A 215377-nucleotide genomic window follows, 5' to 3' on the forward strand; every position below is an offset into this window, starting at 1 on the left:
CCTCCCAGAGTGAGTCCCAGCCAAGAGCCTCAGGGTCAAACCGCATGCAGGTCTAGCTTCCAGGAACTGATGGCCTTGAGCAGGGCTTGGCGACACTGGGTCAACTCTCCACCCCCCTGGAGCGCTCTCCAGCTTCTGCTGCCCAGTAATTTTGGGATGTGTGAGTCATGGGAAGAATACAGGATAAACACACCCTGGAAGGAGGCAGAGGCCACTCCTGTGTTCCCCTGGTTATGAAGATTTGCTGGGACCTGTGAGGTGGGCAGTGCTCAGCTGTGTCCCCTGGGAGCCCTGGCAAGGGGGGCAGATTTCCAGGAATTCACCTGCTGCCAGGCACGGAGAGGGGAGAGCCCGGGTCTCCTGGGTCCTGGTTCTGAGCCCGGATCGTGTTCCCACGTGGCATTTGGGCAAGATGAGGATCCTCTTACAAGAGACGGTAAGGATGGAGGGACAGAGGGAGGGAAGGATGGACAAGAGGGGGTCATTTGACCAGCTTGACTAATTATTTTCAGAATCTGGGAATCAGAACTAGAATGTGAGAGGTGGAATCTTATCCTCATGACACTGGAATTTCAGACTCTTGGAATTTACTTGGGTGGCCAAAGGGAAGAGCTTTTTGTCAAAGGATCTGCATATTTGGTGTGCTCAGGTGTAGAGCAAATGACCTCTCTCTCTCTCTCTCTCTCTCTATATATATATATATATATATATATTTTAAACATTTTATGTATTTATTCACGAGAGACATACAGAGAGAGGCAGAGACTTAGGCAGAGGGAGAAGCAGGCTCTCTGTAGGGAGCCCCATGCGGGATTTGATCCCTGGACCCTGGGATCACGACCTGAGCCAAAGGCAGATGCCCAACTGCTGAGCCACCCAGGTGCTCCACGAACTCTACTTCTTCTTCTTCTTTTTCTTTTAAAGGTTTTATTTATTTATTCATGAGAGACACAGAGAGAGAGAGAGAGAGAGAGAGAGAGAGGCAGAAACACAGGCAGAGGGAGAAGCAGGCTCCATGCAGGGAGCCCGACGTGGGACTCGATCCTGGGTCTCCAGGATCAGGCCCTGGGCTGAAGGCGGCGCTAAACCCTGAGCCACCCGGGCTGCCCACCAACTCTACTTCCGAAGAGAGAATCTTTATTTCCATGTATAACACGCACACGTGTCAGAACTGTGTGCACAGGTAATGAGCGCCCGGGTCAAGCAACAGCATGAGCCGGGATGCCTGGGTGGTTCAGTTGGTTAAGCATCAGCCTCCGGCTCAGGTTGTGATCCTGATCCCAGGGTCCTGGGATCGCATCCTGAGTCGGGCTCTCTGCTCACTCAGTGGGGAGCCTGCTTCTCCCTCTCCTCCTGCTTATGCTCTCTCTCTGTCAAAAAAAAAAAAAAAAAAAAAAAAAAGAAAAAGAATCTTAAAAAAAAGAAACAGCACAAGCCGATGCACCCTCCTGTTCCCCCGCTCACTACCCACCCCCCATAGACTGCTTCTGCTTGGTTTTGAACTTGAGTGAATGATATCACTCAGTCACCTCCCCTGTGTGTCTGCCTCTCTCCCCCCAGCTCTGTGTGTATGAAATCCACCCCCATTCATGTGTGTGGTTTGTTCATCTGCTATAGAATATTCCATTGCATGAACATACCACGGTGTGTTTATTCATTCCCCCCCACCGGGGGCAACTATCAGGGTGGTTTCCCATCAGGGGCTGCTATAAGCATGTCTTTCCTGGCGCATGTTTTTTGATGAGCATGTGTGTGCTTCTCTGCAAGGAGGGGCGAGGTATCCTATGTCAGGGTTAAGTCGAGTCTGCCCTGTGGTTCCCCAGAGCAGAAGTTCCAAGGAGACTGGCTGATTTGCAAGCACACATGTACCAAGAGCCCACACACTGGCGCTTGCGAGCTTAAGGAACCGAAAGAAACCTAAGTGACCCCTTTGCTTCCCTGTGCCTCACTTTCACTTTTTATTCTTTGACTCACCGAATACCAACGAAGCACCTGCTGCGCGCCAGGTGCCGTTCTAGATGCCGGGGACACGGTGATGCCCAAGTAGCCGGCGGTTTGGGAAATGGAGCATAACAATAACACGTCATACGGTTGTCGTAAGGGTTGTGCTTGGTACATAAGAGGTGTTTGATCAATGTCACCTGCTGTCTTAGTTGTTATATATAAAATAATAAGAGACACCTGGGTGGCTCAGCGGTTGAGCGCCTGCCTTTGACTCAGGTCATGATCCCGCAGTCCTCGGATCGAGTCCCACGTCGGGGTCCCTGCAGGGCGCCTGCTTCTCCCTCTGCGTGTGTCTCTGCCTCTCTCATGCATAAATAAATAAAATCTTTTATAAAATAATATAATAATAATAATCATGGCAATTACGTTTTATGTGTAGATGTAACTATATGAATGTCATTTGTTGTTTTTTAAGAATATAATCTATTGTACAAAATGATGATAAAATAATAAGGCTATTCGTGATTATCATTAAATGTCTTTTATTTATAGCCCGAGGCTGGTTCCTAAGCACGGCCCATCCAGCCAGCGGGCTGATTCTGAAGCTGTTGTAGGGGAGGGCTGATGTGCGTGCAGATAGGGAAACAGATCGAAAACACATTGGTTTACATGGAAGAGATAAGGGGATGACACAGCGGGTGTTGGATGTTGCATTTCTGTTTGAGATATTAAAAGGGAAATACCACAGGCTGGCTGAGCTGCCAACATGCAGAAAATTTCCCGGATTTCGACCAGCAAAAACTGGGCAGTGTGGGGTCTGAGGGTGGGGAGAGAGGGCGTGCACACCAGCAGCTAGCAGGTGGCTGAGGCTCGCTGCAGACCAGGCACCGTGTTGGGCTCTTCACGTCGAGTCACTTACTGAATGTTCATCACACCCCAAGGTGGGAATATCATCATTCTCATTTTACAGACGAGGAAGCTGAAGAGGTTAAGTGACCTGCCCAAGGCCACACAGCTGATGAAGCTTTGAATTTTTATTTATTTATTTATTTTAAAAATTTTTATTTATTTATTCATGAGAGACACACTCAGAGAGAGAGAGAGGCAGAGGCAGAGGCAGAGGGAGAAGCAGGCTCCATGCAGGGAGCCCGATGTGGGACTCGATCCCGAGACTCCAGGATCACACCCTGGGCCGAAGGCGGCACCAAACCACTGAGCCACCCAGGCTGCCCAGTCTTTGAATTTTTAAAGCCTGCACCCTTTTGATTCTAATGATGAAATAATACAAAAGCAGGATGCCAAACTTCAAACACATGCGCACAGATACACAGACACACACATGCACAAAGTGGCTGGACACACACACATGCATGCATGCACGCACCACAGAGTGGCCGGGCCTCTTAGCAGCTCCTTGGCAGGGCGGAAGGGGCAGAGAGCAGCACGCCGACTTCCCCTCTGCTTTTCCTGTTGCATCAATGCCAGCTAGAGCTCTGGGTAGTGCCAGCCAGCCCAGGAGAGCCAGCAGAGAGCTGCAGGTCTGCTGGCTCTGATGTGATGGGGGTGGCCTGCCATGACCTGAGCACTTAATCTCTGTCACGTGCTTTACACCTGTCAACTCCGTGAGGCCTCCCACAAACCGGTGAGGTAGGTTCCTCTTGGCGACTCATTCTTCAGGCGAGGAAACCAAGAGAGCCACTGAAACTGTGTTACGGAGCCCGGGTCTGCTGAGGGCCACGGGCCGCATGGCCTTCTGTCTCTCGAATCTAAGGTTTTGGGGTGAGTATACTCAAGGGCCCGGAGTTCCAGAGTGGGGCTAGCATGGTTCAAAACTCAGCTTGGGTACTTGTTTAGCTGAATGATCGTAGGTAAGTACTTCTCATCTGCGGAATGGGTATGATAATGGTATTAGAACCAGAGGATTCAAAAAAAAAAAAAAAAAAAAAAAGAACCAGAGGATTGTTGTAAGGATCAAATAATATAAGATTTAAAGGTGTTTGGAGCAATGCCAGACACATGACACAAAGTGCTCAATGCATGGTGGCTTCTAATAATAATAATACTGTTAATAATATATAATAATAGTAATGTCATTATTATCACTATTGCTATGATAGATCATGTCGCTTCGTTGCTCACCACCCTCCTGTGGCCCCGATCTCACATGGAATAAAAGAAAATGTCCTCAAAATGCTCCCTGCGGTCCATGATGTCTTTCTGTTCTTACCTTCCCCTTCTCTGCCTCGCCTGCTCCACTCCAGCCACACTGGTGTCCTCGCTGTTCCTTGAACATGATCATCATGTCCCCACCTCAGGGCCTTTGCACTGGCTGTCTCCTCTGCCTGGAACTCTCTTCTCTCGGGTCCCCACATGGCTCGTCCCTCACCTCCTTTATGACTTTGCTTCAGTGTCACATCCGCAGAGAGGCCTTCCTTGACCACTCATTTAAAATCCCCTGTGTGATCCTCTTTTTTTTTCTGTAGCATTTTTCACCTTCTAAGACACTGTATTTTGCTTATTTATTTCTAATTTGTCTTTGTCCTTATCTGACTCCTCCCGCTAGAGTGTCAGCTCTGAGACAAAAGAGGTTTTGGTTTGTCACGTCCCCCGCTAGGCATGCAGTGCCTGGAAGAGAAAAGGGACTCAGGACCTTTCTTGAATGAATGAATGGATCTCCTGACCGGGGAATTCAACATTTTATTTTTCCTGTTTTCCAAACACCATCAAGACTTTAAAAAATTGCTCAGTAGGATTCTAGGTATGTTCTGTTTCTCGATCTGGGTGCCTCTTAAACAGCTGCGTTCAGGTTGTGAAACCCAGTGAGCTGGACCTACGTGATGTGTGGTACCTTGCTGTCTGTGTGTGTGCTCTAGTTTATGCAAAAAACAAAATAACACAATTTCTCCAGAGGTACATTTTCATTGTACTGATACAAAAATACCAGTGAAGAAGAACCAAGACAAGTACTTTTGCTGTGAATGCGTATTAACCTTTCTCCCTCTTAATGGATATTTGGATTCCAATGTTTTAAATTCTAGAATTCCAGGTTGCTAACAGGCTAGGTATGTTACATTTCAGTGCTCTAGAATCTCCCTGTCCAATGAAGTAGCCATTAGCCATGTTTAGCTATTTATATTTCAGTAAAATCAGAAGATTTTTAGTCTCAAAAATTAGTCTAAAAATTTAGTCCCACTTCAAATGCTCAGTAGCACCTTTTGGCCTGCAGGTAGTTACAGATTGGATGGCTCAGATCTAGAACATTCCCACCAGGGGCACCTGGGTGGCTCAGTTGGTTGGGTATCTGCCTTTGGCTCAGGTCATGATCTCAGGGTCCTGGAATCGAGCCTTGCCTCGGGCTCCCTGCTTAGTGGGGAGCCTGCTTCTCCCTCTCCTTCTGCAGCTTTCCTCTGCTTGTGCGCACTCTCTCTCTCTCTCTCTCTCTCATAAATAAATAAATAAATAGTCTTTTTTTTTTTTTAAAGAATGTTTCCATCAACACTGAATATTGGATCCCACAGTGCTGCTCTAGAATTCCAAATAATAATTGGCTGCAGTTTGGGGATCCCTGGGTGGCTCAGAGGTTTAGCGCCTGCCTTTGGCCCAGGGCGTGATCCTGGAGTCCCAGGATTGAGTCCCACTTCGGGCTCCCTAAATGGAGCCTGCTTCTCCCTCTGCCTGTGTCTCTGCCTCTCTCTCTCTCTGTGTCTCTCATGAATAAATAAATAAAATCTTTAAAAATAAATAAATAATTGGCTGCAGTTCTAATGGTATGCTATTTGGAGATTCCAAAAAAAAAAACCCAAAAAACAAAAAACAAAACAAACAAAACGATCACATTCTAACATTGTAATGTTCCAGAATCCCAAGATGCTAGTAAGCTTGAGTTCTAACACTGTCATATTCTAGAATTCCTGGATGCTCACCTAGGGCTAGTGTTCTAACCCCCTGGAATCCTAAAATTCCATTATAGTAGTCTGCTTGGGTTCCAACATTGCGCTATTGGCTAATCCCAAGATGCTACCGAGCTAGTTCTAAGGTTCTAGAATTCCAGTATTAGAATGCACCGGAGCTCTGACACCATCACAGTCATTTCCAAGCTGCCAGTGGGGTCCCCACCCCCTGAGGATTGCAGGGGCCTGAGGGCTTCCTCAACCAGCTTCCATGCTTTCTTTCCTGTTCAGGAGCCTGGGGCCTGGATGGAGAACACATCTGTCAGCTATGACTATGGGCACTACGACGAGATCCCGGATCTCCCCGTGGACTGCGTGGACGGCTCCTGCGTCTCCACGGACCCGCTGAGCGCTGCCCCGTTCCTGCTGTATGCTGTGGTCTTCCTGGTGGGCGTGCCCGGCAATGCCACGGTGGCCTGGGTGACCTGGAAAGAGGCCCGCCGGAGGGTGGGTGCCACCTGGTTCCTCCACCTGGCCGTGGCGGATCTGCTGTGCTGTTTGTCTCTGCCGGTGCTGGCGGTGCCTATGGCGCGCGGGGGCCACTGGCCGTACGGGGCACTGGGCTGTCGCACCCTGTCCTCGCTCATCCTGCTGTCCATGTACGCCAGCGTGCTCCTCCTGGCCGCTCTCAGCGCCGACCTCTGCCTGCTGGCGCTCAGGCCGGGCTGGGGGGCTGCGGGGGGCCGGGCACGCAGGGTGCAGGTCGCCTGCGCGGTGGCCTGGGCCGTGGCCTTGCTGCTCACTGTACCCTCGGTCATGTACCACCGGCTGCACCAGGAGCACTTCCCCCACCGGCTGGAGTGCGTGGTGGACTACGGGGGCTCGGCCGTGGTTGAGAGCACCGTGGCGGCCGCCCGCTTTGTGTGCGGCTTCCTGGGGCCGCTGGTGGTCGTGGCCAGCTGCCACGGTGCCCTGCTGTGCCGGGCCGCCCCGCACCGCTGGCCCCTGGGTGTGGCCGTCGTGCTGGGCTTTTTTGTCTGCTGGGCCCCCTACCACCTGCTGGGGCTGGTGATCACCGTGGCCGCCCCGCACTCCAGGCTCCTGGCCCGGGCCCTGCGGGCTGAACCCCTGATCATCGGCCTCGCTCTGGCTCACAGCTGTCTCAATCCCGTGCTCTTCCTGTATTTCGGGAGGACCCACCTGTGCAGGTCGCTGCCAGCCGCCTGCCGCCGGGCCCTGAAAGAGTCACAGAGCAAGGATGAAAGTGTGGTTGGCAAGAAATCCACCAGCCATGACCTAGTCTCAGAGGTGGAGGTATAGGCCCGAAGGAAACTGGTTTGGGTGCTTCCGCCCTATTTCGCCAATCTGGCTTCAGGAAAAGCTGGATCCAGGGGGCTGGATGATCTTTCTTTCTTTGTCCATTCAACAGACATTCATTATGCACTTGCTACGTGTGAGGCCTTATAATAGGCACTGGGGGAGTAGCAGTGACCAAAAGGGACACAAATCCTTGTCTCCCGGGGCAGCTGGCATTCTAGTGGAGGCAGACAGAAAAAGAGCAAAGGAAAAGGGAATATGGAGTATGTCAAGTGGTGGTAACCTAAAGGGGACAGAGAGGACTGATTAGGGCAGGGGTATGTATGTGTAAGCTAGGCAAGGCCCATTGGGTAAGGTGATAATTGATCCAAGACCTAAAGAAAGGAGGGAGTCATCATTCATAAATCTGTCAGAAAAGCATATACAGGGAGCCGCAAGTACAAAGGTCCTGAGGCACAATATGCTGGGCATATTTCAGGAAGAGTGGAGAGGCCAGCGCGGGAGAAGCTGCGGGAGCAAGAGGGAAAGTGGGTGAGACAAAAGGAGAGAGGTAGTGAGGGCCGGATTTGAAAGCCCACCAGGCCAGAGCAAGGGTTTGGAGATCCACAGCAGGGTTCTGAGCTAGTGTGAGCAGATAAAATATACAATATCCAATTAAATTTAGTTTCAGATAAACAATGGGAAAAAGGTATTTTTGTTTTGTTTTGTTTTTTAGTGGGAGTATGTCCCATGCAATATTTGAAACTGTAAAAAATTATTTGTTTGGGGCACCTGACTGGCTCAGTCTGTAGAGCTTGTGATTCTTGATCTCAGGGTTGTGAGTTCGAGCCCCATGCTGGGTGTGGAAATTACTTAAAAATAAAACCTTTGGGTGGCTCAGTTGGTTAAGTGTCTGACTTTGGCTCAGGTTGTGATCTCAGGGTCATGGGATCAGCCCTGCATCAGGCTCTGTGCTCAGCATGGAGTTTGCTTAAGACTCTCTCTGCGCCTCCCCACCGCTCACTCTCTCTCTCAAAGTAATAATAAAAATCTTTTAAAAAGTAAAATCCTTAAAAAGTTTTTAAAAATAAAAGTCATTCGTCGTTTATCAAAAATTCAAATTTAAGGGAACATTCTGTACATTTTTTTTTTCTAAATTGGGCAATCCTATTTATGAGTACAGAAGTGTCTTGATCTGACTTAGATTTTAATAGGATCCCTCTAGTCACTGGGAGACTAGACCAGGGGGGAGAGAGGAGGGACATGAGGAGCAACTGCTTTAGCAAAGAGACTACTACCATGATCCCAGCAAGAAGTGACGGTGACTTGGGTCAGGGTAATAGCAGAGGTGGTGAGAAGGTGACAGGTTATGGATCTATTTCAACAGAAAGGCTATATCCTAGCTCCTTGGTTTGGTATTCGAGGCTTCTCTCTGCCACTGGACACATTTATGCTCTAGCTGCTAAGACTGATGTAGCAGAGTAATGGCCCCTAATGAGGCCCACATCCTAATCCCCTGAACCTGGGAACATGTGACTTAAGTGGCAAAGGGAACTTTGCCATTGTGATTGAGGATCTTGAGGTGGGAAGAGGATCCTAGATTATCCAGGTGAGCCCAAGGCAATTGCGAGGGTCCTTATAAGAGGGAGGCGGGAGGATCAGGGTCAGTAGCGGAGATGTGACAGCAGAAGCAGATGTCAGAGTGATGGAAGAAAGGGGTCACTGACTAAGGAATGCAGCCCCAGCAGGGGCTTGCCGACACTTTGATTTTAGGCTTCTGACCTCCAAAACTTGTACAGAATAAATCTGTACTATTTTAAGTCACTGAGTGTGTGATAACTTGTTACAGCAGTCACAGGAGACTAATACAGGAGACTACAGGGGACTACTACTCTCATACAGGAGACTAATCCTCTGGGTTGTATTATTTTCATGCCCCTGAGCCTTTGCTCAAGCTGGTCCCACTGCCTGGAATGCCCTCCGGATCTATGCTGCCCATTCTGGTAATCACTAGGTGTCTGTGCCTATTCAGATTCAAATGAATTCAAAGAAAAAATCGAGTACCTGGAACACCTGGGTGGCTCAATGGTTGAACATCTGCCTTTAGCTCAGGGCATGATCCCAGGATCCTGGGATCAAGTTCTGCATCAGGGTCCCCGCAGGGAGCCTGCTTCTCCCTCTGCCTGTGTCTCTGTCTCTGTCTCTCTCATGAAAAATAAATAAAATCTAAAACTGAGTTCCCCAGTTGTACCAGTTGCTAGTTGGAAGCTCATTAGCCCCGTGTTAGCCCCTGCTGGGCAGTGCAGATATGGGGCCTTTCCATCACCGCAGAGAGTTTTACTAGACAGGACTGCTCGAGAATCCCACCCGCTCACATCTCTGAAGTCACAGAGTAGTGGCATTTGAATGTAGAATCATTACTCCAGCACAGCATCCTACACATAGCTTCTCCTTTAAGTAATTCCTATAGCAACACAGGGAAGGAAGGGGAGATGTCTTATTTTATAAGACGAGGCCCAGGGAAGGGAGGTCCTTTTTCCAAGATCATACAGCAAGGAAGTTGTAGAACTGGGATTTGATCTCATGTTCCCTTGACTCTAGTGTCTATCCTCTCATCTCTGAAATTTTCCTCCAATGCCTTGCTCAAATGACACTTTCTCCAGGGAGTCTTCTCTGATTCATCCCCCTCCGAGGGAGGGAGTAGTCTTCTCTTCTCTGGGTAGAGTTTCTGGAATACAAGTTCCCAGATAAGCTGTAAATTCCTCAAGGGCAACAGCTGAGTTATTTTATTTTTATTTCTTCTCCCATCATCCCAGGCCTTAGAAACACCAAAACTGTCTTTATTTGTCTACACCCTGTTTTCCAGCTAGACTGTGAGCTCCCCAGTGATGAGGATCTCTTTCTTGCTATCTTTTTTTCCCCTCTTTTCTAGTATAGGGACACATAGTAGTTCCTCAACAATATGTATTTCAGTCCTGTTATTTTATTCAGCATTGACATGCATGAGTTATTAAGACCAATACTCCCTTGTAGAATGAATTATGTCCTGGGACAATTTACAGGGCTTCATGAGCAGTTGGAGAAAATCCTGTTGTTAATCCATTGGGGCCAGATGCCATTTAGGAGAGCTCTTTTTAAAATATGTTTGTAAAAGTCTTTTGTTTTTTAAAATTTATTTTCACTTATTACTGCAACAGCTGTACTTATTTAAAAAAAGAAGAATCACTTTCACATAAGCTTTCAAATGTATTTCTTTTTTTTAAAGATTTATTTATTTGGGGGTTCCTGGGTGGCTCAGTTGGTTAAACATCTGCCTTTGGCTCCAGTCATGATCTCAGGGTCCTGGGATCAAGCCCCATGTTGGGATCCCAGCTCACAGGGAAACTGCTTCTTCCACTCCTCCCTGCTTGTGCTTTTGCTCACTCTCTCAAAATAAATAAATAAATAAATAAATAAATAAATAAATAAAATCTTAAAATTATTTAAGAGAGAGAGTGATGTGAGTGGGGGGCAGGGGCAGAGGGAGAAACCTCAAGCAGACTCCCCCCTGAGCCTGGAGCCTGATGCGGGGCTGGATCCCAGGAACCTCAGATCATGACCTGAGCCAAAATCAAGAGTCAGTTGCTCAACCATTTGAGCGACCCAGGTACCCCTTGATGTATTTCTGTGCAACTTGGTCACGAAAAATAATCTTGCCTTTTTTTTGTTGTTGTTGCCACTTCCCCTTTTCTGTTCTTAATTTTGTTTGTTTTTTGAATGCATTGATTCCCTTGTTTCCAAAGCACCAGGTCTTAATCTTTTTCCAAGAACTAATTTCAAGTTTGCGATTCAATCCTAGTGTTGGCAGTTTGCGACTTACATCCTGACATGGTATTTGTCGTTTACGTCCTTCCATTTTTCGTTAAAAAATAAATTACAGTTCTCTTCTGGAAATTTCAAGCATTGCTTAATCAATTTCTTCCCCTTCTTCTTCTTTTTTTTTTTTTTTTAGATTTTATTTACTTATTCATTAGAGACAGAGAGAGAGAGAGAGAGAGAGGCAGAGACGTAGGCAGAGGGAGAAGCAGGCTCCATGCAGGGAGCTCGATGTGGGACTGGATCCCAGGACTCCATGCTCTGGGCCGAAGGCAGACACTCAACTGCTGAGCCACCCAGGCGTCCCTCCCCTTCTTCTTTTGATGACAAAATGCCAATTGGCTTCTCTGTGTTCAAATTGTTTTATAAAGGCTTGGTAATTGCCTCCAACTTCCCTCTTGACATCCCAACTCAGTGTGCAACACCTCACTCAAACTCGAATATGGTCAAAATGGAACTCTGGATTTTCTCTCAGCCCTTCTACCCTACTTTTCGATCTCAGTTGATGACAACTCCACATTTCCAGGCACGCAGGTCACAAACTCTGAGGTCATCCTTGACGCTTCTCTTTCTCCCACATTCAATGGCCAATCTGTCAGCTGATCCCTCCGGGCTCTACCTTAAAGTATCCACAGAATCCGACCACTTCTCACCATTTTCTCTGCCATCGTCCTGGTCCACAATCTCTCACTTAGGCATCAGCTATCTCCTTGGTCTGCTTTCCTCATCTTGGTTCCCTACAATCTTGGTTTCCCTGCCCACGAGCCAAAATCTAATCTGTTAAAATCTAAGCCAGATCAAGTCTCAGGTCCCTCCTCTGCTCAAACTCCTCCCATGGCTCCCATCTCACTCAGATGAGAAGCCAAGCCAAAAATCCTCCCCTAAGTGTGCTTGATCTACACTCCTTTCCCCACCTCATTTCCAGCTATTTCCCCCTCCCTCCTTCCCTCCACACACACACACCCTCTTGCTGACCTCACTTGTGAACCTACCGACTTTGTTGCCATGGCACTGTGCACTTGCTAGTTCCTCCACCTCCCAGGATTTCCATGGCTTGTTGCTTCACTTATTTCTGCTCAAATACTACTTCCTTGGAGCTATGCTCTCTGACCACGCTACTTAAAATAACATCACTCCTTGCCCCTTTGCTGCTTTTTCTCCATAGAGCATGACACTACTGCTTGACATTCTTTTTATTTTTTATTTCAGTGGAAAAAATATATTTATAAATAAATATATTTAATAATAATAAATCCTTAAAATATGTTTTAAGGATTTACTTATTTATTCATGGGAGGCCCAGATAGAGAGAGAGAGAGAGAGAGGCAGAGACACACACCGAGGGAGAAGCAGGCTCCCGTCGAGGATCCCGATTCGGGATTCAATTCCAGATCCTAGGATCCTGCCCTGAGCCCAAGGCAGATGCTCAACTGCTGGGCCACCCAGGCGTCCCTCAGTAAAAATATTTAAATGTCTGTTTCTCCTGTTAAAACCCAAGCTCCATGGGAGCAGGGACTTTATCTGTTTTGTTTACCGCTGTATTCTCAGTTCCTAGAACTGGCTCTGGAATCAAAAGCTGTAACCTTCTCAAAAACAACATTATCTTAAGGATAATGGAGATATTTTAAGGAAAAAGGAGAATGATGGCAGAATATACTAAAAATGAAAGCTCTAGGGATCCCTGGGTAGCTCAGCGGTTTGGCGCCTGCCTTTGGCCCAGGGTGCTATCCTGGAGACCTCGGATGGAGTCCCACATTGGGCTCCTGGAATGGAGCCAGCTTCTCCCTCTGCCTGTGTCTCTGCCTCTCTCTCTCTCTCTCTCTCTGTCTATCGTAAATAAATACATTAAAAAAAAAAAGGATTAAAAAAAATAAAAATGAAAGCTCTCACATTTATTGAGGGTCTACTATGTACACTCGTGAAAAAGCAATTTATGTATGTACCTTGTGTAATATATTTTTGCTTACTTTCCCCAATGATCTTGAAACGGGGATATTATCCTGGTGTTATCCTCAGACACACAATGACTGGGGCACCTGGGACCAGAGGGGACTCTATTTTCTCATTTATTTAGTCATTCATTCAACAAACCTTTATGGACTCTCTGACCCTTGTGGGGACAACACAGGGCCTCCAAGACAAGAATGGCCCCTGCCTTCAAGGGGCTGGGGAGTTGAGTTGAATTATTAGTGAATTGCTAGGGTGAATTATACAATAGAATTATGCATTAGTAATTATGAATTAGGGGCACCTGAGTGTCTCGGTGGTTGAGCGTCTGCCTTCGGCTCAGGTCATGATCCCAGGGTCCTGCGATCGAGTACTGTATGGGGCTCCCAGTAGGGAGCCTGCTTCTCCCTTACCTGTGTCTCTGCCTCTCTCTCTCTCTGTGTCTCTCATGAATAAATCAAATCTTTAAGAAAAAGAATTATGAATTATAGTGAACAAACCATGGGAGCAGTTTAATAGTGTCTGGGCTCCGGTCAGCTTTGTCCTTGGCGTGGGGTGATCTGGGTGCAAGAGAAGATTCATGGGGAGCGCAGAGCTTGCGCACACCTGGGCGGAGGCGCCTGGAAGTCTCCACTGCAGCGCTACCACCGACCTCTAGAGGGCGCAGCGTCACTCGCGGCTCGGCTCAGAGAGGCGGAGCCGGAGCGTGCTGTGCGCAGGCGCAGAGTGGGTTGTGGCCGCTCCCCGGCGGCGGGGTGGAGCCTGGCCGTGAGGGTGGCGTGCGCACGCGCAGAACCGGCTTCGGGCGCGTGAGGGACGCTGGGGACCGGAAATTGGAGCGATCCGGGCGATTTGTGAGGTGAGGGGGGCGGGGCGGCTGCGCGGGGCCGGGGTGGCGGCAGCGGCGGGTGTCTGGTGTCCGACCGGGCTGGGTGGCTGGGGAGCGAGCCGAGGGGTGAGGAGGGAAGTCCCAAGAGGAGGACATGTGTTGGAGGAGACAGGGGGTCCGGGAGAAGCGGACGGAGGTGGAGCCTGAGCGCCCCGAGAGTCCCTGGGCGACACGGAGGCCCCGAGACTGGAAGAAACGCGAGGCACGAAAAGAAGCCTGGGGAGGCTGAGGCAGGACGGAAGCCGCAGACCGGGGAGATGCGGGCGGAGAGCCGATGGGGACCTCCAGGGCGCCTCCCGGGGGCTGCCGGGAAATGTGGTGGCCCCGGGCACCTGGAGGGTTGGGAAGCTGGCGAACGGAAATAGACTGGGGAGGCGGGCGGTTCAGACGCACCGAGACCCTCGAGGACCTTCACAGTTACCAGCCCGAGGGGATGACAGGGTTGCAACCTGGGACACGCCGGCTACTGCAAAAGCCATAGGCTAGCCCAACAGAGAAGATACATTTATGGAGAAGAGCAAGAATCCAGGGGGGTGACGGTTTCTCATTGGCTGAGTTGCTGGGATGGTCACTTTCCTGTAGGAGATGCAGCTGCACCTCCTTTCCTGTTGGCATCTGTGATCCATGATTCTCTCCTGTCGGCAGTTCTGTGGGAGCCTGTAATTGACAATTCTTGCAGGGGATTGAGCTCAGGTGGTACCGCAGGAGAGCTCCGCCCCCCCATCCTTCCGGCCTCCCAACTCCGGCTTTCTGAGATTTCTCTTCGTTAATAGAGCCTGATAGATCCAGAGAGACAGAGGCAGTGGAGGAAAGGAGAACCTGGCGAAAGCTGACGGAGGGACTGAGAGAAGGGAAGAGCCCACTGAGGGAAAGAGACTTGGAGAGAAAGCCGGAGGTGGGAAGTGAGTGAGGCGCATGGGAGCCAGGGGATTAGGGCAGACCAATGAAGAGAGCCATCCAGAGTGTGGGGAAATGGGGTGCAATGAAGAGATGGTGCAGCTGGAAAACAGCAAAGAGAACCGAAAAGATCGTGTCGAGTTGAAAAACGGAGAGATAAAGCCAGACCACGCAGAAAAACACAGGAATAAATGGGAGCCTGACTCCCTAGATTTGAATTCATAGTCTCACTATGTACTTAACATGTCGTTGGTCCAGTACAATAGAGAGTATAATAGCACCTTTTAAAAAAGGTTTTATTTATTTATTCATGATAGAGAGAGAGAGAGAGGCAGAGACACAGGCAGAGGGAGAAGCAGGCTCCATGCCCGGGAGCCCGATGTGGGATTCGATCCCGGGTCTCCAGGATCGCGCCCTGGGCCAAAGGCAGGCGCTAAACCGCTGCGCCACCCAGGGATCCCAAAGAGAGCATTTCAAGCGGTGCAGAGCTTGACCCTAAGATCATGACCTGAGCTGAAACCTAGAGTCTGATGCTCAACTGGCTGGGCCACTCAGGCTCCCTGGATAGTAGCACCTTCTTAACATGAGGAAAGTGTAGATGTGTGTATGTATGTAGTTGTGCATATAAATAGACCTGTAATTTAGAATAGTACCTGACATGTGAGGAGCGCTGTTAGCTATTAAAGCATCAGACAACTGGGAGACAAGATATTAGGTGGAGAAATGGAGATGAATAGTCATGATGGAGGGAGAGGCAGTGATGGAGACTGGGAACTGGGGAGACAAAAATGGAGCGTCAGAAAAAAAAAAAAACGACTCAACAAGCAAATGAGAGGGCCGACAAGGAATAGAGACGGAGGGTTGAAGAGAATCTCAGACCTGAAGATAAGAGAAACAGGAGAGACGGGACCAGACTATGAAAGGGAAGAGGGCTGAGCATGGTTAGCTGAAAGACACAGGCTGAGGCATAAGGATGACGGCCAGAGAGGGGAGAGCTCAGGGAGCAGAGACAACCTCTGCAAGCTGCCACCAAGAGACCCAGAAATGGTCAGAGATGCTGTTATAGAGAAATGAGGGGACCCAGGAAGTCTACAAGGTAGCCCAAGAGAAGAGGCCGCCTTGAGAGCCATGATATGTGGTCATTTGGGCCCACATGGGTACCTAAGCGGCTGGGAGGAATGCTCTTCATTTCATTCCCAATCCTTTTCTCAGGATCCTGGGCTCAGTATCAACAGCCTTCTAGGGCCTCTTCCTCTTAACTGTCTCCCCTGCAACAGAAGTTCCCTGGGAAGCCACTCTAGCATCACCCAGCCTGTGTTTACCAGAAAGTGACGTGCATAGGCCACTGCTCCCATGAGAAACCGCTCCGCCAGCTCACAGGTGCTTCATCAGTGGAAACCCCTTCCTGGCTCTAATAATTCCCAGGGATGGCCTGAGTTCCTCCGAGAGTGCAGAGATCGAATCTCTGAACTCTGTTCCATGATGGCCCCAAGGGACTGAAGGCAGAGTAGGTGAAAGCATTGCTAATTGTAGATGAAGGTGAATTGTGGCCTCTTTTCTTTCTTTTTTTTTTTTTTTAAGATTTATTTATGGGGTACGTGGGTGGCTCAGTCGGTTAAACCGGATTCTTGATTTTGGCTCAGGTTAGATCTCAGGGTCGTAGTATCGAGTGCTGAACCAGCTTCGTGCTCAGCAGGAAGTCTGCTTGAGATTCCCTCTCTGCCCTCCTCCACCTCTAGAATGAAAGTCGGGGGGAGGGCAGAGGGAGAGAGAATCCTCAAGCAGACACCCACTGAGTGCAGATCCCAACGTGGGGTGCGGCCCTGAGGTCATGACCTGAATTGAAACCAAGAGCTGATCACTTAACTAACTGAGCCACCCAGCCGCCCCAAATTGTGGCCTTTTGAGTGTAATTTTCTCCTGGTTCCTTTCACTGATTTCCCCATTTAGCCATCACTAGAAGAAAGGGTGGACTTGACTTCTAGTTACTCTTTAGCTCCTCTGTGTCAGGCTAGGCGATAAGCATTGCAATGTTTGAAAGTAGGTATTGTCCCCATTTTATAGACAAAACAACCTCGATGTAGTTAATTTGCAAGTGGCCATGCACCTAATAAATGATGAAGCTGAGGTTTAAACCCAAATCTGCCTGACTCTAAAGCCTATTTACCAAGGAGGGCTCTAAATCCTCTTAAGGTCATAAACTTTAAAAATCTGAATGATGGGCTTCACTCCAAAAAATTGTACATAGGTGGATAATATTATTAGTTAAGACTTATGCAGCGGAGAGAAAACCAACTTTGACCAAAAAGACATGATGTGTACCTGAGAAGTGAGGGGTGGAGGGGGACAAGCCAAACTTCTTCTCTCTTCCACTTTCGTCCTTTGCAGTTGGTCAGTGACTTCATTGTCCCCGTGCAGGCTCTTCTCTAGGATGGATTTCTAAGAAAGACCATCATGTTCAAGAGCTACAACAGGCAGCCCCGGGCTTACGTCATCCTTGTGTGACCACCATAGATTAAGAGGGCTTGTGGGGATCCCTGGGTGGCACAGCGGTTTGGCGCCTGCCTTTGGCCCAGGGCGCGATCCTGGAGACCCGGGATCGAATCCCATGTCGGGCTCCCGGTGCATGGAGCCTGCTTCTCCCTCTGCCTGTGTCTCTGCCTCTCTCTCTCTCTCTCTCTCTCTCTGTGACTATCATAAATAAAAATTAAAAAAAAAAAAAAAAAAAAAAGAGGGCTTGTGTCTCCTGGCAACCTAGTGTAAATTCCAGGCGAAGGCCGTGATTGGATCTCCACAGGTCACGTGTCCACTTCTCGCACCAAAGGTTGTAGGAGGAGTCGGATACCATGATTGGCCAGGCCTTTGTCACCTGTCCAGTCAGTAGGGGTTCTCTGACTTAGAAGCCCGTTGGAACCCTGAAGGCCTGCCCTTCAAAGGGGTGGGTGCTGTTATCAGGAAAGGAAGGAAGGGATGTGCCAGGCAGGAAAAGACCGTGTGTAACCTAACACTTGCAAAATTGTGCAGTTGATTTCTAAGAATTCCTAGGTGTTTAGTAGGTCAGTGGACCCTGATTAAGAACCCTTGGGATCCCTGGGTGGCGCAGCGGTTTGGCGCCTGCCTTTGGCCCAGGGCGCGATCCTGGAGATCCGGGATCGAATCCCACGTCGGGCTCCGGTGCATGGAGCCTGCTTCTCCCTTTGCCTGTGTCTCTCTGCCTCTCTCTCTCTCTCTGTGACTATCATAAATAAATAAAAATTAAAAAAAAAAAAAAAAAAAAAAAAAAAAGAACCCTTGCCTTGGGATCCCTGGGTGGCGCAGCGGTTTGGCGCCTGCCTTTGGCCTAGGGCGCGATCCTGGAGACCCGGGATCGAATCCCACGTCGGGCTCCCGGTGCGTGGAGCCTGCTTCTCCCTCTGCCTGTGTCTCTGCCTCTCTCTCTCTCTCTCTCTGTGTGACTATCATAAATAAATTAAAAAACTTAAAAAAAAAAAAAAAAGAACCCTTGCCTTGGGGATCCCTGGGTGGCACAGCGGTTTGGCACCTGCCTTTGGCCCAGGGCGCAATCCTGGAGACCCGGGATCGAGTCCCCCGTCGGGCTCCCGGTGCGTGGAGCCTGCTTCTCCCTCTGCCTGTGTCTCTGCCTCTCTCTCTCTCTCTCTCTCTCTCTCTGTGTGTGTGACTATCATAAAAAAAAAAAAAAGAAAAAAAAAAAAGATTAAAAAAAAAAAAACCCTTGCCTTGCTCATTTCTTTATACCACACCCCTCTTGTGTTCTTGCCTCTCGTGACAAGGTTCTGCTGTTGATTGGCCCTGGTCACAGGGCCCTGCACTCTTCAGGTTTTTTGGTCAGACATCCCGGGGGATCCTTCCCTGATTCCCCAGCGTGGTTAGGCTGCTCCTACAGGTGGTCACTCACTGGATTGTCTGTGTCTCACCTGTGACCATGACCACACGTGAGGGCTCAGGGTGGTCTTATCATTACTGCTGGCCCTCCTAGTCCAGTACTTATGAAACTGCAGGCTTTTGGGAAACATTACTTAAAATGAATGTGTGTCTTCTCTCCTCCAGGCATTCAGGGCCTGAAAGGCCAGGATGGACTGATGTCAGCCCCAGAGATCATTCCAGGAGTCATGAGGTGCCTTGTGTGTTGCCAGCTTTGAGCTGGGCCCCTGAGCACTTGCTCTGTCGTTGCCTATGGTTGTCCTGTACCATTGATGAAGAGGAAGATTGTATCTTTGCCGAGAAGAGTGGTTCCTTATTGCAGTCACAGTGACTGTGACTCTGAGACAGCACCGTGACCACCCCCAGCATGCCTCCTCCCAGAACGAAGGAGGGCAGGGATCACCGAGGCCGACACTGGGACCCCAGTGAGGAGGAGGCCCCTGAGAAATGGGACTGGAATTGTCCAGAGACACGTCACATTTTCGAGGATGCCTTTTTCCGTGAAGAGGATTATATCCGCCAGGGTTCTGAGGAGTGCCAGAAGTTCTGGAGCTTCTTTGAACGTTTGCAGAGATTCCAGAATCTCAAGACCGCCAGGAAGGGGGAGAAAGACCCTGTGCCACCCAAGCACAGTGTCCCAGCACTGGCTGACCTACCTCGCACTTACGATGCCCGCTACCGCATCAACCTCTCTGTCCTGGGCCCCGACACTCGGGGCTCTCGGGGGCTGGGCAGGCAGCCCCCAGAGAGAGTGACTGAGTTCCGCCGAGCACTGCTGCACTACCTGGACTTTAGCCAGAAGCAGGCATTTGGGAGGTTGGCCAAACTGCAGCATGAGCGCGCAGCGCTTCCCATCGCCCAGTACGGGAACCGCATCTTGCAGACGCTGAAGGAGCACCAGGTGGTGGTGGTGGCCGGTGACACGGGCTGTGGCAAGTCCACCCAGGTGCCCCAGTACCTACTGGCTGCTGGCTTCAGTCACGTGGCGTGCACCCAGCCCCGGCGGATTGCCTGCATCTCCCTGGCCAAACGTGTCAGCTTCGAGAGCCTCAGTCAGTATGGCTCACAGGTGAGTGGGCCAGGCCGGATTTTCAGTTTTTCCGGTGTGACCTTGGGGTGTAGGTTGTTGCCCATACGATAGTATAGTATTGATGAGAGTTGCCAGAGCACTTACCCTTTCACTTCTCAACGATTCTTCTAGCAGTTGATCTACAGATTAACCTGAATATAGTTCAGATGAGAATGTCACTAGCATTACTTACCCAGTGTAATGCTTTTTAAAATTTTATTCTATTTTATTTTTGAGAGAGAGAGCACGTATGTGTGGAGAGAGAAAGAGAATCTGAAGCAGGCTTCACGCCCAGCACAGAGCCCAATGTGGGGCTCGATCTCAGGACCTCGAGATCATGACCTGAACCAGCACCCTAGAAACCCCCTTGTCTTCCACCTCCAGGTGGCCCCAAGAGTCGTCACTATCCCGAGTGATAGATTATCATCTTAGATTATGACTGTTGAGTTAAAGAGGAAATACCACAGATTAATTTTGCGTCTTTTGTTCACTTTTTATAAATGGAATCAAAAAGTGTGTCCTCTCTGGTGCCTGTGCTGTCGCTTGGTGTTAGTTTTGTGAGATTTGTCTGTGGTAGAGCGTGTGGGTGCACACTGTTCTTTCTCACTGCTATTTGGTATCCCCTGGCAAAGACACCACAGAGTATTCGTCCCTTCTCCTGTTGACGGGAATCTGGGACATTTCCAGTTTCAGGCTCTTGTGTGAAGGCGCCGCTATCAACATTCTAGAATATGCCTTTTGGTGTCTGTCGGTGCATATTTTCTGTTGGGGGTATCACTAGGAGGGTGACTGCTGGCTCATCAGATCTGCACGCATGTCTAGCTTTAGTAGATTAAAGCTTTGCAAAGTGATCCTACCCATCCACACTCCCAACTGGTGCTGTGTTCCACGCCATCACCTACGCTTGTTACAGTGAATCTTTTTCGCTTTAGCTTTTCTGGGTGGGTGGTTAGTAGTAGCACATTGTAATATGCATTTCTCTGACAACTAAGGGCTGCACGTATTTATTGGCCATTTGGAGATCCTCTTCTCTCAAGTGTCTGGGTCTTTTTCCCTGTTTGTCTTCTGTGTTGTCTTTTCTCAATTTTTAGGGTTTTATAGATGTGGGAAACGAGTCCTTTGTAGGATCTATGTATTGCAGATTTTGTCTCCTATTCTGAAGTTGTCTTTCATTTTCTGGATGCTGTCTTTTGATGACAGTGTCTTTTCATGTAAATATGGGCCAGTCTGTCATTTTCTTTTTATGGTTGTCACTTTTTATGGTTCTGTTTAAGGAATACCCCTCTACCTTAAGGATACAAACACATTCCTAGGCTTTTTCCTAAAAATTTTTACCTTTCAAACTGTATCAGAAATTGACGTGTGTGTGTTCACACTGTGTGTGGTGGGAGGTAGGGATTAAGATCATTTCCTCACAGGGTCCCTGGGTGGCATAGTTGGATGAGCAGCTGAGCCTTGGTTCAGGTCATGATCTCAGGGTCTTGGGATCGAGCCCCACGTATGGCTCCATGCTCAGCATTGAGTCTGCCTGGGATTCTCTCCCTTTCCCTCTGCCCCTCCCCACTGTGCTTTCTCTCTCTCAAATAAATTAATAAAAAATTTTAAAAAGGTCATTTTCTCTCAATACCGCTTTTTAACTGTGTTTGTCTCGGATGAGTGACCTCAGTTTCCCCATTCGTGAAGTGAGAATAGTGGTTCTTGCTTCTCATGGTGGCTGTGAGGATGAAATGAGCTGGTGGTGCACATTCAGTGTTTAGTTCCCAGCAGGGTAGGGACTCAAACAAATTAATTAATTAGCATTTACACCAGGCCCTGTACCAAATACTTTCTGTGCATGATCACGTACCCATTCTTCCAGTGTCTAGGGGGGAATGTGTCTTTGAGGGATGGAGCTGCTTGCCCAGAGTCAGTGGCACAAAGTGGCAGAGGGGTATCCAAACCCAAGTGTGCTGGCCTCCAGAGTCCGATTGGAGTGGTGTTGGGTGGAAATAGGGGCATTTGCTCAGATTTTCGGTTTAGGCAACTGAGGGCTGATGCTCAGGTCCGGGCTCCTTTCCTGACCATTGCCCCTGCCCTCAGGTTGGTTACCAGATCCGCTTTGAGAGCACGCGTACGGCAGCCACCAAGATCGTGTTCCTGACGGTGGGGCTGCTCCTGAGGCAGATCCAGCGGGAGCCCAGCCTGCCCCAGTACCAGGTCCTGATAGTGGACGAGGTCCACGAGCGGCACCTCCACAACGACTTCCTTCTGGGAGTCCTTCGGCGCCTGCTGCCCAAGCGGCCTGACCTCAAGGTCATCCTCATGTCGGCCACCATCAACATCTCACTCTTCTCCAGCTACTTTGGCACGGCGCCCGTGGTGCAGGTGCCCGGGAGGCTGTTCCCCATCACGGTCAGTGTCACTTCCGTGCCCCCCCATCCTCCCACCTGGACTCTGGCTGACCTGGACACGTCCCTTCCCTCCTTCTCAGATTCCCATCTTTCGTTGAAGGATGTGCTTGCTCATGCACGCTCTCGCTTTTAAAGCTGCCGTTTTCTGAGCATTGACAGTGTGCTGGGCAGGTGCCAAGTGCTTGTTGGAGGAAACCCAGAAATGTAAAGATAAGAGTTGATTCCTCTTATGTAACAGTCCTGCTGGTCAGGGCTGCTGGGCAACTCTTTGCATGTGGTCATTCAGGGACCCGGGCTCCTCTTTTCTCCTGCTCTGCCATCTCATGGGGTCGGGCTTCTCAGTCTCTGCACTGTTGACATTTTGGGCTGGAGAATTCTGGGCCATGGGGGCCGCTGTGCACATTGTAGGATATTGAGCAGCTTCCCTGGCCTCTTCCCACTAGCTGCCAGCACCATCATCCTCCCTCAGTGGTGAAGACTAAAAATGCCTCCAGATGTTACCAGATGTCCCCTGGGGGTGGACTCCCCCCTTCTCCGCCACCCCCATGCCATGCACCACTGTCCTAGGGAACTGTCCAGCTCTGTATAGTTGAAGATTTCAGGAAAAGGGAGAGAGCCCCATGCCAGGGAAGGGCCAGTTTGTCTTCAAGGCGGAAGGGACCCTGCAGTTGTCTCCTCCCTGTGTCCCACCTGGCTGCAAGGTGGGGAGGTGGCTGGAAAGTGTTCTGTCTCTTGCTAAGTGACATTGTGCCTGGGAAGAAAAGAGCAGAGTCTCTGGGCCACTGTGGGTCTCTTACACCACTCGACACACCCAGCCTCACCCTGTCCCCATGGTGGTCCTGGGCAGTTATGGTCCTGGGCAGTAATGACACACGTCATTAACTTCCCACCCCAGGTCTTTGATTTCTCTGGCAGCTTCTGCCCTGAATTTTGCCCCCTTTGCTCGGCCTATTTGCTGTGGCTGGCACATTGGTCCTGTTGGTAATCCTAGCGAAGATGATGACAGCTGACATCCACGGGGTGTGTGCTGCATGCTCTGCAGCGAACACGGACGAGCTCACGTGGGCCAGGCCCTCAGACAGCCTGGGGTCCAGTGCCGGGGATTTCTGCCCATGGGGGTAAAACGGAAGCTCAGAGACATGGAGCCACAGAGCTGGGACTGGAATCCTGCTCACAGATGTGGCCCCGGGCCAGGCAGCTTCCCTTTGCTCTTCCACATCCCCATTCCCTCCCCACCTTTCTGTCTTTCCTGGAGGGGACCCGTGTGAGTGGCACTCATGGGGTCCCCCCCTACTTGGCTTCCTGTTGGCCCTCCCAGGCAGTCTGTGCCCTGAATCTGCTCTCTTTCGTGTTTTGAAAATCCTTCCTCTTGCACTGAGAATTGGTAAGAGCCTTGGAGGGTGAGCTCCAGGAAACTGCACTGTTCCTTGTGGTTTTGGGTTCTAAATGCCCCCCCCACTGTCTTCTGGGCAGGGCAGCTGTAAAAGAGTGAGGATGCTTTCTGAGAAGGGTTATTTCTAGGGTTTTGATCCTGGCTCCATCCTGTAAAATTCTGTTGTTGTTGAAGTTACCCTCCGAACACAACAGAATGCGTATATCTTGTGTAGAGTTCAGTTAATCCCCACATATCAAACACGGTATGCAGCCAGCACCCCCCACTAAAAAGCATCAGATGCTACCAGCACCCCAGGAGCCTTCCAGTTCCCTGATACTTTGTCTTTTTATGACATCTTCCTCTAACTAATCTGTTTGAGGGCGCAGTCTGCTCCCTGATGGGTGGGTGACAGCCTGTGGTCTTCCTGCCCTGTTGCCCTGCGCTAGAGTGATAGGCTTGCCCCTGCCTGGGGCCATCTCCCCACAGGTTGTGTACCAGCCACAGGAGGCAGAGCCAGTGGCATCCAAGTCGGAGAAGCTGGACCCTGGGCCTTTCCTGAGGGTGCTGGAGGCCATCGACAATAAGTACCCACCCGAGGAGCGGGGCGACCTCCTCGTCTTCCTCAGTGGCATGGCAGAGATCAGCTCAGTACTCGAGGCTGCCCAGACCTATGCCAGCCGCACCCAGCGCTGGGTGGTGCTGCCGCTGCACAGTGCCCTCTCTGTGGCCGACCAGGACAAGGTACCACGTGTGGCCAGGCCAGGTGGGGCACTGGGGTCTGGCCGTGTAGGCCAGGGGAGGAGGGGGTAGGGGTTGGGGACATGATCCCACAATTGCAGGGCCCTGGGCCGTGGACAGGCCTCCTCACATCTTTTGGGTGGGGGCAGTATGTGCCAGGGTTAGCTTCCTGATGAGATGGGAGCGGAGCTTTGGAGGGCAAGGAGGATTTTGAGTAGTCCAGTGTGGGAGGTAGTCCAGGGTGGTGGAGGAGGACCAACTCCCCGGGTGTGGAGGTGGGATTCTGCGAGTTGGGTGTGGGGAACAGTTGAGAGACTGCCCTGCTGGCACAGAAGGGGGTGCGCAGAGAGGCCTTCAGGTCATGTGGTAGTTGTTTGTTGCTGTGTAACAGATTCCCCCCAAGCTTAGCAGTTCAGAACAGTAAGTGTTCACTATCTCCCATCACTTCCACAGGTCAGGAATTTGGGAGAGGTTTAAGTGGGTGCCTGTGGCCCAGGGTCTCTCTAGAAGGTGCAGTTGAGGTGTCAGCTGGGGCTGCTGCCATCTGAAGGCTTCCCCAGGGTGGGAGGGCCCTCCTGTAAGATGGCTTACTCACATGGCAGGTTGTTGGCTGGGGGCCTCAGTTTCCCTCCATGTGGGCTGTTTGAGTGTCCTCCCAACATAGTGGCTGGCTCTCCCCAAGAGACCCAAGCAGAAGCCACAATGTCTTTTATGGCCTAACCTTGGTCATCACAGCCCCTCATGTCTGCAGTGTCCCATTAGTTGACCTGGGCTGCTCTGTTCAGGGGGAAAGTACTGGATGATGGTGTGGATCCTGGGAGGTGAGACACACCAGGCCTTTGTGGAGGCTGTCACAGTCCCCTAGGGAGGAGGCCCTTCAGGTCACACCCAGCTGTCTATTTATGGAAGAAACAACCTTTGAGCACCTCCTTAGTGCTTCCCCTTGTGCTGAGGAGACTCTTTGGGACACCCTGGGAGCCAAGAGAGGGCCCTTCCCCTAATGCAGCTGCCAGTCTGTTGAAGGAGATGGCAAGCAGCCAATACTTTACAAATGGTAGAGGAAAGCTCTGGAAATGTGAGTGCACATTCCTGGCAGATTCAGGGAAGGCTTATTGGAGAAAGAAACTTTTAAAACTGAGACCCTAGAAAGCCCCAGCCTAGGAAGGGGTCCGGGAGAAGAGTGTCCCAGCTAACTTGTGGAGCACTGCTGCGGGCCGGCTGGAGTTGGGAAGCCTGTGTGTGCCTTGCCTCATTTAGACCTCCCAGCAGCCCTGTCTCCCGGGTGCCACTGTTACCCAGAACAGATGCAGACACTATGGCCAAGGCACTTGTGCCAAGTCACATAAGTGGCAGGGCCAGGCTTTGGAACTTGATAGTTTGGCACCAGAGCCCATGCTCTTAACCAGAGGTTGCCAACTTCCTGTAAAAGGTCAGGAAGTACAGTTACAGTTTATTTGTTTATTCATTCATCCATTCAAAGACAGAGACAGAACATGAACAGGGGCCGAGAGAGAGGGACAAGCAGGCTCCTCACTGAGTGGGGAGCCTGATGTGGGGCTCAATCTTAGGACCCTGAGATCATGACTAGAGCTGAAGTCAGATGCTTAACTGACAAAGCCCTCCAGGGACACCCCAAAGTTTAAGGGTTTTTTTGTTTTTATTTATCTATTCATGAACAGAGACAGACAGACAGACAAACAGAGGGAGAAGCAGGCTCCTTGTGGGGAGCCCAATGTGGGACTCAATCCCAGGACCCCAGGATTGTGACCTGAGCCACCCAGGTGTCCCCAAAGTTGTAGGTTTTATGAGCCATTGCATCTCTGGCACAATTACTCAACATTACCATTACATAGGAAAGAGCCGCAGACACAGGTGAGGCTGTGCTATGTTAAAATATGATTTACAGAAACAGCCAAAAGGCTAAATCTGACACCCAGCCTAGTCGTTGACCCCCACTCTTGACCACTGTACTTGACTGTCTCTTGGGTCCAGGAGAAAGGCTCATGCAAAGGGCCTGTGGTGAGAGAAAGGTGGGGCCCCTGGGAGACCACCTCAGGGTGTCTGGGGTCTTCTCGGGCTTGTTCTAGCCTTTTCCATCTTCTGGCTCACCTCAGGGTGTCTGGGGTCTGGTCTGGACCACCTCAGGGTGTCTGGGGAAGACAGGCCAGGTGGGATGAGAGGTGGGCAGGTCTAGGCCGCAGGGCCTTGAAGACCCAGTGTGGTGCTTGGGCTTTGTCCTGAGTGCTTCTGAGCCATGGGAGGGCTCTGAGCAGGGTTGGGAGCAGTGCTGGTTTGTGCTTTAGCAGATCCCTCTGCTGTGTGCGATCATGGACGGGAGGCCAGAGACCGGGGAGGAGGCAGGAGCAGGATGTGGATGGGAAGGGAGGGCCTGGACCAGGGCAGGGCTGGGGGCTTGTGGGGAGGGGAATGAATTTCAGAAATGTTTACGATGTGCAGGTGTGGCTGGGGGGTGGGGAGGGGAGCCAGGCCAGCCCAGGTTTCTGGCCCCTTTGGTGTGGTTGGTGATGAGCTGTCTCTGAGATGGGGACTCAGGGAGGAGGCAAGTGTTCAGTGGGAGACACTAAGGCTATCTGAGATACTGTAGGTGGGTGGGAAGTGCCCGTGGGCCACCAGGCATGGGTCAGCAAGGGCTGAGTTCATCTTGGATGTCACCTCCTCACCTACCCACCCCCCCCGCCCCAGGTATTCGATGTGGCCCCCCCTGGAGTTCGGAAATGCATCCTCTCCACCAACATTGCTGAGACCTCTGTCACCATTGATGGCATCCGCTTTGTAGTTGATTCTGGTAAGGGCTGCTCCCCGCCACCCCCAGGCCCTAGGGAGAAATGTGGGGTCAGGAGATGTGCACGTGTAGTGAGGAACTCCAGACCAAAGCAGGCAGTAGGTGGCCTTTAGGGCCATGGAGCAGAGGCAACATCTTAATCTTCGCAGACATTCCAGGCTTGCTCCTGCCTCAGGGCCTTTGCACTGACTCTTGTCCCTGCCAAGAACTGTCTTTCTCTAGAGATCCAGAAGGCTCACTCCCTCATCTCATTTCAGGACCTGTATACATGTGTCCCTATCAGAGAGGCTTACCTTGTCCACTTTTGTGATCTCCTTGTTCTTCCCCCCACTCTTTATGAGGCCTATTGTTCCTCAGAGTATGGGCCTTATATTTTATATCTGTTGATGTATTTCTTTTCTGTCTTCCCGAGACCGTTCTCTGGGAAGTCAGCATTGCATAGCGGTTGGGAGACACTGGAGCCAGCCTGGCTGTGTGACCAAGGTCCTGTCATGGACACTCTGTGTGTCAGTTTGCTCATTTGTGAAATGGCAATAATAGAGCCTCCCCCGAGGTATAAGGGTGACATGAGCGACTTCCCCTGGGTACTTGGTATCATTGTGGGCACAGAGTGAGCACCCCATAAATGTCAGCAGTGACCTTGCCGGATTGAATCTGATTGCCATCCATGATAAAGCATTCTGTAATTTATGTACCATCAAAATTTAAAACTGCTGGCCATTGAACGTTGACGTGTCATTGCTTTCAAGGGGTGTCCCATTTTCAGAGACAATGAAAGTGGATAAAGTTGATCTTAGGGTCGAGGAACTCTGTTTTTTTTTTTTTTTTTTGAGGAACTCTGTTCTGTTCAGCCCCTCTGTTCTGGGGCCGGGGTCATTGTTCACAGCTGCACCTAGTACAGTGCCTGGCACGCAGCAGGTGCCTACTAATAACAGCTGGATGACTGGGCTTCTGAATACACAAATAAGAGATGTGTGAATGAGGAAATAAGGATGGATCAATGAAATGTGAAGGTTAAGGGCGGAATAAGCTCTCAGTTAACATCAGTGGAATAAAGGAGGAAGTGAGGGCGTTGGGGCTGAGCAGCAAGGTGGGGGGCTCCCTGCGGCTGTGGCACCCAGTCTCCCGTGTTCCCACGCAGGGAAGGTGAAGGAGATGGGTTATGACCCGCAGGCCAAGCTGCATCGGCTCCAGGAGTTCTGGATCAGCCAGGCTAGTGCCGAGCAGCGCAAGGGCCGGGCAGGCCGCACGGGCCCTGGCGTCTGCTTTCGCCTCTATGCTGAATCGGACTATGATGCCTTCGCCCCTTACCCTGTTCCGGAGATTCGGAGGGTAGCCCTGGACGCACTGGTGCTGCAGGTGAGGCGCGGCTGGGGATGGGCCTGATCCCGGGGTTTCAGGGCCCAGCCATAGAGGGGAGCTCATTGCTTCCAACCGTCAGATCCCATTTTGAGCAGCGGATGGTTCCCCAGATCCACAGGCTCATGGGAAAAACCTCATGACTCCAGGATGCTTTCAGCTGTAACAGAAAGTCCACCAGGGTGTGGCTTTTAAAACTGGGGTTTCTCCATCCATATGTCTTATGTCCCGGCTCTTACCTCATTAGTTATCTTTGCTTAGCTTAGGCTGCTGTGCCAAATAGGTCCACTCACAGAGTGGCCAACACACAGAAACAGTCCTCAGGGGGGTGGAAAGCTTCTTGTATTTGGGGACCCAGGCCCCTTCCTTGTGTGGCTCTGTGCTCACCTTGCTGGCAGGGAACAGGGGAGGGTTTGGGGGCCAGGTCCATCCTCTCAGCTTGCCCTGGTTAGCACTCATTCCCGGGGTGCACCTCACCGAGGGGGAGCCTGGCCAGTGCGAGTGAGGCAGAACAGGCAGCTTCCACAGCAGGTTTCCCCAGGGCGGGAGCGGCCGGTGGCACAAACCAGCCCCCCTCCTATGGGTGATACACTCTGATTGTTTGTTTGTTTGATTTCATTTTTCAAAACTGCTGCTTGTGATCCACTCTGCGAGTTCCTGACCCCTATAAGCTGCTTTGACAAACGCTGGTCTGACCGGTAGGGACAATGTACCGTTTCAGATGAGCGATTCCTAGATGGAGAAGCGGCAGGCTCAGTTATTTAAATGGGTCAGTGATGTCCTGTAGGGCTCCGGCTTGTTCTAGCCTTTTCCATCTTCTGTCAGTTGGCAGCTCTTTTAAGAACAGTGATGGAGATGGTGACAGCGGATAGAGAACAGGTGCCTCGTGCCCATTGTGGGCCTGGCACCATTCTGTATTGTGTGTTGTAAGTGCTTGGAACCCTGCAAAAAACTAGGGGGTAAGTAGTCTCATCATTCCAATTTCTGGATGAGGAACCCATCACACAGAGAGATGAGTTAACCTGACCCAGGTGGCACAGCTGGCCAGTGGCAGAGCCAGGATTCCATCTGAGGCTGTCAGGCCCATGCATGGGAGCCGTGGGTGGCACCGCTGCCTCCTTTATCATCCAGAAGTGACACCTGCCCCTCCTTGTGGGTCTCATTTTTAAGGCTGTGGGAACTTCACCTATCCGGTCTCATGGGTAGCACCTGGTCAGTCCTGTTTGACCTGGAACTGTCCAGGGCCATGGCCTTGGCTGAGTATATCAGAGTGGGGCTTGCCAGCTCTAGCTACATGTTCACCTAGAGAGCTTAAATTAAAAATCTAGCCTTAATGCTCACCCAGGGCTTCTGATGTAAAGGGTTTTTTGTTGTTTTTTTTTTTTTAATGAGCACTGGGTGTTCTTCCGGGCAGCAGGGGGGAAGGTGGACCAGCTGCTTGCTGGGTGGACACCCCGAGCTTGTGGTGCCCTCTGGATGAGGCCTAGGCCAGCAGGTCAGATTGCGGTGAGGCTGGTTAGAGCTCTGGGCCCCCCGAGCTTTCTTCCTGCTACCTCATGGCCCTGTGAACCACCATGCCTGCCTTTCCTTCATCCGTTCCATAGAGGGGCTGCTGGCTTCCATCTCACCAGGTCTGGTGATGGGTGCGTGTTTTGCTCCATTTCCTCCCAAAACCTGCAGCCACTCGGGGCCTCTGAATTAGTCAGGATTCACTTCAGCCCAAAGTGAGAGAAACCTGACTCAAACTACCGTAAGCAGAAAGGAGGATTTCATGAGGTTGTGCATCCATTGTGAGGGTGTGGTCTGGCTTAGGGATGATTAAGGACAATATCTGCTATGCTTGGGCTTGGGCTAATCTCCAGGCAAGGGAAAAATAATCCCAGCAGCTCTGGGCTTCCATGCCAGCCCCTCACAACCAGGGAGGATGCTGGGACTTCTCTCTCCTGGCGTCAGTTTGCAAAAGTCTCAGGGAGGATCCTGATTGGCCCAGCTCAGGTCATGTACTCATTCCTTGGTAATTTGCTGTTTGGAGGGGCTGAGAAACCAAGATTGGTCCAGCTTAAGTCCTGTGGCTTGCTCCATGGGCCTTCTCCCAGGGCCTGGGAGAAGAGAGGCTGGACAGATAGGCAGACAGTGGCCCTCCTCCCCTGCCTCTCTAAGATGGGCCTTGACATCGAGAGTTTTAAGGTATCATGAATTTGTGTGTTGTGAGCCCCCTGCCACTGCTCCACAGTAGCTCCTGTGTTCTCCAATCCTGGACGGGGTTCAATTGTCTTTCCAGATGAAGAGCATGAGTGTGGGGGACCCTCGAACCTTTCCTTTCATCGAGCCCCCACCACCAGCCAGCCTGGAAACGGCCATCCTCTACCTCCAGGACCAGGGGGCTCTGGACAGCTCCGAGGCCCTCACCCCTATCGGGTCCCTGCTGGCCCAGCTGCCAGTGGACGTCGTGATTGGTGAGGACTTCCAGTTGGGTGATCATACCGGAAGGGGCCGCAGGGACCGTTCACCCTCTGAGTGACTCGTAGGCAAGCCTGTTCTTTCTCTGGGCCCCGTCCGCTCGGTCACAAGTTCCCTGTGGCAGGGACTGTTCTGGGCACTGGGGTACAGCAGTAAACAAACAGGCACCTCGCTTCCTCTGCACACCCTGTTCCCAGCTCCACCCGGTGCCCACCCTCTCGGTGTTGTAAGGATGTCAACACTGCCTGCCTCTTCCTCTTGCTCATCCCTGAGTCATCCCTGCCCCTTCTGAGAAGCTGGTTGACCGAGGTGTGTTCTGGTCTGATTTGCCTGACTCAGGACATTCTAGATGATCTGATCTGTGGCCCACAGAATATTCCCAGCTGAGCAGGACTCCTTGTGGCAGTATTTTCTGGGCGTGATGCTCAGCAGAACCTTTTGCCCGTGTTAATATCATTAAAGTCCCCATCAGTGCAACACCCTGGAGTTTCCATGGGAACAGGAGGCTGGGTACCGTGACCCAGGACCCTGAGGGCCTCTCATGGTTATGAAGATGGTTCTATTTATTTTAGAAGGACACCGAGCTAGAACAAGGGAAATCTGATCTGAGAAGAAAAAGAATGTTCTGTTCACAGCATTGGCTGTGTGTCTGTGAAAGGCTTAATGGGTCTTATATCCTCTCACCGGCACCTGGTGAAGGTTGGGCCTCTGGTCACCCTTTCTGTGCCAATGAGGAAGTTGAAGCTTGGCCAGGGGCAGAGGTCCACACCCAAGGGCCCAGAGCAAGCAGGTGAGCCTGGGTTTGATCAGGTGTCATGTGGGAGTGACACGCTTTCCAGTGAAGCTCAGAGAAAGGCCGTCACTCAGTCACCGAGGGTCATGCAGTGGGCAGAGCCGGGAGGCGCTCCGCAGCCAGGCTGATGCTGTGGGTACCCAGGCCCAGATAGCTCTGTCGGCGTGCTTACTCTGTGCCACCGGGTGGAGCTCCAGGGGCTTCCCGGGTGAGGCCTGGTCATCTTCACAGCAGGTGAAGCTTCTAGCCTGGTTCACAGACAGGGAAACGGAGGACAGAGAAATGGAGGGACTTGCCCATGGGTCAGAGCTACAGGGTTCTGGGACAGCCTCATTTTATCGCCGAACTTTATTTTCTGAGGCTGGATGTGTAACAGGAACTTTCCAACAAGGCGGCTAAGGGGACTGGTGAGGATGAGTCAGACACGTGTGACAGGCCACCAAGCACAGGGCAGGCAGGCGATGGCCTGGTGGTGCAGACCAGGGGTCGGCCCGATTCCTGCTGGGGAGCACAGGCAGAGAAAGGGCTTTTCGCTGTGTTGGGATGCCATTCCTACTGCTTCCCTGCCACACCCCCGTCCCCGGCTTCTCCCATCCTCTCCATCGCCCCCTGCTCCCCCGGCCTCCACCTGGAATCAAGCAAAGACAGGAGAAGAGGATTCCTCCCGAAGCAGGCACATAAGTCAGTACCTGCTGTGTGCCGGGCAGGCTATTAGGGCTCCCGTGGAGTCATGTTCTAGAGGCAGGAGGCAGAGACCACCGCAGGTCAGGACGGTGCCTGGCAGGAGAATAAAGTGGCGGGGGGAGGGGGGCGTGGGAGCATGGGTTGTAGAGAGGAGGCCCAGCTGAGCGGTGGCACTGCTGACCATGGCAGCCGGCCCTCAGACGGTGTCCACCTGGTACCCGCGGAGGCAAGATCAAGGTCACCTCTGGCCTGCAGATGGGGAAACTGAGGCCCTGCCCGAGCTCACATGACCAGGAAGCAGAGTGTGGGCTTGATTCTGTCCACGTGGCTCCCAAGGCCCTTTGTGGGGAAGCTGGAGGGAGGTGGGGGCAGGCTGGGGGTGCCGTCCTAGAGTCCAGGAGGCTCAGCTTGGCCCCTATCCTCTCCCCGCCACCCGCCAGGGAAGATGCTGATCCTGGGCTCCATGTTCCACCTGGCGGAGCCTGTGCTCACCATTGCGGCTGCCCTCAGTGTCCAGTCACCCTTCACCCGCAGCGCCCAGAGCAACCCCGAGTGTGCGGCAGCGCGGCGGCCCCTGGAGAGCGACCAGGGGGACCCCTTCACGCTCTTCAACGTCTTCAACGCCTGGGTGCAGGTGAGCCCAGCAGAGGGACCACCCCTGTCAGTGACATCCTGCGTGGGACATGAGGAGGCCCACTACCCCTGCCAGGACCCCTGAGCCCTCTGCAGACCGGAAGGGCCCTGTCTCCACCGTTCATCCCTGTGACCATAGGGCTAGCATGCACTTGAGGGGCCCAGCCTTGAGGGGAGGCTGGGGTTTTTAGAGCACTGAATAAAACCACTGCCACCCAGAGAAAGTTCACACACTCCTAGGGTGGCATCTGTCTATCCAGCACATGCTCTGGCCCTGGTTCTGCGCTGGGCAGTGCTGGGGACCCAGTGGTGACTAAAAGCCCTTGGCTATGCCCTCTTGGATCTCATGGTCCCATGCTGGGAGGCAGGCCTGTCCCTAGACAGTGACCACTGAGAATGGGCTGTGATAGACAGTCCCAGGGGCTGAGGGAGCCCAGAGGGGATGTCTGACCCAGGGAGGGCTTCCTGTAGAAGGGCACAGTGGGGCTGAGACCTGGAAGGAGGAGGAGAACTTGTCCCTGCCTCTTACTCTTCCGGGGGTTGGTGTCTGGGCCCGTGTTGGGGGTGTCTGGGCACTGGGTTAGCCCCCAGCACTCTTCCCCAGCTGGCTAGGCCCTGACACCCTGGAGTCTGGTTTTTCCACCCAGGTAAAATCCGAACGGAGCAGAAACTCACGCAAGTGGTGCCGCCACCGGGGCATAGAGGAGCATCGGCTGTACGAGATGGCCAACCTGCGGCGCCAGTTCAAGGTGAGACTCAGGACGAGGAGAGGGGGCCGGGAACAAACCTGGGGAAGTGGGGGATGGTGATGGGGTATGAGGAGATGGAGTGAGTGCAGATGCACCACCTCTTTCCTTCCCTGATGGAGCAATCAGAGTGCCACCATACATCCTCCTCCCCAACCATCAGACACTCAGATGTGGGGTGGCCTGGGTGAGTCAGAGGAGTGGAAATCCAGGAGGGCTTCCTAGAGAAGTGGACAGGGTCGACGCTATATCCTCATGAAGAACCTGGCCATCTGGAGCAGGGGTGCTGAGCTGGCCATGCAGACAGAGCTCTGGGAGGCAGCAGGGGGTGGTGATGGTAGGTACACCCAATCTGGAGAGAGTGGACATCCCAATTTGCAACCAGTGTGATGCTGGGCAAGTAACTGCACGGCTGGCCTCAGCCTGCCAGCTGTCCTGGCAGGATTACAGGAGTTAATATGCGTAGAGCCTTTAGAACAGGGCGAGTCCCTGTGTAGTCCACTGCCTGTGGTTGCGGATGGCCACACTGAGGCCCAGGGGAGTGGCCACCTGACCGTGGCCTACTGTGCACCTTTAGGAGCCATCTCCACTCCCTTGGGGCCTGCTGATGTTCTGACCGTTGTCAGCATCTCTCAGCATCTCTGGCTTTTCAGAGCAGCGGTTCAGCTTTTGTTGGCCTGCTGATGCTGAGAAAGGTGGTGGAAGGCGGGGACCCTTTCCTCTGTGTCACACTCACACACGACATCCCATGTCTGCTAAATCAGAGGAGCCCAGGTGGCTCAGCGGTTTAGTGCTGCCTTCAGCCCGGGGCCTGATCCTGAAGACCTGGGATCAAGTCCCACGTCAGGCTCCCTGCATGGATCCTGCTTCTCTCTCTGCGTGTGTCTCTGCCTCTGTCTCCCTCTGTGTGTCTCTCATGAATAAATCTTAAAAAAAAAAAAAAAAGAAAGAAACAGAGGGGCCAGTGAGTGGCAGGCCCCAGACTGGAGCCCCAGACTCAGCCTGTCTGTGTCCTTCACCTGAGCCCCACCCACCTTCCCACCCGCCCCCAGGAGCTGCTGGAGGACCATGGCCTGCTGGCCCGGATGCAGGCCCCGACACCAGGGGACAGCTACCATAGGTTGCAGCAGCGCCGCGAGCGCCGGGCGCTATACCGCCTAAAGCGTCAGCACGAGGAGGGCGGGGGGCGCCGGCGCAAGGTCCTGCGACTGCAGGAGGACTTGGATGGCTGCTCCAGCGATGAGGACCGGGGGGCCGGCGACAGCGTGGACATCCAGGTGGGCGCTTGGGGCCGGGCAGGGTGGACTCCAGCAGAGTGGGGACGAGCCCTGCCCTTAGCTCTGGAGACCAGGCTCTGTGGACAGGACCCGGCCCCCACAGTCTGCGGCACCCTCGGTCTATATGTCCCAGTGGACACGGCCCTTGGGCACCGGCTTGGCTCTTGGGCACAGCGCTGGGCCCCCCAGGAACCCGCCTTCTCCCGCGTTCCCCCCAGGACGTGAAGTTCCAGCTGCGGCACAGCCTGGACCAGCTGCAGGCAGCCACCAGCTCCGCCCAGGACCTGACACGGGACCAAATGGCTCTGCTCAAGCTGGTGCTGGGTCGGGGCCTCTACCCGCAGCTCGCTGTCCCGGACCCGTTCAACAGCAGCCGCAAGGACTCGGACCAGGTGGGCCTCCTCCTTGGGCCCTGGCCTCACGTGTCTTGTCACTCAGTGCTCCTTCCTTGCCCTGTTTGGTGCTGAGGACACGGTGCTTATCAGAGGTTATCAGAACAGTCCTGGTCCTGCCCTCCAGGGCTCCTGGAGGAAGGGACTTCTTTTTTTTTTTTTTTTTTTGAGGAGGGGACTTCTGAGTGGAGATGTAGTTGGGGGAATCTGGCCGAGAAAGGGGAGGATAAGGATTCTGGGCAGCGGAAGGGTAGGTCCCAGGGCCTGTGTCACCTGGTGTCTGCCTTTGCCCCTCCAGATTTTCCACACGCAGTCCAAGCAGGGCACTGTGCTGCACCCCACCTGCATCTTTGCCAACAGCCCTGAGGTGCTGCACACACAGGAGCAAGAGGCCAGGGGCAGCGAAGGGAGTCGAGGTACTGTGAGTGGAGGCAGGGAGAGAAAAACCCTTTGGGATGTGAGGGGGTGACTTCAGGGTGCCCCTCGCTGCCTGGGATTACCCCTGGCTCTCCCCACACTTGGCCTTTGCTGGGGCTGCTGACGTGGGATCTGCAGGCTTGGTGGTCCCAAGAGCCAGACCTCTTTGCGTGGCCTTGTGAGTCACCCCCACGCTGATCCCCACCCTCCCTGCTCTGGTGGTGTGGTGGCTGTGGGGCACCGCGGCCACAACCCAGGCCTGAGCTTTTAGCGAGTAGAGTGGACCAGTTCCATGGGCTCCGTGAGCTCTTTGGCCTGGTTCTCCCCAGGGGCGCCCCTAGCCGAGGCGCCCTCCCTGAGGTGCAGGCCACCATGCTCTGTGTGAGCTCTGGTTCGCAACTCCACGCTCTCCTTGTCTATTAAGGAACTAACGCGGGATCCCTGGGTGGCGCAGCGGTTTGGCGCCTGCCTTTGGCCCAGGGCGCGATCCTGGAGACCCGGGATCGAATCCCACATCAGGCTCCCGGCGCATGGAGCCTGCTTCTCCCTCTGCCTGTGTCTCTGCCTCTCTCTTTCTCTCTGTATGACTATCATAAATAAATAAAATTAAAAAAAAAATTAAAAAAAAAATAATAAGGAACTAACGCACTGTGGGAAAATGTCAACGTTAACCCCAAAAAACATTTATAATCTTAAATACCTAAGGTAGAATTTTAAACTTTTCTCTCAAATCTTCAATTGCTGTAATTTCCTAGTCAGTTTGCTCTCTTCCTGTTAACATTGTTTTTCTCTTTTTTAATTTTGAAAAATTCCCGACACCATCCAAGTAGAGAATGGGATGAGCCCTTGGTCCCCGACCCGGCTTCTGTCATCACCTCACGTTTTTCTCCTTTCTGCGGGGACATGATCCCAGCCATTATATCGTTTAGAGGCGCAAAAATCAGGACTGGTTTTTTGCACTACAACAGCATGGCTATCCTGCCTAACAAAATTAGCAGTATTTCCTAATAGTGAATAGCGAAAGTCATATTCATTATGACAAAGTATTTAAAAATAAGTCACAGCCACTTTACCATTATTCCCACAGACATATTTTTTATACAGCTGCGTAAATGGCCCTGGTGGGACTGGCAGCCCCTGGGGGACAGACCAGTGCAGGGGGCACTGTGGGTAGGAGATCAGGCCGCAGGGGTGCCCTGAGCTGCCCTCCGGACTATTTCAGATGACAAAGACAAGATGAGCAGCAAGCACCAGCTCCTCACCTTCGTCTCCCTGCTGGAGACCAACAAACCATACCTGGTGAACTGCATCCGCATCCCCGCTCTCCAGGTGAGTCCCAGCCCCATACACCCCAACTCCCAGGTCTGGTGACCCATGTCCTGGGGCAGGAGGCCAGGGTGGGCTCCAAGAGTCTCCTTCCTTCCAGCTGGCTGCTGTTTTTGCATTCCTGATTCACTCAGTAAGTACTTGCTGAGCGCCTGCCGTGTGCCAGGAACTGTTGTAGATGCTGACAACCGAGCAGTGAACAAGACAACACCCAGGCCCTGCTCTCCCAGAGCTCACATGTGGGGGAGGATGGCCATAAGGACAGAAAAGCAGTACTATGTGATATGTTAATAGTGCAAAGTATTTAGGAAAAATGAAAATAATAGGATAAGGGGGTTGGGGAGGGATTGGGGTGAGGGTAAGGGACAGGCTGTAGTAGGAAAGGTGATCAGTATGGGCCTCATTGAGAAGGTGTAGAACAAAGACCTGGAGGAAGGGAGGGAAGGAGCCATAGGATACCTAGGGAGAAGAGTATTTAGAGGGAATAGCAAGTCCAAAGGCCCTGAGGCACATGCATGCCCCCTATACCCAGGGAATAGCTGGAAGGTAGTGAAGTGGAACAGTGGAAGGTAGTGAAGGAGAGTAGCTGAAGATGGGGTCAGAGAGGTAGGAGAGGCTGGAACGCCCTATCCCCAGGAGCGTTTGAGCAGAGCTGGAACAGGGTCTGATGTGGGGCAGTTGTGGGGAGCCCAGCAAGGAGGTGACTGGGGTCATTGGGGCAGGAGAGGGTGGTGGCTGAATCCAGGTGGAGGCCGAGGACACACCTAGGTTGTAGATAGATTCATGTATGTGTCTGCAGCCAGGAAGTGAGCTGCTCATGAGTTCTGCACACCACCCTGCCCTCCTGGGCCTGGCCTTCATTCTCGCTTTATGGAGGAGGAGGTGAGGCTTGGGGGGCCAGGTTGCTTTCAAGTGGCCGAGCTGGAGCTCCAGGGCCACACACCATACATCATGGCTCCCCTGTGCATCAGATGGATGTCCCCATTACCAGGGCCCCTCGCTTCAACCCCGGGGAATGTAAAGGGAAGAGAGAAACCCTGTGGGCTCCCTGGGCCTCTGCAGATTGTGCTGGTGCTGTGACTTCCACCCACACCATGAAAGCTAGCTCCAACCTGCTCGGTTACGTTGTCTCTGCAGTACGTATGGAGCAGCTGCCTGGCACCGGGTGCCGGTTCCTGTTCTAGGCGCTGGGGATGCAGTCGTGATGAGAATCACAATACTCCCCACACCTGTGGGGCTCCTGGAGCGGGGGAGGCAAGCAGTAAACAGAGACGGAAATAGGAACGCTAATGCCAGATTCTCCCAGCAGCGCTAGAAGGAACAGAGCAAGGTCAGGGGCCAGTGTGGTGGCCCTGGGCAGGACTCCAGGGACAAAGCACAGAATCCCTGGCTGAGATGCCCCCGGCCCTTCTTCCTCCTCCTGGTCGCCTGGTCTCTGATGGAGACTGAAACACAAAAGGAGAAGAGCATGTGGAGCTTTCCCGCTCCGGCACCCAGCCCCCGAACTGGCGACCCTCAGCCAGGCCTGCCTCGGCCACCCAGCCACCCCATCCCACACGCAGTCCCACGTTACTGTGATAACCTGCAAACAGATAGTTGAAAGAAATGCATGGTGTTTGTCCCCACTCCCAGGAGCTACAATCAGCATCCGGCCTTTCTGCTTTATCCCAGATCCTTCCCTCTGTCGTCTGTGTCCCACTTCCGTCCACCCACTACCTCCAGGCTTTCTTTTCCATTTCCGATGCATTTTATATAAGTTTCTGGCAGAAGTGCCCTCGGCCTGAAACGCTTTGGCATCCACCCAACTGACCGGTGCTCAGTACTTGTTGACGTATTTTGAGGGTAAAGCATATGTAAGGGTGACGTACAAACAGGAGGGACACCGTCTGATGAGATCTCAAGAGGTGTCCGAGTGCGTGTGTGTCAGCTCAGCCCTGTGGAGACACAGGCTCCTCCCTCAGGCACCTGCCTCCCATCAGGAGGGCGACCTAGTATGGTTTGCCTTTAATCTCAGTCCGTCTGTCCCAGTCGAATGTCCGTTGTGTGGCGGCAGGGCACCTCCTGCGCAGCAAACACAGCCGGGCACCTGGTACACAGCGGGCGTGCAGCGTGTTTGCTGCGGGGCTGGACACGTTGGGTCGGCAGGTGGGAGAACCACACATGGAACGATGGGTGGGGGCCGGGAGGGCTGGCGGGGCTGCTGAGATGGCACCCTGCCCCGCACACCCACTGCCTGTCCCCTGTCCCCTCTCCTCCAGTCCCTCCTGCTCTTCAGCCGGTCCCTGGACACCAATGGTGACTGCTCCCGCCTGGTGGCTGATGGCTGGTTGGAGCTCCAGCTTGCGGATAGTGAGAGCGCCGTCCGGCTTCTGGCAGCTTCCGTGCGGCTCCGGGCCCACTGGGAAAGCACCCTGGACCAGCAGCTGGCCCGGCAGGCCCGGCGGCGGGAGCCGGGGGTGGACCAAGAGGAGGAGGAGGCTCCAGTGGACCCCAAGGAGGTGGCACACCTGAGCAGGGACCTGCTGCAGTTCGTGGCATCCAAGGTACGAGCAGCCTCGGTGGCTATTCCCATCTCAGCTGGAGGGGCCGCCTGCCCCAGGGATTAGGGGTTCACAAGGCCTGGCTTCCAGCTCATTAGGTAGGTTTGCAACCCAGCTAGGCTGAGGACAAGCCCAAGGTCACACAGAGGGTAAGGGATGGAGTCAGGATCTGATCCCCAGGGGCACAGCTCCAGAGGCCATGCAGGTAAGCGCTGCGGGCCCCTCCCCCAGGTCAGCACACGTTTATGGGTTTATGCGGCACCCACACACCACGTGTACCCTTGTTAACAGTTAAAGGCGTGCGGGCCAAAGAGGGAAGCTGTAAGTAGCAGCTTGTTCTTAGAAGATGGAGGGGAGGGCAGCCCCGGTGGCGCAGCAGTTTGGCACCCCCTGCAGCCTGGGGTGTGATCCTGGAGACCTGGGATCGAGTCCCACGTCGGGTTCCCTGCATGGAGCCTGCTTCTCCCTCTGCCTGTGTCTTTGACTCTCTCTCTCTCCCTTGTGTTTCTCATGAATAAATAAATAAAATCTTTAAAAAAAGAAGATGGAGGGGAAGAATTGGGCGGAGCAGAGTTGAGATCCATTCCCCACCTCTTATGTGGGGCATTGGAATCTCCCTGATTCTGCTGTGTGTGGATGGGGTGCAGAGAAGGGCGTGCGCCAGGGTAACTTCCTGGAGCGGTGCCCTGGGGAGCTGGGGCACGGGGACCAGACCGACATGCCAGGTGAGGCTGGGCAGGGTGGCCAGATGGGAGGTGTGGTGTGGGCCCACGGGTGACAGGGAGCAGAGAAGGGGCTGGGGCATCAGGGTGTATTCCAGACAAGCCTCTGGTAGCCACAGTCTGAGACCCTGTGATTGGTTTAAGCAGTTGGCTCTGTAACCAAACTGTCCGGGTTTGATTTCAGGTACAGCTGGATCCAGGTGCTCTACTGAGTCTCCCTGAGTCTCTCCCCTTTTTTCCTGCCCTTCCTTCCCCAGGTTCCCTACAGTCTCCGGCGGCTCACGGGGCTGGAAGTCCAGAACCTCTATGTGGGACCCCAGACCATCACAGCTGCACCCAGTCTCCCTGGCCTCTTCGGCAGCTCTGCCCTATCCCCCCACCCCACCAAAGGGGGCTATGCGGTCACGGACTTTCTCACCTACAACTGCCTCACGGTAAGTGTGGACCCCACCTGGGCCCTTCATTCCCCACTGCCTGCCCCCCACTCCCCCGGGCCCCTGCCCCTGAAGATGGGATCTGAGGGAGCCCCACCTCCCCACCAACCATGTCCCAACTTAGTGCAGGGATGTGGTTTCACAATGGGGCCTGTCAACCCCGAGGGCTTCTGGGACGGGTCCCAGGCGGGTAGTGGTAAGCTGGGCAGGGGGCCAAGTCTGGTGCAGCCTTTCTGCCTCAGAGCGACACAGACCTGTACAGCGACTGTCTCCGCACCTTCTGGACCTGCCCCCACTGTGGCCTGCACATGCCCCTGACGCCCTTGGAGCGCATCGCCCACGAGAACACGTGCCCAGAAGCCCCGCAGGACGCCCCCCCAGGTAAGGATGTTGGGGGGGCACTGTGACCGCCCACCCCGCAGTTGTGTCCTGGGAGTCTGGGCATTCACTTTCTGGACATCTGGGGATTGAGGACCTCGGCCCTCTGGCTCTGGTTGGTGCCGGCCACATAAGCTTTGTCACAGAGCCCGGGACGGGAGGGTTGGAGTGTCGTGTGTGTGTCTCTCTCTGGTCTCCATGTGGTGCTGACTCTGGTCTGCCTGTTTCTGTTTCTCTGTCTTGGCCACACCCCCCTTGTCACCCAGGGGATGCCACCCCAGACAGCATTCGGGGTGTGCACCCCACACCCACACCAGGGCTGGTCAGGAAGGCGACAGAGGGGCCACACTCTCCCACCCCAGGATACTCTCTTTCCCAGTCCCTGTGTCCCAGGGAGTGACAGAGACAGACACAGCGAGAGACACACAGTAAAGACTTGCCTCTGTGTGTGTAATAACCAAGGAGGCAGTACCAGAGGCTGGGAGAAGGCCTGAGCCCCCCGGGTGCCTGGGATTTGGGTGGGGGTGGGAGCACGCAGCAGAGGGACCTCCCCCCACAGCCTCCCTTCCCCTCTCTCACAGAGGCTGAGGATACTGCCCCCGAGCCCCTCCCCAAGGCGTCTGCCTTGCAGAGGCCCTACCACTGCGAGGCCTGCCAGAAGGACTTTCTGTTCACGCCCACGGAGGTGCTGCGGCACCGTAGACAGCACATGTGAGCCCGGAGCCCCACCTGCCCCCCTGAACCCCGCGCCCTGGGCTCAGAGCTCTGGTCTGGCCCACCTGGCAAGGAGGGAGTGTGGAAATGTGAATAAAGTCTCATCGGCTGACCCTGACCTTTGAGCCTACTCCAGCCCCTCCAGGAAGCGCCAGCGGCCCCTCGTTGGTCCTCCCCACAGTCCGGCTCTCATCCTGCTCGCTGCCACGTGCTATCCCAGGCTCCCAGGGCCCGATCTGGGCAGGTGAGGCCAAGCAGGGACTTAAGAGGACGTGGGCCCCGCTGGCCACTGCTCTCTCCCAACTCTGTCCTCATGGGTCCTGCTCATCCCCAGACTAGGAAGACCTGCACTGTCTGTCCATGAGAGTCACTTAGAGAACTGGGCGGGGAGTGGTGGGGGTGGGGGTGTCCATGTCAAAGTGGGCCCACATCCAGCACAGTCACTGGGGCCATTCCTGCTGTGGGGTCCTTGGCAATCCACAGTTGTCCCCTCTGACCCCCAGCCTGGCCCCGCCACACTCGTGAGGACGATAGGGAAGTGCCTTGATCCCTGCATGCTGGTAAATTCCATGGCTCCGGTGAAAGACACAGATGACCAATGCTCCCTCCAAAAGAAAGAAATAACTTTCTGATCAGCATCACACTCAGGCCCAAACCAGACTGAGAGCATCGGAAAAGCAAACTAGAGGCTCCTGTATGAACACACACGCAAAGCCCTTAGTGAAAGTTTAGCCGCTCCTATTCAGTGGCGTAGACAAAGGCCAGTAAGTACAGATGGCCAAGCGGGGTTCTAGGACAGTTGGTTTAACATTTGGAGACTAGTCAATGGGATTCACTGTATTAAAAACAAAGCACATCAGACAAATTTCAACACCTTGTGGCCTTGGGTAAACCCCCCGACCTCTCTGCTCTACTGTTTTTCTCCCAAAAAAGCATAGCCCAACTGTCCACTTATCCCAGAGGCTTCATTTTCATACAGAAATCTTGCCCTCGTATTTTCTTCTCCCTGAGTGCGGGAGCAGAGCATGGCTGTGGGGCTGTGGGGCAGGGGTCAGAGCCCGGATAGAAGCCACGCCAGGTGTTTGAAACAGGAAGGGGTTTTGTAGGGGAATGGGGGGACGGTGCTGACAACACCCGGGGAGGTGGAGCGGTGGGCTTGGGGCGGGTCTTTGGGAGTGACCCCAGGACCGCAGCATGGAAGATCCACAGCACGGAGGCCGCCCTTGGACGGTGCAGACACGGGACGGGAGGAGGACGACAGGAATCCACCAGATTCACCTTTGGGGGCGCAGCTCTGCACACCTTCCTCTGCGCATGCGCTTCCAGATATTTACAAACTGGTCAAGGTCCTGCGGTGCCCTTGGCTGTGTAACAGCTCCCTGGGAGCGGCCTGAGGGTTTCCCAGGATCACTGAGCGCTCCGCCGAAGGCTGACTCTACAAACGGCGGTGAACCGCCCCAAGTGTAGACATCTCACCTGTGAAAACCCGGGTCCTTCTGTTGGCTATGTGGACGGGTTCTCTGTTTTTAATTTTCCAAATAGTGTGACTGCAGACGTCTTCGATGCACCAAGGAATCTGTGTCCACTTCTGAAATCCCATTTTTAAAAAGATTTCCCCTGTTCTAGAAGTTTCAGAGAAGCTGGAAATAGTAAGAAAAGAATCCCTTGGAATCCCCCACATGCACCCAAGGCTCGGGCACCAGCTGGTTGATGAGCGCCGCTTGGACGGCGGCGGATCCTGTTTGCTTCTTTCCACAAAGCATCTGAGTATAAACACGTCCCGGTTATTACCGCGCGTCTGTCCCCTCGGTGAGTGGCCGGGCCTGCTTGGGGCCATGACCGGTTTCCTTCCATTCTGCTCGGCGCTCTTGGGGACTGGCCTTTGCATTATGCCTCTCCCCAAACTTCCAGCCCTTTCCTCAGGGCACGTTCCCAAGAGGGCAATTAGTGGGTCAAAAGGTAAGAGCGTCTGTGAGGAGTCCTTGGCACAGACCGTGAGCTTCCACTCCTTTCTAACCACCTGCATTTCTGGCCAACTGACAAGAGGAACTGCATGCATCCTGGTATAGTGGCCAACACTCTGTGCTGACGGTGTGCCAGGCACTGTTCTGGGAGACCTTTTTGTATTGCTACAGACCTGGCTCCTTGTTTTCCCGGGCTGTGTAGCGGCCCGGTACATGGAAGGGCCAAACTTATTTAGCCAGGCCCACCTGGAGAGACATCTAAGCTGTTTCCAATCTTTTGCTCCTACAAAGAAAGCTGGCATGAATATCCTGCCACGTGGGTCATTTCCAGATATGTGTGTATCTGCAGGATAAATCCCTGGAGGTAGAATCACTGGCCCAAAGAAAGGTACATTTTAATAAGTCATTTGATAGACTCTCCTGTCTTCCATCCAGGCTGTAGGGGCTTATATTTTTATTTCCCCTGATTGCCAGTAAACCTAAGCATCTTTAAAAAAAAAACAAAAAAACCTAAGCATCTTTGCATATTCTGGGCTATTTATATTTCCTTTTCTGGTGGCTCAAGTCCTAGACTCTTTGTCATTTTGTTATTAGTTTGTAGTAGCTCTTTATATGTTCTGGATCTTCAGAGTCATAGACGTGGCGAACATCTGTCTCTGCTGCTTATCTTTTGGCTTTATGTATTGTGAACTTTACTCAATATTTTAAAATTTTTTAGTGGTCAAGTCTCTCTTTTATTATGACCCCAGAAAATGCCTTCCCTGATGCATGGTATTAAAAATAGAGAAATAAATGGTTTATGAGAGAAACTAACCTCAGAGCTTCTCCCACCCAGTGTCCAGCCAAATCTCCTAAGAACATTACAGCTTGTTGGAACTGTTCCTTCTTTTCCTTTTTCATGTTAACACATAAATTAATGTCCCACTGGCAAGAAACAGTTCTTTTGATTTATGTGTGTGCATGTGCTTGCATACACACACACTGGTAGGGATGTGCTGAAGATGGAAGCTCGCCAGTATCTGCCAAAAAAACTTAAGCATCTCCTGGGCTCTGACCCAATAAAACCATTCTAGGGGGTCTGAAGGGACCTTCTGGAAGAAGGGAGAAAACTCTTAATACCCACATATTGCCACCAGGGCATTTGCCTGAGCAGAGGAGCCAGGGGTCACAGCCCCACCCACCTACCCAGGGGGAATTTTATGGCCCTGAACAGCACCAGAAGTTCTTATTACCCATCAGTCACCCCCGGGGGAAAGAGGTCTGTTCCGAAACCCGCCCCCAAACTCTGGGTAGGTCTGGGGCCTGGACATTCTCGCAGCTGCATGAGGTAAAGCTCCTGGAGACCTCACTTCTCACCCATCAGATTGGCTCAAATTCAAGAGCTCCCTGCGGCGAGGATGTGGGGAAAGGGGTACTTCGAGCTACCCCGAGGGGACTTTGGTACAACTTCAATTTCGCAGCATCTCTCAAAATGCAAAGTGTGCGTGCACTCACTCAACAACCCTTTAAAAACTTTCGAAGCGTAACACAGAGGAAAGTGCACAAATCATCAGTGAACAGCCTGGTGAATTTTCCCAGAACACGAAACATGCCTGTGCCACCAGCATCCACACAAACCATGACCAGCGCCCCCCTGCAGCCTGGCTCCTGCTCCCCAGCACCGCCCAGTGTGGGGGGCTCCCAGGGCCACCAGCGCTCTGACCTCTAATGCCATCACCTAGCATTGCCCGTTCTAGAACCTCATAAAAATGGTCTCTCTCGTGTCTGGCATATCCTGCTAACATGTTGTGTGGAGCTGTGGTTTATTCATTCTGTTGCATGAATTCATCACACTTTATTTAATTTGCTCCTTTGCTGATGGGCATTTGGCCGGGAGCCAACTACAGTGATGATGCCCCTAGGAACACACGGTCCATGTGGCCTTTGGTGAACACATCCGCGTTTCCGTGGAGTCATTGGGTCACTGGACACATACGGGTTCAGTTTTAGTAGCTTCTTGGCAGTCATCTTCCAAAGTCATTTTAGCCATGTGTGCTCCTACCAGCCACGCATGAGAGCTTCGATTAGCCATGCTAATGTTATTTATTGTGATTGTGCTTGCATTTCCATGATGGCTGATGAGGCCGAGTATCTTTTCATGGGCTTATTAGCCATTTGTTTATCTACTTTTCATAATTTATGTTCAGTATTTTGACTCATAAAGGAGTTGTATTGATTTGAAAGAGTTCTTTTTATTCTGTATAGGGAGCCTGCTGGCTTAGTTGGTAGAGCGTGAAGCTCTTGATCTTGGGGTCTAGGGTTCGAGCCCCAGGTTGGGTGTAGAGTTTACCTAATAAAGTTTTTATATATAGCTTATGTATTTATATAATATATATAGTCCTTTATATATAAAATATATGTCATGTGTGTAGTGAAATTTCCCCCCAAAATTGAAAAATCAAGTATTTTTCGATACTTGATTTCAAAAATATTTGATTTTTCAATTTCTTCCACCCAATGATCCCATCTTAACTGGGTCATTTGCCAAGATCCAATCTCCAGATAAGGTCACAGTCGCAGGTCCTAGAGTTAGGACTTGAGTATATCTTTCTGGCAGACACAACCCAACTCACATCACCCCTGGTAACCCGCCCCTTGCGTGGCTGCTCAGCGCAAAGCACAAACCAGACTCTCTTTTTTCTCTGCTCGAAATCCAAGACAATGGGATCATATTCAACCACAAAAAGGAACAAAGCACTAGACAGGCTACAACATGGATGCACCTTGAACACTATGCTGAGTGAAAGAAGCCAGACACTAGAGCGGGGGCACCTGGGTGGCATAGTTGGTGAAGGGAGGACTCGTGGTTTGGGCTCAGGCTCTGACTCCAGGGTTGAGATGGGATCTGCATGGGGTCTGCGCTCAGCGTGGGGTCTGCTAGAGGCTCTCTCCCCACCCCTCTCCCGTCTCTAACATAAATAAGTGTTAAAAAAAAAAAAAAAAACATGTAGTGTATGATTTCATTCCTGTGAAACGCCCACAGCAGGCAAATCCACAGAGCCAGGAGGTGGATCGGTAGCCGCCCGGGTTGGGAGTCGGGGTGGCGGGGGCGTGGCTGCCAGGGGGGGTAGAAGGTTTCCTTTTGGGGTGTGGAAACGTTCTACAGCTGATGTGGTGACGGCCGCGCAGCTCTGAACCCCCAAGCCACCGAACTGCACGCTTTAAAGGCGAGGGTGTAGGGAGTGAATTACATCTCAATAAAGCGGTTCCGAACAAACCGCCTGCGCGGCTCCCCAGCGCCCCCTGGAGGGAGCCCGGGCTCACTGCCGGCCCCCAGTTCACCGGCCTCCGAGCCGCGAGGCCCCCGGGTCGTGCTGCCCTGGAAAGGAGCTCACAGGAGCCTCGGACTCACGCCGGGCGGCCCCGGGTACAGAGACCCGCTTTGCCAGGGCCCCAGCCCGACGGCGACCCGTACGGAGGCGGGGGGGGGGCGGGGGACAGCCGGGACCCGGCCGGCCGCCCGCGACACGCGCGCGCGGTGCAGACTCAGGCCCCGCCGCCGGCCCCGCCCGCTTCCCGGGCCGAACCCCGGCGGGCGGCTGCTTCCTCACCCCAGGAAACGGGGGAGGTATTTTTAGTTACAATTAACCCCCGCCCAAGCTCCCTCCTCCCCGGTGGCACATCCAATTGGTTTAATTAGGGAGGATGCAGCGAGAGGCATTTCCAGTCGCCGAGCAGGTGGAGGAGGGGGAGGGGAGCTGGCCCTCCCCCATTCGCGGGCGTCCAGGGTCCCCCCTCCCCCAACAGGCAGCGCCCGCTGGCCTCCCCCCCGCCCCCGCCCCGGGCCCTACCCCCACCTGCCCTCAAGGAGGTGTCTGAACCGAGATCCGCTGCCTCCAGCTGTGACCCTGGCGGGGGGCGGGGGAAGGGGCGGGGCATTTCACCTCTAGGCCTCAGTTTCCTCATCTGGGAAATGGGGACAGTGATCATACTTTCTCAGTGGTGAGGGCTACCAGGTTGGCAGGTGCGCAGCTCCTAGCACAGAGCCTGGCAGGCAGCCCGCAGCAGGTGACTGCCCCCCCACCTCCACCCTGCTCTACTATCCTGTCACCTCGCAGTCTAAACCGCACACTCTGGGGCCCCTGGTGGCTCCGTGGGCTAAGCGTCTGCCTTTGGCTCAGGGCATGATTCTGGAGTCCTGGGATGGAGTCCCACATCAGGCTTCGCACAAGGAGCCTGCTTCTCCCTCTGCCTGGGTCTCTGCCTCTCTCTGTGTGTCTCTCATGAATAAATAAATACAATCTTTAAAATAAGTAAAGCATGCGCTCATTTGCTGGGCCACTTGCGGGGTGGACCTGGAGATACCTGTGGCCGGAGTGAATGAGACTCAACTGCACTCTTTGCCCTCCACCTGTGGTTCCCTGGGCACCTGCTGCACACCGGGTGCTGGCGGGGCTGAGGTTCAACCCGATAATGAAACAGGCAAATGATTGGCCAAGAGAATTGGGGGAGTGGGGGGAGATGTTAAAATGGGGCGACCCCAGGCAGCAGCTGGAAGGGGGGTGCTTTGGTTTGGCTGCTCCTGCATCCTTGCACAGCTGGGACGGAGACCAGAGAGGGGGACTGTGCTATTTTACACAAGCAAGGGTCCAAATCCAACTCAGTTTGCACCAAGCTCCACGGCGTCTTGGGAACAAAACAGCAAAATTGTCAGTTCTTGAAGTTGGCAGCAGCTGAGGTTCCTGTGAGGGCGGTTTGATCTCTGTGCACCTTTTTGGCGAGGGTGAAGGCCTCTGTGGTTCACAGGCCTAACTGGGCCTCAGTTTCCCTGTTTGCATTATGAGGGTCCAGAGGCTGCTGTATCTTAGGAGGTGAGCGTGTGAGGGGTGCCTGCGTGGCCCAGTGGGTGGAGCCTAGACTCTTTTTTTTTTTTTTTTTGGAGCCTAGACTCTTAATTTGGCTCAGGTCAGGGTCTCAGTGTCCTCAGGTGGAGCCCCACACAGGCTCACTGCAGGTGTCTGTCCCTTCTTCCCCCTCTCCCTCTGACCTGCTGGTTCCCCCACCACTCAGACACATGCTCTAATAAAATCTTAACAGAAAAAAAAAAAAAAAAGATGAGTATGTGAGTGAGTGGTGTTTGGAGGTGGGCTCTGCGGGTCTCACGTTTCTAGGCTCAGATTTGCTCAGTCCAAGGGAGTATCACAGAGCTGGATGGGGGCAAAGCAAGAATTTGAACCCAGGCAGCTTGGGCTGGAGTCTAGGTTCATGACTTCCCTGCAGTCCAGCCTGTTGGCCACGCATGAGTGTTTCCAAGGACAGCCCTGGGTAACTGTGTTTATGCCCCATGGGACGGATGAAGAAAGTCATCTGTGAGCCACAGTGTGGGAGATTGATGCAGAAGTGACCCCGGCTCTTGTGCTTTGAGTTTGCAGGCCCCTCCCCGCCCTGTAAGGGGTGGAGTCTATGTCTCCTCCCTTGAATCTGGGCTGGCCTTGAAATCTGTGGCCAAGAGAACGCAGCAGAAATAACTGGTGTCAGACCTGAGCTGCCTTCTGTGCTTTCTTGGGGTCCAACCGAGCCTCTGTGTGAATAAACTGGACAGTCCGCTTGTCAAGGTCACTCCTGCTGCCCCTGGGGCCGGCCAGCAGAGCCCCCATGCTGACCCATCTCTGGCCACAGATACACAAACAGAGCCCTGTTGAAATCACAAGAACCGCCCAGCAGAGCCTCGTATACCAACCCATAAAATAATGAGCTAGGTGGCGTAGGTGGCGTTTTGAACCACAAAGCTTTGCGGTGGTTTGTTACACAGCCGTGGCCGATTGATACTGTGTGTCGGAAGAGCGTGGGGGTAAAGAGTATCTAATTAATATTATAATTGGTAATTCATGAGCTTCAAATTGATGAGAATTGGAATCTCGAAAGAGAAAGAACTCAGGTCGGTGGCTTTTTTGTTTTTAAGACTTTATCATTAAAAAAAAAAAGTAGAAGACGTCAGTGAAGGGAGGTAGGGGGAGAGAAGGGCAGGGAGTGGGCTAGGAGGACCAGGGGACCTCTCCCAAATGTCGGATCCGGCTGACCCTCCTTCCCTGACCTCCCCAGCCCACCGCCAGTCTCTTCTGCAGCCTGGAGGTGGGGGACCCCCAGCCACCATCTTCTGAAGACCCAGGCCCAGGAGCTCAGGTTGGGTTCCAGGCAGAGGTGAGGGCAGAAGCAGGGTGCAGGGCCTGGAGGCCTTGTCTTTGTCCTTGAGAGACCCTCAAATGGGTGCTCAGGCCCCCATGTCCCGGCAGGGCCCCAGGGAGGTAGGCATTGCATTCGGGGGGCCTTAGGAGGTGGGGTCCTGAAGTCGGGAACCAGGTGGGGACCGGAACGAGGTGTGAGCCTGGTGGTCACAGTCCGGATGCTGGGGTCTGTGGAGAGGGGACGAGAGGCCAAGTCAGGAAGTGTGGAGGGACCTGGCCCCACGGCACAGTTAAGACCAAGGAAGAGAAAAGAAGACAAGGAGAGAGACTGAGAACCCCCTCCACCTCTTCTGATCCCTGAGGTCCCCTGGCACTCAGACCAGGCCACACCTGTCCTGGATTGGCCAGGGCAGAGCTGAGACCCCCACTGACCTGCCGGGCCCTGAACAAACATGTCCATCTCTCCTTCCCAGGCTCCTGCCCTCGTGCCCCTGGGTGCCCAAGCCCTCCTAGGTCTCTGCTCCCATCTCCCAGACTTTCTGTTGGCCCTGAGTTCATTATTCACCCACCCAGCCTGCTGGCGCCAGCTCAGCTTGGTCCTCCTTCCCCCTCATGCAGTGGTGACAGGGGCAGGGGGGCGGTCTCATAGCTGTGAGGTTGCTAAGCGCACTGGCCTTTGCATATACTATTCCCTCCTCTCCCGCCTCACTCCTTCCATTCTCCTGGTCTCGGCTCCAAAGTCCCCTCTTCCAAGACATTTTCCCTAAACCTTCCATCCTGGGTCTGATGCCCACTCTGGGCTCCTCCAGTCCCTGAGTTCCTTCATCCCAGCTCTGCCTACATTGGGTCATCACTGTCCAAAGACAGGTCTGTCTCCCCCACTGGACAGTGAGCCCCGTGAGGGCAGGGCTGGGTTGTCATGGTCACTGCTATGTTCCCAGCACAGGGCAGGCACAGAAGTGCTCAGGGAATGTGCATTAAATGAATGAAAGAATGAAGAGGTGCCAAACTAAAGACTCTGGACTTCATCTAGAGGGCATAAGGGAGCCACAGAAGAGCTTTAATCCAAAGGGACTCAAGATCTGATTTGCGTTTTAGAAATTCCAGGCAGGGATCCCCGGGTGGCACAGCGGTTTGGCGCCTGCCTTTGGCCCAGGGCGCGATCCTGGAGACCTGGGATCGAATCCCACGTCGGGCTCCCGGTGCATGGAGCCTGCTTCTCCCTCTGCCTGTGTCTCTGCCTCTCTCTCACTCTCTGTGACTATCATAAATAAATAAAAATTAAAAAAAAAAATTAAAAAAAAAAAAAAAAAAAAAAGAAATTCCAGGCAGCCTCTCAACCCTGGGCCTTTGCACAGGCTATTCCCTCGGCTTTTCTGAACTGAGTGAACCTGTACAAGTGACCTCTTCTTTCTATGCATCAGTTTTCTCATCTGTAACATGAAAATAATAATTTCTCCCTCTTGGGGTTTTTATGAAGACTGAGAAGATGCTCTAAAGTTTTAAGACCTGGGGGAGTAAATGAATGTACCCTACTACCTTGCCCCTCACTTCTACCCAATGGACTCATATTTATCCTTCAAGGCCCAAAACAGAAGTCACTTCCTCTATGAAGTCTTTCCTGATATCTCAGAGATAGATGATGTCTCCCTCCTCTGAACAAGCTGTGTTTTATTGTTTCAGCTGTTGCTCTGGACTGTCATTCCTTTCTGATGTCCATTTCCTCAAAAGCCCAAATCTTCTCAAGACCAGGACCCTCCCTGACTATGGTCAGGATATCGAATGAGGGTTTAATATAAGTTGGAGATGTATGAATGGATAGATGTGGGGATGATTGGGTGGGTAGGTAGATGGGTGACAGTATGGTAGGTGGACATATTAGTGGGTGGAGGTAAGTGGATGAGTGGGTTGATGCATTTTCTGATGGATGACAAGTGGTAGATGGATGCATGGATGGCTCATGGGTAGGTGGGTAGTAAGTGAATGTGTAGTTAAGTGGGTGGATGTGTGGGTGGGCAGATCAGTATAGAGGTGGATGGATGAATGGGTAGGTGGGTAGATAGATTAATGGATAGTGAGTAGATATATGTTTGGATGGATAGTGGGTAGATGGATGATTGATGGGTGGATAAATATATAGACAAATGGATGAGCTGATTGATGGATGGATGGATCATCTTCCCATGAAGCCTTGGAGAACCCTCAGTTCAGGGACCCATGCTGATCCTGCTCTGGAGGGGCCCAATGTTGGAATCTGGAGGTCTTACCAAAGTTTGGTTGAGAGCTGCACAACCCCTAACCCAGAATCTCTAGACATTGGACACTCACACTTGTCCTGAATCTATAGATAATGCCACTCTCCTTCTAGGTTCAAACTCATCCCCATCGACCCTGGAAGACAAGAGAGGAGGGTTGTGGTTCTTCACCAGACATCCCCATATGCCCTTCCCACCTGCTCCTTCCCCAGGGAATCCCTCTATCAGGACACACTGAGTCATCATTTAAGAAAGTACTAGTCCTGGGATGCCTGGGTGCTCAGTCGATTGAGCGATTGAGCTACGGATTCTTGATTTCAGTTCAGGTCATGATCTCAGGGTCGTGAGATCAAGCTCTCCATCTGGCTCTGCACTCAATGCAGGGTCTGTTTTTTTCCTACCCCCTGCTGCTCCCTTCCCCTACTCCTCCCACTCATGTGCACAGGGGTGCCCTTGCTCACCCTCGCATGCCTGCACTCTCTAAAATAAAGTATTTTTTAAAAAGGTACTAGTCCTTTAAGGAAAAGTAGAGCCTTCTAATGGATGGGCAGACCTGGAAGGAGCAAACTCAGCTCGGAAAAAGTGGGCATCAGGAAATCTACGATCACCTCTCCAGCTCCACAGTTATGCAAGTGAATTACTGTATTACTCATGCACTTAATCCCAGAAGGTGGAACCTTCATTTGGAGGCGGGGCCTGGCGTGTTGGGGCGTGGCTTAGCTAAGGGGCGGGGCCTTACCTGGAGGCCTGACAGTCATGTGTGGCTGAGCTTCCGTGTAGCCCCCCATGGGTTGGCCCTCTGGGCTGAAGGCTGCACTCTGCCCTGGCAGGGAGGTGGAGGGGTGCAGGCTGAGACCCTGGATAGGCGGGTCCCAGCGTTGATACGTCCCCGGAGAGCATTAGGCCCTCTCTCCCCAGCTTCTCCCTGTACCTGTGCGGTTGGATTGATCGATCATTGGTTGCACGATGCGTCTCCGGGCGTTAATGAACCTGGGAGAGGGTTATGGAAATAAAAGGAAGGTGTAAGAGGAAGTAGGGGAGAGGCAGAAATGAACACACGTAGACACCTGGAAGGAGAGGACCGGGATGGGGCGGGGGCCGGAGAGGCTCCCAGGGCCTCGGGAGCCTCCTTCAGCACCGCGGACAGCGCCCGGCCTCCCGCCCGGGGCTGGGGGCTCGGCGACCTGCGCAAGCCTCCCGTGCTGCTCACCAGTTGTTGACCTGCAGGATGGTGAGCCCCGTGTCCTGCGCCAGCTGTTTCTTCTGCTCCTCCGAGGGGTACGGGTGCTGTGGCCACCAGCAAGAATCACCCTGCCTGCCCAGCCTGCCACCTGAGCCCCAAGGCCTGGCCCCGTGGGGATGGTGAGCCTAGGCTGGAGCAGGGCCTGGAGAGCCAGCTCGTCTGAGCCGCTCCAGGCTCCCCCAGGGCCCAGTGGAGGGAAGTGGAGCCAAGCTTCGGGCAATTATGCCTGTGGGCGCCCCCGCCTCTTCCAGCAATTAGATGCTAATTGACCAGCTTCATTAGGGAGACCGAAGCTCAGGGTGGGGGCTCGGAGACTTGGAAAAGAGGCAAAACCCAGCATGGGCCCTCTCTGAGTCTCCGTCAGGGTCCTGGTCTGTGCGTGTCTCTCGTTGTCCCTGTCCCTGTCCCTTTGTGACTCCACGACTCCCTGACTCTCTTCCTGTCTGTATCTTCCCCGCTCTCCCCCCGAGGCAGCGCGGTGCACTGGTTAGGGCTAAACTGCCTGCATCTGCACCCACTTCTGACTAGGAGACCACTAGGCTCCTCACCTACTCCTCACAGCCCCATCCATCAGGCTCTGTTTGGTGATGACTGATGGGGGGCAGGATTGGGTGAGTTTCGAGCCTTTAGAAGCACCACAGGTTGCACTCACAGATGCTCTCCCCCTTGAGATTCACCCTCAATACCCCGCCCCCGTGCCTCAGTCTCCCATCTCTGGGTCTCGGCCTCTGTGCAGCCATCCTTTTCCTTCGCACCCTATGCCCACCCTGCATCTGGGCCCCAGGGCTCTCACCGAGAGGTGCTGAAACAACCAGGCTCTCATGATATTGGTAGCCACCTTGGGGAAGATCCCCCTCTTCTTATTCCGCCGCCGCTCCTGGTCCAGCTCTTCATCCTCTCCCCCAGAACTCGGAGAGGCCACACTTGTGTCTAGTCCGTCTCCTGAGGGGGGAAAGGCATGCTGTGCTTGTGGGCAGTGAGGGAAGAGGCCAGGGGGACACAGAACCCTCCCCCAAGAGAGCGCTCCACACTCCAGTCATCCTCGTGCCTCTGGAAATACTACTTGCTGTCTAACTTCAATCCTCAGACCGACCTCCACATTTCCCCTTCACCTCCCAGGCTTCTTACCTTGGTCGCTGGAGTTGTCCCCACTCTGGGAGGCGAGGCCCCCACTGGATGGACCCGGGGTCCCCAAATGTACAGATCCGCTGTCCTCATGGTCTCTAATCCATGCATTATTCTGGAAAACAAGAGCTGGAGGTCAGTGCCAAGGCTTGGGGGCACTAGATAGCACAGTGGCTGAGGCCGTGGGCTCTGGAGATGGGACCCCTGAGGGTAACGCCTGTCCCTGCCTCTTTCCTAGCTGTGTGACCTTGGGCAATGTGCTTCGCTTCTCTGTGCCTGTTTTCTCAACTGGAAAACAGAGGACAACACAACAGAGCGTGGTAAGGGCTCAGTGAGCTGGTTTACATCAAAGGCACAAAGCTTTGGGGGACCTGGGTGGCTCAGTAGTGTAGCGTCTGCCTTTGGCTCAGGTGGCAATCCCGGGGTCCTGGGATCGAGTCCCGCATTGGGCTCTCTCCAGGAAACCTGCTTCTCCCTCTGCCTGTGTCTGTGTCTCTCATGAATAAATAAAGTAAAATCTTTAAAAAAAAAAAAAAAACAACAACAACCAAAAAGCGCAAACTTTCGATCCTGGGTTTCGGCACAAAAAAGAAAAGAAAAGAAAAGAAAGGCGCATTGTAATTGTCCAGTAAAGATGTGCTTATACGGGTCCACGGCAACTTATCTGAAATCCTTGGGGGCCAGCAGTGTTGCAGAATTCAGAACTTTACACATATTTATTTATTTTTATTATTTATTTATGATAGTCACACACAGAGAGAGAGAGAGAGAGAGGCAGAGACACAGGCAGAGGGAGAAGCAGGCTCCATGCACCGGGAGCCCGACGTGGGATTCGATCCCGGGTCTCCAGGATCGCGCCCTGGGCCAAAGGCAGGCGCTAAACCGCTGCGCCACCCAGGGATCCCTATTTATTTTTAGAAGTAATCTCAAGCTCACGACCCTGAAGATCAAGAGTCACCTGGTCTATGGATGGAGCCAGCTATAGACAGTAAATCCCTGCTCCCGCGCGCCTCGAAGTTCATAACACCCCCAGCGGGGGCCGGGGCTTAACCTCGTCATCGAACTCATTAACATTTCTGCAGCAAAATGGATGAATATTTAACTGAGTGGAATAAATAAAGGCTATAAATAGCCTCTCATTAGTTCGGGTCAGACTTTGCTGCCAAATGAGTTTGCACTAAACTTCTAGGGGATAAAACACAACTTTCACTTTTCAGAGATGGGGGGTGGGTCTCTGAATTGCAGATGGACGAAGGGGGGGCAGTTCGGGTTGAGCTTTCTTTAGTCCAAACTCTGATACATTTTGAGGAACTTGACAATGCATCGGATCTGCTGGCCCAGGGCCCAGCTCTGTGTCCTAGGGAGGCTGCCCCCCCCCCCCCCGCCCCAGAGACTGCATCAACATCTCTTTGTCATTTGGTTAAAGGATCAGTTCAATTATTGAGAGGCAGACCCAGTACCCCACCGGCCCTGCTGACTGCCCTCCACCCTGCCAGCCCTGCCCAAAATGGCCCACGGCCGGGTGCTGCATCATCTGTGTCCTGCAGGGGCAGAGCTAGAGATGCCAAAGCTCAGAGAAGGCTTCTCCAGATGTGGTATGTCTGTGTGGAATTGTGTGTGTGAGTGCATGGTGGACGGATGTGCAAACTGAAGGCTCCTGAGCTTGGCTGCCACCGTCACCTCCGGCTGCTCCCCATCAGTGTGCCTGATGCTGTCTTGAGACTGCTGTGTGGTGCATGTCAGGGGGCTTGTGCCTGTGTCCGAGATGGCATGGTTGTCCCCAGAGAAGAGGTGGCTGTGGCATGATTGAGAGTTACATGCGTGGAGCTGAGACACACGATGGGACTGATACGTAGTTGTGTCCCCTTTGAGATGGCCAAGTGGCTGTGTGGGCCACGTTTTTCTAAGTTCGTGGCTGTTGTTTGAGGGGTTGGCTGTCCTCTTTTTTTTTTTTTTTTTTTTTTTATGGCTGTCCTCTTTGTGAGACAGTGTGTGTGGTTATCGCACAGGAGGCTTTGTGACTCCATCGGGCTGGACCATTGCCATGGGTGTGTATGGGAGGCCGGGTGATGATACGGAGCACGGCTATGTCTCTGAGTGGGGGCTCTAGTGGAGCATGTGCAGACTACGGGGCACATGTGGGCCAGAGGGTCCCTGTGGCTGCTGTGTGCAGCATGCCTGAGTCTATGTGCAGTACAACCGCGTGCCTGTGTCTGGGTGCAGGTGTCATGTTGTATCATTGCTGTGTGTGCTGGTAGCATGACCACCATGTGAGGGTGGCCCTGTTTAGGATCTGTGCTGCTGGGATGCCTGGATGGTCAGTGATTGAGCATCTGCCTTTGGCTTAGGTCATGATCCTGGGGTCCCGGGATTGAGTCCTGCATCGAGCTCCCTGCAGGGAGCCTGCTTCTCCCTCTGCCTGTGTCTCTGCCTCTCTGTGTGTCTCTCATGAATAAATATATACAATCTTAAAAAAAAAATACAGGATCTGCGCTGCTGTTTATGGGATTGTCAACAAAACTCATCCATCTGCCTCTGGGGCTTGGGCTGCTGGGTGGCATGGTGCATGTGCCCGGGGCTGCAGTCCAGCTGTGATGTGGGGAGGGTGCCGCTTGTATGCGTGCGTGGAGGCCTGGGTCTGAGTGTGGCCGTGTCTGAGTTTGTGTGGCAGGATCTGGGGCCGCTTGGCTCCATTTCCCTCCATGTGGTTGTTGTGCGGCTGGATGTGCTCTACAAGCATGGGTCTCAGTCAGGTGATGTGCTGTGTGACGCTGTTACGCGGCTGGGATGTGTGTGTTTGAGTGTGTGGTACGTGCTGTTGTCTAGCTGTGAGTGAGAATGGCCGTCAGTGAGTTGTGTAGCTGTGTCTGACGCTGTGTGGGTGTAGCTGAGTCTATGGGAGTGTGTATGTGTGTGTGTGTGCGTGCGCACGCGCACTGCCATCCAGCTGTGTTCCGGTCTGTGTAGCTGTGGCATCGCTGGCGTGTGCCCTGTGCTCACCCATGTCTGGCTGTGGGTGCCTGAGGCTGGGGGCGCGTGTGCTCCTTCAGGCGGTAGCCCGGCTATGTCTGCTCAGGGCTTTGGTCATGGGGTGATGCCTGGCGCCCCATCCCTGACCCACCTGATCTGGGAGGCTGGGGCAGGAGGGCGGGTAGTCCTCGAGGTCCTCCCTGCAGCCGCCATCCCGATCCTCGATGACCAGGTCGATGGGCATCTTTCCCTTGAGGCAGGTGATGTAGCGGTGACAGAAGTTGTCGCACAGGTCGTGGACCTGAGGGGGCACCGGGGTACTGGGGGGGCCACCCGGGGGCCAGGGCTGGGGTGTACAGGGGTGGGGGCAGCATTCTGCTCCAGCTCCAGTGGGCAGAGAGCCTGAAGGAGGGGTGGAAGGGGTGAGAAGGGGAGGGATGGGGGGGCAGGCGAGGGTGGGAGGGGAAGTGAGAAGCACTCACCTTCTCCAGCTCCAGCAGGTGGAAGCGGAGCACCTGAATGGCCTGTATCATCTGAAAACAGAGATGGAGATGGGAAGAGACAGAGGAGGGGAGGAGGGAGGGGCAGAGGGAAGGAGAGAGAGGGAGAAGGACAAGAGGAGGAGGAGGGAGGGGAGGAGGGAGGTTGGGGAGGAGGGAAGGAAAGAAAGAGAAAGAGGGTGAAGGACAAGGGGAAGAGAAGGTGAGAGGAGAGGGAGGAAGGGAAAGAGTGAGTTAGAATGACAAAGACAGAGGACAGAGAGGCAGAGAGGGACAGAAGGGGGGGCGCAGAGAGCAACAGAGAACAGAGACCCAGAATTAAGGGAAGATGGAACGTGAGAGGGTCAGAGACAAAGAAAGAGAAGCAAGAGGTGGAAGAGACAGGAAATCCTTTTGATCCGTTGCATGAAGTCCCGCTATAATACCCCATCTTAGCCCCCTGCCCCCTGCTCCATGTTCCACTTTGACTGTAAACTACATTTCCCAGAGCCCTTTGCCAAATGGCTCAGCCAATAGGAAGCCCCGGCGGGAGCCAGAAAGCAAAAGAAAGGGAGAAGTGGGGGTATTTCTCCTTCCCTGTCCCTCTCCTCTGTCCTCTCCCCTCTGCAGCCCTATTCCTGCACTCGTCCCCGCACCCATCCCGGCGTGGGCTCGGTTGTCCTGGCTGAAGCACAGCTAAATGCCTACTGAGTCCCTGGTCTGTGCCAGGCGCTGTTCTAAGTGCCAGACTCCTGTTAGCTCATTTTATCCTCACACCAGCCCTACGAGACAGGAATCTCTCCTAGCTACAGAGGAGGAAACTGAGGCACGGGGAGATGCAGCTCCGTGTCCTGGGTCACAGAACTAGTGAGTGGCAGAGCTCGGATTGGAAGCCAGGCCATCCATCCCCGTTCTCAAGCTCTTGGCTAGACTCACTGCAAATGGGCAACAATGATGGCTGTTTGAAAAAGAGTGTTAGGTGACCTCTCTACAGGTGACCACAACCAACCCCAGGGCCTTGGAGGAGGGGACAGGAGGAAGGGGCATTGGGGAGGGTGCAGGTCTCACCAGATTGTCCAGCTCTGGGTTGGAAGAGAAGAGAGGCCTCTCAGAGCGGACCTGGGAGAAAGAGAGAATCCAGGGAGGGCGCGTCCCGTCTCCTGCCCACCCCTGCTCACTGCCCGCCCCCCCCAGCACACACAGCAGAGGGGGGTGCCCACCTGCTTGGCAAAGGCAGCGATGTCCTCATTGAAGGAATCAGAGGAGCACACGTCACCGCCTGGAGGTGCGCCCACCCCAGCCCCGGCCCCGTCGCGGGGCGAGCACGTGGCCAGTTCGCATTTCTCAAAGACCAGGGCCAGCAGTGGGAAGAGCGGGTGTCTGGGGGAAGCAGGAGAGAAGGTTCATGAGGGGAGGGAGGGGATGTGCGGAGTGTGGGGCACCTGGGGGGGAGGGACAGAAGACCCAGAGGAAGACATGGAGAGACCAAGACAGAGCAAGAAAAGTCAGAGAAAGGAGCCCGCATCCCAAGACCCCACGGAGCCTTCAGTCCTGCCCCGACTCACCCATAGATCTCATCCTTCTCTCTCCTCAGGCCATCACTGTCCAAGCCCGGGGGCTGGGGTTGGGGAGGCCGGTGGGGGCCATAGGGCCCCGGGGCTCTCGGTGCCGAGGCCACTGCCTCTGAGAAGCCAGCCAGGGCTGCGGTGCTGTCCACGATGCCTGGGTAGTGGGGCAGCTCATCATACTGGGGGGAGGCGAGAGGGGGAGAGCCCCAAGGAGGCATCAGGAGAGCTCCCTACCCTGGCACCCAGGAGAGGCCCCTCCCTGCCCCCAGAACCAGCCCTTCCATTCTCCGTGTCTGAGCCTTGCCAGCTTTGGACCTCAGACGTCCCATGGGGCTGGGGTGGAGCTGAAGGCCCTGTCCCAGGGTCTTCTCTTATACGCCTGGCCTGTGAAGAATGTCCCCTCCCAGATTCTCGATGTGTGGGCAGAAGGGTCCAGAGGAGAGAGATGACCCAGATCTCAGGTCTAAGGGTCGGGGTGGGTGGGAGTCAGGGATCAGCTGATGTAACTCCCAGCTCCTTCCGGAGCCAGGAGGGGAGGGAGGAGGTGAGCATGGGGAGAGAGACTAGGAGCAAGATGCAAGAGAGAGACACAGGGGAGGACAGAGAGGATGGAGGAGAGAAGATACAGGAGAGAGAGAGAGAGAGAGAGAGGCTCACTCATGGACACTTACCACAACAGCAGCACATCATTTATGCATAAATGTATGTCTACACTGTCCACCCCAACTTCAATTTCATCTCATAGTTATCACATATGCACATCTGAGTGTGCCTTAACAACCTGTCACACGCCCCTTGCCATGTGAATGCACCCCCCCACACACACAGAGCCAAACACCAGACGCAGCAATGAAGGAATGAGTGGGTGAATGAATGAATGAATGAATGACGTCTTTAGTGCAAGCGTGAATGAATGACGGAGGGAGGCATTTAGCGCATGCGTGAATGGATGAATGAATGAATGAATGAATGAATGAATGAAGGAGGCATTCCGCACAGCGCCTGGCACACATTCCACAAACACTTGTTGAACCAAAGCATAAACCTGCACGACCGCAGAAACCCACTTGTGCAATCGGCCCAGAGCGAAGCGCTGTCATCACACAAGCACGCAGGCTGGGGAGGCCGGGGGACCTTAAGGCACCCAGGCCAAACCCTGTCCCTGCGCTTCGAAACGGCTCAGAGAAGCAGAGACTCCAACAGAAGGACGCAGGCATCTGTTGGATGCCTGGCCCCGGGACCCAGGGCTCCGTGTGTGTGTGTGGTGTGTGTGTGTGTGTGTGTGTGTCCCTCTCTCCGTGTCTTTCTCTTCCTCCTCTCCTAACTTCTCCTGAGCCCCAAAGTTGAATCCAACATTTCCGCGCCATGCCTCGCACCTCCTAAGACGGGCAATGGGGTCCTGACATCCTGCCACGTCCCCACCCCCGGCACCCCCAAAGGTGCATACTCACCTCCTCGCCTCGTCTCCTGCTCTCCCCATCCTCAGAACCAAAGAAGACAGAACCTCTGGCCCCGCCTGGTGAGACACCCCCTCCCCCAGCACTGTCCCCACCCCTAACCCTCAGGAGGACTTGGAACAAAAGTAGACCGGAGGGGAGGACTGGGGAGGGCAGAAGGGGAAAGTGGGTGGCAGAAAGGACCCGGCATGGAGCAGGAGACCCAGGGGCAGGGGAGACCCAGGGTGGGGGGGCCCAGAGAGAGGAGACCCAGGGGTGGAGAGAGGAGGAGACCCTGGCAGGAGAGAGGGGGGACCGGAGCAGAGCCAGGGGAGAGCCAGAGCAGAGAGAGGAGGAGACACCAGGGTGGAGAGTGGGGGAGACCCGGAGCAAAAACAGGGGAGACCCGGGGACAGAGAGAGGAGACTCCGGCAGGAGAGAGGGGGAGACCCCAGCCCGAAGGAGGGGGAGACCCGGAGCAGAGACACGGGAGACCCAGGGTGGAGAGAAGGGGAGACCCGGAGCAGAGACACGGGAGACCCGGGGGCAGAGAGAGGGAGGGAGGCAGAGAGAGACGGAGGAGGGGGCGGGACGGGTGCGCGGCCCCAGACCTACCCTCCGGGCCATGGGCTGATGCCGGCGGCAGCTCCCGGGTCCCTCCAGGGCCTGGCCGGCGGGGCGGGCGCAGCCCGGGGCAGCGGCCCCCGACGGGCCGCGGTGCGGACGCCAGGGGGTGGGGCGGGAGACCGGGGGCCCGGCCCCCCCACCCCCGCCGCCGTCAGTGGCCGGCGCCCGGCAGCGCGGAGGCTGCGCGCATGGACCCCCGGCGCCCTCCCCCCGCGGGGGTCACGGCGAGGGGCTCATGCCGGCGGGGGCAGGGGTGAGCGGGGGCGCGGGCCCCCGGTCCCTCCCCGCCCCCACCCCCGCCCCGGGTCCCGGGAGGATCGGAGCGGCCCGAGGCCGAGGACCGGGAGACGGGGAGGGGGGCGGCGGGGCGCGGGCGGGGGCGCGGGCGGGGGCGCGGGCGGCGGGCCGGAGGGCTGCGGGCGGCTGGGCGGCTCGGTGTCTCCCCGCCTCCCGGTCTCTCCCGGTCTCTCCCGGTCTCTCCCTCTCTCTGTGGTCACATCCGGAAGTTCCACATCGAGATGCTTAACCCGCTGTCCGCCGGTGGCTGGGCCGCGGGCGGGGCGGGCGGGGCGCGCGGCCCTCCCCTCCCCTCCCCTCCCTCCTCCCTCCCCTCCCCTCCCCTCCCCTCCCCTCCCCTCCCTCCTCCCTCCCCTCCGCCTCTCCCTCCCCCCACCCCCAGCGCCGCCGCCCTCGGGGCGGCCTTTGTGTCGGGGTCTCCCCGGGTCCCCACCCCGGCCCCCCGCCCCCCGCCCCCCGCCCCCCGCGCGGGCCTCCCCGCCGCCGCCACAGGTCTCCGCCCGCCCGCCCGGCCCCGCTGCCCGGCTCCGCGTCCCCGCTCCCTTCCTCTCCATGCCCTTCCCTCTTTGTCTCTCTCTCTTGGTCTCTGTCCGTCTGTCTCTAGGAGACGAGCACACAGAGGAGAGAACTGGAGGCTGGGAGTAACCAGACCCCTATTTTAGTTTCTCTTCTTGCTCTGGGCCCCCTAACTTCTCTCCCCCAGGAGCCGAGGATGCTCTGTGCCTGGTCTGAAGCCATCTGCGTGTGCGCGCGCGTGTCTGGCTTGTCTGGTTGTGGGGCGATGCCGGGGATGTGCTATGCTCTGGGGCCCGGCGTGTGTTTGCAGGGTTGTTGGTGTCTCTGAAGATGGGGAGTATCGGGGGTGAGTGTCCGCCTGACTGTACACACACAGTCTGGGCCTCGCGTGTCAGAATGTCAGCCCGTGCCTGGCGTGTGTATGTGCACGTGCACGTGCACGTGCGTGGTTGGCCTGGAGGCATCCCTGTGTCCCCCTGCCCGGTTTCCACCCCCCGCCCCGCCTCTTACAAGGGTCTCCGGGGCTCTCTGTGCAGTTTGTGGAACCTCCAGAGCTGAGGGTAAATCATGTGCCTGCTCCCGCATCTGTCGGAGGGCAGGTCGGCGGTTGTTATCTGGGTCCTGGAGGATCTGGGACCCACACGGCCTTTGCAGCTAGTGTTCTAGTGAGATAGAAGAGGGTTCTGCGACAAAAATTACTATGGAGCGCCGACTGTGTGCTGGGTGCCGTCCTGCAGACCGAGGGGGGAAGCAAGACAAACTTCCTGGCCTCCTGGCACTTGCATTCAGTTGGGGATGGTCGGGGAGGGAGTAGACCAGTAAGTAAATGTGTAAGTGTAAAACAATGCCTGGAGGTGACAAGTGCTCCGAAGCAGAGCACAACGGGAACAGAGATGATGATATAAGCTGGACAGTGAAGGCCCTCACAGGAGGTGACATCTGAGCAGAGACCTGAAGAAGGTGAGGGAGGGAGCCAGGTGGATGGTCGAAGGAAGACCCTTGTGGGAAGCAGAGGAATAGCAGGTGCAAAGGCCCTGGGGCAGGAATGTACCTGGAGTGTTGGAGGAACTGAGAGGAGGTCAGCCAGAGCAGAGGGCAGGTGGGAGAAGAGAGACACTGGGATTCATTGTCTCACTAGCTTTTTCCAGATTAGGGGTCTTTATCCTCTGGTGTCCTCAAATTCCTGAGGGGATGTGCAAATGTGTGTCAGAAGGCCCAGCAACTTCCTGAAATCGCAATGATGGGCTCTTGCAGGGAAATGACCCCTTGTTTTCATCCTCTGGACCCCCAGGAGTTTACCTTCACTCCTGAGAGACCTGGCCAGAGAGAAACGAGACAGAGATCGAGAAGGAAGGGGGCTGGGACGAGATCCAGGAAGAGGGGGACAGAGTTGGGGGCCAGAGATCCAGGGGGGGACAGAGACCCAGAGAGAGGGAGTCAGTGAGACAGGGGCGGAGGCAGCGTGCCCACCCCTGCTGGGCTCGCTAAGGATATTTTTATGACCCTCATAAACAGCTCTGCTCTGCGGCAACCTGCCTCTCCGTCCTCTGCTCCCGCGGAAACTTGCCCACCGCCAGGGTGAGCCAGGGGAGCTGCAGCAGGAGGGATTGCGTGAGGACGGCAGCAGCACTTCCCGCTGGGAGAGGGCCAGCGAGCGGGAGCAGAGGCTGTGAGGAGGCCCGCAGCCCTGCTCCGCCCCACCCCAGGAAGGTCTCCACCTCCCCAACCCGGGGCTCAGCCTCACCCCAAAACACCCCCCACCCCACCTCTCTGGCTCTCTGTCCCTGACTATCCTTGGAACCTCCCAGGCCCACCGACCCCCAGCGCCCCCAGCCTGACTGTCCCTCGGTGTCCCCCACCCAGGCACCAAGGTTCCAGACCCCTCTCAGCACCTCTTCTCTCTCAGCCTGTCTCCCCATCTACTGGACAATGGGCTTGGGGGCGGCAGGACCCTGGGGACCTTGGCCGACTCTGGGGGCCTCTGTGTCAGGGACACTGCCCCTAAAGCCCTCCGGAGCAACTGTCCCTTGGGCGACGCTGGCCCTTTAAGGAAGGCGGAAGGGAAGGGGGCCCAGAGAGCCTTTAATCACTGCCACACACCCCGCCCCCCAGATAGGGGTTTTGGAGCAGAAAATTAATTTAAATCACTTTTTAATTAAAGATGCAAAGCTCTTCTGTCTGCTACCCCCTCCCCGGCCCCCCGCCCACTGCCTTCAGTTGAGGTTCAGGGTGGGAGGGCTGGGGGTCCGGGCCCAGGCTCCCTTTCCATCTTGGGGGTTATGCTGAGGCTCCCCCCTCCCCCCTTTCAATTCTGAAAACAAGAAGTGTGGCCTGATGTGACAGTCCCAGTGGGGAGCATGTAGACAGAAGGCAAGAGGCCACCGTCTTCACTGGGGTGGGGCGTCCCAGTGAGGCCAGGGGGGCGGGGAGCCAGGCAAAAACAGTGCTGGGAAGAGTCGGGAAGCAGCGGGGGACAGAGACAGCAGTCATCTTTGCCATTGCTCTGAGCTCCGAGGACGCTGCACCCCCGAACCGGGAGGAGGGCCTTGAGTCCTGGGCATAAATCTTTTTAATTAAAGAGAGGAGTGAAATGTTGGCAAGGGGAACATAGGAGTGTCTGGAAAACTGGTGGAAGGAGGGGCGAGGGGGCCTGCAGTTTTCTCACTACCACGCCCCCAGCCTGCCTGTAGGTCTACACACACACACACACACACACACACACACACACACACACACACCCCAGTCCCATCTGTCTCAGACCTCAGCCCTCCTCCGCGGAGCTGCCTCCCTTAAGTGGTCCTTGGACCCTCGGAGGCTGTGTCCCAGGGGAGGGAGACAGTGGGGTCCAGGCCTGGAGCCTTGGGGGTGTGGCCCACACTTGCTGACCCCATATGGCCGCATCTCCTGCTGATCCCGTGTGGCCCCAGCTCCCAGGGTGCTGTTTGGATGCCTGGGTCCAAGCATTCGGGAGTGTGCATGTCTCTTTCTCACTGGGGGTGTGTGGCTCTGATGGACCCAGACCCCCAGGTGAGCCTGGGAGGGTGTCACCTTCCAGCCCTACCCCATCAAACCCTCCAAGAGTAGACCTGGGGGACCTCCAGCTTCCCCCCCAACACTGGTCCATCCCCACCCTTGTCTGCCTACCACTCGGCAGCCTGGGAGGACCCTCAGCTCAGCTGTCTCTGGGGCTTCACCCACCAGACGGCTGTGATCCCCAGGACCCCCAGCCATCCCAGAGATCAGCCCTCAATGGACAGAGTGACCAAGGAGCTGCTCAGGGGTCCCCCCCCCCCCCCCGGTCTTCAGTCATGGTGCCACAAGCTCTCTGCCTCAGTTTCCCCTATGTCCCCAGTTCGGCGTTGGTGTCTCCATCTCTCACTCCATCTTCACTCCTAGACTCTCTGTCAGGATCTGTATCTTTGCTCAGGGGTGGGGATGAAGGGGCCCCAAAAGAAGGCTCTGTCTTGGGTGTGTGTCCGTCTGTCTGTCTCACACGTCTCTCTTCTTGTCTGTCTCTGTGGGTCCTTTTCTCTGGCGGGTCTCTGGGTCCCTCCCTCCCCCTAGCTCATCTCTCTCTCTGTCTCTGGGGACTGCTGTCTCTCAGTCTCTGTGTCTCTCCCCCCTTCTTTTCCCATCCTCCTGCCTCCCTGTCTCCCCCTCGCCCCCCAGCGCCCTGCCCAGGGCCTTCAAAGACACATCGCCCCAATGTTCAGTGCCTCCCCTGCCTGGCTCCGGGAGAGGGAAACATTTATCTTGGCGGGGACCCCCCCTCCCCGCGCCCACCCCTCCGCCCGCCTCCCGGGCCCATCCATCACCCGGGCTGGCGACTCCAGCGGCTCATTTGTCACTGCCGCCCGCCGCCCCGCCAAGCAATCATACCATTAGCCATGGCTCGGCAGAGGCCACCGGGAGGACCGGCCTGACCCGGGCGGGGGAGGGGCGCTGACCGGGGCTCCCACCCCCCACCCCCCACCCCACTCCCGGCTTCCTGAACCTTCCCTCCTTTTCCTTCCAATGGGCTTTCCTCTGCCAGCGTCTCCCCAGCCTCCGCCTTCTGGGTCTCATCTCTGCTCTTCCCTCCCCCTCCTCGCCCTCCTCCCCTCCTCCCTCCCCCTCCTCCCCCTCCTCCTCCTCTCCCTCCCTGGTTCCTCTCTCCGCACAGCCCCCTATCTTGAGTGTGTCCGTCTGTCCACTTGTCTGTCTCTTGTGTGTCTCTCTCTCCATCTTTTCCTGTCTCTGTCTCTCTTTGTCTGGATGGAAGCCGGCTTTGACCCCGGGCACCGTCCCCGCCCCATCTCTCCCTGTCTCTCTCTCCATCTCCCTGGGCGCCGCATCTTAGTCTCTGGGTTCCCCTCTCTCAGTCTAATTTTCTGTCTCCTTGGGTCTTTGTCTCTGCTTTGTTCTGTGCGCCCCCCACCCCTCCGTTCTGTTCCTCTTCCCCTCCAGCCCTGTGGTCCCTCCTCTGCTGACCCCACCTGCCCCTTCCGATCCATCATCCCTGACATTTCCTTCCCTCCACCTCCTGGGGAGAAGATTGCAGACAGAGGGCAGGGGAGTCAGGAGGCCAACTGCAGTGAGGCGGGGCGGGGGTGGCCAGAGAGCCAGTGCCTTGGGAGACACTGAGGCCCCAGAAGCCCTCCCCTTCTGGCTCCTGCCCTGAGTGCTGGGAAGGTGGCCCAGATTTGTCCTTCAGGGGGACAGCAGGATGCCCAGGGGGTGCCTGGAGCCAGCCCTTCCTTGCTCCCTGGAGGGACGCCGCGCCTCCCTTTGTGGTGCTCATGCATTCTCCCACTGGCCCAGGGAGGGGGGAGGGCCCTATGGGCTGCGGGTGCCCCACTCCTGTCCCAGGGGCCCAGCAGCATCTCCCCCACTTGGCACCTGCCACCCTCCAGGGATGCGCTCTCCGGCCAAAGCAGGAAGTGCTGGGAGCCGAGCCCTAGGAGGAGGCCTCCTCATCAGCTGCCCCAAGTTAGTGGATAAACACCCCAATTTCCTCACCCTGAGGTTGGGCATCTCAGCGAGGATCCTGCACCACCCTTGAGTGGTCCCAGCGGGGTTGAGACACTGTTGCCCGTAGAGGTGACCTGCCAGGGTGTCAACACACCCTTAATGCTTTCCTGCCCCCTCAGTGCGTCCTGGTATCACCTCCCAAATAAGCCACAAATAATCACCCATCCTTGCCTTGGGCCGGCCTCTGTGGAGCCCAGCCAGACCAGTGGCCAGGCAGGGACACGGGGGACAGGCAAAGAGAGTGGGCAAGCGGAGGAGAGGTCCCCTGTGAATCACATCTGTCCACTAGGCTATGGCGCCCAGCCTAGATGTCGCTGTGAAGGTGTTTCTCAGATGACATGAATATTTAGGGGATCCCTGGGTGGCTCAGCAGTTTGACACCTGCCTTCGGCCCAGGGCATGGTCCTGGAGTCCCGTGGTCGGGTCCCGCGTCGGGCTCCCTGCGTAGGGTCTGATTCTCCTTGTGCCTGTGTCTGTCTCTGCCTCTCTCTGTGTGTTTCTCATGAATAAATAGATAAAATCTTTTAAAAAAAAGATTAATATTTAAATCAGTTGACTTTAAACAGATAATTCTCCGTGGGGTGGGCCTCGCCCAATCAGTTGAAAGGCCTTTAGAGAAAAAGACCAAAGTCACCCCCCTCCCACTCCTACACCCCTACCCCCCACCCCCCACCCCCAGAAGGAGGGAAATCTACCTCCAGACTGCCTTCCACCTGCAGCTTCAACAGCACCGCTTCGCCCTGGGGCTCCAGCCTGCTGGCCTGCCCTGCAGACTTTGGACTCGCCAGCCCTCACAATCCCATGAGCCTATTCTTTAAAATAAATCTACCTATCGATCCATCTATCCATCCTATTGGTTCTATTTCTCTGGAGAAGCCTCACTAACGTACCTCCCATGTCAACGATGCTGTGAGCCTGTGAGACGTGGCAAAGAAACAAGAAAGAACATAAGAGTTCAAGACGTGGCACCCACCCGCTGATGAACGGACAGACAAAATGTGGTATATTTGTGCAATGGAATATTATTTATCCATAAAGAGGAATGAAGTATGGATGCCAGGTACCACATGGATGGACGTTGAAAACACTGTGCGAAGTGTAAGAAGCCAAGAAGCCACATATTGTAGGATTCCAAGCGTAGGAAATGTCCAAAATAGGCAAATCCATAGAGACAGGAAGTGGATTAGTGGTCACCAGGGCTGGGGGAGGGAAAGCGGGGAGTGACTGCTCACAGGTATGGGGTCTCCTGTTGGGGCCATGGGAAAATTCTGGAAGCAGACAGTGCTGATTGTTACACAGCATCATGGATGCACTAAATGCCAGTGAATCGTGCACTTGAAAATAGTTAAAATGGTGAATGTTATATTATGTGTATTTTATCACAATTAAAAAAAGAAACGAGGGGCTCCTGGGTGGCACCTGTGTGGCTCAGTGGTTGAGTGGCTGCCTTTGGCTCAGGTCATGATCCCAGGGTCCTGGGATCAAGTTCCGTATCGGGCTCCCTGCATGGAGCCTGCTTCTCCCTCTGCCTGTGTCTCTGCCTCTCTCTCTCTCTATGTCTCTCATTAATAAATAAATAAAATTAAAAAAAAAAAGAAGAAAGGAGTTCAAGGGGCGCTTGGGTGGCTCGGTTGGTTGGGCATCCAACTCCTGATCCCAAAGGTTGTGATCTCGGGGTTATGGGATCAAGCCCTGTATGGGGCTCCACTCTGGGTGTGGGGCCTCTTGGGATTCTCTCTCTCCTTTTCCCTTTGCTCCTCCCCACTCTCAATTAAAAAAAAAAAAAAGAAAGAGGGACACCTGGGTGGCTCAGGGGTTGGGCGCCTGCTTTCGGCTCGGATCGTGATCTTGGGGTTCCAGGATCGACTCCCACATTGGGCTCCTTTCGAGGAACCTGCTTCTCCCTCTGCCTGTGTCTCTGCCTCTTTCTCAGTCTGTGCCTCTCATGAGTAAATAAATAAATATGAAAGAAAGAAAGAGAAGAAAGAAAGAAAGAAAGAAAGAAAGAAAGAAAGAAAGAAAGGTAGGTAGGTAGGTTCAGGATGTAGTGATACCCAGAAAATAAGAGACAAGAGGCCGTGGTGAGTCAGCTCTAAAGGAAGCGTATCAGTTACCTTTAACTTCTTGCAGTTGCTGTAACAAATTAGCACCAGCTCAGAGGCTTAAAACACAGATTTATCCTGTCACAGTTCTGGAAGCCAACCCTCCAAAATCAGTCTCTGAGACAAAATCAAGGTGTCGGCAGGGCGGCGTTCCCTCTGGAGGCTGGAGGGGAGAACCCGTTCGTTGCCTCTTCCAGCTTCCGGAGGTTCTGGCGTTGTCCGAGGGACTCCAGTCTTGAAGGCCAGTGTCCTCAGATCTCTCGGCCCGGTGCTCACACGCCGCCATCAACCCCATAAGCATGTTACTTGTGACACCTGCCCAGCTGAGCCTTCAGATCGCTGCCTGCGGACACGGGACAGACCCCAAGCAGAGACGGCCCAAGTCAACCCATAGCCCACGCCAAGCCAGCGACAGAACCACAGGAGAGGATAGGAACCCGTCACTTTCAGTCACTAAGTCTTGGGGTGCTTTGTTCCACAGCAGCAGATATCCCGGACAGGGAACTCGGAGGGTCAGGGAAAGGTGGTTGAGGAGTGGGACACCGGACACGGGGGAGTTAGGGGGCGGGGTCTTAGGCGGAAGATTGATTTGGGGGAAACAGGATAAGGACTTGGGGAATGGCTTGGGGAGATGAGGCTGAGGAAATGTAGGTTTTGGGTTCGGGGAGAGGAAGAGAGTCGGGATCTGGTCCTGCTGGGGACCTTGATCTTGGAACAGGTGACAACGCAAAGGGTCTGGGACCCTCTGGCATTGATGTCGGTGTCAACTTCATCCGGCACCCTTATTCTGATGGCACAGTTTGTCAGCAACGACTGCGCATGCTTCCTCAAACGTTTCTGCAGAAGAGATTGTTCATCGTCCCTCAACGTCCATGCTCCCACTTTTCCTGAAACATCCTCAGAGGTTTTAAGCATGATGACTCAGGATAAAAACCACATTTTATTATTTTTTTTCACCTCCTCTCACAGCAAAACGTGGCCACGGGGTGCAGGCCTGGCCACCGAGATGCGGAAGGAAATGATATGTGGCATCTTGGGTCACAGCCTTACAGGGAGCGGTGGATCCCAGACCTCTCCTTCCTTCTCCATCCTTCTAGTTGGAATGATGCCACGGAGGTGAGCCATCCTGAGCTAAACTGATACTCTGGCTGTGCCAGAGCAGCAGGACGGAAGAAACCTGGGTTTTTATCACCCTCATGGAGTAGATTTGCCATATCAGATGTGGACTGTCACACAAGAGAGAGATAAACTCTTGCCCTATGTTGGATCTCTGTTATTCACAGTAAACCCACGTCTAACTACTGTCACTAAAAATATTACCGGTTAGGCCTTCGAGTGTCAGGCACTGTTCAAATCACTTTACCCTACTTCCCTCTTCAACCAATTATCAGCTCTATTTTGCGGATGAAGGAACAAGCCCAGAGAGGTTAAGTAACTTGCTCAAGGTGGCCCAGCTAGTGAGAGGTAGAGTGGGAATTGAAGGACCAACGTCTTGGCTTCTTTTATCTTTAACTGATCTGAAAGTCCTCACCTGGGTGGCTCAGCGGTTGGGCGTCTGCCTTCGGCTCAGGTCATGACCCCGAAATCTGGGATTGAGCTCTCTGTGGGGAGCCTGCTTCTCCCTCTGCCTATGTCTCTGCCTCTCTCAGTCTGTGTGTCTCATGAATAAATAAATAAATCTTAGAAAAAAATGAAAGTCCAGTGAATGTTACAGGCCCTCTCCTGGGAAAATGCTCCTGCACATGCAGTTTGCACAGTTTTCCACTGATTTGTCTCAGTACATGTGGGCTCCAGCTTGAGAATCCTCATGCACTGTATTCCTGTCTGTGGTCTTGGGACACACAGCGGAAGGGGACTGATGGATTCCACAGCAGAGTGTGTGTGTGTCAGCTTAGGCTGGGTGATGCTGCAGTGACAAACATCCCCCAAATCTCAGTTGAATGAAACAACTTGCCTTCATTTCTCTTTCTTTCGTTTTCTTTCTTTCTTTCTTTCTTTCTTTTTCTTTCTTTCTTTCTTTCTTTCTTTCTTTCTTTCTTTCTTTCTTTCTTTCTTTCTTTCTTCTTTCTCTTTCTTTCTTTTTCTTTTCCTTCCTTCCTCTCTCTTTTTCTTCCTTCCTTCTTTCCTTTTCTTTCTTTTCCTTCCTTTATCTCTTTTTCTTCCTTCCTTCTTTCCTTTTCTTTCTTTTCCTTCCTTTATCTCTTTTTCTTCCTTCCTTCTTTCCTTTCCCTTCCTTCCTTCCTTCTTTCCTTTTCTTTCCTCCCTTCCTTTCTTTTTCTTTCTTCCTTTCATTCCCTCTCTCTCTCTTTCTTTCAGTAATCTCTATGTCCAACACGGAGCTCAAATGCACAACCCTGAGATCAAGAGTCATGTGCTCTACTGACTGAGCCAGCCAGGCACCCCAGGTTTGTTTCTTGATCAATCTAAAAACCCGCTGTAAGTTGGCTGCATAACACCTTCACTTTAGGACCCCAGGCAGTTAGAGTGCTCACTATGTACATTATAGCTCATCATGGCCAAGGAAAAAGAGATGTGGCAAAGCACACACTGGCTTTGAAAGCTTCTGCCCAGGGCAGCCCTGGTGGCTCAGCAGTTTAGCACCTGTCTTCAGCCCAGGGTGTGATCCTGGAGACCCCGGATCGAATCCCACGTCGGGCTCCCTGCATGCAGCCTGCTTCTCCCTCTGCCCGTGTCTCTGCCTCTCTTTCTCTCTCTCTCTGTCTCTCAAGAATAAATTAATAAAATTTTAAAAAATGAAAGCTTCTGCCCAGAAGAGCCACACTATCACTTCTGCCCTCTTTTTTTAGCTGAGGCAAGTCACTTGGTCACTACTGAATTCAAAGGAGGAGTGAATGTACGATATTTGCAAAGGGAAGGCAAACAGAATTTAGTGAATGCTAACACCATTTACTATATGGAACTTAAAAGACAGGAGTGACTCACAGAAGCATTGAGTGCCCTGGATAACCAGGCATGAGGCTAAGGTTCTAGAAAGAGAGCCCGCAAACCACGCCCAGAACTGACCTGACAAGGAAACCACCTCCACAGCCACCGGTGGGTCTGAGTCTTGGGTGTCCCAGTTTGCACTGCTGCCAGAACCGTGACATGACTACACCTGCTCGCAGCATCAATGCCAATGCCACTTCTGTGTCTGTGCTCCTTCTTGCAACCACCGAGCCCTCCCAACGTCAGAGGGTGCCTGTGTCACATCATTCCCACCAGCTGCATGGGTCCCCTAGGGAGCCTCCTTGGGCAAGGCGCTCCTTTGGAATTCAGGGCTCCTGCTGGGGAGTCTGTTTGATGGGATCTAAGTCCTGTGTCCATGTCTCAGCTGTAAAGGAGGCTGGGAAGGTGAGATCCAGAGCTTCTATCTGGAGGACATGAACTCTCAAGGCTGGAAACATCCCCACATGTAGTGAGTGCATTTAGTAGCCAGAGACACGAGAAGTTTCCACTACATGCTAATGTTACTGAGGTCCAGAGAGATCGGAGTTGGCATTAGGTGGCTTCGGTAAGTCTCTGTATTCCTTTCCTGTTGCTGCTGTAACACATCACCCTAAGTTTAGGGGCTTCAAACAACATACGTGTATTAGAGTTCCAGAGGCCAGAAGTCCAGAATCGAGGTGATGGCCGCCCATTCCGGAGGCTCTAGGGGAGAAGTCTTCCCTTGCCTTCTCCATTTTCCAGAGGTGCCTGTGCTCCTTGGCTTGTGGCCCTTCCCTGGCAATGCCTACCTCTGCTTCCCCTGTCCCATGTCCTCCTGCGGTCACCACCACCCCACTCTTCTGGAGACCCTCCTGGTTGTACTTAGGAACCACGCAGGTAATCAAATGTAGTGTCCGCCTCGCAATATGTTGAGCTTACCCACATTTGCGAAGTCCCTCTGGCTGTGTCAAGGAACATATCACAAGGTCTGAGGATTAGCAAGTGGACCTACTGGGGGGGGGTGCATTATTCAGCCTACCACAGTGTGGCCTAATGGAATGCATCCACGGGCTCTCTGTCCTATGGATTCCTGTAGAGCCCTGCCCCAGGAGCGTGAGGTCAGGCATTCGCCCCTGCACCTCCCACTGCCCCCCACCCTCACCCCCTACGTGTGGGATAGTTGGATGCCACAGCTCTTGTGGGGTAGCCTTTCCATGTGGCCATCCTTTCCAGCTTCTGGAAGTCACTGTCCACTCCTCGTCCCACCCCCACCTTGCCAGGCTCCCAGCAATACTAGCTGTCCCCTCTGCTAGCCCCAGACTCCTGCACCATCCTTCTCCTTGTCCATTCCCCTGCACCCTGCTTGTTTATACCAGCTCCCGTCCCCTAGTTCACCACCACCTGTGTCCTGCTACAGAGTCTTTCCATTCACAGATCCCAGCCTGACCACCCCCTCTTGCACCATGTTTGGCATGTGTCCCCCACCGCTCGGTTCACTGCTCGGTGAGAGCGGGGCCCAGGGATACTTTGGTCACCGCAGTGGCCCCAACATAATGCCAGGCACAGAGCAGGCACAGGCTGGATAAAGTGAATGAAAGAGTCTGGTGGCCACAGAGAGAGGAGGGATATTCCCCATTTCTTCTCCCCTGGGTTTGGGATTTAGCAACCGAGACTCAGATGGCAAAGCAGGTTTATAGGGAGTCTGCATTTCTCGTTCCTTCTGAGGCTTTTCTAGGATGGCCATTGTGGGGCGTGCGTGGCCATGTGTAAGTGGGCAGGGGAGGGAGAGAGAGAATATGAACTATAAAAGTGAGCAAGCTGGAAATATCTCAAAGGGACAACTTTCCCACCTACTGAGCTCTTACTATGTGCTAGGGGTTATTCTAAAAATATATATAACTTATTACAGCCCTGCACCATTCATCCTCATTATTATTGTCCTTGACCCCATTTTCCAGATGAGGGAACTGAGGTCCTAAGAGAGGAAATAGTTATGCTATTGCCTCCTGCCATGACAAGTAATTTCAACCACTCCCAAGCTGACTGCCTTGGAACTCCTAGCACCCAGGGAAGGATAGTGGCTTTGGGATAGTGTGGTCTTCATCTCATCCATGTCCCAAGCTCTGGACATGTTTCTCTTTGAAGCTGAGATCTTACTCATTTTCCTGCAGCCAGGTTCACTCATTTCCTTGCCTCTGCACCACTGTCCTTGTTCAGCCTGGTAAGACAGAGGTGTCCTGGGGCACCTGGGTGGCTCAGTGGGTTAAGCATCTGCCTTCAGCTCATGTCCTGATCTCAGGGTCCCGGGATGGAGCCCTACATTAGGCTTCCTGCTCAGCAGGGAGCCTGCTTCTCCCTCTGCTCCCTGCTTGTGCTCTCTGTTGCTATCTCTGTCTCTCAAATAAGTAAAATCTTTTTTTTTTTTTTTTTTTTTAAAGCATAAGGTAGGGATCCCTGGGTGGCGCAGCGGTTTGGCGCCTGCCTTTGGCCCAGGGCGCGATCCTGGAGACCCGGGATCGAATCCCATATCAGGCTCCCGGTGCATGGAGCTTGCTTCTCCCTCCGCCTGTGTCTCTGCCTCTCTCTCTCTCTGTGACTATCATAAATAAATAAAAATTAAAAAAAAAAATAAAATAAAGCATAAGGTAGGGCAGCCCCGGTGGCTCAGCGGTTTAGCGCCGCCTTCAGCCCAGGGCATAATCCTGGAGTCCCGGGATCGAGTCCCGCTTTGAGCTCCCTGCATCGAGCCTGCTTCTCCCTCTGCCTGTGTCTCTGCCTCAATCTCTCTCTCTCTCTCTCTCTCTCTCTCTCTATGTCTCTCATGAATAAATAAATAAAATCTAATTAAAAAAAAGCACAAGGTTTTATATATATATAAAAAGACAGGGGTGTCCTTATCCCATTGGCGCTCTGGGCCTCATCCTCTCTCATCCCCGCCCTTCCTAGCCACGAGACTTTGGGTAAGTTGCATCCCCTCCCTGAGCCTGTTTTCCCTCCTGTAAAAGGGGGGTGATCCCTAGGAAGGCCCAGCACAGTGGCCTCTCCCTAAGTGCCAGGAGCTGTTGGCATTGTTCTCAGGAATGGCTGTCCGGCAGATGTTCTTATGCCCTTGCATTCAATGCCCTGCTGCTCCACACCTCTTCCCACCTTGGGGGGGGGGGGGGCTGCTCATATCTTCCTCCAGCAACACTCTCTTTCTCTACAAGATTCTCCAAAACGTGACCTACATGCTCTACCTCAGTGTCCCCAACTTCCACTCCCTCCACAGTCTAGATCAGCCTGACCGCCCTCCCCCACACACTCCACCAAGCCACCTTGTCAAGTCCTAAATCCCAAGGTCGCTTCCTGCTGCTCATCTTCCTCCACCTTTCATGACCTTTGACCCTGTCAACCATGCCCTCATTTCCCCGAAACATCTCTGGTCTTCAGGTTCCCCAGTCACCTCATTTCCCACCTACCTTTCTGGTGTGTCCTTCATCGGCAGGTGTCCCAGGCTCCTCATGTGCATCCCCCCACCTCCCCCTGTGGTTTGGTGATACCTCACTGCCAACAGATCCCAAACCTCAAGCACCTCCCCCTCTCCTGAGCTCCAGGTGTCCCCTGGATGTCTCCCCTCCCTGACATCTCTGGATGTCCCATCGGCATCCCCCTCAGCATGTACTCACCTGAAGCCAGCCTGTTCTCCAAAGCCATTCCCCATACTTGTCTCCACGTTCACTCCCAAACCGGGGAGAGACCTCACTGCTCAGTTTCCCAGATCCACTTTCCACTCTTCTCTGTCATGCTGTGTCCCAAGAGGCTGACCTATGCCTTGAACCGTTAACCTCCAGCTTCCGGTTGAGTTCAGCCAATGGGAGACACCCACAGGAGACTGATGGGCGGAAGGAGAGTCAGTTGGGGTGTTCACTCTCCAGCCCCCTTCTCTCTTGAGTGTGGGTCCTGGGCGCCCATGCCCCTGGCCTTCCCTGTAGCTGCAGCTCCAAGTCTCAGCAGCTTCAGGTAACTCTTCTCATACCTTCAAGTGCGGGTAGGGGAGGTGGTAACTGCTCCCTCTACTGCCGGCCCCGCCGTACTGCGCCTTTCCTGGGCTTGTTTTTCTTGACCTTGTCCACCCCCTAATCCCTTAAAAGCCCTTTCATTAAGGTGCTACTTTAGGTACTACTCCACTAGAGTGCACCACTTCTTCCTGTCAGGGCCCCGCCTGCACGCTCTTTCCAAAACCCCTCATCTGGCCTGATCCATTATCTTCCAAACCATCCCCTTCTTGCTACGACCCCTCCAACCTCCACCTCCCTATCCCAGGACACCTCCTCTGCTGCCCCAGCCACCTCCCTGATCTCGGAGCCTCCAATCTCACAGGCAGCCAGAAGGAAAGTTTGAAAATGTGAATCAGACATCAACTGCCTGCCCTTCGCCTCCCTCCCCTCTTTAAAACCCTTCCATAGCTCCTCTTTGCTTTTGAGATAAATTCTCAACTCCTTAGAGTGGGCTGTGAAAGTCTCTTGAGTTCTCTCCACTCCCCACCCCCATGCAACCCATGCTCCATTCATGCTAACCGCTGGCAGGAGTGTGAAAAAGCCAGTAACTCGCAAGTCTGCACACCTTTACGTAGGCTGTGCCCTTTTCCTGGAGAAGAGCGCGCACCCACTGGCACGCGCACACACACACCCCTCCTTCTATTTCAGGATTCTGAGAAAATCACTTGCTTTATTCAGGAAACTCCCATCAGCCCCAGCTCCTCTGATCAGGCAAATCTGGGTCTTCCCCTTTTGTGTTCCCAGGAAGCCCAGTGAAAAGGAATAGTTTGTGGCTGGTGGAATGGAGGCGTGGCTAGGAAAGCTCCCGGGTGACGCGTGGGGGGCGTGGCTAGGGAAAATGGGGTGGCGAATGGGGGAGTGGCTACGGGAAGCAAGTGTGGACTTCCAGTGTGGCTGGTGCGTGTGGGTGTCCTGCAGAGGACCGGGGGCATGGAAAAACCCAGAGTACCTGGTTTATTCCACAGTTGCCCAAGTCTCAGTCAGAGACTTCGTTAACTCCCTCCTCTAGAATCCCAACTTCTCACGGGAAGGCTGTTTTTCAGGCAGAATTTCAAATTTTTATGGCAACTTTTACAGAAATCACAGAGAAGAGACAGCGACTGGTGCTGATGAGCTAGGAGTAGAGAAAGGGGAATGGGTAACAGGTCTGGGAAATTGGGGTGATGCACAACAGGACGATAGAACGCTAAAAACCTGTGGGAAGCAGGGCGTTATGGGGGTTGCAAGGTGATCCTCAGGGTCCCAAGCAGTGGGCGGCACTCTGCACACCCCAAGTGTGTCCTTTGGGCAGGAAACAACAGTAAGAAAATGCAGATGGCCAACCAACAGATGGGTGGCCTCCGAAGTTAAAAATGCCCACCCAGACCCCCTGGTCCCAGCCCCACCCTCCCACCCACCCCTGCTCCCCATCAGGCAGAGATGTGGCAGCATTTGCTGGCTTGTAGCATTGGTCCTCTGGGACCCTCGGTCTCCTCTTCGAGGGTCCTGCCTGGATTGGCTGGCACTGAGGGCAAAATGAGCCTTCTAGATTGTCAGGGGAGATGGCTGGACTCCCTTTGATTCCTGGCCTCCTCCCCAAAGCCAATTCTCATGGCTGGGGGAGTCTGCTGCCCTCACAAAAGGAAAGTCTGTCACCCCTTTTCCCCAAGACATGCACCCTCCCACGTCCCCCCTTCCCCAAACACACTATATATACACACAGGCCCCCCCTCCCCTTCCAAGGCGTAGCTGGGCTCTCAGAGGTAGTGGAGGCGAGTGGTGGCGCTGGAATGTGAGAAGTTGCAGGTTCATATGTGCCTCCTCCAGCTCTGAAACCCCAAACTTCTCCCAGCCTCGAGGATTAGTGTCCTCCCAAGGGCCTGAGTGGAGAAATCAGGGAAGTTGTGGCCCCCTATGCACGCACCTACCTGTTCCTCCGCCCCACCCCCGGGGGCTGAACAGAGCTCCCTGAGGGTTGGGGAGAAAGGTGAGATCGGGGACATCCTGGGATGGATCAGCCTCCTTCCAAGGTCCCCCAGGGAGGGCTGGGTTCCGAGGTCCTGGGGCACAGGTGGTGGTGGTGGTGATGGTGAGGGTCCTCTAGAGGAAGGGGGTCCTAAGGGATAGGGGAAGGCTAGGTGTCTAGGGTGGACAGAGGGTAGATTCTCTTGGAGGTTACTGGGGAGGGGCCTCGAGGTGGAGATGTCCCTGGGGGTGTGGACATCTCAGGGATGAGCTAACAGGGATGTGCTGCAGTCGTGGGTATCTCTGGGAGACTCCTGAGGGGATGGGAGGGAGGAGGATGTTCGTGGGGACGGAGGACGGGGGTACAGTTCCCAGGAGGAAGGGAGGCTGCGGCCCAGGAGAGGAGGCTGCATCTCTGGAGGACCAAGAGGACGCGGGTCCGGAGCGGGGGCAGCCGAGTCTCTCGGGTGGGGTGGGGGCCCTAGAAGCCCCGGATGTGGCAGTAGGCCTCGAGGCTGGCGAAGAGGATGTAGAGGAACCAGAGGCCCAGGAAGAGCGCGGTGGTGGCGAGCTTGGGGCCGCGCGGGCCGCCCAGCTCGCCCCCGATGTGCGGCCGGCGCCGGTACAGCAGCACGGCGATGCCCACGAAGGCGAAGACGGTGAAGAGCGTGACGGAGAAGGCCAGCGTGCCGGTGCGCACCTCGAACGGGCGGCCCTGCACCGCCCAGTACACGGCGGCCACCGACCAGGCCACGCCGAGGCCCAGGAACACGTTCACGGCGTTGGAGCCCGTCACGTTGCCGATGGACGCGTCCGCGCACTGGTCCTGCAGCGCCGCCACCTTGCTGGCGAACGTGTCTGCGCGGGCACAGACGGGCGGTCAGAGCGGCCCGGCCGGTCCCTGCCCTCCCCGAGCCCCGAGCCCCGAGCGCCGAGCCCCGACGGCATCCCCGTGCCGCCTGCCCAGTCCGCGCCTGCGGCCCTGGACCCCACCCAAAAGGCAAAGGGGGTCACCGTCCCTCTGCAGGACCCGCTGCCTGCTTTCTGGGGGGCTCGTGTGCATTCCGAGGTATCCACTTCCTCCTTTCTACGGCATCTACTGCCTGCTCCCCTGTGGACTCGCTGTCTGATTTGGGGGGAGGCGGGCCCCAGACTCGCTGCATTCCATGGGGCCTGCTGCCTACTCTCTATTGGGCCGATCATCCCATTGCCACCTGGCTGGACAAAATAAGTGTTAGGTTCCATCCGCATGGAACCCCCACCTGGTTTCTGTCAAGCAAACAGCCCGGTTTCTATGGCCTCGGCCCACTTTTGAACATCTCGCTAGTGACTCAGATCTCTGGCAGGAAGCAGGGGCATCCGAGAACCATTCACAGTGCCTGCTCTCTAGGCCTACAGCGCCACCACCTGACAGGTGAACACATCCTATGGGGGTCGGTGGAGGAGGGAGGTGTCAGGCTCCCCACATCTGGTCTCCCCAGTCCTGTAAGGATTTCTGTCTGAGGTGCCTGGTTTCTAAGGGACCCTCCCTCAGATTCATTTGGAAAGAGGGGGATCATGGCCATTGTGCTTCAATGGGACATACACTACAGTCTTTGAGGCTCCACTCTTATTTCTATGGCATCGCTCCCCAACATTTGGTTTTGACTCTGCCCTCTCATCTTAGTTAAAGCTTTGAGACTCATTGGCTTTGTTGCTGTCGTGTCCACCAACCTAGTTCGATGGAATCTTCCATGTGGTTTCTCGAGGGAAAGATAATTATGATCTTGTTTCTGTGGCACCCACTGGATGGAACTATTAAGTCCCCACCTTATTTCTATGGGACCCCTCTCCTACCTTCCTCTTCAATGCCTGACCTCCCTCTCTATGGAATCTTCATTGTCTGGTTTCTACATTTCTCTCCACCTTAGTTCTATGGGACATTCTACCCATTTGCTTTTGGGGAGGATTCAGTTTGCATATTGAATCTACAGGACCTTCGTCACCTAGTTTCTATTATGCTCCATCATCCGATCTCTATGGGACCCACCATATGGGCTCTGTATGACTCTACCACCTAATATCTGCAGAACTTTTCTTTTCAGTTCTACTGTCTGACTTCTCTGAGACTCAACCCCAACAAGCAATTTCCCAGGGGGTTACCAGGGATGGAGGTGCCCAGGGCCACGAAGACTACAGCGTTGACAGAGTCCTTGAGGCCAACGGTGCAGCCAAAGTGGGAGGCCAGGTCCCCGATGAGTGCGGTGAGGAGGCCGATGACCAGGATGCAGACCCCGAAGCAGGCCCAGCCGTGGCAGTACTCGGTGGGGGGCACGCAGGCAAAAAGCACCTTCCAGAACACCGTCAGGAAGTGCATGACGTAGTCAAAGCAGGAAGGCAGCCGTTCCTCCCGGGACCCGTCCTCCTCCTCCTCCTCGTCCCCTGTGGGCACACGACCCAGCTGGGGCACACACCCATGCCTCCTTCTTCCTCGCCTACAGACAACCCCCCCCCCATCCCACGTTTTGTGCAATTTCCAGACAGTGAGTTCCATAAAACTAAATGCTTTCCCAGAATCCCTTGCAGCTAGGAGAATGTATGGGCCCAGATAAAAATATTCTCTTTTCCAGAATTCCTTGAAGCTAGAGGCTATGTGCCCATCTAAAAATATCTGGCATGCCAAGATCCCTTGCTGCGAGGGAGGGAGGGCACATGCCTAGCTAAAAAAAGAGTCCCCTTCCCAGAAGCCTTTACAACTACCATCTATGGACAGCCATTTCTGCAGCTAGAAATATTGACTTCCTCTGTTTCACTGCAGCCAACAGTAGCCACATACTCAGCTAACAGTGTTTGCTTTCTCAGATCTTTTGCAGTTAGAGCACGCCAGACACCCAGCTAACATTATTCACTTTCCCAGAATCCCTTTGGGCCAGCAAAGGCCAGGTCCTCAGACAAAATATTCATTTTCTTGGAATTCCTTGAAGCTAGTGGCAGTCCTGTCCTCAGCTAAATACTTGCCTTCCCAGAATCCCTTGCAACAGTGGCCATGTGACCCAGCCTGGCAGTGAGACACACCCACAGGTGTGTGTGGACACGGGCACTGTGTTACGGATCTGTTTTTCTGACCTTTGCAAAAGGATGCCTCACTCACCCTGAGAGTTGTTTGTGTCATGTCCTGTGACTGAATTTGACTTGCTTTTGACCTGCAGTAGCTTGTAACAGGAAAGCACAAATGAAATGTTTTGTCTACCCTGCCCATGACTGAGAATCTCGAAGCAATGAATGAGAAGTAGTGAACAACTCGAGTGGCCATGCACAATGACATCCGGAAGGACGCAGACAAGGAACAGGGTAACCCTGGACCGGTCACACTGAGCACGTCAGGGAGGAAAAGCCAGGCCAGCCACCAAGCCATGGGCTGCTTCTCATTGGTCAACCCCAGCTCCCCCCCACCGAATGTCAGCAAGCAGAGGATACCTGGTGGCAGTGGAGACAGAGGCAGATGGATGGATTCGGGAATTCAGGTCATATAGCCCTCTCCCACTTTTCCAGCCACTTAGCCTCTTGGCTAAATACATATATATAGTACATATAAAAACATATAAATACATACATGTTTGAACTTGTAAATGCTTGACTAAGTGGTTCGTGTGCTTTCTTGGTTCTTCATGCTACATATCCAATAAGGAGATATTTGCTGTGACCCCAGGTAAATGGAATTGTCAGCTGCAATGTAAAAGGCCCCCTGCCCCTCCTTGCTTCCCTGCTTCCTCTTTCTGCCTGCCTGGAATGTGAACTTGATACCAGGAGGTGCAGCAACCATCTTGCAACCATGATGGCAACCACTGAGAGTGGGGAAGAAAAATAAAGAAGTCTGGGCATTTAAGGATGTTACTGAGCTGCCAATTCCTTATGGCCTCCTGCAGATTTCTTTGTTCTGTGAGAAAAAGAAACTCTAGTGTGCTTAAGCCACTGTGGTTGAGTTTTCTGGTGTTTGCTGCTGAGCGCATTCCGAATTGGCCACAGTGAGACGTGGCCAAAGTCAGAGTGGGGAGAACAGAATACACTCCTGGGAGGGAAGGGGCTCCTATCAATGCATCTTCGGGGGCTTTCCCTGCCCTGTTTCAAATCCTGCCTTGCTTTCCCACTGCCCTTACACCCAGGCTCATATTCCTGTGCTTGGCATTTGAGAACCTGCAGGCTCTGGCCTCTGTTCATTTCTCTGGCCTTTTCCATCAGGGGAGGCTCTTCCTCCACCTTTCCCATAGAGGGAGCCTCATGGTTATGTCTGTGGCTCTGGAGCTACTTCTCTGCTGTCAAACCTTGGATCTGAAGTGTGATCTTGAACCAGTGTCCTAACCTCTCTGAGCCTCCGGATGCCTATCTGAGAAATAGGAGTAGGAACTGGACCAGCCTCAAGAGAGGGCTGCGATAACTACATGAGTCAAGCCGCGGAAAGTACTCTCCACGCAGCCTGGCGCCTCTCAGTGTGATGGTTATTGTTTGAAGGCTCTTCCAGTGCCTGGGGAAATTCACAGATGCTCCAAACCAAGGCCACCCTGCAAACAGCTTACAGATAAGGCAGGGAGGTAAAGGATATAATACGAAAGCACCTCTAAGTGCAAGACAGGCCATGATTCATCCTCCAAGGGGGTGAGAACCACCCTTCTCTGGCAGTGCCTCAAGCAGCTTTGTGTTCACATCAAGAATCGAAAGGCATTTGTTGAACAAAGTGCAAAATGATCAAGCACTGAGCCAGATACTTGGGAAACATCAGTTAAATGAGGTCATACAGGAAATGGACTTCCAAGCTGCCTGGCACTCCACAGTCCCCATCATCGTTGTCACCATCAGGATGATTAGTTATCTCTGCCATGGTTTCCTTCTCCCCCGCTCCACTACTCCCTCTGATCCAATCAGCTGTTTTCTACAGACCCATCGGCTGACTCACATTGGCCCTCATGACCACCGTCTCACACCCTCTCCTTCCCACTAAGCCCGGAGGGAGGGCCGTGGCTCCCCAGCATTCTTGGACTGAAGCCCCATCTCCTCATCACATTCTCAGGGCCCATCTCCTGACAGGTTGGCAGCCTCAACTCATGCCCCATCCCAGCCTCTTCTTCCTTCCACGGGCTCCCTCCAGCGCCTGGAGCTTCCCCTATTAAGAATGCTCCATGGGGACCTCATGCACCGAAATGACACCCAAGCTCCCTACCGTGGCCTGTGAGGATTTGCACGGTCTGGACTCTGCCCACCTCCAGCCTCATCCCGTGCTGTTTCTTCACTCCCGAAACTAGTCACCCTCCCCAGATGTGCCATGACCCGGCATACTTCCAGTCTCTGTACTTGGTTTTCCTTCTGCCTGAAATACCTCACTGTCTTTTCCCTTCTCCTGGCTAACTCCTATTCCAATTTGAAGTCTCATCTCAGAAGCCTCCTCCTCCAGGAAGCCTTCCTTGACCTCCAGGCTGGGTCAATAGCCCCTCTGGGCTCCTGCAGCAACTTCGGGTCCCCTGTCCCAGCCCTGCCCACTCTGGTCATTTTGTGACAGGTCTGTCTCCCCCACCGGACTGTGAGCTCTGTGAAACCAAGGCCAATGCTGTCATCTGTCATGGTTATCCCTTTGTCCCCAGCAATGTTCTACACAGGGCTGAGTCCAGAGGATCCCTCAGAAATAGATATGGAAAGAATGTGGCTTCAGAGAGAGACACCACTTTGTTTCTATTGGACCTACGAGCTGCTGTCTGTAGGTCTACTACCTGGTATTTCTCCATCTTCAAAGCCACGTTGCTTTTGATCCCACCCATCAACCACAATCCCTGATGTGATTTCAGTTCCCACCAGTTAGGCCTCCCTGAAGGAAACCTGAGGTTTGTGTAAGGGACAGAAGGCTTGAGCTCCACGTGAAGTCCCTGTGGGGGATTTCAGGCCAGTCCCTCCTCTGCCTCCGGGCCTCAGTTTCTCCTATCGGCATCACAAAGGGCCACTGTTGGTCTCCAAGATTGAGCCTGTGAATGCAAGTGTCATGGTGTCTCTGGCCACAGGGAGGCAGTATGGACCCGCCTGAGACCTAAGGCGGGTTCCCGGCACAGGTGGGAGTGAGCTGGGTGTCCTGGTGACTGTCTCCATGGCAACAGAGGAGCCCAGGCTGTCTGGGGAGGCCAAGACTTTTAACCTGGTCCCACCCTCAGGCTGTCTGATGAGAAAGCCCGGCGGTCTGCTCCTCCCTCAGCTCCTCCTGCTATCTTTCTCTCTGTGTCTCTCTCTCTGGCCTTTTGCAATTTACTGACTTCTCTCTCTCTCTCTCTCTCTCTCTCTCTCTCTCTCTCTCTCTCGTGCTGTCTCCATGTCTCTTTGTGTATGTGTCTCCTGTCTGTACCCATTCCTTAGCTCTTCCTCTGTCTTTCTGTGTCTTTCTTGTTCTTTTTCCTCTAACGTGTTGTCCTCTCTTTGTCGCTCTTTCTCTCTTTCTATTCATATTTCTCTCTTCCTCCCCATTCCTCTGTCTCTCCCTCCCTCCCTCTCTCTTCTTCCTCCTCCCTCCCCACTTACCTGCGCTCACCGTAACTGCCTCTAAAAACTGTTCCCTCCAGGAATGGGTCCCAATCACCAAAGCCAAGTTGGTTTTCTTGATGAGTTTATCCACTGTGTTCTGAGGATGAAAGCAGGGGGAAAGCAGGATCATTGCCCATGATCACCTCAGGGCACCCCTGAGGCTCCCTGCAGAACACTGGGGTTGGGACTCACAGCCCATGCTCAGGGGTCCCCATGCCCCCATACCCTGGTTCACAGCAAGAAAGGAAAAGGGAGTGTTACTGTCCATGGTGCTGGCAGAGGGATGGGAGGATGGTCTCGGACCCTTGGCCATCCCTCCCTTATGACCCTCATAGTTGACTCCTCCTGGACCCCCCTCCCCCAGGAAATGACTCAGGCAAGACTCCAGGAAGCTGGGGACCCAGAAAGTCACCTTAAAATCATATGACTCCTCGATGATGACTTCCAGCCGGCAGTTTTCCCCAAGAACTGGCTTGCCCATCTCTGCTATCCTCCGAGCCTCCTCCTCCTCGGCTGTCAACTTCCTGTCCCCATCCCCTGCAGCATGAAGGATGGGAGTTAAACTCCAGGGAGGCCTACCTCACCGGGCCAATGGTGTCCTCACTATCTGTTCCTCTTGAGAAAGACAACCTGTCTGCTGTCCTTTGGGAAGGCTTCCTGATGGCATGCCCCCAGCCTGCCCCAGTGTCCCATCTGATCACTATCTTCCCCAACCTAAGACCCAGCTAGTCCATGAGGTTCAGCTGGTGGGCTCTGGGCTTCATATGGAAGGAGCTACGTGACCTTTGGCAATGTTCTGGACTCTCTGTATCTCAGTGTTCATATCTGTAAAACAGGCACAATAGTAGCTACCTTATCAGTGGTTGTGAGGGTAAAAGAAGGTAAAATAAGTTAATTCATGTGCACCTTAGCACAGTGCCTGGCACACAATAAACAGTCCAAAACGTACTGTTTAAATACTTGTTAAGGGGATCCCTGGGTGGCTCAGCGGTTTAGTGCCTGCCTTTGGCCCAGGGCGTGATCCTGGAGTCCCAGGATCGAGTCCCGCGTCGGGCTCCTGGCATGGAACCTGCTTCTCCCTCCTCCTGTGTCTCTGCCCCCCTCTGTCTCTCTCTCTCTCTCTCTGTCTATCATAAATAAATGAATAAATAAATCTTTTTAAAAAAATAAATACTTGTTAAAAATCACAACCATCATCATCATTACCATCCCTGTGGGAGGAGGTTTTGTCTCTACATCTAAGCTCTGAAAAACATCCTTGAGTGTAGCTGGGGTGGTGAGGAAAGACGGGATACCCAATTTTGGTACAGAACTTGGACCCAGACCCAGCCATAGGTAGCTCTTACCTCACTTATCTCCCCAAAGCATGTTGGTCTTTTGCTTCAAACCTAGCACCTACTTAACCCTAATTCTCAGTGGAAAGCTACTCCTACCAGGAACACCCTCAGAAAACTCTGCCACCAATGGCTTTATCGTGTTAAGCTGCTGGGATTGGGGGGCCAATTTTTATGGCAGCTCCTATTATTTACCTTGACTAATATGATCTTTAGTCTGACCCTAATCCTAAACCCAAACTCCAATCCTGATCTTAGTTCCAAAAGTACTCTGTCCTTTATCTTTGAGCCACTGCCCCCACCCTTACCCCAATCTCTGACCCTGGCCCCAACTTGAACCATAATTCCCCCAAACTCATTTGGTCAAACCCACACCTAGACTTTGACATAAATCTGACCCCAATTCTAATCTGATCTCACCATAAACCTGGATGAGGTACTGACTTATCATCCCCCCAACATTAACTACAAACAAAACATGATCTTGGGACACCTGGGTGGCTCAGTTGGTTGAGCTTCTGACTTTTGATTTCAGCTCAGCTCAGGTCATGATCTCAGGGTTGTGAGATCAAGCCCCACACTGAGCTCTGTGCTGGGTGTGGAGTCTGCTTGAAATTCTCTCTCACCCTCTCCCTCTGCCCTCCCAATCATGTTCTCTCTCTCTCTCTCTCTCTGAACAAAACAAAATAAAAACATGATCTTGGCCTCCAAAACCCCAAATATAACTCCAAACTCAATGGACCCCGGCAACTCTGAGGTCAGTTCCAACCTTCCAAAGCCCCAAATCTGCCTTTGTCTCACCTCTAACTTGCCTCAAACATGACATGGAAGGGTAGCTTGAGGCTATGACCCTCTCCCAAGACTTCCCTCCAGTGTGCCCCCTCTAGTCAAAGCCCAGAGGTAACTCCACTCACCTTGATTGAGTAGCAGAGCTGGGGGGAGAGAGAGAGAGAAACAGAGAGCAGGTGAGATTGCTTCCCTGAGAAGCTCAGATCCATGAGCCTGAAGGAGCACCCTCTAACGGAGCCTCCCCGGGTCTTCCCATCCTGGACCCCTTACCTCTCCCGCAGCCCAACCATCACCCCTCACCTGAAATCCCTCGCTTCAGCCACTGCGGCTGGCCCAGCTCGATGAAGAAATTATCCTTTTTCTCATATTCCTCGTCGTCAACTATCTTTACCTGAAGAGTTTTCCTGAGGGTGGGAGGAGGAAGAGCACCCAGCATAAGGCCCCTCCCCAGATCGCCAGATGACTCACCCACTAGCCCATTATGTTGAGCACCCCTCTAACCCAAGCTCCATAATTTCAGTTAATCCTTATAACTGCCCATCCCAGGAAGGCTCTCTATTATCCCTGCTTGAAAGAAACAAGAGTAGGTCTTTCTTGTACTCAAAATGTTCACATGGTTCCCATCTTGGCCAGAATAAAAACCAAAGTCCTCACAATGGCCAACAAGGCCCCATGCAATGTGGCCTTTTGTCCCTTTCTGGCCTCCCCATCCTGCTCCCCCTTGCTCACTCACTCCAGCTACACCGGCTTCCTCACTGTTCCTTGAACATGCCAGGCCTGTTTGTGCCACAGGACCCTTACGCTGACTGTTCTGTCCACTTAGAACAGTCTTCCCCCAGGCTCATTTCCTCAGTTCCCCTGGGTCCCTGCTCAAACATGAAGCCCATGTGCTCAATGAAGCCCATTCCCACCACCTTCTTTAATTTTGTTTTTTTGTTTTTTGTTTTTTTTTTTCCTTCTTTAATTTTGAAATTCACCCTTGCCCCAACCCCAGCACGCCTGGCCCCCTTATTCTGTTCTATGTCTTCTTTGATGCATGTCACCTTCTAACATACCACTTAGTGTGTTTATTTTGCTTGTACTTTGCCACTTGCTTCTTCTCATTAAAATGTAAATTCTGCCATGGCAATGACCTTTGTTCATTTATGTTCTTTGCTGTATCCCCAATGCCTAAAACAGTGCCTGGCACATAGTATGCCTTCCAGAAACATTTGTTAACTCTAATCCTTCCACTCAGGGGACACTCTGCTTCCTGCCCTCTGCCCTGACCGCATTCTGAGGGTTAAGTGAGTGTTAATTGATTTCCCAGCATCCCCACTGCTATGGTAACTGGAGAGCAGTAGGGACTGGGGAGGAAGACCCAGAAGCTATCCGTGCCCTCCAGGCACACAACTCACCCCCCCCCTCACTCACAAAGACCCACAACTCCCAGAAAGCCCACAGCCCTGCCACTAGCAGCTCTTTCAGCTGTAGGAACCTTGAGGCCCGGCCTCAGAACCCAGAAACACAAACACCCAGCCCACACAGTCACCCAGCAGAGGAAGCTCAGCCAATCACACCGCCCACACCCACACACCATCGCACCCCGCAGCCATTCTCTATGCAGTGGCAAAATCGCACAGACCAGATGCCTGTTAGCACAACACCCCCACCACAGCCTCGCGACTTCGCCAACCTGCAGAGCCCCACTGTGGTACCATGTAGACTCTTCTTCCTTATATCTCACTCATTATGCCTCTTCGTGTCTGTTTATTTTTATTCCCTTCAGTCTCTCTGTCTCTCTCCCCATCTCTGACCCTCTCTGTCTCAGGCTCCTCCCCAGCTCTCTGCCTTTCTTTATCTGTGTTCTTCTCTCCCCATCTTGGTCTCTCGGTGTCCATAGAATGGAAGAGCCAAAGTTAACACAACTAGAGCAAGAGGCTCTCAATCATACAGTCTCTCAATGGACCCATCTCCACACACAGACGCACAAGACACAGCGACACCCATGCAAAGACAGATGCACACAAAACAGTCATGTGGGGACATGTGCCCACTTCCACCCTCACCCCCTCCTGGTCTCAGGATATTTTAAATTTTCTGTGGGTGAAGAGGAATGGCCGCCCCCAACCTCAGGAGTGGGCTGGGAGCTGTCCAAGGTGCTGGAACGCCGTGGCAAGACGCAGGGTCTCTGGAGACATTCTCTGCACACACCCTGACATGCAGACAGCTGCCGACCTGGGTGACATGCTGACAGAGTGATACACACACACCTCCGACGCTCCGTCTCTCACAGACACGCCGTGATCCACTGACATGTGGTGACTGACACGCAGTGACACGCGCGCCAGCTGGCACCCTGAGGCGCGTGCCCTCGGGGGACCCAGGGAGGGGAAACCCAACTGGCAGGGGACAGCATGAGGGACTCGAGCTAGACAAAAGCAGGACTTCCTGAGATCAGAGGAAGCAGCCTTTCTCCCCAGCCTGACACTGCCGCCCTCATGCCTGCCCTCTCTGTTTCCTGGAAACCCCACTCTCCCAGCCTCTGCAGCCTCTGATCTCGGACCAGTCTCCATCATGTCCTGTCTCTTGTGCCCCTCTCTGACCCACTCTTTTCTCTCTGTAGCATCAAGAGGACCTCTCCTTCCCTGAGTCCCACTGAGTTTCTCTCAGTAAGAAGGTCTCTTTCTTCCTTGCATCTCACCTCCTTTCAGGCTTCCTGGATCGTATCCTCTCAATCTCTCTCTCTCTCTCTCCACATATTTCTGTTTCCTTCTCCCTCTGAATGAAAGTTTCTTTCTGTCCCTTTCTCTCTGTGACTCTTTCCCTCCATCTCTATCTCTAGGTCTTCCCTTTGTCTCTGTCGCATTCTCTCCCCGCCACTGCATCTCTGGGCGTCTCTCCTCCACCTCAGTGTTGCCCAGTCCTGCCTGGGGCCCCCCCTCCAGCGGGGCTGCTTCCAAGCACCTCTAATTAGCGCCAGCCCGTGAGAGGAAGGATGTGTTTCCCTAAACGCTAATTAGCCTCCTGTACTCTGTCTTCAGAAGCCACAGCTGGAAGCTTGGGTGGGGGCGAGGGTGGGGGTGGGGGCAGAGGGCGCCCAGCCTGGGGAAGCCGCCTGGGGGAGGGAGGGCCTGTGGGGTTGCAGCAGCAGGAGGGAAGCGAGTTAGACTACAGGAAGGACCAGAATGGGCAGAAAGACAACTCTCCCCATTCCTCCTGCTTCTTGAATGTGACAGACGGGATCTGGGCTGGTGCTCTCAGCCCTCAATCCAAGTTCTTAGCTCAAGCCAGAGAGAGAGAGAGAGAGAGAGAGAGGAAGGTACGGAGAGTCCGTAACTGAAACATAACCCGAGTCAGAGAGCCAGACATCGGGGATCGAGACCTAGAGACTAACAGAGACCCAGAGAGAGACTGCCGGGAGCGAGACGCGGAGACGCGGAGGGAGGGTGGGGGCGGGGAGAGCAGCGGGAGGCTGAGCGGAGGCCACGGCGCGGGGCCGGGAGGAGGAGCCGAGGGAGCGCGGTGGGGGCCCTGCTGGGTGGGAGGAGCGTGGGCGGCCGGGGAGGGAGACAGACGGGCGTGCGGGGGCGGAAGGCAGCGGGCGAAGGGGGAGGTGCCGCCTGCATCCAGGCGGGCGGCGGGGGGTGGACTCGGCATCTGTGTAAGGGGGTGGCCGCGTGTCTGGGCCTGAGACCAGCCCCGACGCTGTTAGCGAGCGTGTCTGTGGCTTGCGGATTCTGTGCGCGCGTGGCTTGCGCCGGCGTGTGTGAAGCCAGCCCGCTGCCCCAGACCCACCCCAGTCCCGCAAACCCAGTGTCCTCCGGCTTCTTCAGTGTCTCTCCGGGCCCTGCCCCCACATTCCCACTCGGTGTCCGCATTCCCCTCAAGGGTCCCGCGGCTCCGCCAGGTTCTCCCGCGGACCCACAAACCCCGCCCCTCCCCCGCCCCGCCCCCGCCCCGCCCCGTTCCCGTGGGCCCCGCCCCCGCTGTCCCCGTCCACCTCCTTGGGTCCCTCCCCAGACCCCGTCCACCGCCTCAGGCCTTGCTGCCTCTCCGTTTCCACGGGCACCGTCCCACGTCGATCGGACCCCCCTCTTGCCCACGAGGCCCCTCTGCTCAGGCCACATTCCATCTCCACCGGGTACCGATTCAGTCCTCTACACTCCTGTCCCCAGGCCTCTCTCCTACTCTTCTCCCTCGCCTCACCTGGCCCTTCCTCCTCGGGTCCACCCTCCTCTCCTCAAACCAGCCTCTTTCCCCCAAGCCCTTCCCGCATCCGGTCCCTGAATCTTGGTCCCACCCGGTCTCTCCTGTCTTGCCGGTCCTCACCCCTGTCCCGCCCCCTCTCTGGGCCTTGCCCCGCCTCCCCACAAGGCCCCGCCCCACAAGGCCCCGCCCCCAAAGGCCCGCCCCGCCTCCCGCGGAGCCCCGCCCCTCCCGCCGCGGCGCGCTCACATGGTCTCGTCGTCGCCGAACTCGAGCTCGCCGCACGCGTCCTCGTAGTGCACGCCGCCGCCGCGCGCCGTGCCGTCCACCGTGCGGTACGGGAGGCGCACGGTGCCCCGGGCGCCCGAGCTGCGCACCACGCGCACGTCCACGGTGCCCATGCACTCGCTCACGTGCAGCAGGCGGTCCTGGAAGGAGAAGATGCCCGCGTGGTCGTCGTCCAGGATGGTGACAGTGGCCAGCAGCGGCGCCACCAGCCGTCCCTTGGGTCGCCCGCCGCCGTCCGGCTCGAACATGCCCTGCGCGTCGCCGACGCGCAGGTTCAGTAGCCGCACGAAGAAGTGTTCGTCCTCCTCAAAGATGTCGTCGTCGATGATGCCAATGCGCAGCTCCTTCTGCGTCTCGCCCGGCTTGAACACCAGCGTGCCCTCGCTGCGGCGGGAGGGTTGGGGGAGAAAGGGGTGTAGGTGGGTCAGCGGCTCTGTGGGAAGGAGAGGAGTCAGGGCAGGCGTCCGAGAGGAGGGAAAGGCGCTCGGAAAACTCCCAAGTACGAGGGTGCACCGGCATTAAATAATATCGAGGATCAATCCGGGTGGGCTTCTGGGGCTGGGTGGGGGTAGGGGATGCAGCAGGGAAACAGGACAGTGAGCTCCTCCCACCATGGAACCCCTGAGGTTTAGGAGCACCAGCGATGAATAAATAATGATGACAAAGAGATCAGCGCCAGCTTCCTGGGGGAGTTTCTAGTGGACGGGAATGCTCCAAGCAGAGGGAACAGCACATGCAAAATCCCAGAACGGAGAGAGCCTGCAATGTTCCACAGCCACACTTCTCAAACCTTATTGTGCACACGAATCCCCTGGGAGATCTTGATAAAATGCAGATTCCGGTTCAGTGGCCCCGGGTTTCAACACTGCATTTCTAAGTCTCTCCTCCCACAGGATGCGGATGATCCCATGGGATGTGGATGCTCCCATAGGATACAGGGACCACATTTAGGAGTAGGAGGCATGTAGGGCCCAGAGCTGACCTTTTCACACTTCTGATGAAAACCCTTGTGTACTCCTGGGTACCCGCAAGAGAAAGTCTACACTTCTTAACTTGGTGCCATTCATTCATTCAGTCAACAAATACTCCCTGAGCATCTTCTCTGTGCCCTGTGCTGGGCGGTGCTGGGAACAGAGTGGTGACGAGGCCCTGTCTGCACAGGGCTCACCAGACTCACAGCCTCGTGAGAGAGTCACATCGCAGTGACAATTACACATTTAATAATTTAATTACAGGCCATTCATTCAACAAATATTTACTGAGCAGCTGCCGTGTGCCAGGCACTGTTCTTAGTGTTTTCTCAGATCAGAGAAAATCCCTACTCCAGTGGAGCTTCTGTTATAGTGCAGGAGACGGATAAACAAACATAATAAAGTGTCAGGTGCTGATGGTACTATGAAGAAAAATAGAGGAAACCAGAGGAAGGAGGGTAGGGAGTGAGAAGCTGTTGTGCTAGGATATCAGGGCAAGCTTTTCTGAGAGGTGACGTTTGAGCAGAGACTTGAGGAAGAGGAGGGAGAGAGCCATGTGGAGGGTATCTGGGGAAAAATATCTCTGGCAAAGGGGACAGCCAGTGCAAATGTCTTGAGGCAGGAGAAGCTTGGAGTGTTTGAGGGGGCCAGCCTGGCTCTAGTGAAGGGAGAAAGAGGGAGTGGGAGATGAGGGAGACGACATCCCAGAGGAGGGAAACAGGGCAGATGTCATGGGGCTGTGGTGGGCCACAGTGAGGATTTTGGTGCTTACTTGGAGTGGGATGGGAAGCATGGGAGGCCTCTGAGGTGGGGAAGGATATGAGCTGCCTCGGAGCATCAGCTGTGTAAGTCTCTGAAGCACATGCGAGATGCTCTATAATGGGGCAGGGGAAGAAATGAGACAGTGACATCAGGGTAGTCAGGGTGAAACTTTGAGGGGACAGGGAATGAGTGGGCTTTTGGCAGGGCTGCAGGCATCAAGATGTCTCTGGGATGTAAATGCATCTATAATTTCCCCACCCAGATGCTCGCTCCATGCACCTCTGGCACCATTTCTGAAAGGTGCTATATGATCTATGAGTGTTCTCTATCATTACTGTGATCACTCTCATAAGAGGTCCTGAGCTCCAGTTCTCCCAGAGCAGTCCAGCTCTGTGGGAGGGGCAGAGGGACCCCAAGTTTCTGGCGAAGAGGTAGAACCCAGGTGACAAGCCTGGAGTAGACTCCAGGTAAGGGGCTCCCTGTGGCGGCAGCCTTCTGCTCAGGAGACGCTGTCCATGGTGGCCCAGGCACCCAGCCCAGTGAGCCCACCTGCTCCAAGCCGGGTTGGGCTGCTGTGCTGGCAGTGTGATCTAGGGCAGTTAGGATTTGCAGCCCTCTGAATTTCAGCTTCCTTATCTGTAAAGTGGAGCTGATAACAGTGTCTACCTTGTGACTGTGTTATGAGGATTGAGTTATAATGCAAGGGAAGCACTCTACAGAAGTTAGCTAGTGATATTTGTGTATTAACATTAGAGTCTTAGTGGTGCCCGGTGGTGGCTCAGTCAGTTAAGCATCCAACTCTTGGTTTAGGCTCAGGTCATGATCTCAGGGCCATGAGATTGAGCCCCATATTGGGCTCCATACTCAGCACAGAGTCTGCTTGTCCCTATCCCTCTGCTCCTTCTGTTTGCACGCTCTCTCTTTCAAATAAACAAATAAAATCTCAAAGAAAAAAAAGATTAGAATCTTAGAATGCTAAAGTTATGGGATGTTAGAAATGTAAACTTAAGGGTTAGTAGATGGGGGGATTTTAGCACCCTCTTTACCAAATGGTTACAGTGGACATCACTAATAGTGGGACAGGCAGGTGTCACAGCCTCCTGGTATAATGCACTAAAGAGGACACCGCATCACTTGCATGAACTCTGGCCATCACCTGACTCTAATCATGAGGAAACATCTGACAAACCCAAATTGAGGACTGCTCTACTAACTGGCCTATCTTCAAAAGTGTTAGGGTCACGAAAGTCATAGAGAAGCTGAGGTATTGATCCAGAAGAACTCTAAATTTAGAGAATGACAACCAAATGCAACATTTGGTGCTGGATTGGACCGGAAAAGAGGGAGGGAGCAAAAACACAGCCACAAGGATGTTATGGCCACAACCAGGGAAAATGCAAACAGGGACTGCAGATTGGGTAATAATATTGATTCAGTATTACATTTCTTGAGTGCAGTGATCGGATTGTGTCTGTGGTGGGGTGGGGGGGAATGTCATAAATCTTAGCAGATGCACACTCAAGTATTCATGAGCGAGTGGTCATGCTGTCTGCAACTCGCTCCCATCTCGTGCCACAATTATTAATACTATTATATATTCGAGAGAGTGAGTGAATGCAAGCAGGACAGAACATGAACAATTGGTGAATCTGGGGAAAGGGTTCACTAAGCCATCTCTGCAGTTCTGCAGGTGTGAATTTTTTTTTTTACAATAAAAGGTTGGGCAGAAAAAGAACATGGGGATTTTAGAAACCAGGTATGATGAAATATAGAAGATGGACTCGTGTTTCAACAGTGGTTGCACAAAATCTGAGAAGATGAAAATCGTAGCACCATCAAATCAGAGACTGGTTGGGATATGGGTTAGAATACCCAGATATGGGAATGCTGGAAACTTAAAACTTTAGATTCTTAGCATATTAAAATTATAGGGCTTAAATCTCAGAATCTGGGAACAGCCATGATCCTTTGGTGCCTCAGAGATCATATTTAATTTGGAGAAACTAAGGCCCACGGACCACCTTAATCCGTATAGTGGCTGTGGGCAAATCTGAAAATGGGTTCTCTTCTTCAAGATATTTTTATTTCCATGAATCAGGACATTGTCATAATAGACATACAAATCCACAATATCCATTATGTGAATAGAGCTTTCTTAGATGTGGTGCTCTTACGCAGTGCACAACCTCAATAACTGTATGTGACAGCCCGGATTGCCCACGCTGAGGCAGAAACTTGCTCAAGAAACAGGGTCCAGGGCTAATTTGGACTGGAACCCAGGTGTCCTCCCTCCTAGTCCTGGACTTATGCTGCACTGATAAGTGATGCCAGGCCTGTGACTGTCACCTGGGATGGGAGAGCAGGGATAGGAGGAAGGCGTTAACTTTTCCTAGCTCTTTGGTGCCACCACTGAGCAGCATTTACTCCTGCACTTCAGACATCTCACTACTGAGGTCATTTGCAGGTGAGAAAGGCGCCGCTGATGCCTGCAGTGACACCCATACTCGCTTCCTTCTGCAAAAGATGGGGGCAGGGCAGACTCGGGGTGTGGGTTGCAGTGGAATGCTGAGCTCCAGTGACAGCAGGCGCCAGTATGGTGAATGCCTTTTCTTTAGTCCAAGGAGGCTGGGAGATGGGGAATGGTAGGGAGAGGATGGAGGGAGGAGGTCACAGATGGCCAAAGGGATCCCATGCTACAGGATGACAGAACAAAGATCCTGAGCCCCACTCGGGAGAAACAGAGTGGGGAGGGGGTGGCGGGGCGGGGCCGGGGGAGGAAGAGAAATGAATGGGGATGGGCAGATCAGAGGATGCTAGGCTGACCCAGGTGGACAGAATGATCTACAAATGCCCAGAGCAGTAGAAAGATAGGAAGATGTGATAGGCAGAGAGGCAGGGGAGGTGGCCTATTGATAGTCTTTGCTGGGGTACCGGGGTGGACCTAAAGATTTATGAGACCCAGAAATCCAGCCCCAGGAAGAGTTAGAGGCACGAGGGGACGGCCGACTGCATGAGCAGAACCAAAGATCTGTGACCAGTTCCGCCTCAGCTTTACTCCAGAAAGAGGATGAAAGGGGGGTATGGCACACCACGTAGCAGGTGGCAGGTGGGACCCGTGAGAAGCTCAGCCTGTCCTCTACTTCAATTCTTTTGCAGCTCTTACCACTCCCTGACACTCTTCTAGCTTCACTGCTCACTCCCCAGTGGCCCATCCTTCCCGTGAGAATCCCAGCTGCATCAGGGCAGGGCCTTGACATGTCTCATTCACTGCTGGTCTTCATTGTCCAGACCCGCTTCTGGCACGTAGTAGACCCACAATAAATGTTGGTGTTATTATAGGCAACAATGACAGCACATTAGTCAACAAAATACACTATAAAGCTATCATTCTTGAGTGTGGCACGGACAGAAGAACTACTAGCAGATAAAAAATTTTGTGGGCCACACAAGGATAGAGAAGTTATCTTGTTTACTTCTGTGTTCTTCTTCTTTTTTTTAGGAGGGGAGGGGCAAGGGGCACAGGGAGAAGGAGAATCTTAAGCCGACTCCATGCCCAGCAGGGAGCCCAATGCGGGGCTTGATCTCATGCCCCCGAGATCATGACCTAAGCCGAAATCAAGAGTCCCACGCTTAACAGACAGAGCCACCCAGGCTCCCCCCACGACTGTTCTGTGTTCTAAAGGTAGGACCTGACACATAGTAGGTGCTCAGTAGGAGCTGCGGAAGGAGGGAAAATCACAGGTCCCTTCAAAGAGGGGTGAGGAGAGGGATGGGGGCAGGGAGACACAGGAGGGTAGGAAGGTACAAGGAGAGGTGGGCTTCTTTATGATTCAACCAAAGACCTGGGGATAAGGTGGGCGCTGCCTCTTTCCTCTATACCATTTAATTTTCCCACATGATGCTTACCATCACCTGCTGGTTTTTTTTTTTTTTTTTTTACCTGCTGGTTTTATATATTTAATAGTCCATAACCTTATTGCAGCTTGAGGGCAGGGACCCAAGCTGTCTTGTTATGCATGCCATTCATGCGCTCAATACACATTTTTATTTTAGTTATGCGTGTGTGTGGGTGTGTGGGTAAGGGGTTACCTGTTCTTCCAGGTAACACTACCTATAATGGAGCTCTAATAATTAACACGGGAGCAGTGTCAAGCGTGGGGGAGGGGGACAGCACACCATCTGGCCAATACCTAGAAGGCTGTGCGGTACCGTGAGGGCTCTCCACCGTGAATGCACCAGCGAGGGGTGAATGGATGGATGCCTCAGGCCTGCCCACCAGGCAAGGTGAAGGACGCGGGCGCTGGAGGCAGCCCTGAGCGCCAGGAGCCCTGAGGCTGCGGCGCCGGGACAGCCCACCCACCTGTACTCGTAGTCGGAGCCGGCCTTGGCGGAGCCGTCCTCGGTGCGGTAGTCCACGTAGAACGTGCTGTTGCCCTCCCCGCCCTGGCAGGTGACGGACAGCAGCACCGAGCCGCAGTTCTCCAAGCAGTGGTAGAGGCTGGGCTCGAAGTAGATGCGGCTGGCGCCGTCGTCCTCGTCCTCGCCGGGGCCCTCGGCCGGGGACGCCCTGCGCGACGCGTCCACCGCGTGTCGCCGCAGCACGTTGCCCGCGCCCGTCATCAGCCGCGTGGCCTGGATGCGGTAGAAGGCGCGGCTCTTCTGCTGGTGCAGCAGCGCGTAGTAGTTGGCGATGCCCACCAGCTGCTCCAGGTCCTTGTCCGGGTGCTTCTGCTTGAGGTCCTTGAGGATCTGGATGACCTCGCGGCGGCTGGCGTCCAGCTCGCGGGCCTCGGCGGGGCCCGGGCCCAGGCCGCCCAGCTCGCCCGGCACCTCGGCGCCCACGAACGTGCCGTCCAGCTCGATGCTCTTGGGGGGGTCGCCCTCGGCGCCGATGATGATGCCGCTGCGCGGGTCGGTGCGGTAGCGCTTGTACACGTACTTGTAGAAGAGCAGCCGCTTATCGGCCATCCAGGCGAACACCACGCACACCGGGAAGAAGACGAGGGTCAGCAGCGCCTCCCACACCTGCGGGCGGCCGCGGGTCAGGACCGCCGCGCCGCCAGGGGGCGCGCTCGCAGCCCGCCGTCCGGCCGCCCCGCGTCTCTCTCACGGGGCACTGGGTCCCCGGGGTCCGCGGGCGCGACCCCCCCCCCCACCGTCTATCCCGTCCTGCGTCTCCCCGCATCTCTGTCCCTGCGCTACTTCGCTCCGGGGTCGGCTCGTCTCTGCCTCTCCCCATCTCCCTCTGTCTAGGTCGTTGTCTCTCTCTCCCTGTCTCCGTCCCACCCGGTGTCGGTCGGTTTTTGAACCTTTCTTCTCTCTCTCTGCCTTGTTGCCTCTGTCTCCTTGTCCTCCTTTTAGGTCTTTTGTAGATACTCATCCGTCCCCGTTGTGAGATTCTTCCCTCACAAGAGGTTCCTCTCCCTCTCCCTCTTTCCTGGTCTCCTGATGAATCCACGCATCCATCCGTCCATCCACCCATCCATTCATCCGCCCACGCATCCATCCGTCCACCCATTCATCCCTCCGGCGGTCCGTCCATCCGTCCACCCACCCATCCATCTGTCCACCCATCCATCCATCCATATTCACTCATCCATCCACCCACCCATCCACCTTTTATGCCGAGACCCACTCCCAGCTGCCTCAGTGCCAGGAATCCAGACACCCTCAGCTGCCACTAGGCAACAGGTCCCCACCCTGTGGTTTCAGCTCCAGTCAAGGGGCAGAGCCTGTGTCCCTTCCTGCCTCTCTCCCCTTCCATCTTTTTCTCCTTGCTCCATTTCCCCTCTATCCTTCCTCACCTGGGATGCCTCAGCTTGTCCAAACCCTACCCATCAGTCACCCAGGGCCAGTTCTCTACTCACCTCTTCCTAAAGCTCCCTGATTCCCCACCCTTCCCCCCACCAGGGAATACAGTCTTTGCCAGCCTCTCCTTCTTTAGAATCTGTTTGGCCCTTAGGGATAGGACTTTGACTCTAAAAGAGGCACAAGTTTGGCTCCTCTCACAGCCTCATAGCGCAAGTTCCCATGTTTACATGCTGCCTCCCCAGAGAGACAAGGCAATGCTGAGTTCAGATCCTGGTTCTAGAAGAGGGAGGTCTGGCTCAGCCTCTTGTCTGTACAATGGGGGCATCCCAAGACTGAATGAGATCCTGTACCCCTAAACACTTAGCACTGTCAGTTCCTGACACACAGAACATACTCAAAATGTGAAATTAACATTAGCATTGTCATGCTAGTGCTGTACCTATATTAGTGTTCGTTGAGGTCCAGGACACACTCCGCCCCTGGTTACCCTTCTCATTAAAGATAAGAATGGATTACGGATTATCTACAGTCAGATGGCCCCCAGAGGTATCTTTAAAATGGGCCCAGAAGGGAAAATACCTTTTAAGATCCAATCCCTACACCTCGTCACCATGTTTACTGATGGCTCAGAGAGAAGGGTAGGACTTGGAAACAGAGCCTCACAAAGCCACCAGGCAAGCCTGTGAAAAGAAGCCAGGTTTCCTACACAAGCTGTAAAATGAACTCTGGGCTTGTGTTCATTGCACTGGCCACTGTGTATATTGCAGGGGATTCTTCCCTAATCGTAAGACAACCTCGAACCCCTAAGATTTGCTTTTGATTCTAGGAGACTCATATCTTCCTTCCAGGGTACCCCCTGTGAATGGACTTGCCCACCGTGGAAGATAAGTGAGACAGCTTCAGTGGACAGGAACACCCCCAAGATGGGGTGTCACCAATCTAGGGTTTTTATGGGCTGCCACTATGACTGGGGAGGGGGATATTATCCAGCAAGTCATGGGGCAGTCCCACAGAATACAGAATTATCCCATGTCTTGCTGACTTCAGAACCTCCTGCTGGACATGCACGTTGGTGAAGAAAACCTGCTTATAATAATTGGGGTCTGGAACTCAGCTCTGTTATGTGTATATGAAGTATTTTCCTGATGCTTTAATATATGCTGAATATGCTTATTTTTAATCTTGTAGCTACCCACTCCTCTGCTCAACTTTTGCATGGAATGTTTCCTGATCTTTTTCTTTCTCTTAAACCCAAACTTGCTCAATCTAAGTAGGTGCTGGCATCTGGCTTCCCCATCGTGACTTTTAAAGTAGCCATGCTAAAGCATTTACACGTGGAAACGCACATCGTTCTATTAGAGATTACTTTCTTTTATATCACAGTTCAGGCATTATACTGACTTTCAGAAAGCCAACAGTGCAGGCAAATTCATTAACAGGAGGAATAGCTCACATTTACTCTGTTCCAGGCCTGCTGTTCTGAGCCCTTCCACGTGTAATTTATTTGATCTTCACACAGCCCCTCCAGATTCAGTCCTATGACAACAGCCAGGTGACAGGCCCAGAAACTGAGGCACAGGCAAAGTGAGGAACCTGCCCGAGAACAGCCAGGAAACAGCAGAAGTGGGGTGTACCAGGACATTTACCAGAAAAAGGGAGCATTGGGTATGAAGGGTCAAGAACCAAGGGGCCTGGCCTAACCCCTTCCGTGGTTCAGATGTGAAAACTGAGGGCCAGAGAGGGTGCAGGCTTTGCCTGAGGTCACACAGCACTTTGGGACAAAATCCAGAGCTAGACCCATCTCACTGTCTCAGTTCACTGTGTTGAGGAGGAAGTGGCACCATCTTGGTCTCATGCCAGTTCCTTCCATTACTTCATGAAAATGTCCCATAATTCTGGCTTTCACATTACTCCTGAAGGGATCCCCCCCATGGCTACTTCCCCAGAGCTGTGGCACTCTCCACCCTGTTTTCTGAGTCTGAAGGGCTCCTTCTCAGGGGGAAATCTCTCTTCTACCCTCATCGCTACCCACCTGTCGCTCATGGTGCCTAAAGTTCTCTTCATATTTTTGCTGTAAATCCTCGTCAAAGACCACTTTGCAAACCTAAGTCAGTATACCGTCCTTTTTAATAGCGCATGAGAACCGCATGACACATCCTTCTGTACTTTTCACCATAGCAGCCAGGAGACTCAGCATTATAGTCATTGGTCAATTGCAGCAAATGTCTCTTGCCCTCTCTCATCCCTGCCTTCTGGTGCTACCTTAGCTCACCTGTGGTTTCTGGTCCCTTAGCTCCTCCTTAGCTCATCTGCGGTTTCTGGTCCCTCCCTCCCTTCTGCTTTTATATCACCTGCAAAGAATTTTTATACTTCTAACTTCAGCTCCTTCCTGGAAAGAAACTATAGTTGGCAGAATTTGGCAGATATGCACCGAGAGATTATACACATGTGTGAAGGAATTCTGGGTAGCCTCAAATAAATTATGCATGTGTGTGAACAAATTAGGCCCCAGGCCCATAAATAAATTATGCAAATATGGGCAGCAGTCATGGGATTGTGGGAAATAAATTAGGCACATGTTTTAAGCAGAATGTGGTTAAGACACTGGACGAACGAGAGGCAAATGATTATGTGAACGTGGGTGTAACTTACTGAGTGGTGGGGCTAAATTTTGTCTCGCTGCTGGAATAAATTATGCAAAGTGGCCTTTGCAGTGAACTGGATTTATACCTACACTGGATTGGATTGAGTATAAATTATAGTGATGTGGCATAAATTATCCTCCTATCGGAGATCAATTATGAATAATGAATGAATTATGCAAATCACAATCACAGATCTGGCAAATACAGAGGTAGATCATGCAGATGTGGGCCTGCATCTATACAAGCCCGTGGATACATTAAGCCAATCGCACCAAGTTACCCAAATTGATTATCACTGTCAGAAAACACAAGGCTGGATTATGCAACTGTGGCATGAATTATGGAAAATGGAGGAGGTCTTATTATAAAGACGGGAATAAATTATGCAGAAGACAGGGAGTGTGACACGTGAACATACCTGGCAAATACCTGGCTAGACTGTGAACTACGTGCGGTATGCATTACACAGATCACAAGGACTCTGTTAACACATATGGCACCATCGTGAGAGCTAAAAAGGGGCCCCTTCTGAATGGGTATATTGCAAAATGTCACCTCCCTCTGGGCAGAGGAGTCCTTTCCAGGGCCTGTGGAGCCATACAGACATGGCTTGAGCACACTCAGTGGACTTGAGCCCCAACTTGCCTTCTCCAGCCCAATACCCTTGTGCAGTGTGTGACCAGGGCATACCTGACTGCCCTCCCAGATGTGAGCATGCATTTCTGCAAACACATAAATCAAGTCTCCAAGCCCAGGGAGCCACCCCTCTGGATTTTGCAGACATGCATGCACCAAGGTGTCCATGGCTCCTTGCTCACCTGGACCACACCTGGGGAAAAGACGGCAAGGATGAGATAAAGCCAGACGTAGGCGAAGATACTCCAAGAGGCAGTGACAAAGAAGACTCTCAAGTGCTTGATCTTGCGGCTCTCGCCGGCTGGGATGACATAGATGCACACGGCAATGACCACGAACATGTTGAAGGCAGCACTGCCCACGATGGTGCCAGGGCCCAGCTCGCCCGCCTGGAAATTGTGGCCACAGACCTCGATGACAGACAGCAGGATCTCAGGGGCTGAGGACCCCAGGGCCATGAGTGTGAGGTTGGACACCGTCTCGTTCCAGATGCGGACGGTGCCCACGCTGGTCTCACCATTGGCTTTGGTGATGGTAATCTCCTTCTCCTTTGATGTGATGACCTCGATGGATGCCATGAAGCGGTCAGCGATGATGGACACGCCCAGGAACATGTAAACCATGGCCACGAAGTAGACCACTGCTCTCGCTGCTTTGTCACCCAGCGACGGGTCATCGGGCTCCCACACAGGCAGCAGGACCCCCGGCTGGCAGCGGTTGGAGCCCTGGCAGCCCCCTGTGCTGGTATCACTGTCATTGGTTGGGGGAGGTGGCAGGGAGGGAGTGGGGGTGGCCGCCCCTGAGCATAGGGGCGTCCCCAGGAGGAGTGCAAACCCCACTAAGGCCAAGGGAGCCATGGAGGGTGTCGGGTCCTGTGGAGGAGGAGGAAGTGTGGGTGAGGGGCACGAACCCCTCCCATTCGCACAGGAGCCAAGGCTTGTTGGGTGTCAAGCAGAGGGCTGATGGAGGCAGAGGGAGACACAGAGACATGGAGAGATGGAGAGACAGAGAGTGCCAGATAGAGACCAAGAGAGAAAGATGACAGAGGAGTGTCACACACTGCCAGTGGGGTGCACATTGGTCTCACCAGTTCGAGGAACTACAGTTGAACGTCCTGTGTCCTAGGACTCAGCCCAGGTACACATGCACTCAGGAGCCACAGGTCGTGTGTCTGCCAAGAGACACATCCGAGAATGTCCGTAGCTGCTTTATTTTTAACAGCTCCTGTCTTGAGACAACCCAGATGCCTCTTGGCAGTAAACGGAGAATGACAGCACAGAGCACTCACACTGTGGAATGCTATATGGCCCTGGAAAGGAATCGGCTGTTGACCCGCCCAGCCACACAGATGAATCCCACAGACAACGGAGGAATGAATCCAGGCCCCAAAGAACCTACGCTGGACTGAACGATTTCGTGGGTGAGGTGAGGGTGCCGAGGCCCTAAATTCATTAGGTCCTTTTAACGGTTTCCAACCTGGCCCTCAGAGGGCTCCTGCCTGGGGTCTGGGATGTGGCAGGATGTCTGTTTGTCTGAGTGGGGCTGGGGAGGGGCTGCTGGAGGGTCTCTCACTCACATCTTTCCCTGCAATGGTGGCAGGTGTCTCCCTCAAGTACCCATAGGTCTCTGTGAGGTGCCTAGGTCTTCAGCAGCTGTGACAGGAGGCCCCGTGTTGAGCTTTCTGTCCCGTTTGTGGGTTATGGGGTCTCTGTGGTTTCAATACTCCCCCACCCCCAGGGGGTGCCTGGGTGGCTCAGTTAGTTAAGCATCTGCCTTTGGCTCAGGTCATGATCCCAGGGTCCTGGGATCAGGCCCCGCATCAGGCTCCTTGCTCTTCTCCCTTTCCCTTTGCACCTCCCCCTGCTCATTCTTTCTCTCTCAAATAAATAAAAACTTAAAAAAAAAAACCCATAAAACTCCTTTGGCCTCTAATCCTGGGTTTGAGTGGCTATCTCATGTCTTGCCTTGGTTCCCTTTAAAAGCGCTAATCAGCTCACCTCCTCCCTCTGCTCAGAACCCTCCATGACTCCCAACTCCGCCTTAGAGAACCGCAGCCCTTGCCCTGGCTCATAAGGTCTCACAGGATCTGCCTCCCTCTTTCCCTCTCTGGCTTCATCTCTCTCCCTGTACCCTTTGCTTGCATGGCTCCAGCCATCTCGAGGTTCCTCACATACTAGACAAGTTCTTGCCTCAGGGCCTTTGCACCTGCTGTTCCCCCTTCCTGGGACACTCTTCCCCACATATTTGCCCTCTCTTCTCCAGTTCTCCACTCAGATGTCACCTTCCCTGAGCTCCCCATTCCAAATGACACCACCTCACTTTGGGGAGGGCCAAGGCTCCGAGGTTAAAAACTCGTTCAAGCCCCTAGTACCAACTCTGGTTTCATTTCTCTCTCCGAGAGTGGCCTCAACTCCCAGCTCCTCTGCCCCACTGTTGCGTTGTCTTGGTAACCCAGTAGCCTATTAAAAAAAGGGTCTGAGAGAAGGAGGGGTCCTCTGAACCTCCGCCTCCACTTCCCTGATGCCGGTCTCCTCCAGCTGCTGGGGGCTTCAGATCTCCAGGTAACTTGCATTTCTGTCTGGAAGTTCTTCTATCAGTCTAACTCACAGCCTGCCCCCAAAACACGCCCACATACTCACGGGCAGGGAGCTGGCTCCTGGGGGAGGGAGGCAGAATGTTGGCAGAACTTCCCTGAGGAGTGTGTGTGTGTGTGTGTGTGGGTGGCAAGAGGGGGGATTCTTAAAGGGCCACCACACAATTAGCCCCCTTTGCAAGGCCCCTAATGATACATCTAATTAGCAGCCCCCTAATTAGCAACAACTTAGGCATAATTACAAACCCACCAGGATCCCAAGCAGACTCATGCTCTCTTCTCCCTCCCTTCTCCGTGGCTTTCAGGAGTAACAAGGGCCACCTGGAGTCAAGAATTCATCTCAAGCATCTAGCTCCCTCTGTCATGGGAGGGCCCTGGCCTGGAAAGTGCCCCCTCAAGTCTAACCACCTGTCCCCCCTGCTGCAGTCCCCGAGGGAGACCAGAGTCCACCAATGGGTGTTCTCATGCCTGCCCCCCTTGCCCAGGGGCTGGGCCAAGCAGCCCTTTTCCTGTAAAACGTGGTTTCCTCTCACTGAGGCCCTTAGGGGAGGTGGGGGTCGGAGAAAGTACCAGATAAATATTTGTGAAATGAACGACCAAGAGCTCTGAGCCTTGTCGCTGGGGACAGCTGGGCTTCCTCTGCTAGAGACGCCTGCATCTGCCTCTCTCCATCCACCAGCAGCCTTGAAACCTAATCTGGGTTTAGAATCCAGGGGCAAAAGGATCAGGTTGAGGCCAGGGTAAGAGTCCGGAGGGCAGCTGGTGGCATCTCTCCATGTCTCCCCACCCTCGCAGGCAGGTGGCCAGCTGGGTCGGTGGTGAGCACCCTGGTTCTGCCTCACACACCCCTCAGGGTCTCAGACACCTGCCTAGAGTGGGACTGCAAGCGTGAGGGGGGGCAGTCTGGTGTGCCAGGTGGGACCTCCTCCCTCCTGCATGTCCCTCGCACTGGTGATGGAGGTGGCAGTTTCTGCTTGTGCTCTGGTGGGGGCAGGGGTTGCCTGCCACCCCTTGGAGGGATTTCTAGGCAGGGACACGACAAGCTTCTAAACACACCCACTTACTGCTCCAGGGTGAGCCAGGCTCTCCCAGCACCACTCGATATCCCGATATCCCGCTCTGGGTGGGGAGTGTCACACAGAGTCTCCATGCTCAGGGCTACGACACATTAATGGGTAAACTGAGGTCTGGAGGGGGAAAGAGCTTGGTCAGGTCAAGCAGCTTCGGAACAGGGGCAAGGGAGGATGGAAACTCAAGGCATGGAACTCCTAACCTGGTGCTCTTCTGAACCCAGCTGGGCCCCACATGGATATTTGAGGACCTCACCCCATCGCAGCCTGGGCTACTGGCTAGTCTCACACCTTTCCCCTAGTCGCTCACTCCCCACCCACCTTCTTTGGGTCTGCCTTCCCCCCAGGAAAGAAGAAGATGTATTGGCCAGGGAGCTCCAGACTCAGAGGGACCCTCTCGGGAGCCCCCAAGGGATGGTGGAGAATTTCTGAGATCCACCCCCACTGAGAGATAGGTCTGAGGCTGGTACAATGAGAGGGATGGAGGTGAGGCTGCGGGAGGGACTGGCCTGACCCGCCCCAGTGCCTAGTGTTGTGCCTGGTGTAGGAAAGGTGCTCAGTAACTGTCAAAAGAAGGGAGGAGTCGAGCAAGCAATGGACGAATGGGCGAAAGAGGAACAGAAGTCAGACTGCAGAAAGGACTGGTCCAGTCTCTATGAAAAGGAATGGGGAGGCAAGATGGAAGGACTGGGGCCGGCTCCACCACAAAGGGTATAGGGTAGACTGCAAGAAGGACTGGCCCCAGAATGCCAGACACAAGGCAGGGGAGAAGAGAAGAGCTCTGGCCTCAGGGGAGGGATGGGGCACCAGCGAGGCAGCTGGGAGGATGGGCGGGAGCTTGGAGGAGTTTGGGGGGACTCTGCACATTCTGAGGGAGTCCACCCTGGGGAGGGGACGATCTTCTCCCTCCAGGTCTCCCCCTTGCCAGGGGCGGGGACCAAGGTGTGTAGGAGGAGAGTTAACCCGCTATTAGGGAAGAGAGAGACAAGAAACGGAGACCACATACCTACAGACGGTGATGGAGAGGAGGGAGAGGGGCAAGAAGAGACAGGGAGACACCCACAGAGATAGAAGAGACAGGAGAGCATAGACTGGAGAGATAGAGAGACATACACATATGGTGAAGGAGAAAGAAACCAGGGACTTAGAGACAGAATCCCTGAAAAGACACAGGACAGACCGGGGCACAGAGGGAACCAGGGGAACAGAGGCTGGAGTGAGGGACTGAGAGACAGGAGCACGGGGACAGGGACTCAGAGAGCCAGATAGACTGTGCAGGACAGGACCCTGGAGAGATGTGGAGAGGCAGAAAGATGAGACCCAGACGCAGGAAGGCGGGGGCGGAGGGAGAGAAGGCGAAGGGGGGCTGCCCCAGACGGGCTGGGGTGTTCTCGCCCCCTCAGTGACCAGGATGCACCCCCTCCCCGCCGGCCGTGCTCCCAGGAACACAGGAGGGGCTGAGGATGTCGGCTGCTGGTGGCGCCCCTTATCCACGGAGGGGACCTGGTATCCCCACCCGGGATATGCAGCCCCCAACCCCCATAAGCAAGCTGGGGGAACAGCGGCTCCTGGCTCTTCAAATGTCCCCTCCACCCGCCTGAGGCAACACCATCCTTCCTCCACGCCCCCCCCAAAACTGGGGGGTCTCTTACCTGCAGCTGCAGTCTGGAGCAGGTCCCCCTAGCACTGGGCTGGCAGTGGTGGGCGACTCCGCCCGACAGAAAGAGAGAGAGAGAGAGAGAGAGAGAGAGAGAGAGAGAGAGAAGCTGGAGACTGAGAGGGAGAGCCAGGGAGGAGGGGAGGGAGAGGGGATAGAGGGAGGAGAGGAAGAGGGGGGAGGGACACGAGGGAGGGGGAGTTGGGAGAGAGGGAGGAGGAGGGACAGGGGAGAGTGCTGGGAGGGAGGAGGAGGAGCCGGAGACAGAGGGGAGGAGGAGGAGGCGGGGAGAGGGGAGGCTGCCGCGAGGCGGGGGAGGCACCTGGAGAGAGGAGGTTGGGGGGAGCCCGAGCTTCCCCCCAACCCTTCAGGTTCAGCACCACAGGCAAGGGACAGCGGTGGCGGATGCTCCTGTGTGTGTGTGTATGTGTTGGGGGGGTTGGGGGTCATCCAGAGGCATCTTTCCCTCTCCCCGACACACACACTCTCCAATCCATACAAGGGCCAGGGAGGCAAAAACAGCCACAAATAGTTACAGGCTCACAGAACTGGGTGGGGGGGAGGGCAAGAATGTTTAATCAGAGTCAGATCCAAATTCACATGCTGTGCCGACAGACATAACCTCGCAAAGCAAGCCAGAAACAACCACAAAGTCACCCGTTAGTAATAGTAACAACTGTTGCCATTCATACGGCCCTTGTCATGGGCCAGGCGGGGTTATGATTTTTTTTGGAAGTGACTGACATGGGTTGACACAGCTAAGCCCTCCTAATAAGCCTGTGACGTAGATGCTATTAGCCCCATTTTACAGCTGGGGAAACCGAGGCACAGAGGGGCCAAGTATGGCTTCAGGCTCTGCACCATTAACCACTATACTACGTGCTGTCCCAGACTGAGGAGCAAGAGGTCAGGCAGCGAACCGCAAAAGGCCAGGTGAGTGGCTGGAGTCCTGAAGATACAAAATCCTGAGCCTTGAAGTGTCCATGCAGGTGCCCATACACGCCCACGAGCACATATTTCACAGACCCACACCATCTAAACTCACCTAAATCCCACGCTGGAGTCCCATTCCCACCTGGGGCCAGGAGGCAATGTAGCTCTCCACCTCAGCAGGCGGGCAGCAGGAGGGAGGAGACCCTGCTTGCATCGACCGTCCATGCCCACCACCAGTCCAGGCTGGACACCCTTGGGCGGGCTGTCAGGGGGAGGTGATTCAGCTCCAGGCAATTTCCCATGCTTGGGCCCAGGTTCTAGGAGATGACAAGGGAGCCCAGCCCAGCTGTGGGCCAGGGAAATCAGCCCTGTCTCAAACTTCTTGGTCCCTGGATCCCCTGGGTTTTTCAATCAGGTCTAACCTTGGTCCTTTCTAGCATGGCACACCCTGGGTCTTTCCCTCCTGGGTCTCATCTCAGTATGCCCCACTGGGACCTAAACTCAGCTGCTTCCTGGTGGGGTCTAGCCTTGGCCCTTGGCACAAGGTCTAACCACAGTAATTTGTCGGGGGTCCAATCTCAGCATTATTCATGGAGGGAGGTGTCTAGCCTCAATCCCTCTGCTACAATTTGACCACAGCTTCCCATGGCAGTCCTTCCCAACTGTATCCTTTCCTCTGAGGTTTAATTTCTGTGTTTTCTCCACTGGGGTCTATCCTCAGATCCAGAGAGCCCCACAGGGGTCTATCCTCAGATCCAGAGGGCCCCACTGGGGTCTAGCCTCAGATCCAGGGGGGCCCACAGGTGTCTAGCCTCAGATCCAGAGGGCCTCACTGGGGCCTAGTTTCAGATCCAGGGGGCCCCACAAGGGCCTAGCCTCAGATCCAGGGGGCCCCATTGGGGTCTAGCCTCAGTCCTTTTCTTTGGCTTCTACAATCTCTTCCATGTTGGTTTTATTTTTATTTTTTTTTCCACGTTGGTTTTAATTCAACTTTTATGCCAGGGCCTCATTTCTAACCTCACTTCTGTCTTCTGAGGTCTACACTATGATCTCACCTTAGTCCTGCTTCTAGGTCTAACCTTGGATTTTCTCTCCCTGTATGCCCCTCCCTCCATTCTTCTGGGTGAATCCAGCACCCAGCACAGAGCCTGGCACATAGCAGGCACACATCAATCACCTCCCAGAACAAAAGAATGAAGGCAACTCAAAGTCGGCTTCCTCTGGACATATAAATAATCGTTGGCTGACCAATTCTCACTGGGGACAGAAGGGGGGAGTCAGGTGAGATCATCCCACTTTCAAATGCGGGCACTGAGGCACAGAGACAGGAGTGTGTCAGCCAGGGTTGTATGGCACGGTGGGGCAGAGCCAGAGCAGGAACTCACAGCTCCACTGCCCTGGGGGGCTCTGGGGAGACCATCCCTCCTTCAGGATGCTTCTCCACCATGAATGGCTAGAGGCGATTTCTCCAGTGAACTGTCCCTGGGTCTGGAGCAGGCAGTGGGTGGGAGCTCAGGAGGCTGAGGTCTCAGCAGGCCCTGGACCTGCCCTGTCCCCAGGCCTCTGGGACTGATGTCTCCTCTGCTCCACTTGATGCCGAAGCCGGGTCAGGACCAGCTCCGAGGCCTGGACCAGGCTGTGCTGTGGGGAACAAGAGGAGGCCAGGAATGAGACAGAGCAGGAGGAGTACAGGCTAGACCATGCGGGATGGTCTGGAAAAGCAAATGGGCCAGGAGCTTGACTGTGGTGGGAGGTCGGAGAGCAGACCAGCATGTGGGTGGGAATGGATGTCTGTGATGGGGTGACGGTTAGACCCAGGAGGATGGTGTTCAGTGTATTTCCAGCGGGAGAAACAAAGCCTAGGCCCAAACATATGGGCGTGAGGTTAGAACTCAGGAGGGACAGAGAAGGACCAAAGCACAAGAGACACACTGCACTGTACAGGAATGAGGCTAAGGTTAGACCATAGTGGGGGAGACAACGGCGAGACCTTGACAACAAAGGATAGGCCAGTAAGACAGGGGAGGAGCCACCCAAAGTACAAAGGAGAAGAATATGGCACCACAGGAGGGAGAGAGTGAGACCCTGGTTGGAGGGTCTGAAGCTAGATCCTAATAGAAGGGACAGAAGGGATTACAGTGATAAGGCTGGATGAATGAAGGAGCAGGGGTGAGGGGATGGTTTGGCCACTATAGGGAAGTCCTCTGTCCCACAGCTGGACTCCAGCCTCTTCCACTGGGATCTAACTTAGGTCCTTTCTATTTAGGGTCTAACCTCAGACCTCTCCACTGGGGTCCAGCCTTTCTCCTTTCTGCTGAGGTCTAACCTAGACCATTCCACTGAGGAACAGATTGCAGGTAAAGACCCAAGCAAAGATTGCAGAGGAGGCAGTACCATTAGACTCTGAGGAAAAGAATCCAGGCTAGACCACATAGAAAAGCAGATCAAAGGCAAAGAGAAGGCAAACAACACGCCAAAAAACAAAGGCAGACCACAGCCCAAGAGGTGGCGGTTGGGCCACAGGGAAAAGATCAGAGGTTAGACTATATTAGTTGCGATGGAGGGTTCAGTTTGGACCTTGGATTATTGACATGGTTGATTATTAGACCCTAACAGGGGTTATGGCAGGTAGGCTGCTATGGCAGGGTGGGGGGGGTGAAAATATAGCAGAAGGCCCAAACTATGGACCCCACAGCTCAAGGACCAGACCATAACTGAAAGTTCAGAGGCTGGGCCAAAGCAGAAAGATTCGAGGTTAGGAGCTAGTGGAAAACCAGAGGCTGGATGCCGGAAGGCTGGAGATTAGGGTACAGGGGAGGGTAAGTCCCCTCCTGCCATGGAAGAGGTTAGACTGCAGTGGAAGGACCGAGGTTTAAGTCATGGAGTCGGGGTTGGGGGTTGGGGTGATGTGGGCTAAATTACTGCAAGGAGAAAGTCAGACAAAGCACAAGAAATCAAGGACTGAAGTTAGGGAGGCTGAGGGTAGGCAGGGACTGACAGATGCCACGTCAGAATCCCCTCTGCCAGGATGGCGCCCTCCCCAACAGCGGCCCCCTCTTCCGGGACTGTCCTTGGCCAACAGAACCACCTCCCAGAAACAGTTCCTCCCTCCTTCAGGAGGGCCTGCAACCAGGGGTCCCCTTGCTGAGGGTGGACTCAGGCTACAGAGCTCCTGTGGGGTCAGTCCCTTGAATCCATCCCCTCATGTGGCTTCTCCCCATCCCTTTCCGTGTTTCCTGGGAGAATGCGCCTATGACAAAGCGGGTGTGCAAAAATCCCTATCTCAGGCTCTGCTTTGAGGGGAACCCAACCCGAGTTGCCCAGCTACCTGCAGGATGTGCACGCCCTTCAGGGAGACCACGGCAAGTTCCTGCAGCCCATCCCCGGTCAGGTCCACGTGTGCCATGGCCAGCAGTGGGCTGGAGAAGCCCCGCTGCCACAGCAAGCGGAATCCACGCTCCGCGTCAGGCAGCCCAGACTCTGGGCCGAAGTACTTGTAACAGAGCAGCTCCTGCAGGAGGTAAGGGGTGAGGCTCACACAGGAATGTAGGGCAGTGGGAGGGGATAGGTGGTGGTGGCCCCGATCCCTCAGGTCCCACCTGTCCGTAGGTGGCCACCAGGACTTCAGGTCGCCCATCCAAATCTATATCGGTGACCAGGCCACAGAGGACGCTGTCAAACTGGTCACTACCAGGCAGGAGAAGCTGGTCCTCAAGGCCCCGGCTAAGCAGGTCCCTGTGGGTCCCGAAGGCGGTGGGGAGACTGAGGTCATACCACAGTGTCTGTCACCCTTGGTGACAAGACCTGGGCTGGGTGCCCACACAGTAGCTCCCCATCCCAGGTCTGGTCACGCTTTTCCTCTGGACAGGACACCCTGGTTTCCGACCTGGACTTCTTCATCTCCACCAAAGGGAACTCAAATTGCTCGCTCAGACTGTCAACCCGCTATTCCCCAGAAGGGACACCCACTCTGCTCCCTGAAGGCGGGACCATCTCCCTCCCAAACAGAGGCCCACTTTGCTCTTTCTGGTGACATCCCTTGTCTCCAGGCTGGACACCGACGCTGCCTCTGTAGAGCCAGGGGAGCTTGGTCCCAGCTTGGACATCTCCGCTGCCCTCCAGGTGAGCCACAGCCGGCTTGTACTGGCTCACAAGAGCAGACTGGGACATTTTTAGAAATTCTGCTGGCTGGCTGGCATCATGTGAGTGCTCAAAATCCACCATGGTGGGAGTGGATCAGCGAACACTATGAAATTGGGGCTTTCTCACCCATGGAGCCAGTTGTTAAACATTTGCCAACATGCTTATCCAGACAGAGGAGACATCGAGGTGCCCATCCCAAAGGCTCAGTGTATCTCCTGGAAGTTCTAGATCCAAATATTTACACTGCCCTCCCTGGAGCATGAACACCTTTACCTGCCCAGCCCTGAACAACCTCCCCGAAGGGGACTTCCCGCTGAGGCCCCTCACCGGTACACCACGGCTGGCTCTAACATACTGGCCACGAGCACGCTGTACTCCTCCTGTTGTGGCGGCCGGTCCTTGGTCTCTGGAGAAGGGACATGCAGGGGGCGGGGCGTGAGGGGACAGGCTCTAGGCTCCTCCTCACACCCCTGCTTCCTGAGAGAAGGAAGACCCCATGAGTGAGGGGAGATGCCAGGAGGAAGAGCAGGTGTAAGGCCAGAGTGGGAGGGAGAGAAGTGAAGACCAACCAGACGGCAGAAGGCAGCCTGCAGGGGTCAGGCAAAGGGAAGCACCGAAAAAGGCCAGGACACAGCAAGAGAAACAGAGCACCGCGTGGTGGGAGAGGTGAGCCCGAGCAGGAGTAGGAGGGCAGCGCAGAGTCTCTGGGGGAAAGCTTGGGGTTAGATCACAGCAAGAGACAGAGTGAAGAGGCCAGTGAGAGGGACCAGAGGAAGTCAGTGTGCAGGCTGATTGTTCCACCACCAGGGGAAAGACTCCAGGGAACGTCTGAGATCAGACCACAGGGGCAAGTCACTGAAGTGAATCTGAGAGCACAGAGGGCAGGGAGGGGCATGGGAGGGATGGCGGGGGTGGTGGTGCAGGGGGCTTGGATACTTTGGGAGAGGGGCATGGATCTGGGTATGGGGAGCTGAGCCTGCAGAGTCACCCCCCCACCCCACCCCAGGTCTGGAGCTCACCCTCGGGCGCCGAGAGGCTGAACACGATCACGCGGGAAATGGGGCCATCCTGCAGGATTGTCCATGTCTGCAGAACCTCTGTGCAGAGGGGGAGGACTAAGGGCCCTGCCCCAGACCCCCACTCTCAGCTCCCTGTCCCAGGCCCCATTCCGGCCATCACCTTGGCTTCGCTGGTCCACGTGAGCAACTCGGACATAACCACTCTGGCAGCCGAGAGCAGAGAGTCGCCGGGATGTGCCGGGGAGGTTGTGGACATCAAGCCAGAGGACACTGGTGGGGGCAGGTGTACAGAGGGGCCGGAGAGTGTCACCAGGTACTGCCCCATATTCTGCCTCCCCTGGAGCATCCATCCTGTTTCTGTAGCCCTGGGACCCGCCAGGCCTGTTATCTCTGAGGTTACCTCTACTGCCCACTTTCTCTTAGGGCTTGATTGCTATCACCTGATTTCACTGAGTCTGTTTTGTGTTTTCTCTGGGATCACCACTGTTGACCAACTTCTCCAGAGTCATATCCATAGCCTGAATTTGCTCAACTCCCCTCCCCTGCCCAGTTTCTCTGAGGTCATCTCCATCCCAGCTGTCTCTAAGGGCTTTCCCGCCACCCGATTTCTCTGAAGCCACCTGTCCTGGTCCCCTGGGCCTCTTTCAGGGGCTCTTACCTGCTGGTCAGGTTCGTGAGCTCTGGGAAGAGGTTTTCCACGGGCTGTTCTTCAAACTGATGCAGACCCTCATTCTGGGGGAACCAAGACCGACCCCCCCACCTTGGGAGTCAGTGGCCAGCCTCATACCCAGCACCAGCCCATGGCCACCTGAACAGGGCTCTACACCCCCCAAGCCTCCCTCTGCCTCACCTCCTTGTACAGATGAATGGCTGGGTCATTCCCACTCAGGAGAAACACTGTCTCCAGTTGATTCCCGACCTGGACCCTGAAAGCAGAGAAATCTAGAACCCCAGTGTGGTAGAGTCCATGTGTAGAACCTTCCAACCTCAGAATAACAGAAATCTTCTGTTTCTAGAGTTCTTACCTGCCGGAATCCTCACTCTGGGTGTGGATTCAGGCGTGGAACATGGGGCTCCGGTGTTCCATGTTCTAGAATACTAGAACTTATTTAATCTAGAACTCTGGTGTTCCAGAAATTCTGTTTTCCATTTCCTTTGAAATACTAGAATTTCTAGAAATTGCCATCATGGATATATTCACACTCATAAAATGTCAGAACATCCAAATCCCAGGATCCAGAACATCAGCTTCTAGAATTCTCACCTGCTAGACCAGAGGTTGGCAAACTATGACCTACAGACCAAATCCAACTTACCCCCTAATGCTGTAAATAAGGTTTTACTGAAACACAGTTACACCAATTATTTACACAGTGTCAATGGCTGCCTTCCTGCAACAGTGGCAGACTTGAGTAGTTATAACAGAGATTGTCTAGCCCTTAACAGAAAAACTTGGTCAATCGCTATGCTAGACCACTGGTGTTCCAGAATGGAACTCAGAGGTCTAAAGTGGAATTTTGATACTTTGGGATTCTAGAACCTCACATTCTAGATGATCTATATTCTATCTCCTTGAAATATGAGAGTTTGAAATAGGAAAATGACTTTACAGAATCTCCAGAACTTTTAAATCTTGGAATCTCAGAGCTTACAACTCTAGAAAACTTAGCATCTCTGGATTCTGCTATATCAAAACCTAGAACATCAGTACCTGAGAGTTCTAGATGTCTAAAACACAGGTGCTCAATTAGCTCTGATTATCTAGTTCAGGGCCGAGGCTGGTCCATAGCCACTTTAAAAGCACAATGCTCTAAAAAACAAAACTCGAGTCTGACTGTCTACAGGTAGGTTTGCTGCCTCGTTTGCTAAAGCCTCCCCACTACATGCGTGCACGACCACACATGAGCACACTTTGTTGTATTACACCTGCGGCTTACATACTCTGCATGGCACAGCTGGAAAGGAGTGAACTGGAGCTCCAGGTTCAGGCAGCTCTCTGTAAGGGGAGCACACACAGATGGGCACAGGGGACCTGACAGGTGCCCTCTCCCATCATCCCCCTCCCTTATTCCCTCGAGGCCACACTTACGGGCAATGGAGTCAAGGTTGTACTCAGAGCCAGGCTCGTAGTCGCAGTAAATATTAAGGAAGGGGCTGCCCTTGTCCCCTGAATCCTGGGGTAGGAAACTGGCCTCAGAGGAGAGTAGGGGTAGCCAGAGGGATTGGGGTCAGAAGCAGTGGGATCCTCTGTTCGTGTAAGGAGGAGGGCACGGGTAGATGGAGGGGGCCTGGGTACCTTGATGAACGTGATCCCCACAACCAGGCCCCGCTTTGGGGGTGACTTGTTGAAGGTGTCGATGGAGACAATCTCTGCATCCACTGGGAGGGGACAGTTGAAGGTTCGGGTCAGGAAGATTCCTGACCCCCATGTCCTCACTCATGGTGATCCCTGACCTCTGGGATTCACTCATCTCTGACCACAGCAATTACCATCATCTCTGGGTCCATGTGAGTCCTGATCATCATAACCGTGGCATGAGGGATCCTAACCTCTGGGTCTGACCTAGCCACTGACACCAATATGTCCTGATGATCAGCCCTGATCCCTTTCAATCACCCCATCCCATCCTCCCATCAGGGTGACCCAGCTCAGAGCCTCAGAAGCCTTCTCAACACCACATACCCGGCCCCTCAACCCCACGGCGCCACGCACCGGGAATGTAGTTGAATTGCAGCTCCTTGGCCACAGGCCGGATTTTCTGTCGGAGGTCTTGGTAGCGGAAGCCCAGCACCTTGCCTTTAAGGGTGGCGGCCAGCAGCTCTCCGCGCCCGCCCGCGCCGCCCGCCAGCCCGTACACATTGCTCTGCGACGAGAAGCGCGTGAAGCTATCCTCCCGCAGTGGACAAGGCCCCGCGGCCACGGCCGCCTCCCCCATCACGCCCCTCAACCACTCACCCCACCGGTGGCGCCTGCCCTGCCCCACCCCACCCACCGCTCCCGAAGCGACCTGGACCGCCGGTGCCCGCCCGTCGCGCACACTGATGACGTCAAGAAGCTGCCATCGCTGCCCTTTACCAAGATGGCCACCCGCCGGGCTGCCCGGGCTTCCCCTAGGACTGCCCCATCGCGCCTGCGCGCTCCTACCGGCTTTTACAGGCCCAGAGAGGGGGCTCCCACAGGCTCCCTGAACATGGGAGGGGGTGGCCCTCTCTGTGGGCAGTATGGAAGATAGAATATTAATCATAAAACGCAGTATAGTCCTTACGTGCCAGGAACTGTTCTAAGCGCTTTCCATTTATTGATTTATCTCAAAATCACAAGCAGGCTCAAGTAGGTACTATGTTTGATGAAGGACTCGAAGCGCGGGAGGTAATTTGTCTACGATCACACAGCCAGTAAGCAGCACACGGGAATCCAAACAAGATCGTTCTATCTCATGTTACCTTTAAAATGGTGAAATGCGTTCCTACCCAAGGAAAAAGGATCTGGCTGGCTGTCCTGGCAAATAACCACCTCCTTCACCGAATACCTACTTTGTTCCAGTCGTGTCAGCCTGATTATCTCTGAATCCTGACACCGACCCCTCCCCCCCAGCTGCTGTTACTCTGCATTATTCATTTACTCAGCATTTATTGAGCACTTCCTGTGTGCCAGGTGGTCCTTTACCCATCAATCTAAATGAACCCTTCCAACCCCAATTTATAGAGGATGAAACTGTGGCTCTGAGATTACTCGGAAGTGGTGGAGACTGGATGTTAACTCGGCGTTTCTAACTCTGGGGTTTTCATAAACGTGTGGGTTTTTTGTTTTGTTTTTTTGGGGGGGGGCTAGAAGGGCGTCAGGGGTTTGGGGACTCTGGACACACCTGTACCTTATTTCCAGAAGACATGAGTTGGCCAATTGTTCTGGCCATGTTGAGTAATCTTCTTTTACCCATGTACACACCACCAATGCAGAAAGCACGAGTGCACGCACTCACACACACACATGAACAAGGACTCCAAGATCTGTGAAGGTTGTGACTGGATCTCCCTTGGTCTCAGTCAGATCCCCAGCACCTGGGCCACAAGGCCTGACACAAAGCAAGCATCCAGTAAATATACATTAGAAATCCACAAACTCTGTGCCAGCCCTTTGCCAGGCACCAAGGACATTGTTACGTAAGAGACACAAGAGGAAAGTTCTCAAAGGCACGCGGGATCTGGAGGGTGGAGAAGGGGAGCTGGTGTCTATTCCAGACTTCGGGATTTGGTGAGTAAAACCTCTTGGAGGGCAGGGTCATGGCATACAGTAGGTGCTTAGTAGATACTTGCTGAGTCAACTGAATGTGGGGTCTAATTCTGCTTCTGAAGAAATTCTTCTTCAGGTTTTGTCTCCCTCACATGGTGACCTCTAGACTACATTCACTTAATATCCAAAGAGTGAATAAATGAAGTTATAGGCTTCGGAAGAAAGAGTTGTCCTGCTCAGTGATCTCTACCTCTAGCTGCACCCTGTGAATCAGCAGTGGCATTTTCAGGAAAACAAAACAAAACCCCCAAAGACAGTGGGGAACTTCAAACCACAATTTATCATGCTGGGACCCAAGCTTGTGTGCTTTCAATGATTTGAAGCACAGCCAGGGATGAGACTCACTGTTGAGGTCACCGGTGGCAGAAAAGAGATTGTGGTGCTACTTACCCTTAAGCCTGTGCCCATGGCAGACATCAGTAATCAATCTCAGGTTTCAGGAGTCTTCACTGACCTCTAGGCAGCCATCATCAATCCATCCACTGAAGCTGTGGGAGGAGATGCAGGGGACCAGACAGGGCACAGTGCCGTAGTCCATTCTTTCTTGACATGGTGAACTTGAACCTCTCTAGATCTTCCAGAATCTAGTCTAGAGTACCTCTTCCAGGAGCCTGACCTGGTCTCCCAGGTGGCCCTTCCTCTGCATCCTGCCCACCCACCCTTGCTTCCTGAGATCCCATCCTGGGGTGGCTCTGTGCTCTGGATGTTCTGTCCCCCTGCCACATCCCAGTGCCCGGCATAGCACACACATCAGATTGCTCACCTCCATGCAAGCCTACATTGAGGCAATGTGGAGGTGGCAGGTGGTTCTTGTCCACCTTTCCCAGGCAGTGGGCTCCTTCCTGTCATGCCCTCTTCCACTTGACATGCCCACTTGGACTTTGTGCCCTGTTCAACTAAGTCATTTCCTCCCTTGTCCTGGGACACCCAGAACAAATGCCACTGGGGCTTTCAACCCTCCCTCCAGGGAAGCGTGGACATGAGGGGAGGCCGTGAGGTTCAGCAGCCCTCTGCCATCCTCCTTCCCCACCACTGTGGTTACCCTTTATTCTCCAGCTGGCTGAGGGCTGGTACTGCCACCCACCATCCCACTGTTGGAAACCGAGGCCTGCAGAACCCAGATGCCACTGGATCAAGCCAGGCACTCCCAAACTCTCAAGCCCGTGACTCCTCCCCAAGCCACCCATCCCCAGGGCCTCTGACACAGCCCTGTCTCCCAGTCATGCTCGCCCTCTTCTTTCCCACAGTGTGCCTGGAGCCCCAGGTGGGGACCAGGAGGGACAGGAAGACAGGACAGCAGCCCTTAAGGGAGAAGGGGGCAGCAGACGTGAGGAGAAAGAGAGACTCATGCAAAGTGTTCTTTTTTATTTTCTTCCTTAGGCCAGCTGCAGCTTCTAACCACAAAACCTCAAAGCACTAGGGAAGGAGCAGATGGAGGGGTGGGTACAGGGGTGACCCTCTGAGCTCCAGGGCCTGGGGTCTATCCTGAGAGGTCAAGGCTGCAGGAGGCTGGGGGTGGGTGGTGGTTCCTGGCACTGGAGGGGAAGGAGCCCACCCCTGAGGTGAGAGCAAATCTCAGTGGCTACATGTGCTCGGAGCTGAGGTGGAGGACAAGTGGGCAAGACCAAGGCGGGCAAGACCCGCCTCGGTTGCTCAGGAGACGGGGGACCAGGTGCTGACCCCCACCCCTGGCAGCACCCACAGCAAGTAGGTCTGTGTCAGGTTCTGTGTTTCAGGATGGAGAAGGGGCATCTTTGGGGGGCTTAAATAAACGGGCAGGAGGTGAGGGATGCAGCAAGAACAGAGGAAGGGTCTGTCCAGCCAGCAGGCCCGGCCGGCCTCAGGAGCCCCAAAGCAGGGCTGAGCCCACACTGTGTCTTGGGGAGACTCCTCTACGGGGAGGGAAGGAAGGTCTCACAGCCAAGGTCTCGGCCCCACCTCTCTCTCTGGGCTCACGCGCTGGAGGGGCGCGGGGGTAGAGAAGACAGGGCAGGAAGACAGGTGCTAGGGGCCTGGGTGGGGCTTAGCGCAGGTCCTCCTCATCCCCCTGGATCGTCTTCTTGATGCGAAGCAGCATGGTGGTGAGCCACTGGTCCAGCCGGGAGATGGTGTCATACTCCTTCACCTGTGACATGTGGAGGGGAGGGAAAGTGACAGGGGGGCTGGTCCCACACCTGGGCCTGGCTCCCTCCTTGTCCCCAGTCCGAGTTTCTGGTCCCCAAATTCTCTAGATGTGTCCCAGCCAGCCTCCTTGAGGAGGAGCGAAGGGAGGGGTGCTCCCTCTAAGGCTGCCTTGGGGAAAAAGAAAAAGATGCTCCAGCATAAAATGGTCCAGCTTCCTTGTTTTCTGGGTGGGAAACAGTCCTGGAGATGGGAGGGCCTGTTCCAAGTGCCACGGGGAAGGAGGTCAGAGAGAGAACTTGCACCTTGTCACCCTACTGTGGCCCCACTTCTCTCTTCTCCATGGCTGAGCTTCCCGATGTCCTGCCCACTGTCTGGGGCAGGGTGGACCAGAGGGACTTTGATCTCTGCTATCGTGGGTGGTACAGGGTTCTTGAGGGGTACCCGGGAGACACACTTGACAGATGCAGCCTAGATGCACTTTGAATGGGGCAAAGGACTTGGCCTTCAGGAACAGATAGATGGACATGGGTCTGCCTCCCAGCTCTGCCTCCAAGGGGGGGTTTCTAATACAGGGGGAACACCTCCTGTATCCCTGGGGCTCCCTTTGAGGATTCTGGGCTGACAGGAGAAAGGAATTCACAGCCAGGGCCAGGCAAGAAAGGGTGAGAGAAAGGGTGGGATTCACGGGGAGAGCATGTCTCAGCAGGGGGCCTCCCTCCATCCTGGCCCCCCCCCCCCCCCCCCCCCCCCCCCCCCCCCCCCGCCAGGCTACTCACCGCCTCGGTGTAGCTGTCGATGTTCTGCTCCTCATGGGCATCTAACAATTTCTGCAAGAAGATGGTAGGCAGGCAGGGGTTAGGGGCCAAGGTTGGCCCTCACACACCATCGGGGGATGTGGGCTGGGGGCTCCTGTGCTGGGAGGGAGGAAGGGGCGGTTTCCAGCCCTGCCGGGGTGCATTCAAGAGCCTCCTAGGTCTGCCCCTACCTCCATCACCACCTGAACCTTCTCTCATTGAGAGAGAACAGAGGCCCAAATGGGAGAAGAGGGAAAAACGAAACAAAAACAAAAGACCCTTAAGAACCCTCCCTAGTGGGGATCCCTGGGTGGCTCAGCGGTTTTGCGCCTGCCTTTGGCCTAGGGCGAAGTCCTGGAGTCCCGGGATCGAGTCCCATGTCAGGCTCCCGGCATGGAGCCTGCTTCTTCCCCTGCCTGTGTCTCTGCCTCTCTTTCTCTATGTCTATCATAAATAAATAAAAATTAAAATTAAAAAAAAAAAAAGAACCCTCCCTAGTTGGTGATTACGCTAGGTAAGGAGAACCTAAGACTCCAGGTGTCCTCTGCCCCAAAGTCCTGGCTGAGTCTCCAGGCCCAGAGGCAGGGAAAGGGTGGGGAGAGGGTGCTGAGCACCCAGCACTCACTTTCATCAGCATGCACTCCCGGGAACCAGAGAATGCGGGGAACAGCTCCTCATACTTCTGCACAGCGAGCTGGACATCATGAGGGTGGAAGAAAAGAAGGAAGGAAGGAAGGGGACAAGCTAATGAAGACGGGCCACTGGAGCCACTGGCCTGACAGCCAAGGGGATCTGAGACACCTGGCCCCAGGCAGTGCTCTGCGCCCCTCTCCCTCCCCCTCCCCCAGTGTCACCTGGCTCTGTGCCTGGAGGGTACTTCCCTGGGGCTGTACTTGGCCAAACCTGGCTGCAGAGACAGCTTGTGTGGAGGAAGCGTGGGGAGGGGCTCCTAGGCCAGTGCCCAGGGCAGGGCGCTAATGACAGCTGCCTCCTATGAATATATCCTACATGGCAGGGCTGGGTACTTCTGGGTACTTCTTACATTTAACCATCATGTGGACCCAGGGAAGGTGGAATGACTGACCCCCATTCTGAAAGATTTGCTCAGGGCACAGGGTATATGGGGGCAGGGATGCGAACCAGCCTGAGCGAGCTCTTACAGGCAGCGGGAGCAGGGGTGGTGGTGGGGCTCAGACACTCCATGTGGCGGAGGGCAGGGCAGCTGGAGACCCCAGGAAATGTGGAACCCTGGAAGACTCCAGCTCCCCGCCCCCAGCAGTTTCCCACCCCCTCACCCACCACTCACCCCTGTCTTGCCAAACAGCCCTGAAAAGGGGTGGTGTGGACACGCAAACTATGGTTCAAATCATGACACTGGGAGTCAGAAAGATCTGGAATCCAGCCATGTGACCTTGAATAAGGGTCCCTGTGTCTTAGCCTCAGTGTCATCATCTGTAGAACAGGTGACAGTGGTGTTGACCTCTAGGGATCAGCAAAAACTCAAAGTGTGCTCTCCCTCACTGGCACCAAGTAAGTGAGAAGGTGGATAAACTCAAAAGCTACAGACACTGGGCAGGTGACACCTGGGACAGGAGCACATGGGTGAGAACAAGCATTTCCTGCCCACAGCTGACAGGCAGGTGCTGGACATGAGGGAGGGCTCACCCCTATTAAGGGATCTAGTGATAAACATGGTGCACCACGGTGGTCACTGGGAGGTGGGGGACGCTCTGGGTGGTCCGACTGGGCCCCAGCTCACCTTGGCATTGAGCATGTCGATGCAGAAGTGACAGAGGGCCGCCTTGAAGAAGTAGTCCTTGGCGCTGTACTTGAGGAGGGGGCTGTCCATGGCATTGGTCCCTACCTGTGGAGGTGTGGTGGTGGCACTGTAAGCTTGGGCAGGCAGCCAGAGGGCCAGGGTCACTGCGAGGCACGGGGAGGGGGGGGGGGGCGGGGGGCGGGGGGCGGCAGCTGGGAGCCTCATCTGTGTCCCGGATGAAGCCCCATCAACCCGGGACCCGAAGGGCAGGGAGGCCAAGGACCAGCCCCAGGAAGTCAGCCAGTGGTGTGTGGGTAGCCAAAGACCAGGGTATGGCAGGGGGCGAGTGCTGTCACAGGGCCAAAGCCAGGTGTCTGTGGGCTCCCCCCACCCCCTGAGACGGTGGGGAGGAGGCGGCCCCGCTGTCAGGCCCCACAGGAGGCTGGCACGTCGGTGGGCAGAGGGGCGGCAGGCTGCGGGAACATGAGAGGTGGCACCCGCCCCCTACTCCTCCGAGGCCAGCTGCCTGCCTTTCTCTTGGCCAAGCTGAACCCACCAGGACGGCCTGGCCCGCCCAGCCTTCCCCACACAGCCCAGGGGAGCCTGCGCCCCCACATGATGCTCCCTCCCTGTCACTCCCATGGTGTGTGAAGGACGAGCTTTCTGACCCTTCCCTGCGGGCTCCTCAGCTCCCTCTGTCTACCCCAGGCCTCAAGGATTCTCTTCCCACTCCCTCTGGGCCCCTAGGCCCTCCCAGAAAGCTTTCTGTCAGAAGCATACAGGGAGAGGGTGGGGACTCCCTGTGGGGTTGTGGGCGGTGAACTGTTTAGCCAGTGAGGACAAGGGGAGTGCCAGGATGGTGATGGAGGGGAGGGGAGAGGCGGCCAGGGGGAGGGAGGGAGCACTGTGCAGATGATGGGGTGCAGGGCCCTCCCCCAGAGCCCTGGCTGTCCCCACCTGCTCATAAATGTCAATGGCCTTCTGATACTGCTCCAGCTGTGCGGCATAGCCAGCCACCTTCAGCAGGCACTTGTTGGCTGAGCTGTAGGGGTGGGCGGAGGAGGGAGAGGTCAGTGGTGGCCGGCCTGGGGGCTAAGGGGTGGGGTGGGGGGGTATAGGGAAGGGGGAAGGATGCCCACAGCCTGTACCTGTTGGACTCCTCTCCTTTGTAGTAGTCTGCAGACTGCTCGTAGTGGGCGATGGCCTGGGGAGACACGGGGAGAGGCAGGGGGTGAGGAGGTGGCAATGTGACCTTGGTGCACCACAGGGCCGGCCCTACCTGGGCCACAGCGGGAGCCCTCTACCCAAGTTCTGCCGGTGTGCCACACCCACTTTCTGGTACTCAGACACCAGAGGATGCCCCAGGTGGACAGAGCAGACAGACGAGCCCCAGTCTGAGGGGACAGGCTGCTGCAGTCCTCCCCCACTGTCAGCCAGGCAGGGCCACCGACTGCCACTCACCTTCTCGATGTCCACCAGCTCCGTCTCATAGATCTCAGCAATGGAGATGTGGTGCTTGGCTGCAATCGTGAACCGGCCCTGGGTGGGACACAGGAAGGGGCCCTTTTTGATGGAGTAATGTCCTCAGCGTCCCACTTGCCCCTCCTTGTTCTTCTGGGCCCCCAAAGCCAGTGGGTTCCTGCACCTCAGTCACACGAATGAGGCGTGTACAAGAGGGTACCGGGAGGCTGAGGGGCACAGGCGTCCAATGGGAAGCTTCACTGAGTCCTGATGGGGTGACCTTAGTCACGCCCCTCCACATTCAGCCTCCGGGTTTCTCCTGTCCACAGGGATACAGGTCGACGAGGCAATGCCAGAGGTAATGGGGCCCAGGTACCAGGCGGAGGGCCTGGGGAAGCATCTGACAGATGGCCCAGAGAGGGGGAAAGACCAGCCTAGAATCACCTGTAAACACTCTGGAGAAACCAGGCTGACAGCCCAGGCATCCCTACTGCGGAGGGGACAGCCTTTCTAAGCCTCCCCTTGCCCCCAATGTGGCCAGGGAGGCCGCCCCACTGACAGGCCAACCCCCAGCTGACACTGACACGATGGCTCTCCCCAAGGAGGCCTCTAGCTTCCAGAGGGGCTGAGCCCCCCAGCCTCTACCCAGTAGGTGTCCAGGCGCCAGGCTGCCCACTCGGCACGCAGGGCTGCTCCACAGCCCCTGCCCCTGCCGAGGGACATCAGGAAAGGGGAAAGCTCTGAGCCTGGCAAGGCCTAGTTTTGGGTCTCAGCAACTTTTGCTTGTGGGCATGTGTCCCTGGGCAAGTCACATCACTCGTCTGGGCCCCCCTTTTCTGTCACATGGAGGACGGCCCCCACCCCGCAGGGCTATCGAAGGGGAGGATTAAACCACTCAGCTGACAATGTCGGGTTCAACAGATGGTAGTGGCTATCACTGTGCTCACTACAATATTTCAGTATTGCCCGGGGTCTGTCAGGGGGCGGGACTGTGTTCCCGCCTGGGGAAGGGGCCTGAAGAGACAAGCAGCAAGAATGGACAGGAGCCTGAGCTTCGTCTTGGTCCCTGGTCCTGGCTCCCGGGCAGAGGCGCCTCTGGGCCTCTCCTGTCATGGGGATGTTCCCTGGGGCAGGGCAGGGGCTGAGCCAACCCTGGGCTGCCAGAACCCAGGTGAGCAGACTCCCTCCACTCTCACACCCCTTCCTACCTGCTCTTCGTGCCAGGGTTGGGGAGGGCAGGCTGGAGCAATATGGTGGGGCAGGAAGCAGGACAGGACAGGCAGCGACCCTTACCATGTCTGTGTAGATCTCGATCGCTCTCATCAAACAGTTAATGGCCTCTGGGGAGAGAAAAAGGGAGGCAAGGAAGAGAAATGAGGAAGAGAAGTCATCTCAGCAGAAGCCAGGACAGGAGGTGGTGGCAGGGCAGGTGCTCAGTGGTCTGCAGAGAACACCAGGCACACGGAGCTGCCGGGGCTGTGGTGTCATGGCTGGGAGGGGAGGTGAAGGGGATCCTCAAGTCCCAGGTAGTGTGCTCAGAGAAATGGACTGTGTAGACCCTGACTTGCCGAGGGCTGTCCTCTCCCTCAGGGCTGCCACAATGCCACCACCTTCCCAGCAGCCCCAGGGACAGAACCACAGGCTCACGGCCAGCCTCCCGTGGGCGTTCTCAGCCAGGCCCACTAAGGCCCTGCTCTCCACAAGTGGTGCTGGAGAGGGGGAGAGGTGGGATCGGAGGTGGCCAAGCTAGAAGGCCCAAGTTCCACTGTGTCACTGCAGGATCCTGCGTCAGCCATGTCCCCTGCACCTGCCTGGCCTCTGTCCATGGCAGGAGGGGGCTGGATGACATGATACCCAGGCTCCTTCAGCTAGATTCTCCATCACTGATTCTTGCCCACCACTCGTCTGCTCCTCAAACCATAGGACCCCCAACACAGCAAACACCAGGAAGGCCCACAAGGGGAGATATTCAGCTACCTTTGTCGTACTACCTCTCCCAAGACCTTAAATTTGGGGATGGCTTTTTTATTCTTTTGACACGTTATTTGGAGGAGAGAGCAGCATGAGTGGGAGGCATTTTCTAGCAGACAGAGATGAGCTCTCAGGGTAGATTTTTTTAAATGCATCTCAGAGGAAAAGGTGTGGGGGGAGGTGTGGGGAAGAGGACAGAGAGCCTGGACAGACCCAGGATGTGGGCTCTGAGGTGGGGTGGAGCTAGAAGTTCATCCTGCCATCCAGGATAAGCCCTAGTCAGCTGGGCCTACTGGGTAGAGGCCAAGGAGGGCCGAACCTAGTGCCTGCTCTTATGGTGCTAAATAACTCACTACCTGAGACTCAGTAGGGTGGGGTGGGGGATATGTGAACAGAGGCTCTCAGCCTCAGACCTGTGGCTGTACTTTCAGGGAGTCCACAAAGCCCCCCCCCCCAAATTTACATGTGCAAGGTGAGTATCTCACAGCAGTGCTCTGGGGGAGGGAGGGCTCACAGGTTTGGTCTGATTCTGAAAGGCCTCTGAGGATGCCAGGAAGATTCAGAGAATGTACACCATTCTGTCAAGGTTCTGGGGCAGACAGTTGGAAGCCCGGGGCACCAAAGAAGAAAACAAGGCCAAAAAGGAGGCAGAGTCACAGAAAAGGCAGAGAACACAGAAAAAAATTATGGCCGGAAGTAGTCTCGCTTGAACACACGCAACATATTTTGAAACAGAGCATTTCTGACTCAGGAACCAGCAATCAGTTGGTTGTAACACGACGCTAACTGATAAGGAGCTAGCCCACTGGGCTGCAGGGAGCCAGCTCTGCAAGTCTCACCCCTGCTCCATTCTCCATACCAGGGGGTGCCTGTGGCCAACAGGGAGACTCACCGGCTCCCTCTTCTGGAATACCAGGGAGCCCAACCTGGCACCTGCGCATATGCTCAGAGGTGGCACAGGTTGCTCCCGGTGAGAGGAGCAGCCCAGGAAGGGGAGAAAGGCTGTGAGCTCTTCTGGTAGGACAGGCTCCCCCACAGCTGCTGCCCCAGGCCTGCTGGTGCTGGCGCTGGAGTGCTGTCAACAAGGCATGGCCCCTGGAGTGGTAGGGGGCAGAAGGCTCACCCCCAGGTGGCAACATGGATTCATGGGGTTAAGTCCCCTTCACACCTGCTCCTGGCTCGGGGATACCTGTCCCTGAAAGTGGCAGGCTGCCAGCTGACACCCCAGCAAGTGCTGGCAGACAAGCTGCTGACACACTGGATATGACTGGCTCATCTTCAGTCAGGTCCCTTCAGTCCTGGGACCTGGAGGATGAGTGGCCAGAGCTCCCCTGGACAAGATCTAGCCCAGGCTGGGGGGCTGGTGGTGCTGTGGTCTAGAGTGGGGGAAGGCGCTGGCTTAGGCACACCGGGAGTTGGGACCCTTGCAACCCAGGGCCCTCTCCCCACCCTCCACTGTGCTCTAGTGGCCTCTGGGTCCAGCTGCGGTTTCCCACATCAAGCCTGGGACTCAGCCCTTCTGGGTACAACCGGATAGACTGAAGAAGCAAACAAGAGAAATGGATTAAAAAAAGCTGCTGCCGTGTCTGGTACTCAGTAGGCACCCAGTAATGCAGACATGCACAGCCTTGGGCCTGGCTCTCAGGTGGCTGGGGTAAGAGGCCTCCCTGGCCTGAGTCCCTCCAGAGCGGCTGGCAGTGGTGGGGAAACAGGGGAATCACCAACAGCTATGGGCATCACGCCCCCGCCTTCCCTTCCAGCCACCAGGGCAGGCCACCCCCTGGTCCACCATTCTGGGCAGACTCACAGAGAGACAGCACGCTGACAGGCCTTCTGTGCAGGCTGGGCACCAGCTGCCTCTTGTGGGGAGGGACCTCCAGGACTCCCATAGGAGGTGCTGACACAGGACAGAGGTCTTTGAGGAGGCCGAGGTGACCAGCAAGGCCCTAGGGAGCTAGCCACCCACTGGGGGAAATCTGGAGGGGTTCCAGGTGGGTCCCTTGTGCTTCATTTCACAAGACACATGGCCAAGGGGAGGAGGTTAGGCCTCTGATGGGAGCCTAGAGCCACCCCTCACTAGATGTTTATCACATACCAGGTATCATGCTGGCCAGGTCTGTGCTTTTTCTCACATGTGGTCTCTGCCTTACCAGATCAGTTCATGGACGCCCCAAAAGATGAAGTGACTGCCTGAGGTTACAGGGGAACGGGCTCCATCTAGACTTAGGAGATCATGCGGAGCCACACGCCCCACAAACCATTACTAGGGTGGGGAGGCTGTGAGGCAGCAGTGCTGGGGCACTGCTCCCGTGCCCCTCCCTGCCAGAACCTGGCACTCCAGCTAAGGTACTCACTCTGGGCTGGGCCCAAATTAGGCTCCCCTTCTCATCACTGCTTCTCTTGCTCCCTGAAAGGTAATTCCCACCCCAAACACACCCTCCCTGTGCCTCAGCTCCCAGGGCAATAAACCATGCTTGCTGATCCCTGGAGAAACCAAGCTGGCCTCTAGGCCCCACGATGGCCATGTCAGCAGACATAACTACTGCTGCTTTCACTGGCATGGGACACCTCTGCCATGCTCTGCACTTCCTGAGGCCAGGCATGGGGCTGCAGCCCTTCCCAAGGCCCCAGCATTCAACACACCCCCTGCAGAGCCTTGCCTCCAGCCGAAAAAGCTCAGATCAAAAGCCACTGAAGGACCTATAGACGCAACATCACAGGCACAACATCACGGCGGCGCTGGGTGGAGGCCCATCCAAGGGAAGTGCTGGGGTTTTTGTTTAAAGAGCAAAGGGCGCCATGCATGTGTCATGAAGCCTGACGATCAACTCCTGCCCCAGAAACGAGTCCTTCCAGTCACTCTGGAGCAGCAGCTAAACATCACAGATGCTACAGTGGCATCTCCAGGAAGCGCCAGCTCCCCAGGGACCAAAGGGAAAGCTGGTTGGCAGGGGGAGGGGGGACAGACATCCCTGGGTGACTCGAGGCTGCCCTGAGTCCTCATCATCACATGACCCATCTGGTCACAGGGCATCCCCTCTGGCTCTTGGCAAGCCTGGGCCCGCCATGTGACCCTCAGGCCAACCTCTGTGAGATACTCAGCTCCAGGGCAGTGACTGGTCAAGTCTGTGGACACAGAAAAACTATCTGGTCTGCAGAGATCAAATCCCTGACTGGGAACTACGTGTCCCTGGTAGTAGTAACAGATCTGCCAACAATTCCCCAGCACTGGGGTGGGAACTGGGGTTCACCAAGCCTTACAAACACCTCTGGACCTGGGTGTAAACTGTCCTCTTGGGAAAGGCAGCCCCTTTACTCCAAAATGAGGCATCTCCTTTTTTCTTTTTTTCTTAAAACATTCCACCTATTCCCTATTCTCTCACAAGAGAATAGTAACAATAGATTGTCTCCTAAAAAAAGTATCTTGGCTTGCTAAAATTAAGAAAGTCAGCAACCTGTGTCTGGCACAGAGATTAAAAAGAAAAAAAAAGAAAGAAAAGAAAATCCCAGCTCCCTGAAATCCAAAATTCTGGTACCCACTGGGCTGTGCCTCTGCTTCAGGACGAGCCCAGTGGGACAAATGGTTTTCTCACCATGAGTCAGTCCCAAACTGGGCTTCTATCCCCAACACTTCCTCATTTTAAGTAACTTGTTCTCTGGCAACTCCATCCAGGGCTCTGTTCTGATTCTCCACCGCTCCCCCCCCCCCCCCACCAGGGTGTAGGGAAGCCAGGTTAGGATAATTTCCGCTCCTTTTTCGGCAGCAACTCCTACCTGGCTGGTCTCAGAACCCCCTCCCACCCCCTTCTGCATGTTAATTCTGACAACAGAACAGATTTTCGTCTCTCCTTGGCATGCGGTGGGTCTGCAATGTAACTCCCACTCCCAAATGCTCCCAGGCTCCAGGAGGGAAGCCATCAGCTGCGCACACAAAGTAGGGGTGGGGGTGGGGGGGTGGGGAGGCGGCAGAGGCTTGGAACGGGGATGCAAATGCCAACCGGAAGGGAGCCAATTCTGAAGTTCAAGCACAAGCGTCTCCCTGCCAGCCTCTGGTATGCTTTGGGCCCCTGGAGAAAACTGGAGCCTCGCGGAAACCCGAGGCCTTCCCAGGAGAGGGTTCAGTCATGTCTGTGCTGGGGGCAGCCAGGGCCCCAGTGACCCTTGGAGGCTCACCTTGGGGGTCAGCTTTCTTGAAGGCATTGCCAGCATCCACAAAGCAGGTGGCCGCGTCATGTTTGCTCTGGAGCTGCAGGTGCAGCTGGGCTGCCTGGCAGAAAGCGTTTCCGGCAGCTGGAACAGAAAACAGTGAGCTCAGCCTGAGTGGGGCTCCGCTTGTCAGGAGCCATGCAGACGCTGCTCTGGGGGGTGGCTCTCTAGAATGCAGTGGGGCCTAAGTGAGGAAGCGGCTGGCCTGGGTGAGCTGAGGTGAAGGCCTCAACCTCAGGCTTCCTGGCCCCTGGACTGAGACTTCTGAAGACCCATGAGGTAGACTCGGGAGGGAGGAGGAAGCAGCATTGAGGAGAAGCCCCTGAGCCCCATGTATATATAGAGAGAGCCAGGCTGAGGTCAGCTAAAATCCCATGGCCCTGATCCCAGCCTTTGCCAGTTTTCCAGGGCCACCCACTTCTAAAGATCCAAGGAGAAGGCAGACTGGGCCAAGAGCTCTGCAGGATATATAAACTATCCCCAGCTAACCCCAGCAGTGGCCCCAGGAGACAGCAAGAACTCCAGTGTATGCGGACAAGTGCCCACGGGCAGAGGCCGGTGGAGACCACATGGGAAGCCTCTTCTGTCCTTTGCCTAGCTGCATGCTGTTAACCTGCACTGGCCACAAGCCACTGGGGTCACCTGTCTGCCTCCCATACTGCCTTGCAGCTTGCAGGAGACGATGGCATCTCTCCTCTTCCAAGGCTGGAGAGCAGGGATAGGACTGTGCTAACTGGAAGCTCCAACACCCACTTCCGGCTCAGCCAGTCTCCACCTGAGGTTACGCTTCCCTTCATCCTACTCCAGCTGAACTGGGATTACAGAATTCCTAAGCTGGAAGGGGACCAGAGCGCCTGGCCCCATCCTGTAACTTCAGAGGAGTAGGGAAGACAAAGCAGCCCAGTTTCCATTATGTCTGATTTATTTTTTAAGGGCTCAAACGTGACAGCATAATTTCCAGAAAAGCAGCATCACTGGAAAAAAATGAGAAAACAGCCCAGCACTTTTGTTTGAATGGCTGGGGCCTGGGGAAGTGCCAAATTTTAGGGGCAAAGTGACATCTACGTGATGAAGAAATATTTTTTCTCTGCTGGCACCTTATTAGTTTGGGAGCATGAAATTACACATGGTGTGTGGCTTTGTGTACAATGTATTTGGTGACAGCTCAGGGAAAACCCTTCCAATTTCCAGGAAACCAAAAGCATTCTCAGAAAATGGGGAGAATCTGTCTCACCCTGGGCTTCCAGACTCTGCCTCCAGGGTCCCATTCCAGGCTTTGTCTCCTTCTGGGTAAGAAAGTTCCTCCTTGGATCCCAAACCTGTCTCTGCTCGATTTCCTTGATCCAATCTTGCTGATGTGCAAGGCAGGGTAACGTAATGAGATCAGCCTCGATGAGCTCTGATGGGCTAGATTTTCAAAGCTCTCCTCTAGATCTTCCAGCTTCTCTGATCTCTAGGAGCCCATCCCTGCCTGCCCACCTCTCCTTGGTGGAGCCAGCCAAGCGCCAACCTCGCCAGAGTCCGACCACAGCCTCACAGCCAGGTCAGAGGAGCCATGACTCTGGTCACACTCCACTCACCAATATATGTTGTGAGTTTCTCTGGAGGCATATGACCTGGGATGCCCTCTTCCAGATGGATGGAGGCCCTTCCAGCAGAATATGACATTGCCACCATGTGTGCTCCCCTAGTTGGAGCAAGAGCACACAGAAGGCTGTGGCTGGCGCCTCATGGCTGGCTCCTTAAGTTTGCTCATCTGCTGACCAGTGTCCTGAGAGAGCTTTTCCTTCCATCCCAAAGCGGGAGGTGGTGTCGCTAACGGGCATGATGGATGTGGAGCTCACAGACATCAGGTCTACTGAGTGCTGGCTGCCCTCACTGGTGACGCTGGATCTCCACTAGTCCATACCACAGCCCCACAGGGCTGGGATTCCTGCTGTCCCTGTGGTTGGACTGAGGAGGGATTGGATTTGGAGAGCCCAAGTAACTTCCCCCAGGGCCACGTGGCCAGGCTAAGCCATGCCATGAACCTAAGTCACTCTGGCTGTAAAGGTCAAGAAGCCACACAAGGGCAGGTTAAGCACCCTGCTCCAGAGTCAGACCTCTGTTCTCTGAATTCTGGTTTTGACCCTTACTAGTCATGACACCTCAGGGACGGGGCTGAACCAAGACTTAGTTTCCAACAAACTAATTGCAGTGCCCTTCATGGGGCTGCTGTGACAATTCAATCAAGTAGCACATGCTCAGCACTTAGGGGAACACTCGAGAAATGGTTAATGGTTAAGGTTACTATTGGAACACTGGAATAGCTTCCCAGGCCCAGAATTCAGATGCTGATAAAAACACGAGACAGGAGTTTCCGGGGAAACCGGACATTGAGTTAAAGGAGAAACCACTCCAAGAGCTATCTGGATTCAACAACCTATTTATCCCTACTCTTAGAGCCCTCTAGTCAAACCCCGTGACTCAGGTACAATAACTCCATGGGCTCGAAGCGAGCCAATGGCAGGCTGATGGGTAGCCAGACAGGGGGCTGTAAGGGTAGCCCATGAGCCAGGACTTCAGGACTGGAAGCTGAGGGAAGAGGAGAAACGAGCACAAAGGGGTTCTAGCCGAGATCACATACCACTCCAGTTTTTGGCCATTTTGAACATGTTTGCTGCTCTGGTGTAGATCTCACATGCTTCCTCTATTTTGGATGAGCCTCTGGGGAAAGAAGAGAAAAGGAGATGAAACACATGAGTCTGGTAGTGAAGAACAAGCCAGCATTCTGCCCCCGGTGACAGGGGAGACGTATTCTCACCCCCATGCCTTTGTGAAGCCTGCTGCAGCTCAGGCCTCTGCTGAGGGCTCAGAGGAGACCAAGCCCGTGGCCCCCTGCTCCCTCTGCACAAAGGCACACTGAATGCAGAGTGCCGGGGCCCTCCCTGGGGAGGCCTGGGCCACCCCGACTCAGCATGGTTGTGGGGGAGCCTTCCTGATCTCCCCGTGAGTCCTGTCTCTGATGGCCTCTTCCACTTTTGTTCAGTGACTGCTGGTTTCCAGGATCTCTGCAAATCCACCCCACCCAAGAGGTTGCAAAGCATCCTCAGGGAGGAACTCAGCTCTGGATGCCTTGTCCATCTCCCTGAATCCTGTGCCCTGCATGCTGCATTTGTTCAGGGAAGACCCCTTAACCCTATGAGGGTGCCATTACTAACTCAGAACAGAGCAGGTATATGCAAAAAACTAGTCACGACCTTTTTTCTCCAAGGTGGGGTCTACAAAACTGGGGACCAGGCATGAGAAACAAGGTTTCATCACCATACACTCCTCCTTTGTACTGTCTGAATTTTCTTATTTTCTATCTGCTAAAATATATTTATATAATACATACAAAAATACGTACATATATAGATCCTTTTAAATATCAAGATTTACATTTGGTTCTGTTGTCCAGCAAAGAATTACATTTCTAGCCATCTACCCCGAGAAATGCATCAGAAAAGTCGTAAGGATGTTCAGTGCAGAATTATTTAAAATAGCAAAACCACCTTCAAAGAACTTATTGTGCAAGAGTAGGGGCCTGAGAAATACGGAGGAGTATATTTAAAAAAAAAGAGAGAGAGAGTGAGTGAGCATTCTGTTTGGGCTTTATTCTGCCCTCCTGATCTCCAAGCGGTGCAGATGAAGCTCTTCCTGAATTGGGGGGACCCTTCATGAGCACCTTGTCTGTGAGTCTCAGCCACATTTCTATCCTCCCACGTCCAATAATCAACTCGCCTCAGCCCATGGGGTCTGTGGTCTCTGCAATTGTTCCAAATCCCATGGCCCACATAAACTAGTAGGAAAAAACCCCACATGCTCAGTTCCAAATGAATTTCAGATTCTCTTCGCTGACGTCAGTGTTTTGTGTGGAAAGAGAAGAAAAGAGAGGTATTTTCCAATAAAAAGCCACACAAATCATTGGTCCTGTCCCCCACCCCCGACCCATGTCCACTGGACCTGGAAACCAGCCAGCCCCAGCTGCGGCCGTGGAGGGCCTCCAGGGTAATTTTGGGAGTTGTGTTCACAATGCTCCTTCCTTCTGTCTATTCCACTGAATCACAGGAGTTCCTGGCTAACAATATCAAGTCAGACCTCTAAGCCACCCTCCCAGATGATTTTGCTCAGTAGGTCCAGGTGGGGCCTGGGAACAGGGTTTTTAAACAATGGCCTCAGGTGATTCAGAAAGCTCAGGTGAATTGGGGATGAAAAAGTTGATCTAAACCCACCGCTTGGAAAGCAGCCAGCCAGTGACCTCTCTTCTGAGTCAGGCTGTGTCAGTTGGTAAATACCCCAGGACAGGCTAGCTGGCTGGCCAGGGCTGGAATCCCGGCCTTCTGAATCCACATCACTGCCAGGTAAGGTTCTTCTTTAGAACCTTCTGGGGCTCCACTGATGCTGCCTCCTCTACCCTCTGCTATTCCACAGGAAGTGGCCCCTGAGGAATGCACTCCCACGCTCACCCTGCTGGGTCCCAGGGTCTTCTCTGGCAAACTTTACCCCAGCTGGCCTGACACACCTTGGCCTGGGCACCTCTGCTTGGAGTGGCCTCTTTGAACCCACTCTTGGCCTTGGAGAGGTGAGGGACTTGCACAGGCATAGGGGCCTTTAGGGCCTACCAACAAAACCCTCTAGGGGACCTTCACTAGAATGTTCTCAGACTTCAAGGAGATGGATGCATTCATAGACCGATATCCTATCTCTCCATCCTGTGGATCCCCTAGCTCATCATTCCCTTCTTTGTGGGAATGACAAGGTTCTAGCCAGATTCAGCCATTCTCTGGAAAAAAAACAAAACAAAACAAAAAAACAACTCAGACTCCTGGATGAGCAGAAATGGTTTGTCCCACTGAGAGGCCCAAAGCGGGGTGATCAACAATGAACAGAGTCAGCCCCAGCTGGTTTGTTTCAGCTCAGTGGGACAGAGTGAACACAGAACACAAAGGCTGTCAGCTGCCGGGCTGAAATTCTGTGATCCTACGCCAGCCCTGCACTGGGTCAACGATTCTAACTGTGTAGTGGGAAAACCAGAGGGATTAATGTCTGCTCAGGCCTGCCTCCTCCCAGGACTTGGGTCCTGGCCATTTCCATGCCAAGTGACAACAGGGGAATCTCTGGAACTCCATCCTCTTCTTTTAGAGATGGAGGTGGAGTTCCCAGAGGGGATGAGTGACTTGCCCAGGGTCATTGGTCCATCCTGAAACAGAAGCCATTCCCACAGCCACTTACTCACCTGGGAAACAAAGGTGAGCATTTATTATGTGCCAGACACTGCAGATAATAGCAGTAAACCAAGGAGAAGGACCTGGCCCTCAGTAAACAGGAAATCAGCAAGAAAATTTCAGAGTGAGTAAGCACTAGAGGGATTGGGGGAGGAGGGGCCTCCCTGGATGGGCAGATCACGGCAAGCTGCCACAGTGAGGATGTAAGATTTAAGCTTGGTCCTCAAAGATGACTCAGGAGCTCCCTGTGGAAAGAGGCAAGAGCATTCTAGACAGCAGTCACAGCAGGTGCAAAAAGCCTAGGACAGAAACAAGTGTGGCCGGTTCAGGTTCAAGGAAGAGCGGCTGGCAGGCTGGCTACCATGCAGGGAAGGGGTAGAAAATGAGGCTGGAGACAGGCGGGAGACCTCCCTGGTGGAGGCCTTTGGGAAGCGATGAGAGCATGACGCAGAGCCCTCATGACCAGGACAAGTGCCTTTATAAAAGAGACTCCACGGCTGAGGCCCTGTTGTAATGTAACAGGGAGGTTTCTGGCAGGGAGAGTGCCCAGAAGGGAGAAGTCCCTAGCTCCGGGTGCTCTACAAAGCTGCCTCCTTGCACGGTAAATCTGCAGTTTCCTACAGGCCTTGTCCCTGAGGTTAGGGTGGCTCAGAGCACTCATCAGAGAGTGGCAAACTCCCTTTGGGGGAAGAAACCAGGTCTCCTCCAAGGCCTCCTGCAGGAGATCCAGAAAAGCTAGTTGGGCCTGTCTCTCCTGAAGAGCCCAGTGGCAACATAGGTGACAGCTGACTGCCCTTCCCCCGCTGATAACCACCCCCCCCTCCCCAGCTGCCTCTGCTTAGCTCTCCCCATCCCGCAGCTCCAGCACCAAGTCACGCTGGGAATAGAGGGAACTGGTTTGGGCCAGCCTGGTGCACGGCTGTCTATAATTACCCACTCAGCTCTGCTTTCTGCCCCCTCCCCAGGCGGAGGAAGCAGGCTCAGGGCTCCCAGGCACAGCCACCAACCTCCAGCGACTGCCATATGGAGAGGAGCGAGCAGTGCCAGCAATGCACAGACGGGCTCAGTGGGCCTCAGGCCAGGGGGGTCTGCAGGGCAGAGTCTCAGCCTCCCTCGCTCCTTCCTCCACCCCCTGGGCACTTCCTGGCTGCCAGAAACAGGTCACCCGGCCCACCTGCACTTTCCTAGGGCCTCAAAGGGCAGGGCGGAGAGAGGAAGTCCCATTTTAGGTCTTTGACCTTCGCTGTCCCTCCTGTGCCACAGCCACCGCCTTGGGCTTCTCTGGTTCTCTGGCCAGAGTCCTGGATGGGGGAAGAACGGATCCCAGGGCCTGTCCCACCCTTACCGTCTCTCATGTTGCTCTACACACCTCCTGTACTTGATTATAATGGCTTGGTAGGAGGCGCAGGCTTCCTCACAGTAGCGCTCTGGGTATTACCCCGAGGAGAGAGTGGGGCTCAGTGGGGTCAAGGGGCTTGCCCACACTCACGCTGCCAGGGAGCGGCAGGGCCCAGAGACAGGACTCAGGCCTTGGAGATTAAGTTCTGCCTTGAGTCTCACTCACTCAGTGATGGGGGAGGCTTGCTTTCCCATGTCCAAGGGTCTTCTGGAAAGCGAGAAGGTGGACAGGGTCCCTGCCCGCTCTCACCTCCTCTCTACAGAGCCAACAGCCAAGGCTGTGCAGATTTCCCTCACCTGATGAGCAGACGCTGCTCTCTGCTGGAGCCCTGCTGAGCTGCCTCTAGGCAAGGGAGGGAGTCCTTAAACCAGTTCCCCCACCAGAGGCTCCAAGCAGTGCCTCAGGCAGAAGGAACAGTTAGAAAACAGGAAGGTCCACCTGGCACAGGGAGCAGGCGGCCACCAGCCCTGCTCCCCCACTGACCGCATTGAGCTGTCAGGGCCAGAGCTGTGGGATCCCTTGGCATCTCCTCCTGCCCCACCTGCAATGCTAAGCCATTCACCCTCTTCGGCCACCCTCCACCCCCACTGTGCAGTGCACCCCGTCCTCCTGGGCCTAAAGGGTATGAGCTCCTGTGGGGCACGACCTGGGCTCCCACCCAGTGCACACAGGCCCCAGGAATGAAAGGACGAGAAAATTGTTGCACACCAACTGCCCAGTTCTGCAACCATCACAGAACACTCTTGTGACATGCCTGTTAACAGGCAAGAAGCAGAAACAGAGCCGACTTGGGGGCCAGGGGACCTGGGCTGAGATCAGTTCCAGGCACTTTGACAATGGCGTGACCTTGGGCTAGCAACCCCAGAGCCTCGGCTGCTTTATCTGTAAAATGGAGACAATGAACCCGATCTGGGAAGAGGCCCTGTGGGGATGAGATGACATATCTGGCACAGAGGACAGAACAGAGCAGGTGCTCAAACGTTTGCTATTATGTGAAGGAGGAGAAACACACTCTGAGGGCTGCTGGCCACCTGGCAAGGGGAATTCTAGAGTCACGTGGGGTGGTGGAAAAACCAAGGACTGTAGTTAGGCCTGGACCCAAAATGTGGGCTCATGGCTTCTGTGACCCGGGTCCCTCTGTGACTGGGGGAAGATTCCCATACCCGGTGGGGACTGCCGGAGGCTCTTGCAATCCCGCAGGTAGCATCTGGGAGCGTGCCAATCACACGGCAGGTGTTCAGCTTGGCTCCTGTCAGGCTGACAGAGCATATTCTAGAATTGTTTACCTATTTCCAATCGCAGTGTGGGCTTTTCCTTCCCTACCCCAGGTTGGCAAGGTGGCACCCTCCTCTGATATCCACAGAGCTCTGGGCCTCTGACCTGCCCCCCCCCCCCCTTACTACATTCTGCTGATAGTGCTTATTTACAGGTTGCTGCCTTCCTGACCGTAAGCTGGATGGCAGGGGCCATGCCTGTGAATGACAAGGTGGGTACTCCTCTAGTTGTCCTACGGATGCCCCTCTGCACCCCAACAAGATGACCTTATTGCAGCCCTAGAACTGAACGTGTTTCCCTTTTTTAACAGTTGCTTCTGGAAGACCTGTGGCTCTCAGTTGTCCTGTCCCAAACAGGAGCACTGGACGCTCTTTGTAACCAGGTGGCAAAGTCCCTACCGTCGAGAAAGGCAGAACCCTGGGATTGCAGCAAAATGATGGCTGGGCACCCCCAAAAGCTTGCATTCCCTCGGGAAAGACTCCACTCTGAGACTGGGCGAGGGGCACGAGAGTTTTCAGCTGCAGAGCCTGGCAGTTGGCAGGGCACTCTGAGTCACCATAATGCCCAATGCAAACAGACCCATGGGGCTGAGTGCATGTTCTGCAGGTGGAAGGCAGTTCTCAGCAGAGCTGGAAGCTCTGGTTCCCACACCATGCTTAGCTAAGGGCCCACCCACCCTACCTGGGCATCAATTCTTCCCTCACAAAGCCAGCCTCCAAGGCTCCTGGGGGGTTGCTGGTACCTATAGGCAGTTTAAACAGGAACTGATTTATCACCTTTCAATCTTTAGGAATGTGCTCCGAGCTCTTTGTCTACAGAACACCCTATCATCCCTATTGTTCTAGTGCCTCCCGTTCAACTTCCACTAATGGGACTTAATAATAATAATAGTTAAGTACCTAAACACTTACCAGGGTCAGGCACTGTGTGCCCCCCACTTCACGAGCACATTCTCCATTACTTTTTAGAACCACTCCATGAAGTAGGTATTACCACGATTTTCATTTTACAGACGCAGAAAACTTCCTACTAACATAGGTATCCAAGCGGGAAGAAGTTTTTATCTTGGATTTCGGTAGGCAGGGGAGCTGGGAGAGCAGGGGGAGAGGGTGGAGGTGTCAGGGACGAGGACAAGCCCCAGGGAACACAACCACTGTTTAAATCTTGTATAATTCCAGAGGAGGCACAGTGGGGAAGTTTCTGGATCCATCTGAAGCCTCGGAGCAGGAAGAAGCATGCTTCCCCTCCCATTTCTGTGGTTTCACTACACTTCACTCAGGAACTTTGCAGCTTTTTGTTTCCAGAGAGAAGTCTGGGCTGCTCCCCACTGCCCCCACCCCCCAGCTCCCCGCCCCAGGTGCATGTGCTCTGGCTGGGGACTTGAGGGAGGAGGAAGGAACCAGAGGGAAGGTACACAGAGCTCTGATCTACTAACTGGCTAGTACCGCCTCCCTTGCCGGCTGCTGGTGCCCCAAAGCCCTCTAGTGTCTGGCTTCCCAGAAACAGTGAAGAACAAAGGCCGTAACATCCAAAGATACAGGGTTGGTCTGGATCCCAGGTGGGGGCTATCCTACTTGGCCCTCTAACGTGACCAGGGACCTCTCAATTTGCAATGCTACCGCTGAGGTTTCTAAAAGGAGAGGAAAAGGCATGAGGGACAAGCTGAGCCCCAACACTCCCTTCTCCAGTCCCCAAAGCCACCAGGGGCCTTAAGAAAAGGCAGCTGTGAAATGCTGAACACATGAAACCCCAGTTCCAAAGGGAGCAGGTGCCAGGAGTGGCTGCTGGCCATGAGGAGTCCTCCGGGCTGACCTCTTGCTAGACTCCCCGCTCTCAGACAGACAGGCTCGGGTCAGTATCTCTGCCCTCTGTTCTCCCCTTGCTCATTCCCCTCTCAGCACCATCTCAACTGCTTTTAGAGCTGGAAGGGAATGGGATGAATATACCTGCTCTTTCTTTCAAATGTTTGGAGAAAAACTGCCAGGTCAGGCAGAGAGAGAGAGGGAATTTAGGGTGGGAGCCTCCTAAGACACCCAAGTCTGCCAACATCCCTCCTAAGTGTAGTGTTCAGAAATGGACATGAGCCTCAGGGAGAAATCAGTGTGGCAGCAAGGCAGCTCTGGGATCGGACAGGCCCACGTCTCCCACTTACTGGGGAACCAAGCAAGTAGACCTGTCCACCTCCACAGGCATGCTGTGAGGATTCAATGCAAAGACACAGGTAAAGTGCCTGGCCGGGGTCTGACTCAGAATCAGAGGACTTAATAAATATTATCTGGTACTTCTCCTGTCAGTGCCTTCACCCTCCCCCACACCAGCTGCTGTGGTCCTAACAGGGAAGTGGGAACCCTCCAAAGGTAGCCCCGTTATGGACTGTGTCCCCCAAGATTCATGTGTCAGGTCCTAACCTCCAAGATGATGGTATGAGGAGATGGGGGCCTTTGGGAAGCGATCTGGGCACGACGCAGAGCCCTCATGACCAGGACAAGTGCCTTCATAAAAGAGACTCCAGGGCGCCCGTTTACCCCTTCCACCGCCTCTTCCACAACTCAGTGACAAGCCCCGTCTGTGAGAAAGCAGGCCCTCACCAGATGCGAAATCTGCCAGCGCCCTCATCTTGGACTTCCAGCCTCCAAAACTGCTAGAGACAAATTTCTGTCGTTTCTAAGCCACCCACTTCAGGTACTGGTACAGTGGCCCAACACAGAGGACCCCCGTTAGAATCCGCAGTGTTCTCCAGCACCTCAAGCCCGAGCCCTTTCTCCAGGCCATGAAGCTTCTCTCAGGCACTGTCACACCCCTCAGACTTGGGCTCCTCACCCCCAGGATGGCCTCAGCCCTGACCCCCTCAACCCCACCGCCCAGAGCTCATGCAAATCCACTGCAGCGCCTGGGAAAGGTCACCGGTCGGGCAGATGCCCTCAGTCCCAGGCCCCACCGTGCCCGTGAGGGATCCTTCACACAGGCTCTCCCAGAACTCTAGAAGGCTCCGCGATCCAGCTGCCCTCCCAGGCCGGTCCCCTTCGGTTTGGGCGCCCTCGGTCCAGGGCCCTCCCCACACCTCAGACGGTCTCTCCTCCAACCGTGCTACCGCCGCCTGGCCCCTTGCTCCTTCAGACCACGGAACCTCCTCCCGGGGTCCCCCCGTCCTCTAGGCTCCAACCCGGCGGCTCTCCTCCGCCGCTGCCGGCCATGACTCCTCCGTCCTCTCAGCGTAGGTCCCAGCTGACCCCTCGGCGCGCTTCTCACCCAAAGAGGCCTGAGAAGAAGGACTGCGAGTTCTTCACTTTGCGCTCCGCCTCGGCCAGCAGCGCCATCGCCTCCGCTTCTTTCCCGGAGTTGTCCATGGCGGCCGCAAACGTGCTCAGCAAACGGCCCCACCCGGGCCGACGGGGGTCTCAGCCGAGGCCCGGCCTCGGTGCACAGGTCGGGGGAGCTTAGCGGGCTGCGTTGACGTCGCACCGGTGCGGACCGCCCCCTGCCCCGCCCCACGTGATGTGCGCCGGCCAACCAGCGGCCGGGCAGGGGGCGCGCGCCCTCCTGGCCACGCCCCCGCCAGCCCCCGCACGCCGCCCGGTGACTCACGGCCGCCAATCGGCGACGCGATGCCTCAGCGCTTGCGCATACTTCCGCGTAGGACACCCCAGTCTTCCTGGTGCGCTCCACCACGTCCCACGTGACTCGCATAAGCCAATCGTAGTTCCCACCGCCAAAGACTCGCCCCGAGGTGCTAATGTCTGGCTCCGGCTCCGCCAGTCAGCAGCATCCTCCGGCTCGGAGGGTAACATCCCTGCGGAACTTGCGCCCCAGTCAGCTGACCACCGACCCTCACGTGACAGCTCCCGGCCCTGGCCGGAAGATAGGTCCCGCCCCCGTCCGGGTTTGACAGGTGTCCTGCGCCAAGCTGTGCCCGCCTCCACTCCTCATCTCGCGCGGTCCCTCGCCGGGAGAGGCGTCAGTGGTGGGGGAAGCGCGGCCTTTTCCTGCGCCCTCTGCTGACGGACACTGGAACCGCTCTGGGCGGGCCTGTAATGTACTCAGACGGGAACCACCACCGAGCGATTAAAAAGGCTGGAGAGCGCGTGTCAAAAATTCAGACACGCAGAGCCCAGATCTTTGTTTTTAATACCATTCTCCAATAAAAGGAACCAGGGCTCCTTGTAGTGCCAAAAAGGAAGCGCGTGTGTGAGAGACACACACAAATGGTAGGGCCCGTCAGAGAGACGCAGGAGCCAAGGGAAAGAGCTCCCCATGGCCACAGCTGGAACCATTTGAGCAACACCATGAACTAGTCCTGGAGCATAACCCAATGTAAAAAATATCCCTGAGGCCATGCTGGTATAAATGAACAAATAGGGGGAATCGACAAGTATTTCACGCAGAAGTGTTCTGAATAATGCACGCGGGCTCCTCACTCCTCATGTGGACCACACAGGGGCTCCTTCAGCATGCCTATGGGAAGCGGATGGGAGGACTGTTTCCAGGGGCGAAACCTGACAAATAGCCAGGTGACTGAGGTTAATATCAACAGCGGGGAATCATGATGACAGGATGTGCTCTCAATAACGTGATGTGAAGGGCACTTCTCCTCTGTGGAGGATGGCTCCCGACACCACCCTCTACCCATCTAATCACAAAAAGACATCAGAAAAACCCCACTTGAAGCCCGTTCTCCAAAAACACTTAACCAGGACTTCTCAACACTGTCAAATTCATTAGAAACATGTCAAGTCCGAGAAACAGTCACAGCCAAGAGGAATCTAGGGAGACATGTCCCCTAAATGTAATGTGGTGTCCTGGGTGGGATCCTAAAACAGAAGATGTTAGGTAAAAACTAAGGAAATGTGGGGATCCCTGGGTGGCTCAGCGGTTTGGCACCTGCCTTTGGCCCAGGGCGTGATCCTGGAGTCCCGGGATGGAGTCCCGTGTTGGGCTCCCGGCATGGTGCCTGCTTCTCCCTCTGCCTGGGTCTCTGCCTCTCTCTCTCTCTGTGTCTATCATGAATAGATAAATCTTAAAAACAACAACTAAAAAACCCAAAAAACAAACAAACAAAAAAAAACAAAACAAAACAAGGAAATGTGAATAAAGTATGGACTGTAATTAATAGTATATCAATATTGTGACAGATGTACCACACTCAGAATCTAAGATATTAATAGAGGGAGTGCCACCTGGTTGGCTCAGTTAAGTGTCTAACTCTTGGTTTGGCTCAGGTCATGATCAGGGTCCTGGAACTGAGCCTACCAGGCTCCCTGCTCAGTGCAAAGTCGGCTTGAAGATTTCTCTCTGTCCCTCCTCCTGCTCAAGTTTTTTCTTATAAATAAATTAATACATACATACATACAGCTTTTTAAAAAACAATGAGAGAATATATGGGGGTATATGGAAATTCTTGGTACCATTTTCACAATTTTTCTAAAAATCTAAAAACTACTAAGAAAGTTTCTTTTAAAAAATTCAAGTTCTAGGCCCCTACTGCCAATGATTCCAATTATGAAAGTCTGTGGCAGGCTACAGGAATATGCATTTTCTTACAGGACTCCCAGGAAATTTGGATGCAAATAATCCAGGACTGGGTAAGAAAATACTGTTATCTGGGGGTAAGGACAGGATTTAGCTGAAGGGGAAGGGGGAGTAATTCACAAGAAACCTTTGCTCTCAGGACACCTGGGTGGCTCAGTGGTTGAGCATCTGCCTTTGGCTCAGGTCATGATCCTGGGGTCCTAGAATCAAGTCCACATCTGGCTCCCCGCAGGGAGCCTGCTTCTCCCTCTGTATCTCTGCCTCTCTCCGTGTGTCTCTCATGAATAAATAAAATCTTAAAAAAAAAAAAAAAAAAGGAAACCTTTGCTCTCTTCTGACGTTTGGAGACTCCCCTGGACTACCCTCCTGCAGTGGCCACTGTATTCTGACCACAGATCAGATTGGGTTGGCGGGAGGAGGGAGTCTGGATTACCACAAAGAGTTTCAGTTCCCTGTCCGTGTGAGTGGCACTGTCATAAAAGCTCTTGTTTGTCTAAAGCTGTTAAATTTCAGGCCCATTTGTTATGCAGCACTAGAGAACTAATACTATACCACGCACCGGTCAAGTCAGGGCCTTTCCTTTCCAGATGCTGAGCCTGTTTTTCAGGCAGGACCCAAACAGTAAGAGCAACACAACGCATTAAACAGGAGCTGCTCCTTCCTGCGGTGCACTCTGCCAAATGCTTCATTTATGGTTTCTCACTGAACCGGATACCAGGGGGAAGGCACTTTCCATCCCATTTTATAGAATGAGAACACAGGGACTGAAACAGGGAAAGTGACTTGCCCAAGGTCACAAAGGAGCCAGCTGTAAATTCTGGCTCTTAGGATACCTGAGCCCGGAGTCCTTCCTCTTAACCACAAGGGTCCTAAGTGTTTCAAATACATCTTGCTCCTTTGCTCCCCGTCCTGCCCAGGCTTTAGGATTCACTTAGCTGAAACAAAGCCCCTCTGGGATGGCTCCTGACACCACCTTCTGCCCTGCTCCCCACCAGTCCCTCAGAACGGAGCACCCTCTATCACAGACACAATCGTGGCTCAAAGCCATTGGTCCTCTGATGTGGCCCTGCTCTTCCCCATCTTGGCATCTACTAGAGCGCCAAGCCTCAAAGCTGACATGCCGGCCTTGTCCTGTCCTTTCCCTTAAGCACCTCTCCCTGTGAGGGTACCCATCAGCAAGTCTGAGGCTACCACTAAGGTGGCTCCCCTAATTCTAGAGTCTCTGTCCCTCTGCAGCTCAGGCCACCATACCTACTGTGCTCACTTGCCATTTGCCTCCTCCAACCTCCACAGAGCAGCTAGAGGCTCTTAGAACACCCTCCACTAGCTTCTGTGGCAAAGTGCTTTGCCATGCCATGGCTTGGAATCCCAACTTTGGCTCCGGCAGCCTCTGGCCTGCCCTGGCTGGCCACTGAACACCACCTGCCATGCCCGGGACACTCCCTAGGACTCAGCTCCTGGCTTTATTTTCTTTATGTCACTTTGTGGTGGACACAGGTCTACCTGCCCAGTAGCCCTTTCTGTGTCTTCTTTTCCTGGCAAACAGAATTCCAGTTTTGACCTGGTGACTACAAACTTAGGGGGTCACACTGCTTTCCCATATTTCCTGGAGACAAACCCTAGTGTCTGGGAGAACCACAGCCAATTTTCCTTCCAACTGCCAGGGACCAGCTGAGGAAGAGCATGCGCTACAGTTGTGCCAGTGAGACATGAGGAGCATTCTGCTAGGGGCTGCTACATGTGTGCCTGGCTCTTCAAAGGGGACACGGAGGAACACGCTCTCTTCCCTGCAACTCTTCTGAAGGTCTGGACGTTGGTATAGCAGAGGCTGATGCTTGCCACTGCTGCAGCCAACATGCTGACCCTATGCAGGCCCCTGGAAGCACCACAACTCCTGACGGCTGAATCCTACGCTGCCTCTCCTGCTACTATGACTGCAAGCACACCCACAATCAAGATCTCAAATCACCTTTTCATTCATTCATCACTGCTACTCTCCCACTCCTAAAATGGAAGCTCCACAAGGAGAGGGACTTTGTTCCCCTTGCGTCACTGTAGCCCTGCTGCACCAGTTGGGCACTGTGTGGCTTATACTCTAGTAGGTGCTTAGTAACTGCTGGCTGAATGAGTGTACAAAGCCTCCTGGGCTCCTCTGGGGAGGGGACTCAGCTTACTCATCTCTGTGGCTCCAGCAAGATTCAAAAGCCTTTGTTGGATCAAAAGGCTGGGGAAGCCAGAAGACAGCTGCTCGAGAACCCAATTTAATAAGATTTACAAGTCGACACGTACAAAAAAAACCTAACAATGTACAAGTCATTGCAAAACTAGGGACTGAATCTGGAATGCAGAGAGACTCCCCTGGAGAGGGGGGCCCAACATGTTGGAGATCTGAAGGTATCTTCCCACTGATTCTCTACGTCTTGGCCTTATCTAACAAATGTAACCAAACCCCAAAACTGAGGCTAAGATTTAAGAGCTACCCAGATCTACCTCATTACCTCCCCAAGCCTCCCTGCTCTAGATGGAGTGGGACTGAAAGAAGGGGAGTGACTAATTAACCTAAAGAGAATGGAGCCTCTGGCACCAGCCAACTGGGACTTCACAGCGGTCTGATGGTTGGGTGCTTCTCCTATTTATGGCCAAATGCCCACCACGTTTCCAAGCCAGGCTGGCCAGTGAGGGACAGTGGGGGTGGGGAGGAGGCAGAGGGGGGTCCTCAACCCCTTGGAGAGGCCATCGGGGGGCTGGAGGCCCCCACCCAGACTTGTTGCCTGGCTCCAGCTCCCCACCCCACCCGATCACCACTGCAGGGGGCCGATGTCAGCCCCTATCTCCTCCTCCTCCTCCTCTTCCTCCTTCAGCTGGAAGGGCTTCACAGGCCACTTCACCCTGACGATGGGCTCCACATGGTCCTGAAGCCGGTGTCGCTTCATGTGGGCATTTCGACTCTTGATTTTGTCGAACACCCTGAGGAGTCACCAGAGAACACAGGTCAGAGCAGGGGGAAGGCACACCACCCAAAGGCAGCCATGGGGGCCGAGGGAAGGTAGTGAGGGCGCATCCAGGGAAAGGTACCTCTCACACTCTCTGCAGGGGAAGACACCCTGGCCCTCCACACTGCCTGGTGGTTCAGGGGTCCGCTTGGGACCAGCATTTGGGCTGGAGTTGAGAATGGACTCCCTCCTGTAACTCTTGGTCTTTATCTTGAACTCAGGAGTGGGACGGTGGCTGGGTCTCTCCCGAGGGCTGCAAGTGACCTGCAGAACAGCAGAAATGATGGTATAAGGGCACCAAACCTCCACCCTTCTAAGGGAGATGCTTTCCACTGCAGGGAAGCCCTTCCTGGTGGGTGCCCTCCCCTTTCCCTGTCTGGGATGGGCAGCTGCATCCCCATCAGCACCCAACATTCCTCAGACCTCCTACCTTTGCTTCTGTCTTGTCTGCCTCATCTGGCTCTCTCTTGACCCTCTTTTCTAGTCCTGGGGCTCGGCCACAGTCAAACTTGATCATTTTTTTCCAGATGTAATAATACTCAACACACTGGGCTACAGTCTTTGTCTGAATCTGGTGAAGGAAAACAGAAGGTGGCATGAGCAACACTTCAAGCAGCCTTGAGTGTCACCATTACACCCCTAATATCCTCCCCAGGGGGCCAGTCACTTTTTTTTTAAGATTTTATTTACTTATACATGAAAGGCAGGGGGGGGGCTGGGCAGAGACACAGGCAGAGGGAGAAGCAGGCTCTGCACAGGGAGCCTGACGTGGGACTTGATCCCAGGTCCCCAGGATCAGGCCCTGGGCTGAAGGCGGTGCTAAACCACTGAGCCACCCGGGCTGCCCCTGCCAGTCACTTTTTGAAAGACTTCCTGAAATGTCTCTCTGCTTTGGCCTGGCGTGCCCCTGATTCACTGCAAGGGGCAGAGAATCGCAAAGTCCTCGCAGGTGACGAGGGGTTCAGAGTGAAGTCACCACCACAGCCAACACCAACTAAGCCCCTCACGCCCTGGGGGGGCAAGTCCATCTCAGGGATTCTTCCTTATGGGACAGCGCACTAGAAGGCATACAAGGATGCTCACTGCAACTTCATGTCTAGTAGCCATACCTCTGCCAACTAGAACTAACAAAAGCAGAATGCCTCAGGCATTGGGGGCCACACAGCCTTTGCAACAGTGAGGCAGAGCCCTAAAGCACAGAGGGAAGTGGCCCAGGAGAGAAGGAAGAGGTTCTGAGGGCACAGTTTTATCCTGGCCAGTAAGACCCCACTGTTTGCTCCCCCCTCACTGTCCACTAAAGAAGAGATCCCATTAACAATAACCTCCATAAAAACAAAACAGAATGGAAAAGTTTAATTGCTCCAGAAAGAATATTTCTCAGGTAAATTAAAGTAGCCATTTAGTATCTGGATCTCACTTCAGAAGACACCTTTCTCCGTGTGAATTTGTTTCCACTTTGTGTGTTTTCACAAACTTAGAGGCAAAATAGTGCACTCCTGTCCACCTAGGAAATAGCACTAAGTTAAAAAAAAAAAAAAAAGAGGGGATCCCTGGGTGGCGCAGCAGTTTGGCGCCTGCCTTTGGCCCAGGGCGCGATCCTGGAGATCCGGGATCGAATCCCACGTCAGGCTCCCGGTGCATGGAGCCTGCTTCTCCCTCTGCCTGTGTCTCTGCCTCTCTCTCACTGTGTTCCTATCATAAATAAATAAAAAATTAAAAAACAAAACCAAAAAATCTTAAAAAAAAAACAAAAAAAAACATAAAAAAAAAAAAAGAAACAAAAAAGTTGAACTTCTGCTTCCTAACAAGACAGAGCAACAGGAGCTAGATCTCCCTCCCATCCAAAACAATGAAAAGACACAGGCAAAATACATGACACAATGGTTGGTAAGACACCTGGCATCAGTCCAAAAACATCTTTCTGAGAGGCAGAAAAGCCACCACCACCTCAGGAGAGTTTCCAGGCCATGGCCCAGGGGGAGTCACCCCAGCAGACCCCCTGAGTTGAGAGGGAGCCGAGCGCCTGGGGAGACCAAGATGGTAAGAGTCCACAGGACAAGGTACAGCAGAGGAGACAGAGGCAGAGAGAAACACTCCAGAAATCTGGACAATGTTCCCCTCAAGGATTCAGCAAAGTCCGTGTGAAGAGACAACCCAATGCCAGGCAAAGACCAATCCAAAAGGATCGGAGGGAAAGGCGCCTGTGGCTCACAGGGGCCAGGAATGGTGTCTGTCTCCACCGGGGTGTATGTGTGTGTGTGTGTGTGTGTGTGTGTGTGGGGAAAGCCTCATAATTCATGGGGTACTGGTAGAGCAATGAGAACGGTTTTGCTTCAGAAACGAGAAATAATTCGCTTTAGACAAAAAGCTGTTCTGGTACCATCTTCAAAAACCTAAAAGCAATACCCTAAAGGAACATGTTGTTTTCAAATAACTGCATGCCAGAAAAAAGTTCAAGAATACTTATAAGGTGCAAAAATATCCAGCAAACAACAAGCTAAAATTCACAATGCCTGGAATCCAGTGAAAAATCACCAGGCATGCAAAGAAGCAGGAAAATATGACATATAATGGGGAGAAAAATCAAACGGTCAAAATTAACTCGGAACACACACAGATGTTCGAATCAGCAGGGAAAAATGTTAAGTTTATTATATCTGCATAATATATGATCAAAAAGTTAAATAGAGACATGGAATATATGAAAGAGACCAAAAGAGAACTTTAGGGACAAAACCTATAATGTCTGAAATGAAAACTGCAGAACATGGGATTAATGACAGGTTGGGCACCACAGAAGGTAAGATGAGTGAACTTGAAGACACAACAATAGAAACCATCCAAAATGAAACAGAGGAAAAACAGGAGAAATGAAAAAGGGCACCAGTGAGCCATGGGGCAAGTGCAGGAAGGCATGTGCATGTGTGCATGCACACACATCAGTGGGATCCTCAATTAACTCCAACCACAAGAAAAAAAATGAAGAAAACCATGTTGAAGCACATCATAATAAAACTGCTCAAAACCAGTGATAAAGAGAAGTTCATATAAACCACCATCAAACAAACAAACAAACAAAAAACATGTTTATTCAGGGACAGAGACAAGGAAATCAGTCGGTTTCTTGCTAGATACAACAAAAGCAAGAAGAAAACAGAGCAACATCTTTAAATGACCTCAAGAATTAAAAAAAAAAAAAACGCGTCTAACTAGAGTTGTATACCTAGCAAAGATATCTTTCAAAAATGAATGCAAAATAAAAAAATTTTTTAGATATTCAGAAGCTGGAAAAATCCATGACTAGCAAAGTTGCACCACAAGAAGTAGTAAAGGATTTGCATCTATTTCCTTCTGGAAAATGATAACAAACAGAAACATGAATCTACACAAAGGGACGCAAGCACAGTAAAAATGGTAACCACATGTGTAAATATAAGCCTTTGCACTATTAAAATCTCTCTAAACATAGTTGGTCATTCAAACAAAAACAGTAGCAAGATATTGCAGGGCTTTATAACATATGTAAAATAAAAAGCATAACAATAATAGTATAAAGGCCAGGAGGAGAGACGGAAGTTTGCTACTCTGCAGTTTTCAGTCTGCACATGAAGTGCTATCAAGTCACTTGAAGATTTGACAGTGATAAGTTAATGATGCGCAGTGTAAACCCTAAAGTAACCACCAAAACAATAAAGAGTTACAGCCAATAAACCAACAAAGGAGATAAAACAGAATCCTAATTTTTACTTCATTAGTCCAAAAGAGGCAGAAAAAGCAGAAAGTGGAAACGAAGAACAACAAGACACACAGCAAGGTGATGGACTTAAAACTAACCATCTCAATAATCATGTTAAATGCGAATGATAAACACCCTAATTAAAAGGCTGGATTTTTTAAAAGCATATAATGGAATATTACTCAACCATAAAAAAGGAATGAAATCTTGCCATTTGTGACCACATGGATGGATCTAGAGAGTATAATGCCAAGTGAAGTAAGTAGGATAAAGACAAAACCATGGAATTTAAGAAACAAAAGATACAAAGGAAAAAAATACAAACAAGAAGACAGAGTCTAAAATGCAGAGAACAAATTGGTAGTTACCACATGGGATGTGGGTGGGGTATGGGAGATATAGTTAAGAGGGATCAAGAGCACTTATTTTGATGAGCTCTGAGCAATGTACAAAAGTGCTGAATTATTTTACTGTGTGCCTAAAACTAATATAACCCTGTATGTTAATGATACTTCAGTTAAAACAAGTAAAAAAGCACCATCCAACACATGATACTTTAGACTACACTTTAAATATAAAAACACAAATAGGTTAAAAATAAGAGGATGAAAAAAGATATACCATGCAAACACCCATTATAAGAAAACTGGAGTAGTTGGCTATATTAATACCAGAAAAATAAATTTCAGAACAAATAATACCAGGCATAAAGGAAATCACCTCATAATGATAAAAAGTTCAATTCATCAAGAGGACATAAGAATCCCAAATGTTTAGGCATCTAAATAAGAGCTTCCAAATACATGAAGCAAAACCTGATAGAACTACAGGGAAAAATACATCTACAGTTACAACCAAATATTTTTATTTTATTTTATTTATTTAATTTTGTCTTTGTATATGTCTTTATTCCAAATATTTGTTAAAATATCATTAGGTTATTCCTCAGAACAAGAGCAAAGATCACCCCCTGCAGAAACTTAGGAACTATGTACAGAACTTTACAAAACAGAGGACAACACTTTGGCTGAAACCTGACTGCTGACCAGAGAATGGAGTTCTGAGTGGGCTCAAGAAGACGAAGCAATCGGGAAGGGAAGGCGGTCTGACTGAAGCTTCAACTTCCAAGAAGGCTAGTCTTGTGACGGTCATAAATTGGAGGCTCTGGTTTTGGAAGGTTCAAGTACAGCACAGGGGGTTCTATGTGTCTATTTGGCTACACTCCCGGCTGAGGTGCCATTGGGTCAATGTCATTCAAATTCCTAGCCAGCCATACTCCCACAGCAAAAAGTCCCAAATTGAGGATCAAGTTCCCCTGGAAATCGTTCCTGTCAGTGGCGAAACAGTAGACACCCCAGAACCAATCTCCCACATTGTCTGGAATTTCTGGTGCTTCATGTGGCATGACAGGAGCGCTCACGCCGACCCCGCTGGAAGCCATAGCAGCACCCTCACAGCCAAATATTTTAATAACCCATTCTCAAAAACTGTTAGATCAAGTAGATGATAAAGGTATGGAAGACTCAAACCACATTATGAACCATCTTGAACTGGTATTTCTAGAGCTCCAACCAACAGCAGTAGAATACACCTTCTTCAAGTGTACTCAGGACATCTACTAGGATATAGACCATATTTGGGGCCATAAACAAGGATTTAAAAATTTAAAAGGATTAGAGTTATATGAAGTATTTCTTTGACCACAGCGATGTTAAATTAAAAGTCAGTAACAGAAAAAGCCTGGAAAATCCCCAAATATCTGGAGACTAAATAACACACTTCTAAATAACTCATTGGTCAAAAAAGAAATCAAAAAGTGAAAATGTACTTCGAACTGAATAAAAGTGAAAACCCAAGATACCAAAATGTATCAAAGCAATACTCTGAAGAAAATTTATAGACAACTTAGAAGAAATGAACAAATTTCTCAAAAGAAAAACAAAGCTCACTCAAGAAGACATGATAACGTGACTAGTCCTACATCTAGGAAGTAACCTGAATCCACGCTTCAAAACCTTTCCCATAAGAAAACTCCAGGCTGAGGTGGCTTCACCACCAAATATTTAAGGAATAAAAAAAAAGCCAATTCTAAACAAATTCTCCCAAAAAATTGAGGAGAAGGGAGTATTTCCTAACTCATTTGATAAGGTCAGCATTACCCTGATATGAAAGCCAAAGGTACTACAAGGAAAGAAAGTTGCAGACCAATATCCCCTCATGAACACAAATGAAAACTTCTAAACAAAGTTTTAATAAATAGAATCCAACTATATATATATATATATATATATATATATATATATATATATATATGAAGGATAAGACATCATGGCTTAAGTGGAGCTCATCCCAGAAATGTGAAGTCAATTTAACAATCAAAAATCAATGTAATTGGTCATTCTAAAATAAAAAATAACCATATGATAATCTCAATAGGTGCAGAAAAACCACTACCAATACAACCCCATATCTTTTACTGATACAAACTCTCAGAAACTAGCAATAAAAGGAACTTCTTCAATCTGATAAGCAACATCTAAAAAGACCCCACAGCTAATGTCATACTGAAGAGGGAAAATATGGGATGGTTTCCCTCTAAGATCGTGAACAAGTCCAGAATGTCCACTCTCAGCAAGGTACTGGAGGTTCTACACAGTGCAGTGAGGCAAGAAGAAATTAAAGGCCTCCAGATAGGAAAGGAAGAAATAAAACTGTCTTTATTTGCAGCTGATATGATTGTCTATGTAGAAAATCTAATAGAATCTACAAAAAAAGCTACAAAAACTAATACATGAGTTTAGCAAGACTGTAGAACACAAGATCAATTATTATTTCAATTTTGTTTCTATGTATATTAGCAAGAAACTATGGAAATCAGAATTAAAAAGAACCTTCTAGGGGATCCCTGCGTGGCGCAGCGGTTTGGCGCCTGCCTTTGGCCCAGGGCGCAATCCTGGAGATCCAGGATCAAATCCCACGTTGGGCTCCCGGTGCATGGAGCCTGCTGCTTCTCCCTCTGCCTATGTCTCTGCCTCTCTCTCTCTCTCTCTCTCTCTCTGTGTGTGACTATCATAAATAAATAAAAAAAAAAATTAAAAAAAGAACCTTCTAGAACAGCATAAAAATTAGAAATACTTAGGAAGAAATAGATTCCAAATGTGCAACACCTAAATTCTAAAACCTTCAAAACTGTGGAGAGAAATTAAAGACTTAAATAAATAGATATACTTTGTTCATTGGTCAAAAAGACTAAGTACCATTAAGAGATCAATTCTCTGCAACTGACCTAGAGAATCAATGCTGTACCAAACAAAATCCTATCAAAAAATTTTTTTAAAGAAATTGACAAGCTAATTCTAAAATTCACATGGAAATGCAAAGGACCTAGGATAGAAAACACTTTAAAAAAGAATAAGAAAGTTCAAGAACTAATGTTTTCTGATTTCATTACTTATATAATACAACAGTAATAAAGACCTTAATAGTAGACAAACATCAAACAAAATGGATAGTCCGGAAATAAACACATTGGTGTATGGCCAACTGATACTTGGCCAAAGTATAAAGGCAGTTGGGTAGAGAAAATATAGTCTTTTCAACAAAAGGTACCAAACGTTTAAATATGCATATACAGGGGCACCTGGGTGGCTCAGTGGTTGAGTGCCTTTGGCTCAGGTCATGATCCTAGGGTGCTGGGATCAAGTCCTGCATCAGGCTCCCTGGAGGGAGCTTATGTTTCTGATTCTCTGTGTCTCATGAATAAATAAATAAAACCTTAAAAATAAATAAATAAATAAATAAATAAACAAACGCAGAAAATGAACTCTAATCCTTACCTTGCACTATCAACCCAGAATGGGTCATAAATCTCAAAAACCAAAACCAAAAACCATAGCATTTTAATAAATAAAATCTAACTATATATATATATACATATATATATATATAAAGAATAATAAGACATCATAAAACTAGAAGAAAACATGGGGGAAAATTCCGATGACTTTGGATTAGGCAAAGGTTTCTTAGTGATGCCATTTGAAGCATGGTCCATAAAAGAAAAATTGATAAATTGAGCTCACTCAAATTTTAAAACTTTTCCTCAAAAGACACTTGAACAGAGACTAAGAAGCCAGAGACCAGGGGCAAGCGTCCGCAAAGCAGGTACTTGGATGTAGAACTTGTGTTCAGAACAAATAAAGAACTCTTGCAATTTAATAAAAACACAAATACTCCAAAAAGAAAACCCACACAGACAAAAACAAAAAACAAAAAACAAAAACCACAGGTAAAAGATTGGGAGCAGACACCTCATCAAATGAGGCACACAGACAGCAAAGCAGCAGGTATGCTCAGCACTGTCAGTCTTTCTGGGAGTACAGAGAGGGAACCACTGTGTGCGCTCACCAGAATGGCTACAGTAAGAAGAGGTGGGGGGTGTTGTGATGGCATGGGCCACCTGGAACTCTCATGCACTGCCCACCCACCCATGGGAATGTGTAGTGGCATGACCACTCTGGATAACCATTTGGTAGTTTCTTAAAAGTTAAACGTAACACTTAGTGTATGATGTGCTCATTCCTCCCCTGCCTATTCACCCCACAGAAAAATAGTATTGGTCCATGAGAGCCTTGAACATGAAGGAGTGTTCACAGCAGCTTTATTTATAATGGCTAGTATCTGGAAACCTCCCAGATTCAATGGGTGAAGGACTAAAGTACATCCAACAATGACATACACTCCAGCAATGAAAAGGGGGTGAACCACTGGCACACAACAACACAGATGAATCTCAATCATGCTGAGTGTAAGGAGCCAGAGAGCATAGCACATGCCCTATGATGGTTTCATTGATGAAAAACTCTGGAAAATGCAAACTAATTTACAGTGACAGAAAGTAGACAAGGTGTTGACTAGGAACAGGGTGGCAGGAAAGAGGGACTCTACAAAGGGGCAGGGGAAAGTTTTGGGGGGTGATGGGCATGTTTGTTATCTTGACGGTGGTGATGGTCCTATAGTTGTGTAAGTACACGAAAACATCAAATGTTACACTTTGATTACGTGCAGCTTTGTGTATATCAAGTTAACGAAAGAATAGAAAAATCAGCAGGATATTAAGCATATTAAGATCTGTGGGGATCCCTGGGTGGCGCAGCGGTTTGGTGCCTGCCTTTGGCCCAGCGCGCGATCCTGGAGACCCGGGATCGAATCCCACGTCGGGCTCCCGGTGCATGGAGCCTGCTTCTCCCTCTGCCTGTGTCTCTCTCTCTCTCTCTCTCTGTGTGACTATCATAAATAAATAAATAAAATTTTAAAAAAAGATCTGTGCAGGCAGCGTGATGACTGAAGTTCAAGAGTGAAAAGCAGAGGTTATCCATCAGGAGGAGGACTCTGGGTAGGGGGATTGAGGCCTTTCGTGGAGCATTTCTCAAGCTGAGAATAGGAGGATTCATTTATTGGAGCATTGAGCAATGCTGCATTTCTGTACTGTCTGGAGGTGTCCACAATGGCTTTCTAAAATTATGAAACGTTTACAGACAAGCAGAGCATCACCCTCAATGGGCTCCTCAGCTCTAGCTTAGCTCTGCTGTAGGAGGTGAGGCCCTGTCTACACCAGTGTGCCCACATTCACCTTACCGTCTTGTGTATCAAGTAAAAGTCCTTCTTGTGGGCACAGAACGCCTTCTTAAAAAGCCTCTTCTCCATGGGGGTCCAGATGTCTGAACCTATTAAAGAAAGAGCCGAGAGGGGGAAGGACATGGCTGAAGGGCAGAGCATCGTCCTTTTTAAAGCTGCCAACAAGGCACCTGGGTGGCTCAGAGGTTGAACGTTTGCCTTCAGCTCAGGTTGTGATCCTGGGGTCCTGGGATTGAGTCTCGAATCAGGCTCCCCATAGGGAGCCTGCTTCTCCCTCTAGGTCTCTGTCTCTCATGGATAAATAAAATCTTAAAAAAAATAAATAAGGCTGCCATCAGCAAACACAATTACATGTCAAGCAGTCTGCTGAACCCCTGACTTGCTTTATCTCATACAATCCTCACAAAACCCTTAGCAGGTAGGGGCCATGATGATTTTCACTTTATAGATGCAGCCACTGAGGCTTCCCTGAATTGAGAGGCTTGCCAAGGCTGAGGGAGGGCCCCACACTGCCTGACTCCAGGCTGGTTCAGCCCCACTTCTGAACCCTGGCCTGCCTCCACCTCTCCCTGGCCACAGGCAGCCCCTTCCTGGCTGGACAGAGCCCATGAGGGAACCACTGAAAAGGGGGATGGTGGGATACAACTAGAAGAGAACACGCCCACAGAGTCCCTGTCCCGCCCCGGGAAGAACAAGCCTTTCTGGAAAAGCAGGTGAAGGCCTCCAAGAGAACTCCCAAGAGGCACAGGCAAAGTGTGCTGTTGGGATTGACTGTTGAGCTGGTGTCATGTAGGCAGAAACCACACCCACACCCTGCTCCACTCACCTGTGTAGCGGTAGTCGGCCAGTGGGTGAGTCTGCAGCTTCTGGGGTCCTCTGAGTAAGAGGGTCTCCAGGGCAACCTAGAGCAAGAGTAGTGCCAGGCTACTTACACTGGACAGGGTTGGAGGAGGGGGACGACAAAGAGTCTCGCTTTCATTCCTTTGTTCCTTCACAAAACACTCAGCACCCTCCCAAAGGCCTGCCCTTCCCTACAACTCAGCATGGGGCTGGTGCACAGAGCAGCCACTGCCTGTGAGCCACCTGTGGACACTGGGACTATAGCACTGAACACAGAGTGCAGTGGATGTAGATTCCTCCTGGCAAGGTTCTCCTGATGCAGGAAAGAGTGTGCAGATTTATTCTGCTGTGAGCCCCTCACCATCAGGGTCCGGCCTTTGGAACAGCGCTGCCTGTGCCCACTGCCTCGCTTTACTTCCTTCATAGCACTAGTCGCTGTCCAGCAATCTTCTAAAACGTATTTCCTGTTTTGACTCTTCTCAAATGTCAGCCCACGGAGAGAGGGTTTTTTGTCCTGCTCACCAGAACAACCCTGTCAGGTCCAGCCATGTGGTCTGTGGGTCCCGGTGCAAAATGAAAACAGGGGCCCTTGTTCGAAACTGACTAATAATTTCACGATGGTGGCAGCAGAGCATGAAGCCAAGGCTGGGACTCTCAGGCCAGCCCTGGCCCCAGTGCCACAACATTACCAAGTGCTCAGTAGGACCCCATGTGTGTTGGTCACTCTTCTGAGCACCCACTATGCGCTGGCCGCTGCCTCTCAGCTGCAGAAAAAAATATGACTGTGGCACTGACTCCTGTGGAACCCATCTCGGGTGACAGGTCTTTTCTCTCCCACTATTCAAGAATGTGAGCAGGGTCCTTGGAATAGGCAGAGGCATTTCTATTGCATTAGAGGCTTTCATACATGGGTTTTTAATTGAAGAGGGATAATAAAGCTCAATAAATAAATCCAATCAGCACAGGATCTGAGTTGGGCCTACTGGGCTCCCAGCTCCCCACTGCCCCTGAGACGTCTTGGAGGAACCCTGGCACCACTGTTGTGTCAGACAGCTGATTCGCTGAGCCCGTATCTGCAGCTCACAAGACCTGCACCAATCCCAAAGCCACTGGAAGAAGGGTGATGGGCTTCCTTCATTCTTCATGAGCCACAAACCCCCAAGCCAGTAGCACCCTCCATGCACCTGCAGCTCCCAGCCCCAGGAGAGCTGGGAGCTTCCTGAGACAGCCTCCCCACCCTACCTCATCCTGCCCCTGCTTCACTTCACCTGAACATTGCCCTGGGCTTCATGCAAGCAGTGCAGAGCAAGCTCCAGATTGGTGCCCCCTCCTGGCATCACGCTGGAGCAGGCCACGTTGCACAGCTCGGTCACTGTTGCCAGCAAGCATGTGAGAGAGGAGATACAAAGAGTCAGGGAGCTCCAGGGAGGAGATTTTCCTGACGGCACAAAGATGGGGGCTTCTTGTCACTGACCCCCCCTCACGTCTCAGCTGAAAGTGGGATGAGGGTAGAGAGAGCCAAGGAGGAAGGGCATAAATCCTGCTCCCAGCCCCTGCTCTGAGCAGCCTGGCCAGGACTGTGTGAGAAGGGAGGTGGGAGCAGGAGGCTGCAACTCAAGAGAAGCAGCACAGCACCAAGGGCTAGCCCTTCCTACCCCCTCACTCCAGGGCACTGCTTCTTGGCCAAGGGGAGAACTGGGAGGAAAAAGCCTCAGATAGGGGGTGGCGGCAGGGCCCTGGGGAATTTGGCCCCAAGTCTCAGCCACCTCTGTCCTGTGTTTCTGGGTTGGTTGTCACATCTCCCCATGGCTTCCAGACCAGAGAAGCTACATGCTCATCCATTCCAGCCAGCGATCTCTCCTGAAGCTCTGGGATCTCAGCTTGAAACCGGCTTCCTATGTTGATGTGTCTGAAATGAGGCCACACGCACACAGACATGCGAGACATACACATGTGACTAAGACAGGAGATAAAACAGGGATGTGTGGTGGTGTGCCCTGCTCTTGGGCCCCAGCCCCACTCTGTGCCATCTGTCAGACATGTGAAGTGTCCATCATCCCTGATAGATATGTACAGGCATTCCAGAAACCTCTCAAGGGATGCTTCCTTCCTTCCCCTGATTCTCCTTATTGCCACATCTCTGGCCTCAGGTGTCTCTTTGGGTCTAGGACAGGGAAGGCATATGCTGATAGCTGGCATGCTTCTACATCCACAGCCATATCTATCCAGCCACATTCTACAGACACTAAAATGTCTTGCACTGTAACATCACCAATTCTACCTAGAACCCCAGGGTCCTGGGCATTCTGTTCCCCTGGTCCCAGCTATGGTATGTCTGAACAGAAAGAACACTGGAGGAACTTCCCACATACACCCACAGAAATGCACTTCTCTCTTAGGAAGGCTCCATAATTAGATCTGATCCTCTATGATAAAGGGGCCATTGGGAAAAACTGACACTGGCCACAAGGAGGGCAAAAGCACCCCTACTTTGGAAGGATCCACTCTCAGGTGCTAAGTCTGTTCCAACTCACGGTTCAATGCTGATCTTGGTGTCATCCTTTACCATGCAAATGCCAAAAGAGCCATCCACTTGATCTAGGAAACACATAACAAAAAAAAGTCTCAAGAAGATTGATAAGAAGTGTTCTGGGGGCCCATTCTGCCTGACTTTGCAGAGCAGCTAAAAGCAGCCTCTCTTAAAGCTGAGGGGTAGGGAAATTTAAAAAAAATTTAAATTAAAAGTAGAACTATCACATGATTCAGCAATCCCGTTTCTGGGAATTTGTCCAAAAAAACTTGAAATCAGTATCCTCAAAGAGATACCTGCACTCCCATGTTTACTTGGCACTATTCACAACAGCCAAGTGGAAACAATCTAATTGTCCACTTACAGGAGAGTGGGTAAGGAAAACCTAGTATTTACATCTAATGGAATACTAGGTAGCCTTTTTTCATTTTTTCTTAAAAAGAAACCTTCAGTATTCAACAGCATGAATAAATCTTGCGGACATTATGCCAAGTGAAACAAGCCAGTACAGAGAAGAAAATACTGTATGACCCCACTTGTATAAGTATCTAGAATAGTCAAATTCAGGGGCTTGCGGTGGCTCAGTTGGTTGAGCATCCAACTCTTGATTTCGGCTTGGGTCATGATCTTGGGTTCTGGGATTGAGCACCACATTGGGCTCTGCACAAGGCATGGGGCCTACTGGAGATTCTCTCCCTCTCCTTCTCTCTCAGCCCCACATGCATGCTTGCTCACTGCCTCTCTCTCAAAATAAATAAATAAAAATGTATTTATTTATAAATAAATAAATAAAAATGTATTTATTTATAAATAAATAAATAAAAATTTATTTATTTATTCTCTCTCTCAAAATAAATAAATAAAAATAAAACAAATAGTCCAATTCACATAATCAAAAGTGGAATGGTGGATGCCAGGGGCTGGGGGAGTGAGAAGTGGGTATTCACTAATCAATGAGCGTAAAGTATCAGTTAAGACAGACGAATAAGCTCTAGAGCTCTGCTCTATAGCACAGTAGCTATAATTAACAATGTACTGTATACCTTCTCATTTAAGGGAGCAACTGTTCTTATCATGAGAAACATCATAACATATTAACTGTTCTTATCATGAGAAAACATTTTTTGAAAAGATTTATTGGGGCGGGGGCACAGGGAGGGGCAGTCAGAGAGGGAGAAAGTAACCTAAGCAGACTCTTGTGCTAAGCATGGAGCTCAATGTTGGGCCTGGTATCATGACCCTGATATCATGACCTGAGCTGAAACCAAGAGGTGGTCACTCAACCAACTGCACTACCTGGGTGCCCTGATAAAACACAATTTTAAGAAAGATTGCATGAAAGGGGGAGTGGACTTCTAAAAAGCAGAGTAAGGAACTCAGCAGGATGACTGATAAAAAATTATTTTTAAAAACAGCAACTTAAAGTCTCTGGAAGTTGTCCTAAAGGCATACAATATTTTGGGAAATACTCATTTAAGAAAATGACCAAATATTGGTAAGAACAGTGAGAGTCTGTGGCATCTGCCCATCCCTTACCCACCCAATCCCCAGCTCTCTTTAACAGAAGCTCTTCCTGGAGTGCCCAACTCTAGGCAGGTGCAACTAAGGAAAGAGGCTTCCTCTCCCTGCAGCATCAGTGCTTAAAGAATTAAAGGGAGGTATGATGAAGATTTCTTATCAGAGAGAGAATACCATTAGGAGACAGAAGAGTTTAAAAAAGAACCAAATGGAAATTCTGGGGCTAAAAACGTATATTAACCGGGGTGCCTGGATGGCTCAGTCAGTTAAGCATCTGACTCTTGATTTCAGCTTAGGTTATAATCTCAGGGTCATGAGATAGAGCCCCACATGGGGCTCCTGTGCTCAGTGGGGAGTCTGCTTGAGCTTCTCTCTCTCCCCCTCTCCCTCTGCTCCACTCCCCCACCAAAATAAATAAATCATTTTTTTAAAAGTACAATAACCAAGATGAGGCTCAACAGATTTGAACTGGCATGAGAAATAATCAGCAAATCTGAAGACAGATCAATGGAGATTATGTAATCAGAAGAACAGAGTGAAAAAAAGTGGAGAAAGATGGAGTGAGCCTCAGAGAAATATGGGACATCATTAAGTACAATGAAATACTTGTAAGGAGAGTACCAGAAAAAGAGAAGAAAGGGAAAAAAAAACATGTAAGATATCATGGCATTGATACAACAGCTGAAATATTCCCAAATTTGGTAAAACAAACAAACAAAAAAACCCACCTATATATACATCCAGGAAATTCTATAAACTCCAAATAAAACAAACACAAAAAGCTTTACATCTAGACACATAATAGGCAAAATGCTGAAAGCCAAAGATAAAGATCTTGAAAGTAAAAAGAGAAAAACTTGTTACATTCAAGAGCACCTGAGTAAGATTAACAGCTGACTTATCAGAACAGAGGTCAGAAGGCAGAAGGATAACATATTCAAATTGCTGAAAGTAAAAAAACTGTCCATCAGTAATCATATCCAGTAAATTACTTTTCAAAAATAAAGGTAAAATAAAATCATTCTCAAATAAAAAAAATGGTATTTGTTGCTATTACACCTGTCTTTTTTAAAAATTTTTTTCTAAATTTTTATTTATTTATGATAGGCACACAGTGAGAGAGAGAGAGGCAGAGACACAGGCAGAGGGAGAAGCAGGCTCCATGCACTGGGAGCCCAACGTGGGATTTGATCCCGGGTCTCCAGGATCGCGCCCTGGGCCAAAAGCAGGCGCTAAACCGCTGCACCGCCCAAGGATCCCCTATTACATCTGTCTTATAAGAAATAGGAAACGTGGAGGGGTGCCTGAGTGACTGAGTCATGATCAGCTCAGGTCATGATCTCAGGGTTATGGGATCGAGCCCTGGGTCAGGCTCTGTGTTCAGCAGGGAGTCTACTGAAATCCCCCCTCCCCCATGTTCTCTATCTCTCTAAAATAAATAGATAAATCTTTTTAAAAAAGAAATAAAGGTAGAACATTATTCAGTCACAAAAAGGAATGGGATACTAACATACTGTAACACAAGTGAAGCCTGAAACCTCATGCCAAGTGAAAGGAGACAGTGGGCAAAAAACCGCATATTGTAGGATTCCATATATATGGAAATGTCCAGATTAGCCAAATCTACAGAGAGACAACTAGTGGTTACTCAGGGCTGGGGGTGGGGGTCAGGGACAGGAGTGGCTGCTAATAAGTGTGGGGCTTCTTTAGGGGGTGATGACGATGTCTGAAAATTAATGGTAGCAACGGTTGCACAGTTCTGTGAATGTAATAAAAACCACTGTAATACATACTCTAAAGGGATGGGTTTTATGTAAATTGTATCTCCATAATGATAACAAAAACCGGGGATCGGGCAGCCCAGGTGGCTCAGTGATTTAGCACCGCCTTCCGCCCAGGGAGTGATCCTGGAGACCCAGGATCGAGTCTCGCGTCAGGCTCCCTGCATGGAGCCTGTTTTTCCCTCTGCCTACGTGTCTGCCTTTCTCTGTGTCTCTCATCAATAAATAAATTAAATTAAAAAAAAAAAAAAACGGGTATTCCTGGGTGGCTCAGCGGTTTAGCGCTGCCTTCAGCCCAGGGCGTGATCCTGGAGTCCTGGATTGAGTCCTGCATCGAGCTCCCTGCATGGAGCCTGCTTCTCCCTCTGCCTGTGTCTCTGCCTCTCTCTCTGTGTGTGTCTCTCGTGAATAGATAAATGGAATCTTTAAAAAAAATGGTAACAAAACCCAAAAAAAGTTTAGACTGAAAGCAAATGACACCAGATAGTGATGTGAATCAAAAAAAAAAAACAAAACAAAACAAAAGAAAGGATGTTGGTAAAGATGATTATAAAAGTATAATCACTTATTTCTTCTCTTAATTGACTCAGAAAGCAATTGCACAAAACAATATGTATTGTGGGCCTATAAAATATAGAAATACACTATAGATGACAATAATATCATAAAGGAGCTAAAGAAATAATACCCCAGACAGTAACTTGAATCCACAGGAATAAATGAAGTTATCAGTAACAGTAAATAAGAAGGGTAATATAACAAACTCTATAAATAATACCTGTTTTCCTTTAATATTTTTTCATATAGCATAAAATTATATAAGTTAATAATTACAATAACGTATTTCTGAGTTTCTCAAATATATGTCTATGTATATACATATATATAACATATTGCTATATATATATATAACATTAATAGCAAAAAAAGGCTAGAAGGAATAGAACTCGGTAGCAATGTTTCTGTATTTTATTAATACACAACTGAACACACCATGATAAATTAAAACATATGTTTAAGTCCTAGAGCAACTCTTAAGAAATGACTAAGAAAAAGTGAAACATTAGAGGAACGGATGTGTTATATAGGAAAACATTCACTTAATATAAAGGAAAGCAGAAAAAGAGGAACAGAAGGAGAAAATGACATGAGACAAATAGGAAATAAAAAGCAAAATAAAAGATGTAAATCCAGCTGTATCAATGTAATATTAAAAGAGAATAATGGGCAGGCCGGGTGGCTCAGTGATTTAGGGCCACCTTCAGTCCAGGGCCTGGTCCTGGAGACCTGGGATCGAGTCTTACATCAGGCTCCCTGCATGGAGCCTGCTTCTCCCTCTGCCTGTCTCTGTGTCTCTCATGAATAAATAAATTAAATTTAAAAAAAAAACGGGGATCCCACCCTCTGTATTTCTCATGAATAAATAAATAAATAAAATATTTAAAAAATAAAATAAAAGAATGCTTAGGGGCACCTGGGTGACTCAGCTGGTTAAGTGTCTGCCTTCGGCTCAGGTCACAAGGTCCTGGGACCGAGCCCCATGTCAGGCTCCTTGCTCAGCCCTCTCCCTCTGTCCCTCCCATTTGTGCTTGCTCATTCTCTTAAACAAATAAAATCTTAAAAAAAAAAGAAATCAGAAAATACTTTGAGATAAATGAAAATAAGAATACAACATACTGAAACTTATGAATGTGGCTAAAGCAGTGCTCTGAAAAATCTATAACTATAAATGACAGTATTAAAAAAGAAAAAAAATCTCAAATCATTTATGGTCAATTGAGTTTCCACAGGGAGCCAAGCCAATTCAAGAGGAAAGGAATAGTATTTTCAATAAATGGTGCTGGAACAGCTGATATCCATATGCAAAAGAGTGAATCTGGACTCCTGCCTTACACAATATATAAAAGTTAAAATGGATCAGACACAAATTTAAGACTGAAAATGATACAACTCTTACAAGGAAACACAGAAGTAAATCTTTGTGAGCTTTGGTCAGGCAAAAACCTTGGATACAATGCTGAAAGCACAAGTGACAAAAAATAAACTGGACTTCATCAAAATTAAAAACTTTAGTCCTGCAAACAAGACCACAAATAAAATGAAAAGATGATGCCGAAAACGAGAGAGAATCTGCAAACTGTGTATCTGATAAAGGACTTAATTCCAGAATATATGAGAAAGTTTACAACTGAATAATAAAAAGACAACAACCCTATTCAAAAAATAGGCAAAGGATCTGAAAAGATTACAAATGGACAGTAAGCATGCAGGAAGATGCTCAATCTCAACAGCTATCAGGGAAATATAGCTTAAAACTAGATTGGTTATATAAGAAAAAAAGATCTCAAGTGTTGACAAGGATGTGAAGAAACTGGAACTTTCATACAATGCTGGTGGGAATTTAAAATGGTCCAGCCATTTTGGAAAATGGTCTGGTAGCTCCTTAAATGGCTAAATATAGAGTTACTCTATGACCTGGCAATTGCACTCTTGGGGGTATTTGCAGGAGAAATGAAAACATACGTCCAACAAAAACCTGTACGTGAATATTCATGAGTGGCATTATTCACAATAGCCAAAAGGCAGAAACCACCCAAATGCCCATCAACTGATGAATGGATAAATAATATGCAGTTATGTTCAGACAACAGGATGTTATCTGGATGAAAAAGGAAAGAAGCACGGACACGGACACATCCTACAACATGGATGAACATGGATGCTAGTGAATAAGCTAAACACAAAATGTTACCTACTATATAATTCCAGTTGTACAAAATGTCCAGAAAGGGCAGATCCATAGAGAGAAAATGCAGATTAGAGGTTGCTCAGAGCTGGGGAGATGGGGGCTGCGGAATGCGCGTGTGATGCATGGATTCAGTGCTTCTTCTAGGGGTGATCAAAAAGCTCTAAAATTAGATTGTGTGATGGGTGCAGAACCCTGTGAATATACTAAAAAAAATGCTGTATATTTTAAATGGGTGGTTCTCATGGTATGTGAATTCTATTTCAGCAACACTGTTAAAAAGTACTTATAGGGCCCAGGCAGAAGGGTTGTCAGGCTACACAGTCTCCAGATTTTCTTTCTAGCTGTAACACTCTAAGTATCTAGAAGGTTGCTGGTCCCAGATGGTCCTGGGATACCTCTGAACAGCAATGGCACTCATAGTCGGGCACAGCCACAGACCAGAGAGAATCTCTGGACCAAATATGGCAGGAGGGAGTGGACCTGGCCCATAGCAGGCCAACCGCATGCTGAGCAGATTGTAATAATGCCCAGCCTCACTCACCAAGCATGTTGCTGATGAGTTTGTCGGGCCCGGCGTGAACGGAGGTGGAACAGAGGGTGTTGAAGTACAGCCCAGAGCCCTCGCGGATGGGGCTGAGCATGGGGGGTGGTGTATAAGGAGAGCACTGGAACAACCCCTTCAGGAGGCGGTCCACCAGGAACACTGGGGACCTCAGACAGCTCTGGTGGCATCCTCCCAGGCCCAGCTCCCCTAACGAAGAGGGTGTGGGAGGGATGGACAGTGACTTGGGCTGGGGGCGCTTCTTCCGCTTCCTGTGTTGGCTGCTCTCCTTGCTGTCTCTCTCTTCCCCATCCTTCTCTTGTCCCTGGAGAAGAAGAAGAGAGTTCAGAATGGCATGGGAGTACTGGAGACCACCCGCCCCACAGCTCTGTCTTTGGGATAGCAGGACAGTGGGCAGAGAGTATAGACTCCGGAGACTCAGGGACATGTGACCACGCCTGGCGCCCTCAGAAAAGGGAGCCAAGCAGGGCTACTATGTCTGAGCCGTACCCCAGATCCTAACTAAGCCTGGTGACATTCGAGGCTGGAGCTCTCCCATGCATCTGTGCCCTCAAAGAGGCTTTGACACAGAGGAATGTGCAAACAGGGGAGGCTGGTTTCAGTTGTTAAAAGGCCTGGCCCGCACAGAGTGGGGGCCAGAGACAGTGCAGCCATATCACAGAATAAGAAATAGCAACAGGTCCTGTGAGACGGGCAATGGCATCCATGCATCTCATCCCCCAAGGCTAGCCTGGGCTTGCCTGGTGGGATCCTCCAGTAGGGGCTGGGGAGACTGGTCACTTGAAATTACAATGCTCTGTCTCACCTCCATGCAGTCCTTCCTCTCTGCCAGGCCTACTCCTCCTCTCCTCCACGTCTCAGCTCCAACACACCCTCCTCCAGGAAGACCTCCCTGATCTCCTCAGGGTGAGTCCCTGGGGCCCCTCTGGGATGCTCTCAGCTCCCTGCGCTCTGGGGCATCACTGTTTGGGGACAGGTCCACTGACTCTACTGGACTGGCAGGCCCAGGGCTGTCATGGTCACCAAGTCCACAGGCTGGCACCAGGGAAGCTCAGTGGATGTTAATGATTGATTGAACACGCAAACCAAGCTTCCTGAGACTCAGACATTTTTTTGATGTTTGGTTTGTGCTTTCCCTTGCCGCTTCCACCGGCAGGTAGGGGAAGCAGCAGGAAGGAAGTGGACTGACCAGCACCCACCTTGGCAGCGCTCCCAATGGGTCGGGTTGCTGGAGCTACAGGTGCAGACACAGGGATCGCCAAAGGGGCTGCAGCTGTGTTGTCCAAGGACTTCTTAGCCCCTGGGGGACTCTGCCCGTCCCCCTCTGGCCTCAGCACCTGTCTCAGTGGCTTGCAAAACTCCGTGCCAAACACCTAAATGCAGAAAACAGAAGGCTCTTTCAGATTCCCAGTAGGCAGGACAGGAAGAGCTGCTCTGGCCTGAAGCGCTGGACAGCCCTGACTCCTGGAACCCCTGCCCAGGCTTCCCCCAGGGAGAGAGCTCCATCCTGAGATAGATGACATCCAGGCACCTACTCCCCAAAAAGCATGCCAGAAACCCTGAAAGCAAGAACCTACTGCGCACGCCCCTTCACCTGCTGCTCCTGCTTCCCTCGAGGTGATGGCCACTGGTCGCTGTGAAAACACATGTGGCTGCTCAGCCCTTTCTCTGTATAAAACATCTGGCTGCAATTCTTGCAGACATAAGTGCTCCTTGGCTCTGCCCAGTCTGCAGGGCCCCCATTTTGCTGGTTACTGTGAGGAGACATGGCAGGAGGGAAGAACAGGAGAATGGGACTCTGTCCCCATCACTAATTTCCTTTTTTCTTTTTCATTTTCTTATTTTTTTCTTTTTCATTTTTAAGTCTGATCCACTGATAACTCTTGAACCTAAGAAGCGGAGACAGGATACCACAAATCTTCACAGCCGGGTGCATACCTCTTCAAGACTAAAGCAGAAGAGTTCTGTAGCTTTTAGGGTATAGACCCTTTACTTCTTTGGTTAGGTTTATTCCTAGGTATCTTATGCTTTTGGGTGCAATTGTAAATGGGATTGACTTAATTTCTCCTTCTTCAGTCTCACTGTAAACTGTGTGGAGGTTCCTCAAAGAGTTAAAAATAGACCTGCCCTACGACCCAGCAATTGCACTGCTGGGGATTTACCCCAAAGATACAGATGCAATGAAACGCCGGGACACCTGCACCCCAATGTTTATAGCAGCAATGTCCACAATAGCCAAACTGTGGAAGGAGCCTCAGTGTCCATCGAAAGATGAATGGACAAAAAAGATGTGGTTTATGTATACAATGGAATATTACTCAGCCATTAGAAACGACAAATACCCACCATTTGCTTCAACGTGGATGGAACTGGAGGGTATTATGCTGAGTGAAATGAGTCAATCGGAGAAGGACAAACATTATATGTTCTCATTCATTTGGGGAATATAAATAATAGTGAAAGGGAATAGAAGGGAAGAGAGAAGAAATGGGTAGGAAATAACAGAAAGGGAGACAGAACATAGACTCCTAACTCTGGGAAACGAACTAGTGGTGGTGGAAGGGGAGGAGGGCAGGGGGTGGGGGTGAATGGGTGATGGGCACTGAGGGGGGCACTTGACGGGATGAGCACTGGGTGTTATTCTGTATGTTGGCAAATTGAACACCAATAAAAATAAATTTACAAAAAAAAAATAAGACTAAAGTATCCAGAACTCGGGTGACCCAGGGTCAGGGCATAAAGGCCACTTGAGGAATCTGAGGGGCTGAGCTCCCCCAGGGTGTGCAGGGCATGGCTTCTGAACTTACCATCCACCTGCCACATTCTCCTCCTTCAGTGGATGGGGGAGCCGGTAGATATTTCCACCCTAAAGATGAAAATACATGTGAGCCAACATATTGGAAAGGAGGTATACAAGAGCTACAACTGTAAAACTCTGAGAAGAAAGCATAGGTGTGATTCTTCATGACCCTAGAGGATGCACTGGTTTCCCAGATAAGACCAAAACAAAAAGACAGAACTGACAAATCTGACTCCATCAAAATTTCTAACTGCTGTGCTTCAAAGGATACCATCAAGAGAGTGAAAAGACAATGGTAGAATGGGAGAAAATCACAGCCAGTCACAGGCCTGGCAAGGGATTGTATTCATGATATATAAAGAACTCATATACAGCTCAATAAGAAAAAGTCCAATAACCCAATTTAAAAATGGGCAAAGGGTCCAAAAGACACTTAGTGTAAAGGATTTACAAATGGGGGGCAGCCCGGGGGGCTCAGTGGTTTAGTGCCGCCTTCAGCCTGGTGTGTGATCCTGGAGACCCGGGATCGAGTCCCACGTCAGGTTCCCTGCATGGAGCCTGCTTCTCCCTCTGCCTGTGTCTGCCTCTCTCTCCCTCTCTCTCTGCCTCTCTCTCTCTCTCCATGTCTCTCACGAATAAATAAATAAATAATCTTTTTAAAAAAAGATTTACAAATGGCCACTGAGCACATGAAAAGATGCTCAGTGGCATTAGCCACTGGAGCAAAACAAATCAAAGCAGTGATGCAATACCACATCACACCTAGGAGGATGGCTGGGATACAAAAACCTGGAGAACCACCAGGGTTGGTGAGGATGCAGAGAAAGCAGAGTCCTCCTATACTGTGGGTGGGGATATTAAATGGCGTGGCCACTTTGGAAAAGTCAGGCAGTCCCTCGGACGGTTAAGCACAGAGTTGCTTTATGACCTAGAAATTGCATGCTCAAGCATTTCCCAAGAGAAATGGAAACCTATTTCTGAATGGAAACTTGTGTACAGATGTTCACAGCAGCACTATTCCCAATGGCCAAGAAGTAAGTGGGAACAACCCAAACGCCAATTGATGAATGGATTAACAAAACATGATGCGTCCATACTGTGGAATATTACTCAGTTGTATAAAGGAGCAAAGCACTAATAGGTGCTAGAACACAGACAAAACTTGAAAACACCACACCAAGTGTAAGAAACCAGACACAGAAGGCCACATAGTGTATGACTTCAACTACGTGAAATGTCCAGAAAGGGCAAACCCATAGACACAGGTAGATTCATGGTTGCCAGGGGTCGGGAGGGATGGAGAGATTGGGGGTGACAATTCAGGGTACAGGGCTTCTGTTTGGGGTGATGAAAACGTTTGGCAAAGAGTGGTAATGGATGTACAATCCTGTGAATATACTGAGGGCCACTGGAGAGTACACTTCAACATGGTGAATTAAATCATGTGTGCTGTCAAAAAAAAAAAAAAAGAGAGAGAAAAGAAAAAGACAGCTCTGGGTGACAGGAAGGGTGCTGGACCCCGGGCTGTCACGAGGAAGGATGGCCCACCTCTCTGCACCCAGAGATGGACGGAGCTACCATTCCACAAGCGCTGGCTGGCATCGGGACCAAGACTCCCACCAGGAGAGGCAGGGCATCGCGCGCAGGAACATTTACGGGGGCAGAACTCTACCTTTATGGTCCCTGAAGAATTTAAGGAGGGCAATCCAAAAGGAAGTGAGAGGCAAAAAGCAAGCCAGCAGAAAAAGCTCAGGGGGATGGGGTGGGGAGGGAAGGGTCTCTGACAACGCTGAAGACCTCATTCTGACTCTTTCGAGGGAGGGGTTGACAGGAAGAGCCACAATCTCGGCAAATCTGCTCTGGAGGAGGACCCCCAGGGATCAAACACAATGCCTGGCCAACCAATAGGTGCAGAAGCAAGTCACACATGGGACGCAGGAGACTCTGGCCTGGGGCCTGGACAGGTGGGTCAGAGGTTGGGGGTGGCATGAGGGTAGGGCCCATCTACCTGGATTCTGTTGAATATGGTCAGCTTGGACTTGGAGTCCTGGGGTGGCTCTGCTGGTGGTCCAGCTGATGAGAAGGAGGCCATGGCTACCTGGCTTGGGGAGGCCGTGCAGCACATATCCATTTTCACCTTCTCCTTCCTGAAGCCTGAGAAGCGCTGGGACCTAGGGTTGCTGGAGAAGAGCCTGTAGCCTCCGCCCCGGGTGCAGGCCTGGGTCTTTTCGCCTTTTCCAGCCCCCAAAGCCGGGCCATTCTCCACCTGGGCCTGCTTCCCAGGGAGCGGGGCTCCGAGGGTCTCCTCCCCACCTAACTGGGTCTGCCGGGGGCCCCCGGGGGAGAAGATGTCCCCCAAGTCCAAGGTCCCTTTAGTGGATCTCAGCTGCTTGGCCAGAGAGGAGATGTCTGGATTCCCAGGAGGGTCCAATGATGCCGCTGTGAGGGGCAGCGGAGCAGTGGCCACTTTTGGTCCTCCCTTGGTGTCCCGTCTGGTGCCGCCTGGAGAGGCCTCTCTGGGGAACCCGGGCGTGGTTTTCTTCCTGCGGCCTGGGGACCCCTCTGGCTCCGGGTTTCCAGGGCCAGCATGGAGAGAGTCAACAGGAGTTGCTGGTGGTGGGGGCTGCTGAGGCCACGGCCCCGGCAGTGGCTTCAGGGCAGCCTGCTTGCCCTCGGGCCCCGGCAGCTGGGAGAAGATCCGCTGGGACTTGGCAATCATTTGGAACACCTGCATCTGCTCGTGGCTCACCAGAGACTCCTGGGACTTCAGGAACAGCTGCCGGAAGAGTGGAGTGGCATCCGATGGGAGCCCGCTGGGCTTCTGGGCATCTGGGAGGCTGGGCTCCCCAGGGTTCTGCCGCAAGAAGGAGTCACAGTCAAACTTGCTCTTCTTGGAAACCCAGGAGTCGTCTTCTCCGCCAACATATCTGGGGTCCCCTGAGGCCTCCCCAGGTGCCTTCAGGAGCGTGGCAGGGAAGGGCAACGTGTCCTCCAGACTGGGGCCTGAGTTGGGCAAGGGCTCCCCCACGGGGGAGGTGCTGCTGGGGCCAGGGGCTGACTCGCAGCCCTCCCGGGACGGCTCTGACGGGGGCTTGTGGACCATGAACACATTGTTCCCTTTGTTCTTGGGGCAGCCGGGCAGGTTCCGGAGCCACTGGAAGTTGTGGCTGGCTGGCTGGGAACTGGTGGGGACAGTCTGGCCTCGGAACAGAGGCAGGCAGGCAGGTAGGGGGCCACCCTCAGGCCACCCATCCAGGGTGGGCGGCACTGGGAGCAGAGGGGGCTCAGACTCGGCCAGGTCAGTGCCCCCGTTCTCCACTGCTCTTGAGTGGATGGCTGTGAACATGGCTGCAGCAGGCTCCTTCCTTGGGGGACGAGGCTCTTCCGGAACGTCAATGCCCAGGTTTCCAGGGGCCACTGGGATGCCTCCTGGGGTGCAGGAGGAGGGCCCGGAAGAGGGTGCACAGGGACAGGCTGTGTTCCTCCCCTCACTGCCATCTGAGGGCCCCGCGGCGGCTGGGCCGGGAGAAGAGATCTTCTGGTGGACGATGCTGCTCACAATACAGCGCAGGAGGTCTCGGTTGGGCAAGAGGGAGCTGGGGGACCTGGCTTCTGGGGGCACCAGAGATCGCAGGCCAGCGGGTGCAGGCTGGCTGGCCCCCTCGTGGGCATGGGGGGAGTCCCCGCAGGCTTCCTCTTCCGGGGGGGCTTCTTTCAGGATACACAGACCATGCTGGACCTCATAGTGCCGACGCAGGGAGCGGTAGTCACAGTAGCTCTTGCTGCAGCCCTGCTCGATGCACACGAAGGGCTTGGTCTTCTGGTGGGTGAGCATGTGCCCAGTCCTGGAGTCACACAAGAGAAGTCAGTCAGCAGGTTTCTCAGCTGCCCCTTACCACACGAAGAACCCCGGGTGTGTCCCCAGGGGGTGGCGGTGCATCCATCCCATCAGTCAGAAGCTACACTGAGCCTCCCTGAGGAAAGACCCAGACAGCCACTCTTATGGGCAAAGCAATGCAAGGGGTGCTCCCTTCCCTCACCTTCGAGCAAAACCCTTATATGAGGGGAAAAAGATCAATGAGAGCCAGATTGGAGTTCCCCAAAGTGAGTTCCCAAAGAACACCAGTCCTCCAGAGTCGCTCCCTGAGGACGTGGGCTCAGCTGGCAAGGAAGTTTTGAAAAAAACACCATTTGCTCCTTGGAAGTTCAGTGTAGCAAATTTAAAAGCTATATAGTGCATAGAGAGACATCTCTTTAACCTCCCATATCTCTCAAACCTATGTGCCCACAGAACCATTTATTTAAACAGCCCCTTTTAGCATCCTTGAGGACCAAGGTTCTGCAGGACACAGTGAAGGAGATGCTATCTTCAGGATAACCATTCCCTTAGCCAAAAGAGCCTTTGCCTTCCCATAGCACTCCTCTAAGGAGACAGCTACCTGGAACCCACTCCAGCAAAAAAAAAAAAAAAAAAAAAAAATTACAGATGCCCCATCAGTAAAAACTTTCTAGCAGTCAAATGTGCCTTCTGTAATTTCTGCAATTATAAATGAATACAAATATGTACTATATCTATATCATACTTCTACGTACATTAATATATCCTAAGTCTTGCTCTGGGTTCCCAACAGCCCTCCCCTGGACAGTCTAATCAACATGACACATGGGGTATCTCCAATAAATAATACAGTCTTTCCTCAAAGGCTGGCCTTGGCCTCCATCTGAGGGCAGCTGCAGAGGAGGAGTCGGGAGATTCCATTTCTAGCCCCAACCATAGTTAGGTGCATCCTAAAAATGCAAGGATTTGCCATCTACCACTGGCAAGTCTCTTAGTTTGAAAAAAGTCTGCCTTTCCTGCCTCATTAGCAAGAAAAGCTCATGATTTTCCAAGATACTGAGAACAAAGGGAATTCTGGCTAACTCTTAAAGTGGGCTTTATTTTTTAAATCATGAGTTTAGGAAGGCAAAATGGAGTTAAAAAAAATTAATGCTCCACTAACATATTCTATAAACAGGCATTTCAGAATCTCTCAGGCCCCTGAGTTATTCCCATCCACACTCCTCATGAGAAGCAGATCCATTCTCCTTGGACACCTGCCAGGGCCTCCAAAACATTTCTCTCTAAAGTTAGCCCAATGCCCTGTGTGACAAAATTCTTTTGGGAGTGAGCCCTTATGTGTCCTGAAACCCACAAGGGTCCTGCCTGCAGAATTGAGGCAGTGATTTCCTCCCTGGTGTGAACATGGGGGCTGGGAAAAGTGACCTGCCCTGGGAGGAGCGAGCCTTGGGCTCAGAAGCACTGGCAGTGGCAGAAGGGAGGTACATCTGCACATGGGATCACAGCCATCTTGGGAGTGGGAAGGGACCCCAGCTGAGGGCAGGCCTGGTTGCCTGGGAGGGCGTTAAGGGAAGTGGGAGCATGCCCACTCCCCACTGGCCCCTTGACCGTGCTCCCACATACAGGTGGTCCTGGCGCTTGAAGGCCTTGCTGCAGATTTTGCAAACGTGCTTCCTTTCCTGGCTGTGCGTCAGGTAGTGCTTGCTAAGGGAGCTGGCGCTGCTGAACACCTTCCCACAGAGGCTGCAGTCCAGAAGCGGGTTCTGGGGGGAAGTGTGCTGCCGCTTGCCTTTCCTGGTACTCCCACAGGTAGCCCTGCCTCCTTCATCAGCCTCCTTAGGCATCTTGAGCACGCCAAGGCCCAGGTCTAAACAGAGGGAGAAAGCACAGGTTACAGACATGTGGGGATGACAAAGGGCATGGCTAAGGTACTCGGCAAGTCTTGGGGCCATGACCCACTGGGGTCAGGACAGCGTCTTCCAGCTTCAACCACCTTGGGCACAGAGAAAAGGATGTGAAAGAGAAGGGATCCCAGCCAGGCCATGCAGAGGGACAGCAGCTGTCTGAAGCACTCCTAGGACATGGAAGTGAGGAGGTGACTGACCAACATGGGCCAGGCCACCCATGGTGCTCTCAGAAGGCCAACCCAGAAAAATACAATCTAAAGCCTTAGGAAAGTATAAATCCTTTCTTCCAGCCAATTCCACCTCTGGGATCTTAAAGTAAAAATATACAGATTTATACAAAGAAGTAGCTGGCAAAGTAGTTAACAGCAGCACTGCCTGGATTCCCTTTAGACACAACCTAACATTTGATAAAAGGGCACACAGGTGACTGCTTGATGGTCTGAGTGGTCTAGAACAGCATTTAAGATAAAACTATAGGGGATCCCTGGGTGGCTCAGCGGTTTGGCACCTGCCTTTGGCCCAGGGCGTGATCCTGGAGTCCCGGGATCAAGTCCCACGTCAGGCTCCCTGCATGGAGCCTGCTTCTCCCTCTGCCTGTGTCTCTGCCTCTCTCTCTCTCTATGTCTATCATGAATGAATAAATAAAATCTTAAAAAAAAGATAAAACTATGGAAAAACATCCAACACAAATGGACGTTCACGCCGCGCTACTCACGGAGAAAACAGCAACCTGCTACAAAACACAAAAAGACAAATAAATCTGAATAGAAAACAAGCTGAGAGAATGGCATATACTGGTAGGACTGTGGGCCTCTTCTTTTACTCTTCTTGTGTATTTGAATACATTTGCATTTCCATGTTTTCTGTGTCCCTCTGGGTAAAATGATAAAAGGTATGTTTAAAATCATTCACCTGCGGAATGGGGGGAAGGGGGGTTCGTCAAGTATCTCCAGGGCCAGTGAGTAGGGAGGGAACAGACTGCTTCTGCTTTGTTCCAAGGGACAGAGATAGGTTTGCTTTCCTCCAGACTAAAGAGAAGCTGATTTCAAATCACTGGAAATGCAGGGGCCATGGATGCGAGGACTCTGCAGGCTCCTGCTATCCCCAGCATTCCCCTCCTTGCACTCATGGACACTCCACAATCATCTATTGGACAGACCAACAGTGGAAGATACTCCTGCTCTTTAGAGTGGTCCTCAAAATGGATTCAGACTGCCTCATGAGATGGCAAGTTCAGAAACCTCCACTTCTCTGGGGTGCTGCCAGGGGCAGGACCCAAAAATCCAAGGGCCCAGGGCTCAGTTGGTTAAGCATCTGCCTTCAGCTCATGTCATGGTCCTGGGGTCCTGAGATGGAGTCCCACATAGGACTCCCTGTTCAGCAGGGAGTCTGCTTCTCCCTCTCCCTCTGCTTGAGCTCTAACAAATAAATAAAATTTAAAAATAAATAAACCAGAAAACCAAATGTTGCAAAAATTTGACAAGGACACTGAAAATCAGGCAGAGGCACTGGCCTGAGAAGCTGCCTGATGCTCACAGAAGGCAGTGTTACAAATATGTTATAAAACGGTGTATTGGGATGCCTGGGTGGCTCAGTGGTTGCATGTCTGCCTTAGGCTCAGGGCATGATCCCGGAGTGCTGGGATTGAGTCCCACATCGGGCTCCCTGCATGGAGCCTGCTTCTCCCTCTGTGTCTTTTCCCCTCTCTGTCTCTCGTGAATAAATAAATAAAATCTAAACAAAACAAAAAAAACGGTGTATGTTCTCTGACAGGCAAACCTCCTTGAAGGAATATGTTCAAAGAACGTGGCCAAAAAAGGAAACTCGACACGTAAAAAACTTATTCACAGAAACGCAGTCTAAGAAACAAGAATACAAAGAGCACGATGGAGTAATTTATGATGATGAAGGAAGACCTTTATGTAAAAAAGCAAATACGCTACTTTTAAAAAACCTCAAATTGCATCACACATTCACTGTCCCTGAGCAAAGCCATGTTTTTCTGAGTGCCTTCAGTCATGTTTTTCAAAATCTACGTGTGGGAGCCAGGTTGGGGAGCTTTCCTGATGTTACTTTTCTCTATTTCCTAAGTTTTCATTAGTAACTGTGTACTATTTTCCTAATTGGGAAAATGAACACAAGTGTTACACTGGCCTGAAGTTAAGCTGGAGAAGTATAAGGAGTTAGAATTTAATGTACAGTGGACTCCTCTTTTTATGAGATATAAAAAAAATTCAAGTTTAAAATACATTAGGAAAGGGGATCCCTGGGTGGCTCAGCGGTTTGGCACCTGCCTTTGGCCCAGGGCGCGATCCTGGAGTCCCGGGATCGAGTCCCACGTCAGGCTCCCGGCATGGAGCCTGCTTCTCCCTCCTCCTGTGTCTGCCTCTCTCTCTCTCTCTCTCTCTCTCTCTCTGTCTATCATAAATAAATAAATCTTTAAAAAATAAAATAAAATAAAATAAAATACATTAGGAAAAATGAACTAGGTTAATGATTTGTGGGACACCTGGACAGCTCAGTGGTTGAGCATCTGCCTTTGGCTCAGGGCATGATCCCGGGGTCCTGGGACAGAGTCCTGTAGCAGGCTCCCCAAAGGAAGCCTGCTTTTCACTCTGCTTTTCGCCTATGTCTCTGCCTCTCTTTGTCTCTTATGAATCAATAAATAAAATAAATTTTTTAAAAAAGTCAGTTAATGATTTGTAATGCATTTTGCAGGCAGGGACACAGACCCCCATGAAAACCTAATGAAAGCCATGGTTTCTCTGTTCAGCAAAATGCACCCATATTCACACTACCAGCATTTTTCAGGTAGCTCCTGTGGCCAGGGCTGAGCACCTAATCCCATATCCCCTGGGGTTGGCCCAGTGCCTAAACACTGCACATGTCCCATGATTCTAGGATTTTGCGTCAGCTGTCACTCCAACATGGTGATAAGGCTGACCCTTAGTCTACTGCGTCTTGTGTGGAGAGGAGGCTTCATGAGTTTTTCATTTTAGCAAGTCTTCAGGACATTTCCTGAGCTGCTTATCCTGACATTAACATCTGTTCTGCAGAGCCATCATGGATGTGGTCCTCCGTGCATGTGGTATGAATTAACTATCGAAAAGCTCTGGCTCAGTCAACCCATCTAAGCTACTTACCCAAGAACCCAGGAAAAGAGTTAGCAAAAATCTAATTTGGGGCACCTAGGTGCCTCAGTTGGTTGAGTGTCTGACTTCTGATTTTGGCTCAGGGCATGATCTCGGGGTTGTGAGATTGAACATGGAGTCAGGCTCAGTGGGGAGTCTCCTTGAGATTCTCTCTCTCTCTCTGCCCCTCCTCTTATGTGCTCTATTAAAAAATAAATCTTAAAAAAAATTTTTTTAGGTCGGATTTATCTTGTAAGGGAACCCTGAAAGCAAACCAAAAAACCAAATGAAAATTGCACCATGGTCTTTAGCCATTCCATCAGCTCTCCTTTTGCTCCTCTGCTGTTGAAGAGAGAAACTTAGAACTAAATCAATGGACTGTCAGGGATGAACTCTACTGATATGGATGAAAATACCATCTGTCCCATGTTTTACAGTCCACACAGTGCTTTTACATACATTTCTTCTCTTGCTTTTTACTGCTATCACTCTGAGGCGAAGCAGAGTGGGCATTATCATCCCCCCACTTCACGGATGAAGATACTGAGGCTGGGGAAGGTTAGACAGCCAAGTGGCAGACAGACAGGATCCCAGGGCATTCTGAAAATGTGAAAGGGGCCTCTGAGATGTAATTGGTAGGAAAGTCTCCTGTGAACTCAAAGGTCTGCCCACATCACACACAAGATTAGGACATTCAGAAATGGCCAAGTTTCTCAACATTATTTCTTAGGATCAGTATTCAGTTTCCTTGACTAGAACACTGGAAACAATTCCCAAGTTAAAAAAGAAAGTGATTGTCCCCTGTTCCCTATTCACCTGTGGAAGGTAAATATTTTCTTATCCACTCCGTGCAGAAGCAATCTCATAGTTGGCCACCGGGGTTTTCACACAGCCCTGTAGGCCCTTAGACCCAGGTAGACAGCCTCACCTTGTAAGGAAGCCTGAGATTCCGGATCTGCATACTCCTCCAGCAGCTTCATGGAGTCACTGTCCTTCCCGGAGTACAGGGACAGGGTATCTAAGTTGTCCTCCAGTGCCTCACTGGGCATGTCAGGTGTGGGGAGGCTGGAGTCCAGGTCCAAACCACTCAGGCCAGCATAGAGCAGGTCACGTGTGCTGGGACCCAGATCCCGGTTGAGGGTGTCGCTGCAATTGAGTCCCTGGCTCTCGGAAAACGAAGGGAGATGCATCTCTGGAGGAAGGGCACCCTCGTCCCCAAGGCTGTACTGGTCCATGGCTCTCCACTGCCAGGTCTTGGCTAAGACCTACTCTCCAAACAAGCAAGGCCGCGTAAGGAGTCAGGGAGGAAAAGCTCTTGTTGATGTCTAATTCCTAAAAATGAATGAGGAGGAATTAAAATTATGAGATGGCAATACAGCATGGTGGATAGAGTGCGGACTTGGAATTCAAACAGACCTGTGTTTGGGTCTGTTCTCTGCCACTTAACAGCCATGTGAATGTGGGCAAGTCACTTAAGCTCCACGAGCCCCAGTTTCCTCATCTGTAAACTGGGCATAGAGTACCTCCATCATAAGGTTGTTGTAAGTAATAAATGAAAGGATTTCCGGCAACATGGACAGAACTGACCTCTTTCTCCAGCTATAAACACAGAGAAATATGACAGAAGATAATTTTTAATATATAGCCAAGCTCAAGAGACAGGTAAAAACCCCATGTGCCAGCAGCAATGAGAAAACTTAAAGAAGGGGCACCTGGGTAGCTCAGTTGGTTAAGTGTCTGCCTTTGGCTCAGGTCGTGATCCTAGGGTCCTGGGACTGAGCCCCACAATGGGCCCCCTGTTCAGTGAGGAGTCTGCTTCTTCCTCTCTCTCTACTCTCCCCCTGCCAGCTCATGCACTCTCTCTCAAATAAATAAAATCTTCAAAAAAAAAAAAAAAAAGAAAAAAGAAAAAAAAAAGAAAAACTGCACACAAGCCTAAAGAGGTACTCCAAGAATTAGGAAGGAAATAGGGTGATGAGAGACAATAAAACCTAGCATGAGAAAAAGAGTAAGTCAGTATGGAACAAGAACAAATATTTTTTTTAAAGAAACTAGTGAAACTTGCATGAAGACATTTAAATTCAAATCTCACTGGAAGGGTTAAGCAACAGAAAAACAGTGCTGAAGAGAGAAATAATAAACTGGCAGAGCAATCTGAGGAAATTCCCCTAGAATTCAGCACAGAGAGATAAAGAAATGGAAAATATGAATGAGAAGCTGAGACGGTACAAATGGAGAAGCAAATGCAAAAAATTAACAATGTCCAAAAGACGTCCCAGAAAGAGGAGAGAATACAGAAGACACTACATCTTTTTTTTTTTTTTTTAAGATTTTATATTTCAGTAATCTCTACACCCAGTGTAGGGCTTGAACTCAGCCCCAGGATAAAAAAAATCACAGGCTCCCTCAACCAAGCCAGCCAAATGATCTGGAAAACATGGCATCTTACAGAGATATTGGAGGAATTTCCAGAATTGCAGGGATACAGGGTCCCAGACTTAAAGCTCCTAATTCTTAAAGATACATGGTTAATGACTAACCACTGCAAGGCAGAGCAGGGTGAATTCACTCAACACACAACAGTAGAACCACTCATCACTAAAGACAGAGAGAAAACCCTAAAAACTACCAGAAAGAAGAGGCAGACAGCCTACCAAGAGACGATGACTAGCCTGATGGCAAATATCTTGGAAGAACGGAGGCTAGGAGACAAGGAATAACACCTCCAGCAAATAACAGAAGGGGGAGAGCCAGCACAGAACTCCACACGCAGGAAAACTAGTATTCAAGAGGGTACAACAAAGACCCTTTCAGACAAGGCATACGAAATTGCTCATACAGGAGCCCTGGGTGGCTCAGTGGTTGAGCATCAGCTTTGGCTCAGGGGGTGGTCCCAGTCTGGGGATTGACTCCAACATCGTGCTCCCTGTGGGGAGCCTACTTCTCCCTCTATGTCTCTGCCTCTCTCTGTGTGTCTCAGGAATAAATAATCTTTTTTTTTTTTTTAAAGAAGTTGCTCATAGACTTCAGTTCAAAGACTAATATGGGGGATCCCTGGGTGGCTCAGCAGTTTAGCGCCTGCCTTCAGCCCAGGGTGTGATTCTGGAGACCCAGGATCAAGTCCCACATCATGCTCCCCATATGGAGCCTGCTTCTCCCTCTGGCTATGTCTCTGCCTCTCTCTGTGTGTCTGACATGAATAAATAAATAAAATCTTTAAAAAAAAAAAGACCAATATGGGTTTTGAATCATTTGGAAATGAAAAGACAATGATTAACTCTGTACTTTATGTATACTAAAAGAATCTAAGTGTAACTACCTAAAGAAAGGAATAAACTACGTAACATCTGAACTAGTAGAATTTATCCCACTCCCCAAAAAAGAGAAAAAAGACTCAAATTACCAAAATTCAAAATTAAAGTGGGAACAAAAATAGAGATTATAAGAGTTACTACAAACAACTGCATGCCAAAAAATTAGGTAACTTCAAGATAAATGGGCCAATTCCTGAAAAGACACAAGTTACCAAACTGACTCAAGAGGAAACAGACTCTCTGCATAGCCCTATGAGAAGGAAAAAGATTGAGCTAATAATTTAAAAACTTCACACCCATGCCACTGCAGATACAATGAAAAAATCAATTTTATTGGAACTCTGGAAAACAGTCAAAGGTTTGCAGCAAACAAATGGACCCTCAGCAAGACAAAGGTGAATGAAATCTGGTAGGAGGACGCTGTGGCATTTTAACCTACTTCTGTCTCATCATCCACACTACCCCCACCCCTAGCAGTGGTTCTGAAGACAGAAACCACATTCTGGTGGAATCTTCTGGTACAGAAGGGAACAGAGATAATCTTGTTCTCACATTGCTGAGCTTGTCTGTCTTGACCTGTCAGATGGCTCCTGAAGGGAGGACACAAAGGTCTTACCTGGATTTTGCCTAACCTGGAACTTCCTCAGGGCACAGCCACAGGGATGACATTTGTTGAAAATGTCAAAGGCAATATTGTACACCCAAAATTAATATAAATGCATGTTAATTATACTTCAACTTAATATGCTCAAAATAAACAAATAAATAAAAACAATGAAGCAGGTGCTGCAGCTCAGGGCAAAGGATATCGATGAGGCCAAGAACAAACACGCCACTGAAAGCCAGGGAGGAAGAGCTGGACAATGGGAGGCTTTGAAGAGGAAGGGCTTCAAAAAGCTTCCACGCCAGCAGTTTCTTACAAAGCTAAACATGGTCTCGCCATACAGTCCAGCCATCACAGTCCTTGGTATCAATCCCAGTGAACTGGAAACATATGTCAACACAAAACCTGCACACAGAAGTTTATAGGAGCTCTCTTCATACCTGCATACATCTAGAAGCAACCAAGATGTCCTTTATTTATTTTTTTTTTTTTCAAGATGTCCTTTAATAGGAGAATGGATAACCAAACTATGGCACATACATACAATAGGATGTTATTCAGCAATAAAAAAACAAGGAGCTATCAAGCTACAAAAAGACATGGAAGAACCTTAAATGTGTGTTGCTAAGTGAAAGAAAGCTGGTCTGAAAAGACTACACATTCTATGATTCCAACCATATGGCATTCTGGAAAAGGCAAAACTATAGAGACACTAAAAGACTGGTGGTTGTCAGGGTTCGAGGGGAAGGAGGAGGGGTGAATAAGTAAAGCACAGGAAGGACTTTGAGGGGAGTGAGGCCATTCTATGTGATTCATGTAGCAGTAGTTACGTGACATTATACATTAGCCAAAACCCACAAATTACACAACACAAAGAGTGAATCCTAATGTAACCATAGACTCTAATTAACTAAAAATAAAATAAATTAAATTACATAAGTAAAAACCATCCACATTATTTTAGGGAATCGAGAAGGCCATGTGCCCAGGGCAGGCACATGCTCAGAAAACACTCACGAAGGCTCTAAGCTCTCACTTCTGGGTGACCTTGTCTGTGAAAGCAGGAAGTAAAGGTAAAGGCAGAGGTGTAACTCCCACTGAGTGCAGAAGTTGTGCCTCAACACTCACACAGAGCCCAAGTGCAAAGACTGGGAGATACATTTGGGCTCCAGGCATTTAAGGAAATCTTTGCCAAATCTTAGCTGACCACAAACTAACAGAACACAGACTTCGCTTCTTCGCTGACCACACATGACAAAGAATATAGTCTACAAAAAGAGTCTACAAAACATTCCAACCCGTAAGCAGTAGTAGTAACAAATGCTAGGGTAGGGGGAAGGAAAATCTGATTCCAAGAGTCACCATGTTATAATATCCAAAATGTTCACTTTCTCAACAAAAAAATTACAAGGCAGAGAAACAAAGTGTGACTCAATGAGAGGGCCAACCATTTCATACAAATGATGGAATCAAACAATATTAGCTTTTTACATCTGGCTGCTTTCACGAAGAATAGCATTTTCAAGGTTAATCCACACTGCAGTGTGCACAATTACTTCATTACTTTTCAATGACAGATAATATTCCAAAGTCTGCATACAGCACATTTTCTTAATTCATTCATTGATAGGCATTTGGGCTGTTTCCATTTTGAGCTATTACGAATAATTGTCCTCACCTAAACTTTGAGTAAATGTTGATGACCTGCTGATAAAAAAATCTGGTGGATCCTAGAATAACTGGAGTTTAGGTCTAGATTCCTAGACTATTGGTTTCTACTGTTCTAAAACATTCTTTCTGTGTTGAAATGTAATAGAACAGCTGTGCCCACAACACCTGCACTTCACATTATGCATCTATACCTGTGTGTCTATGTGTGGAGCCTATCGGGGGAACTCAAAAGGTGAATACAGGCCCACAAGAGTACAACTCTAGATCTAAAATACGGGGTAAATCGATGCAAATACTATATTTTAAGTAAACTTCAGTGGCTCTGGGGCAGCACCTGGTAACCAAATCATTAATTCTGCATCCACACCTACGATGACTCGAGTAAATGTAATAAATACTGTAAAGAGTAACAGATGAGTTCAGGTTTGCCCACCAAATGAGATCTAGGACACTGTGGCATTGTCAGAGCTTTTTGGGTTTCTAAATTGCAAAGATGGGAGTGCGGACCATAGAAATTTTTATTCTGAGGCAAAATGAATTTTTCTGCCTATTCTGAAGTTTCCTGTACAGTGCTGTAATAAACTCTCTTCAGTACTCCAAAGAGGAAAGAAGCCATCTCTCTTTGTAAATTCTACTAATAAAAACAAACCAATAAAATGAAATAGCATTGTTTAAACCAAATATGAAGTAATATTTCATAAAATAAAATATGAAGGATTTTCTCCTTCTCAGGTATCACACTAAGAGCTTTCCATGCATTAATTCACTCACTTTACAACCCAGAGGTAGGTGCTTTATTACCTCCATTGTAGAAAGAAGGAAAGGGATTGATTCTGAAACACTAAGTAATTTGTCCAAAGTCACATGCCTAACAAGGAGTTGAGCCATACCCTAAACCCAGATATTCTGACTTTACAGTTGTATTCTTACCCACTACACCATACTAATTCACCACAAATAAATTTACACTGCATTACACCAATTAATCTAGAAAGCACGAAAGGTGCCAGATAAGGGCAGAAATCCCCACAGGCCGAACCACCTGCTTCCCAGCATACTCCCAGAGTCCACAGAGAAAACTGGTCTTATTACCACTTGGGGCAGGCAAGCCTGAAGTCCAAAGGCCATGTTTTGATATTTACATCCTTTCCAGTTGGTAAAGCAAAACCCCCTCAGCCAATATTGAACTTGCTCTTGTTCTGTCAACAGAGAAATTCAATTCAACAAGTTTTAGCACCTTCTATGTACAGGGCTCCCCGATAATCCCTGTGGGGCAGGGTTTGTGGTCACTTGGAACCTTACAGGCATTCCCAATTCTTTCCAAGAATTTTCTAATTTTGTGCTTTCACTTGGAGAATAACCTAAGAGAAGAAAATCAGTCTGTGTGGATTACTGGTTTACTACTTTATACCCCAGTACTACTATTTGATTTCAACACCCAGGGTATGCTTATAATTGCACCAATACCAAAAAAGGATGATTTTAATTGCCACAGGCTAATCAGAAGAGGACAGAGGTGGACTGAGCTCCTAATAATGCCTTTGGGGTCACCTAAAAGCCAAAAGACATCGTGGTACAAACAGAGGTCTTGCAGTTGTAACTAAGAGGAAAGAGATGGGGGACCTAGGACATCACAGGGTCTGCTAAACCCACAGCAGGATGGTGCAGCAGTCAGTAAGATGTTTGTTTCAAAGAAGCTATTCCGTTTCATCAAAATAGCACCCCTCCCACTAAACTCATGTTTGTAATTTGAATTACACTGGTTTCGTTGCCTTGTTTTACATTTCATTTGCAAATTGATTTTGGCTTTATAGTGCCACAAAAAACTGTAAGCTTTAGGAACATATGCCTTGTTTTATCATCGTTTATGCCTTGTTTAATAGTTTAAAAAACAATTTAAGCCAACGCTTGGGAGCCAAAGCAATTTTAATGTTTTTCTTTTAAGAAAGGCATGTCATTCTATGACTGGTGGGAGCAGGAGGAAACAGTGATTCTCCTGTGAAATGCTACAGCCTCTTGGGAAATTAATCTGCCATTTGTTCTAGCCTGCAGCAACAGGTACACAAACAAGTAAATAACATTTACCGAGGCATTGTTTGGATGGAAAGGGACAATCTTAAACACTGAACTGCTTCTATCAAGATGTTTTATTTCGCTGGTAGCTAATCTGATTATTTTTCTATTTGTCAGCAAGTCGAAAAATCTGTCAGATTTTTTTTGGACACAGCATCGCTGTCCAAAAGATTTTTGTGTGCTGATGGAAATGGTCTAAATCTGCACTATCCGGTGGCAGCCACTAGCCCTGAGCTGCTAACAAATGCTTAGAAATGCAGGAGATGCAACTGAGGAACTAAATTATGTATTTTATTGAGCTTTTGTTAAATTTAAATTTACATAGCTACAAGTGCTTAGCAGCTACCACATTGGACGCTCACGGCAGATCTGGAGACTTTTCATTGAAGTAAGGCTTTACAACTTCTATTTAAGAATCTTGAGGGGGAAGGGGCACCTGCGTGTCTCAGTTAAGCGTCTGCCTTCGGCTTGGGTCATGATCCCAGGGTGCTGGGATCGAGTCCCATGTCGGGCACCCTGCTCAGTGGAGAAACCGCTTCTCCCTATTCCTCTGCTACTCCCCTTGCTTTGCTTGTGCACTCTCTCTCTCCATCAAATAAATAAAATCTAAAAAAAAAAAAAAAGAATCTTGAGGGGCACCTGGGTGGCTCAGTGGTTAAGCATCTGCCTTTTGCTCAGGTTTTGATCCTGGAGTCCTTGGATTGAGTCCCACATCAGGCTTCCCACAGGGAACCTGCCTCTCTGTCTCTCTCATGAATAAATAAAATAAAATCTTAAAAAAAAAATCTTGAAAAAGGAGTAACTGGCTGGCTTAGTCAGTGGAGGGTGGGATTCTTGGGTCTCCCTGCCACGAGTTCAAGCCTGTGTTGGGCACAGATCCTACTCCAAATAAATCAATGAGTTCTAGTATTAAAAAAACAAACAAAAAAAAAGATCTGTGGCTCTGTCAACCCTGAGTCCCTGTTCCTGAAAAGAAGCAACTGCCTGGAGCTGAGAAGTGCTGCTGCTTAGGACAGAGTAGGCACTCTCCAGTTTGCCAGAGTCCTCATCACTGCCTAATCTCTCACACCCTCCCTACCTCACTCATTTATATGCCCTGCTAGGCCCCTGGAGACTTCTTCCTTTATGACTGATTTGTACAGTTTCCCTTGACCAGCTTCTCGTTACTCAGCTTTACTGAATGAAACCTTTCAACATCAGGCTGAAGGGGCCCCTTCCAACATCTGAAGTCTGAGACTACCTCTCCCTCCATCCGGATGCCATAAGCACCTGTCTGACAGGTCACCGAACACTTAACCTCAGATGGCTTCAGAGTCTAATTCTGTCTCAGGTTCTTCTATTTTCCCCAGACCACAAGCTCTAGGATGGCTGTGCCTCTGCCTCTGTGTCCCTACTTCTCATGGCATCTTGCCCGGCACAGAACTATCTCTGATCAGAGAAAGCTCTCTGCGTCCCTTTCGCTATTGAAGGAGAGGATTCCACCGGGCCACCTCTTTTCCTCTTTAAAAAGCCCCAGCCTACTATTCTGTCTGGTTTTCTTTCTTTCTTTTTTTTCCCCCAAGCACCATCTTCTCCTTTCCCTCTCTGCATCAATGTTACCAGGGAGACAATGATCATGTCCGAGTAAGGTCAGATTGTTGGAAGCTGGGAAATATGAGAGACTTGCAGCTTCTACCCCAGCTATGCAAGTCCTTGCCTTGTTTCCCTACTCCAAACATTATCACAACTATAGGTTTGTTTTGTTTGGCCTACACAGTGCTTTTTGCAACAGGGTTAGTCACCAACTTTTTTTTTTTTTAAAGATTTTATTTATTCATGAGAGATATGCACACACAGAGAAAGAGAGAGAAAGAGAGAGAGAGAGAGAGAGAGAGAGAGAGAGAGGCAGAGACACAGGCAGAGGGAGAAGCAGGCCCCACTCCAGGGAGCCCAATGCAGGACTCGATCCTGGGACTCCAGGATCACACCCCGGGCCGAAGGCAGGCGCCAAACCACTGAGCCACCCAGGGATCCCCTTTTATAAAGATTTTATTTATTTATTCATGAGAGACACACAGAGAGAAGCAGAGGCACAGACAGAGAAGATCTGGAGACTTTTCATTGAAGTAAGGCTTTACAACTTCTATTTAAGAATCTTGAGGGGGAAGAAGATCAAGAAGATCTCCCTGTAGGGAGCCTGATGCAGGACACGATCCCTGGACCGGGAGGGATCATGCCCTGAGCCAAAGGCAGATGCTCAACTGCTGAGCCACCCAGGCGTCCCATTCACCAACTTTTTTTTTTTTTAGTTTTTTATTTATTTATGATAGTCACACAGAGAGAGAGAGGCAGAGACACAGGCAGAGGGAGAAGCAGGCTCCATGCACCGGGAGCCCGACGTGGGACTCGATCCCAGGTCTCCAGGATCGCGCCCTGGGCCAGAGGCAGGCGCTAAACCGCTGCGCCACCCAGGGATCCCCTACCAACTTTTTTTTAATGGGGAGATTTCAACTAGATATATAAATTTCTGGCTTTTCTTGAAAATTATTAGATTTTGCATTTCGTGATAGTTATTAGTAGGACAGAGATGAGGGATAACTGCCATATCTGAACAGATGTTCCCAAAGATCCTTGCTTTCTTCCTGTCTGGCCCCTATAATTATGATCAATATAGATACCAACAATAGCAGCACACACTTGAGGCTTTGTCCTATGCCAGGCACTCCTGGAATCACTTATGGATCATCTAATTCCCACAACACTCCTTTGAGGCACATTCTCTGTTCTTAACCCTGTCTTTACAGATGAGGTAAATAAAGCCCAGAGAAGTTAAGTAACTGCCCAAGATCAAGGTTAGAATTCAACTCCGGGTATTCTGATGTCAAAACCCTCACATGTAACCACTCATCTATGCTAGGATTCCACACCTGAGACTGGGACTCCTGCCCCATGCACCGTATACGTCCTTTCCTAAGCCGAACAACCAAAGAACACTCCCTCCCTTGATCATGTAACCATTATAATTTAAACCATTAGGGTAACTCATCTCTTCCGCTCATTAAAAGAACAGATTTACAGCTCACATTAGGAACTAGATAAAAGACAAGGAGGAATCAGAAAGCTATGACTATGCTTTCTAAGAAAATTTCTCACATAGAATTAACTAAGGGAGGAAAAGAGACCTCAAGCCTTCTCATTCCAAAAGCTGATCCTAGCATAAAATACAAATAAGCATTAACATCTAGAACAGCAGGTTTTCCAAGTGAGGCGGATGGGGGTGGGAAACCTGGGGGGTCCTCAGAGTCTTGCAGGGATTCTTCGAGTCAAAACTATTTTCATAATAATATTGAGACATTACCTGCCTTTTTCATTCTCAGTGAGACTTTCCAGAAGCTACAGGGAATATCTCAAAAGGCTGAATGCAGAAGCAGAAATAAGATTCTAGGTGACTCTAAAAAGGTAAGACAATGCCGCCATTCTCAAGAAATTTTTTTCTGAAATTTCATCTTTCAAAAAATATTTAAAAGTCAATTTTGTTAACATAATAAGCTTATCACTGTTATTTTTAAATGAATAAGTAGGGATCCCTGGGTGGCGCAGAGGTTTGGCGCCTGCCTTTGGCCCAGGGCGTGATCCTGGAGACCCGGGATTGAATCCCACGTCTGGCTCCCGGTGCATGGAGCCTGCTTCTCCCTCTGCCTATGTCTCTGCCTCTCTCTGTGGGTGTGTGACTATCATAAATAAAAATTAAAAAATAAGTAAATGAATAAGTATTTTAAAAACGTATTAAACCTCTAATAGAGCAAATATCAGCAGTATATAGTTCACATGCACAAATTCTCTGGGATCTTCAATGATTTTTAAATATAAGGGGGAAGCCCTAAAATCAAAAAGCTAGAGAACTGTGGCTGTAAAGAGGAAAAGTCCTGCATCCACATGTGCCCAAGTGGGTGAGTATCTGTGTATGCAAGTCTTACACAGAAAGAAACCCTAAACCAAATATTCCAAACTGGTGGCCAGCTGGCATGCTTTGTAAGGGCTCCCCACTGCCTTTAAATACCTATTGAATTCATTGTCACCATTTACAGATCAAAAGGTTTCACATAAAGATAGTGTCTCTTCTCAAAAACAATTTTTTTTTAAAGTTCTGGCAACACTGTCCTGGCATTTCCACTGAGTGGTATCACTTAGATGGGGCACGTGACCTTTGGTTCATCACACTGCAGGCATTTACCAATATGCACTATACATAACCTTTTCCTTATCTGACTTCACAAAGCAGAAACTTATAATGGTTTCATCATCGGTACAGAGACTTGGGCCAATTAGAAATCCTTCTGAGAAAGGAAGGAATCCTGACAAGGGATCTGTGGACAGGGGCAAAGGGGAAAACTCACCAGGAGAAGAGCAAATGAGTGAATCTCCAGGGAACAGGAGGGCCCAATTTAGGACCCACAGGGAGGGGGTTCAGGTGACCGTCAGACCACTGGATATTTCCTCCTGGAACTCCGGGTAGCAAATTCAGGACACTCATCCAACTTCCTGTGTCCTGAAAGCAGCTGGTGGAAAGGAAGGGGCATTCAGAACTTGGGTCCCCAAAGATGCAAGCACACAGGTGTGAAACTGTGGGGATGACAGGCAATTTTTGGAAGAAGGAAGGAAGCAATACTAAATTGGGGAGATCTAGATAGGGAAAGGGTTTTGCTGTTAAGGGAAAGTTATTTTCGTCTTTTCCTTACTTTCCTTCCTAGGGAAGGGACCTGAGGGGTTTGCTGGGAAAAGCCTAATTGGGGTAAAACTGGTGATGGACAGAAAAGGGATTTTTGCTGAAGAGGTCGAGAAGAGCGTTGGAAAAACAAGTATTACATGAGAAACTGGAAGAACAGAGCTCCTCTGCTATCAGTGGAAAGATGGGACAAAAAGGGGGGGCTCTTGGTGGGCAGAAAATTTTTGCTGGAAAGAGATCCTGAATGGAGGAAAAATCCAGGAAAAAAAATACATATATATTTATATTCTTTTTTGCTAGAGGAAGTTTCTAAAAGGAGGTTGAGGGATATAATCAAAGAAGAGAAGAGATTTTTGGTTTTGCTGGAAGATCCTAAAAGAAAAATTCGGGTCCCCTATTCAGGAGGAAAGGTGATTTTTAGCAGAAGGCCTGGAAGCTAGAGCGAATGCAAGGCCGCGGTGCAGAAAGCGCCGAGGTCGGTAGGGCCTGAGGCGCGAGCCGGGGGGGCTGCGAGGGGGCAGTTGGGGCCTGCGGGGCGGGGGAGGTAAGGAAGGGGATGCAGCGGGCCAGGGGCCCCCCCAGGAGAGCCTTCTCCAAGGGCGAAGGGCCTGCGGGGTGCAGCGGGGCCCGGAGCTGTTGGGGTGCAGAAGGTGCGTGCGTGACGCGGGGTGAGGGGCGCCCGCCGCGCCTGCTGCGCTCCTCGAAAGGGAGATGGGCCCCCTAAAAAACAAATATATTAACGAATTAGATTTTAAGGGGGGGGAGGGGTTGAAAAGTGAGGAGGGGCGGGAAGGGGGGGTGGGGAGGAAAGGGAGGGGGCAGGGGCAGCAGCAACCGGGTTTTACCCGCCCCCGGGGGCTCGCGCGCCGGCCTCGAGCCTCGCGCCGGCGGGCCTCCCAGCGGCCCCCTGCCCCCCTCGCGCCGCCCGCCGGCCGGGCGCGCACGCGCACCTCAGCCCGCCCCCGGAGCGGCCCGCTCACCCGCGGCGGGGGCGCGCGTGCGTGGCTGCGGGTCCCCCCACGACACCCAGGGCGGCCTCGCGCGCCCCTCGCGCCGCCCGGGCTCCCGGCGCGTGCTGCCCGGCGGCGAGGTCTCCGCAGCTATTGGGTCTCCGACGGGAGGGGGCGGGGCCACGCGAGGGGCGGGGCTTGGTGCGGTCAGCTGACCGACGGCAGGCGGGAAAGGAGGCGGTTGGTCGCCATTTTGCGAGGGGGGCAGTTGAGGCTGGGAGAGAGTCAAAGTGGAGCCCGGGAAGGGGCTGCGGCGGGGGCGGGGCGGGGACGGGGGTGGCGAGGGGCCGGCCTTCCGGGCTCCCCTACACCCGCACGCGGAGGCCGGGAGTCGGTCGGCTCCGGCCATTGTTCCTAGAGGGCGGCGTTAGAACGCAGCGGCGGGGGACTCGGGCTCCCAGGGGCCGCTCCGAGCTGCGGTGGCCCGCGATGGGGGCTGCAAGGGCGGGGTCCCGCCCGGCCGGGTCTCGGTGTCCCTCGAGGCAGCCGCGGCGCGAGCAGGAGCCGCAGAGACCTGCCCTTCGGTGGGCTGGGGAGATGTGGCCACGCGCCCCGTCGTACCGGGGGTGGGGGTGGGGATGGGGGTCCGGCTCCCCGCTGGGTCCTGCTGGGCGGAGGGACGGAACCGGGGTGAGCCGTGGCCCGAGGGTGCTACCCCAGAGCCCCCAAGACGGGCAACTCATCCCCTAGGAAGTGAACCCCGACCATCTGAGGAGGTCGAGAGCAGCTTTGCAGGCGCCTGGGTGGGAATGGGGACACCCCCTCCCCGTATCGGAGCATAAGGGCATCTGATTGGGGTGATGGAAAGATTCTAGAAGTGAGCGGCGGTGGTTGCACGCCGTGCTGAATTCACTAGAAAAGGTTGGATTTTGTGGAAATAATGTCTCAGTAAAGTTTTGTTGATTTTATTTTATTATTTTATTTTTTATTTTATTTTATTTTTATTTTTATTTTTTGATCCCTGGGTTAGACGGACGGAACAGAGAGAATAAGAAAAAGACCGGCATTCTACTTTTGGATTCCTTCATTCAGCAAATATTTATTGAGCTTCTGATCTGAGATAGAGCAGACGGAGCAATGTCTGAGTCAGATGCACATCCCCGCTCGAGCTTGTGTTCTCAGCAGCGCTGTCCAAATGATACAGGATGCAATGACATGAAATTAGCTTTAATAGTACAACCTAAACCAAAGTGTTGGGGCACCTGGGTGGCTCAGTTGGTTAAGCAGCTGCCTTGGGCTCAGGTCGTGATCTCAGGGTCCTGGGATCCAGCCTGGCATGGGCCACACTGCTCAGTAGGGAGCCTGCTTCTCCTTCTTCTGCCTACCACTGCTTACTTAGGCTCTCTCTGTGTGTGTCAAAAAAATAAAAATAAAATTGTAAAAAAAAAATGTTATTTCAGCATGTAATCAATACAAAATTTTTAATAAGTTCCTTTTTTTGGGGGGGGAAGTCTGGACATCTTTTTTTTTTAAGTTTTTTTTTTTAAATTTTATTTATTTATGATAGTCACAGAGAGAGAGAGAGAGAGGCAGAGACATAGGCAGAGGGAGAAGCAGGCTCCATGCACCGGGAGCCCGACGTGGGATTCGATCCCGGGTCTCCAGGATCGCGCCCTAGGCCAAAGGCAGGCGCCAAACCGCTGCGCCACCCAGGGATCCCAGTCTGGACATCTTAATCCAGAGCAGTCACATTTTGAGTAGAGCCACAGGTAGCTTAGTGGCTCTGGGACTGAAGAGCATACCTCCAGTAGGAGACAGGAAAATACATTTAGAATGCAATGTGGTTATACTTTAAAGAAGAAAAGAGAATGGAGATTATCAGAGGATGCTATTTGATAACAGGTCAGTGAAGGTCTCTCTGGTGAAGTTACACTGAGCAGAGACCTGAAGGAAAAGATTTTAAAAATAGCTGGGGGAAGAGCAAGTGCAAAGGCCCTGAGACAGGAAGATGTGGATCCATTTGAATAATAACAGAGACCAGTGTGGCTACATCTATGTGGGCAAAGAAAAGGGTAAACTAGGCATGGATTGTGTAAGGCCTTGTAAGTTCTTCAAAGACAGGAATTAAACACCTTTCAATTTAGGAGAGTTTTTTTTTTTTTTAACTTATATAGCAAACATTTTAGAATATGGAATTTCAGCAATGTGATCTATCCACTTGATGAGGGAAATAACCCAGGTCATAGGTTCATGGGAGTTTAAAGAACAGGACTTACACTCCTGGAATAAATCAGTATCTCCCCATCCTTTGACAAACATTTAACACTTTATGGACAAAGAAGATAACTTGGGACATATAACACAAAAAATTAGCATTCAAAATTATTTTTTTCAAAAATTCTTTTTAAAAAGTAAAAGCTTGATTTAAAAAATAAAAGCTATGAAGAGACACTTCATCCCAGAGGGACCCTATAAAAAGAGACCAAGCCACAATAACGAGAGAATGCAAATTTAAACCATAGACATCCTGTCATGTCCACCAGCATGGCAAATTTTTAAAATTTCCTATCAGGTGGAGCAATGGGAACTCATAATGGGTAAAATCGGGACAGTCACATTGGAGAAAAATTTGACTTACTGAATACAATTAAAGATGTAATGTATCCCGTGCCCCAGCAAGCCCAGGGGTCACTGTACAAAAACTCTTAAAGGCAGTAGGACATATGTACAGGAATAGTCTTAAGCACTAATGCTTTTACATTCCCCCATGAGCCTGGATTGGATGATCCTAGAACAGAAAAAGGATATTAGTGGAAAAAACTACTGGAATCTCAACAAAGAGTAGAATTCAGTTAGAAGTAATATATCAATGTTGATTTTCTGGTTTTGACAAGCACTATGATGATATAAGAGGCGGACATCAGAGAAAACTGGGAGAAGGGTATATGGAGGTGTATGTCTTTCCAACTGTTCTGTAAATCTAAGATTATTATCTACAGGATACTGGATAAATTATATAGCTGTGAACATCAATTTCAATTACAGCAGTACAGTGGTGTTTTCATCTACTTAGAGTTTCAAAACAAGCGGAACCAAACAACATACAGTTTAGGGACACAGATCAGTTGTAGATGATTATTGTTTTTAAAGTGGGCTCCACACCCAGCATGGAGCCCAAGGTGGGGCTTAAACTCACAGCCCTGAGATCAAGACCTGAGCCAAGATCAAGAGTCAGACACTTAACTGTCTGAGCCACCCAGGTGCCCTTGTAGATTATTTTTTTTTTTTAATGAGGGCAAGATAAGCACAAAGTTTAGCAAGGTAGTTACCTCTGAGGGGTGAGGAACGAAATGAGAAGGAAAAGGGCTGGAGCACCTGGGTGGCTCAGCGACTGAGCGGCTGCCTTCGGCTCAGGTCGTGATCCCGGGGTCCTGGGATAGAGTCCCAGATTGGGCTCCCTGCTCAGCGGGGAGCCTGCTTCTCCCTCTGCCTATGTCTCTGCCTCTCTGTGGGTCTCTCATGAATAAATAAATAAAAATCTTAAAAAAAAAAAAAAAAGGAAGTGAGAACACTGGTCGCAGGAAATGGTGGTCCAGTTAGGGAGGCAGGATTTACAAAATTACAAAAATAACAAAAATATTTAATAACACATGAAATCACTAGAAGGGTTACTCAAATATAAATACCTACCCTACGACGTGCCCCAAAGAGTGTTTTTGCTTAAGCAGACAGTCGAAAGGCACTTGTTGAATGACTTGGAAGATGATAAAGTGCAAATGGAATAATGCTGTGGGAGTATTTACCCAGTCAGAAAAGCTGTTCTAGTTCCTGTTTTTTTTTTTAAGCCAGAGAAAAATGGTGTTCTATTTGTGTAGACTTGGATGTCCATGCTAAATATTAAGAAGCCAGGCTGCTTGCTTGCCTTTTTTTTTTTTTAACCTCTTGGCATTAGGGTTGCTCAAGCCCTCATATCAACCAGAAACATCTCGCCAGTGTCTCCAGATACTGTGTTTCTGGGTAGGGGAAAGCCAGCCATTCTGATCACAGGATAGTCACCCCACTGATTCATTCATTCTACAAAGGTGAACATGCGCCGGGTTCAGAGAACAGCGCTGTCAATGGGGGGACTGCCACCCTTCTCTTGAAAGCGTCTAACAGAGCACCCCAGACTTTAACAGATCATTGGTACAAAACTAATAATTCTTCAAGTGTGGCCTCCAGTCCAGGATCAGCTACATCACCGGAGAACTCCCTAGAAATGCAAATTATTGGGCAGCCCGCCTTTGGCCTAGGGCGTGATCCTGGAGACCTGGGATCAAGTCCCATGTCGGGCTCCCTACATGGGGCCTGCTTCTCCCTCTGCCTGTGTCTCTGCCCCTCTCTCTCTCTCTCTCTCTCTCTCTCTCCTGTGTTTCTCATGAATAAATAAATAAATCTTGAAAGAAAAAAAGAAATGCAAATTCTCCAGTCCCACACCAGACCTCTTGAGTCAGCCTGCCAGGTGATAACTGATGCAGGCTCGCTTTTTTTTTTTTTTTTTTTTTTAAGATTTATTTATTCATGAGAGACACAGACTGAGAGAGGCAGAGACACAGGCAGAGGGAGAAGCCAAAGGAAATCTCCCATAAAAGAGATATAGTGGTGCTGTTTTACTTTCAAAAGCTTAAAAATACTGAGGTTTTCTAGATGACTTTTATTGAAAAAAAATTTGCAGAACGTGAAGTTTACCATTTTAAAGTACATGATTCAGTGGTGCTTCGTACATTCCCAATGCTGTGCCATCACCTGCTCCAGAACATTTTCACCACCTCCAAAGGAAACCCCATAGTCGCTCAATATTCACTCCCCATTCCCTGACTTCCAGCCCTGGGCAACCACTAATCTGCCTTGTGTTTCTAAAGATTTGCCTCCTCTGGATATTTTGTTGTGTTTTGTTTTAGTTTTTTAAAGATTTTATTTATTCATGAGAGAGACACACAGAGAGAGGCAGAGACACAGGCAGAGGGAGAAGCAGGCTCCACACAGGGAACCTGACGTGGGACTCCATCCCAGGTCTCCAGGATCAGGCCCTGGGCTGAAGGCGGCGCTAAACCACTGAGCCACCCGGGCTGCCCTGACATTGTGTTTTTAAGGTTGGCCTATGTCACAGCACATAGCAGTGCTTCATTCTTTATTTTTTTTTTAAGCCACTACATTTAAATTCAGTTTTTTTTAAATTTTTATTTATTTATGATAGTCACACAGAGAGAGAGAGAGGCAGAGACACAGGCAGAGGGAGAAGCAGGCTCCACGTACCGGGAGCCCGACGTGGGACTCGATCCCGGGTATCCAGGATCGCGCCCCGGGCCAAAGGCAGGCGCCAAACCGCTGCGCCACCCAGGGATCCCCTAAATTCAGTTAAACAAAAATTCAGAGTGCTAGGCCCCAAGTGAGGCTCTGGAGACATGTGATGTTGCATTGTAGGCGAGTGGTTAGTACTGATGGGCTTGGACACCATCCAGTACTGGTAAGGACCCTGCTTCTACCACAACTGTGTTCACCTGCTTTGATGTTGCTACTACTACTGATGAACTAAGTAAGTCATGGAGATATAATGTTAAGTGCTTCACTCCTTTTATGGCTGGATAATATTCCATTGTCTGAATCTACCATGTTGAGTTTATCCGTTCATTGGTTGAGGGACATTGGTTGTTTCCACCTATTGGCTATCATGATTAGTGACAACCAGAGCTTTTTAAAGTATTTTTATCTGGGGGATCCCTGGGTGGCTCAGCGGTTTAGTGCCTGCCTTTGGCCCAGGGCACGATCCTGGGGTCCCAGGATTAAGTCCCATGTTGGGCTCCCGGCATGGAGCCTGCTTCTCCCTCTGCCTGTGTCTCTGCTTCTCTCTCTCTCTCTCTCTATCATGAATGAATAAATTTAAAAAAATCTTTAAAAAAAATAAAAATAAAAAAAATAAAAAAATAAAAATAAAGTATTTTTATCTGGAAGGCCTGTCTTGATGGGAAATGTCTTTCTACACACAAACCTTAAATATAAATCTCCACTTGAAAATAGGCGCAAAAGGCCATTTGCACAGATGCCAGCCTCTCCTCCAGACAGAGGGAAGACAGCCATTCTGAGGCTGGCTCTAGTGACCTTCCTCCTGTAGGATCTTCAATGACCCACGGTGTCTGACCCTCGTAAGGCCATAAGCTCTCCCATAGGCAGCAATTCTTATTCAACACTGAGCACAGAGCAAGTGCTTGGTCAACCAATATGTGATAGTGAAGCAAGGACACGAATCCTTCTCGGTGACTTCTCAGCTTTTACTAGGCTCCTTGCATTTTCGTTTTCCTCTCCAGCATAAGCTCTGAGCAGAAGACAGGTTCTCAATATTTCTTAATGTCTATTAAATAAATGCAAGAATCCTTGTTAATTCACTCCTAGAATTTCAGGCCCTTCTGGCTAAATGGACTGTCAAATTCCTTGTTATGGGTCCCCTCCATCCTGGGTCTCTCTTTTTTTTTTTTTAATTGAGATTTTTTATTTATTGGAGAGAGAGAGAATGAGAGAGAGTAGAGAGAGAGAGAAAGAAAGCCTCAGTGAAGTGAGAGGCAGAGGGAGAAGCAGACTCCCTGCTGAGCAGGGAGCCCAATCCAGGACTTGATCCCAGGACCCCAGGATCATGACCCGAGTTGAAGGCAGATGCTTAACTGACTGAGGCACCCAGGTGCCCCTAAACCCACCTATTTTTTTTTTTTTTTACCATTATGGTGTTCAGTAAATATTTGTCGATTGAATGAGTAAATTGAGAATCCTTAGCACCTTTGTTATGTGACCATAAAATCTAGTTGAAGAGGTAAGAACTCTTACTCATCTCGGTCTCTGTAACCTCGCAGGGCTGGGCATGTCACAAACCAAGTGAAATCACAGAGCTCTGAATGTCAAAGACAACAAGCAGTGTAGGCTTTACTGCTCACGGAGGAGCTTAGCTTCCGGCGCCTGGAAGGGGAAGGAAAAAGTTATAAGGACTGAAGTCGATGGAAAAAAAAAAAAGTCTCAGACCTAATCTGCATCTTAAAGGACCGGTGGGTTATGGAATCAGCAGGCCCAGGAGTGACAGGTGCTTCCCCTGTGCCAGACACTTGGCTAAAATGTATCAGCAGAGTATGTGCAGCTGGAGGAAGAGGAACAGTCTCCCTGAACAAAGGGTATAAAAAGGAAAGCGAGACTGAGAAATTCAAAGACTGACCAGGATTAGACCTGGGGGGCAACAAATGGTTACTCCAATACTGATGGAATAATAATAGTAGTAGTAGTAATAGCAGCAGCAATCCTAACAGGATACATTTTTTTAAAAAGATTTTATTTATTTATTCATGAGAGTCACAGAGAGAGGCAGAGACACAGGCAGAGGGAGAAGCAGACTCCCCACAGGAAGCCCGATACAGGACTCGATCCTAGGACCTCGGGATCACAACCTGTGCCAAAGGCAGAGGCTCAACCACTGAGCCATCCAGGTGCCCACGCACCTCATTTTAAGGGGGAGACTTTGAATTTAAAGCAACAGAGGAGTTGCAGACTTTGCTCAGTAGGCGACGGGAAGCCCCCTGAGCAGAGTGTTCAACCTTGACGCTTGTCATTTGAGCGGTCAGGTCCTTCTTTGTTTGTGGGGAGCTGTCCTATGCATCAGAGGATCTCTGGCTATGCCTGGCCTTTACCTGCTAGAGGCTGGAAGCACCCTCTCCCCACAGTATGAGGACCTGGAATCCTGGGATCCTGGGATTGAGTCCCACATCGGGCTCCCTGCATGGAGCCTGCTTCTCCCTCTGCTTGTGCCTCTGCCTCTTTCTCTGTGTCTCTCATGAATAAGTAAATAAAATCTTTGAAAAAAATAAAAATAAAATAAAATGAGAATCAGAGTTGAATCCTGAGCGTAAATGTGATTTTGTATTTTTGTTTCTCCTCCCTGGGGGAAGGGGAGATGAGATGGCTGAGGGCACTGGGCTTTCTTATGGGGCATGGAGATGGGGTGGTGGCCAGGGGGGTAGGCGTGACTGGAAAGGATGACATAGTATGTTAAGGACTGGACTGAACTCCAGGGGTCCCCAAGACTGCCCCCAGGCTTAAGGATCTGCCAGAAGGTTGCCCAGAACTCAGCAAGACTGTTGTACCCGTGGTTACCGTGTTTCAGTAGAATGAAGAGTCAAAAGGGTGAAAGGTACACAGTGTAGAGCCCAAGACACAGCAGGCACAAGCTTCTCGTCCTCTCTGGCAGTAGAGTGAATGGTGTTTATTTCTCCCAGGAACGATGTGGAACAAGATGTACGAGCTGTTGCCAACCAGGGAGCCTCAGCATCCGGCGTTATTGTGGACCTGGCTTCAATCTCCAGCCTCTCCAGAGCTCAAGCGTCCACTAAGTGGGCTAAGATCCCAGGTAAACAAAAACACTCTCCTTCAGACCAGACAGACCTAGGGCTTATAGGTTTTACCTTCTAGGAGCCAGGGACAATGACAAAAACTCCCTTTGCCACATCCAGGGTGCGGATACCCCAGGCCTACTGAGTTGTCAATGCTCAGTAGCTCTGAGAACAGAGCAGGGTTTGGAATCCAGTTTTCTGGTCTTCTAATCCAGGCTCATTCTTCTCCCTTCTCTTCATTCTCTATGAATGGAAGTAATTTCCAAAGTAGAATTTGAACCACAGCAACAACACAAGAATCCTTTTCTCGTCCACCATCCTTGACAGTCATGATGGCTCCAGATTAGCTCAGCACGCCTGCGAGATGCTTGGCTCCCAGGAGTTCCGATTCGTGAATATTCTGAGGTTCTAAAGTCGTTTAAGGCTCATGCACCCCTCTTTGGACACCGATGCCCTCTGCTGTCATACACTGAGTACCCTCCAGTCATCACCGTGCAGGGACCTGGAATTTCAAAGGTGACCAGCTGTGGTGGCGCACCACTGAAGATTCTTTCAAGAGCCATCATCTCCTCTCATCTAAGAACATGGCTTGATGTTGTCATCCTCACCTGTCTAAGAACACCTAGTAATGTCCACACGAAAACCTATACATGGATATTCATGGCAGCATTTTTCATCCAAGCCAAATGGTGGGAAACAACCCAATGCCCATCAACCGATAAGTGGATAACAAGCATGATGGATCCATACAATGGGATATCACTTGATAATAGGAAGGAATGAAGGCCTAATACATGTGACAACAAGGATGAATCCTCAAGACAATGGTTGTTTCTGCCATTTCAGCTAGGGTGAACAACGCTATAAACGTTTGTGTACAAGTTTTTGTTTGAACACCTGCACTCGTTCTTTTGGGCAGACACCCAGGAGTGGAACCGCCAGGTCATATGGTAGTTCTGTGTTTAACTTCTAGGGAAGGACCAATTTTGAAGGTAGAGGATTTGCTGAGGAGAGAGAATGTGATGAGTCAAAGCTGATTCCAGAATTTTCAAGCCAAGCAATTGGGTGAATGAGTGGTAGTGCCAGCCACAGAGACAGAAACACTAGCAGGAAGTAGGGGAATAGATGGCAGGGTGAGGGTAGCCATGAGCTTGGTTTTGGACATATTTGGGACCAGCTAGCCAGGTCCTGGAGTTGTATATAACTGAGTCTGTCAGACTCTGCCCACACAGCTCACGGGAGAGACAGACATTAAACAAATAATCATGCAGTCGATCATCATGGTGACAAGCGCTGCAAAGGAGAAACTGAGAGCCCATGAGAGGGTGTGCCTTGAGAATCTGGCGAGGCCTGGAGGGTCAGGAAAGGTTTGCTCAGCAAGGGATATTTGAGTTGACATTTAAAGGATGAATAGGGGGACTTTTGGGTGGCTCAGTGGTTGAGCATCTGCCTTTGGTTCAGAGCATGATTCTGGGGTCCCAGGATCGAGTCCCGCCTCAGACTCCCCCAAGGAAGCCTGCGTCTCCCTCTGCCTATGTCTCTGCCTCTCTCTGTGTGTCCCTCATGAATGAATAAATAAATAAAATCTTTTTAAAAAGGATGACTAGGAGTTAGCTAATGTTCTGATTATTTATTGCTGCATAACAAAACTACCCTGAAGGGATCCCTGGGTGGCGCAGCGGTTTGGCGCCTACCTTTGGCCCAGGGCGCGATCCTGGAGATCCGGGATCGAATCCCACATCAGGCTCCCGGTGCATGGAGCCTGCTTCTCCCTCTGCCTGTGTCTCTGCCTCTCTCTCTATCTCTCTGTGACTATCATAAATAAATAAAAAAAAAATTCAAAACTACCCTGAAATAGTGGCTTAGATAATGACAATCATTTATTTTGTTCACAAGTCTGGGGGCATTGGCTGGATTCAGGCTCAGGGCCTCTCATGCAGTTACAGTCAGATGGTAGGTGGGCTGCAGTCATCTCAAAAGCTTATTCACTTGCTATCTGGTGGTTGATGCTGGTGTTGACCAAGACCTCAGCTGGGGCTGTTGGTCAGAACACCAACACCTCCTCTCTATGTGGTCTGGCTTCTTCCCAACATGACAGCCTCAGGACTCCAAAGACCACATTCCAAGAGAGCTAAACAAATATTATATTGTTTAGCATTTTATGACCAGTCCTCAAAAGTCATTAGGAACCACATATTAGTTTGCTAGGGCTGGTGTAATGAAGTATCACAAACAGTGTGGCCTCAACCACAAAAATTTGTTTGTTGTCTTACTTATAAATTCTGGAGGCTAGAGTCCCAAGATCAAGCTGTCAATAGGGTAGATCGAGTGTAAGAGCATGTGGAGTGGTAGATGGTGTTGTGACTGTATTTGCAAATTATAAATGTCACATGTTGAGGTAGAAGCTGGAGTAGAGGGAGGTATTTCTCTCTCTCTCTCTCTTTTTTTTTTTTTTTTTTTTTTTTTTGAGGTAGGTATTTCTCGATAAGGGGTGTGCTCAACAGCTCTGGAATCAAGCTATATCCACTAGGATATAGTTCATCTGTAAGAAGAAAGAGTACTCAACTAACAATGGCTGGGTGGAGGTGACCTGGGGCTGGTTCCACAGCTCAGGCACATCCTCACAGATTTGTGTATCTTTCTGCTGTGTGCTGTCCTCAGAGTACTGGTGTTTTTGATCCTCTTGGTTATTGCTTCGTGGCCACAAGATGGCTGCTGTATTCTACACATCACATATTCACTCCATTGTCCCAAGTGGGAAAGACTAAGAGCAATAGCAAAAGGCTGTCGTCGTCATCCTCCTTCTCCCTTTCCTCCTCCTCCGTCTTCTTTTTCTTTTCTTCTTCTTTTAAAGAGAGAGTGAGAGGGATCCCTGGGTGGCGCAGCAGTTTGGCGCCTGCCTTTGGCCCAGGGCGCGATCCTGGGGACCGGGGATCGAGTCCCACGTCGGGCTCCCGGTGCATGGAGCCTGCTTCTCCCTCTGCCTGTGTCTCTGCCTCTCTCTCTCTCTCTCTCTCTCTCTGTGTGACTATCATAAATAAATAAAAATAAAAAAATAAAAAAAAGAGAGAGTGAGAGAGCATGAATTGGGTGAGGGGGGAGGGAGAGGGAGAGGAAGAGAGAGAATCTTAAGCAGGCTCCCTGCTCAAGGCAGAGCCCAACATAGGGCTCTATCTCAGGACCATGAGATTATGACCTGAGCTGAAACCAAGAGCAGGACACTCAACCAAATGAAATACCCAGGCACCCCCCCAAAAGGCTACTTAAGAGACTCAATATTTTGATACAGAAAGATTTTCTCTGGCAGATTGCAAAAACTGCCCTGTTCTCCTCCTCTCCCTGTGTTCTTGCCTTGCACTTTGTAGTGTCCTCCCACTCTGAGCTTCGCCATGGAACTCCACCTTGGCCAATGGGACACTAGCAGATGTGTTGTGTGAGATTGGGCTCACTCATTCCTGAGCGTCTGCCCTCACCGTGAGAACATGCCCAGGCTGGCTTGCTGGAAGATGAGAGAGAGGCATGTGGAGCAGAGTGAAGTTGCTTCCAGTTGCCTGGACTCGCCTCAATCACTCAGCAGCCACTGACCACCAGACATGCGCGTGAGCCCTGCCGTGATCAGCAAGCAACCACCTAGCATCCACTCCACTTGCGTGTGCAATCGATGCTTAGTAGTATATCCCACTGAGATTTGGTGGTGGTTTTTTATGCAGCATTACTCTGGCAGTGAATAATTGATTTGTGTTTTTCAGAAATCCTCCAAACAGTCTTGGACAGAGCAGGGAGGTGAGGGGAGGGTAGTGAGAGGGTAGAGGTGGGTGGCAGAGGGGTCACATATCCTAACACAGCTGCATGGAGTCTGAGAAAGCAAGAGGAATGGGATGGAGCTGATTGGCTTGGACCAACCATGATCAATGCCCTGGGATTACTGCCCCAAACAAAACTGAGGTTCTGTGAGCAAAGACAAAGTGGGGATGGACTGGGGTGGGCAGCCAGCAGTATGTGTCATGACTACAACTGAAGGTACTGTTTTTCCTCTGGGGGGGGCTAGATGCATGTGAATGTATATAAGGCTGTTAGAAGAAGCAGCAGGGATGGTGGTTCCTTCTGGGGAGGAGCCCGGGATGGGAGACAGATGGAGGAGGACTTTTAGCATAATCAGTAAGGATTTCAATTTTCTACAAAATTTTAAGAATTTTAAACAAGATGTATTAACTACACTAAAATGTATTAATTACACTAAAATATACTAATTACTATTAAAACGGATTAACTAAAATCACATTAAAACGCATTAATTAAGCAAAAGCCTATTAATAAATGAAAACTTATTAATTACAATTACATTAAATTGTACTCTCAAAATTAAATTAAAGTGTATTAATTTCAGTGCATTGATTAAAATTAAATGTAAATTATTGATTGAAATGAAATGAAAATGTGCTAATGAAATTGAACGTAACATTTAGCAGTTGGAGTAAACCCTACTGATATTTAAATTAACATTTAGTACAGAAAAATAAAAAGCTAAGTGAAAATTTAATTTTCAGGTATTAAAGTAAATAAAATTTTCTAGAGATCATGTTCCACAATTACAATCCTATAATTAAAAGAATTCAGGGGCACCCTGGGTGGCTCAGTGGTTAAATGTCTGCCTTCACCTCAGGTCATGATTCTGGGGTCCTGGGATCAAGACCATCATCGGGCTCCCTGCAGGGAGCCTGCTTCTCCCTCTGCCTGTGTCTCTGCTTCTCTCTCTGTGTCTCTCATGAATAAATAAATAAAATCTTTAAAAATTTTTCATGTAACACGTATGAGAAGATACCTGGCACATGGGAGGTGCTCCGATGAGTGAGTTAGGAGGTAGGAACAGAGCTGAGGCTGAGCGCAGGGGAAGAGCAACCTCTCACCAGACACTGCATGCCCTGCTGGAAGGAGCAGATCTGGGGTCACCCCTGCTATGTCTTTGAAATGCTTTACATATATTAACTCACTGGATCCTTATAAAGACCCTTCGAGGGCAGCCCCGGTGGCTCAGTGGTTTAGTGCCACCTTCAGTCCAGGGCCTGGTCCTGGAGACTCGGGATCGAGTCCCATGTCGGGCTCCCGGCATGGAGCCTGCTTCTCTCCCTCTCTGTGTGTCTCTCATGAATAAATAAAATCTTAAAAAAAAAAAAAAAAAAAAGACCCTCTGAAGCAGAAACCATTATTACTCCCATTTTCCAGATAAGTAAACAGAGGACCAGAAAGATTAACTTAGTAAATAGAGGAGTCAGGATCCAAAGATGAGGATTTGAACCCACAGGTTTTACGGCCTCAGGCAAACCTCAGTTTCTGCACCAGAGATGGAGGACAGTGACCTACCCCAGTGGGAGGTCTCAGTGAAAATGGGAAGACAGTGGAGAAAGCCCCACTGAATCTCGAACAGTTGAACGCATGTCCGTGATTAAGAGGCTGGGAAGGAGGCTGGCCGTCCTATCATGGAGAAAGGTGTGAGCAAAGGCACTGAGGCCTCGTGGTGGAGGCCAGGCCAATATCGCTGTGCTGGAAGTTTCAATAGGAGGTGGGGAGTGAGGTCTGTGCCTCAAATCCTGGATGCCTCCTGGAGCAGCCTTTTCCTTCTGGTACTTAATGAATGTTCCAGAACTTGGTGGCCACAGAGCAAGGCACTCCTAGTAGTGTTGGCTTTTACAGGTGGGGGCAGCAGGACTCCAGGGGATCAGCTCCTTCAATCAGGGCTTCCCACTCTGAGGATATGTCCTATTATTCCAGGCACAGCCTCAGAATTCCTCTATAACTGCCAGAAAAAACTTAACCTCAATTTATGAAAATGGAACAGGATATGGAACCGGAAAGGACCAAAGAGGCCATCTGGTCCAACCCTTTCGATGTGCATGGATCTGGAAGCTGAGGCCCAGAGCGAGCAAGGGACTTGACCCAAGTCATACAGCAAGTCCATGGCAGAAACAGAGCCAAACACAGCTATCCTGACTCCTGGACCTAATTAGCTTTTCCCTCTCCCTAGGATTTGTGTAGGGGGGGCATTTGGGAGTTTATATGAACTGGACAGTAGAGGGCAGGGGAGAGGGGGCTACCAGACATATTGCACTAAAGGATTAGGTGGTGTTTGCCTTGACAATGTTCAATGACCACCATGCTGTTAAATTTTTTTCAAGTTTGACATTCAGCTATTTGAATGAATAAAAATGTTTCTTTTTAAAAAAAAATATTTTATTTATTCAGTCATGAGAGATACAGAGAAAGGCAGAGACACAGGCAGAGGGAGAAGCAGGCTCCCTGACGGGAGCCTGATGCAGGACTGGATCCCAGGACCCCAGGATTATGCCCTGAGCCAAAGGCAGATGCTCAACCACTGAGCCACACAGGTGCCACTGGAAAAAAAAAAAAGTTTTAAGCACGTATTTCCTAAGTGTCCACTCTCCCTCCGGTAATATGCTAAGCAGCATAAAGGATGATACAAAAAGACCCACTCCGCTGTGGTCTGAATGTTCGTGTACCTCTCAAATTCCTATGTTAAAACCAACCCCCCAGTGTGATGGTGTTAGGAGGTGGGACCTTGGGACATGGTTAGATCAGGAAGATGGAGCCTTAAAAGGGCTTAGGGCTCTTTTAAGAGACACCAGAGAGCTCCTTCAGCCCTCCTGCCACGTGAGGTAATAGTGGAAAAACTACTAATCTGACAGCACCATGACCTTGGAATTCCTAGCCTCCAGAACTGTAAAAAATACATGTTTATTGTTTGTAAGCTACCTGGTGTGTGATATTTTTTTTGCTATAGCAGCCTAGACGGACTGACACACCGTTACTGACTTCATGATTGAGAGATTACGGAGAGAGAAGGAGACACATAAAGTAATAGAGAGCAGGTGTTAAGATTAGGATTAGTCTTCATTTAAAAAAAACCCGCCTGGGGGTGCCTGGCTGGCTCAGCTGAGGGAGCATGTGACTCTTGATTTTGGGATCATGAGTTCATACCCCATGTTGGGTGTAGAGATTTACTTAAAAAAAATTAAGGAGCGCCTGGGTGGCTCAGTGATTGAGCATCTGCCTTTGACTCAGGGTGTCATCCTGGGGTCCCGGGATCAAGTCCCGCATTAGGCTCCCTGCATGGAGCCTGCTTCTCCCTCTGCCTGTGTCTCTGCCTCTGTGTGTGTCTCTCATGAATAAATAAATAAAATCTTAAAAAAAAAAAATTAAGAACAAAACCGGTCTAGGTCAGCCTTTGCCACACTGCCACACCTCCATTATCTCATTAGAAATGTGAGTCTGCCCTTCCGTATCCTCTGGTCGGGGACTTTCTCTTTTTATCTTTGAGTGCCCTGCTGTCAGGCATTTAACAAATACTGAGCACCTGCTCTGTGCCAGGATGCCGTGGTGAACAAGCAGACCATCTCCCTGGCCCCACGGGGTTAAGTTCTTGTGTCATAGGCGTGAATCAACAAGAGAAGTTAACTCCAAAGTGAGAGGGAAGCTACAGAAGGAAGAAACACAATGGCCTGACAGAGCAGACCTGGGTGCTTCGGAGCCTTTGCTACTCAAAGCATGGTCCACAGACCAGCAGCAGCGGCAGCTTGTTAGCCATGTGCAAGTTCAGGCCCCATCCCCAGGCCTCCTGAGTTAGGAGGTTTTGCATTCCACCTTAGCAAGGTTCCCATGGGATTCAAGTGTACCTTAAACATTGAGAAACCCTGTCTTAGATAGTATGACCCATGAAGGCTTCTCAGAGGAGGTGTCGTGTGAATTGAGACCTTCAGGTCCAAAGGTCATGACACCAGGTAGAGGTCTGAGGAGCTCTAAGAGGACTGGAGTGGTTCAGGCAAGCAGGTCAGGGGTACTGACCGAGGTTAGGGAGGCAGGTGATAGCTCCTGGTGGGCCCTGGGAAGGGGTTTAGATGGCTTACGGCATCCATGGAAGGGCCACGTGGTGGGGACGGGTTATAGCCTGATTGACAAAATGTCCCTCTGGGTCTGCTGTGGCTTCATGCTGTGACAAATTTGCTCCCCTGGAACCACATTTCTCAGAATTCCCTTTCATGTGTGGTCTGGGTCAGGCTTGGCCAGAAGAGGAATCTGCACAGCAAGACTCATTTGGTGATTTTATCTAATGTACTGTCCACATTCAGACTTCCTCAATTATCCTCCAAGTATCTCACCTTAAAAATATCAATATTAAGGGGTGCCCGCCTGGCTCAGTCCATTGGACATCCGACTCTGGATTTCCGCTCAGGTCATGGTCTCAGGGTTGTGAGCTCAGGCCCCACATTGGGCTCCATGCTCACATTTGGGGAGTCTGCTTGTGATTCTCTCTCCCTCTGCCACTCCCTACCCACTGGCTCCTCTCTAACATACATACATACATATTTTTAAAAATATTAATAATATGCTTGGTGACAATGAGAGGTATCCCAAAGTTTTGGGTCCCAATATGTAATTGCAGAGAAGAATCTGGGAGAGGAAGCAAAATCACCACCTTCCAATAGCTTCCCTCCTGGCGGGACCAAATTTCACATAACCAACCCCAAATGAATGGCATGCCCGGAGACGGTGAATTAATTGAGCAGGCATTGACCTTGGCATCGTTTTAGTTTTTAAGATTTCTTATTTATTTATTTATTTGAGAGAAATAGAGCACACACACAAGCAGGGGGAGGGACAGAGGTAGAAGCAGACTCCCCACTGAGCAGGGGACCCCAGACACAGGGCTTGATCCGAGGACTCTGGGATCATGACCTGAGTCAAAGGCAGATGCCTGACCCCAGGCTCCCCGGCATTGTTTTGTTTTAAAGCTCCTCAGATCTCTCTCTCTCTCTCTCACACATAAATAAATAAATAAATAAATAATAAATGAATCTATCTTTAAAAAAATAATAAAGCTCCTCAGATGATCATGATGTGCAGCCAGGTTTGGAAGTCCCTGTAAAGACCACAGGAAACCTGCCCATGACGGGAATCAAACCCTTTCTCTAGGGTATTGGGGGCCGGACCTGCCCCTGTGGTCCTTCTGTCTCCCACTACTCCCCACCTCCATGCACACCACCTACTCTTTCCAACAGGTTGGGACAGTGCTCCTCACGCTGGGATCAAGGTTATCTGCGGTCACTGAACCCTTGGAAGACATAGTCAAGGGTAGGCGGGCAGTGGGCGGCAGACTTGCACTGGGAAAAGCGTAGGCATTGGAGGAGTCATTGAGAGGGGGACCAGAGTAGTGGAAGGAAACCCATGCAAAGGGAGGCCCCAGTGAAGCTATGGGAGAAGATGTTTTCCAGCAGGAGTGAGGGGGCCACCCTGACCACTGGTTTCTCTTCTCTACCTCCCTTTCTGCACCTTTTTGCTTGGCTTGGTCCTACTCTCCATGTTTCATCTTTGCATCACTTCCGCCAAGCACCCTTGCACACCTCACCCCCTCAGCCTCCAGAGTACACACCTGGCCAAACCCCAGCCATCTGTCTTCTCCGCCAGCTGAACGAGTCAGGAAGAAACCACCCAGCCAGCCTGACGGGTTTTACCTGAACCAGAGAAATCACAGAGCTCACACAGGCACAGGGCATTCTCTCTGTGGCTTGCTTGCTCAAAAGAGGACTGTGTCCTTCCAGGGCTCCCGCGTGGCCACCCCCCTCCTGCCCTCCAGCTGATGACCCTGCCCCACACTTCCCTGCGCACCCTGATGTCAGCAGGCCTGGATCTTCTTGTTGCCCATCCCCGCAGCACTGGCCCCTCATCTTCTTCCCCTTCTGTGCCCACTCCCTTTCAACTCCCCAAGCCCTGGCAGCTGTCCCCTCTCTCCAGGAGGGAGGTCATCCTCATTCCTTCTCCCTTCCCCTCTCTCTCCTCCCCTCCTCTCTCCTTCCCTTTCCTTCCACCATCCCTACCTTTTTCTTTTTTTTTTAAGATTTTATTTATTCACGAGGGATGCACAGAGAGAGAGAGGCAGAGAGACACAGACAGAGGGAGAGGCAGGCTCCCTGCAGGGAGCCCGATGTGGGACTCGATCCCGGGTCTCCAGGATCACGACCTGAGCCCAGGACAGACGCTCCACTGCTGAGCCACCCAGGTGCCCCCTTTCCTACCTTTTTGGCTTTAGCTTTTCCATCTCCTCCTTGTCCTTCTCCTTCATCCCCACCTCCCTGGACCTTCTGGCCCCTGCTGCACCACCTGTTGCAGTCCTTCCTAAAATGCAAATGGGAACTTCTCTACCGTGGTGGGAACAGGGGCTAAGAAATTGCAGAGTTCAGCGACCACAGGTGGTAATTTAGTGGTCTCCACTATAAAGGACCCTCTTCTGCTCTGCAGCCAGCAGCCCTAGAGGGGATGCTTGAGACCCCTGCTGCCCACCAGCCTTGGCCCAGGGATTTTAGCATCAGACGCTGAGCCTTGCCTGGAACAATGTTCCATCACCATTGGCTGCACAGGAGGAAGTGGCGCCAGCCTGGACTCAGTTAGTAGGGAAAGATGGGGAAAGGGTGCTCGGATTCTGGTTTTAATTGTAATTAAATCCCTTGCTTTGTGGAGCACCTGGGTGGCTCAGCCGTTGAGTGTCTACCTTTGGCTCAGGTCGTGATCCCCAGGTCCTGGAATCAAGTCCTGAATCAGACTCCCTGCAGGGAGCCTGCTTCTCCCTCTGCCTATCTCTCTTCCTCTCTCTCTCTCTCTCTCTCTCTCTCTCTGTCTCTCATGAATAAAAAAATAAAATCTTAAAAAAAAAATCCCTTGCTTTGTAACTACCCACTAACTATGTGTCTTCTCTGCTCGTTCCATGAGGACAGGGGCCAGGCTTGTATTGGTCTCTGTGTCCCCTACCTGACAGAGCTTTTGGTAATAATGATATGAAAGTTTCAGGTACTGTTCCAAGCCCTTGACATCTGCTCCATGCAGAGAGGAGGATTGTTTCATATGAGGAGACTGAGGCATGGGGAGGTAGGTGACTTGCCCAAGGCACACAGCTAGTAGGTGGCTGAGGTAGGAAACAAATCCAGAGGCCTCATTCCAGAGCCTGCCCTCTTTGACACTAGCCTAGCCTCAGAAAAAAGGCCCAGTACCTGTCTTTTATTAATGGTGGTGGTGGCGGTGGGGGAGATGTGTTCTTGGTCATTTCTGCTCCCTCTCCTTGTGATCCTTTTGGGGGAGAGGGGTTGCTTTGTTTTCTGTTTTGTTCAACAACAGTGAATGTCCAGCCTTGCAGAATGATCTTTTCTTTCTTCCTTTTTAAAAGATTTTATTTATTTATTCACGAGAGACACACAGAGAGAGGCAGAGACATAGGCAGAGGGAGAAGCAGGCTCCCTGCAGGGAGCCCAGTGAGGGACTCAATCCCAGGACTGCTGAATCATGACCTGAGCCAAAGGCAGATGCTCATCCACTGAGCCACCCAGTCACCTCCAGAATGACTTTTCTAAGTACAAGCAGCACCAGCTCAGACCTGACAGATGGGCCCGTGACCCGATATATCACATCTGTTTAAGGCACAGGCTCAGCAATTCCAAAGCACAGCTCCTTCCTTGAGGAACGTGAGAGCCAAGCAAACCCTGTCTCTGAGGACAGCCAGGACCTTCCCTTTCCTAAGAGAAGGATCCAGGCTCGCAGATACCCTCCCTACCTCCCCAAAGTCCTGGTGATTTCCCGATGAGTGATCCAGAAAAGAAGAAAGCACGCATCCAAGGAGATGTGGGTCAAAGCCATCTTACCACAGGTGACACGGGTGGCTGAGTTTGACGCTTCCCTCCCTTCCACCAGTACCATCAGCTCATTTCCTGAAATCCAGCAAGATCATCAATCCCTTTGAAATTAAGACCATTGTTCTTTTACTTAAGTGGTAATGATCGCTCCCAGCTCATAAATGGCACTTCAAAAGCTGCCATTCCTTGTCCACTGTCTCTTAAAGGGTTAATCCAGCATCCCTAGAAGGGGAATAGATCTATTGTATTATTAGCAGCAAGGGGAGATCTGCATATCGTAATGAGTTTGAAAGGGGGGGGGGGCCTGGGCGGCTCAGTGGTTGAGTATATATATGCCTTTGCCTCAGGTTGTGATTCCAGGGTCCTGGGATGGAGTCCCGCATCAGGCTCCCTGTAGGGAGCCTGCCTCTCCCTCTGCCTATATCTCTGCCTCTCTCTGTGTCTCTCATGAATGAATAAATAAAATCTCTTTTTTAAAAAAAGAATTTGAAGTGAAAGTTTGAAGGAAACAGAGACTTTGGGGATTTCCATCGTCATTCAATAAATCCTAAAGTACTAGATGTTGGGGATGTCCACGCTGTCATCTTAGCCTGCCCCTTGCACCGGTCAGCTACAGCTGCCTAACAAACCATCTTGAAACCCAGTGTCTTAAAACAACAGCCATTTATTTTTTTTCTCATGTGTATTCAGGTCATCTGGACAGTTCTGCTCATCTGGACCACGCTCAGCTGACCTTGGCAGGGCTCACTCATGAGTCTGCCGTCCTGTGGCAGGTTAGCTAGAGGTTGCCTGGTTTGGAATGACTTCAGCTGGGATGACTCAGTTCTTCTCTACCTCTCCCTCACCTCCGTCCAGCAAGCCAGCCCAGGCACGTTCTCATGGAGAACGCAGAGAAGCAAGAGAGAAAAAAGAAACACTCAGACATCTTAAGGCCTAGCCTTGGGATTTGTGAGCTGCGCTGAGCTATATGCTTCTGGCCAGAGCAAATTGTGAGTTCCAGTAGGGGGGGCTGGGGTGGGGAGAGAGAGACCTCACCTTTTGTGGGAGGAGCTGCAAAGTCACATACCAAAGGGCCTGCACTCACTCAGGTGGACAGAGTGGAGAAGGGTGGCCTGGGGGCGGAGAGAGTGATGCTTGGTCTTTCTGACTTCTGTTTCCTTTCTCCTGAGCTGGCCAATGCCCGAGTCCCATTGGCCCCAATTGCTCCATCTGCTCAACTCTCTTAGTTTTCTGACTTCACTCTGTCCTCCAATTTTTCCTGTGAGTCCCTTGGGTATCCTTTGGGGACTCTCTATCTCATTCCTCACTCCTCAAGCCCCCAACTGCACCTCCATCCATCCCCAGAGGCTGAGGACCCCTGACATATTTGAGGCTTAGGCTTCTTCCACTTTCACAGCCTTTTCTTTTCCTTCCATCTTCCATAAGAAAGAATTCCTCCTCAAATGCTCAGGAAGGGTTTGGCCTGGGCTCCTCCTGCTTTTTCCTCCCCAGGCAGTCACTGTTCTTCCCCGCTGTGGGTCAATTTTCTGTTTCCATCCCCCCGGCACACCATCATCTCCTCCCTAGAGTAGCAACAACCATATGCATGGGTGGGGGAGTGGGGTCTCCGTGTTAATCCTGGTTCTGCTACAGACTAGTTGGGTGCCCCCTCTGGGCCTCAGCTTCCTCCTGCTGTAGACCAAATGTTTGTGTGCCTCCTCCCCAAATCCATATGGTGAAACCTGCCGCCCCCCCCACCCCACACACACACTCAATATGATAGTATTTTCAGGCCAGGCCTTTGGGAGGCAATTAGGTCATGAGGGTGGAGCTCTGTTGACTGAAATTAGTGCCCCTATAAAAGAGACCCAGAAAGGGATGCCTGGGTGTCTCAGCGGTTAAGCATCTACCTTTGGCTCAGGGTGTGATCCCAGGGTCCCAGGATTTAGTCCCGAATCCAGGCTCCTCCCTCTGCCTATGTCTCTGCCTCCCTCTCTGTGTCTCCCATGAATAAAGAAATAAAATCTTGAGAGAGACAGAGACAGAGAGACTCAGAACGAATGAATACGTCTCTGTCTCCTCTATAAAGTGGGGATGATGGTAACACCTACTTGCATGTTTTTTTTCGTGAGGATCCAAAAAGGACTCCTGAAGATCCGGAGCCCCGGGACTGTTCTGGGTCCTGGTAATTGATGGGAATAAATGGGGATGACGGGATGTGGGGGTAGGGTGGGGACTGGTTCCCTCGGAGGAGGTGCCAGGGTCTCTGTTCTCACAGTGAGCCTAGGGGTTAAGTCCCATTTTTCTCATGAGACAATGAGGTTCAGTTACTTGCCCAAGGCCACAGTTACTGAATCACTGGGTCACGATTTGAACCGAGATCTATCTCATTCCTAAATTTCTCTTTCTGACTCTGAGCACTACTTTGTCACTGGTCTTCCTGCTTTCCCCCTTCTCCCAGCTCTAATCTCCTCTCCCCCCATGACAGTCAAAGGGATGCACAGAAGGGGTCAAGCTGATAATCAAGGCTCCTCCCCCTTTCCTCAGACCCTTCAGAGATACGATTCAGAACAGTGCATGATCTGGGGCGAGATCCTTGATCTGGGAGCACATTGCTATAAGGAACATGATGGAGGTGAATGGAAAGACTTGAATTTGTGGAGTAAACAATGGTGTGATTGCAGTGTTAAATTTCCTGATTTTGATAACAGACCTGGGGGTTCTGAAGAAAATGTCTTTGTTCTGTAGCTCCACGCTGAAGTGTTTCTGGGGATGGAGGGACCCAGCATCAGCAACTGCCTCAAATGTTCAGAAAGGTGTGACATAAAATGAATGTGGCAAAATGTGATTGACTCATGAATCCGGAGAAGGGAGGTTCTTCTACCCTTCCTGCTATTTTTGTGTAGTTTGATGTTATTTCAGGTGAAAGACCAGACAACAGGGGCACCTGGGTGGCTCAATCAGTTAAGTGTCTGGCTCTAAATCTTAGTTTGGGTCTTGATCTCAGGGTCCTGAGTTCGGGCTCTGGGCCCAGGGTGGAGCCTACTTAAAAATAAAAACAAAAACACATAGAGGCACCTGGGTGGCTCAGTGGGTTAAGTATAGGCCTTTGGCTTAGGTTGTGATCTCAGGTCCTGGAATTGAGCCCCACGTTGGGCTCTGCACTCAGTAAGAGAGTCTGCTTCTCCCTCTTCCTCTGCCTCCCCAGCCCCCGCTTGTGCTGTCTCTCTTTCAGATAAATAAATAAAATCTTTTAAAAATCACAACGGGGATCCCTGGGTGGCTCCGTGGTTTGGCTCCTGCCTTCTGCCCAGGGCGTGATCCTGGAGTCCGGGATCGAGTCCCACATCAGGCTCCCTGCATGGAGCCTGCTTCTCCCTCTGCCTGTGTCTCTGCCTCTCTCTCTCTGTGTCTCTCATGAATAAATAAATAAAATCTAAATTAAAAAAAAAAAACACAACACATAAGCAAATAAATAAAAACAAGAAAACAAAAACAAACTATTCATTCCATTCCTCCATCAATACCCAAAACGGGGGACGCCTGGGTGGCTCAGTGGTTGAGTGCCTTTGGCTCGGGGAGTGATCCTGGGGTCCGGGATCGAGTCCTGCATCGGGCTCCTTGCGGGGAGCCTGCTTCTCCATCTCTCTGTGTCTCTTATGGATAAATAAAATCTTAAGAAAAAAATACCCAAGATGAATAAAAACTTATGTTCACACAAATACTGGTACATGGATGTTCAAAGCAGCATTATTCCCCAAATCCAAAAAAAGTAGAAACAGCCTGACTGTCCATCACCCTGAATGGGTGAACCAGATGTGGTGGAGCCAAGTTGGTGGAATATTACTCAGCCATATAAAGGAATGAAGTACTGATCCCTGCTACAGGAGTGAACTTGAAAACATTATGCTAAGTAACAAGCCAGACACAAAAGGCTGCATATCGTATGATTCTATTTATTATGATTCAT

At 51.7% G+C, this 215377-nt stretch overlaps 7 protein-coding genes, 1 long non-coding RNA gene and 1 pseudogene across 24 annotated transcripts in view; 2 read left to right on the forward strand and 7 right to left on the reverse strand.

The window, feature by feature from the left end:
• Positions 1-8197, forward strand: part of C5AR2 (complement C5a receptor 2) — an 8461-nt gene extending 264 nt beyond the window's left edge. Inside the window, exons 1-2 of one of the 3 annotated variants that reach the window (XM_026013927.2) lie at positions 1-436; positions 6126-8197. The exon at positions 1-436 is cut by the window's left edge and continues 264 nt beyond it. In XM_026013927.2, the coding sequence (XP_025869712.1) occupies positions 413-436; positions 6126-7154 (1053 nt within the window). In that variant the 5' untranslated portion in view covers positions 1-412 and the 3' untranslated portion in view covers positions 7155-8197. Of the gene's footprint in view, positions 437-3418; positions 3724-6125 lie in introns of those variants that run through there. The other 2 variants (XM_026013928.2, XM_072755778.1) reach the window with 2 other exon arrangements.
• Positions 8198-13655: 5458 nt separating this feature from the next.
• On the forward strand, positions 13656-42028 carry DHX34 (DExH-box helicase 34). 3 transcript variants are annotated; one of them, XM_026013766.2, is made up of 17 exons: positions 13656-13791; positions 18787-19729; positions 21809-22120; positions 23981-24235; positions 26936-27038; positions 28177-28394; positions 30676-30850; positions 32772-32965; positions 33612-33713; positions 34763-34987; positions 35206-35379; positions 35678-35795; positions 37019-37125; positions 39381-39665; positions 40642-40818; positions 41061-41199; positions 41778-42028. In XM_026013766.2, exons 2-17 carry the CDS (start codon positions 19028-19030, stop codon positions 41909-41911), a joined length of 3420 nt encoding a protein of 1139 aa, XP_025869551.1. In that variant the 5' UTR covers positions 13656-13791; positions 18787-19027; the 3' UTR covers positions 41912-42028. The 3 variants fall into 3 exon arrangements, with proteins under 3 accessions (XP_025869551.1, XP_072611909.1, XP_025869552.1); XM_026013767.2 differs by lacking the exon at positions 13656-13791 and adding an exon at positions 13814-14723; XM_072755808.1 differs by lacking the exons at positions 26936-27038; positions 28177-28394 and having other exon boundaries at positions 13685-13791.
• Positions 42029-49787: 7759 nt separating this feature from the next.
• Positions 49788-61987, reverse strand: MEIS3 (Meis homeobox 3). Of its 7 annotated transcripts, none has more exons than XM_026013879.2 (13): positions 61730-61987; positions 59676-59857; positions 59331-59490; positions 59179-59229; positions 58114-58164; positions 57783-57881; positions 54665-54776; positions 54330-54478; positions 53504-53580; positions 53225-53283; positions 53033-53116; positions 52367-52429; positions 49788-50266 (listed from the first exon to the last, which is right to left on the reverse strand). In XM_026013879.2, exons 1-12 carry the CDS (start codon positions 61739-61741, stop codon positions 52380-52382), a joined length of 1086 nt encoding a protein of 361 aa, XP_025869664.1. In that variant the 5' UTR covers positions 61742-61987; the 3' UTR covers positions 49788-50266; positions 52367-52379. The 7 variants fall into 7 exon arrangements, with proteins under 7 accessions (XP_025869664.1, XP_072611770.1, XP_025869662.1 ...); XM_072755669.1 differs by having other exon boundaries at positions 53033-53111; positions 57783-57932; XM_026013877.2 differs by having other exon boundaries at positions 57783-57932.
• A 7659-nt stretch (positions 61988-69646) lies between these two features.
• Positions 69647-74948, reverse strand: LOC140598592 (uncharacterized). Its single transcript, XR_012001048.1, has 2 exons — positions 72691-74948; positions 69647-70503 (listed from the first exon to the last, which is right to left on the reverse strand). It is a non-coding gene; the product is annotated as an uncharacterized lncRNA (long non-coding RNA).
• A 2330-nt stretch (positions 74949-77278) lies between these two features.
• Positions 77279-108335, reverse strand: SLC8A2 (solute carrier family 8 member A2). Of its 4 annotated transcripts, none has more exons than XM_026013995.2 (11): positions 107846-108115; positions 103618-103701; positions 102713-103402; positions 97799-98463; positions 91667-92089; positions 87530-87633; positions 87355-87372; positions 85519-85643; positions 85104-85203; positions 80715-80993; positions 77279-79430 (listed from the first exon to the last, which is right to left on the reverse strand). In XM_026013995.2, exons 3-11 carry the CDS (start codon positions 103385-103387, stop codon positions 79054-79056), a joined length of 2766 nt encoding a protein of 921 aa, XP_025869780.1. In that variant the 5' UTR covers positions 103388-103402; positions 103618-103701; positions 107846-108115; the 3' UTR covers positions 77279-79053. The 4 variants fall into 4 exon arrangements, with proteins under 4 accessions (XP_025869780.1, XP_025869779.1, XP_072611805.1 ...); XM_026013994.2 differs by having other exon boundaries at positions 103618-103758; XM_072755704.1 differs by having other exon boundaries at positions 103618-103839; positions 107846-107968.
• Positions 108336-108403: 68 nt separating this feature from the next.
• KPTN (kaptin, actin binding protein) lies at positions 108404-117242 on the reverse strand. 2 transcript variants are annotated; one of them, XM_072755732.1, is made up of 13 exons: positions 116939-117242; positions 116659-116809; positions 116242-116324; positions 116035-116119; positions 115887-115941; positions 114796-114871; positions 114604-114677; positions 114106-114215; positions 113946-114023; positions 113254-113332; positions 112383-112518; positions 112112-112294; positions 108404-110424 (listed from the first exon to the last, which is right to left on the reverse strand). In XM_072755732.1, exons 1-13 carry the CDS (start codon positions 117188-117190, stop codon positions 110296-110298), a joined length of 1491 nt encoding a protein of 496 aa, XP_072611833.1. In that variant the 5' UTR covers positions 117191-117242; the 3' UTR covers positions 108404-110295. The 2 variants fall into 2 exon arrangements, with proteins under 2 accessions (XP_072611833.1, XP_025869671.2); XM_026013886.2 differs by having other exon boundaries at positions 116659-117233.
• A 2344-nt stretch (positions 117243-119586) lies between these two features.
• NAPA (NSF attachment protein alpha) lies at positions 119587-142013 on the reverse strand. 2 transcript variants are annotated; one of them, XM_026013831.2, is made up of 11 exons: positions 141721-142013; positions 133178-133257; positions 130519-130635; positions 125668-125714; positions 124375-124452; positions 124062-124117; positions 123871-123955; positions 122914-123018; positions 121780-121848; positions 121137-121187; positions 119587-120361 (listed from the first exon to the last, which is right to left on the reverse strand). In XM_026013831.2, the coding sequence occupies exons 1-11, from the start codon at positions 141816-141818 to the stop codon at positions 120260-120262; spliced, it is 888 nt and encodes a 295-aa protein (XP_025869616.1). In that variant the 5' UTR covers positions 141819-142013; the 3' UTR covers positions 119587-120259. The 2 variants fall into 2 exon arrangements, with proteins under 2 accessions (XP_025869616.1, XP_072611859.1); XM_072755758.1 differs by having other exon boundaries at positions 141533-141895.
• Positions 142014-146242: 4229 nt separating this feature from the next.
• ZNF541 (zinc finger protein 541) lies at positions 146243-191453 on the reverse strand. 2 transcript variants are annotated; one of them, XM_072733187.1, is made up of 17 exons: positions 191367-191453; positions 190058-190219; positions 178948-179351; positions 174605-174848; positions 171152-172988; positions 169151-169209; positions 167938-168097; positions 167543-167716; positions 166323-166647; positions 159738-159801; positions 158970-159112; positions 158472-158575; positions 157190-157265; positions 156364-156452; positions 147421-147561; positions 147073-147254; positions 146243-146964 (listed from the first exon to the last, which is right to left on the reverse strand). In XM_072733187.1, exons 3-17 carry the CDS (start codon positions 179252-179254, stop codon positions 146796-146798), a joined length of 4074 nt encoding a protein of 1357 aa, XP_072589288.1. In that variant the 5' UTR covers positions 179255-179351; positions 190058-190219; positions 191367-191453; the 3' UTR covers positions 146243-146795. The 2 variants fall into 2 exon arrangements, with proteins under 2 accessions (XP_072589288.1, XP_072589231.1); XM_072733130.1 differs by lacking the exon at positions 191367-191453 and adding an exon at positions 191232-191299.
• Positions 151868-152167, reverse strand: LOC112931383 (mitochondrial import receptor subunit TOM6 homolog pseudogene; annotated as a pseudogene).
• Positions 191454-215377: the final 23924 nt, after the last annotated feature.

Source organism: Vulpes vulpes, chromosome 1 (assembly GCF_048418805.1).
Source record: "Vulpes vulpes isolate BD-2025 chromosome 1, VulVul3, whole genome shotgun sequence".
Taxonomy (NCBI): domain Eukaryota; kingdom Metazoa; phylum Chordata; class Mammalia; order Carnivora; family Canidae; genus Vulpes; species Vulpes vulpes.

What these genes read in the sequence shown, in the direction of transcription:
- SLC8A2 (XM_026013993.2), bottom strand. Translation starts at nt 103,387, where the DNA reads ATGGCTCCCTTGGCCTTAGTGGGGTTTGCACTCCTCCTGGGGACGCCC. An exon ending in TTCGGCGACGACGAGACCAT is followed by an intron (nt 87,634 to 91,666) that starts GTGAGCGCGCCG and finishes TCCCACCCTCAG; the next exon opens with GAAAACTCTTCAGGTAAAGA. An exon ending in AGGAGTCATATGATTTTAAG is followed by an intron (nt 85,204 to 85,518) that starts GTGACTTTCTGG and finishes TTTCATCCTCAG; the next exon opens with AACACAGTGGATAAACTCAT.
- KPTN (XM_026013886.2), bottom strand. Translation starts at nt 117,190, where the DNA reads ATGATTAATATTCTATCTTCCATACTGCCCACAGAGAGGGCCACCCCC. An exon ending in TGGGGATCACGTTCATCAAG is followed by an intron (nt 116,120 to 116,241) that starts GTACCCAGGCCC and finishes TTCCTACCCCAG; the next exon opens with GATTCAGGGGACAAGGGCAG. An exon ending in CTCACGAACCTGACCAGCAG is followed by an intron (nt 114,216 to 114,603) that starts GTAAGAGCCCCT and finishes TGCCCCCACCAG; the next exon opens with TGTCCTCTGGCTTGATGTCC.
- DHX34 (XM_026013766.2), top strand. Translation starts at nt 19,028, where the DNA reads ATGCCTCCTCCCAGAACGAAGGAGGGCAGGGATCACCGAGGCCGACAC. An exon ending in TGGACGCACTGGTGCTGCAG is followed by an intron (nt 28,395 to 30,675) that starts GTGAGGCGCGGC and finishes TTGTCTTTCCAG; the next exon opens with ATGAAGAGCATGAGTGTGGG. An exon ending in GCCAGTGGACGTCGTGATTG is followed by an intron (nt 30,851 to 32,771) that starts GTGAGGACTTCC and finishes GCCACCCGCCAG; the next exon opens with GGAAGATGCTGATCCTGGGC.
- NAPA (XM_026013831.2), bottom strand. Translation starts at nt 141,818, where the DNA reads ATGGACAACTCCGGGAAAGAAGCGGAGGCGATGGCGCTGCTGGCCGAG. An exon ending in CCATTGACATTTATGAGCAG is followed by an intron (nt 123,019 to 123,870) that starts GTGGGGACAGCC and finishes ACACCTCCACAG; the next exon opens with GTAGGGACCAATGCCATGGA. An exon ending in GGGAGTGCATGCTGATGAAA is followed by an intron (nt 121,188 to 121,779) that starts GTGAGTGCTGGG and finishes ATCTTCTTGCAG; the next exon opens with AAATTGTTAGATGCCCATGA.
- ZNF541 (XM_072733187.1), bottom strand. Translation starts at nt 179,254, where the DNA reads ATGGACCAGTACAGCCTTGGGGACGAGGGTGCCCTTCCTCCAGAGATG. An exon ending in ATCTCAGGCTTCCTTACAAG is followed by an intron (nt 174,849 to 178,947) that starts GTGAGGCTGTCT and finishes CCCTCTGTTTAG; the next exon opens with ACCTGGGCCTTGGCGTGCTC. An exon ending in CCATATTCAACAGAATCCAG is followed by an intron (nt 169,210 to 171,151) that starts GTAGATGGGCCC and finishes TTTCATCTTTAG; the next exon opens with GGTGGAAATATCTACCGGCT.
- MEIS3 (XM_072755647.1), bottom strand. Translation starts at nt 61,045, where the DNA reads ATGGCGCGGAAATGTTGGATTCAACTTTGGGGCTCAGGAGAAGTTAGG. An exon ending in GCTCTGGGCCGATTGCACAA is followed by an intron (nt 59,858 to 60,745) that starts GTGGGTTTCTGC and finishes GCCTCCCCCCAG; the next exon opens with TATGATGAGCTGCCCCACTA. An exon ending in ATCCTGCAGGTCAACAACTG is followed by an intron (nt 53,284 to 53,503) that starts GTGAGCAGCACG and finishes ACCCTCTCCCAG; the next exon opens with GTTCATTAACGCCCGGAGAC.